This window comes from Furipterus horrens, unplaced genomic scaffold (genome assembly GCF_987537825.1).
Source record: "Furipterus horrens unplaced genomic scaffold, mFurHor1.1.pri manual_scaffold_2, whole genome shotgun sequence".
Taxonomy (NCBI): domain Eukaryota; kingdom Metazoa; phylum Chordata; class Mammalia; order Chiroptera; family Furipteridae; genus Furipterus; species Furipterus horrens.
The window spans coordinates 5,095,525-5,368,539 of NW_028327172.1; the positions used below are offsets into that span (position 1 = coordinate 5,095,525).

At 54.7% G+C, this 273,015-nt stretch overlaps 15 protein-coding genes, 2 long non-coding RNA genes and 1 pseudogene across 36 annotated transcripts; 9 read left to right on the forward strand and 9 right to left on the reverse strand.

The window, feature by feature from the left end:
- The first annotated feature begins 283 nt into the window (after positions 1-283).
- LOC150017492 (uncharacterized) lies at positions 284-5,347 on the forward strand. Its single transcript, XM_090291868.1, has 3 exons — positions 284-368; positions 457-2,077; positions 5,066-5,347. The coding sequence occupies exons 1-2, from the start codon at positions 284-286 to the stop codon at positions 1,551-1,553; spliced, it is 1,182 nt and encodes a 393-aa protein (XP_090147994.1). The 3' UTR covers positions 1,554-2,077; positions 5,066-5,347.
- A 22,612-nt stretch (positions 5,348-27,959) lies between these two features.
- On the reverse strand, positions 27,960-37,923 carry OVOL1 (ovo like transcriptional repressor 1). The gene is made up of 4 exons (XM_090258391.1): positions 37,464-37,923; positions 30,579-30,796; positions 28,708-28,897; positions 27,960-28,474 (listed from the first exon to the last, which is right to left on the reverse strand). The coding sequence occupies exons 1-4, from the start codon at positions 37,561-37,563 to the stop codon at positions 28,179-28,181; spliced, it is 804 nt and encodes a 267-aa protein (XP_090114517.1). The 5' UTR covers positions 37,564-37,923; the 3' UTR covers positions 27,960-28,178.
- Positions 37,924-46,529: 8,606 nt separating this feature from the next.
- On the forward strand, positions 46,530-49,873 carry AP5B1 (adaptor related protein complex 5 subunit beta 1). Of its 2 annotated transcripts, none has more exons than XM_090258382.1 (3): positions 46,530-46,610; positions 46,974-47,141; positions 47,255-49,873. In XM_090258382.1, exons 2-3 carry the CDS (start codon positions 46,992-46,994, stop codon positions 49,742-49,744), a joined length of 2,640 nt encoding a protein of 879 aa, XP_090114508.1. In that variant the 5' UTR covers positions 46,530-46,610; positions 46,974-46,991; the 3' UTR covers positions 49,745-49,873. The 2 variants fall into 2 exon arrangements, with proteins under 2 accessions (XP_090114508.1, XP_090114501.1); XM_090258375.1 differs by having other exon boundaries at positions 46,535-46,610; positions 46,934-47,141.
- A 7,126-nt stretch (positions 49,874-56,999) lies between these two features.
- On the forward strand, positions 57,000-57,868 carry RNASEH2C (ribonuclease H2 subunit C). Its single transcript, XM_090258439.1, has 3 exons — positions 57,000-57,263; positions 57,452-57,639; positions 57,717-57,868. The coding sequence occupies exons 1-3, from the start codon at positions 57,092-57,094 to the stop codon at positions 57,846-57,848; spliced, it is 492 nt and encodes a 163-aa protein (XP_090114565.1). The 5' UTR covers positions 57,000-57,091; the 3' UTR covers positions 57,849-57,868.
- Positions 57,869-58,328: 460 nt separating this feature from the next.
- On the reverse strand, positions 58,329-65,679 carry KAT5 (lysine acetyltransferase 5). 6 transcript variants are annotated; one of them, XM_090258407.1, is made up of 14 exons: positions 65,473-65,679; positions 65,307-65,373; positions 64,939-65,007; positions 64,711-64,847; positions 64,274-64,456; positions 64,111-64,185; positions 63,929-64,003; positions 63,353-63,601; positions 63,187-63,276; positions 61,522-61,662; positions 61,348-61,441; positions 59,175-59,334; positions 58,962-59,043; positions 58,329-58,868 (listed from the first exon to the last, which is right to left on the reverse strand). In XM_090258407.1, exons 1-14 carry the CDS (start codon positions 65,482-65,484, stop codon positions 58,734-58,736), a joined length of 1,569 nt encoding a protein of 522 aa, XP_090114533.1. In that variant the 5' UTR covers positions 65,485-65,679; the 3' UTR covers positions 58,329-58,733. The 6 variants fall into 6 exon arrangements, with proteins under 6 accessions (XP_090114533.1, XP_090114537.1, XP_090114550.1 ...); XM_090258411.1 differs by having other exon boundaries at positions 64,274-64,429; positions 65,473-65,678; XM_090258424.1 differs by having other exon boundaries at positions 63,353-63,436; positions 65,473-65,678.
- A 1,675-nt stretch (positions 65,680-67,354) lies between these two features.
- On the forward strand, positions 67,355-67,666 carry LOC150017497 (large ribosomal subunit protein eL36 pseudogene; annotated as a pseudogene).
- A 7,756-nt stretch (positions 67,667-75,422) lies between these two features.
- RELA (RELA proto-oncogene, NF-kB subunit) lies at positions 75,423-84,543 on the forward strand. Its single transcript, XM_090258457.1, has 11 exons — positions 75,423-75,563; positions 76,090-76,116; positions 76,211-76,362; positions 76,511-76,659; positions 77,442-77,533; positions 77,842-77,973; positions 78,787-78,891; positions 79,098-79,310; positions 82,137-82,217; positions 82,303-82,377; positions 83,135-84,543. Exons 1-11 carry the CDS (start codon positions 75,557-75,559, stop codon positions 83,755-83,757), a joined length of 1,656 nt encoding a protein of 551 aa, XP_090114583.1. The 5' UTR covers positions 75,423-75,556; the 3' UTR covers positions 83,758-84,543.
- Positions 84,544-87,784: 3,241 nt separating this feature from the next.
- On the reverse strand, positions 87,785-97,724 carry SIPA1 (signal-induced proliferation-associated 1). Its single transcript, XM_090258467.1, has 16 exons — positions 97,656-97,724; positions 94,637-95,401; positions 93,873-94,000; positions 93,607-93,783; positions 92,546-92,720; positions 91,712-91,815; positions 91,291-91,448; positions 90,593-91,202; positions 90,053-90,327; positions 89,120-89,338; positions 88,894-89,005; positions 88,692-88,800; positions 88,499-88,600; positions 88,353-88,407; positions 88,055-88,133; positions 87,785-87,960 (listed from the first exon to the last, which is right to left on the reverse strand). The coding sequence occupies exons 2-16, from the start codon at positions 95,304-95,306 to the stop codon at positions 87,829-87,831; spliced, it is 3,105 nt and encodes a 1,034-aa protein (XP_090114593.1). The 5' UTR covers positions 95,307-95,401; positions 97,656-97,724; the 3' UTR covers positions 87,785-87,828.
- Positions 97,725-98,401: 677 nt separating this feature from the next.
- PCNX3 (pecanex 3) lies at positions 98,402-119,400 on the reverse strand. Of its 3 annotated transcripts, none has more exons than XM_090258483.1 (35): positions 118,696-119,399; positions 118,142-118,329; positions 117,809-117,908; positions 117,649-117,688; positions 117,463-117,558; positions 116,117-117,241; positions 115,527-115,647; positions 115,269-115,444; positions 114,702-114,792; positions 114,138-114,273; positions 112,816-112,976; positions 111,894-112,047; positions 111,585-111,617; positions 111,167-111,338; positions 110,952-111,062; positions 110,530-110,621; positions 110,242-110,351; positions 109,952-110,057; positions 109,755-109,847; positions 109,446-109,596; positions 108,257-108,401; positions 107,761-107,938; positions 106,638-106,746; positions 106,352-106,481; positions 105,916-105,974; positions 105,597-105,812; positions 104,649-104,902; positions 101,225-101,455; positions 100,965-101,068; positions 100,503-100,650; positions 100,176-100,406; positions 99,825-100,099; positions 99,509-99,642; positions 99,127-99,425; positions 98,402-99,049 (listed from the first exon to the last, which is right to left on the reverse strand). In XM_090258483.1, the coding sequence occupies exons 1-35, from the start codon at positions 118,846-118,848 to the stop codon at positions 98,855-98,857; spliced, it is 6,117 nt and encodes a 2,038-aa protein (XP_090114609.1). In that variant the 5' UTR covers positions 118,849-119,399; the 3' UTR covers positions 98,402-98,854. The 3 variants fall into 3 exon arrangements, with proteins under 3 accessions (XP_090114609.1, XP_090114606.1, XP_090114601.1); XM_090258480.1 differs by having other exon boundaries at positions 115,527-115,650; XM_090258475.1 differs by having other exon boundaries at positions 115,527-115,650; positions 117,463-117,688; positions 118,696-119,400.
- Positions 119,401-119,569: 169 nt separating this feature from the next.
- MAP3K11 (mitogen-activated protein kinase kinase kinase 11) lies at positions 119,570-134,846 on the forward strand. Its single transcript, XM_090258544.1, has 10 exons — positions 119,570-121,805; positions 126,203-126,383; positions 126,570-126,718; positions 126,826-127,001; positions 127,144-127,387; positions 127,840-127,953; positions 128,563-128,698; positions 128,806-128,897; positions 132,933-133,343; positions 133,981-134,846. Exons 1-10 carry the CDS (start codon positions 121,070-121,072, stop codon positions 134,316-134,318), a joined length of 2,577 nt encoding a protein of 858 aa, XP_090114670.1. The 5' UTR covers positions 119,570-121,069; the 3' UTR covers positions 134,319-134,846.
- A 491-nt stretch (positions 134,847-135,337) lies between these two features.
- KCNK7 (potassium two pore domain channel subfamily K member 7) lies at positions 135,338-138,826 on the forward strand. Its single transcript, XM_090258584.1, has 3 exons — positions 135,338-136,533; positions 137,882-138,280; positions 138,507-138,826. The coding sequence occupies exons 1-3, from the start codon at positions 136,215-136,217 to the stop codon at positions 138,710-138,712; spliced, it is 924 nt and encodes a 307-aa protein (XP_090114710.1). The 5' UTR covers positions 135,338-136,214; the 3' UTR covers positions 138,713-138,826.
- Positions 138,827-139,395: 569 nt separating this feature from the next.
- Positions 139,396-154,400, reverse strand: EHBP1L1 (EH domain binding protein 1 like 1). 8 transcript variants are annotated; one of them, XM_090258507.1, is made up of 21 exons: positions 154,003-154,399; positions 151,391-151,448; positions 151,100-151,195; positions 150,701-150,754; positions 150,416-150,594; positions 150,192-150,334; positions 149,761-149,796; positions 149,599-149,670; positions 149,351-149,513; positions 149,021-149,186; positions 146,861-147,022; positions 146,257-146,414; positions 146,120-146,168; positions 145,126-145,761; positions 141,332-141,404; positions 141,154-141,209; positions 140,932-141,055; positions 140,559-140,658; positions 139,837-139,910; positions 139,640-139,754; positions 139,396-139,554 (listed from the first exon to the last, which is right to left on the reverse strand). In XM_090258507.1, exons 1-21 carry the CDS (start codon positions 154,104-154,106, stop codon positions 139,455-139,457), a joined length of 2,718 nt encoding a protein of 905 aa, XP_090114633.1. In that variant the 5' UTR covers positions 154,107-154,399; the 3' UTR covers positions 139,396-139,454. The 8 variants fall into 8 exon arrangements, with proteins under 8 accessions (XP_090114633.1, XP_090114618.1, XP_090114638.1 ...); XM_090258492.1 differs by having other exon boundaries at positions 146,861-149,186; positions 154,003-154,400; XM_090258512.1 differs by lacking the exon at positions 146,861-147,022.
- A 677-nt stretch (positions 154,401-155,077) lies between these two features.
- Positions 155,078-160,607, forward strand: LOC150017504 (uncharacterized). Its single transcript, XR_016507481.1, has 3 exons — positions 155,078-155,337; positions 156,150-156,246; positions 159,181-160,607. It is a non-coding gene; the product is annotated as an uncharacterized LOC150017504 (long non-coding RNA).
- On the reverse strand, positions 156,237-158,560 carry FAM89B (family with sequence similarity 89 member B). The gene is made up of 2 exons (XM_090258594.1): positions 157,486-158,560; positions 156,237-157,056 (listed from the first exon to the last, which is right to left on the reverse strand). The coding sequence occupies exons 1-2, from the start codon at positions 157,963-157,965 to the stop codon at positions 156,778-156,780; spliced, it is 759 nt and encodes a 252-aa protein (XP_090114720.1). The 5' UTR covers positions 157,966-158,560; the 3' UTR covers positions 156,237-156,777.
- Positions 158,626-159,964, reverse strand: ZNRD2 (zinc ribbon domain containing 2). Of its 2 annotated transcripts, XM_090258610.1 has the most exons (4): positions 159,881-159,964; positions 159,633-159,784; positions 159,415-159,499; positions 158,626-159,014 (listed from the first exon to the last, which is right to left on the reverse strand). In XM_090258610.1, exons 1-4 carry the CDS (start codon positions 159,897-159,899, stop codon positions 158,671-158,673), a joined length of 600 nt encoding a protein of 199 aa, XP_090114736.1. In that variant the 5' UTR covers positions 159,900-159,964; the 3' UTR covers positions 158,626-158,670. The 2 variants fall into 2 exon arrangements, with proteins under 2 accessions (XP_090114736.1, XP_090114731.1); XM_090258605.1 differs by having other exon boundaries at positions 159,633-159,914.
- A 7,551-nt stretch (positions 160,608-168,158) lies between the features above and the next one.
- LTBP3 (latent transforming growth factor beta binding protein 3) lies at positions 168,159-185,657 on the forward strand. Its single transcript, XM_090258618.1, has 28 exons — positions 168,159-168,970; positions 171,935-172,264; positions 172,412-172,614; positions 172,778-172,883; positions 173,040-173,129; positions 173,304-173,426; positions 173,882-174,040; positions 174,130-174,315; positions 174,830-174,846; positions 174,923-174,995; positions 175,183-175,269; positions 177,019-177,144; positions 177,227-177,358; positions 177,480-177,608; positions 177,848-177,970; positions 178,206-178,328; positions 181,074-181,196; positions 181,440-181,559; positions 182,523-182,651; positions 182,959-183,126; positions 183,288-183,371; positions 183,658-183,786; positions 183,880-184,017; positions 184,115-184,255; positions 184,375-184,536; positions 184,623-184,703; positions 184,792-184,923; positions 185,055-185,657. Exons 1-28 carry the CDS (start codon positions 168,640-168,642, stop codon positions 185,204-185,206), a joined length of 3,897 nt encoding a protein of 1,298 aa, XP_090114744.1. The 5' UTR covers positions 168,159-168,639; the 3' UTR covers positions 185,207-185,657.
- SCYL1 (SCY1 like pseudokinase 1) lies at positions 185,556-196,705 on the reverse strand. Of its 4 annotated transcripts, none has more exons than XM_090258559.1 (18): positions 196,522-196,705; positions 196,025-196,165; positions 195,762-195,884; positions 195,457-195,683; positions 194,925-195,015; positions 194,690-194,845; positions 192,724-192,882; positions 191,713-191,820; positions 190,819-190,932; positions 188,983-189,138; positions 188,194-188,382; positions 188,016-188,091; positions 187,580-187,744; positions 187,200-187,342; positions 186,404-186,472; positions 186,099-186,311; positions 185,952-186,006; positions 185,556-185,836 (listed from the first exon to the last, which is right to left on the reverse strand). In XM_090258559.1, the coding sequence occupies exons 1-18, from the start codon at positions 196,630-196,632 to the stop codon at positions 185,712-185,714; spliced, it is 2,421 nt and encodes an 806-aa protein (XP_090114685.1). In that variant the 5' UTR covers positions 196,633-196,705; the 3' UTR covers positions 185,556-185,711. The 4 variants fall into 4 exon arrangements, with proteins under 4 accessions (XP_090114685.1, XP_090114679.1, XP_090114693.1 ...); XM_090258553.1 differs by having other exon boundaries at positions 186,404-186,475; XM_090258567.1 differs by lacking the exon at positions 186,404-186,472.
- Positions 196,706-216,825: 20,120 nt separating this feature from the next.
- LOC150017509 (uncharacterized) lies at positions 216,826-220,658 on the reverse strand. Its single transcript, XR_016507483.1, has 2 exons — positions 219,834-220,658; positions 216,826-219,778 (listed from the first exon to the last, which is right to left on the reverse strand). It is a non-coding gene; the product is annotated as an uncharacterized LOC150017509 (long non-coding RNA).
- Between the last annotated feature and the right edge of the window lie 52,357 nt (positions 220,659-273,015).

A 273,015-nucleotide genomic window follows, 5' to 3' on the forward strand; every position in this document is an offset into this window, starting at 1 on the left:
CGCTCCTGCAGCTTGGTCCCCAGTTCCTCGCTCCGAGGAACAAACAAAGTGGCGACCCTATCAGCCGACGGAGACACTCTCCCCTTCCCGCCAACAAGACACCTGGAGTGGGGCGTGATTCCCACCCCGTTCTCTCTCAGCCTCGCCTTTTGATTGGGCACCAGGTTAATTGTGCGCTAAGCCATTGACTGAAACGCCTGTCGATCCCGTTTCTGGAGCCAGTTGTTAAAGGGGATTTGGGAACCGAGGGTCGGGAACAAGCCACAGCGTGGGGGCTGCGTTCATGGCTCTGGGGTCTCCGAGGTCTCCAGCCGCGTCAGCCCCGCCCCCGGGCCGCCGCCCCTCCAACGGGCTGGCGCAGGGGGCGCGTGCGCACTAGCCCAGCCTCGCGCAGGCCGGCGGGCGGGCGCGGGTGGACTGGGTGGGCGGGGGGGGAATGGGGACCGGGGGACGAAGTGGCGGACAGCGAACCAGGGCGAGGGCTAGTGTCTGTGAAGAGAGGGGTTCCGTTTGGATTTCCACTCAAGGGCATGAGGGAGCAGCGGTGTAAGCCGCACAGGGAGGCAACGGGGCGCGACAGGGCCCGCGGCCAGGGCGTCCAAGGCCAGGCCAGGTCCCGCGGGTGGTTCCCACTGGAGCCGGGAGGCAGAGGGGCACAGATGCAGCGAGAAAAAATGTGGATGCCCTGGAACGGGCTCGTCGTGATTGGGAAGAGAATGGACCTCCTGAGTAGAAACACCCAAAAGCCTGGGACGTGTGACCCGAAGCTTGAGTCTCAGCACCAGGGACTGGAAAATGTGGAAAAGACAGTCTTGAAAAAGAAGTCAGGCCCGAGTCAGGAAAGGGGGAATGTGAAGCTACCGCACAGTGTAGCAAGTGCGCTACAGGCTTCAGAAGGTTTGGGGAACGCGAGCCCAGAGGAAACGTGGGGAAAGCAAGAAGGCAGCCGTAAAACAGGGACTGAATCTCAGGGTGCGGGGACTACAGCAGGGGACAGGAGGGAGTCTGGGTCTAAAGAGACATTGAAGATTACTGGGGTGGGGACCAGTGGAGAGGACGTGATATCCAGAGGATATAAACCAGGGCACAATGAGGAGGAGCTGAGACTGAGTGGAGAGAAGCTGAGTTCAAGCAGAAAGAAGCTGGTGTTCAGGGGAGAGAAGGGGAGATCCAAGGGAGAGATGCTGGGGACTAGTGGAGAGGGTTTGCGACCCACAGGAGATATAGTGCAGTCAAGTGCAGAGAAGCTGGGATCCAGTAGGGAGAAACTGGGGACCAGCGGAGAGAATTTGAAGGGTTCGAGAGTGGGAAGCATAAATGAAGAGAAAACTGAAAGATTGGTAGAAGTTACTAGTGATGAAAGCGTAATAGGAGTTACTGGTGCTGAGATGGAAATTCCCTTTGAAAGGGTGGAAAGGAATGATCGAGAACTAGAGGGGACTGAGGAAGGGGTGCAGGTTAAGGAGGACGTCTTCCGTGGAGTGAATGATGGTACTGATGAATCTGTTTCTATGGCAGAGAAAGAGGGTGTAGATGAAGGTACTGGTGAGTAAGGCAGATGAAGGATTGAGGCTAAAGGAGGAAAGGGAAGCAGATAGAGGAGGTATTGCAAGTCAGGGGGGAAATCAGAGCCAAGCAGAACATTTTGGACCCTGAAGGGGTAAACATGAGACAGGCAAAGAGAGCATATAAGTCTAAAGGAAGACAATGGGAATGAAGAGCTGCTGGGAGTGAAGGCAGATACCAGGACCAAAGGAAACAGAAGAGGGATAGAGAGGGAGATGGGAACGTTTTGAGGAAAAAGAAAAGATCTGATAATGTGTTGATAGGTAAAGGAAAGCTGGGTATCAGTTTCTCGGAGAAGAGCTGTGACCAGGGAGCTTGTAGAGAAACAGATTTAGGATGGGCTAGAAGGGTTTGCTTTGCACAGTGAGGCAAGTGGAAGGTTGCTGTACATTAAAGGGTAGTTGGTAAAAGTTGTGGGAAAAGATGCGGGCGGGAGCGAGTAAAGAACACTTCTGAAAGAGGACCCTAAAAGCGAACGAGGGGCTCGAAATTGACAAAAGCAAGAGGAGAGGTAAGAAAATAAGGAAGTGAAGAAAAAAAAAAGAAGCCCTACCTCATAGTAGTGATTTTGTGTGTTGGATTTTGAAGTTATTTTCTTCACTATTTCTGCGCCCTCCTTTCCGTCCTGTAGCCAATTCTATAATCTAATGGTTCCGGCCCCTCATAGGGCCTGTATGTCTGGCCCAAGCCCATCCTCGTTGGTCTTCCCTCTAGTTATTCCTGGAATCATCGCTGGGCCCACTGTTTCAGTCACTTCACCACGATCACCACGATCCACAGTTTCCCCTCACCTCCACATCACATTGGAATTGCTTATACCTGATTTGAAATGGTCTCAGTTATTTGTATTATTGCTGTTTTCATATCAATTGTTCTTAATCGAATTCTCAAAGGGTAACCCTAATCTCTTATCTTAAGGGTAATTTGCTGTTTTCTTTACGAATTTTCCTGTGTGAGAGTGGCTAACACACGAACAAATACACTGTACCACTGCATTAGTACTCTAGGGCGCAACACGCTCTCCTAAATGTTATTACATACATTCTGTAACTTCTCTCATCTTAACAGAAACGCAAAACCTCTCGTGACCCCACATTCCCCTCTACCTGCTGCCCTATTTTTTTTGCTTCCAGTAACAGGCACAAAAACGGCCCCCAAAAGATATATTCACTTTCTAATCCCAGGAACTTGTGAAAATTCCCTTATATGGCAAAAGATGTGGTCAAATTAAAGATTTGGAGAGGAGGAGCTTATTCTGGAGAACCTGGATGAGCCCTAAATGCCATCACAAGTGTCCTGATATGAGGGAGACAGAAGAGATCAGACACATGCAGAAGAGGAGGAGGCAATGTGACCCCAGAAAGAGACACGCGAGACACAGCCATAGTCTAGGAATGTTGACAGCCACCAGACGTTAATGGGTAAAGAATGGCTTCTTCCCCAGAGCCTCTGTAGGGAGTGTGACCTCTGACAATACCTTGATTTTGGACTCTGGGCTCCAGAACTATAAGAAAATAAATTTCTTCTGTTTTAAGCTGCCCAGTAGGTGCTAATTGGTTAAGCAGCTTTCGGAAACTAATATCCTCGCTTTCCAGTAGAATTCCTCCAAATAGTTGTCATGCATACTTTTTCTAAGTATTCTCTTATATTCTTTTTAAAAAAAAAATTGTTTATTTATTTATTTTTAGAGAGAGGGGAAAGGAGAAAGAGAGGGAGAGAAACATCACTGTGTGGTTGCCTCTCACTCACGCCCTCAAGTGGGAACCTGATGTGCAACCTAGTCATGTGCCCTGACTGGGAATCGAACCAGCGACACTTGGTTTGCAGGCTGACGCTCAATCCACTGAGCCACAGCAGTCTTGTATTCTTTTTATCTGGCTTTTTACTTTGGACATTTTAATATATACAGAAAAGTTAAAAGATCAGAGCAATGAACAACTAAATATCCCCTACCTAGATTCAATGGTTGATAAGTTTGCTTTGTTTTACCTCTGTGTCCTTCAGCACATATCTCCTAAGACTACCATCTCCTGCATATCCCTAATACCTAAGTATAATTGTTTTAATTATATATTTTTACATTATAATTTAATACATTATAATTAAGAATAATTCCTTTATATCATCTAATATTAACCTATATTCAAATATCCTCCCCTATTGCCAAAACATTTTTTATAACTTTTTCATTGGCCCAGGATCTAGTCAGGGCTCATTTTTGGGAATATAATTGTTAATTCTTTTTCATCTACATTCCTCTCCTTCTTATTTTGTTTTAACAATTTTGACTACTTTTTAAAGACTTTCAGGCCCGTGTTCTTATAGATGTCCAACATTCTGAATTGATCTGATTGTGTCCAGGTAGTTTGTTCTGATAGTTTGTCCTGATAGTTTTTTCTTCTATCTGATACAGTCCCTGCCTGCTGGAATTTGGGGTCCTAGGCCCTGGTTTCCCTTTTTCTGTAGCACTCATCACTCTCCGGGTCTTACTTCTGTAGTTCTTTATTACCTATCTCTCCCCCACGAGAATGTAAGCTCCGTGAGGGAATCAATGCATGTCTGTCGGGTTCCCTGCTCCAGTCACTGTCAAAGCAACACATAGTAGGCACTCTGCATGGATTTGTGGTATGAAACAGTTTGTCACATTCAGTGACTTCACCTGGCTTAATTCTATTTAACATCTATTGAGGAACTGCTGTAATAATTTACCCTGTTCCTTAGAATATCTCACATTCTTTGAAGCCTCAAATGCCTAAAAAGTCTTCATTCCATACTTGAAGTTCATCTAGGTATAGAATTTTTCCTTAGCAGCTTGACGGCATGCCCCTTTTGTCCCTCCAAGCCGAGAGTCCAGATCTATTTTTATGCTGGAGCCCTCGTGCGTGACCAGAAGTTCTGTGTATGTGGCCTCTTTCCTTCTCCTTGTCTCCATATTTCTGCTTATTTATTGGTTAGAAGTTTACAGCGTGTTCTTTCTCCCATTCTCCAGGAACTCTGACCCGAGAGTTGGACAATAAAGTAGAGATAGTGGGTGTGGACCGAGCTGGCAAGATAAGCTACCGGAGGCTCAAGTCTAGTCGTAGGATCTTTCTGACAATGATAATAGCTAACATTTGCGGAACTTTTGTCATATAGTAATCAGACTAATTTCATAGGCACCATGCTAAGCACTTTACATGGTCTCTGTGACTTATTCTTTCCAACATCTCTGAGGTTGGAACTATTACTCCATCAACTCTACCAACCAGAAACTGTGAGGGCCAGGCCCTGCGCGCAGGCAGCCTGACCCCAGAGCCGACTGGAAACCGCTCTGCTAAATGGCCTGCTCGGTTTTCTAGCCTGCCAAGGCCAGGGCTCTGATCCAGCCTGCGGGGCGGGGAATGAGGCCGGGCAACAACCCTTCCATTCATTCAGTGAATGCTTGTTCAATGAGTGCTTCAGTGTCAAGTTTTTAAGACCACAAATGCCAAAAAACAATGATGTTTATTTTCTTTTCCAGATTTCTGCCTTCCTAAGATCATCTACTGCTGGCCTTCTCCGGGGATTGTCTGAGCACCAAGAAGCTGCTGCCTCTTTTCGAAGAGGCTTGCACAGGCGTGAGGTCAAGATGGCCAGTTTTCGGTTGTGTAGGTCTCTCGGACTGCACTGAACAGTGTATTATGAACCAAATAAGCAGCCTTCTTCTTTGGCTGGAATATATCTTCTCTTGCAATAGCAGATGCATTCCCCTGAAGCCACAGGAAGAAAAAGTGAAGATCAAGACACTGTGGCAAACGGCAGCCACCATGTAAGTACAGGTATTGTCAGTCGCCCAGGTAGCTAGAACTTTATAATATCCCTTTTTACTAAAATTAACCAAAATGCATACATTTCAAGGAATTAAGGGTGCCTGAGTGATTTTATGTATTTTTAGGATTCTCTTCTTTCTTTGCCAATTCCCAAAGGTCCCTGTTCCTTGCAACAGGATGTGTTTAAGGTGGCATTATTGTTTGGCTTTTATTCAAATGCCCTCTTAGTCGGCCCCATTCGTTCATTCAGAAAACACTGAACTTGCACTATGTGCCAGTCAGAGGCATGCACCAAGGTGTAGGGCCAGGTCCTTGTCCCTGGCCTCCTTTCTCATATTGAGACAGATGTCTCAACAGGTAGATTACGATGCATTGTGAGGTGAGTTAACGGGAACTGTGTACTAAGTGCAGTGGGAACCGCAGAGGAGGGAGGCCCTAACCATGAGAGGCTGTTTAGAGGGGTGATCATGGAAGGCTTCATGGTGGGGGTGACCATTTTGGCCTGGACTTAGAAGTTGAGGAAGGGCCAACATTAGGTGAGAAGAGGAAAGAGAAATATTCTAAGCAAGAATAATAGTGTCACCAAGGTGCCATGACCAAGAACTGGATGGTTTGTTCAGAAAAAGGCAAGAACTGTAGTTTGGTGTGGCTGGAGCACAGAGACTATAATAGAGACTGGATGGTGAGGAGGTAGTCACCAAGCCTACAGATAACAGTAGTTAATCTGTATTATCAACCTTACTCTGCAATTAGATACTTTGCATCCAGTATCTCATTTAATCCCATAGTAGCCCTTTGAGAGGGGTTGTATTATTTATTTTTAATATTTTATTTATTTTAAAAGTTCTTGTTTACTTTTTTTTTTTTTTTTTAGAGAGAGAGAGGAGAAGGAAGGGAGAAAGAAAGGAAGAGAGACATCAATGTGTAATACATCTATCTGTTGCCTCTCACACGCCCTCAACTGGGGACCTGGCCTGCAACCCAGGCACGTGCCCTGGCCGGGAACTGAACCGGGGATCTTTAGGTTTGCAGGTCGGCACTCAACCCACTGAGCCACGCCAGCCAGGGCATGAGAGGCTGTATTATTATCCAAATTTTATAGATGAGGAAGTTGGAGCCTGGAGTAGTCAGTCAAAATGATAGGGCAGGTATATTGTAGCAGCAGTCAGGATATGAACCCAAGGGAATCAGCACCTTTAGCCACTACACGGTAGCTTCGGCAGCTGACTGGATTTCCGTGCCACACGATTGGGAGGTGAAGTGACCACCCGATGAGGCAGTTGACAAATGGCAGACTCGGGCCTGGAACCCACTGGAAGCACCCCCTGCTTCCCAGAGCTCACACACAGGCTGCCGGGTGCCACATCAGGCCACAGACATGTCGTGAGGGGCCCATAGAATATTGTTTTTCTTTTTCAATTACAGTTGACATTCAATACTATTTTTTTTAAAGATTTTATTTCTTTTTAGAGAGAGCAGAATGGAGAAAGAGAGGTAGAGAAGCATTGATGTGCAAGAGAAACATCGATGGGTTGCCTCTCCTCAGCCGGCAACCCAGGCATATGCTCTAACTGGGAATCAAACCCATGACCTTTTGGTTCACAGTCCGGCACTCAATCCACTGAGCCACACCAGCCAGGGTCAATACTATTTTATATTAGTTTCAGATGTACATGACCCATAGAATATTTTAAACCATTTTCAGAACTAATCGCTAGCATTTTAAAGTCTAGAGATTCACATTAAAACCTAGGTTTCTGGTTTGAAAAGAGACAATCTGGCCACATTAGGCCCATATTGCAACCTAGCTGCCTGTCTGCGTTCCCTTCAGCTAGGACCTGTGATTCCAGTTGGCCAGAGCCAGCCTGCCCGGGGTCCTAACCCACCTCTGGAAGTGCCCAAGTTTGCATCTCTGCACCGCCAGCTGGCCCAGTTGGATGCCAGACTGGGCTTGAGCATTTAATCTTGTGTCAAGCCCAGGCCTCCTCTGCTCACGGCTGAATACATACTCTTTTTGAACATTAGGGAATGCAGTGCCTATAAGATAAAAACAACAATATGTTTTGTTTTGTTTGTTTTTTTCTAAATGCTTCGGGAATTGAGAAAAATGAAATACTTGTCCATGCTTGAGTGCCCACAGGGAGGAGGCTCATGTTCAGTAGTGCAGGGCAAAGGTGAACGGTCATAGTTCCTGACACCAGCACCAAGTACAATGAAATAGCAATCGTACCATGGAAGATGGCAGAAGTAGTGGCAGCTATACAAATCATGCTGTGATTTTTATCTGTTTACTTTGTTTTGTAATAAGTAATTTGCTTGAATTTTGAGCTGTGTACTTTGGGCATATAATAAGGAAGCCCTTGGGGAAAATACGTGTGTGTGCTTGTGTGTGTGTGTGTACCATAGCTCACACAGCTTGAAATTTTCTGCAGAAATTCAATTTCAGAACATTTTAAAAAGTCTTATGATTTATTAAGTGTTGAAATCCTATTTCTGTAGCATTAAGTTAAAATGTGAGGCACAGGCCCTGGCTGGTGTGGCTCAGTGGATTGAGCTCCGGCCTGCAAACCAAAGAGTCACAGGTTCGATTCCCAGTCAGGGCACCTGCCTGGGTTGTGGGCCAGGTGGGCACGCGAGAGGCAACCACACATTGATGTTTCTCTCCGTCTCTTTCTCCCTCCCTTCCTTTCTCTCTAAAAAATAAATAAAAGAAATCTTTTTAAAAAATGTGAGGCACATGATGGCAAACAGGTATTTGTCCATATATAAGTATTTTTGTTACATTAAGACGTAACAGTCCCCCACAGTGGCAGTGGTCAGGCTGGACAAATGATGAAATTTATACTTGTGTGAATTTGTATGCAATTTGTAAGTTGCACTTAGAGACACTTTTTAAACAGGCACAGGAAATAAAGCTGACACCAGAACCTCAGGAATTTGACCCCTAATCTGGGTTCTTGCGTGACACCCATTTTCCGTCATGCCTGATCCCCTGATTCAGGAACCGGAGGAAGGAGGCTGCTGCCACCAGGCACCATTCGGACTGGCCACTGGGTCTCAGAGGTTCACTGCCCGTCTTGCAAGAGTGTTTGTGTCAGAACACACGGACCCAACTCTCAAAGAGGCCAGCCCTGCCAGCCTTTCCCTGGGAGTTAGAATTAACTGTACAAGATTTACATTGCAGATCAGTATGGTCCTGGAGCCGTATCTACACAGAACACACTCTGCTGCTCCTTGGACTCTGACCCTGCCCTGCACATCCTCCTTCCTCCTTCCTCTCCTCCTTAGAGACCTCCCAGTCCTGATGTGCACACCTAGGGTGGGACCTGGACGTGTGTTGTGGCCAGTTCTGTTCGTGTCTGTGTTGCCCATAATCTAGACAGAATTTCCAGTCAGAATTTCTTACTGATATATAGACCAAAATGCCTACTGCTGTGTGGTTAGCATTGTGCTGAGAGCCAGTACATTCACAACTGGTATTTTATCTCGGTCACATTGTAATTTCATTCTTGTGGTTTGGCCTAAAAAGCCTAGGCTCCCCTCAGAAGAGCCAGCCAACTTTGTAGTAAAATTCTACCATTTAATTATTTAACAAATAGTTAGTAAGCACCTGTTATTTGCAAGGCACTATTCCAGATGTCAGGATTTTAGCAGAGGACAAACTGACAAATATCCCCGATCTCTTGGGGTTGATGCTGTCATGGAAGAAGACATAACGTGAAGAAGACATGTAATGTGAGCTAAGAATTTTGAAGGAAAGCCAAGGGGGTGAGGGAGAGAGTATGACAGGTACGTGTGTGTGCGTGGTCTTTCAGATGAGGTAGTTGGGGAAGGCCTTTTTGATGAAGTGACTCTCAAAGCAGGGCCCAGAATGGGGTGAGGGAGAAGCAGCTGTGTGGAGGAAGTTCTTTCCAGGCCAGCGGGCCGGTCGCCGGGACAGGGCCTCTGCGTGGCGAGTGTGCCTGGCCCGCCTGAGGACTCAGAGGCCCCTGACTGAACCTCTGTGCTCCCCGTCCTCCGTGTCTGCAAGTCCATGTTGGGAGGAACAAATGAAAACATTTGTGTGGAATGATTTATGTAAACCATCAAGCACAGTATAAAAGTTATCCTCTGTATGTTGAGTTCATCAGGTATTTGTAGAGTGCCTAAATCACAGATCATAATGATTATATTACCATTCTCCCCTTTCATTTTCTTTTATGATTGAGGTGAAATTCACAAAACATCTAATTAACCGTTTTACAGTGTACGTCCAGTGGCATTTAATGCATTCGCACTGTTGTGCGAGTACTACCTCTCTCTAGTTCCAAATCTTTTCATTACCCTGCCCTCTTATTTTTAATATAAGTTTGTGTTACTGCTCTTGAAAAAATATCCTCCCCCCATATCTGACTTTGCTCTTTCTGTTTCTGTCTGGCCTTCCCCAGTTCCTATGATTCACCCATGTGTTTATTCAACAGATAATTATCAAGCATTTGCTGTGCAGTAGGCGCCATGCTAGGTAGGTACGGGGGACCCAATGGTGACAGAGGACACACAAGTTCCTGTGTTTAGGGGACTCATAATCTAGTGGGGGATTTAGACACTGAACATAGTACCATAAAATTGATTTAAATTATGATAAATGCTTATAAGAAAAAAGGCTGTGAAAAGTGTGTTTGAAACATTTGTGAAGTTATTAAAGCTACTAGAAGTGAGAAACCACTAGTTTTTGTGTGTCTCAGGATATTAACAGTTACCTAAGATGAACCCCTTTGTTCAGTAAGTTAAATACTACTCGATTGTAGTAAAATGAGGTTTTGGAACGTGGAAATATAAACTACCCACAGCAGTGAATTTTAGACTAACATCTGACTTATCAGCTTAAACAAATCAGCATTTATTGCGTAAACTTTAACCATCATGTTTGCTAATTATTCAATTTCAATTAAAAAAGTTACCATGTATTAAACTTGACATCCATCCTACGCCAAATAAAATTTGGTCATTTTTTTTTTAATGTAGCTCAGAATAACATGGCTACTTTTTTTTTTTTTTTTTTTTATAGTTTACTCATAGTTCATAGGCACTGGGGAGAAAAATCATCTCAGGAAAGTGACCTGGATTATGTTAGGACAGAAGGCAGCAAGGCCGGGAAAGGTAAAAACGGTATTTCATGTATTTCCTCCTGATAACAGCGCTCTGAGGTACACAGGACAGACGCCACTCCCATGTTCTAGATGTGGAAACTGAGCCTTAGAAGGCTGTGCCTTGCTCACGGACACGTGGCGGGGGTCATATGTGGCATTCACGTGAGCCGTATGTCCGGGCAGCTGGAAGGCGCCGCGTCCGACAGGGGGCAGTGGCGCGCCGGGCAGGAGGCGGTGGCCCCGCGGCCACACCGCCCACAGGGCGCGCTCCCGGCTTTCCAGGAGAGGGCACTGCTGGGCTGGCCTCCGAGTCACCTCCCCTGACCTTCCCCGTCCTGTCCTCAGGCCCCCTCCCTCCTATCCCCGCTGATGTGCGCACCTCTGTCTCTCTGGGCGATTGTTTCTTAATCACGCCGTGGACTAGCGCATCGGGGCTAGTAACCCGCGTCAGCTCCAGTGATGAGCTGGCGACCACCACAACATGGGTGCAGCCCCCCCCACCCCCACCCCCGCCCCGGCGGGAGCCGCAGAAGCTGCTGGCGTCCCCCCCGCGGCCATATGGTGCTGCCACCGCGCCAGGGGGCACATCCGTCATGTAGGCGCCGTCGCCAGGTTTCTTCAGGCAGGACGACTGGCAGCATTTCCACCCCACCCACAGCGAGTTTCGCTTTCCTAACATGGTTAAAAAGTGCCTTCTGACTGAAGTAGGGTGGCTGAACGGGTGCCAACGCCTCGGTTAATTTTTTATGTGGTCACTTGTTGGAGGTTCCTTCCTGCCAGTGAGTCTCTCTCCCTTCTTCTCGGGAAGGTGCCCAGAACGGCCCTCTTTGGCGTTTGTCCAAAGTCCGGGTTCTAATAGCTTCTGGACTGTGGTTTAATTTTAACCAGGTACTCTTCTTCTGGAACAATTACTTTTTAATCTGAAAAGAGCCTGTATGACCGGAGCAATGACACCTCCTGCATGAATCAGTGGGGGAAGTTATGTCCATTTACTGCTGACGTATTCTTTCTAAAAGGGGAGACTGATTCGGTGAGAAGAATGAAAATGGAGACCACAGCCAGGTCCGTCTGCAGGAGAGTTTGAACGTCTGCTTTGATCAGCGTGATAAGCCCCGGGCGTCTGAGGAGAGTGGGCTCAGGAGAGGGCTGGTGGCCGGCGTGACCGAGTGGCCCCTGAGGTGGCCGCGTGGCACCGGCTTTCTCAGACAATCTCAATTCCTGGGACAGAAGACACACTGGCCTCTGCCAGGCCACACATCAGACTGCCACCAGTTGTCAGTTCTGAAAATGTGGCCGCTGGAGAGGCGGTCAGCAATGACAGGCCTTGCCTCCTTAGGGCTGGCCGTAGCAGGCAGAGAAGTCGCGCTGTGATCCCCGGGGCTCCCTGCGTGGTCGGTATTTCCGTTACCTCTTCTTTGCTTAACAACGCAAGCCCTTTGGTAACAATTACTTGTATTTGTAGGACCTTAAAGAATTTTCTCAAGTGTTTTTTAAATATTTTATTTATTTTTAGAGAGACGGGAAGGGAGAGAGAAAGAGGGAGAGAAACAGCAACGTGTGCTTGCCTCTCTCACACCCGCAACTGGGCACCTGGCCTGCAGCCCAGGCGTGTGCCCTGACTGGGAATCGAACTGCCGACCCTTTGGTTTGCAGGCTGGCACTTAATTCACTGAGCCACACCAGTTAGGGCTTAAAGAATTCTTGATGCAGCCAGACAGCAATGGGTTACTTACCTTTTTGCAGTTTAGGTGGCAATGGAAACCAAGCCTAGAATAAAATGATTTATGCCAGTCCCAGGTGAGGCAACCAAATTTGGGAAGATGTTCTCATTTTACAGAAATATTATAGTCTGCACTTTGCCAGAGAGTCCTCCTTGGGCTTATTTAAATATGAAGCTCTTCTGGAGCACTTAAGTAGGAGGGAAGCCAGAAAAAAATAGAGGCTGCCCTGGCTGGTGTGGCTCAGTGGATTGAGTGCTGGCCTGTGAACCAGAAGGTCCCCGGTTCGGTTCCCAGTCAGGGCACAGGCCTGGGCTGAGGGCCAGGTCCCCGGCTGGGGGTGTGCATGAGATAGCCAATTGATTGATGTTTCTCTTTCACTTCAATATTTTCCTTCCTCTTCTTCTCCCTCCCTTTCCCTCTCTCTAAAAAGTAAGTAAATAAAAATCTTAAGAAAAGAAAAACCAGAGGCTAACTTTCAAAAGCTGTCCAGTGCAAGGTGAGTCTTAAATAAAAATAAAGTAAGGGCTGAGGCTTCCATTTAGAAAAATCTGACCTCATGTAGACCCTTCTAAGGGCAGGTGTACAAAGCCAGGTGTAGTCATGCTGACCTGATCCATCCCTGCAAAAGCTCCTGAAGGCTGAGACTGTGTCTTTCATGAGTCCTCACTGCTGCAGTTCTTCGTTCAAAACACTCAATGAGTGTCAGATCAACATGTTTATCGGTTAGATTTGATGTGCATAAGGAGAACGGTCCATCCACTCACGACCTAGCCTGGCATTAAATCAGAACCTGTTTCTTCGCCCTTCCTCTGGAGGAGGGCTGGAGATAAGAGAAATTGAGAGTTTCACATGCCCAGAGGAGCAGATGCTACAGAGATGAGTTTTTGAGAAAAGAAAGCCAGCCGACCTAATCTGGGAGTGCGATCACCACAAAGAATGCGTTTCTGTTTCATCATTTAGCTTCTCGCTCAGCCTTCTAGCTCAGACCTGTGCCCCGACGTGTCAGGCAGCGCCTTCCTTTCTCAGGCCTTCTCCGTGCCCACTGGGCACCGTTCCTCATTCAGACCTGGGCTGCTACATCCCGGACACCCCTGTTTCCTGACCCTCCCTTTGTACCTGCCAAAGGCAGAGGCATTGGGGAGGCACTTTCAGAGTGATGCTAGGCTCCCCAAAAGGTACTGTCACCCCCTAGAAAGGACATCCACTCTGTGATGTCTCCTAGGAGCCCTGGGAGGTGACCAGTTGGGCACTGATTCAGCTGGGAGGGAGGTAGCACGGATCGTTGATGCCTATCTGGTTGAGCTCAGTCAGCCTGGGGAAGGGCGGGCCTGTGACTCCCACGGGTTTGGGGGTGAGAGAGTGGCGTGGGGAACTCTTGTGCTACAAATTCTTTGGGTGTTGTGGTAGTTTCCCCAAGATTCCTTTATCTTAAAGTTTTTACCTGTCAGCCAGCACACACAGGGTTAGGATTTCTCTTTCGTCTTGGCTATATCATCAGAAACACAGAAAAACCATGAGAATAACAGATCTGTAAAACAAGCTCACATAGGAGGCCCAGGCTATTGGGACAGATGTCAGAGTCATGGGGTATCGGGGGTGACGGAGGACAAAGGAGCCCACCTCGGGGTGTGAGGGGAACACTGCTGTGTTACTGTCAGTGAGAAATTCCCTCTAAATACTCTCATCTCGGAGAGAAAGGAATGGAACTAAGGGCTGATGTCGGAGTACACGTAGCTGCCCTAGTTATAAGGTTGTCTAATTAATAGACAGCTCCATGGTGTGGGGCAGTGAGGTCACGCACAGCCCTGAGTATTATTAACAAGGCTTGCCCGGGGCTGCAGGCTGGTTCTCTCTTAGTCTCCAGGCTGCTCTGGACCAGAAAAGGGGTAAAATACTGCTGGGACATCCCAAATATTAGCTCTGAAGGGCAAACAGGCTGGAGAGGAAGAGCGCCTTTAGATCCAGTCATGGTGGCCAAGCCCCAAATGAACGATGTCACCATGTGCGCCTTGCGGGAGCCCCTCCGGCAGTTTTGGATTTGTGGTCCTATGTGGACCCGTGCTGCTGAGAGCGTGGCTTCCTGTGTTGGACTTAGCCTATCAGCAAGATGCAGCTTACATTATTTGTCTGCCAAATTGCACCAAACGTACAGTCTCTTTTTAAGTTCAGTCAAATTAATGTTTAGAAATACTGTAGCTGGAAAAGGCTAGAACAGCGTTATGCCAGAAAACAATGATTACTGAGATTAGAATGCTTTGAACTTGAGCACAAGAGAACACTGTGAATTTGTAGGACTTAACCAGGACAGGTACCCATCTCTTATGAGAAGCGTGGAGGTTGCTAAAAGGTACCAGCACTGTTGTAAGAGGTCTTTCAGGGAGCAGACTAAGGAGGAAAGGAAGGAGGTAAAACCTCAGAAGACACCAGGAGTCATTGCCCTCTGCACAGTACTGGGGGCTGAATGGTTTGGGTCGGTTACCTGGGCAGAAGGGTAACCTGAGGAAGGAAGAAGGTGCGGCACAGCCTCTGGAGGAAGTGCTCGGTGATGAGTGCTCAGTAGCAGCCTCTTTGATGTCAAAGGTGGAATAGTTGAGCCCCAGACCTCACTGTAAGATGCGAAGAGTCACTCTAAATTTATAAGCCCATTAAACTAGTATTTTTGACTGCCTACATGTCTGGCTTTAGGGGAAACACACAGAATGCTTCCAGCCACACCTCCTCAAGCCACTTAGCTGACAGTTTTTTCTTCTAATTACTCTAGTGAGTGTCTCTGTTATTTACATAGTTTGGGTAAGATAGGGCAGGAGGATTTGCACCTTGGTACCCTTTCAAGAGGGCTCAAATTCAGCCTATCTGTAGAAATCAGTCTGAACACACACACACACACACACACACACAATCAGCTCTCTGTCTGATTTGCTACGGCCATGGGACCAGAGTCAGGGGTTTTGAGTTTGTACTTCTTCATGGACTTTCTGGGCGAACAATGACTAGTTCATTTAAAGGCTCCTCTTCCTCATTCTTTTTTTTGTTAAAACCAGAGGGCTTCTGCCCTTCTCCTTTCTTTCTTTCCTTGGATGGTACTAAGATCAGTGAGATAATGGTCCTAAAGTAATCTGAGTAACTTCAGGAAGGGTACACCTTGACTGGCTGTCCCACTGGGGGCAGTTCACAAACCCCCCTGGCCCAGGGCTTCCGCCTGCGACCCTGGGAGGCTGCCCACGAGGAAGGAGGAGAGTGTGGATACGGCACCCCATGGGGCTGTTGGTCGGTGTTGTTTATTCCTGACCTTGACATCCACACTCTTATCTCGAGAAGGAGGATAAACGGTCGTTTGACCAGTTGTGTCGCATTATCATGCGAGCCCTCTGTCATCTCCAGCACGACTCGCAGGGCTGCATAGTTCCAGGAACTAATAAGAGGGAATAAAAAGATTTTTTTCCTCTGATGCACTTTTACAAGATGTCTTCAAAGGTGAGGCGGTAGGGAAGTGGTGAACCCTGTGCCCTTGTGCGCTGGTTGGAGCGTCAGAATTCCAACGGGAGGGCGGAGGGACCTTTTGCTCGGTTACATGGCCAGGGATCGGAGAGCCTCAAGGTGACCACGAGCCGTGTAAGCTAGATGTTGCTGTGCTTTGTAGGCCGATGGTGTGACCTGCGGCCGCGGCAGCTGGTTGAAGGACGGCTGTGGCTTGGCCGGGCAGCCCATTCCACACCAGCTCTTCTGGGTAATGGCTCTTCACTCAGCCTGTGCTGTTGAGGGGCTGTCCTATGTCCCCACCTTCTCCATCCTCATGGGGGATAAAGAAGCTGGACTTTTTACGGGAAGAATCTTAGGTCTCTGAGCCCAGAGGGGAAGCCATTGTGCCCGTGAGGGTTATTCACCCACAGGAGAGCCTCAAGGACAAAGGCATCTTCTAGAGACACTGGGGGGTGGGGGGGGGGAGTTTGCAGAAGGAGATTGTGGTGAGCCCAGAGTCTGGGGGGAGCTCATTAAAGCCGTGTTGAGAGGAGCCTGGCAGTTGGTGGAGTGAGGAAAGGGGAACAGAGCAGAGGCCCGGAGGGACCGTGAAGATGGAGCAGCAGCCATGGAGCAGGACAGGGGAAGCTTAATTATGCTAATTATTAGACTAACTGCAAGGGAATATAACATTCGTTAGATGGCAAAGGCTCTTCTTAGCAGAAAAAGTATGTGAGCTTGTGCACTGTGGACTGGCAAAGGCTTGGGAACCGGCGTGTTGAAAAGGAAAGAGACAGCAAACCTTGTAGCTATAAACAGATGTTTTCTGTGTTCCTGCCACCAAAACTTGCCATTTGATGTCAGGTGACCCTTAGTGTGTGTGTGTGCACGTTTGCACTATTAGGTCGCCTTGTGAACAATTCTGAGTTTTAAGAAAATGTTGGAGAAGTCAGCGATGAACAATTCTAGGAGACAGGTTCCACTCGGGCCTTGGCCGGGGAAGACGAGGCCCTTCCTGCTGCCATTCGCTGTGTGACACTGCTGTCATCCTTCCCCCGGACACTTTCCCGTCCTCCAGGAAAGCTGGGCTCCTGCCCTGGCTCATGCATATATGTAAGTGCGTGTGTGCGTGTGTGTGTGTGTGTGTGTGCGTGTGCGCCCGCGTGTAGTGGGGGTGGGAGAAGAGCAAGTTGTCTCCTCTGTTACAATGGCCACCAGTTCACTGGTGGCTTTGAGCTGAGTCAAGGTGAAGCAAGAGTGACACCAAGTGCCAAGAACTGGAGTTTGCTGTGACATCAGGTGATCGCTCTGCTCAAATCAGAGGAGCAGAGAGAACGGCTTTGTTCCGGGCCACGGCATTCACTGGAATGAGAGGGTGATGAGAGCCTTGGAGGCTGGCTGGACATCCGTGGGCCTCTCTGCTCTTTTGGGCGAGGGGAGTGGCTCCCGGGGACTCAGATGCAGAGCTGAGGCTTTGAATAGATTTGTACAATACAAATCAAGGTGAAACGCCTTGTTGGCTAGAACATGATGCAGAGACCCAGGCTGCCACTTCTCTCCCACACTGGTCCTTCAGCTGCGGCTGGTGACCGCAGGCCCACCCTCCGCGCTGGTGAGAGGGCTCTCAGGTTACGAAGGCAGGTAGTGGGTCACCTTTGTATGCAGAGAACAACCCGTTTTCCTTTGTTCAAGAAAACACTGACCCACTTCTCTGTGCTTGTTCTAGAGGCTGCTCCTGGCTCAAGGTCCCCATGGCCAGAAATCCAGCCCGTTAAGTTGTGGGCGGGGAGCTAAGATTTGTGTTCCTGTGGAAAGGCTCCCTGAGAGGGACTGGGCACTTTGGGGGACAGAGAATTCCATTCCAAGCATGGATAGGATCACCCCTGGTGAAGACCAGACCTACATTTACAACACCCCCCCTAACTGTTTCCCCAGGGGAAGAGGGTGGCCAAGTTGGTATCTGCCTTCCAGCCAGTCCTTGTTCTCAGCTTGGAGCCTACTTGGTGTCTTCCTTCATGGGAGATAAGGAGGGAATAGATTTGTTTGTCCAGGTGTTACTGACTGTCTCGGGCACAGGAGTGTCTTCAGGGCGTAGTGTCAGAACCGGTCCCCCTGACGTCTGTATTCCTGACCTGGGTGCTGTAAACAGCAGGTTGATTCACAGTTGAGAGGTATTGGGAAACCCCTTGGGGGGGAGATTTCGAAATGAGATTCCGATTAGAAACAACAGAGTGGAGTGAGGTCCTAAGGAATGAAAGGGACAGAAAAAGCTCCCGTCCTGGCACCTGGCTGGATAGTGGGGGTAAACGAAGAGCCTAGGGAAGCCTGGAACGGGAGCGAAGCAGCCGAGCTGAGCACAAGGCTCCTCTCCCCGCTGCCGACAAGGACAAGGGGCCCGCTCTGCCTGTTCACCAGGCAGCCCACGCCCAGACCACTCCAGGCTCAGTCTAGGGCGCATCAGTGCCAGAAAGGTATAGCGAAATCAGAGGGCTCCTGCGGAGAGGGAGGGGCGGGCGCGGGGGAGGACGTTGGCGAGAATATTGAGGACGGGACTGGTGAGGAAACAAGGAATAAAGCTCAGGAAGCCAGAGCCGAGCCTTGGTGGTCCCGGCGGGAAGGGGCCGCCCCGCTGTCTGCGCCCCTCGTCCCACAGCCCTCCTCTGTGCTCCAGCTCAGGACACCCTGGCATCAGGTGGCTCTGAGTGGTGGGAGCCTGTGACCTGAAGAGCACAGGCAAGGATGCTGGCTGGACAAGAGGAGAAGGAGAGGGAAACTGAGGCACAAGGAGAGGAAGAGCAAGTAAAACAAGGAAGGAAGAAAAGGGAGCAGAGAGACGGGAAGGTGGACAGGGGAACCTAGAAGGCACAAAAAGAGCGGGGGGAGAGGGAAGACCCTGCATCTCATCTGGGGGAGGGATGGACTTGGAATGGTGCAGTCAGCCGTGAGTCTTCGCCCTGGCCGGCGAGCTCCGCTGGTTAGAGCGTCATCCCGATGCGCTAAGGTTGCAGGTTCGATCTCCAGTCAGGGCACACACAAGAATCAATCAATGATGCATCAGTAAGGGAGCAACAGACCTACGTTTTTCTGTGTGTGTGTGTGTCTCGCCCTCCCTTCCTCTCTCTAAAAAAAAATCAATAAAATAAAAAATGAGTCTCCAACATGGCCAATACTTAGAAAGTTTGTCTGTCACCTGATCAATAAGTCCCTCTCATCTAATGGGATGAGGACAGTGGCACTCCCTGAGGGTGTTTGAGGCCATCCTGTGTGAAAGCCGTGAGTGGCACTGTAAGAAGCAGCAAACCAGTTATGAATAAGAGGGGCTCGTGACTCACGAGCATGCCTACCACCTCCGCCCAGAAGCCATGACTTCCCCCGTCCCGTGCTGGGTGGGGACCCATCTAACCAGAGCCACCACCCAGCCTCTCCTTGTCTCCTTAGGTGACATGCTCTGGCATCCTTGGTCCACCCAACTTAGCCCCCAAATGTTTTGCCAAAACATCAGTAAACAAGTATAGATGAAGGGCCATCATAGATCTCTTCAGTTTGTACCATTTTCTCCTCCCTCCCAGAGCCCAGCGCGTGACTAACCAAGGATTTCTCCTCACGGGCTATATATTCTTTCCTCAAGGAGTGATCAGAAGGCTCCCAAACACCGTCCTCAGAGCTCAGAGTAAGTTTATTTTTATTTTCATAGTCTATTACTATGGACCAGGAAATCCAAGACTTGGCTTGAACCACATCGGAAAATCGTCCCTCACCCCCAGCACATGGAGAATTCTCATCAACCAGTGCAAGCCTGGCACAGCAGCTGGTCACCTTTCTCACTCAGGTTAAGTCGGAGGTGAATGCTATTAACCACCACGTCTAACATTTGTTCGGGGCTTTACCCTGTGCAGAACAAATAATCGTCATATTTAATCCTCACAATAATGCTGCGTTACTGTTACTTTCCCTGTTTGGACATTGAGTTTCAGAAAAATAAAGCATCTTCCTTAGTGTCAACTGGTAGCCCTAGGACTCACTCTTGTCCTCTGACTGCCAGCCCTCTGTGCCTTCTTTTCAAGGTCACAGGCCCCTTATAGATGCCAGGGTATCATCGGAGTTGGGATTCCTGGGTCCCTATCCTTGCCCCATCTCTGCACCCCGGGGGGCCTCAGACCTCAGCCTTCCTCCCACTTGTTCCCATTCCACACCCGCTCTCAGGAGTAAGTGGGAGAAGATGCCGCACTACTTGGCGAAGAGTGTACACATAAAGCAAGTGATTCTGACATTTACTCTGCCAAGGACCCTTTCAAGGCTCCAGGGTTCCTTTTCATTACAAAAGCAATGTGGGATTATTGTAGAAAAAGTCCAAAATACAGAGACACAGACAAAAACAAAAATCATAATTCCACCATTGAGTAATAACTTAGTATTGTGAACACTGTGGTGTTTGGTCTTCTTCAGCTTCTATGATGTACACATGGACTGACTCATGTTTACAAACATGGACAATGTGCCTACCCATAACAGTTTTGGGACCTACTTTTAAACTTCATGTATTGTAAACATCTTCCTGTTAGTAAATATTTTTGTAACAACATATTTAATGGGCATATAATATTTTCTTATCATTTTGATGGTGTTCTAGTGTTAAACATTTAGATTATTCCTATTTTTTTCATTATAATGTTTTATGATAAACTTCTATATCTGATTTTAATTTTCATTTCTTTGCTTATAAATGAAGTTGAATTTCTTCATATGATTTTGATCATTTGAAGGTCTTTCATGAATAGCTTCTCTACACTATTTGCTAGGGTTTTTAAAAAGATTTTATTTATTTACTTTTAGAGAGAGGGGAAGGGAGGGAAAAAGAGAGGGAGGGAAACATCGATGTGAGAGAGAAACATCTATTGGTTGCCTCTCATAAGCACCCCGACTGGGGACAAACCTACAACCCAGGCCTCTGCCCTGACCCGGGGTTGAACTGGTTGGTGACTTTTCTCTCAAGGGACTATGCCCAACAAACTGAGCCACACCAGTCAGCGTGCCAGTTTTTAATGGTGCATTTTTGTTCCTTATTGATATGTAAGAACTCTTTATATTAAGACTACAGTTAACATCACATCTTAATGCACCATGTTGAATTTGGATACATATTGATTGTCCCTGACTCTCCCACCCAGACCACGAATGCTTTCCTCTTTTCCCTCTACTTCCTCTTTAACAAATTCCCCCCAAACAAAGCAGACTTTGCAGAGGCCTCTTCCTCCAGTGCCCACCCCCAGAGCACCCTGGCCTCCTTAAGGCACAAAGCCTGTAAGGGTGACTCCCATCCCTTCTGCCCCGACCTTCAGAACCTCATCTCCTCCTCCCCTTACACCAGCTGCTGCCTGGGGTCGGGGGGCATGGTGGAGCCCCAGAGGTTCCTGCTGAATGCTGCAGACATGAACATCTCAGCACTCCTGGGAGAACGGCAGAGGAGAGGGTGTTGGGGGTATTACTGTTAGAAAGGAATCGTCTTGTTGGGGAGCGGGAAGTACTAGTCGGAATGAGGAGAACCCTACTTTCCAAGGGCCCCTTTCGCTTCTGAGAAAGGCCCTAGTGGCAGGGGCTCCAGCCTGGCTGTTGGCAGCCCGCCTGCCCTCCTCTTCCCGAGTCTCAGGCGGGTCCGCTCCTTTGCCCTGTTATTACCGCTGGCAGGTTCGTTTGTGCCTCGGGCAAAAGGGACTCGAGTTCTACCAGTTCTCCTGGGTTCCTTCAGCAACTCACCCGCTGCTGCTGCGCGTGGGGACTGGGAGGGGCCGGGCCTGTTACCTGGAGTCCCCCGCCAGAGGCCAGGGAGGCAGGGAGGGGGCTGGGCAGGAGCTGGCTGGACTGGCTGAGCCTAGGCGGTGAGGGCAGGATGAGTTTCTTACCAAGATCATTATCCTGGAAAACTGGGACTGTAGGGAGGAGGTCAGGGTATGCACGGGGGCGGACGTTGGGAGTTCATGTTAGAGCTCCTATGGGTTTGGAACGTCCTGACCCACGCCCAGTCCCCTCTCGCCCGTTCTCCAGGTTTAGCAGGAATGTTGAAGGCGGCAGCGGCTGCCGCTCTAACAGGAACAAGCACACCTGGCATTTTTGTGGCAGGAGCTAGACGCTGACACTCCTGGGCCCCTTGCTCTCCCTCTGAGGACTTTGGCTTTTTCCCTTCACTTGGGCTTAGGTGTTTCCAGAACTCTCTTGTATTTCTTGGGGAGACAGTGTGATGGTCTGCACAGAGCCCGTCCCAGCTGCCAGGTGGTCATGGTGGCTTTGGCCGGTTGTTGGGATCTCTTTAGGCTTCACTTTCGAGAGGCAGTAGTAGGGGCTGCGCACACACCAGACACATGGTGAGTGGGACTCAACTGTGTCCAGGTGTCTCCCCCCTGTTCCTTTTCTCACCTCTGTTGATGTGGGTGACATTTGGGGGCTTCAGAGATCTCTGCTGGAGGGCAGAGCCTAGGGACATCCTGGCCCCCTTCCTGCTGTCCTCAGTTCGCAGCTGCTACTGCGCCTATCCCTTCAACCCACTGACTGGCCACGGATGTTTCCCCCACCAGAAGGTGAACTCGGGAGTTCAGGACTCATCCCTATTCATCTCTGTATTCCCCAGGTGCTTGGCACTGAGTAGGTGAGCAGTGTGAGTACATGCAGAACGGAAAGGGTCTCCCATCCCACAATCACTGCTAATTTGAAAGATGAGAGCCCTAGCTGCAAAGTCCAAAGAGCCCCAACATCAGAGTCCAAAAGCCCACAGGCCAGAAGCCGGCCTCATCCCTTACTCTCCACCTGACCTTGAGTAAGATATTGAGTCTCCCCAGCCTCGACTTCTTTGTCTAAAAATAGGAACAGTAATAACTACCTCCGAGGATTGTGGGATTGGTGGTGATGTCAGAGAGAAGCTCAGCAAGTGCACGTAGTAGGAGCTCAATAAACGGAGGTGGTGATTAGCTGGTGTTACAGGGCTTCTTGCCTGTGTGCCTAAAGCCAAACGCTTGGCCCAAGAACTCTGGGGCTGCATGGCATGTCGCCAACATTGCGACATCCCGGTGTGGTCTGCTACCCCGGGTGCTGTGGGCCCTCTGCGCTGGGGAACGATGCGGGTGGCTGTGGCGGTGCCCACGGGCAGCGTGGCCCGGCAGCTTGGACACAGAGCCGCCGAGCCTGTGGCTCTCACTGGCTCTCTGCCTTGGGAAGCTCTGCCCAGGTCTTCTCTTGGTGGTGGTAGGGGTGGGGGGCAGGTTAGCTGCCCAAGTCTGAAGTCAGAGGTGGGGCCTGAAGTCAGGCGGGGGTGCCTCCAGTTGAAATCTAGGCAGGTCCTGTAGCGCCACTGCTCCCTGCACACCCACGCTGCGCACCTCTGAGCACGTTTTAGGTGCCCGATTTGTTTTATTCTACTTTGAAAGGTTGGTCAGGGCAGAAGTAGCGCTTTCACCCATTCTAGGTAGAGATGACAGGTGAGAACAGAGGAAATCATTCACTGGAATCCGGCTCTCACATTCAGGAGACAGAACCCGGCAGCTCTGACCCCCAGTGTACCACCCTTGCCCAGGGCCAGAACCTCCACACCTGGTTCAGCCGCCCCTCCAGCGCTGGCCCTGCAGTGGTGTAGGTAGGACCTGAGCCCCAGGTGTCGGCGAGCCTGCGGCCCAGGAGAAGCACTGCCGGGCACGGAGGGCCACCTCAGCGGGGGCTGCGAGGGGTGCACTGATCGGTTACAGGAACTAAAAGAGCTGGGAGGACTTGGCGCAGGGGTGGGGGGCTGGAGTCTCAAAGCAGACTCTAGGATGTGGGAGGGACTGGCAGGAGGAAAGGAGGGCAGACTGGTCTGGGACATGAGAGTCTGGGACATCCTGGGTCCGGTGGCTGCTGTCACCTGAGAAAGTGCACTGGTCCTGGGCAGCCCCAGGGATGAGCCAGAGCCCCTGCTCACAGCTAGTCCACATCTTCATCGCCCCAAGCCCAGGAACAGCCTGCTGCCTGGTGTCACTCCTTCTGGTGCTTTCCTTTCCATGTTATTCTCTAGTAGGACGGTGATTAAGCCTGGAAGTTGTGGCCACTGCACTTTGGCCCGACATTTAGAATTTTGTGGATAGAAAGAGCCTTGAAAGATTATTTTGTCCAGCCTTCAGCCCTGTTGTGCAGTTTCTGTAGGGACTCCTAACAGAGGGCTCCAGGCCTGGCCAGCATCCCTCCAGTGACAGTGCCCGCGGTTCCTTCTTGCCCACAGCCACGCCGTGGCTAAGCTGTGACGGGGCTCCCCTCCAGTCCTCCCTTCTTGGCCCAGGTTCTGCCCACCAGAAATGCCAGAATAGCCTTCTCCCTCTGCTTCAGGCCAGCAGCCATGTTTCCACTCACAGAGAAGCGTCTCGGCCTTTAGAGCCTCCTCATCGCCGCTGCCGGTGAGTTTCTTAGAGGGCGTTACGGAGAGGGGGGCCCAGAGACGCAAAGTCTTTATAAGAGAAAGGGACTTTTGAACTTAGGAACCCACCTTATTTTATAGAAGAGGAAACTGAGAGGTTAGGTCACTTGCCCAGGGCCACACAGACAACAGAGGCAGGGCTGAGCCTCAAACCCTGACGCTGAGCTTCCCCTGCCCGCGCTGGCTGGTGACTAGCCCTAGGCAGAGGGAGGCGACCTTGGTTGCCACACGTCTGTTATTGTCCGACGTCACGTCAGCGTCTCTCTGTTGCTGTGCTGGATTTCAGGTCGACTAAAACCCCTAAATTGTTTATAGCTTTATTTTCTCCTGATTGTAAAAATAAAATACCCTCATGGTAAAAAAAAAAAAAAAAATAATAATAATAATAAATAAATAAAATAGATAAAAAGTATAAACCTTTATAGCACTTCCTGCTGTAAACTTTTCTCACCCTGCACTTGGTTGCTTTGTTTTTTGGTTTAAACATAGGACTCTTATCTTCATCCTCAGGAAGACCCTCTTGCTGGGTCCCAGCCAGCTCGCCTGTTTCTTATCATCTTGTTTGGTTACCAGTCCTTACTGGCACCTGGGCAGGGCTCAAAACATGCCCGTGGCGTGACTGACTAAATGGCACAAGCACTCAAGACTGTGGCTGCCAACACAGACAGACCTCGTTTGATTGCGCTCTGCTTTGTTGGGCTTCGGAGGTGGTGCGGTTTTAACACATCGAAGGCAGGGCCCTCCGCCAGCAAGGAGATCACGGTTGACGTCACTGCGGTACTTAGTGAGGTGGTCTGGAGCAGGGGCCACCATGTCTCTGAGGCGTGCCTGCAGTGGGACCCTCTGCCCACCGCCGCTCTTCTCTCTCCCTCCCCAGGACACCCCTCCTCTTTTGTTCCACTCTGATCCTCCACGTCCCCCGCCCTACTGGGTACTATCTCTTCTAAGGAGTCAGGCCTTTCAGATACAAGGCTCCTTCTTGGGTCCCATGGCGTCTGTACCTCTGTCCTTAGTTACACATTCACTCACACTAGCCTCTTCTCTCTCGTACACAGGGCCTATTTCCCAGTCAGTGGAGGAAGCCCTATACTTTTCTTGTGTCCCCTGCGGCACCAGGCCTACAGGTCTGGCGATCATTGTGGGCCCTTAACAGGCGACGGGCCTGAGCCTGCTGGGGAGGGCCTCGTCTGAGTGGTGTTCCACCCTTGAGCTTTTCTGAGGAGTGGGAGAGACAGCAGGGCTCAGAGGGAGCCCAGAACCCCTCCCCCACCCCCATCCCCATCCCTGGCTTCTTGGGAGCTTGTCCCCAGCCCCTCCCGAAGTTTACATAGCAGTTAATCATCTAGGTTCCCAACAATGGGCTCTGCTCATCTCAGGACAAGTAAAAATGGGATTTGGTTGGTCTTTCACATCGGGGCTTTTAGAGATAAAGAGGAACCCTCAGTGCCTAGCTATTTAAAGAGACGTCAGGATGGTTGGTGGCCCTTTCCAGTCCCCTGGGCTTCTCACAGGGAGCCTTAGAGGTCAGATCAATGTTTCCCTTTCTCCTCACAGCACCGAAGCACCAGCCCTTCTCACGCCTCCCAGGACATCACAATGAGGGCCCAGGCCCGCAGCTGCCCTCCTCCTCCTCCTCCTCCTCATCCATCTGGCAGGAACATGATTGGAGAACACTGAACTGGAACTCAGGGACCACTGTCCCCAGAGCAATGAGGTCTCCTTGAGAGATTCCGGGTAGGTCATGGGGAAGGCCAGGTCAGCCTTAAATTTCCTTCTACTCTGACCTGCCCCGAGGTGCCAGGCAGTCAGTCCCCTGGTCCTTCCGTCACAGTGTGCACAGTGCTGCCAACAGAGACCCAGAGCCTGTCTGGCTGTGTCCGGCTTCACTGCTAGGTAGTTGGCAGACTTTGGGCCAGCCACCTAACTTTGCTCTGCGGGGTGGTAATAACCCCGACCTCAGGGGGTGGCTGGAAGATCAGGCCAGCTAATGTGATTAAACACGAGTGTGCCTGGCACAGAACACGTGCTTGGCAAGTGTGGTCTCCCTACAGCTAGGGGTCCGACCCAGAAGGAGCATGAACTTTGGGTCCTATTATTTGGGAATGCGGCTCCTCTTCCTGTCGTCCTGGCAGGCTGCTGGGAAGAGAAGCCAGGCTGGACCCCCAGTGGAGAGCCTTGTGTCAGAATGTGGGAGCATGAGGCAGGTGGAGAGAGCCCTGGGGGGCGGTTCTGCCACAGCCCGGCATCAGCAGGCATTGACTGCCGAGACCAGATAGGCCACTTCCTCGGGCTGGGTCAGGTCCTTGTCCGAGACCACCAATAACCGTGTAAGGGTAAAGCTCTGAGTAGAACGCCTCAGTTGTTTTTGACTAATTTTCCTGCGAGGGGAAAAGAGGCCTGCAAGAAAAAAAAGGCAGGAACAGAAAAAGTTTCTTTGATTTTAATTGTTGGGGAGAAAGTTACAAAATAAAATAGATAACACAGTCTTGTGACTCCCCCAGGTTGGCAAGGAACACGGGGATACAGAAATGTAAACAAACAGAGCTTCCAGATAATGCTATTTTATCCTATAGGCCTTCCAGAATACAGCAGCTCCCACACGCTCTAAAGGAAAATAAAACAAGAGTATTTCATTCGGAAGGAATTGGCGAGAATTGGTGAGGCTCCTGGCCCTCAGCCGGGGCCTGTGCCAATGCCACCCTCCCTGGGAACATTCTGCCTGGGGTTTGGCTTCAGGGGTAGCCCAGCAGGCTGACTGCCCCCGCCCCCCCATTATCAGCGGGAAACCCAGCCAAGCCAAGGGAGCCTGGTCGAGTCCCTCAGGTGGAGCCAATAGGCCCAGAGATGGCGACTCTTGGCTTTTCCAGCCTTGCTATTTGAAAAGCAGTCAGAAAAGAAGCTACAAATATAACTTATTAACTGTCAGAAAAAAAGTTACAAATATAACTTATTAGCCATCTAATACTGTCCTCCCTCTCCAGGTTCCTGATGTGTCTGGTTATGATTCTGTCCAATATTTCTGCTGTTCTAGGGTTTTTGACTCAACCAGGCAAAGAGCAGGCCTTGCTGCCTGGCCGCCAACTCTTTCTCGGTGCTTCAGGCCACGGACTGTGGGCCCCTCAGAGATTCACCCCACCTGGCTTACCCCTAAAGCTACAGCTGGACAAGCCCTCGACCTCCAGAACGGCGAGCTGGTCCACAAAAGGTCTGTCATGAGGAGCTAAGGAGGCCCTCACCACCCAGGCTTGCCCAGGAAGGGTGTGGGCGGGAAGAGCAGATGCAATGTGCTGTCCCTGTGAGCAGAAAGGGCAGTGCGTCCTCCAGGCGCAGCCCGAGGAAGGACTCAGGTTAAATATCTCAGGCAGTAGGATGGGGTGGGTCAGGGCAGCTGCCTGAGCGCCAAGGCCCAGAGGACGCGTAAATGTCCCGGATAAATAGAACCTCATGGGGAGGGAGATCAGCCAGCTCTGTCCTCACTTAAAAATAGTCGTCATCGGCACCAAAAATATATTAATATCTATACATTTGTCATCTTAAAAAAAAAAAAAAAGAAGGAAATGAAATTTCCTTGGCACCTTGTCATTGATTTTTAAGAATGAGGTGATAAGTGGAAAGACCTCCCCTGTGTGCACGTGGGCATCCCGCGGCAGGGCCGAGCCCGGCTGCCCGGAGCATCAGAAGTGCGGCCAAGCAGCTCATCGCCAGCTCCTCCGCCGCTGCCATAGTTCACAGGGTGCTTTGTGTCAGTGCTCCTGACTCTGCCGTCCACGGGGAGCCAGCAGAGGGAGAAAGTCACAGGGCCACCCTGCTGCACCGCCTCTGGGAGGAAGTCCTGTCTCTGCAGGTGTGCAGCTTCCGATCGAAGGCAGCCTGGCCTGCCCCTGCCCGGACTCACACCTGCGCAGGCTCGGACCGGCCTCCGCCCATAACATAACAACGCAAACGTGAGCAGAGGTCAGTGCAGGGCCGCCCGAGGGAGCACGTGTGCCTGGGGGCTCCGGTCCTGGTCACCAGTGTCCCAGCGAGAGGCCGCCGGAGGGGACGCTGGCCAGGCAGCAGGCCGGCGAGGCCGGGGCGGGGCTGCTCACAGGTGGTGGTTGCTCTGCAGCAGGGAGGTGACGGTGTTCTGCAGCGCCACGGCCACCTTCTTGGAGGTCTTGCGCAGCAGCGGGCTGTCGGGGTGGTGCTCCTTCAGGTGCAGGACGTGGCCCTCCTGGCTCTCGGACGTGCAGCCGCACTCCTCGCACACGTACAGCTTGGCCCGCCGCTCCTTGTACGCGTACTTCTGCTGCACGCCGTGGATCTTCTTGAGGTGGGACTCCAGGGAGCAGCGCTGCGTGAAGGCCTTGTCACACAGGCTGCACTTGTAGGGACGCACGCCTGCGGGGACAGGGCCGGGCGTCAGGGGCCTGGCGGCAGCTTCCCAGACACAGAAAGGCCAGGCCACCTGACTGTGGGGACGAGGGAAGGACGGAGCCCTGTCCACCTCCAGCTCCCTGCATCCTCCCTGAGGACTTCTGCCCTGAGCTCCAAGATGCCCCTCCCAGGCCACCTGTCACCCAGACAGCAGACCTTGGCCTCAGGCAGGTGCCCAACCACAGAACTCCGCTCACCAGTGTGGGTGCGGACGTGTCTCTTCAGGTCGAAGGTGTCATTGAAACCCTTCCCGCAGTAGGTGCAGAGGTGCCTCTTGACATCGTTGTGACACTTCATGTGGCGATTTAGCATACGCTGGTAGGTGAAGGTCTTCTGGCAGATGTGGCAGGTGAAGAGGTCCCCACTGGGACTGTCTCCTAGAGTCACCTGTGGGCAAGGACAGTCTCTGTGAGCTATCCCGGAGTTGGGACTGCAGACTGGCAGGTTGGGAGGACACACACGCCAGCCCCCAACCCACGAGGAAAGTGCTGCCCACCCCGGAGGCCACACCGCTGTGCCATGGGCTCACAGAGACGAGCAGTGACTGGGCTGGAAGGAACCTCTGGGTCAGTGGTCAGCCTCCTGTGCGGGTCCCAAGCCCCCTCTCAAGGTTGTCTCCCAGCCCCTTCTTTTCTGGAGATGAGCAGCCAGCTCCCTACATAAACTGTGCAATTCATCCTCAGCAACTCTACCTGCTAGGAAGTTCTCCCTTCCCTGAGCCCAGATCTTTCCCTGACGTTTCTGCTCTCTGTTCTTATTCTGTGCCTTAGGACCAGGGACCATGTCCACGACATGGTCTCCTGGGCAGCCCTTCCAGGCCGAGGCCATCACCGTGAGCCTGGAGGCCCCTCCAGGCCAGCCCAGCCCCCTGGGTTTACTTGAGCCAGGCCTGACATGGAACGGCTTGAGTCCCTTTGCCACGCTGATGAGTCTCTTGCTTATAAACATTTTTCTTTTTTGTAATTATGGAAAACGTCAGATCTACTCAGAAGTGGAGCTGTGTTCTCAGTGTCCCACCTCTGAATATTCTGCAGCAGCTTGTATTTGTGAGTGGCTCTGTCACTGGCAACTCCTCCTGAGCTCGCTGGGGACCGAGCACGCCCGGTCGCACTGCACCTCCTCCTTCTGTACCGCTCTGGCACCAGCTAAATGCCCGTTGTTGCCAGCTAGCCACGACCAGCACTCCCCCCAGCGCACCGGTCCTCCAGTGCCCTCGGGTCTTCCTGCATGCCCTCCTTACCCACTGGGGCCCCCCGCTGGGAGGAAGGCTGTGCAGGGGATCAGGGGCACCGTGCTCCCCAGCTAGCCCGGCACATGTCTCGGTGGTTCCCCTTGAGTTACAACACACATTTGGCTTCCGCAGGTAACAGAGGAAGGAACAGCATTCCACTGCCAGTTTCTTCCAGTCTTTTGGCACATAGGACAGTGCTCTGAGAACCCTTGCACCAGATCAGCACTGGCAGGTGCGTCCCCATCCTGGAGCTTTCTGGAAGGCAGGCCCAGCCAGCGACAGCCCTGCCATTTGTGCGCTCCTCGAAAGCAGAGGCATTTCCGTCGCCTAGTGCACAACTTTCTGCTTCCACTGCTGAGCGCAGCGGGGCGCCCATTAGGCCTGCCCTGGCTGCGAGGCCCCGAGTGCTGTTGCCGGCGGCACACTCCGACAAGGCGGACAATAGGCCGCCGAGTGGACTGCAGACCTTACGTACATGGCAGCCCAGAGAGGGGGCCAGGAGGAGGTGCTCAGCTGGCCTCCTAGCTCCCTGATTTTCCTAGGACTTCGGTGTAAGGAGGGGGCTTGCCTGAAAGCCAGAACAAAACTAAACGCCCAGAATGGACTCCAAAGGACCCACTCTGGAACCCCACCGCTTCTTCTCAATGTATGCCATTCTCGCTTTGGACCCACTTTTCTTCTTTTCCAGCCCCTGTCTGGGCCCCAGTAAGGTTCACTCCTCTGCAGAGACCCGGACCCAGATACAAGGCCAGCGTCTACCTAGGTTTCATTTGTGCCACCTCTCCAGGCTGTACACAGGGCCACAAACACACCCAGAGGCACTGTGAGGGTCAATACCTTCATCTTGGTGCGCAGGAAGCCATGATCTCTGCTCTGCACGTCTGCCAAGCGGCCCATGTCTTCAGAGGGCAGCTGGGCCACCACGCAGGGTCCAGAAGCCACACTATAGCTGGAGTCCCGAAGGCTCATGTCCAAAGCCAGGGGGCAAGAAGGGGGTTCAGCCACCGATGGCTCCGGTTCCGGGTAGGGCTGCGGTGGACAGAAGCCCAGGCTGACTGCGGAGGGAAGGACAGCCAGGTGAGGGGCTTGGTGGAGAAAAAGAGGATTCGGTGGTATTTCAGGAAGGTTCCCTGGCAAGGAGCTGGCTGGAAGCTGGAGCCTCTATCCCACCCCTCACAGGCATGTGGCAGAGCAGGGCTCCCCCCGGCCCACTGCACGCTGCACCTCCCTCCTGCCCCATTAAGGTAATTACAGGTGACGCCAGCCAAGCGCCATGACCCACAGGCCTGCCTGCTGAGTAATTTGTGTCTTAGCGGAACTGGGAGGACCAAACCTGCCCCACCAATTATCCCTCCAGAGCTGTCTGCCTGCCCCACCTGGGCCAGTCCTTCTGGATTCCAGGCCTCATCCATGCTCCTGCCAGGACAAAGGGCACCATGGGAGGCCCTGGGACCAGGGACTCATCCCCACCCCAGAAGGGTTCCTGGTGGCCTAGGCCACTCTGGGTCTCTCCTCTAGGCAGATTTAGCTGCTGGCCTTGGTGGGGCCGGGTGCTCCTGGCCCCCTCCTCCTCTGGACTGGCCAGTCCCTGCTGCTACAGCCCAGGAGGGCTCCAGGCTCCCCACTCCTGCTGGCCCCGCTTGGCAGGCAATCAGGCCAGGTGGGGTGGAGCAGGGAGGAGGTCAGGGAGCAGCAGGTGGATGCTGCGTAACAGTCTCCCGGGCAGCCTGCCCAGCTGTTACGCAAGCCTCCCCCACAGCAAGGACCGCTCGCTGCGGCACAGTGAGGGCTGGGCTCCCGCCCTCTGCAGCACCGATACCTGGCAGCCTTTGACACAACCACTCCCCACGACAGACACCTCACACTAAACGGGGCTGGCGAGGCTTGGCCCTCGTCTGACTAGGGAGCAGGAGGAAGAGTGTGAGTGACACAGGAAACACGGCGCAAAGCTGAGCTGGGGCAAGTGACCTAGTGTTTCAGTTTAGTCAAGATTTTACTTCCCAAAAGGCTAAGCTCTGGTCTTGAAATCCATAAGCTAGGAACATTCTCCAAGCTTCAGAAGGGAAATCAAGAGAGGCCAAGAAAGAATGAGTGAGCTTCAGGGAGAGGGACTCAGAAGGTTGAGTTAGGGTGTCACGCCCATGACAGGCCCTCTGTACCCCGCTCCCACAGCTGGTGAGACGGAGCGGACCAGGCCCCAAGGCGGGAGGGGCTCCTGCCCAGCGTGGACAGACAGGGGCGTCGGGGGAGGCAGAGGAACGTACTGATGGCAGGTGGATACGAGAGCACCGGAGTTACCAAGTTTCGGGAGAGGCCCTGGCTCTCGCCCCCTCAAAACACAACAAAGGCCTGACAGGGGAAGGCCGCGCCAGCCCGCCGCCCAAAACCCGTTCTGCCGGCACTGGCGTCCGTCTGTCCGGGGGACTTTAATGAGCCACCTCATCCTGGGAGTTGATTCACCAGTGCCTGGCCCTGGCCTGGCCTCTGAGCTGGCGTGGCGCCTCCCTGAGCCCCGGCCCGCTGGACGTCAGGCCCCAGCTCTCGGGGGTCCCTCCTGCGGCAGGGATGGCTGTCGGTGTACGTGGGAGGGGGGCTGTTGGTCTCAATCCAGGTGGACGAGCGGGAACCTCTGCCCTCTTGTCTCTCAGTGTCGGAGAGCATGAGCGGGGCTCCGGAAGCTGGGGCCAGGCCACGCCCCCGGCACACAGAGGGCAGGTGAGGGCTGACTGCTGTGACTCTCGCTTCGGTGGTGGGTGGGGCTGAGGGGTGTCATCATGTTAGGGTTCTAAGGATCCAAGCCAGTCTGGGAGGAGACCCTGGGCCTGCTTCTCTAATTTCCCAGAAACCTTGAGATGTCGGTGCTGAGGAACTGGGGACCGTGTGAGCCTGCGGGGTCCGGCCTCTGTGCCTCCTCTACCCCCAGAGAGGGCAGCCTCCTGGCTGCCAGGATGGGGACACTGGCCTCCTCCCAGCCACCCGGCCAAACCTGTCTTCCCACCACCCCCAGGAGCGTGTCGCTGCCGCTGCCGCACGCACAGGGAGTGCTCATCCGCGTGCCGCTCCTGTCACTGGGTGACAGGAGGCAGGAAGAAGAACTGGCTGGGCCTTGCTTGTGCGGCTCTGTCCCCTAATTAGATGTTTCCGGCAAGGCGGTGGCCGCTGTGGCTACTCATTGCCCGCCCACAGCTGTGAAGTGTGGCAAGGCCAAACCAGCCCGGCCCTCTCCTCACTCCCTCGGGGGGTCTGTGGGTTCCCCTTCTGTGGCCCAACTTGTCTCCACCTGCACGACCTAGAGCTGCTTCCCACCCAGGGGCCTGCCCCTCCCTCACCCTCAGCTAGTCCGGTCTCTCTCAGGTTGAAAGCTACTGGGCCCAATACCAGACGGAGTATCAGGTCCTGCTCCATCCGAGGCCGCAGGCCAGGGCTGCGCACGGGGGCTGCTCCCCAGCTCTCCGGGGAGAGACAGCAAGTGAAGCAGGTGCGAGGAGGCCCAGTCTGACCACAGGGCCGGGGCTGGTGCCGAGCCTGGGGCGGGGGAGCCCGGTGTCGGTACAGCCCAGGTCGGTGGTAGGCAGCCTGACACCCTTGTCAGCAAGGACAGGGGGCCCGTGCCTGTCTCCTCCAGCCCCGTCAGGTCAGCTAGCAATGCCCAAAAGGAAGCCAGTGCCAGCCAAGTGGCCGAGGCCACAGCCCTGGGAACACAATGGGTCTGTCTCTCGGCCTGGCGTTTCCATTCTGTGAATGCCAAGTTTTTCTCCCAGGCGTTATCTTTTCCCCGGTCACCAACCACTTTGCATACCGTGTCCATAATCAAGTTGAAACTGCGCACCTCAGCCCTCACGCTAGGTGGACAGCCCTGGGCAGCCGGGAACTAGGCTCCGTTTGCGTCCTGCCGGGCAGTCCTGTGGGACTCCACACAAGACTTGTTGGAAGCGAACAGCGTTAAAAAGAAACCCTGACATCAACAGAGCCCACGCTTCGCTCCTGTCCTCCCGATGCCCAGAGGACTTGCCCTCACCAGCTCTTTCTGGGACAGATGGTCTGGCAGGATTCTGCCTTGGGTCACCTAAGTTAGGACAAACAGCTTGGCAGCTTGGGTGACAGCACCCCATGGGACAGGCAGGAGTCCCATCTAGTCCACTGCCCAGGCCCAAGTCACTCTCCTGTCCCCATCCACAGTCTGGCTTTCCACCCTCCCAGCCCCACTCCCTGGAGAGCATGGCTGACAAGTCCTTCATTGCCAACACGCCCCAGGAATTACAGAACCATCATCACCAGAGGGCTAAGCTCTCCCCACCCCCAAACGTGTATTCTGGGACCCTGAGCTGACTTCCTCAGCCTTTCTGACTTGGCCTGGACAGAGCATTGCCAAGGTCCCCACACTGTCCCAACCAGGGTCAGGGTGAGGAAACACCAGTCTCCTCCATGTGGTCTAGCTGCCTCCCCAGGGTGGGATTGTGCTGATGGACTGACAGAACAGACAACAGAGGCTCCGAGGCCGAGGAGCAGATGGTTGGTGGTCTGGAAGAGGCCCTGGGATGCTCCTGGCCTGGGGGTGGGGGTGGGGCATTCCAGCGGCCAGGCTCCGTCTACCTCCAGAAGCCTTCCTGGCCTTGCCGGGCTGCACTCCGAGGCTGGGAGGCCCTGCTTGGAGCTTCCCCTCCAGTTCCAGGAATGGAATTTCGCCCCTGGGTACAGGCGGCCAGGTTCATCCTCAAGAAACCAGCATTACTCCCAGAACTCCACAGCCAATATTGACATAACAAAGGAGAAACGCCGGGGGAGACCAGGGGTGGGGAGAGAGGAGTGAGGGGCCCAAACGGGTAGAGTCTTAACCTTTACTGCAAACCCTTTCAACACTCCCAGCAGGAGCGGAGCCACCTCCTACCCCCTGGAGCCCTCCAGCCCCTCTGCGGCTCTGCCCTGGCTTTGGGAGGAGAGTGAGGCCCAGGAAAAAGGTTCTGCCCCAGCGGTGGGGGAACCTCTAGAACTATGCCTCGGAAAGAGAGGCTAGGGTGCTGGTCAGACTGGGGCCCTGGAGTCTGAGCCTCCAGGCGGGCGCCCAGGGCCTTGAGTCAGTAAACGAGGCTCTTTCCAGGGACTCTGATGCCTGGAGGGTCTCGGAGAGCCCTCGCAGGAAGGCTGGAGCTCAAGCACCTCCCTGTTTTCCTGCCCTCCAGTGCCTCTCTCGGGGGGAACCAAGGGGGTCAGTGCTTAGCTGGTCACAACGTGCCCAGTCTGTGAGGTAGGTGAAGGAAACGTGCCCAGCCGGCTCCCGGGGTCACAGTCGACTGGTGATGGATGGCCCAGCCAGGGTACAGGCCACCACAAAACACGCCCCGCCCTCCAGCCATCTGGGGTACCCGAGCGTGGCCCGAGAACATTCCATTTCTCATTTCCAAAAACTGTGGGAAAACTCTCCAATGAGCCACATGGCTTCTGAGGCAAAATTAAGTTCTTAAACTTCTATGCTTTACTTGATCCCACAGGGTTCCCCCTCGCCAGCGCCATGAGGACATGTGGCAGGATTCTCAGGTGCACCCTCCAGGTCAGACCCTTATCCAACGTCTGGGGACCATCCTGCGGCGTGAGTGGCCTACAGGTCTCCCGCACCTGGAGAGCCGCAGCAGGTGACACAGACACCCAGAAGCCCTCCTCTGCACCTGATGGGACAGCCCCTCCGATGGAGGTCCCCACGGCCACTCCCACCACGGCCACCAGCACTGTGGTGGGGAAAATCACTAGGGCGAAAGGAAGTCAATGATTTCAACAAACGGAATTTCTTTGTCCTTTGTAAAAGTCAACACATGATCTGTTCCTGATCGGGATGTGAAATAAAACTAAAAATAACAGCACACCGAGTCTCGGCAAGGCCCTCGGCTCACCTTTACCACAGTCCAAGTTCAGTTTATCAGATCGCAAGGAGCAGCTAAGCAGCAAGGCAAACACAGGTGAGGGAGGAGCCAGGAGGGAGGAAGCTGCTGGCGTCCCTCTCCTGGCCCTTCTGGAGGTGAACGCCAGCCAACTCACCGAGGAACTGGGGGAAGCGAGAAACTATGAACAGACGCCTGGGCCCGCGCCCCGGTCCACCTCAGGGAGGAAGCAGCTCATCTTCCTTTCTGTCTCAGTTTCCCCACCAGAGTCATCAGCGACTTCTGGCACATTCCCTTGTTTCTTTGTTTTTGAATTTTAATCCACACCCAAGGACATTTTTTTCATTCCTTTTAGAGAGAAAGAGAAAAACATCTGATCTGTGACAACCCCCCACCCCCACAATGGGGGAATGGACCGGAAATCTAGGTATGTGCCCTAACTGGGGATTGAACCTGAAACCCTTTGGTTTATGGAAGGACAGTCCAACCAACTGAGCCACACCAGCCAGGGCACACACTCCCTTATTTTAAGGGGGCTACAGAAAAGAGGTCTTGGGGCTTCAGATAAGGTTGAGCTTTGAAACATCCCGCCAGCACCTCAGGCTTTGGATCCTGGTGGATCAGCCCTCAAGGATCTCACCACTACACCCACCCTCTCCCAAAATGTTTTCCGGAGAAAAACTAAGGCGAGAGCCCTCCCAGGGCCCCTCGGCCCTCATTTCACCGCTTTCCTGCAAGGCCTGGGGCGGTGCCAGGGAGCCAGCGGATCAAGGGTCAAAGTCGGTTGGTTAATTACAACCTCTCCCCCCTTGGAGGCGCTGGACTGGGTGTTCAGCACCCCCCCACTCCACCCTCAAGGCCTGGGGAGGGGGCGTTCCGAAGGAAACTGGCTTTCTCCAGACGGAAGACTTTGGGGGGGGGGGCCACTGGGGGCAGAAGCGTTCTCAGGGCTAACTGAGGAAGATGCCACTGGAGGAAGAAACAACTCAGGTTACTCATTCAAAGTGGACTCCGAGTCCGCGGTCAAGGCGAGTTCCAAAAATAAATGGGGTGCACCAGCTTCCCCCGGGGCCTCGTTCCCTGGCTGCGGGGCGGCTTCGTTAACACAACTTTTAGCTCAACTATGTTCTCTACAAAGTTGGAGGAGGAGCGTTTCTAACAGAGGTGAGACCTGATCCCACCTTTGTCTTCAGGGCAAGTGGGGTGCAGCCCAGCGCCTTCCCCACGGTCTCCGCGCACCCCACCCGCCCGACCCTCACTGCGACCTTCTGGCCACCAATGTGGTGGAGAAAAGGGGGAGATCAACGAAGGCGGCTACACTCTGAGTCCTAACGTTTTGCACAAATATCAGCCGAAACTCCAGCTGTCTCCCTGCCCCCCAAAAGTGGCATCGCTCCAGTGCCCTCTTCCCGCCTCATAAAAGTCCCGACTCTCCGGATTTACGACGCGAGAGTGGAGGGTCGCCTGAGCGTGACACACCCCGTTGCCTCCCCTGCGCCGGGGTTCGGCCCGCTGGAGGGAAGCAGGCAACGCTCGGACCCGCGCGCCTCGGACAGGCCTGCTCCCGGCCGGGCCTGAGGGCCTGGGAACTGCTCTCGCCCCCCGCCGGCGGCCCCGGTGCCCAGCCCCCACCCGGCATCTCCTTCCGCCACCCCTGCACTCCCCTCCCCTCCCCTCCCCCCCGCGCCGCAGGCTAACGGGGCTGCTGCCACCGCTTAAACATTAAATCCGGGGCCCCAACTACGCCGGCCTCCAGGCTCGCGCCGCTGCGCCCGCAGATCTGCCGCCTCGACGGGGCCCCAGGCTGGAGCGCGGCGTGGGGCTCGGGGTCCGCGGGCCGGCGCCTCACCTGGCACGTAGATCTCGCCGCGCTCCTCGTCGGGGAGCTCGCTCCAGTTCCTCTTGCACGTGGAGACGCACGGCTTCTTCACCAGAAACGCGCGGGGCATTTTCGAACCCTGCTCGCCCGGCGCCGTCCACTTCGGTAACCAGAGCCGACGCCGTCTCACCTTTCCCGGGCCGGGCTGGAAGCGGCCAGGGGGCGCGGGCACGTCAGGGAAGGAGTCGCCAAAGCGCCCCCACGTTCCACCGAGAGAACGTGCCCGGGACGCCGCGCGCCCGCTTCCAACTCCTCCGAAAGAGCGCCCCGGTAGCCAGGTGCACCGGACGAGGGGGAAGCGGCAGGTAAGCGTCTCCTGGCTCGACTGGCGTCCCCCGCGGCCGCTCGGGAAGTCTTAAAGTGCGAGCCGGACGAACGGGTTCACGCTTTATTGGCTCGCGGCGCTGTGTGTTGGTGGCTGGGGCGGGGAGCGGGGGTGATCCGAGCTAATTAGCTTGGAGTGGCCCAGGCAGCCACGGCGCATGCGTTGGGAAATAACGGTGACAACCCACCTATTTGTTACCTGTCCAACCGGTTTTCATTCCGCTGCTGGTGAGTTGGCCTCGCGGCCTGGGCGGGGTGGCTGGGCGGGGGCGGGGGGGGGGGCGGGTGCAGGGCACCCAGCACCTGGCTGCCCAACCGGCCCGGCCGCCGCCCGCGCGAACCTCCCGGCCGGGGCGCAGCGTTCACCAACGGGAGTTTGGGAGTTTCGGAGGGAGCAGGGGAGGGGAGGTGGCAACGTTATTTGCACCGGCGCTCGCACGCTCTGCGAGTGATGAAATGAAACCCGCCCGACTGGGTCCGAGCCGGCGCGGCGCGCCCGGGCGCCTGGGGAGGCACGAAACCGTCGCGCGGGAACGGGCGGCCTGGCCCACGCTTGTTGGTCCCGGCCCAGGTCCAGGTGGTCCAGGGTCCCAAAGGTCTGGCGGAGCGATTCGTGGTTCAGCCCAGAGGCATTTGCTGGCGCAGGCTCCGCGCGGGAGGGCACAGCGGACTGCAGGAGTGCGGCGGCGCCGGGCGGACCGGCGGCTACGCACAGGTCCGCAAGAGACAGCGGGGAGTGCTCGACGCCGGCCGGAAACTGGAAGGCTTCGTGGAGGAAGCGGCCGTTTAAAACCGCTCTGAGTCCCCCGAGATCCCAAAAGACTCCAGGGCTTACACACGCACAGAAACTCTCATCTTTGTCCCAAGTGGACGGGTTTCAGGTACAGAAAGGCTGGAGGGCTGCGGGTCCTTACGAAGTCAAGCCCAGCCTGTCTGCAGCCAGGTTAGGAAGCTCATGTCAGCTTCCCCCCATAGCCCACCCTCGACTCAGGTTCTGCCTGGGACTCCCCCACCCCGTCACCCCACCACCACCACCACCACCACCACCCCTGTTCAGTCCCCGCCCTCCTCAGAATCTGCGGAGCGCTGGTGGCCTCCATGAGGCTTGTCACTATGACACTTTGGCCCCAGCAGAGCTTTTCTTACCAAATGACATAGTAAGGGCACCCCTTCCTCTTTGTAGCTCTCCTTCCACCCCATGTACAATAAACAGCTCAGAGTCCCGACCACACAAGCGCCTTCCTTACATATTAAATGTTTGCTGGAACAGATTAGGAGGAAATGAATCTGAAAAATGAATCCACGCAGTTCAAAAGTCACGAGTGAAAAGACGGGTAGCCTACTAAGGGTAGACTTTCAGGCATCTTAGTGAGAATATTTTTCAAGAGGGGGCGGCTTCCAGAGGCACTTTGCATCCCCCTAAGGGCTTCTGTGGAGTGTCCTGCTGGGTGGGGAGTGTGGACCTGGGGAGCAGATGAACCTCCTCCACTTCTTCCTGGAACCCGTAAGTTTAGCCAAGGGGCTTTCCTTTCCATCCTGTTTTCTCTTCTCTCACCAGAGAATCCTGTCACCAACCTCCTAGGATCCCTGTGAGGGAAACGTGGGCTAAGGCAGGGGGGTATAATATCACCCCCACTTCCCTTTCCTTTCCCAGGGCTCTGCCTTCAGGCAGCCCATGCTTGCCTGTCAACCTTCTGCTCTTAGTACTGTTTCATTTAACTGACATTAAGTGAGCATCTACTATGTGCTTTGTGTGTGTGTGTGTGTGTGTGTGTGTGTGTGTGTGTGTGTGAGTAGGCAATGGGTTTATTGAGGGGAAAAGGGGGAAGGGGGTGGAGGGGAGAGACAACCCCCAGGCCGACTCCAGGGCCCATAGGAGCAAAGGGAATGGACAGCAAGGGCACGGGGACCCCTGGTCCTCCATGGGGGCCCGCAGGAGTCCCTACTATGTGCTTTTAAAACAGTTTGTTTACTTGTTTATTTTTAGACAGGGGGGAAGGGAGGGAGAAAGAGAAGAGGAGAAACATCAATGTGTGGTTGCCTCTCGCAGGACCCCACCTGGGATCCCTGCAAGGGCATGTGTCCTGACTGGGAATCGAACAGGAGACCCTTTGGTTCGCAGGCGGGAGCTCAACCCACTGAGCCACACCAGCCAGGGCATACGTTCTTATCTTTTGAATAAGTCCTGGAGAAACAACATTGGTTAACACAGTTTGTCTAGGGGAGAGGTGAGTTTAGTTCTTTCACTCAATAAATACTTATTGAGCACTTTGGTTATGCCTGACCCTGGCAGGGGCTAGTACACAGTAGGAGCTTAGTGAATACTCTATAGCAGTCTTCAGGCATGACCTTGGACGCAAGACTGCCTACTCAAATGTCTCCACTTATGGAAGGAAAGTTACACAGTGTTTGGAATGAGGCCTGCAGAAGGGAGGGATGTTCATCCATGCTGCTCAGTCTCCATCCTTATTACTGTGCCTGGCACATAGTGGGCTAGCAACAAAATTTGTTGAATGAATGAATATCCTATTTTTCTTTCTTTTTTTTTCCAAAGATTTTATTTATTATTTTTAGAGAGAGAGGAAGGGAGAAAGCCAGGGAGAGAGACATCAATGTGCGGTTGTCTCTTGTGTGCCCCAAACTGGGGACCTGGCCCGCAACCCAGGCATGTGCCCTGTCTGGGAATCGAACTGGTGACCCTTTGATTTGCAGACCAGCATTCAGTCCACTGAGCCACACCCATTTTTCTTGACTCATGTGACTCATTCAGACTTTCATGTTCCAAGTTTGGGGATAGGCACAGATACAGGGCAAACTTCTTTTTTTAAATACTCGCCTGAGGATACGTTCATTGATTTTTAGAGAGAAAGAAAGAGAGAGAGATTGATGTGAGAGAGAAACATAAATTGTTTGCCTCCCGTACGTGCCCCGACCAGGACCAAAACCGCAACCTAGTCACATGCCCTGATCAGGAATCAAAGCTGCCACCTTTCAGTCCACAGGGTGATGCCCCAGCACACAGAGCCACACTGGCCAGGGCGCAAAGTTCTTTATTATAAGGAGGACGATAGTGCAAGCTCAGTGCTAACAGAGTATTGGCACTGGCTGTCAGGGAGAGACCAGAGAGTGGTGGGGACTGTGACGAATGTGCCTCAATGACAAGGGGCAGTTACAATCATGTCATTTAAGCACAGAAACCCAATGTGGCCACGTCTGTCCATTTTCCAAGAAAAGCAGAAAATCCAGATTTGTATGTAAACGCTATCAGTTTTTAAAAGTTGACTCCATTTTTTAAAAAACAGAATGAGTCAAAATAACTGTGTGGGTCAGCTTTGACTCACAGGCTGCTGGTAAGTGACCTGTGGTTCATGGGCGGCTGTGGAGCCAGTGTGCGTGAACTTGGGTAAACAGCGAGCTCAACTATGAGCTTCACGAGGGAACCATCTGCTCTGTCTGGTCTGTGCAGTGCCAGTTAGATATCATTCATTCGTTCCTTAATTTAGTCAACAAGTATTTTTTTTTTAATTTTAGAGAGATAGAGAGAGATCAGTTTGTTGTCCCACTTATTTACGCGTTCACTGGTTGATTCTTGTATGTGCCCTGATGAGGATTGACCCCACAGCCCTGGCCTATTGGAATGACACTAACCAACTGAGCTACCTGGCGAGGGGCAGAAAGTATTTATTGAACAGCCACCCTATAGCAGGCACTGGGGATTCTGTGATGCAAGGTAAACAAAAGACTAAGGAAACTATTAGTGTGACACAGGCGCTTAACTGCTGATGGGGTCGTGACAGGTGGGGGTGTTGAGCTCTGAATGAGAGGCAGGAGCCAGCTGTGCAAAGAAGAGAAGAGCCTGACCCCTCTAGGAACAGCTGGTGCAGAGGCCCAGAGTGGGAGTGGGCCTAGTGTGGGTGCAATGAACCGAAGGGTGAGGGGGCCGGGTCTGGAGGGGCTGGGAGGCTGTGGGAACCCAGGTTGCAGAGGCAGGACGGGCACATCACGTGAGGCTCAGTGTGGCAGGAAGGCTCGAACTCTGGTGACGGGAGCATGGAGTGTGTCGGCGGAGTGGGGAGAGGGTGGCGGCGGGTAGGGAGACCAATAGAGGAGGCAGCTCTGATAGTCCGAGCAGGAGGTGATGGTGGCCTCGGCCAGCTGCCGACAGAGCCATGAGCGGACACCTCCCATGGACATAGTGGACAGGGGCGTGAAGGAAGGTTGAACCCCAGCAGGCAAGTGGGGACCATGCTCCCCAAAGAGGGGCGGCTGGTACCTGCCTTTGGTGCTTGGCTGCCATCAGGAGCTGGACGGAGGGACGAGACGGCAGCCCTGCCTGTTCTCAGAGAAAGCCTCAGGGCGGCCTGGGATGGTGGGGAGGCTGAAGGCGGGGAGCTGAGACCCCCTGAGAGGGCAAGCGGGAAAGAGCCCCGGGCCGGTCGGGTGCCCTGGACTCTCTGTCTCTGGGGACATGGGCCAAACCACCCAACCTGTTAAGGCCTCAGTTGATGCATCTGTGAAGTGGTGGGGCTGCTAGTCCCAGCCCTGCTCCTCAGAGCTGTTGGGAGGTGCTGTTGATTTGTTTTTTCCCAAAGGCTAGAAGCCCTAGGAAATGGTGCCCCTGGCCATGGAGGCCTCTGTGTGATCGCGCCGCTGTGGGGACAGCAAAGCCCTCACAGACTGTCAGGTGCTGTGGGCGACGCTGGCTCCTTCACCTCTTGCTGAGTTCCTGCCCCTGGGCCTCTCGGTCCACTGCCGGGGTGGGCCTGGCCTTTTAGGGCCTAGCAGGGAATGGGGTGCAGGGCTGCATGTGGGTAGAAAGCTCCCGAGTGGGGGGCTAGGGGCCATGGGCGGGGGAGCGGGCTTGCTGGGCCAGCTGGAGCCTCCGGGGGATGCGGGCGAAGCCGTGGGCTCCCGTTGGAGGAGGCCCCGAGCCTGGTCAGACTCACCACCGTGGCTGCGTGTCCGACCTGCAGACTTCACCTCATCCTCACAGTTCTCCCAGCCTTTCCTATCTCGGGGACTGGAACCACCATCTCGGATACTCGGGCCAAAGCCTGGACTCACCCTGCTTCCATCTCCCCTCAAACCACACGTGCACCCACCAGCAAGTCCCATCCGCTCTGGAATCACAGCTGCACCCACACCTCCATCTCCATGGTTACCACCCTCCTCTCACCTGGGCCGGCACCAGCCTCCTGACCCCGCCACTGGAGTCAAGGCCTGCAGGCTTGGTGCACTGGGGCCCCCACTGGCCTCCGGGCCCTACGTCTCTCCCTTCCTGCTGGTTCTGTGGATTCCAGCCACACCACATGCCCTCTGTCCACGTATCCAGTCCAGGCCTATCCTCTGCTGTGCCTGGTGCCTAGAATGTGTTTCTCTACTTGATGGCTGACTGCCTCTCATCACTCAGGTTTCAGCCAAATGTCCCCTTTTCCAAGAGGCCTCACTGACCTCCTCAGCTAAATCCTTGTCCCCTTGTCACCTCTGTCCTGTTTTCTTCGCAGCATCTTTGTTGCCCGTTCCCCTGCCCCTTGTGTAAGTCCTGCACAAGAGCGACCTCTTTTAACAACATGGTAGTAGCTTTATTCAGATGCAATTCATATACCGTAAAACCTACCCTTTCAAAGGAAACAGTTCAGTGGTTTTTAGTATCTTCACAGAGTTGTACAGCCATCACCCCAAACGAAACCCCGTACCCATCAGCCACTCCCCATCCCTCCCTCCTAACCACTGACACCCACTACTCTGCTCTCTCTCTATGGATTTGCCCGTTGGCATGTTTTGTTTTTGTTTTGTTTTGTTTTTTTTTAAGATTTTATTTATTTATTTTTAGAGAGAAGGGAAGGGAGGGAGAAAGAGAGGGAGATAAACATCAATGTGTGGTTGCCTCTCACACGCCCCCAACTGGGGCCCTGGCCCTCAATCCGGCATGTGCCCTGACTGGGAATCAAACCAGTGACCCTTTGGTTTGCAGGCCGGCATGCAATCCACTGAGCCAGCCCAGCCAGGGCTGGCATGTTCTTTTTAAAACATCCCTGTACCCTCAATGTGCAGTGCTGTGAGTATAGGTTACATCCCCCATTAAAAAATTTTTTTTAAAGATTTGATTTATTTATTTTTAGAGAAAGGGAAAGGGAGGAAGAAAGAGGAAGAGAAACATTAATGTGTGGTTGCCTCTCATGTGCCCCTAGCTGGGGACCTGGCCTGGAATCTAGGCATGTGCCCTGACTGGGAATTGAACTGGTGACTCTTTGGTTCACAGGCCTGTGCTCTATCCACTGAGCCACACCAGCCAGGGCTTAATTTTTTATTTACTGATTTTAGAGGGGGGGGGGAGAGAGAGAGAGAGAGAGAGAGAACATCGATTAGTTGTTCCACTTATTTATGCATTCACTGGTTGTATGTGCACTGACCCAAGATAGAACCTGCAACCTTGGCTGTTGGGATGACGCTCTAACCAACTGAGCTACCCGGCCAGGGCCACATCCCCCATTTTACAGATGAGAAAACTGAAGTTCAGGACACCTCAGGAAATTGACTTTCTCTTTTCTAAGCCTTGTGTTTAGGATCTCTCCAGAACTAGGCTGCATTGGGGAGGGTAGAAACTCAGCAATGAGGTGTGGGCATCAAGTGGGGAGGTCCCTTCTCAGCCACGAGGCTGAGGCCCACACCTGGGCATCTCTGGGAGGTCACTGTCAGGGGCAGGCCTGCTGACTGCAGATTGCGAGAACAGTCATGCCCTCAGTGCTGGTGGGCTGAGTTCACTTCTATGCCTGGCCTGTGCCAGGGCACCACCTTCCCACTGGGGAACAGGGCAGGTCCCATCCCAGGATCTGGACACCCAAGAGGGGTGAGGGCACCTGGTATGGGAGGATGCCCAAGTCAGGGTCAGTGAGGGGCTGTTTGCTGAAGTCCAGGCTCTACCTCTTAGGAGCTCTGTGAGTTTGGGCGAGTGACTGCACCTCCCTGCGCCTTTATTTCCCCATCTGTGAATGGTACCCATTCTTGGGTACCTCAGGGCTGCTGTGAGCCTGTGAGTCCATGTGGGGGTGCACACCATAGCATCGGGTGCCACATGCGGGTGCCCTCCCTTCAGACCCTGGGCCCCAAGGACCCGAGGCTCAGAAAGGCTGGCGGCTGGTGGAGGCTGAGTGGGGGCCGGAGCCAGAGTCTGATTTCCTGACCCTTTGAAGCCTGTCTCCTTAACTGTAAACGGGGTTTAATAATCAGCCCTCCCTCCCCGTGAGTGGTAAGGGCTGGGATGTGCGGTTATCAGCACTCCCTGGGCCTCAGACGGTGGGGGGGGAAAACCAGACAGGCTCCCTCCCAGGGCTGCGCTCATCCTGGCCTCTTTCATCTCGGGCTTAATTAGCCAGGCCGACCCACCCCGCAGCTTCTTGGGTGGGAGTCATCACTCCCATTTTATAGATTGAGAGACTGAGGCACCTAGAGGGAAGTGGTTCGGGGCTGTCGCCTGTGAGTCAACTATGGAGCCAGGGTCCAAGGGAGCTGGGGCCGGGCTTTCCAGCTAGACCTGTCCCTCAGGGTGGATCCTTGTCTCCATCCCTCCGGCACCCCGATAGCCTTTCTTCCAGTCACCCCTCCACTTCCTACTACCTCCCATCTGGAGGGCAGAAGGATGGAGTAGGGAGGGAGGGACCTGCGAAGCCTGGAGGAAGGAGAGAAACTAGTTGGCAGCTGCTAGCATGGGGGCTCGGGTCTGTTTCATCTTCAAAGCCGCCTAATTAGAGCCAGAGGTTAGTCAGGCCGGCAGGCTGTGGGGTCTGGACGCCTGCAGTCCTGTACCCTGCAAACCTGCGCTCATCGCGGCATCGGCAGCCCGATTCCCCCAGCCGGGAGAGGCTGCTAGGGAAGCCCCTGGCCCAGCTCCCTTGGAACCCCCCCAAAGCCTTGCTTTAGCCCTCCGTAAGGTAAGAATGTTGGGCTTCTGCACTGCTTGGCCTCAGTTTCCCGGTGGCTGCTAAGCATGCCGCGCCATGACCCTGTGACACATCAGCCCTGCCGGTGCGCACGTCTGCATCCCATTGTTTTCCGGCTGGCTTCGTCACGGTTTATGGTCTTGTCCCTCCAGCTTTACCCTGGCCTGGCTGCCGCCACCAGAGCCGACCGTCGGTGCCGCCTATGGCAAAGGTCAGCAGCTTCCTCCCGCCGCGACCCGAGGGCCGGCTCCGCGCCCCGAAGCCGAGCGGGTTGGGGGCCCGGGCCGGCGTCAGAGAAGCGAAGCCAAGCCCCGAGGCCCCCGCGCGACCGGTTCTGCCAGGGCCGCCGCGCGCTTCCTGCGGACTCCCCGAGACCGCACCTTGCACACCCCCCAGCGGCCACACTGGGAGCGCCAGGACCCGCACCCTACGCCACCCCCACTGGCCGCACGGGGCCGGGGCGGGGTGCAGTGCGCCCGGGCGCCGGCGCGAGGCGCGCTGTTGGCCGTCGTCGTCAGCCCGTCAGCCGCTGTTCCCCGCGGACCCGTGGGATCGCAGCTTGCGCTCGGGGGGACCCCGGCATCGGGGAGCGGGGGCCGTGCGACTCCACCGCCCCTGCCGGCGCCTGCGGCGGTTTCGGGGAAGGGGGGCCTACGCGCAGCGGGACAGTTACTCAGCCCCAGCGAAACCGGCGAGTCGGCACCTGCCGGCGGGCTGAGAGAGCAAGGCGGCGGCCCCGTTACCGCCCGGCCCCGCCCCGGCCCAGCCTCCCACGCGCCCCGCGCCCCGCCCCACGCCGCCCGCCGGAAGGAGCCGGCTGGCCCGGGCGCCGGCGGCGGCTGAGTCAGGCAAGGTGAGCGCGGCCGGCCCCTAACGGGCACGGGCGACCGGGGCGGCGCTGTGGTTTCGGTGCCGGCCTCGGGCGGCCGGGCTAATGAGCTCTACGCACGCACCCCGGGCGGGCGGCCCGCCCGGCGCCCCCACCCCTGCCCCCCCGCGTTTCTGCCCCGCGGGGATCCTGGCGGCCCGCCCCGGCGTCACCCCCAAAACCTTTCGGTTTCATCTCGGGACTCAGGCGCGGGGTCCCTGCTGGCATTTGCGCGTGTTCGAGGGTGGCTGAGATCTGAGAAGGGCCCTGGCGTGACAGTGCGTCCTTTCGGGCTGGTGCGTCTCTAGGCCGCCGGCCGGATCGATCCCCCCTCGCTCCTCCCTGCAGAGGTTCGCGTGCCTGGTCATGGGGCTCCTGAGTCGGGAAACCTGGGCCCAGCGCCTGGGCGCCTTCCGAGCCAGCCCGTCTGCCTTCATGGCAGGTCCCGAGGGTGAGGATCTGGGTGGTGACCTGCTGAGGGACCTGAGGAGCGAGAAGCTGAGTGAGCAGACCAAGGTAGGCCCTGCACGCCCACCACACCTGTCCCCCACCCCTTCCGCCCTGGCGCATGTGGTCACCTCAGCGCACTGGGCTCTGAACTTCGTCATCTCCAAACCCCCCATTCCCAGGTTTCCTTGCTGGCCTTGAGCTTGGAGTACCCAGCCCACCTGTGGCCAGACGCCCCTGCAGCCGAGGCAGCTGCCACCTCCCTGTTGGACACCTTGGTCCTTCTACCCCCACGGCCATCAGCTCTGCGGCGGCCCCTGTTGCTGGCAGCAACCACAGCCCTGGTGGCAGGAGGTGCACTGGGCCCCACCTCGGGAGCCTCCCTCCGGCTCCTGCCCCTACTGCTGGGCTTGGCGTCCGGCGGAGATCTGGGGCGAGGCTTTGGCCCTTCCTCGGAGCAGCGACCCCTGCAGGCCACCGCGTGCGAGTGCCTGCGGGAGCTGGAGAGCTGCAAGCCGGGGCTGCTGGGGGGCTGCCTGGGACTGCTGCGGGGCCTGCTGGGGCAGGAGAGCTCGGTGGGCCCGGTCCAGCCGCTCAGCCTGCTGCTGGCACTTGCCCTGCGCAACGCCTTGGTGATCCAGGCGAGGGCCGGGGCCAGCCTGCAGGGCCTGCTCGCGGTCAGGGCTCCTCCCACTGCCGGTAGCCCCTGGAACTGGGCACTCGCTCGGCAGGACGATGCCCAGCTTCAGCCCCAAGCACCCAGCTGGCCGGCAGTTGAGAAGGAGGAGGGCCTTTCAGCGCTGGAGCCCAATCCTGAGGAGGCCCGGGAGCTGCGGGCTGCGGTGGCCCAACTTCTGGACACCTCGTACCTGCTCACTCCTGCGGCCCAGGCCCAGCTTCTGTGGCTGCTGGGCTGGGCCCTGCGGGGCCTGCGGGGACAGCCACCTGTGCTCTTCAAGCCGCAGCTGGTACGGCTGCTCGGCACCGCACAGCTGACACTGCTGCACGCTGTCCTGGCGCTGAAGGCGGCCTTCGGCGAGGCTCTGTTCACCGCCCAGGACGAGGCCTTGCTTCTCCGCCGGCTCACCCTGGCTGCCCAGCACCCCGCCCTGCCCCTGCCCACCCACCTCTTCTACCTGCACTGCCTCCTGAGCTTCCCGGGGAACTGCCCGTTGGGCCCCGCAGGTGAGGAGGCCGCCCCGCTGCTGCTAGAGCCCCACCTGTGCCGTGGCCTCCTGCCTAGTCTCCTTCACGACCCGATGGCCCTCCTGGCCCGCCTGCATCTGCTGTGCCTGCTCTGTGCTGACGACGCAGAAAAGGACGAGAAAGGCCAGGGCCAGAGCCCCCGGCGGTACTTGGAGGAGCTGCTGGCCGGCCTGCAGCAGAGGGCAGCCCTGAATGGGGGCCCCCGGGCCTTGGCTACACTCTGCTTCCAGGCCTCATATCTGGTTGCTCACTGCCTGGCCGGGCAACCTGCAGTGCTGACCCTCTTGACCCACGGACTGGCCGAACTGTACCGAGCCCGGCCTGCGCTGGCTCCCCATTTTGTTGACTTCCTGGATCGGGTGGGCCCTGAACTCGGGGAGCCCCTGAGGGTGGTGTTGAAGCAAGAGGTGGTGTCCAGGCCGGCTGGGGATGAGGCCCTCCGTTGGCACCTGCAGATGCTGGCAAAAGTGGCAGACAGGGATGCCCAGAGTGCCACCCTCAGCTTCTTGCAGGCTGCAGCTGCCCACTGCACGGACTGGGGCCTCCAGCAGGCCTTGCTGCAGGCCTGCCGGGCCCTGCTCCGGGCAGGTGCCGGGGGAGGCCTGGCGGACTTGCTGCAGACACTGGCCAGGCAGCTGGAGGACCCTGATGGGCGGGACCATGCTCGCCTCTACTACATCCTCCTGTGTCATCTGTCAGGGCCCAAGCTGGCGGTGGCCCTGGGTCCCTCGCTTGCTACCCCTGCACTGGCCTCTTCACTGGTGGCGGAGAACCAGGGCTTTGCCACGGCGCTGATGGTGCAGGAGGCCCCAGCCCCGATTCGGCTGAGCGTGGGGCCCTACAGGGCTGAGGGCCCGGGCCCGGTGCTGCAGCTCCAGGTGGAGGTGCTGGAGCCAGTGTACTCTCTGGAGCTGCGCTTCCGAGTGGAAGGACAACTCTATGCCCCCCTGGAGGCTGTCCACGTGCCCTGCCTGTGCCCTGGCCGCCCCACCCCTCCTCTGCTTCTGCCCCTGCAGCCCCGGCGCCCAGCCCCCACGCAGCTGGATATCCGTGCTCTTTTCACCAAAGCCACTGGCCTCACGTGCTATGCCCACCTGCCACCCCTGCCTGTGAAATTTGCCGACCTCTTTGTACCTTTCCCCCAACCCCCTCAAGGGGATGGGCCAGGCTTCTTTGAGGAGCTCTGGGACTCCTGCCTGCCAAAGGGCACTGAGAGTCGCCTGTGGTGCCCTCTTGGGCCACAGGGGCTGGAGGCCTTGGTGTCCTGCCACCTGGAGCCATTTGTGATGGTGGCCCAGCCCCCCACTAGCTACCACATAGCCATCCGGCTGCCCCCGGACTCGAGGCTGTTGCTGCGGCTGGAGGCAGCCCAAGAGGACGGAGTGCCTGTGGTCCTGCGGACTGATGACTGGACAGTGCTGCCTTTGGTTGGGGACTACCTCCGGGGGCTGTCAACTGCTGTCTGACCCCAGGGCCCGGCTGGGCCAGGTGGTAACAGGACTGTGGCCCTTGTAGGGCCTTGTCTAAGAGGGTTGGCTGAACACCAGGACACAGCCCTGTGGCTCTTTCCTTTTAAAAGCTACGTTCACAAGTGACCCTCATGGTTTGTTTTCTTCTGGCCCTTCATCAGGAGCAGAACCACTGGGGCGAGGTCAGAAGCTCCAAGAAAGCTTTTAGAGTAGGAACCCCCCAGGCTGCAGGGCTCTGAAGTTCCTTCCTGCCCAGGAAGCAGAAGAAAACAAGTCCTCATTTCTGCTTCCAAGGGTCTGGCCTTGCCAGCACTTTAGGCACCAGCCTGGAGGTTCATTTGGGCCTCCTGACCTGTAGGCCAGTACTTTTCAACCCCTGAGGTTTGCGGGGTACCTTCCCCAGGGTGCTTAGGCTAGAAACAGGATACTGCAGTGGCCTCTCCCTAGGGAGGGAGCGTTCCCCCAGACTGGGATTATCGTCGTCGGCAGCCGTCCGTCTCGAGAGACGATGGTGTAGCTTCCTAAGAGTCTATCTGCACCGCCGAGAATGGCTGTGCAGTCCGACTCGGGAGTGACATGGTATCTGTCTCCTCCCGTGTTGAATCGACATCTTGTGATGACGCTGGAGTGTCCTCTCCAGTGAAGCTGAAGCTACAGAGCCTGGGCAGGGTGATATGGAGGGTCTGCTGTTGCCCATGCAGACTGGGATTGGGGCCAGTTCTAAGAAGGACCTGCTAATATGGTTTTGGCCTGAGAGAGGGGGCGCCATGGTCTGGGCTAAAACAGGTGGCTTTTCCTCACTCCATCTAGGAAACCACATCAGTGTTCCTAGGAATCTTCCCAGATAAGAATCAGCCCCTTGAGTTCCTATTCCAAATACATAAGATACTCTGGATTCCAATGTATTGAGGCCAGCTCTGCTGCCAGACTCCAAGCCGGTGTTTTTCACATACGTTGCCTCATTTCATCCTTGCAACAGCTTGGCAGGGCCCCACGGATGAGAAACCTGTAGGCCAGAGGGGTTGAGTGATTTTCCAATAGTCACCCAGCTGGTTGTTAATCGTGTTTTGTCGCCCCGGAGCAGGTTTCTGTTACCACACTGTCAAACTCCTGACAGGACAGAGTCCCCATCCTCTCTGTCCTGGGCCAGCCTGCTGAGGGCCACTGGAGCAGCAGTCAGCAGTGCTGGGTGGAGAATAACCAGAGGCTTGGCTCTTACTATCCTGAGTGAAGGGCTTCTTCTGCTTCCTGGTCTCCCAGCCCACAGGTGCCTAGGGACCAGTCTTACCCCTCCTGACAGGTGGGCTAGGAAAGGGAAGAGGGGCCTGGGACAAGTGGGGCTATTTCAGGTCAGGTCAGGTGGTCTGTCCCAAGCTCGAACTCCAGCAGTAATTTGCTGTGTGATCTGGGCAAGCCGTTGCAAGTCAGGAAGGGTTTGGTTCCAGGAAACAAACTTCTCCAGTCGCTTCCAGAGAAAGGGATTTAAGACACAACCAAGTACTTAGAACATCTCCGAGGAGGCTGGAGAAAGAGTGATCCCCAGAAGGATACCTCTGGGGCTGCAGTCCAGCTCTCAGCACCCAGGAAGCTGGGCCCAGAGCCTGGAACATGTGGGGACCCCCTGCAAAGCCAGAGAACTGAGGCTACTGCAGAAAGACAAGCTTCCACAGCTGGTGAATGGCTGCAGCCTTGTTCCTTTGTTCTCTTCGTCTGGGGGCATATAATGAATGGAATCTATTTCCCCTCCCCTGGCCAGCCCCTCCTACTACAGGAGCTGGGGCACAAACCAAGGACGCTCCTGGCCTCAGACTCCCAGACCCTGGAGGTGGTGTCCTCCAACACCCGAAACCAGGCTCAGGGGAGAACACCCAAGCCCCAGAGCTGCTGCTGAACACACTCCAGGTAACATGAAAACAGCTTGTGCAAACAAGGCGAGGGGCTTCTGGATCTAACTCAGCACCAAAAAGACTAAGTCCACTGTAAATCTGAAAATGTTAAAAAGTTAAGAGTTTAAACTACAGGGAAGGATTTTTTAATTATATGTGTGGCTTGAAGGGGCAGCTTTTGAAACCCATAATTTCTGGGGGAGCGAAACACACAAAAAGGAAGAAGTCATTTGGGCGTGAAAGGGGAAGGAAATGGAGAAATTTCATGGTTTTGCAAGACAACAAAATCAGAGGACCTGCAACTCCTCACCCACTCTACAAACAAATCCATTAAAGTATCTGGACTCTGCAGTGTTAACAGAAGAGGGCACATTTAACAGGGATTTTATAAACCATACAACACCACAGAAATGAACAAAATAAAGATTAACAGTTTTCGGGGGAGCATGTGCGCTCTTGTTCCTGGGCATCGTTGTCAGTTTGGTTCTAATAAACTCATAATTCTAAAAAAAAAAAAAGGATTGACAAATTCATACAGAGTTATTACAAAAATATCAGAAAATGAATTTCATTACCTATCAACCACAGAAGATTCACAGACATCCCCCTGGGAAAGCAGCCTGGAAGCGGAGCTGTAATACAACACTAAACAGAATGAAATAGATTCAAAAGTATAGGCAAAACCACCCTGGGTGAGAAATTTTAAAAGGACAGAAATAGACAAAACCGAGGAAGAAATGAACAAGAGAAAAAAGGAACAAAATGTTTCTAGAAATAAAGATTACAAGATGCCCAAGCAAGAACAGACTTGAAATAAGGGGCATTGAAGAAAGACACAAAAACAATCAAGAAAATGAAAATGAGACAGGAGTCCCAATGGGTCACAAGAAAGTAATGGAAAGAGAAGACAGTCAAAGAAAGAATCACATTTCTTTACTGGGTCCCTGAAGAAAAACTAAACAATGAACCAGCACTGATATTGAACACTGCATTCTAGGAAAACTTTCCAGGAAAGAAAAATCTGCACACTCAAAGGGCCCTCTGGGAACCTTGGAAAATCAACCCAGAACAACAAACTTTACGACATATCCTCATAAAATTATTAGATTTCAAAGACTTAAAAAAAAAAAAATCTCCAAGATCTCTAGGCCGAAAGATCAAATAACTTACAAAAGAGTTAGAATGGTAATATACAAAGCAGGACAACACTGGAGCAGTGTCTTTTAAACATTCGTATAAGTGTAAACCTCGGTTTTTTGTATTCACACAAATGGTCTTTCAAGCGCCAAGGCTATATAGGAAAGAGTTTTCTGTTTCTCAAGTATTTATGCACCCATAAGCCAATCTGGTAGAGAATGCACTTCATCCCACTAAGAAATGACAAGACTAAAACAAAGGCGGGCCTGAGGGTCGTCGGCAGCCGTCCGTCTCGAGAGACGATGGTGTAGCTTCTTAAGAGTCTATCTGCACCACTGAGAATGGCTGTGCAGTCCGACTCGGGAGTGACACGGTATCTGTCTCCTCCCGTGTTGAATCGACATCTTGCGATGACGCTGGAGTGTCCTCTCCAGTGAAGCTGAAGCTACAGAGCCTGGACAGGGTGATATGGAGGGTCTGCTGTTGCCCATGCAGCAGACCCCCCCTCTCTTCGCAGCTGAAGGGTCCAAGGGAAAGACGGAGTCAATACAGCTTGGCTTCAGGGTAAATAAGTAAAAATGTTATATATAACATAGAAATAATATCGCTAAAAGTGTGGGAGAAGAAGGGAGAGGGAAAGAGGAAAAGAAGGTAAGCTGACTGGTAGCTGTGTAAGTGCCTCTCAGCTCCAAGTTCACCTTCATTGTCTGCTCTGTGGAAATAGATCGGGACCCCTTAAATACTGTGCCAGCTGGCTCATTGTTAAGCTCTGTCCGCAGAGAGCGCAGAGGAGCCACTGCAGAAGGGAGTTTTCCTTGCCCGTGCGTGCTGACGGGACAAACCCAAAGCTTCTCTGCTGCTACCCAAGCGGCCTCCAGCAGGAAGCAACTGCAGGCAGTGCTCCTACGTTCTCCAGCCCAGGCTCCTGCAGTGCGTGGGAACCGGTAGTACAGCAGACAGCCCAGGCCCTGTGCCCCAAACTCTGCTGGAATTACTTCAGCTGGCCAGTCCTAAACTGCTTCCCCTAACCCACCTTACCTTTCCCTCGGAGGCTCCAATAGATGCCCTGGCCTATGCTGTCCCCATTCTTCTTTCTGCCTCCTGACCAACTCCAGAGCTTACTCATATGACCCTGCATGGCGGGCCATGTCTCTTGTTTCTGGGGGAACTGTAAGGAACATTGAACTTTTCTTCCAATGGCATTGACCTCTCCCTGTCATCATTTAGTCACCTCTATTAAATCAAAATGCATGGGTACAGCCCTGACTGGTGTGGCTCCGCTGGGCATCGTCTGACAAAGCGAAAGATCCCTGGTTCAATTCCTGATCAGGGCACATGCCTGGGTTGCAGGTTTGTCCCCTGTCGGGGCACCTATGAGAAGCAATCAATCAATGTTTCTCTCCCTTTCTTTCTCCCTCCCTTCCCCTCTAACAAATAAATAAAAAATATATTTTTTTATTTTTTTTAAATTTATGGGTAGTTAGGACAAGGACAGCTGCCTGAAACTAACTTAGAAAGACCTTGTCTTCCAGTGAGTGGCATAACTAAGTCTTCAGCAAGCAGTGTGTACTGTTCATTTCGAGCCTGCTCTTCTGGGAGACGGGCTCATGGTAAGGCCAGTGACTCTCATGGTTCTGGTCCTATTCTTTTGTATCCAAGAGAGCTATCACACTAGGAAGCGGTACTGGGGGGCCGTGAAAATACTGGCTGAGGCACTGGGTCAAGGAAGATAGCCATCTCCAGAAGCAGCAAACCCTGCCACTTTGGTAATGGAAGGGATCGATGTAATTCACCCTGAAACTGAGTGGCTGGCTGGTCTCCTGGGTTATATTCTGCTGTATTGGGAACTCAGTGCTGGTCTCTCCTTTTGGACATTATGCCTTTATCTGTGGCAGTAGTCAGATCAGCCTTGCTGAGGAGAAATTCATGTTGAGTTCACCATGCATCAGTTCCATCTCTTGCCCATGAAGACTTTTTTATGAGCCTGTTGGGCAAGGTAAGGCATGAATCAGAAAGGAAGATGCTGCCTTGTACCTGCAGAAGGTGCTCTTTGGTGAGCATTCACAAGTCAGTTAATATTACACTCTGGATCCATTCCAAGAAGCCTACTAATACCAGAAATGAAAAAAAAGGGTCATCATTACTGATCCCATGGACATTAAAAGGATAATGAAATATTATGAACAACCGTGTGCCCACAATCTGGTAACTCAAATGAAATGGACCAATTCTTTGGATGACACAAAGGCATACCGTGAAGATATTTGGGTTTGGTTCCATACCACTGCAATAAAGCGAATATCGCAATAAAGTGAGTAACAGATATTTGGGCTTCCCACTGCTGGTTTTTGCAAATAGTTTTATTGGAACATAACCATGCTCATTAATTTACATATTGTTTAAGGCTGATTTTATGTTACAAAGTTGAGCGATAATGACAGAGACTATATGTGAGGTTTGTCAACCTCTGCTATATAATAATCAGAAAATAAAATGGAAAAAGTATTTGTAGTAGAAACAAATATAGGGATAAACTTTAAAATATAATAACTGTTGTGTATGAAGAAAACCTTACAACTGCACAGATTAGACATAAAGACATGAGTAATTGGTATTATGTATCTTATTCTTGATAAAAAACTAAAGCAAGACTCCCTAAATTAATTTGTCAATACCCTCCAGCCAAAGACCACCAAGAATACATCTGTAGTTGAACAAATGGGTTTATTACCTCTGCGCTGTGGGGCATCTCAGTAAGTGGGTGTTAGGAAGGATTTATAGATGACTTAAGGGAGGGGAGGCTTTAAGGAAGCAGGGCTTTTCTCTGGATTGGATGCTGTCAGAAAGTGGAAGTATTTCTATGGTGGAATAATGTTAACAAATTGTAACTAGACTGAGGCAAGTCACATGTAATCCAAGATAGAGGGATGTTTCATCATTTTTGTGGGTGGACAATGTTCATGCCTTTGTCCATGATTACAGAAGGATCTTGTTATTTCTCTTAATCCCTCATGTCTGTGAAATTGTTCATGTTCAACAGAACACCAAGGCCAGCTCCAGATGTCTGAGGCTGTTTTTCTCTTTTCCAAATCTATGAATTGAATGCAATTTTAATCTCTTTTAAAAGCTCTATTTACTTTTTAGAGAGAGGGAAGGGAGGGAGAAAGAGAGAAAAACATTGATTGGTTACCTCTCATCCATCCATGCCCTAGCCAGGACTGAACCTGAAACCTAGGCATGTGCCCTGATCAGGAATCAAACTGGCAACCCTTCCCTTTGCAGGACAACGCCCACACCAGCTGGGGCACAATTTTAGTCTTAATTACCAGTTTGCATTGTTCTATGAGATAACTTGACAAAACATACCTAAGTTGGGTAGCTATACAAATATAAACATTAGAGAAGAGTTAAGAAACAAAAACAAACAAAAAATTGTGGCCTGTGAACCAAAGAATCGCCAGTTCAATTCCCAGTCAGGGCATATGCCTGGGTTGCGGGCCAGGTCCCCAGTTGAGGGCACGCGAGAGGTAACCACACATTGATGTTTCTCTCCCTCCCTTCCCCTCTCTCTAAAAATAAAATCTTTTTTAAAAAATTGTGAAAACTAAGACAAAAGTTTGGTAAAGTTGACTACACAAAATTCATCTGTGTAATAAAAATCAAATATACAAAGTGTCGCTGGTTCGATTCCCAGTCAGGGTACATGACTAGGTTGCACGTCAGGTCCCCAGCTGGGGGCGTGAGTGAGAGGCAACCACACAGAGATGTTTCTCTCCCTCTCTTTCTCCTTTCCCCTCTCTCTAAAAATAAACAAACAAATAAATAAATTATAAATAAATAAAACTATTAAGTCATATTCTTTAAAAAAAATTTTTTTTAAATCAAATAGACACAGGTTTAGAATACAAACCACAAATTCGAATAAAATATCTTCTACTTATTTGAAAAAGAGTTGCTGTCCTGGTAAAATTGAAAAACAAAACAAAACCCTCCCTAACGATTAATATAAAAAGTGTAGTCTTTGGAATCATTTTAATTTTTAAAATAAGAATATACCATTCTACACCTGAAACTAATATACTATTGAATGTCAACCGTAATTTGAAGTTTTTTTAATTAAAAACGGTAACATTGAAAAATACTTCAAGAAAAAAAAGCTGGGACTTGAACACAGGGAGGCGGGGCCTGCCAAGGAACCTCAAGGAAGAACTACGCTTCCCAGGAGGCCCTGCGCGGGCCATCCATGGCGTTCCGACAGGCTTCGCGCGCTTCCCGCGCCAGCTTCAGCCTAACCACGGAAGCCATGGAGTAGCGGCACAGGATGGAGAGCAGCGACCAGGAAGACGTCGGGAAGCGCCGAATCCACCTACGCCCCGCCACTCTGCGCACCGCTGCCCCTGCCACGCTGCACCTTCTGCCTTGTGAGGTCTCGGTTAGCCGGCCCGCCCCCGTGGAGCACTTCTTCACCCCGGCCATCAGACCGGGTCCCGATGGTGAGCGCTCGCGTCTGGACTTCCGCTCCCCGCAGCCCGCGCGCCAGCGCCGCGCTCTCGTGGGCGAGGACAGGCGTGACAGCTCCGGGGAATCGTGGCCTACGGGGGTAGCGGGAGGGTCGCCCGCGGGCAGGCCCCACTGGGCCTGGGTCAGGCCCTCACTGAGGCCCTGCGCCTACTTCCTTCAGGACTCGAAGTGTCGTTTCGGGGCCGCAGTCTGCGGGGAGAAGAGGTGGAGGTGCCGCCCGGCCTCGTGGGGTATGTGATGGTGATGGAAGAGAAGGCAGAGGTGGCAGGGAAGCAGGACTTCCCGGAGGGTTCGGACAATGACGGGCAGGAGCTGCTGGAACCCTCGGAGGCCTCTGAGCGGGACTTCGTGAGCACAGGGGACAGGGTTGGCAGGGGGTGGGGGCCGGTGTCGCGGCCCCGACGCTGAACCAGCCCCTTCCCCAGAACCCCGTCATCAGAGCCTCGGGCAGCTTCAGCCGCTTCACCCTGTGGGGCCTGGAGGCCGTTCCGGGCCCGGATGCCAAAGTGCGTGCAGCCCTCACTTGGCCCAGCCTCGCCGCTGCCGTGAGTAGATAAGATGGTCCGTCTTCCTCCCAGGCCCTTCTAGGCCCCCCCTCTGGCTTGGTATTTCCTGGGTTGTCCAGAGTCTTGCCCGTGAGTGGGTGTGAGGCTTTAGGGTTTCAGAGCACACAGTGGGGCTTTTGGAGCCTGGCTCGGACGGGGAGGTCTGCAAGGGGCTCTCATTCTGGGCAGTTGGGTCCCGCCCCGCGTATGTCCGCCCCCACCCCCACACCCCCGCAGCCGCTCCGTCTCAGAAACCCAGTAGTAAAGGCGACTCCTCTTGCAGATTCATGCACAGGTACCAGAGGACTAAGAACCAGAGCTTGAAACTGAAAGCCACCGGTCCCGTCACCCAGTAAACCAGCTCTTCACTTCTGACCCGCTGGACCCATCACCCCGAATAAATGAGCTCTTCACAGCACCGCCGAGTATGCCCATACCTTGGAGCCCCTAAGGCAACACTGCCCTTGCCCCCACAAGAACCCTTCATGGCTCTGGCCTGCAGAAACAATTTATTGCCAGGCAGCAGCTGGGGCAAGAGAGGCCAGAATTTTGCAGCCAGTACCCCCCCTCCCCCCAACTCCTTTACAAAAGAAATATTTCACAGCCACCAGCCCTCGGTACAGAGTGCCCACGCCCCCACCTTGCTGTACACATCTGCCTAGCTCCTCCCTCTGGTCCCTGGTTCACCGCAGGCCGCGGCCTGCAGCCAGCTGACCTCAGCGTTGACTTGAGCCCTGAGCTCACCTCGGTGCTGGGCACCAACCGGTCCCTACCAGGCCTGGCCTGTGGAACTGTCCTCAGCCTGGCTCATCTCCCTTAGCGTCCCCCTTGGGGACAGGATGGGCTGTCAGCTCCAGTTCTGCCAGCTTTATTGGCACTACCATGGGCTGTGCCTGGTCACCATTTCCCCCTTTTGCTCCAGTCCTTGGGAGTGAAGTGTAGACACTTGGAGTCAATGCGGAGAAGTCGCTTGAGCATGGCCCGTTCGTGCCCATCCACGATGTCCTCTGACAATGTGAGGATATACTGGCCCTGGGCAGGAGATGGGACAGAACAGGTCAACCCCCATGGGGCCTGCACCCTGCACCCCTGCCCACACCTGTCTCCCCCTGCCCGCCTCCCTACCTTGTAGTAGTTGATGAGGTTGAGGTACTGTAGAGTGGAGATGACATCCTCTTTCTTGATGCTGGTTATTTCACTGATTTCACTGTGGGAAGGCGAAGATCAAGTCCCCTGTGGGCCTTCATCTTTGCCCCAGCCCCCTGGGAACCCGAGTGGGAAAGCCTAGGAGAAGACAGGCCATGCCATGCACCCCCACGTGGGTGGGGCCGGACTCACTTGATGGTGATCTGTGGCCTCTCCCCACTCTCAGACTTCAGCCCCATTAGGATCTCCAGGATGGTCTGAGACCAGTAGCTTCGGTAGGATAGGAGGCCAAGATCCGAGAGGGGCTTCTCAGGGGTCCCCGTTTTCCCTTCCACTTTGGAGAGTTCATAGCCTAAAGCAACGAGGAGGGAGGGATGGGTAAGGGGCACAGCTTCACATAACCGATGCCGAAGAGCACAGGCTGCAGAAGGAGACTGCCTGCTTCCCATCCTGGCCCTGCTGAGTGGCGGTCCCATGACCTGCAGTGTGTGGCCTGTCTGCTCTGTTTTCTCATGAAGGACTGAGAAGTATCCACTCCTCGCCAGAGTAGCCACAGCCAGCTGGGAGGGGTGCTCAGGGGCCAGTGAGGGTTTAGAGGTGGGGCAAGGGGAGGCACAGGAAGTGACTTAGAGAAAGAAGGTGCCGCCAGTCTCCCTGTATGTCATCCCACTCTGCCTGCGTATGTGAGGAGGGAGGGAGCGCACACCCCACCTCTGCTTCAGGCCTGAGATGCTTGGATTCTCAGTCAAGCCCCCCTAGCTGTGACCTGAGGAGTGTCAGCAGCCCTGACCAGGCGCTGTGAGGCTGCACAGAAGAGCACACAGCACTTCCCAAGTCAGAGGGAGGCCATTCCTCAGCGGAACCTGGCCTCTCGAGGTCTTTCCCTCCCACTTGGGACTGTTCCGCCCTCTGGCCAAGCGATCACTGGGCACTGGTAGGCGGTTCACTGTTGAGACCTCAGGTGCTACAAAACCACACGTGGCGTCACGTCCTTGGGCAGTCTTCATTCGCCCCGTCAGGGCCCTGGGACGTCTCCACTACTTACAAAAGCCCTTCCTCAGCCTCGGTCATAACTGCTTCTGGTTGCACCGTAGCCCGTTCTGCTTCCCTCCCTTTGGTGCGTCTTTATCAGCCAGTCTCGCCCTCTTGCCCAATCTCATGACTTCCCGCCAAGCAACCCAGTGGTGAGAGGGACACAGAGGCTGGTGCTCGGGGAAGAGGAAGCATGGAAGAGGATGGGGACACACTGGGTTCCTACTTAACCTCGCTGGGTCCGTGGGCAGGCAGACACCTGACTGACCGACTGGACTCCGCACGGGCCTCCTCAGCTGTAGGCACTCCCAGCCCCTCCTAACCCTCACACTCTGCCTGCCGAACTGCGCACACTCTGGTGGCCCTGCCTGCGTCCCCTCCCTCTCCACTGAGGTCTCAGCTCCAAGATTTCCTTAAGCATCTGCCTGCTTTACCAGGCTGAGGGCTTCCTGAAGATGTGATCCTTTCCTATCTTGGCATTGTTGTACCAATAAAGTTTCTCAAATGGACCATGACCTTGATCAAGTCACACCCCTGTCTCTTCACTACAGTTAAGGCTCCCTCCCCATCCTCCAGCTCAGAGCTTGGTTATCTCTTGAGTGGTGAGTTGGATAGAGTGGAAGTGGGAGGCTGGGAAGCAGAAGGGAGCCCTGGGATTGTGAAGAGCTCACGAAGGATGAGGAGACTGATCTGACTGAATGCAAGGACTTTGGGCCATATCCATGGAGTCAGTGCTTACATCTCTGCTGAGTTAACAGCTTTTTTAGAGCTTAGGTGGGGCTGCTTTGGCTCACTGGACGGTCAGAGAAAAGGGGGCCTTCGGCACAGGCTCAGGGGGTTAGCCAGGGACAAGCTGACGCTGCCCATCGCTCCCCTGGCTGCCAGTCTCACGGGGGCCCTCGCAGTTTAGGAGCTGCGCGCCTGAGAGGGAGGAAAAGAAAAGGTGGGTGGGAGTGCGCCGGGTTCCTTTGCCTACCAGGCCCAGGAAACAGATGGTCCTCGCCCAGGAACCTACATGACAACGCAGTAGCAGAGGGATGAACAACACTGGCTCACTTGGCTTCTGCCCATGGCTGTGGGCGGGAGGTGAGTCAAATTTGGGGCAAGTTGAGTGATGCTTAGAACCTCAGCCAAGGAGCGGTGAGGGGCTGAGAACCTGACCCAGAGAAACAGGGCAGTTACCCTGAGAACGAGAGAACCTTGGAAGAGTCCCCATCTTGATTTGCGGCCAAGGTGCCTGGGCTGCAGCAGCCAGGGCTGAGAATCACAGCAACCCGGCAGGCCTGCGTGTGAGGCGCTGGCCGGTGCCCCGGCCGCGAGCCTGAGTACTCACTGAACTCGATCAGCAGCTTGCCGTAGCCCCGCCGCTGGTAGGGAGGCAGGGTCAGGATGCAGGCCACGTTGTAGTCCTCCGTGGACTCCTTTTCCTGGAGAAGAGGGGCAGGTGAGTGTGAGGGTGGGACCTGGCCCGGGGCAGGGCTGCGGGCCAGGCTGGACAAGCACTCGCCTTGGAGAAGTAGCCCACAATGTGGAAGCCCTTGCAGTCATACTCCGTCATGACGTAGAAGAGGAAAGGGTCTGTGTCGTAGTATAATGTCTTGTGGTCGAGGAAACACTTGGCCAGAAGACACAGGTTCTGGGAATAACTCTGCAAAGGAAAGGGCCTGTCAACGCTTGGTACCCTTCGGGCCAGGGTCGACCAGGAGCTTCTTTGTACCCCAGGCTGATGGGTGATGAACATTCTTCCCTGAGCTCTGATCTACTCCATCAGTCAGCCTGTCCCTGCCACCCAGGCAGGGCCACTTCATGGTGTTGGGAGCCCACGGACCTGCCCGGGGGGGCCCTCCACTGCCCTCTGCTATAGTTAACAGTGAACAAAGTGACATGTCCCCAAGAAGACACCGACCAAGGCTTAGGAGAGAAGCTCTGCCAATGTGACAGTCTGAGGAGCCTGGCCATCAAAAAATACAACTTTTCTGCCTACAGTCACACCTCTTCGGAACTGACCTGGCAGTCTACAACTGAGGTAAGGAATTCTGGAACTTAACAAAATTACAGCCCTAGGAGCCCCCCCGCCCCCCGCCAAAAAAAAAACAACACACCCTATTCTTATTTTTACCTCTGCACACAATTTTATCCGCATTTCAGGCATGACTTTTTATTTTTTAATTGTCTTTAAAAGATTTTCCTCATTTCCTTTTTAGAGAGAGGGGAAGGGAGAGAGAAATCAATGTGAGAGACATTGATCGGCTGCCTCTCGCACACCCCCAACTGGGGACCTGGCCTGCAACCCAGTCAGAGAATAGAACCAGTGACCCTTCAGTTCACAGGCTGGTGCTCAATCCACTGAGCCACACCAGCCAGGGCTCAGACATGACTCTTCAACTACCTTCCGGGCACCGCCATTTGGATGCCCAAGTCCACACTTAATACAGAACAGTGGTTAAAGCAGCATCTCCTTCTCAAGCTCCCCCAGCACCAAGCATGAGCTCTCCCTTGCCAGTCAAGATGCCTGCCTCTCCCTCACCACCCTCTAGGCTCCAGGAATGGTGGAGTCTCTCTCCACGGTCCCTCCAGGTTACTCCTTCCTCCCCACAACCAAAGACTAAAGCAGGTCTTAAAGCCCCAAACTTATGGTGTCCCTAACTCCTCCCCAGCTGACCTCATTCCCACCACCTGAGTTCTGTCCCTTGTAACAGCCTTCCCTCGTCCTCCCTGCCCTTCAGCCAGAAGGGTCTTAGCCTTTCACATACACTCTCTGTACATCCATGCCTGGCCCTCAGAACCCCACTGCGTGGGAGTCCCTTACCCACCCTGTCGTTCATATCAAGGCTCAAGAGTCACCTCCTCTGAGAAGCTTTGCTGACTACCCCCCGAGTCCCAATAAACCACTTAATAACAAGAGTCGTGCTTCACGACACTCGTCACACTGGGATCTAAGTGTCCACTGGTGTGTCTGTTATCCCCATGGATTGTAAGGTCTCAGCAGAGATTTTGTCTAATTCTGGTCGTTTTTCTATCTCCCAGCACCTGCCCTTCAGCAGGAACTCAATACAAAGGGGGTGAACCAACTTGTTGGCCAGACTAGTCAGTGTTTTCCAGAGCAGGAAACAGCTGGTCATTTGACTTCCCCCAAGTTCTGAGGCATCGCCACTGTCCCTCGGCCACTGACCTTATTCTTACGCCCATCAATCTCAAAGAAGGAGATGGTGCCCTTGCGGTAAATCTCGTTGCCTGGTGGATGTCGCAGGTCACACTTGGTCTGAGGAAGAGAGGGGGATCAGGGGGCGGGAGAAAGGCAGGGGTGCTAGTAGGGCACCACCTGGGACCCCTCGTACCAAGTGACGCTGCAGACACTTCAGGCTGCGGCCGTACTTGAGGCAGAACTCGCAGAGATAGAGGACCGGCAGCGCGGTGAGCTCCTGTGGGTACGGAGAGAAGTACCACGGCTTGAGGCGGTGCCGGCCCAGCTCGATGCACTCAATGTTCTTCATCCGGGTGACGATGTCGTCGTGGCTCCGGTCAGACACCAGGCTCCCAGTCATGCGCGGAGCAGATGGTATCCCGTCTGAGCTGTCCTGGGAGTCCTGCCCAGAGCCAGCGAAGACACTGGGTTACAGGAGACTACCGCTCACATAGCCTCCCCCGCCAGGTCCCCTTGTTCCAGCCCAATGGCAACCCTATGGCGGAGATACTATAATCACCACTCTCCAGGGAAAGAAACCAAGACGTAGAAAGTTTTCATTCAAAACTTGGGCAAGATCACCCAACGGTTGACCTGAACCAGCTCTGCTTAGCTCCTAACCCCACCGCCATCATGGCTGCCCACCTGTTGTTTATTTTTACATGAACCACTGAACACCCTAACCTGTGTTCTCTCCGTTTTACTCAGCTTCCCTCCTCCCCACACCTACCTCATCCGTGCCCAAGCAATTTGATTTGCGCTTCCGTCCTGGCTGAGCTGCCACTGCCCTACGGGCCGACCCATTCTGCAGGTGAGATGGCAGGAACAGAAGAGGTGGTGTGAGATGACTCTGAAAGGGGCCACGAGAAGGCAGGAAAAGCGAAGGGGAGAGTGATGGCTGGGAGGACTCACCTGAGGAAAAACTGAGGCTGGGGCTGTCTCACTGGGCACTGGAGTTGCTGGTGAAACCACCTCCACCTTCCGTTTCTGCAGAGAGAAACCAAGAAAGGTGGGTCAAAGGTAGAGAAGGTGGGACCTGAGAGGAAAGCAAGGTCCCTGGAATTGCTGAGGGTACCGTTGAGCGGTGGTTGGGCTGCAGGCAGGAGCTGGAGGAGAGCGGCTGGTCAGGCTCGCCACCGGGAATGGCCTCCCGCTCCTTAGGCAGGTTGAAGCGGAGTGTGATCTGGACCGGGATTGGCAAGGTCTTCCCACTGGCCTGGGCGGAGGCCGGCTGTAGAGATAGGTCCAGGGTCTTCCTCTGGGGTGGGGATGGTGGTGGGATGGGAAGGGGAGTAGGGGCCCCTTAGCATGGCGTGATCAAACCCCACCCTCTCAAGGACACGGGAGTAGTTGCTGGACCCTGGAAGCTACATCTGCAATTTGATCCCCATCCTTTGCAAACTAAAGCCAGGGTACGAAAGTGTTGCCTCAAGCCCATCCAGGAGCCACTGGGGCAAGAGATGAGAAAAGTAGGAGGCAAGAAAAAAGAGGTGAAGTAGGGGACCTACTCACCACCTCTCTCTCTGGAGAGCCGGGGCGGGACCCAGGAAGTCCGTTCTTGGTGGGGGTCTTGGCCTCTTTCTTCGGGAATTGGATCTTTTTCAGGTCCAGCCGTTCGTGGGTCACCCATTCATCCAGGCGTTTGTTGACTGCAGCAGTGAGGATGGCTCAGGGAGGAATGTCAGAGGCCATCCCCCAACCCTACCCAGCAGCCCCTTTTCACCCTAGCCCAGCACTCACAGTCAATGTAATGAACGTAGAAGAGCTTCCGGCCACTGATGTCCTTCACGCTCAGGATCTCGGCCAGGGCTGTGGGAACATCATAGGGGCATTAGAAGGGTCAGGCCATGAGGCTCCACCCTCTTACGACATATACTCCACTCACAGGCCAGATCCCTAAGCCCCAGCACTTGGATGCTCTCCTCCAAGCCCCCTTTAGTCACTCAGTGCCGCACCTCCTCCAAGCCCCGCCCTATCTCGGAGCGGCTACAAGCCACGCCCCTCCCGCCCAGGAATTCTTAAGGCCCCTCCCCCTCCCGAGGGTTCGGTTGACTCCCTCCCGCCCCTCGCCCTCTGGTTCCTTAGCCCCGCCCCCTGACGTCACTCACGCCACTCATCTTCGTTGTCCTGGTTTCGTCGCAGCACCGGCAAGCGGCAGCCTTCGATTATCTCCCCCTGGGGAGACAGCGCGACTCCAGGGTCGGCTACTGGGGGTCCTCGGGCTCTACCCACCTCCCCTGGCTCCCTCCGCCCCGCCCCGGGCACCGGACTCACCACCTCCGCCATCTTCCCTCCCTCCACTGCCACTTCCGGCCCCTCTGGGAGACGTCACTTCCGGGACTGAGCACGCTGTAGGCCCGGGGCACCCGATGCCACTGTAGACGACGACCCTTGAGAGATACCACCTACCAACTAAAAGCGGGAGACCGGCCCGTCTGACCGGCAGGTGAATGGATTGTTTTAAGTCTCGGGTCCTGGCTGGAATCCCCACAACGTGCACAATGATTGGAGGAAAGCTTAGTCCGTCACGTGACGCTCACCGATGCGACGCCGGTCACGTGGGCGCAGCTAGGCTCACTTGTTACCGGTGTTTGGGCTTTGGGTATGGATGGACTCCAGCGTCTCCTAGTGGCGGTGGAAGATGTCGCTGGGCGTTAACTACTTGTGCTCGGGGGCGGGTCTGCAAGGTGTGGGAGGCTGGAGAAGTGGGTGGGACTGTGAAGGGAGTTCAATGCCTGGCCACGTTTAGGGACCTCATTCCTTACGTATGGGAACTCACGGAATATGTCTAGATTTTTTGTATATTGTTTCTAGTTTTAAAAAAATACATTGTTCCTTCAGACATTCGACAAGTGTTTATTAATCTCTAACTATGTACCGGGCACTAATCTAGGAGCCCGGATTACATCAGTGAATAAAGAACCTTGCCCTCATAGAGTTTACATTCTTGGGGATTGGGAAGAAAAAGAAGGGTTTATGCAACAAACAGTAAATACATTTAAAAATAAATTATTTAGTTTATTAAAGACATTAGTGTTTGGGGGAAACCAAAAAGAATGAACTAGGTAAAGGAGATGGGCAGCTAGGTTATAATTTTAAATACGAGTGCTCAGGGCAGGCTTGACCCCCACAGGTTTTCACAGTCAGAAGCAATGAGGCTTTATTTTCCCTGGCGCTGGAACCGTGAGCTGCGCGGTCTGGTCTGCTGCTGGGAGCGCTCCCCAGGTGTCCCTCCCTACTTTAAATTTTTTAAAAATTATTATTATTTATTTTTAGAGATAGGGGAAGGGAAGGAGAAAGGGAGAGAAACACCAATGTGTGGCCACCTCATACATGCCCCAGACTGGGGACCTGGTCCACAACCCAGGCGTGTGCCCTGACTGGGAATCAAACCAGCGACCCTTTGGTTCACAGACTGATGCTCAATCCACTGAGCCACACCAGCCAGGGCTACCTCCCTCCTTCTTTTAATGTGTGACTGTGCTTTCTGCTGGTGGGCCACAGCCACTGTCGCCACCACACTATGTCCTTGCACCCCAGATCTGCCCTTCCTACCTGTCTGAATGAGTATTTCTTCTTTATGTGTTTGTTTGTTGGACTTCCACACAGCTTGACTTCCCGGACTTCTGGTTGTCTTCAGTTTTGAGGTAGTTGTATTTCTTCTTGGTTGTGGAGGGAGGCGCAGCGTGTCTACCTACTCCTCATCTTGGCTGGAAGCGCAGAGAACATTTTGCTGGTTGCTAGATGGGAGGGGGTTGAGGGAGGGATGAAAAAGAATTGAAAGGATTAAGATGTGCAAATTGCCAGTTGCTAAGAGTCACAGGGATGTAAGGTACAGCATGGGGACCATAGTCAGTGATACTGTAATAACTGTGGTGTCAGATGCATACTGGACTTACTGGGGGGGATGAAGTTGTAAATGATATAAACGTGTAATCACTCTTACACACTTGAAACTAATATATATTGTATGTCAAGTATAATTGAAAAATTAAAAAGTATTTTAAAAATAAAATTAGATGTTAAAAATTTTAAATTAGCTTGTCCAGCTAAAATAAAACCCTGGTTGTGTGTGTGTGTGTGTGTGTGTGTATGTAAAATGGGATAAATTTAGGGGAGAGATTGAGGAGCAGCAGCCGTGGCTCTGCCTTGCCCCATGGTTGTGGGCTTCAACAAGGGCCACAAGGTGACCAACAATATGAGAAAATCAAGGCACAGCCGCTGCCACGGGTGTCTCACCAAGCACATGAAGGACATAATCCAAGAGGTGCGTGGCTTTGTTCCCTGTCAGGGGCACGCCATGGAGCTGCTCAGGTCTCTAAGGATAGGAGGGATCTGAAGTTGATCAAGAGAAAGAGAGAGGAGCGAAGCAGTGTCCTTGCAGCCATAAGGAAGACAGCAGCCAAGAAGGACTGAGCCCCATGCTCTCTGTGTGTAATAAAACCTGTTCAGAAATAAATAAAAATAAACTGAGGGGAGAACTGATATCTTTGTATTGTTGAGTTCACCTTCCATTTGTTTATGTCATGTATTTTATGTGTGTATGTGTGTGTTCCTTAGGAGCATTTTGAAGTTTTTTTAATGTAAATTTTGAGCTTTTCTTAAGTTTATTCCTAGTAATGTTTTACTTCTATATCATTGCTCTTATAAAAAGATCCTTTTCCTCCACCATGCCTTCTAATTTGGGGGGTGGGCGGTATCTGTGAACGGTTTTGATTTCTGAATATAAATTTTGTACCCAGCTACATTACTTAGTTAACTTGTTTTTTAGTTTGTCTTCTTGAGTTTTCCAGATAAACAAAAATTATTTGAAAGTAACTTTAAAAAATAATAAAAATAAAAACATTTTATATTTAAAATCCTGCCTTGCATTGAAGTGGTCCCACCCAGGGGCAAGGAGCTGGGTGTTTATCTTCCCACTCCCATCCGGCATTGGCTGAGAGTTGCTTCTGAAGGTCTTCATTCCTCACGTTTCCAGCATTCTCTGTGCATGGGCTGGATGTGTTCCCGTGGTCACAAGGAGCCTCAGTCAGAGAAAAGTGGCTCAAAGAGAAAAGCCAGGGCCCACCCTTCTACATTATCTCCAGGGATTTGGATTTGAAGGGTGTTTGTGATAGGGGAACTGGAGACATAAAGACATTAGCCTTAGTTGGTAAATTAATGGGACATGTTTTAAAAACAAAATGAAGATTCCAGTCCTGACCCACCCTCATACTTTCCTATTTTTAAATGCAGGTAGATATATACCATTAACTTATTAATAAAGCTTTAACTTCTATTTTGTTAAAACATACATATTTATTTTTTAAAAAAAAAATTAAAAATTCTTTATTTTTAGAGAGAGGAGAAGTGGGGAGAAAGAGAGGGAGAGAAACATCAATGTGTGGTTGCCTCTCACATGCCCCCAAATGAGGACCTGACCTGCAACCCAGGCATGTGTCCTGACTGGGAATTGAACCAGGGACTGGTTCACTTTAGTTCACAGGCCGGTGCTCAATCCACTGAGCCACACTAGCTAGGGTCTAATATTTATTCTTTTAACCACTCATAGTGTGTATAACTCAGTGGCATTAAGGACATTCACAATGTTATGTAATCATAACCACAATCCATCTCCAGAATCTTTTTTCATCACCCCCAACGTAAACTCTGTACCCACTAAACACCAATTTATCCATCCCCCTCCTTAATACCTGGTAATCTCTACTCTTCTTTCTGTCTCTATGAATTCCCTATCTAGGTGCCTTATATAAGTGGAATCATACAATATTTGTCCTTTTGTGTCTGCCTTATGTTACTTACCATAATGTTGACCTTAAACAGTTATTTTACCCACAAAAAAATGGTTTACTTGGGACCTGCAAAGAATTGTAACACAGGACAAGCAAGCTATAACAAAAGCCATAGGCAAGTTGACAAACAAAAGGGAGGAACATTATTTTATGGAGAAAAAAAGGAAGTTGGGAGGAGTTGTTTTGAACACAAGTGCACTGGAGAAAGGCAAGAGATAGGGCGATGAAGGTTCTCATTAGCTGAGTTGCTGGGGTGGTGGATTTCCTGTAGGAGATGTAATGTAAACCTTGTCTTGTTGGGGCCTGTAATTGGTCATTATTTCCTGTTGACAATTCTGTAGGCGTCTGGAATTGACAATACTTGTAGTCTACATCAGTGGTGCTATGTGAGAGCTCCCGGGACTGGCCTTCTGACTCCCTTTTAGTGAGTTTCCCTTTATTTTCAGTGTCTTCAAGGTTCATCCATGTTGTACCGTGTGTCCAAAATTCATTTTTGTGATTGAATAAAATTCCATTGTATGTATAGACCTTGTTTGTCCACTCAGCTGTTGATGGATGTTTGCGTTGTTTCCACCTTCTGAGTTTTGTGAATAATGTTGCCGTGAACCCTGGCGTACGTATTTGTTTGAGACCCTGCTTTCAGTTCTTCTGCATATACACCTGGGAGGGGACAAGCTTGGTCATGCGATAGTGCTCTGTTTACCTTCCTGAGGCGTGACCGAACTGTTTCCTCCGTGGCTGTACCATTTTACATCCCACCAGCATTGCGCAAGGGTTCCAGTTTCTCCATAACCAAAGCTGTTTAATTTTTTTCTTTTCTTTTCCTTTTTTAAAAATTTTTATTTCTTTTTCTTAAAATATGTACTGCTTTGGCCCTGGTGGTGGGGGATAACTTATTTGGTTAGAATGTCATCCCTATACACCAAGGTTGCAGGTTCAATTCCCAGCAGGGTACATAGAAGAGGCAACTGATGCATAAATAAGTGGAACAACAAATCAATGTTTCTCGCTCTCTCCTTCCTCGGTCTCTAAAGTCAATACATTTTAAAAAATTAAAAAATATATGTACTGTTTCTAAGCATGCTTTTTTATGTTAAGAATGATATTAAATTTTATAGATTCGAAAAAGAATCTCAATCAAAATGTCAGCAGGCTTTATTGGTAGAAGTTGACAAGCTGACTCTAAAGTGCATATAGAAATTCAAAGGACCTAGAATAGCCAATGCAGTTTTAAGAAAGGAGAATGGGATCAGAGACTCACAAGACAGTGTAATATTAGAATAAGAATAGAAATATATCAAAATGGAACAGAGTCCAGAAATACATTTGACCACATATAGTCAATTGATTTGTGACAAAGTGAAGATCATTCAGTGAAATAATACACTTTTTAACAAATAAAGCTAGAACAGCTGGACATCCATTTGGAAAAAGTGAGCTTTGATTCACAGGCCGGTGTTCAATCCACTGAGCCACAGCAGCCAAGGCTTAAAACTATTAGACTAAACAATAAAACTATAAAATTTCTAGAAGAAAATGCAGGAGAAAATTTTTGTGGCCTTAGGGAAAGCAAAAATTTCTTTAGTAGGACATAAGCATGAGCCATAAAAGAAAAAAAAATGAAATAAATAAAAATCTACTCTTAGAAAGACATTATTAGGTAGATGAAAAGGTGAACCGCAGACTGGAAGAAACTTTTTGCAATATATGTATTACAAATTTAAGACTTATATCAGATATATGAAGAATTCTAAAAACTCAATAAAACAGCAAAAACTTTGAATGGAAACTTCACAATAGATGACATATGAAGCCAGACACAAAAGAGTACATATTGTATGACTTCATTTTTATAAAATTCTAGATAAGGCTAATTGAATTAATAGAAAGCAGATCATGAAAACAAAGAACTACAAAATACACTCTGTTTCAGTAATCACATTATTGGTGGTAGAGCTGGTATTGTTATTCTGAGAGTGTTCTGTGTATAGTGTGAGGTAGATCAAATGGATAATTAATTTGTGTCATTGAAGATTCATTTTTCCTAGTAAAATGTACATAAAATTTACCATTTTAACCATTTTAAGTATACAGTTCAGTGGCCTTAAGAACGTTCACACTGTATGCAACCATGGTCACCCTCTCCAGAATCTTTTCATCATCCCAACATAAAGCCAGTACCCGTTACACACTAACTCCCCATTTTTGCTCCCCCATCCATTGGTAACCATTATTCTACTTCCTATCTCTATGAATTTGACTATGCTATGCACCTCACATAAGTAGAATCCTACAATGTCTGTCCTTTGTCCTTTTGCATCTGGCTTAATTCACTTAGAATAATGTTTTCAAAGTTCATCCATGCTGTAGCATGTATCAGAATTTCATTCCATTTTAAGGCTGAAGAATATGCCATTGTATGCCACATTTTGTTCATCCATTCATCTGTCCATGAACATTTGGGTTGTTTTTACCTTTTGACTGTTGTGAATAATGCCGCTATGAACGCTGGTGTACAAGTATCTGAGTTCCTGCTTTCAGTTGTATTGTATATGTCGAGAAGTGAAATTGCTGGATTATATGGTAGTCCTGTTTAGTTTTTTTAGGGACTACGATGTGTTTTCCAGCAGCTGCATCATTTTGTATTCTCATCAATGATGTGTAAGGGATCTAGTTTCTCCGCATCCCAGCCAACACTTGTTATTTTGTTTTCCTGATGATAGCTGTACTGGTGGGCATGCAGTGTGATCGCATTGTGGTGGTTTTTATTTGCATTTCCTTGATAGCTATTATGTTGAGCATCTTTTAATATGCTTACTGGCTATATTATATCATCTATGGAGAAATGTCTATTCAAGTCCATTGTCTGGTTTTCGAATTTTTTTTTTATTCATTTATTTTTAGAGGAAGGGGAAGGGAGAGAGAAAGAGAGGGAGAGAAACATCGATGTGCCAGAGATACATCAGTCACCTGCCTCTTGCACGCCCTCAACTGGACCTGGTCCGCAGCTCAGGCATGTGCCCTGACTGGGGATCAGACCTTTCGGTTCACAGGCTGGCACTCAATCTACTTACTGAGCCACATCAGCCAGGGCGAGTTGTTTTTTCGTTGTTGAGTTTTAGTAATTATTTATGTTCTGAATGTTAATCCTTATCAGATATGTGATTTGCAAATATTTCCTACCATTCTGAGGGTTGACTTTTTTCTTATACTGTTTAGTTTTCTTTGATGCAAAAAAAAAGTGTTAAATTTTGATCAAGTCCAATTTATTTTTCTTCTGTTGCCTCTGATTTTGTCATATCCAAGACATCATTGCCAAATCCAGTGTTCATGAAGTTTTCTCCCTATGTTTTCTTTGACGAATTGTATGATTTTATCTCTTCAGTGTTTGGGTTTTTTTTGTTTTTTTTTTTGTATATGGTATTAGGTAAGAGTCCAACTTCCTTCTTTTGCATGTGGAAATACAGCTTTTTTAGTACCATTTGTTGAAAAGATTGTCCTTTCTTCATTGAACAGTCTGGGACATGAGAGTTTATTTTTCTGGACTCTATTTCATTGGTCTATACGTGTATCTTTATGCCAGTGTCACATTGCTTTATTTAGTTTTTCTTTCTTTTTAATTCTTATTTTTGGCCTACATTGTTTGTTTGTTTGTTTATTTATTTATTTTTAGAGAGAGGGGAAAGGAGGGAGGAGAGGGAGAGAAACAGCGATGTCGGAGAGAAACATGGATGCGTTGCCTCTCGCACCCCGCCAGCCAGGGACCTGGCCTGCAACCCAGGCATGTCCCCTGACCAGGAATCAAACTGGCAACCTTTCCCTTTGCAGGATGATGCCCAACCAACTGCACTATACCGGTCAGGGCACATTGTTTTCATTACTATAGCTTTGTAGTAAGTTTTAAAATCAACACGTGTGACTCCTCTAACTTTGTTCTTCTTTTTCAAGATTGTTTTGGCTACACAGGGTTCCTCAAGATTCCATATGAATTTAAGGCTAGATTTTTTTTTCTATTTCTGTAAAAAGAAAATTGAGATTTTTTTAAACATGGGAATAATATATAAGATGATTGAGGTTAAAACCCTGTAGTCCTAAATTTGAAAAGGAGATGTCAGTATGAATTCCTGGTGCATTTCATATAAAAAATATGTATATATTACCTAACAGTTCACTGAAAAGGTCTACAATGACTAACCCAATTACAGTAAGTATTCTTAGCACTCAGACTCTGATCTCTAAATATCATTTTGCACTAACAGGAACCAGGACTCCTTGAAAAGCTGTCTGATTCCAGATCTTGGACACTACTGGAATTGTGTCAAAATGACCAAAGAACCCACTTGAAAAAGCTACCACTGGCCAAAGATGAAACAATTTGAACTTCAATAAGAATAATAATTATAACAGGTTATAGCATATCAACTATGTCAAAATCCATGCATTCATTAAGATATTTTTTTCAATGCTCATAGATCAATTCTGGACAGTGCTAGAGAACCAAGACCTTTCAGTCCACAGGCCAGCGCTAAATCCACTGAACTGCACCTGCCAGGTCTTATTCTGAAAACTGATAAAAGGGAAATTCTGTACCCTAATAAATCACTTTTAGTTATATACCCAAGGAAACTCCTGTATAGTTGTAGAACAGGAGACATTTACAGGAATGCTCTTAATCACACTGCTTATAATAGCAAAAAACTAGAAATGCAAAATAGCCATCCTCAGGATGAATAATGTGGTGTATTTATACAACAGAATAGTATACAGCTGTGAAGTCAATGAGCTATGAAGTCAATGAACTTCAGTAATATGTTGAGTGGAAAAAAGCAAATAATGAAGGCCAAAAACAATATGATATTCTATTCATAGAAGTGCAAAACTAACCAAAATCAAACAACATATTGTGTAGGCATGTATATGTGAGTAAATTTTTTTTTTTTAAGAAAAAAATAGTCAAAGGAATAACAAATTCAGAATTCTGAATGGTGGTGCCTTGGACAGGCGATAAGGAGGGATGGACAAACGCGGGGCACATGGGGAGATGTAAATCCTGGTGGTATTCTATCCAGCCCCTTTTTTGCAGTGGGTACCCTGGAGTTTAATTTACTGATTTAAATTATAAATATATATGAATTTTTAAAAAGAGCATCATGCAAGGTTCAATGGTGATTGTGTGTCATTAACCGAAGTTTATAATTAATCTAGTCTGTCATCTTAAGTCAGCCTCCTCTAAAAAGTAAACTGACTTTACGAATGCGGCCCAGCCACATGAGAAACTAGAATGAGTGGGAGGGGTGGTATTTTCACTTTTCTCTTCCTGTTTTTTTCAGAGCCTGAGAAAGCAAGTCAAAATTTCCAGTCTTTTCCAATTCTCTCATGATTCCCTAATTTAGAACGGACTAATAGAAAATAAAGTCCTTTTCCATCTGGGGAAGACTCGGCTGCCTGCCAAGGAGCGTCCTCGCTCCAGGATGAGGAAACGACCCGGGGCGGAGGGTGCTCCTGCCTCAGCCTCCACGCCATCCCGCACGAACGCCGCCTAGGCCTTGATTTGGGGACCAAAGCGCCGCGGAGGGGTCATAATTAGTGGAAACGCTTTGGCCCACAGCTGGTCCCTAACAGGAGGCCCTAGGGAGACGAGCGGCGGCGGTGGGACACTGCCGGTCAAGCGGCCACCGGGGTCCCGCACCTTCTAAAACGCAGGCGTCGGGCTGCAGAGACGAGGCTCCGGTGATGTACCGCAGGGCGCCTCCTGCGCACCCACTGCCCCGAGGGCTGGCAGTGTGAGGCACCCAAAACCCGCGCTTGAGCCGGAGAGGCGGCGAGGCCACGGCCTGGCCCGCCCGCGGGATCGGGCGCGGCGCTGAGCTTCGGTCGCCGCTGGCGTGTAGCTGCCTCCACACAGCCCACTCTCCCAGCTCGTCCGGGCGCTCCCCGCCCTCCACCCCGCTGCATCCAGATTGGGGTGGATGGGAAATTAAAAAATGCTTTGCGGCGACAACCACCGAGAGACATCTTCTGGCGATTCTACAACCGTGTGGGCGCTCAGCCACTGGGCCTTTGCGGGCTGCGCAGGCCCGGGCCTTTCCCTGCAGCCGAGCAGCCCTGGCTTTGCTCCAGACCTGGCTCGGGTGACATCATCAAACTCCTCCGATAGGCAGGAGGGGGGGGCCCCGAAATCCCCTAAAAACATTGTGAGTAATCGCCGGGCCCGCCCTCCGAGGCGGGGCCCAGACCCAGAAGTGAACCGCGTCCAGCCGCCCCGCCTGCGGCCTCCGGACGAGAACCCTCTTGGTCCCCGGCGCGGCGCGCAACGGCACCCGGTCCCTGGCGACGGCGCGCTAGCGACCTCCAAGCGCTCCGCGCACCCCGGGGACCGGCCCCGCGAGGGGCGGTGGCGACGGGCCCGCAGCGCGCAGGCGCGGCCGATTCCCGGCAGTGACGCGGCGGCGGGCGCGCGCGGCGCATTTCCGCCTCTGGCGAATGGCTCGGCTGTAGCGCGCTCCGCGGGCCCAGCTGCGACCCCGGCCCCGCCCCCGGGACCCTGGGACCCCGGGACCCTGGCCATGGAAGGTGAGGGCGCCCTCTGCCCCCGGGGGTGGCCGCGGAGAGCGCGGCGGGAGCCTCCGCGCCTTCCGCCCCTTCCTCCGCCGCTGGGCGCTGTGCGGGGAGCGGCCGGCCGGATGGGGACGCGGGGCGGGGCCGGGCGGGCGTTGTGGGGTCTGACTCACTTTCCCCCTTGACTCAGTAGGTGGGGGTGGGGGAAATGAGCCTTGACTCAGTTTCCCCCTGGGGCTTGTGGGGGCAGTTCGGGGAGAATGCGTCTGACTCAGTTTCCTCTCAGGATCCTGGGTGGGGAGTGTCGTCCCTTCGTTTTCCTTGTGAAAGTAGAAAAGGCCCGGACTCAGTTTCCCCCAGTAAAGGGAGAACGCCATAGCCAGTGTTCCCAGGAAACAGCGGTTTCTGGCTCTTTTTTCCTGCACCCCTTAGTCTCACCACAGCTTCTAGGGAGCAGGCCCTGACTCAGTTTCCCTGGGAGGCCCCCCTCGGTGAATATGGGAAGTGGGCTCGTGCTGACCCTTCCTCCCTCCTCTTTCAGGCCTGTACCCCCTCATCTTCTCCTCCGGTAAGTGGACCGTCTCTCCTCTGCTTCTGGGGGAGCCCCCGGGCCGGGGCCGTGGGGGCAGCCGCCTGACGGGGGCGGGCCGGTGTCCCCGCAGAGCCGGCCCCGGCCTCCGGCCCCTACGTGGAGATCATCGAGCAGCCCAAGCAGCGGGGCATGCGCTTCCGCTACAAGTGCGAGGGCCGCTCCGCGGGCAGCATCCCGGGCGAGAGGAGCACAGACACCACCAAGACCCACCCTACCATTAAGGTCCGCGGGGCTGCGGGGCGCGGCGCCGCTGGGTGGGGAGGGGCTGTGGGCCCCCGGCGGGTGTGCCTGCAGGGCCCCTGGGAATCTGTGGCTGGGAGCGGGCCGTGGGGTTCCGGAGCCTCCACGGTGCTCTCTGTGCCTCGGACAGATCAATGGCTACACCGGGCCAGGGACAGTTCGCATCTCCCTGGTCACCAAGGACCCCCCGCACCGGCCTCACCCCCACGAGCTCGTGGGGAAGGACTGCCGGGACGGCTACTACGAGGCGGAGCTCTGCCCCGACCGCTGCATCCACAGGTGAGCTCCCCGCAGGCAGGGCCGTTACCGTGGTAGGGGGCCGCATTCCTCTGTCCCCCGTCTGCAGGCCGGTTCCCTTGGTCCTGAAACCTCCTGTTTATGCATCTGCTCTCTCAGGCGGTGTCAGCTCCGGGGATGGGGATAGGTCCCTAACTACCTCTGAGCCCCTACCCCTCGCGAGCCCCTTAGTGTCACACCTCTTGTAGTGAGAAAGAAAACCACAGGACCAGCAGCCCCCCACCCTACCCCGAGCTTAACACCCTTTGACAGAGACAAGCTGTAAATAAATATATCGTGTAGATAAATAAGCAAGCTACTGTTTGAGAGTAATCTAGTGATGACAGTGAATCAGCAGTAAGTTGGAAGAATAGCCCAGAGTGGGGGAGGCAAGGGAGCTGCTCTCGTCACTTTGAACTGGGGGGTCGGGAAGGCGTTTCCCAGGGGAGAGGAGGGGTGAGAAAGAGCGGGGAGGCAGGGGGGCGCGTGCCAAGCAGAACGCACCGGTGCGAAGGCCTCGACGTGGGAATGAGTTGTGCGCATTTGGAGAGCAGAAGAGAAGCCCCTTGCGATGAGGGCGGGGAGCTGGCGGGGTGTGGCTGGGGCCAGAGCCCAGGGCAGAGGATCTTGTCAGCCAAAGGGGGGAGCGTTTCATTGCCACACAGTGGGAAGCCATTTGAGAGGGTTAAGCATGGAGTGGTGGTCTGGTGAGGGCGCAGGGGAGGAAGGCTCAGGAGGGCCCAGGCGCTGCTGGAGACCGCGTGGCTGACGTCTGGGGGGCTCAGCTTCCAGAACCTGGGAATCCAGTGTGTGAAGAAGCGGGACCTGGAGCAAGCCATCAGTCAGCGCATACAAACCAACAACAACCCTTTCCAAGGTGAGGGCTGAGGAGGGGGGCGAAGGCCTCGGTCACCCTTCCAAGGCCACCTTCCCTGCATCTCTCCCTCACTGGCCAAGACTCACAGTACAGATGGAACCTTGCTGGCCATTCAGTACACTCCCATTTTACCACTGGGGACACTTGAGACCCAGAGAGGGAACATGACATCCAGGGCCACAGGTCAGTGATGGGTCTAGAACCTTCTCCTCCTCCTCTAAGACCCCTGCTGTTTCACACAGCCTCAGACGGCCCTGGCAGCCCGGAGCGGCCTCCCTTGCCTCCCCTGACTTCTGTTTCCCTGGCAGTTCCCATAGAAGAGCAGCGCGGAGACTACGACTTGAATGCTGTGCGGCTCTGCTTCCAGGTGACAGTGCGGGACCAGTCAGGCAGGCCCCTCCGCCTGTCACCTGTCCTCTCTCATCCCATCTTTGACAACCGTGAGTGGCCGGGGAGGGATGGGCCTGTAAGGAGAAGGGAGTTGGGTGGGTAAGGCCTGCGAGAGGCCTTTGGCTTTGTTTTGTTACCTGGCGTGTTTGTCATCTCTTCTGTGTCCAGCTCTGCTGGCCTGGGAGACAAGGCAAGGAAGACCCAGAGCTGCCCTTATGTGGCTTCCAGGCTGGCAGGGCATCAAGTGGAGGACAGGCGTTTCCAATACATAGTGAGAGGCTGCTGAGCCCGGAACTGTGTTAATAATGCCAGGAGCTCTGGCTGATTTGGCTCAATGGGTTGAGCACAGCGCTGGCCTGCAAACTGAGGAGTCGCCCATTCGGTTCCCAGTCGGGCACTGCCCGGATTGCAGGCCAGGCCCCCAGTTGGGGGCGTGCAAGAGGCAACTACACATTCCTGTTTCTCTCCTTCTCTTTCTCCCTCCCTTCCCTTCTCTCTAAAAAATAAAGCCTTTTTAAAAAACCAACAACATTGCTCTCTTTAAAAGAAAGAAGATTTTATTTATTTTTAGAGAGAGAAGGGAGGGAGAGAAGCATGGATGTGCAGGAGAGACATCAACCAGTTGCTTCTCGTACGCACCTCAACTGGGGGCCAGGTCCACAACCCAAGCATGTGCCCTGACCAGGAATTAAACGGGTGACCTTTCTCTTTGTGGGATGACGCGCAACCACCTGAGCCATACCAGCCTGGGCAAGCCCTAGATAATCTTGAGTCTGGAGGGACCAGGATGTTGCATCTCCTCTAGGCCAGTCCTGGAGACCTCTGGTGTTTCAGCGCGGTCTTCCTTATGCCCACACCCTCAGGCGCCCCCAACACAGCAGAGCTCAAGATCTGCCGAGTGAACCGGAACTCCGGGAGCTGCCTCGGGGGGGATGAGATCTTCCTGCTGTGTGACAAGGTGCAGAAAGGTACATACCAGGAAGCAGGGCCGGGCTCTGGGGCAGGAGGTGAGGGGCAAGGCTGAGCAGGAATGGCAAGTGTCAGGCAGCTGGCTTTAGACGCTCCTCCCAACAGCTCGGGAGCAGCGCTGTGATGTATCTCAGGAGACCAGGTATCAGCAACGGGGCGGGTAAGTCGAGCACACCAGCCCACACTGTCCTTCTGTCTTCTGCAGAGGACATTGAAGTGTACTTCACGGGACCCGGCTGGGAGGCCCGAGGCTCCTTTTCTCAAGCTGATGTACACCGGCAAGTGGCCATCGTGTTCCGGACGCCTCCCTATGCAGACTCCGGCCTGCAGGCCCCCGTGCGCGTCTCTATGCACCTGCGGCGGCCTTCAGATAGGGAGCTCAGCGAGCCCATGGAGTTCCAGTACTTGCCAGACACAGGTACACGGCTGGGGAGCGTGACTGCGGCCAGGAGCGCGGCGAGGCCAGGGCTCGTTGTCTGGGGCTGTAGCTGAGAGTCAGAGCCTGGAGCTGGGTGAGGTTTCCACAGTTATCCGATCCTCTTTCTTGCTTTGTTTAATAATGACCGTCCGAAAACTTATTGAGGTCTTATCACACACTTGTCTGTATCTCAAGCAGATCAGTGAATTACCTGATTTTATTCTTTCACAGACCTTTCCAAGTGGGAGATAGCCTCTAAGTTGCCTGAGGTTGCATAAGTAATGGGTCAGAGTCAACATTTGAACTCAGACTCTCTGGCTCCAGGGTCCTATTGCCACACTGTGTTTCTCTTGTCACTGTCACACAGCAATGGTTTGGTCAAGGCTTTTGGGCCTCTGACCACAGAAGGAACAGCCAGAATGACCCTCTTCTCAGTGCCTGTCATCTTGCAGAGAGTGTGCTCTACCCTAATACAGTGGAAAGCAGCCCCAAACCAAGCGTTAACTCATTCCACCAATAATTATTGAGTGCCCGCTTGGTGCCAGGGCCTGTGCCAGGTGTTGTGCATACACAGATGACTAAGACGTGTTCCCTACCCTTCAGAAGTTCATTCACATGAAGACACATGCAAAAACAGATCCTTAAGTCACAGAGTGACATGTTAAATGGAGGGAGGTGTGTGCAAAGTGCTGTGGGAGCTGGAAGCAGCTACATGGAGGAGGTGGCATTTAAACTGGACAGAGACACAGAAGCACATTCCCAGGCAGGTGGACCAGCACCTGGAAGGGCAGTGGTTTGGGCGCATGCGCAGTGTGTTTGGGGCAGCTTTGTGGTGGGGGTGACATTGGGCAGTAAGCAAGCCCAGGCAGGAGAGCCTTGACTATAAGGCTCGGGGCTTTCACCGAGAAGTCAGTGGAAAGCCACTGCAGGGTTAGAGGCAGAGGAGTGGCACGAACACACCTGGAAGCTCGCTCTGGCGACAGTGAGTAGAGGATCTGAGAGGGAGGGACTGGGGGAGGGGAGGCCGTGATGGAAGATGTCACAGTTGTCCAGGAAGAGAAGATGGGGCATGAACCTCGCAGAGGAAATGGCAAGGAGAAGCGATGTCATGGACGCTGTCCTCGGTCACTCTTCAGTCCCACATGCCTTTTTGTGCGTCACACACACCAAGCTCAGTCCCCACTCAGGACTCGTATTCTAGCCATTGCCTCTGCTTGAAATGCTTGGCCCCAGATCTTCATGTGATGGGCTCCCGCCAATGCTTCCTGGGCCATCTCTAAGCTAGACTCCCTGGTATCACTTCCAGTACAGGAGTCCCTCACTTACCACGGGTGTTACGTTCTAGACCAATGGTTCTCAACCTTCCTAATGCCATGACCCTTTAATACAGCTCCTCATGTTGTGACCCCCAACCATAAAATTACTTTCGTTGCTACTTCATAACTGTAATTGTGCTACTGTTATGAATCGTAATGTAAATATCTGATATGCAGGGTGTATTTTCATTGTTACAAATTGAACATAATTAAAGCATAGTGATTAATCACAAAAACAATATGTAATTATATATGTGTTTTCCAATGGTCTTAGGCGACCCCTGTGAAAGGGCCATTCGACCCCCAAAGGGGTCGCGACCCACGGGTTGAGAACTGCTGTTCTAGACCCCCCCCCACAACAGGCGAAAATCTGCGAAGTAGGAACCTCACATTTATTTTAGTATTTATATATATTTTAAGGCTTTATAAACCCTTCCCACACACTTATAAACCGTTCCCACTCCCTTATTAACCATTTCCACACTTTTATAAACACTACTTATGTTCTTAAACATATTCTACACTCTTAGACCTACGTAACTAACAACATACGTATACAGTACTGCAAAATCCCACAATATGGGGAAAAATCCGCGATAAATAACTAAATATAATATTTTTTAAAGTCCCGCCACACAGTGAGGCCATGATAAGTGAACCGCAATATAGAGAGGGACTGCTATACTGCTAACATCACCCTGGGTCTCTTCCTTAGCGCTTTTATTATTTGTATATGGTTGTGTCCCTGCCCCTCTGTCACTAGGATGTCAGCTCTTGGGAGCGTACTCAGGGCTGCGTCCCCCGTGTGGCTGGGATGGAGCCTGGCACACAGCAGGTGGTTGGTCAGTGCATTGAGTCAGTGGGTGGTGGGAGAGAGAGGAAGGTGTTGAGGATTCCAAGATTTCTAGCTTTGGTGACAGGGCGGACAGATGGTGAGGACCACAGGAGGAAACAACCAGGTTTTTGAGGAGAGAGGCTGAGGCTGGCTTTGGGCCGATGGTGCCGAGTACTTCGGGGTCCCCCCAGTGCTGTGGTAATTAGGGAGATGGCTCTGAAAGCGGTGGGCTGGACTATTGCGCCATCAGAGGTAAGACTGAGAGCCTCTGTGGGAGCCTTACACAAGCCTGGCCTGCCTCGACTGCCCCAGAATGCAGGGAGACCACTGCCAGGTCTGGCTCAAGGCCGGAGATGGGCTAGGAGGTGAACAGCGCCAGCAGGAAAGCAAGCGGAGGTCAGGGCACCCTGAGGGCTCCTGTTCCCCCACAGCGCGGCCCTTTCATCAGAGGCACTCATGCCTTCAGACAGGCAGGCTCGAACATCGGAGGCCTTCGCAGGAAGCTCTGGGAATCTCAGAACTGCTGAGCGTCACGCAGCTCCTCTCATTGACTGGGAAGGCTTGCAGAAAGGGTCTTAGGAAAACTCGGCTCATCGCCATCCTCCTGGGGGCTCTTTGGGAGCTTGGGGTCCAGCCGAGAAGAGCAAGACTCACTTCTCCCTGTTACTTTCCCAGATGATCGTCACCGGATTGAGGAGAAACGCAAAAGGACGTATGAGACCTTTAAGAGCATCATGAAGAAAAGTCCTTTCAATGGTGAGATGGATAGTGGGCAGAATTAGGGAGCAGACAGAGAGGGGGGACCCTGGGGGCCAAGCACTGACCCAGTCTTGTTCCACAGGACCCACTGACCCCCGACCTCCACCCCGGCGCATTGCTGTCCCTTCCCGCAGCTCAACTTCCGTCCCCAAGCCAGGTAACGACTTCCCGTTGTCCCACTGGACCTGTAGGCTCCCATCCGTTCAGCCTGTGGTTTATACTCCCTCCGGGAGGGAGCCGTGCAGTCAGCCTCAGCAGCCGGCGCCCGAAGCTTGCCGTGTGTCGGGCGCACGTTTCTTGGGGCGGGAGGCCTAATTACCTCTGCCAGAGCCACCTGGGGGTGGTAAACATGCAGATTCCTGGGCCCCATTACACATCTATGGAATCAGAAGCTACTTCCTGGGGATATGAACACACACTGATGTTTCAGGACCGCAGTGCCAGTTACGAACCCCGTATCGGATACCTAGGGATACAGAGTTAAAAAGGACACAGTCTCTGCCCTCAGCTCTCAGTTGAATTAGGGAAACAAAACAAATCACGTCTAAAGTAGCAAAATGTCTGTGCTGGTGTGTGGCTCAGAAAAGAGTGACGAAGTGCCCTGCTTCAGGCTACACTCACTGGATACTCCTTGCGCCCATGTCCTCTTGGGGCTTAGTTTTGCAGCTGGAAGATGACATTTTACCAGCTGATCTTTGAAGGTGCCCCTTCCCTTAAAAGGCTGAGAGAGCTTTCCGGGCTCGAGTAGACAAGGAGGGCTCCAAGGAGGCGAGGCCAGAGCTGGACCCTGCAGGCTAGGTCAGGTTGAGTGACAGGTGCTGGGAGGATTGGTCCCATGCATTGTTGGCAGGCTTGGGGACAGAATGGGGTGGGTCTCAGGCTTTCTCTGACCCCCATCTCTGTCTCTCTTGCAGCTCCTCAGCCCTATTCCTTTACGCCACCCCTCAGCACCATCAACTTAGACGATTTTCCCCCCATGGGCTTTCCTTCTGGGCACATGCCAAGCCAGACCTCGGCCTTGGCACCAGCCCCTGCCCCAGTCATGGCTCAGGTACCAGCCCCTGCCCCAGCCATGGCATCAGGTCTGGTTCAGGCCCCAACCCCTGTCTCGATCCTCGCCTCCAGCTTTGCTCAAGCTATGGCCCCGCCTGCCCCCAAAGCCACCCAGGCAGGGGAAGGGACACTGACAGAGGCACTGCTACAGCTCCAGTTTGATGCTGATGAAGACCTGGGGTCCCTGCTGGGCAATAACACTGACCCAGCCGTGTTCACGGACCTGTCATCCGTTGACAACTCGGAGTTTCAGCAGCTCCTGAACCAGGGTGTGTCTATGGCCCCCCACACAGCTGAGCCTATGCTGATGGAGTACCCTGAGGCTATAACACGCCTGGTGACAGGGTCCCAGAGGCCTCCTGACCCAGCTCCCGCTCCCCTGGGGGCCTCTGGGCTCCCCAACGGCCTCCTCTCAGGAGATGAAGACTTCACCTCCATCGCAGACATGGACTTGTCAGCTCTTCTGAGTCAGATCAGCTCCTAAGGAGGTGACGCCTGCCTCGCCCAGAGCACTGGGTTGCAGGAGATTGAAGCCCTCCCAAAGCAAGCACTTACGGAATCTGGGGATGTGTGCTTCATCTGTCCTCAATGTCTTTGGGTGATGTCTTAGTGGTGGTGGGGGGGAGCTTTTATTCTTTTATTGGCAGTACTTATCTCTCATTATGGAGGTGCTTAAGTAGAAGCATTAACTTCTCTGGAAATGGGGAAGCTGGGAGGAGTCCAACTCTTCCTTCCCTTATCCTGATGTTCAGCTCCCTTCTCTTTATAGGAAATTCTGGGGTCCCCCATCCCCACCCTCCGGCTTCTAGTACTCTCTTAGAGAGAGGGAGAGACTGGAGCTATGGCCTTGGAGGCCACAAAGCCTTATTATCAAGCGTCTTCCTCAAATCACGGATTCATTTACACTTGAGCCAAAATGATGCCCCTGTTACCAGCTCTTCTGGGTGCTGGCATTGTTCTCGTGCCTGACACCAGCATTTGAGAGGCTGGGCTTCCTACCCTGTCAAGGGCTCTGCCAGCTCTTTCCTTGCTCAGCTGTGACTGAAGAGCCTGGTGGGGCAGCTCTGGCCCTCTCCATGATCCAGGGATGTTGCCTCTGAGACTTTTCTGTTCCTCATTTTGACAAGTGCCTTAATAGGGTGAGTTGTTTGGAGAGTCGGGGAGGGCAGGCTGGCAGCTCTCCAATCAAGAGGCTCAGTTTTTAGTCACGAATCAAAGCAGTTGGACTCTTGCTTTTTCTACTCTAATAAATTTGTTGCCAAGCCGACAAGCAATCTACCTTCTTTCATCACACTCCTTGTTGGTCATATCAGGTTGGGCATTGGTGATACATTCTTGGATGAATATTTACACTGTCGTTTGGGAGCCTGCAGTCTGAGGGTGCCCTTGAAAACCCTTAATCACTGTCCAGTGGGTAGTAGGCTAAGTAAGGTAGGTGGGGTTCTCAGTGTAGTGAAAGCCTAGTAGGACCCATTGCCTGTGGGGAGCTTCAGCTCCTGGATCAACAGCTGAAGGTGGTTATCAAGGAGGGGCAAGCCAGCGTTTGTAGGGGAGCAGGGTAAGATGATGCGGGAAAGTTCAGTGCGGCCGGGCAGTAAAAGATCAGGAACGCTGGGCCAAAAGGTTTGGTCTTCATCTTTGGGTTGTCAGGGGAGAGAATGCATCCGCTGGGAAAGTACCAGGTGGAGGTGTATGGTTGGAGATCCTGTTCTGCTAGAACCAAGTACCTAAGGAATCTAATCCGCAGCTCCAGGAGGCCTAAACAAAGCCAAGCCACAATCCGAAGGACCCGAGGTACTTCCGGCCTAGCCTGACGCATGCGCAGTAAAGCAGGGTCGGCACAAGGCCCTGCCTTTTCCAGTGCGCATGCGCACAGATAGTACTCTGTGTCGGAGAACCAGGTAAAGTGCTTCCGGAAAATCCCTACGCTCAGGAGCATGAGTTCTGTGTTCAGGGATTTGCACTGTGGCGGAAGGGTGAAGGCAGGGGCAAGCAGGTTATCAGTGGGACGTGCTGCAACAGCTGGAGAGTCCCATGAGAACACGGTTGGCCCTGGGTGCAAACTCCGATGGGCAGTGCCTGCCAGGGAACATGCCAGCGGACTGCGGGAGGTTGTGGAACGAAAAACTTCTATAGCGCAGAGCTTGCTCCAGCGCGCTCCAGCCGCCTGGTCAGGGGGCGGGGCCAGGGGCGGGGCCGGAAACATTGTGGGCTACTCTGGGGCCAGCACCTGCTGCAACTTCCACGCAAGGGGCGGAACCCGATCCTGGTGACCAGGTCAGGACCTGGCGAACCTGCCCGGCAGCCTCTGGGGTGTCGGGACTTGAGGAACCTGCGGCGCGCTGTGGGCGCCAGGGCGAGGTCGAAGAGGGACCTGGCCAGGTGGAAAGACTCCAATCCGGGGAAGTGGGTGGTGCAGCTGCCTGCAATGTCTCCAACCCGAGACACAGCTATTCTAGCCACGCCTAGTTTCGCTCTTCTTCGCATTCCCATTGCCCTGTAGTGTCCTCCCTTGATCTCCGGAAGCCCTCTAACGGTCCTTCCCACACTCCCTGAGTGACCTCATCCTGTTCATGGCTCACCAGTCCCAAGTCCTTATCTCTAGCCTAGACCTCTCTCTTCTTTCTGCATGACAGCCCACTGAACATCTCACACTGATGTCCCTCAGGCCTCTCAAATGAGCCCTGTTCCAAGTGGCCCGAGCCGTCTCTAGCCTGCCCTCCCCACCTCAGCCATAGGCCTGTCCTCCTCCAAGGGCTCCAGCCAGAAACTTGGCTACCCCTGTGGATGCTGCATGTTCTTCCTAAGTCCACTCCCTCACGTGGTCCTGGCAAGTCTCCGCACTTCTCCCCATCTCCACCCCCTACCGCCTAGTTTAAGCCACCACTGTCTCCCACTGAGGCAGCTGCTACAGCCTCCACCCTGGCTTTGCTTTCCCTGCAGCTGAAGGGCTCTGACACCCAAATCTCACCTCATTGCTCTCCCTTTGAACATCTATCAACGACATGAGATCCCTGTTTTCTGCAGACACACATCCAGACAATGACCAGAGCCTTCCATACTACCTCGTGAGGGCTGCTCAGTATAGACCGCACTAGGTAAAGGCTGAACAGTGTTCCCCCTGGCTGGTATGGCTCAGTGGATTGAGCATCATCCTTTGAACTAAAAGGTCACAGGTTTGGTCCCAGGTCAGGGCACATGTCTGGGTTGCATGCAAGAGGCAACTGGCCCATATTTCTTTCCCTCTCTTCCTACTCTCTTCCCCTCCCTCTCTCTAAAAATAAGTAAATAAAATTTTAAAAAGGCTGAACAGTGTTGGGAACTGATAGTCCAGGATCCCTAGTCAACTTCACAGCCCTTTCTGATTCAACTCCAGCCTCTTTTCCCCTGGGTCCTTGCATGTGCCCTGACTCCAGTCCAATAGCTCCCAGACTGGTCCTATCAGGGATACCTTTGACTCAGTCTTCAAAACTCAGCCTTCACATTACCTCCTTCATGAAGCCTGATCTTCTGATGCTGTTCTCAAAGCCTAGCTCTTCCAGACAAAGCCTATGTTAATGGCCTGGGTCTCAGCAGGGTGAGCCTCAGCCAGCCAGCAGAAGGGGCTGGACTAGGCATGTGATGCTGGGCAAGTCAGTGAGTGCCCTGTTGGGGCCTCAGATCCAGAAAACAAAGGGTTTAGATGAAATCAAGGTTTGGACCTGCTGATGGTACTCATGCGAAACGGCCCAGCCTGGTGAAGAACGAGCGGTCATGGGCTGACTTCCTCCAGGACACGGAAACACCTGCCAGGCAACTGGGGCACAGATACTACCACGTCTGGAATCAGCCCTGTAAGATCTGGCTCTGTGGTCGAGGGAGAGCCAGGCGCAGGGGCTCAGTCCCTGCGGAGAGGAGAGGTGGGGCTTGCGCTGGGAGGTAGCATCTTGCAAGGTGAGATGGCCTTCATAAAGGGGTGTGGTCCAGACTCTCCTTGACCCTTGAGCTCCCGCTCTTCCCTGTCCTGTAGATCCACTCTCTGCCCCTAATCTCAGCCCCTCAGGTTTGGTTCCAGGGCGGGGGCCTGGCTGGGCCTAGCTTGGACAACTCAGCAGAGCAGGTGTATGGTATGTCCACATGCTTCCCAACAGACCAAATAAATGTTTTGGGGAGGGAAGCCAAAGGGTGGCCTAGCATCAGAGAACCCCTCGGTGAGTGCCAGCCCAACCCGAGCCAATGTCCCCAGGGCCTGCCTTTCTGACTGTTCCTGGGATCACAGCTAGGGCCTTCGGGTGCCAAACCCTCTCATGTCATGAACATCAAACACAAACAAACACAAATAGCAGTGGCTTCTTTACTCCCTGAAGTCCCCTTTTCTTTACAGAATATTTACAAACAGGAATGGGTAGGGACAACTTCGCCACCAAACCATGGGCTGGGGAAGGGGGGCAGTGCTAAGACGCGCCTCTGCGCAGGGCGAGTTCCTGAGGGTGGCCCAAGGCCCAATGTGACGCCAGTGCCCTGAAGGGGCAGTTTGGAGCAAGTCCACGGCCAGGCTAAGGCCGGACCAAACGGCTCAGGTCAAGTCGGTGGTGGGTGAGCCCAGCTGCTTGGAGGCCAGGAGCAGGCGGGCCGCCGCGTTCTCGGATTTGGCCTGCAGCCGCAGGTGCCGAACCTCCTCCTCCAGGGCTGCTCTGTCTGCCTTCTCCTGGAGCGCAGGAGGAAGCAGGAGTCAGCGTGGCCAGTCCCTTTCCTGGGGTGGCCCCCGCGATTCCCCAACAAACCCCAGCCCACCCTGTCACCTTCTGCAGGTCCTCCTGCAATTTCCTGAGCATGGACTCCAGGTGGGAGACCTTCTCTGACAGGCTTGCAGGTTCTGGCCTGAGGACATGGGGGGGTCAGGACTCAGGGGGAGTGAGGCAGAGGGCAGCACGCAGCGGGCTCCCAGACCCACCTGAATGACAGGGGCCCCACCCGTCTTCTCAGACACGTGTACATGTGAAAGCAGCACCCGGGGACAATGCCTAACTCCAGTGGATGGGCACAGGCGCTGGGCACATAGGCACGGTGAAGGGGCTAGATCAAGGTGGGGAGCCTTACTCAGCAAAAGACTTTGGGGTTCCCTTGGCATCTCCACTGTCTGGGATGGGCTGTCCTGTGGGGAAAGAAGGACCATTTGAGCAGGTTGGTAAAGGAAGCAAGAGCCCCATCCGGGCTCCTCCCCACGGTGCGCTCAGTGGCCTCACCCTCCCGGGACAGCGACTCCAGGATGGTGTTGCAGGTGGAGGCGATCTCCGAGATGGACTGCCACTCGTCTTCCAGAGTCTCACTGCCTGCTTCTGACATGACTGCGCACAGGAGGCGGGCTCAGCGGGGGAGCCCAGGCCAGCCTCCCCCTGCCCATCTCCAATCCTATAGTCCACCTTGCTCCAGACTCACTTTTGCTGATGGAGTTTCGAAGAGACAAAGTTCGTGGCAGGAAGGAGGCCCTCAGCTCCGGGGCCGGGTCACCCCTGTCCTCACTGCCGCTGGGACTGGTTGCCCTGTCCTGAGGGGCAGAAATGAATATGGATGCAGCACACCCACCATCACCATGCGTCCACCTCTACTTGGAAGGCTCCGGAGCTTTGTTTCTGCTCACCTGGGTGGGGGGTGTCTCCCTGCCAGCACTAGGTGCTGACGGCTTGGACGTGGTGGCCAGGAGGAGGTCCGGGGTGGTGTTGGGCAGGACCGGGGCCTCATCTGACAGGGAGCTGGGGGCGCAGGGACAGCTTAGCACTAGAAGCTGCACCCCACGGCCCTTGCTTTCAGAGTCCTGCCTGCCCAGCCTCACTGGGCCGGGTGGGAGGGACGCCAGGAAGGCGCACCTGCAGGGCGAGGGTGAGTTCTGGCTGTGCAGGAACTCGGTCCTCTCCTCAGCCAGGCCTCCGGGGCCTGGAGGACCGCTGCCATCCTTCAGGCACACGTGCAGCAGCTGCTTCGTGATGGCTGTCAGGGCCACTCCAGGGGCCTCCTCTGGCACTGGCTCTGGGGCCCCCCGTCGGCTGGGCTCCTGCAGAGACAGCCTGTACAGCTCCGAAAAGCTCCTGGGGGGGGGGGGCAGAAGGGGTAGCTTTAGTAGGAACACCCTGCCCCCAGCATCCCGCATCACCAGCCCCACTCCCAGCTGTCTCTCCGGCTCACTTCCAGGAGAGCGCTTCAATTGCCCTGACAATGAAAACGGGGTGCCTGGCTGCTGGCCACTGTGCCACACCTGAGTTCGCATCACAGTGCTGCCCCCATGCACCCTGGGCAAGGCTCTCCGGGTGTCCGTCTGTCCATCTGCGAAATGTGGGCAATCGCCCTGCCCTCCTCCCTTTCTAGGAGTATGTAATTAATGACACTTGGCACAGAGATCCAAAAACTCCTGCCTGGGGACCAAATCCAGCCCATCTTTTCTTTTTTTAGATGTGCCTGTTTTTGTATTAATGAAAGCTAAGGATGATTTTTATGGTTTTTACATTTTTAAATAGTTGAAAGAAATCAAAAGAATATTTCATGATACGTGAAAATCATATAAAATTCAAATATCAGTGTCTGTAAGTCAAGTTTTAGTAGAAGTCAGCCACTCATTTACTAACTGGCTTCATTCCACCCAGGAGGAAAGCGCAGGTCAGAGGTATTAAGAGACTGAGATTCTCTCAAGCCCAAAAGGCCTCTGTCTGGGATTCTTGAGAGGGCTAATGGCGACACAGTGGGCACTGCGCGGTGGCCAGCTTGCCGGTCCTCCCACCTCTCCCTGGCCATCCCGGCGCCCTGACCTGCGAGGCCGGCCGCTCTCGTCTGGGGGCAGGACGGTGACGCAGACCTTGGACGCCGAGCGCAGCAGGTGAGCCGCAGCCTCCGGGCCCAGGTTGGGCAGCGTCTGGCCGCACACGCGCAACAGGCGCGCCCCGGGCCGCAGCCCTGCGGTCTCCGCGAACGTGAAGCGCTCCACGTGTGTGATGAAGCCCTCGGCGTCCACTTCGAAGCCCAGGCGGCCTTGGCCGTCACGGGGCAGCGCCAGCTCCCGGGTCTCACAGCCGCGGCTCACCAGCTGGGGCGGAGCGTGGCGTAAGTGGTGCTGATCCGGGGAGGGGCCGCACAGACCTTCCCTCCCGCCTGGCTTCCCCACAGGAGAGCGTTAGCAACCCACCGGGCAGATGAGAGCCCAGAGCTCCGACACCAGCGTCACCTGCCCGAGGACCCCCTTAACTCTCCCTTTCTCAGGAGAGGCGCGGGAGCTAAGGATTCCAAAGCAGGCTCCGCTCCCGACACCCGCAGGGACCCCGGCAGCCAGTGCCCTTGCTCGTGGGTCTCACCTGCAGGCGCGCCACGACCTCTCCTACGGCTTGCCCAGGGGACCCGTCGAACCGCAGGGTGATCGCCTCCCCGCGGCCATGGTACAGGTCGAGCTGTTGCTCCGAGAAGGTCCAGGCCAGCACATCACGACAGGCGCAGTTAAAGACTACACGGCCATCGCGCGGCGCCACCAGCACCAGCGCCTCGGCAGAGATGCCCAGCAGGCAGGGCACCTCGGCACTGTCGGGGCTGCCCGCTGGGGCCCCAGCCGCGCCCCGCGCCCCAGGGGCGGCGCGCACGCCCCATACCAACGCACCAGCCGCCTGCAGCTCAGCGCCCGCGCCCCGAGGGGAAGCTCGCCGCCTCCCGCCCAGGGACGGCAGGCCAAAGCGCGAAGCCGAGTCCAGCGACGTGGTGGTCACCTCGTTGGTGGCCAGGTCCTGCAGATACTGCTGGCGCGTGCGCGTGGCCATGGTGTGGAACTGGCGTGCGTGGCCTGCTGCCTGCTCACCATTGAGCGCCTTGGCCAGCAGGAAGGCCCGGAAGTCGGCGTTGGCCGCGAAAGGGCCTCCCCCAGGGGGTAGAACTGGACCAAAGGCTGGGGTGTCCTGGGTGCGGCTCACAGCCACCCTACGGGGAGGGAGACGACAGTCAGGAGCAACAGGAAGGATCCAGGAAGTCCTGCGGGCGGCAGAACTGGGACCACCCAGGCGCCCACCTGTAGGAAGTGTGCGGAGTGCAGGGCGCTTGTGCCCGCACCACCAGGAACACGTGCTGGAAGTGCGAGCGGATGGTGGCGGGGCAGAAGGGCTTGCTGCCCGGCTCCTGGAACACGATGGTCACAATGTTGTTGCCGATGTGGCGCTTCCGCAGGAGCTGGGGGTTAGAGGGTGGGGGATGTGAGTGGCACATGTCTGCCTCCAAGTCCCTCCTCATTCAAGCAGGGCAGAGCATGGGCACCGGTGGCCCCACCACCTGCCCCTGGGTGTTCGTCTGTGAGGAGCGTTACCAGCTGGGAGGCTTGTTGGAGGTCAGCAGAGCTCAGGCCGAGGCTCAAATATTGCCATCCCCACAGTCTCCTCTCCACGGTTCCCCACAAGCCCCTGACCACCCCCACCTCCATCCCAGCCCCTTCGCACCTGCTGCTGGTTGTTGGGGGTGTAAGGCAGCATTGTGGACACGTGGAACATGATCTCATGGTCCTGGTACGTGGTGTAGAGCGAGTGCGTGCCTGTGGAATCCGCTGTGGCCAGGGAGTTGGAACACGAAGGGAGAGAAAAGGTGATCTGGGTGCCTTGAACTTACCACCCCTGCCTACAGTCTGGAGCCTATGTGCCCCAACCAGCAGGTGGACAACCCCTTCAGGCCACTGGCTGATGCCCAGGCCACGAGGTCTACAGCCTTGGCCACTCCCCTCTCTGTTTCCTCACAGATTCCAGCCTCCAGCCTGGGGTCAGGTTGAGGGTGTTGAGATAGAATGAAGGCAGAAATAAGAAATGGCCTGCTAAGAGGGAGGCGGGACAGATGTGCTAGAGAGGACAGATGTTGGCCCAGGCACCAGCACGTGTGGAACTACGAGAGAATGGAAGGTGGGCAGCAGGTGCTCAATAAACATGCCTCCAAGAGGCCCTGGGGCCCTCATGCTCAGGCGGCAGAGGCACTCCCAGGAGGCTGAGCTGGTAGAATATGTGCGTTCAGCAGAGGGGGTGGTGCCCCCAAACTCCCTTGGCCTCAGCTCAGGCAGTAGGGCACCAGGGCCTTGGGGTCAGTTCCAGCCCCTTCTCCCAGCCCATAGCTTGGCCTTTGCCGTCCCTGAGCCATGTCCACAGCCTATCCAAAAAGCTCCTCACTCTTGGCCCCAACCCTAGGACAGTAAGAGACAGAGAAGTGACAGGACAGTTGGTTCTCACCAAGGCATCCTGCCCCTCAGCAGGTCTGCCCCCACCCCTCAGCCCCAGCGCCCTGGGTCTCACTTTTGGTGTCCAGCTGGGCCCGGTAGCTCTCGAAGCCTTTGAGACGCACCACGTCACCCAGCAGGGTGAGGAACTGCGTGAAGGCGGGCCCCGCCTCCTGGTTGTTGTACATCTCCTCTTCCGATCCCTGGCCCGCCCGGCAGTACAGGATGCCCACCTTGCGCTGGAAGCTCAGCTGGGGGGCGGGACAGGGAGGGCACAGGCAGAAGGCACAGGCCTCAGTCTCTCCCACCCCCACCCCCCCACCGGTCCTTGGGGAATGGAAGGGACACTGGCCTGGAGGCGGGGCTGCTGAGCACCACCCTCTCTAAGCCATCTCTAAGTCCTCGCCTATCAAGTGTGTTTGGTCTGTCCTGCTCCCAGTGCTCAGAAGGGTAGAGCAGGTCACAGGTGGCATAGGACTGGGAGGAAACTGGTTCTCTTGTAGCTACAGAGGAGGTGATTCATGGAAAGGGCCCTCAACATGGTGCCCTTGATCCTGTTCATATTGTCATCTCTCTCATCTTAAAGCTAGCCCGTCCCCTGCCCCCCCAAGTCCTAGGCACCGCCACCCAGCCTATGGGCGCCTTGAACCCTGAACCATCTCTGCTCATTCTTTGCTCCTGGCTCCTTTCCATCTGGGGTCACTGCACAGCTCAAGGCTCTGTGACCCCACGCAGACAAGCCCCGTTGCCCTCCAGCTCCGGCCTCCCTTCTTCACACTAATCCTATCTACATCCATAGTCCTCAATTTAATGTCATCTCCCCGAACCCCTGCAGCCCCACTTCCACCCCAGCTCCTAAACCCCAACGCCCTACGAAATCCCTCGGATCTTCTTAAAATGCAGACTCTCATTTAATAGGTCGGGGACCGGGCCAAGTATCTGCGTTTCTAACAAGCTCCCAGATGATGGGGATACTGCTGGTCTAGATTTTATTTTGAAAGGAAAAGCTCAAGATGGCCTCTGATACTCGCCCTCTGAAAAGCCAGCTTCCCTGGGGCCACAGCCCTGTCTGGGAGCTGGGCAGGCTGGGCTCAGACCAGGTCTAGCAGTAGGGCTGGGGGTACCACGGCCACTCACCACTTGCTCATCCAGTGTCAGCAGCGTGCGTGGCACCTTTGGTGAGGCTGAGCCCAGGCGCAGGCAGGTCGGGCTCAGCCTGGGCGCCACGTGCTCCAGAAGCTTCCTTGGGGACAGGCCCCGCGGGGGCCCTGGTGGCAGCACCTCCTCCGAGATAGTGCCACGGAGTGTCCGGAGCTGAGGAGGGAATGCAGGAAGGGGCACTCAGAATCCATCCGGGTTCTTGAGGATGAAATCCGCAGTCTGATCCCGCGACCCCGGCCCACCTGCGTGGTCCGCACGATGATACGGTAGCTGTGCAGAGTGCCCCCTCCACTGCCCTCCTTCTCTTCCCGACGAAGGCTCACTGCCACCGGACCCAGCACCTCGTCCAGTCCGAAGAAGTTCTGGTGTTCTGGGGGGGACCCCAGGCAGCGGATGACCAGTCCCGCCCACCCTCGCTGGACATGCTCATCACTGAGGTCCCACCCATCTCAACACCTAGTGCAGACCCTAGACTAAGTCCCACCCCTCGGAAGCCCCGCCCACATTCTAACAGGCAAAGGGCCTGTTCCTAGACCACCTGCCGTATGCCCCGCCCCCCTCTGCGGGGACCCACCCATATCACAGCAACGCCTGCCTGCTCCCGCGCCTAGAACTCGCCTTGACCCTGCCCCACCATGCCTATATTCTCCAGAACGCCTGGGACCCTTCCTTCTGGACACTGATGAGAACAAGGTTCTGGGCTGCAGCATTTTCAGGCCTCAGTTTTCACCTCACAGAAATGTAGATATGGACTCTCTCCCCAGCCCCGGGGAGGATGAGGATGAACCACATGGAGGCAGAGGGGCGTGCCTGGCTGTGGGTGAAGGCGAGGGTTGGCCTTAGGGTGGCAGTTAAGTCCGAGCCCAGCAGAGCAGCCTTGGCCCAGAGGCAGAGCCTAACCCTTCATGTGGCCGTGGACTTGACAGGGAGAGGACAGCTCATGAGTCCTACTGTGTGCGCTGCAAGTGACAGGGACCTCTGGCCCTCCCACCGGCCCTCCCCTCACCTTTGTTGTAGAAGTACTTGCGGTAGTAGCCAGCACCCAGGTCTGCGTGCTCCAGGCTATAGGCCGAGGTTCGGTTCTGTGGCTCCTCCAGGACCGACACAGCCGCGTTGGGTAGTACAGGTGGGGTCACCGGCCCACCCAGGCCCAGTTCTCCCTCACCCCCGAGCTCACTCACAAAGCCGGGGGCCTCAAGCAGCAGGTCTGAGCTGGCAGTCCGGTCCTCAGCCGAGGCCAGGGTCGCGGAACTGGCTTCTGCGTGGCCCCCTGTACCCCGCGGCCTTGGAGCCCAGTCAAAGAGCAGGCTCTGCACATCATAGTGCGCGAACCAGCGGGGCTCAGGCACTGGTGGGAAGGTGGGCTCTGGCTCCTCGGCTGGCAGTCCCAGCAGTGCCAGTGGGTCAGTGAAGAGTCGAGGGGGGACCGCAGCAGGGCGGCTGGCCTCCTCATGGCTGTGGGCACGGGCTCGAGGGCTGGCTGGGGTGGGGGGCCGGGCCTCGCCTGCGTCGCTGCCGCTTCGCAGGAGTGGGCCCCGTGTTGGGGTTGGCCTTGGCTCGAAGGTGTGTGGCGTCAGTGGGGGCCGTGCAGGCTGGCGCAGCTTTCGGGCAAAGAGGTCATCGGTGGGTGCAGGGGCCGTGCCCCGCCGAGGGCTCCCGATGCCACCGGCCCACATGGGCGTGCAGTGGGCCTGGCTTTCTGGGGGCCCGGCCGCATTGGCGGGCGCTGGTGTTGGATGCTTGGTTCCCAGCCAGCAGGCCGGTTCCTGCCCTGAGGGAGGAGGGGGCTGCTCAGAGGGGGCGGGGGGGAGAAAACAGGAACCCGGGTTTCCAGCCTGGCCCTCCACCACAACGCCGGTTGGCTTCCGGTCCCCTCTGAGACCGTCAAAGCCGCTTCCGCTTTCCTGGCCACTTCCTCGTCTGCCTTGGGCTGAGGTTTCCAGCCCCCTCCTCCAGCTTAGTTTGGGCAGGGCCAGGGGCTAGTCTGTCGGGGCCTTGGCCCTAAGGACCTGGACCCTGGGCAGCCCTGGGGCTGCCAGTGTTCCCCAGTTCCCACTCACATACCTTTGATTTGGCCTGGGCCCAGACTGAGGGTCCCCACCAAGGCCTGGCCCAACTGGGCAGATGATTTGTCTCAGCTGGGACGGGAAACCCATGGGGCCACTGGTGTCTGGGTCCTGCCCACTTGACAAAGGGAGGACGTCCTGTCCCCAGAGACCTTCCTCCCTGCCCCTCCCACTTCCTCTGGGGTCCCTGAGGAGGTGAGCACCCAGAGGCCAGGTCTCAATGCCCGGTCGCTCATGGCCTCAAAACCTCAAGGACACAGGGCTTCCCAGGGGGCACTGGCAGGACAGCAGAAACGACAGGAGGACTTCCTTTGGCACAGGAAGTGGCCCCAACTCTGGCCCAGCCCCCTGCCCAGCCCCACATCCTGAGGAAGGTGGTGGGGTCACACCAGCTCAGTCATGGGACCCAAGTCACCCTCTTACAAGCTACTGCGGCCATGCCTGGAGGCAGCAGAGTGAGTCACAATGACTAGGCCCCTTTGCTGGAACTGGGACCTGAGGGGATCTCTGCCTATCCAACTTCACGACCTCATGGATGCTGACAGACAGGTCTGAATCCCATGTGACAAACTGAGGTCCAGATAAGGGGATGCTCTTGCCAGAGCTAGAATCAGAACCTGGTCTGTCAATCTCTAGGGCCTTAACAGTGTGGCACCTGCCCGCTCCTGGCCCTGTGTGTATAGGTGTGGGGCCCTTGGGGGGTTGGGCTGACGCCCAAGATCTCACAGGATGTAAGACTGAGACACCCAAAGCTCCAGAGACCTGCTAGGTGCGGAAATGTGTTGAGGTCAGGGGCAGGTGCAAAGGGTTGTGTGAGAACATGATGGGGAGCCACCCCCAAGTGAACCCAGGATGGAGTTGGCCACTAGGGGTGCAGGCATCTCCTAGTGGGTCCTTGTACATCATCCAGTAACATTGTTTGGGGCTGAGTGAGGAGGGGGTGGGGGTGTTCCTCAGCTGAAGTTCCAGAATGAGTGAGGGCAGGCCTCCAAAACTCCGAGTGCCTCCTCTCTTGCTTCTCCTAGGACAAGCTCTGATGTGACCCTGATGGAGCCTCTGTTCTCTTATCTCTAAAATGGGGTTACCCATTCCTGTTTCTTCTCAACACTGCAGGGAGATTGAATGGAGGGTGAAGGGAGTGAAGCTGGCCATGTGTTAAGTGTGTAGAGGCAGATTTAGGCCCTGCATTCATGTGCCAAGCTCTTGGACCTGGGCTGTGGTGTGCGGTGGGGATGAGAGGGGACATGAGCGAGGGGTCTGTTTGTGCAGCCCCCGTTCTGTGTGAGCGGAGGTCCCTGTGTGTACGTGCACAGCTTTTGCTCTGGCCCAGTGCCGGGCTCTGGCCCTGCCTTGGGGGGTGTTTTTGGGCTCTGCCCCCCACCCAGCAGCCTTACACAGGGTCCATTGAGGCCGGGACATTCCTCCCGGCCTGTGTCACTGGGGAGGAGGGGGCTGGCCCCGCCCCCACAGATCCGGAAAGCCGGACTGGCCCAGGAGGCGGCGTTGGACGCTTCCCAGCACATCTGGAGGTCATGACCCCATTTCTCCTGCCAGGGGGCGCGACAGATGTTTCCTCCCAGGCTTGGCCTTGGACTGGGGGCGGTGTGCAAAGGCCGCCCACGGAGAAGGGGAGCCCCCAAACGGGGAGCCCTGCACACAGCCAGCAGCAGGGGCAGTTGCCAGTGCCACCGAGAGGAGTCAGGGGCAGCCCCTTCCACTCGCTCACACACGGTCTGGGTCAGACCATCAAGCAGAGGACACAGTGGGGGCCTGGGGCGAGGAACTAATGTGCCGACTCCGGACTGCAGCTGGAGCCGGGAAGGGGGGTGGGAAGGTAAAGCGGAGAACGCTGCGAGGAACCCCTTCCCACACACACACACCACCCGAGCCCATGCCAGTCCACCGTCTCCCCTGTCCAGCCCAGCCGTGCTGCCTCTGCTCCCCCGCGCCCGCCGGTACCTCTGGGGCTCCCGCCCGGCGGCCGCCTCCCGCGCCGGGGTCCCGCTGCTGGCTCTCTAGCTACCGCTCCCCGCGTGGCTCCGCCCGTGGGCGGGGCCATGCAGGGGCGGGGCCACAGCGCCAGGGGCGGGGCTGGCCCAGGAACTGGCTGCTGCACCGCCAGAGCAGAGCTGCCCGAGCTAGGCCCCCCCGGCGAGCTGTCCAGTTCTCCCGCCCTGGGCTAAGACGCGGGAATAAGTGTCACCTGCCCTCCAGACCAACTGGGAGGGCTAGAGCAGGATACCTAGTGTCCAGCTCCCCCGGACACGCAACAGGTGCTCAGGAACTGAGACTATTTCTGTCTGAGCACTTGCTAAGCACTGACCCTGCTGTATACACACTCATTTATTCTTAAAACACCTCAGACAGGTGTCCTCTTCTTCATGGCTGGAGAAATTGAGTTCAGATAGAAGTCTTGGCCAAGGTCAAGGCTGATAATTGTAGGAGCCAGCCACTGGAGCTGGAACACTTCGAATACTATAAAGGTGAGAAATTGAACACAATGCATTTCGGATCAAGGCTTGAAAAGGAAATAGGCTTGTAAAGAACAGGACCCAGGCCTACCTGAACATCACCTTGGTCTGTCTGTGCTCTCCGTCATAACCCAGCTCCACATCCTTCCTCCTCCTCTCCATGACCATCCACTCTGACCTGGCTACCACCTTTCATCTCCACCCAAACAGTCCCAGATAGAAGTAGAAACAAACCAAAATCAAAAATAGTGTTATTAATTCTGGTGTCTCTGAAGCACGGAAAAAAAAAAAAGAAAGAAAAAAAGAACAAGAAACCACCCTTCCCACATTTCAGCCCCAAGTCCAGGCCGAGGGGCTGCCCCTGCAGGCAGTGCAGGCCCAGAGGCCAAGTCAGTCCTGGCCACGGGCTTGAAGTGGGACCAGCCCATGGGTTTGGCTTTTAGGGCCTGGCTGGGAAGCTGCCTGCCTCAGTTTGGGGAGTCCAGGCCCTTGACTAGGGATGAAAGATCAGGGGTCAAGGTAAGAGGTCTGAGCCACTCAGTCCTGGTGCTCTGGCTAAGGCAGCCAGAGGTCAGAGTTCAAATGTGGAATCCAAAACCATTCAGTTCTGTGGTCCAACAGAGAGGGCCGGAGGCCGAGGTCCAAGTTACTGAATCCTGGGCTGGGATCCAGAGGATAGTGAGCCATTCAGTATTGATGGTCCAGCAGGGGCTGGGCAGCTGGGCTTTCGCGCTCCTCAGCAGGAGCGAGCCAGTCGCCTGGGGCCCCCGTGGGTGTGCCACTCTCAGGAGCACTGTTGTCTAAGCAAGGAATGTCCTGGGCTGCTCTGGGGGTTGAGGCATCGGTGCTGATATCTGGACTGAGGCTGAGGTCCAGGGGCGCCTGGGAGAGAGAAGAGAGGTTGGTTGGGAGAGCAGATCTGAGCTGCCCAAGACCCTCTCCTCCTAAAGGAAACTTACCTGAGATTTGGGGGTGCCCCCTTTGGGGCTCCCTGAGGCTGGCTCCCCCTCGGATCCCCCCAACCCCTTCCGACCCCCCAGGCTCCACTTCCCACTGGGACCCTCAGAATAGAGGAGACCAGGGCAAGGGGGCCTTGAGGGCCGGGGACCCTCAGTGGGGGCAGGTGAAGCAGGGGGCAGTCCAGGGAGCCGAGGGGGTGGCCACTGTAGCAGAGAAGGGGGGCGCCCATCACCAGAACTGCTAAGGGAGGGCCTCGGGCCCCAGCCAGCGCCTGGTGGGAGGGGTTGGTCGCCAGTGCCTGTGGGAGACAGATAAGAAGGCAGAGACCTCAGTTAGGCTGTCCCCGTCACCTACTGGCTCAGCCGGGCCCCCCTGGCTCACCTGCCGTGCTCTCCGTTGTGGGCTGTGCCAACGGGGGGTTATTGCTGAGGGAGGTCAAGCCACTGCCTCCGCCACAGTCCGAGTCGTCCGCATTGCCACCACTATTGCAGCCGGCACCACAGCCCTTATGGAGCCTGGGGCAGGGGAGGCGGAGAGGTGGTGGGGTGGTCACCTACCACACCTGAGCCCTGGGTGCTGCCGCTAGGAGGGGTCAGCGCCCAGGGCTTCATCCGGCTCCAGCACTTCCTCACTGAGGCCTTGCAGGGCGTGGCTGCACCCCCTAAGCCTCCTGGGCTGGGGGTTGGCGAGGGCTCACCTCTCCCAGCTGTGCAGAAGCCAGCGAGCAATGGCGCCCAGGCTGACGGGGCCGCCCCACAGCACCCGCAGCTGGGGGTGGCTGCCGGCCAGCGAGGTGGTGAGCGGCGACACGTAGATGGGGTAGCCGAGCGGCTGGTCACAGGAGGAGTTGATCATGTTGCGGAGCGCCTGCTTGGCGTTCTGGATGCTGCCGCGCTCCGGGTTGCGGTTGCGCAGGAACACCAGCTCCTGCTGCTGCCCGGCCCACAGGCCACGCACACACTCGCGGTTCACCTGCAGAGGGCCACATGCAAGGGTCAGGGGCCGCTGCCAGGGCGGGGGACAGGCCGGGTGGACGGGCTGTCCTCACCTTGATGACTCGGAAGCTGAGGTGGCGCCGATTGAGCATGATGATCTTGTACTCGTCAGAGGCATCATCCAGCACGTGGCGCAGCGCCAGCAGCGAGGGTGTGTTGCTGAGGATGGCGCTGCGCCAGGCAGGGTCGCCCTCATGTGAGATGACCAGGCGCTCCTCGTTGGCCGCGATGGCGTCATACAGGGCGGCCGGCTCCTCATACTCATCTGGGGACGTGAAGTGGTCCTGCGGGGAAGACGGAGGGCTGGGGTCACGGGCACCTGCTCTGGGAAGGGGCTTCACACCCCCGTCTGCCCACCCTGCCTAGCACTCTCTCCCCACCTGGTGAAGCTTGAGGGCCATGCGAACCCCAGGTGCCACCACGCGGTGAAGCAGGTCCATGTCAGCAAAGACCCACTCATCTCGCGGGGAGGTGATGCGGAAGTCCCCCTTGAACAGAGCGTGCAGGCCGTAGAGGAAGGGCTCCAGGCTGGAAGGGAAGGAACGTGGAGGGGAGCGCCACGGTTTCTGAGTTCTGGCTCCACAGGCAGTGGTCAGAGCCAAGACAACCCTTCATGTGGGACCTGTTTCCCCACCTTGACAAAAAAGTCAGTCTCTGCCCCGGGTCCCTCACAGGGCAGTGAGGAGCAGACAAGGTCACAACTAGGAGGTGCCTTGCCCACCAGAGGGCCACACTGAAGGAAGAACTGAGGGGATTCCCGGGGCCTTCTGGCCTGAAACCCTTCATGGATAGGGGGGAAGGGAGAACGAACGGTAGGCCCGGCTGGACCTGTGGGCACTCACCTGGCAGACATGCTGTGGGAGGCTGTCCCCAGGGCCCGGCGGCCTAGCACACACAGGCCAAAACAGAGAGTGACCAGCGGCGAGTTCCAATCCTGATCCACGGGCTGTGGCACAAGGAACCCCATCCCGAGGGCCCAGCTTAGACCGGGGACAGGGAACGTGGGGGTGCAGGTGGGGCCGGGGCCCAGACCAAGGGAGGCTGAGGGTGAGAGGGAGCTGCCCAGGAGGGAAGGTGGCAGCCCAGGGTAGTGGTGCCAGACCTGGCCGCGCCGAGAGGCGCAGTACTGGATCCACTCGAGGTGCACTGCGCAGAAGGAGGGCAGCGAGAGGCCGGAGAGGCGAAGGTCATAGTCCTCATCCACGCTCAGGGAGAAGGTGGGATCCGAGTCGGCATAGCCAGGCGCCCGCACCGGCCGCAGGGCTGCCGAGATGCCCTCGTGGCTCAGCCACGCCTCCAGCTTTGGTGAGCGGCTCACGTAGTAGATGATGCTCTGAGGGGACAGGGCAGGCATCAGGGCGGGCCCAGCGCCTTACCCGGCCGCCGCAGGAGCAGGTGTCGGGGTGAAGAGGCTTTCCCTTCACACTGAGCTGGCTGTCTGCTTTCTAGGACACATCCCATGTCCCAGCTCTGCTCCCTGAAACCACACAGGCAGATCCGCTCCTCTCCCCTAGGCCAGGGAGGAGAGTGGGAAGGGGGCAGAAAGCACCCCCTCCTTACAGAGCACCCCGCACTGTGGCCAATGATTGCATGCTTGCCGTAGAAGATGCCCCATTTGTAAGGGAAGCTGAGGCTCAGACCGCAGACCTGCCTAAATTTACACAGCAGTGCAGACTGAGCGGGGATTGGAATCCCGGCACCTTTAATACCATGATGCCATGGGAGCCAGATCTCAAGAGGCCTTGAAAGGTCAGGCTGAAGTAGTGGTGCTGCCTGCAGGCCAGTGGGGCCTGGGTCAAGGGTCTCTTTGGGCAGCTGAAGTGTGACAGCAACAGGACCTACCCTCAGAAAAAAAGGCACCCTGTGCCCCAAATCAGGGGCTACCGGACCCCTAAGACTGCTGGTTCCTAAGCAGGGGTTTGGGCAAATGGAGAGAGGGTTTTAGAAGGCAGGCAGCTGGCACAGCAAGGATGGATGGGCAGTGAGGCTAGCACTTGGCAGCCAGAGAGGTTACTGGGATGCCATGTGTCGCCCTGGGATGCAGCTGCCAGGGTTGGCCCTCTGTCTGGGTAAAGGGTGGGAAGCCCAGGGTGGGGAAGGTGATGCAGCTGACTGTGAATGGTGGGCACCCAGGCAGTAGGGGTGTCTGGCAGGGGGGCTCTGGTGGGGCACGGAGAGGCCAGGAGCCTGGGCAAAAAGGACTACAGTACAAGCTGGAAAAAGCCAAGGGTCTCAAGTGGTTCCCTGGAGGACACTTTGAGGCCATGGCTATGTGTGGGGCCTCATAAGTTCCCAGAACATGGCAGCTGGAATGGAAGTGGCCTCAGTACCACCTTGGCTGTGGGCAGGTGGTTGGACAGTTTGGAGAGGGCTGGGCTTCCCCCTCTTAACAAGAGAAAGGGGTACCAGAAGCCTAATGGGGTGAGTAGGGGAAGGATGGCGGTGGGGGTTGCTTTGGGATCCAGGCGGACCAGCTCCTGACTGACCTGGTGCCCAGACAGCATCTCCATAGTCTGGGTCCCACCACAACCTCCAAGAACCCACACAGAAGACCCTTGGGAGTGTGGGGAGGAGCTGGCCTGGCACGCAGTACGCGCTCCATTAACTTTCGCCACCTCCAGTGCGTTTTGTGAAACCCCAGCTTTCCTGGGACCTAGCCCTTGGGGTGGTTCTCAGCTGTCACAGCTCCTGTCCGCAAGCACTTATGGGGTGTTGGGCTCCGCTCAGGGTTCCACGTGGGCCAGCTCATTTATCTTCAAATGTCACCTTTTTCCCTTTCAGCCCTCCTAACTGCAGGGGCAGACCTGAGAGCCTCCTTGTCCCCAACTATAAACGGGGCCTGTCACACGAGCCCTGCTTCTTCCAAGGGCTGCTAAAAGGATGGCATCCGGGCTTGGAAATGTTGAGGACCCCAAAGCTTAGCTGGAGGCAGATGCAGGGCCGGCACCTCCGTGGCTGCAGGCTTAGGACTGACTGAGTCTCATCCAGCTGCACTCAGTGACTCCCAGGGAAGGACAAGGTGTGGGAGGAGGCCCCGAGGAGAGCCAATGTGGCACAGGAAGGGCTCTGCCTGGTCTGCCAACCCCATCGGCTGGACGGGACACATCTCTGAAGTGCCCCAGGCCTAAGGGGCTTCCCTGCACATACTGCCCCCAGGCCCTGCCCTCGGTAGCTGCAATTGCTCTTCCTAAACTTCACCCCAAACTATATCTTTGGCAGAGCCTTCCCCAGGTCCTCTGGGCACGTCTACCTGCTCAGATCATACCTCGCCTTTGAGGCAGCCTGGCAAGTCGGCTTCCCTATGGGAAGATAGATGGGGCAGGGCAGAGCTCCTCACAGCCTGCCGGCCCCAGGCCTGGCTGGGTGCCTGGGGAACAGCACCAAGAGGCTACGCTGGCTCTGGGATGGGCCAAGGGAGGCAGCGGGGTGAGCTGGGCAAGAGCACCTCTCTTTGATGGGAAGAGAAAGTAGCCAGGACTATGACCCTGGGCAACCCGGGGCTGGGAATGTCCCTGTCTGGACCACAGCTTTCTTGGTGAAAATGAGGGGTGAGGGGCTTACAAACCCTTCCTCAGGAGTGGGTGGGGGGACAGAAGAATGACAGAAATTACAGCTCTCTTATGTGTAACTGATGGTATGTCCATTGGAGGCAAAAGGACAGCTAGTACGTGCACAGGATTGCCCTAGAGAGCTCAGGTAGGCAGGCTCACCTGGGCCCCAATAGGTTACCCATCCGGGCCCCACATAGGGAGCCCCAGGGCAGATGCTAAGAAAGCACAAGGGGATCTGGACTATGACAACCAACTCCACTGCCATAAGGGCCTTTATTTCAGGGGCCATAAAGCCTCACAGTTCCTGCCAGCTTACAGAATTACAACAATCCCCACTTCTCAAGGGGGTAAACTGAGTCATAACAAGACGGTGGCATCCCAGACTTCCCAGAACCCAGCTCCTTCGGGACCCCACACTGTGCTCTCACAACCCCTACCGCCCCCAACAGATCTCAAGGCCCTCAGGCCAGGCTTGAGCACCCAGGCTAAGACAGGGAGGCGAAGCCTGGGCCTGCCACTTCTTGGTTTCTGGGGCCTCGAGACAAATCACCTTCCCCTCTGCAAGCCAACTTCCACACCTGAGATGGGGTGGAAGATGCGGTCGACTTAACTCAGCCCAGGAAAGGTGCCTGGCAAGGTAAGCACCAGTGCTGGGCAGCTGCTCCTATGCTGTTACGAACACTACCTCTGTTAGCATTACTGTCACCCGGTCCCGGTGGGTCGTGGAGCAGGGGCCTGGTGGTCTGAACGGCTGGCTTCAGCCACTGCGCCTCGCGGGACCAGCAGCCAAGCGCAGGGACCTGTGCTCGTGCCGCCCGCCTGCCCTCACTACTCCCTGCCCTCGGTGGGCCTTCTGAAGGACGCGTTAAGTTCCCTGCGGCCTCTGCTTCCCTTGGGCAAGATGGTACCGGGGACACTCCTGGTCAGCGAGCGTTCCCAAGAGGGGCCCCTGCGAGCCGGCCCCCGCTGCTGTACCTTGACGTAGTAGGTGATGAGGATCTTGCGGAGGTCGAAGACCTGCAGCATGGAGGCGGCATTGTTGTCGCTGATGCTGTAGCCCTCCAGCACGTACTTGCTGGCTGTCACCTCCCAGGCCAGCCAGCGCTGCCCGAACGCAGCATTGAAGGACAGGACGCGAGGCAGGTGGCCAGGTTCACAGCAGCAGCAGCCCTCGTCCTCCTCCACTCCCTCTGTGATGGCCTCCACCTCGCGCTGCTGGCAGTACGTGCCTGGGTGGCGGGGGCAGTCAGGGGGCCATGAGACGCCCACGCCCGCCTTCTCCCCCCACCACCCGCTCCGCAAGCGCCCAGGCATGGCGTCGAAGGCCTGCCCCCCTCGCACTCCCTGCCCGGACGCTGAGTAAATTAACAAATCAGCCTCTTTCTCCTCCTGACTCCCAGCAGCCAGTGGGACGGGCGTGGAGGGAACAGGCCTCTGGTCTCTCACTGACAGAGACGAAGACTGAGGCTCAAAGAGAAGTGACTTTGCTCAGGTTCATGAGATCATGAGCTGTGCTTAGAGCCCTGGGGACCCTCAGGGGCCTTTTCTGAAGTGGGCGTCTGATGTGCACGTCTTACTGTGAACAAGGAGCTAGCTCCCTCACCGGGGTCATATGTGGTACCCAACCTGGGCCAAACCCAAGACCACAGAGCAGCCAGCGGGGGCTGGTGGGAGAACTCAGAGCTCCAGGACCAAGCCTTCCCCACAGAAGCCTGTTCAGTCACCACCCAAGGCAGGGCAGGGACAGAGCTTGGCCAAAGAAGACCCTGCCACCTCACTGCTCAGACCGGCAAACGCAGGGAGAAGAGTGCCTTGCCCAAGGCCACCCGGCAAACCAGGGCACAGCTGGACTAGAATCCAGCCCGCACACAGCATAAAACGTAGCGCCCTGTGTCAGGCCCAGGCTCAGGCCCAGCAGCTCACCCCGGAACTCAAGGCCACGCAGCTGGAAGGTGACGAGGCCGTTGCCAACCTCGATGAGGTGTACCAGGGCATTGAGGTAGTCGGAGGCCAGGACGAAGCAGTCGCCAGGGCCATAGTTGCCCCAGCGGCCCAGCACCAGGTCCCCACACAGCGTGTGCTGCAGCGAGCGGGTCAAGTGCTCATAGAAAATGGAGTTGAGGTTGTTGTCGTCAGCGCCTAGGACCCAGGGCAGACAGACAGGTGAACAAAGTGACAAGTAAGCGAGGCTCCCTGCCCAAGAGGCCCAGCCTGAAAGCCCTTGGAATGGCTGGGTACACACCAGGGTTCCGGTCCAGCTGCGTGACCAGGCGGGTGTTGGAATGATCCACACGCTTAGTGCTGTTCAGAGAGAGAGCGACAGCACAGTGGGCCAGAGGACGAGGCTGCTGAGGTCTCAGGGGACGACTCCCACCAGCCCAGCACCAACCACCGTGTCCTCCCTGAGCCCGCAGGCACGCAGGCTGAGATCCAGGTGCAGGAGGGCACTTAGCCGGGACCACTCTGCTGAGAAGCCCAGGGTCTGGCCTGGGTTTTGCCCTCATTGGATCAACCACCTGAAGCCCACTGCGCCCAGGCCCTGCAGGCCCTTCTCTGCCCCCACCCGGCCTGGGCTCCAAGCTCCTCCCTCCTTCCCAGCAACCTTCCCTGTCCCACTGGGCAGCCCCATTCCTCCCAGGGTGCCTCGGAGCAAGGGGCCTGTCTCCCAGGAGACCCACTTGTAGTCGCGCTCCCAGAACTTCAGGGGCCGCGCGTAGGACATGAGGAAGACGGCGCTGCCCAGCAAGGGGTTGAGCGGCGTGGAGAAGAGCGCCGAGAGCAGGGCCTGGACGAACAGCATGGCCGAGTCTGGGCGCCAGTCAAGGAGGTGGCCAGGACACTGGACCCTCCCCGCCTCCCTCCCCACCCCTCAGCCCCCGCCCGCCCACCCTGCGCCCCCACCCAGCCTAAGCCATGGCCCTCTCTATACACCCTGACCCAGGCAACGGGCGGTAGGTTGGGTACGTGGCACGGCGAAGGGCTGGGCAAATGCGTGGAAAGCCGAGCCCCAGGTGATCTGCCAGGGCGCGATGTAGGTCAGCACAAAGCGCAGCTTGTACAGCAGGTCCCACAGCTGGCGGGGTCGGAGGGGAAGAAGGCACGAGATATGAGGTCACTCACAGAGCCTGGGGTCTGCCCCACTGGCTGCTCACATGGCAGTCAAGGCCAAGCTCATTCCCAGCCCTTTCTCTCCGGACCTGGCTCAGAGCACCTGTCACATTAGCAACCCCTGACAAAGCAACCACTCTAAGGGGGCATCGGCCATTTAATTTGTACATCCACCCAAAGAGCTTTCCGTTGCTGCCCCACATCACAGATGGGAAAGCTGAGGCTCAGAGAAGTAGAGCAGGTAAGTGATTTGCTGGGCCTATGCTTTTCAGACAGTGATGAGGGTGGGCCTTGACTATTGTACCAAAAGTTAAGACACAGTCGCAGACCCTGCCTCAGAGAGGACACAGTTTGGATCCCCACCACCCTGGGCCAGACCGGAAACCAGACTAGAACGTCCTGGTGACCGAGAAAAAGGCTTGGGCCTGTGCTGTGCTCCCACTGCAGGACCCTCTGCAAGACTCCAGTGCAGTGCCCAGGGACAGTCCTTTGTTCAACGTGACCCCCAACCCCTGGCCGGGGAGTCCTGCAGCCTGGCAGAGAAGGTTATATACACCCAGGCCCTGGGGGCTTCTGAAACTCAGCTCTAAACTGGGCTCCAGGGCCACGGCTGGTGAAGGGGCAGAGTCCAGAGGCTGGTGACCTGAGGACAAGGCTGAGACCTATCTACTGCTTAATGAGGATGGCGGTCAAGTATTGCAATTCAGAGAAAGGGCTGAAGCCACCAGACCTGGATTCAAATCCTGGCTGGCCACCAATTCTCTAGGGGACCTGAGGCAAGTCACATGACCTCTTTAAACCACAGCTTCCTCTCTGCCCTTGAAGGGGCTGCTACAAAGGCCCACAGCAAGGCTGATGTGGAATGGCAGCTACAAGGGGTGCAGGCCCCTGGGAAGTCATCCCCCCAACCTCCCGCCGAGGCGGAAGAGTTCAGTTCCTGATGTACAGCCCCGAGTCTGCAATGCGGCCACCAGCTCACCTTGCTGCAGAGCAGGGACATGAGGAAGTAGTCGAGCAGAAAGCCCTGGGAGAGGCGAGGGTAGTCGAAGTGGAAGAGCAGGACCGTGAAGGCCAAGGTCAGGTACTGCTGGGGAGGACAGCAGAAGGCGGAGCGCAGCAGCTTCAGCCCAGCCACGGTCATCAGCAGTGCCCGGCAGCTATGGGCGAGGGGCAGGTGTTAGGTGCCTGGCAAGGACTCAGGGAACAGTGGCTGTGGTGCCTGGGCTCTCCTGGGCTGGCCCTGCTCTTTTGGGCCAGTGACACTTAGTCTTTGCCCTCTAAAGGGTCACCCCTTTTAGATACATTTGGGGGACACATCTGCTTACAAAGAGGGAATGCTCAACGGAAAGTGTGTCAGGAGCTGGGGTCCTACTTCAGCTTGCTAGGCAACTGGGGCAAGCCTCATTGCCTCTCTGGGCCTCAGTCTCCCCACACGTCACATGGGAAGGTAGGTGATGGGAGGGGGTGGTCCTCACTAGAGGCAGAACTTGTCCGGGTGGCTGACGACAGCGTGGGCATCCACCGTGAGGGCGTTAAGCACCACAGCAGGGTAAATGAGGTACTTCTCCACACACTGCAGGCCGGCGTAGAGTTTCTCAAACCACATCACCTGGGCAGCACCTACAATGCAAGGCAGGATTATTGGCCAGCACCGGCCCTCCACACCTCCCCTCCCGCTGCAGGGCCAAGACAGGTGTGCCCTCGGAGCAAGCCTGGAGGGAAGGCAGACCATAGGATGTGTTGTTCCAGGTCCCTAGAGACTCTGAGTCAGGGAGGTGATCTCTGGCACTCAAATGGAGGTGCGGAGGCCCGGCCAGGGCATGTTAGGGGCTTAGGGAAGGTGTTCTAAGAGCAGACAAGGATATCCCAGATGCCCGCTGCAGCCAGGGCAGGCTGGGTAAGGCCAAGTACACACTGGCTCTGAGGTCCAGGGCCCTGCCTTTTTTTTTTTTATTTTTATTTTAAATTTATTTATTTTCCGAGAGAGGGGGAGGGAAGGAGAAAGAGAGGGAGAGAAACATCGATCGGTTGCCCCTCAAACCCCCCCAACTGGGGACCTGGCCCGCAACCCAAGCATGTACCCTAGTTGGGATCGAACCAGTAACCGTTTGCTTCAGAGACCAGTGCTCAATCCACTAAGCCATACCAGCCAGGGCTCCAGGGCCCTTTGAAAGGGGTCACTGCCACTTGGCTTGAGCCAATTGTAGCCACATGGACATGCTGGCCCAGTAGGCCAAAGCTTTCACTGTTTTAAAAAAACAAGGCATGCAGACCTTTGTATAGCAAATCCAGATATTTTTAAATATAGGCTTAACAGTGTGTTTGCTACACCACCCAAGTGAAGGTGTGTACCAGGCAGATTTAGTCAACTGCCAACCAGTTTGTAATTCTGGACAAGATATCTCTTTAAGCCCTGGAATTCTTCCATCTCCTTGGAAAACACCAGGCGAGCAGCAAAGGGCACAGCAGGCAGGGTGAGTGCAGCAGGGGCCAAACTGGGGCCCAGCAGATGGGGCAGGGCCCAGAGGGCAGGACAGCAGACAGGACAGGATGGGCAGAGGCTGCCCCCTGCTGGTACTCAGAGCTGAGAGGACCACACTGCTGTCAGCCAGGAAATCAGGGCAGGCGGGGCGGAGGGGTCCCAGCCCAGCGGTTGGCACTCACCGCGCACTTCGTACTGGCTGTACTCCAGTGGCTTCAGCACAGGCTGCGACAGGCAGAACCAGGGCAGCTGTTTGCGGAGCTGCGGCAGCAAGTAATGTGTGAAGAAGCCCACAGCCCCAGCCAGTGCGTACAACACGAACCCCAGCACCGACTGCAAGAGGGAGAGGCCGGGGGCTCAGCCACGGGGAGCAGGGCAAGGGGACACTGGGGGCTGGGCCAGAGGGACACAAGGCCACAGCTGCCCAGAGCCCTCAGGTCGGGCAGGCTCCTGCAGGGACCAAGGGTGGGGCTGGCGTGCGCCACACGAACCTTCAGGGCAATGAAGACAGTGCTGGCGCTGACAGCGAAGGTGAGCACAGCGATCACCACACACATCACCAGGTCAGAGTGCAGAACCTCACGCTGCAGGGCCAGGAAAGCCAGCTTGGGTGCCTGTCACCCAGGGGTTGACCATACCCCGCTCAGCCCCCAGCCCCAGCACTAGAGCCCTACATCCAGCCCCTCACCACCGACTGGCGCATCTTCTCCGGCAGTGGGTCTGGGGCCTCGGCCCGGGCTGTCTCTAAGCTCCGTTCCTCCAGCTCGGGGAAGAGCTTGCTCCGGATCAGAGACCTGGGGTGAGTAAGAAGAGTAAGGTGTCTGGCTCTGGAGAGAACCCCCGGCCCTCCCACAGGCCCCAGGGTCAATTGGTGACAGGCACATGCACAGACCCACAGATGCTCCCCCCGACCCTTGCCATGCAAAGACATACACAAACACACGTGTGTGCACATAGACAGGTACATGCAGCACCCACCAGAGCACAGTGGGGTCACTGCTCTGCCGGCTAAGGTGGTAGGACAGTGCCACCAGGAGACCGCAGAAGACCGAGAAAAGGACCGGGACGTGCTGATCTGGCCAAGGAGTCTGGGGAGAGAACTCATGCTGGTCAGCAGAGGTAAGGGTAGGCACAGAGTGTGTGGGAGGGTGCTGCCCCCTCCTTCCGCCCATGGAAGAAGCCATTGCTGAGCTGAGCCCAGGTCACAGCCCTGTCCCAACAACACCCTGGGCCTCAGCACGCCCCCACCCCACAGGGCATCCCTACCTTGATGGCACCAAGGCAGAAGCCGTAGAGCAGGGCAGCTGCCAGCAGGCTGCGGGAGAGGCTGAAGACTGCAGTGAGTGGGCTGGTGGCGGCTGCAAGGTGAGGAACAGCAGCTGAAGCCCCACTCCTCCCTGCTGGCACCTCCGCCTTACCTTACCTCTGCCCCGCTGCCCCTCGACTCCCAGAGGCTAACCTCCCTGGGACCCCATCCCTAGCCCATTGTTCTGTTTCTCCCAGCCCGGAGAGGCCTCCAGGGCTTCTGGTGATCTCGGCTTTAAACAACTTGCCTGGGGAAAGGAAAGGAGGGAAGAGGATGGGGAGAGACAGGCTCAGCAAAGGGACGGAAGCTGCAGACCCAGTGTGTGGGCCCTCCTGGGCCTCACACTGCCCCCCAACCCCCAGGCCACCTGTGGGCACCATACCTGTGCCCCCAAAGCCGTGCATATCTATCTGTTCCAGCAGGTACATGAGGCAGGTGTTGACTTGGGGCAGGAGGCCCAGGAGAAAGACGAATGGGAAGCACAAGGTGAACACTGGTAGGAGGGCAAGTGAGGGGCCTGTCAGCCTACAGGCTGCCCCTAGGCCCACCCTCGAGGCCTTGCTCCCCTGGGGCCACTGCAGCCCTGCCCAATCTCACCAGTGGCCACATCACGGGCACAAAAGAAGAAGGAGGCGGAGAAGAACGTAAGGCCGTAGAGGGTGACGGGTGGGAAGGGCTGAGCTGAGCCTAGGGCATCCAGCAGCCAGATGAGCAGACAGCAGATGCAGAAGTAGACAGGCCGGCTGTATGCAATCACCCAGTTGTGGCCCTGGGGAGTGGGCCCGTGAGGAGCTGGGCCTCCCCCACTGACCACCCTGCACACACATGCATGCACAGGCACACTCACATGCCCCAGGCCTGGCCCTGGACTCAAGATGGAAAGCTCGGCAGGGTAGCTGCAGAAGGACCGAGCACCTGGGGCTAGCCCACCAGGCCCCACAAGGTCTCAGCCCCGCCCACAGCCCCGCCCACGGCCTCGACTCCTGGGCACAGGCATTGCCCCTCCAGGACTCACGTGCATGGGAGATGCTGCGTCAGGCTGGACACTCTGGAAAAGATGAAAGCTACATTGGTGACAGAAGCCAGCACCCGCAGGGGGTCAGAGACCCCAGGAGCCACTCAGTTCCACCGCCAGGCTGTTATGAGTGGCCAGGGAAGGGCCCGGAACTCTACAGAATCTCAGTTCTCTCATTTGTAAGCTAGGTGGCTGGCTACAGGGTAACTTAGGCATCTTCCTTGCTTTCTAGCTAGCTTACCCCCCTTAGGATGGGTCACGGGAAGGGGGAATATCTGGGAGAAGGTGGGGCAAGGAGCCAGGCCTGACCTTCAGCAGGGAGTACTGGCAGGAGGCGATCACCAGGCAGAACTGGAAGACCCAGATGTCAGTGAAGAAGCCCTTGAGAAGCAACAGGTAGCCCAGGAAGGCGACCAGGCTGCTCAGGCCGACGCCAAGGATGTTCTCCAGGAGGCCCCGCGTCCTGGAGGGACAGCAGGGTCAGGGCACACCTGCCTCCTCACCACTTGTGGGGCAACATGGCAGGGGCAGAACCGGGCCACAGAGGACCCCCTCTGGACCTGTGCCCATGCCAGCCCTCATTCTCTGACCTACGACCTCTCAGGGCATGGCCAGGTTGCACCTACTCCAGGAAGCCACTCTGTGGCTACCTTGCATCTCAATCTTTGCCCCTCTAGACCCTGAGGACCCCACATGCCACCACTCCTGAGACCTGCCTGTCTCCAGCTCAGGCCTGCCATGCTATGCACCCAGGCAGCGCCCAACACACACTGGTCACAGTGCCTTGAGAAACCCAGAACACGGGAAGCCAGGACACAGGTTCTAGGCCAAAACTGCCCACAGACAACAAGAGTCATCTGACTTCACTATCTGACTTCCTAGGTCTTTGTCTCCCCTGAGAATTGAAAACACAAACGGCTTGTCAGTTTTTTTAAACTACAGGACTCAATTTACCCAAATAAGCCATTGAACCAAATAAAATAATAGACTAAAAAGAAAGTTCGCTTTGAGCAGAGCTTTGGGGAAGGGGGTGAGCAGAGCATCACCCACTTGGCCATCCCTGTGTACCCCAGAACCACCTAAAGAAGCCCCACGGCTGACCCCAACCCTCACTGCACCTATGCACCCTCAGTGACCCCTGGCGGTCAGGCTCTCCCCACGTTCACGAAGTCTGCAAGGCCAAGGACTAGGGACATTCCAGGGATTGGGGCTGACACAGGCGGGCACTCACCGGTCCAGCAGGGCCAGCAGGGCGAGCCGCTCGTAGCGCACAGAGGTCCAGCGGCCAGGAAGAAGCCAGTACTTATAGCTGTGCTGGGCACGAGGCGGCACCTCCTCCATCAGTGTCTGCTCCTGGGATTCGTGCTGGGAGTCCTGGTCCAGCAGGTCAAACTGCAGTCCCCACGGCCGCAACCATCAGCCCTTGGCCCCTACATGGTCCATCACCACCCCCCACCCCACCCCCAGCGCACACTGGCTGGCTGACCATCTCCTCCAACACAGAACGGCCCCACCTCCTAGCAGCCCTGTGGCCTGTCCTGACGGCACTGCTCCAGGTTCCCAGGACGTGGCTCAATGGCCGCCAGGGACTTCTGGGGCTGCCAGGAGCCAGTTACTAGCTCCTGTGTCTGCTCTCCGCTCAGGCAGCATCTCCTCCTCCTTCCTGGGCTCACTGAAGCCCACCTTCCCCTTCAAGACTCAGTGCAAATGCTCCCCACCTCCCAGACAAAGCCACTGGGGTCACTTTGACCAGTCCACCCTGGCGCACACATAACACTGGCCCTGAGGACAGGCCTGCTGCCCATGTCAGTGCTGTGAGGCCCTGGGTGAATTCCTTAACCTCTCTGAGCTTCTCGTGTCCTTCATTTGACAAGTACTTACAGGGCCTGCCCCTGTGCTGGACCCTGGGGATGCAACAGGGGATACAACAGAGAGCCAAAGACACCCCGCCCCTGCCTCTGGAGGTGGCTGTCAGCTGTGCAAGGACAACACTGCTACCCCGTACAAAAGTTAGGGAGAATATATGCATCAGTGAAGGGCACCTAGGGTTTCTGAGCAATGCCCAGGGTCTGCCTGCGGCCTGGGGAGTTAGGGGCCTGGTGTTCCTTTCATGACTACTCTTTAAACTCTGAATCTATGTTCCACACGTTCTTGATACTTCCAGTGCTAGGCTGACCGTGCAAATTACTGACCAAATCAGGACACTTTCAGGAATAAAAGCAGGCACTATTACTGACTGCTGAGAGGATCAGCACGAACAATGTCGCCAAGCCATCCCATGGGTCAGGTGCCCAGCGCAGGGTGCAGCAGTCACAGTCTGGTAAGCTCAAGTTCCCCTTCTGCAGGCAGCACTGCAAACACCAACCCTCCCCACTGACCGTGGGTCCTCCTAGGAGAGACACTCTAGCTCCCTGAACCATTCAGATGCAGGCAAACCCTGTGCCCGCCCATAAAGGCCAGAACAGACACCTCAGCACCTGTCCCTCCTGGGGGAGGGCTCAGTGATATCCCCAGCTGTCCCCTCCTGCAAGTCCTCTGACGATAGCTTCTCACCTCCGGGATCTCCAGGGGCACTCGGCGCACCTGCATGCCCTGCAGAACCACAGGCCTCGGCTGCAGCAGGTTCAGGCCACCAGCCACCTCAGGGACATCAGCCGAGTGGAAGCTGGAGGAATGCGAGTGGCGGTCCCTGTGGGAACCACAGCATGTGGGTCAGGGCCACTGGTGAGCCCTGGCACGGGGCGGGGTGGAGGTTTATACCAGGCCATAACTGGGAGCACAATGGGGGGCTGCTTAGATCAGAAGCAGCACCGAACAGTGGGATCCAGAAGAGGCAGGTGTCCCTGGGCTTCCTGGGAGGCCCTGGATGCCTCCTGCTTGGAAGTGTCATGGAGCCAGGGGCCCAGGGGAACCCTGTACACCTGCCCTTCACTGCTCCCCACCTAGACATGCTGAACTGTCCCTTCCCCAGACCAGCAAACAGAGAGAAATGGGGAAGACTGGCAGAGCTACCTCTACCCCTACCTGGGCCTTCAGCTCAGTCTTGGAAAGAAAATTTCCTAGAAATGGCAGCCCACCAGCTGCAGGCCCAAGACAGCCCACACTTAGGAGACTCACCAGGCCCCATTGGCTGCCTGCTCCCCCTGCTGCCCTACGGGGTTCTCGTAGCCACCGCCAGCAAGCCCAAAGGTGTAGGAACGCCTCACGCCTGGAGCAGAGGTGTGGGACACATGGCAACATGTCAGGAACAAGAACACTAAGGCCCGACCCACATGGGGACCAAGACCATCAAGAGAAGAACACTGAGCTGTGTCCCTCTGGATGGGAGCCCAGCCCCCGAAGACAAGAGCTGGAGAGAGGGCTTGCTGGTTGAGGGCCTGGGCCTGCAGTCAGCCACCGTGTGCGTGGCTCCCGTTCCAGCACTCACTTGGCCTGTGACTTCAAGCTGTGCCTTAGTTTCTTCATTGGCAGAACGGGTATGACGAGACCACCCACAATTCAAGAGAGGCTGCAAACCTGACATCTGGTGATGCAGGTAAAGCGCTCACCAGACGGCCATGGGGCAGCACGTGCCTGACAGTGAGCACTGCAGCCGGGGTGATGAAGACCCTCGGCAGGAGGAAGAGGGGGCGCTGGGCTGGCTGGGGTCAGAGGCTGGGCCACAGGACTCGGTGAGGGGCTCACCGCTCTCGTCGTAGAAGTAGTGCACGGCGCCCTCGGAGGTGTCGTCAAAGGTGCAGGCCTCGTGCACGTTGGCGCCGGCCCGAGTGAGCAGCAGCGAGGACGCGAAGTGCAGGGCAGAAGGCAGCGTCAGGGCCCGGGAGTGGGAGGCGGCCCGGCCGCGCTGAGCCTCGTGCAGGCTGCGGGGGAGGGTCAGCCGTGGGTCAGCGCCACCCAGAGCCAGCTGGCCCCGCCGCCCACCGACCAGCAGCAGGTGCTCACCTTGGGGGCGAGCCCATGACGGACGCCGGAGGAGTGGGGTTACTGCCGGCGTTGTGGCGCCTCCGGATCGCCTGGGTCCGCCGCACGTTGCTCGAGTGGTCCCGCTTGCCAGTGTCCTCGGCTGCTGCCCCAGAGAGAGACCCTAAGCGTTAAGTGACAGTGGCTTGGGCAGAGCTGGGGGTAGGGGCAGACCAGGCGCTCCTGTCCGGAGATCCGGTCAGGCCTAGTCCAACCACGCCCAGTCGGGTCAGCTAACCACCCGCGCCAGTTTCCACACTCGGAAACAGGGACAGTATGATCCACCCTGCTCTATTGGCGGCCCAGGACGATGAATGTGGATGCTCAGTCCTCAAGGGACAGAGGCTGCAAGCGCCTAGCTGCAGGGCCGAGCGCGAGATGCCAAGGCCTCTGCCCGTCCCCCACTGCTGCGCCCTGCTCGTCCGAGGGGCTGCCAGACGACGTCCCTCAGTTGTTGAGCTCACGTCCTTCTGCTGCCTGGGAGAGGCTGAGCCGACTGCCCAGCGTGCCTCTTACCCAAAACCAAGCCCCAACCTAGCTCACCGTCCTCCAGCCCTGGGGCTGGCACTTACCTCCCCCCACAGCACCTTCCTCCTGCAGCTCCCCCCGCCAGCCAGGCTGGTTGGCAGCAGGTCCCCTGTGCGACTCGGCAGACAGCACAGTGGGCTCACCAGCAGCCAGCTCCACCCCCGCCTGGGCTTCCAGCTCAGCCTTGGAGCCAGCCAGGGGGGCCCTTAGGGCGTCACCTCCCGCCCCATCCATGCTCAGCACACGGGCATGTGTTTTGGCGCTGGCAGTACTAGGTGTCCGCTGGGTGCCATAGGGCCGCTTGGGGGGCACAGCAGTCCCCTCCTCAGTGCCATGGGGGGCCCGTCGCTTTCGAGGCCCGCCTGCTGCACCCCGAGAGCTCTCAGGGGAGTAGCAAGAGGATGAGGAGCTATCAGTACTATAGCGGCGCTGAGACCGGAGACTGGAGGCCGGGCTCAGTTCACTGCCCTCGCTGGTGTCCTCATCTTCAAAGAAGCCCCCGCCTTCCAGCAGGGGCCGCCGAGGCGTGCGGCCGGGTGGGGACTGTCTTCGCATGGGTGGCCGCCGTTTGCTAGGCCGAAGGAGGGCCAAGTCTTTGGGCCGCACAACCAGGAGCGGCTCAGCAGGGCCTGGCGGCGTCCCTGCTCCTATAACTGTGTCAAAAGAACGCAGTGTGTCATCTGAGGGGACTCCGGCATCTGGTGAGGCTGGCAGCTCAGCCTCAGAGGGTGGGTCTGTGTCACTGCCCTCAGGGGCCTGCCCCCCAGGGGGGCTGTCCAGGTGGGTCGAGTTGGTCTTCTCACTCTTGAAGCTGCTCAGGGTCTCCCTGTCGGTGCCACTAAAGCAGGAATCTGAGGAGCCAGCCTTCTGGGGCATGGGCTCCCCTGAGCCCCGCCGGTCCAGGGGCTGGTAGCCGCCCACTCCCCGGCATTGTTCCCGTCGACTGCTGGTCCTCACCAGGGCCCGGTCAGGCCTGGTCAGGGTCAGGAAGCTCTTGCTCAGCTCCTGGCTGAGGCTCCCCTTCAGTAGGGGACTCATAGGAGTGTCAGCAACACTGCTCCCACTCCAGGGGGCTCCATCTCCAGCCAGGGGAGAACGCTCCGAAGAGTCCGTGCTGGTGAGAGAGGGGTCTGGGGCAGCCCCTGGGGGCGTCTGGGGAACGTCTCCAACTGTGACAAAGAAAGGCAGACAGTGAGTGAAGGGCACACTGCAAAAGCAGCTGCTGGCTAGTGGGTCCGATGGGCTCTGCTTTCCCTGAGAGACCAGCTGGGGTAGGACCCTTAGGAAGCCCTATCCAGAACAAAGAGCACCAGTGGAGCAAACGTGGGGTGACTCAAAGACAAGATAGCCAGTCTTCCCCCCAAGCCCCTGCCGTGTCATGCCCACTCACTCAGTCTCTCCTGCGAGCTTAGCTTTAGCATCTCTCGATCGGCCGAGGTCACAATCACATTGTTGTTGCCCTGCTCCCGCACCAGCTCCTTGATGTCTGCAACCACGGCCCCGAAGGCATCAGCGGGACCCCAGGGCACCTCCTGTCCCACACCACTACCTTCAGTCCTAAGCAGCAGCCACCTACCTCTGAGAGGCCCGGAGTCCTCCATCCGGGGCAGCAACTCCTGAGCAGACAGAGAAAAGGGTGAAAGAGAAACAGGGCAGGAACTGGCCCAGGACATACCCGTGGTGGGGGAAGGCTCCCAGGAGAGCTGTGGGAGAGGCTAAGGTGTGGGATTACTCACCGAGACCTGGTTAAAGCCAAACAGGGAATGCTGGGAGCTACAACGTACTGGGGGAGTAGAACTCACTTTCCGAAACACTGTCATCTCCACTCCAGGGTCCCTGGCCGAGGAAAGGAGCATCAGCGTTGAGCTAGCCTACCCTCTTTACATAGTACTTCCTCTGCCGTCCCCATCACTCCTTTTCTCAAGGGTCCCCTCACAATTCCAGGGCCCACTGAACAAATACTTAATCACCCATGGAGCCAACGTGCCCTAAGCCCCTCCTCCACCTCCAGTGCTCAGGCCCAGACACCAAAAATCCTCAATCCCCAGCAGAGCCCCTGCCCCACCCACCTGAGCAGATTGCTGTCCCCCGGGGCAGGCTCTTCCTCCTGCTCCCCCACGGTAGAGCTGCGCTTCTCCACAATCTCGCCTTGATCGAACATGGCATGCAGCCGATAGTTTACAGTCTTGATGGTAGTGAAGATGACAGCCACCACAAGGCAGTACACACCAGCCACCATCAAGCTGGGGGGCAGGACCTGGAGGTGTCAGCAAAAGCAAGTCAGGTCCCTCCTCAATCCCATGGGGTGAGCCTACCACCACAGGCAGGGCTAGGATTCACAAACCCACAAGACTTGGTTACCTCTCAGGCACACTAGCACAGGTGCCCTGCAAGAGGTTCTAGCTTCTAACTGGAGAAATTACAGCAAGCGCTCAAGGTCACCCAGCCCAGGAAAGGGAGAATTTGGCTCCTTCTCCACACACCCCAAACTCCGGGGATGCCTCTCTCCAAACCCCAGCACCCAAGCGGCAGTCCCGAATCCCCGTCAGGCTGCCAATCCAATGGGACATCGGCCTTGACTTTCGCTGTTGGGAGTTACAGGTAGACGGTAGCGGCGACTCACCATGTACAGCAAGAAAGGAAAGGTGAGGAGAAAGATCCAGACGTAGAGGTGGAAGCAGTTGGAGAAGGTGCTCTGGTGAGGATCGAAGAACCAACCGCCGGTGAGCGAGGCCCACACCCCCTGGCGCAGGATCTGTAACACCTGCGACCCCATGGCCCCGCCGCTGCTGCGCACGCCCCCCTCTCGGGACCTTCATGGGGGCGGCCCCCGGCCCATGCCCCGCCTGGCGCCCGAAGGCCCCGGGGCTCGGCCGCGCGCTCACGCCATGGCCTCCCCACAGCGGGGAAGAGGGGTCGGCGGGGCGAGGGGGCGGGGCCGGCCGGGGCAGTCAGCAGTGCGAGGCCCCGGCTGGGTGGTGGAGCCGCATCAGGGGTGGGGTCCGGGCCCCCACCCCCGGCCCAGAACTGCTAGGAGGAGCTGAGCCGGCAAGCAGGCGCGGGGCACGGGCCGGGCACCAGTCGGCGGCATCCAGAGGTGGGCGTGGGGTGGGTGCTCCGGGGTTGCAGGCGACGGCTCCCGGGCTCCGGCCCGGGGAGAGCCCCGGGACCCTGAGGTCCACTTCCGGGGTCACAGGTCACTCGCTTCGGGATCAGTACTCGCCCCGCTTCTGCAGAAGCCGGCCGAAGGGGGTGGCCGGAAGAAGGAGCCGCGAGCCGCCAGCCTGCAGTGGCGCATGCGCCCGACGGGCCCAGTTGGGACCCGGAAAAGGAAAACCCGACGGTCTAAATGCGCAAGCGCAGGAAGGCGGTGTAGCGATAAGAAGCGAGGGAGCCGTTTGGGCGTGCGCAGAGTCCAAGTCTAAGGGAAGCCAAAAGGGAGAAGTGCTTGAGCGCATGCGCAACTGCTAGGCGTTGCCAACCAAGCGAAAACCACCGCTGGGTGGAACCAAAGGTGCTCTGGTGTGGGTCGAAGAACCAACCGCTGGTGAGCAGGCCCACACGCCCTGGCGCTGGATCTGTTAATGGGCGGAGTTAGTAGGCGCAAAGCTCTCTCATTGAGTTACAGGAGGTGGGTAAAAAAGAATGGAGGCGTGGACTCCACTGGGCTACAGCGACAGCTCAACGCCGTCGGAGCACGCCCCTTGTGGTCGTCCCCAGTTAGTGATGGACCTCAAACGTCACGAGTGTCTGTCGACTGGAGTTGCCTCTACTTCCGGGTCAGAGCTCAGATTTGGAGTGTATAGAGCGACCCTCCAGAACAGGCGGGAATAGTCGAAATAGGATAGCGTCGTTTTTCTTAAAGTGACAGGCTCAAGGCAATTGGGTCAACCCTGTGGTTCTGAGGGCGACTTAGCTATTCTGAATCCAATCACTGAGCAAGTTCGGGACAAGTCTCAGGTTTCTGCTCTCTGGGGAACGGGCATGAAGAAGTGAATATTCCCCAGGTGAAGGGAAGAAGAGAGAGCCTTAGATAACCCGTTACAAGAGCTTGAGGTGCAGCCAGTTCCGTCCTCAGCCAGTTCCGTCCCCCTCCAGTCTCCTCCACCCCCACTCCACTAGACCTGCAAAGCAGTTTCTGGTCCCCATTTTAGATATGAAAATGAGGCGCGAGAGAATGGGTCACAACTTCGGAGCCAAGACCAGATTCGCGTTTCCCCCACTTCCAAGCTAGGCTCTCTACCCCGTTTTGCTGATGCTGATACAGAGGGCCGGGGTGGCCTGTCCTTGGCAGAGATGATTTGGACAGGGGTCGGGGCTACTCTTCCCTGCCTTCCTCTCCTGGACCGCGACCCGAGAACTCCCCAGGCTCAGTCTCCCACAGCCTCTGGGAGGGGAGCGGTGCTACTCGCTCGCGTCATCTGATGCTGTTTCCTGCAGGAGGGAGAAGAGCGGAAAAAAGTGAAACTCCACCCTCCACCTCTGCCTCCCGCCCCCGGGGCCAAAGTACAAAGGGAGGAGGAAGAAGGGAACGGGGGTTGGAGCTATCGGGCCGAGGGAGCTGGGCCAGGAAGGGGCTGCTTGGCCCAACTAAGGACACTCCAGCCATCTCTGCGCGAAAAGACCCAACCGGAGTCCAGGCGCTGCCCCTTGCTGGCTCCACCTTACACTTGGCGGGTGCTGGAGCCGAGCTCCCAGGACTGCTCTGGGACTGAGGGACGGCCGGGCCCTTCAGAGCTGGCAATGGTGAGACGCCAGAGACCCCGGGGTCCCACCCCCGGAGCCTGACCACACTGCCCCGGGTGGCCCTTCTCAGAAAGCCCGAGATGCGGCAGGCCAGGAGGCAACACTCCTGGCTCCCCAGAGGCGTGGGTCTGGGGCTGAGGGCCAGGGCCCAGATGCCCAGGTGCCGGGACTAGGGCCTCGTCAGCCAGCAGGGGTGGAGACCAAGGGCACCCAGGGAAGGTCCCCACACGCCCCAACGCCGGCTCCCAGCCATGGAGCCCTTGAAGAACCTCTTCCTCAAGAGCCCACTGGGGTCATGGAACAACGGTGGCAGTGGGGGCAGCGGGGGCAGCGGCGGAGGCTGGCCAGAGGGGTCCCCGAAAGCAGCGGCTTATGCCAACCCTGTGTGGACAGCCTTGTTCGACTACGAGCCCAATGGGCAGGACGAGCTGGCCCTGCGGAAGGGTGACCGCGTGGAGGTGCTGTCCAGGGATGCAGCTATCTCAGGCGATGAGGGCTGGTGGGCGGGCCAGGTAGGCGGCCAGGTAGGCATCTTCCCATCCAACTATGTGTCTCGGGGTGGCCCGCCCCCCTGCGAGGTGGCCAGCTTCCAGGAGCTGCGGCTGGAGGAGGTGATCGGCATCGGTGGCTTCGGCAAGGTCTACCGCGGAAGCTGGCGAGGCGAGCTGGTAGCTGTGAAGGCAGCTCGACAGGACCCTGATGAGGACATCAGTGTGACAGCTGAGAGTGTGCGCCAGGAGGCCCGGCTCTTCGCCATGCTGGCGCACCCCAACATCATTGCCCTCAAGGCCGTGTGCCTTGAGGAGCCCAACCTGTGCCTGGTGATGGAGTACGCAGCTGGTGGGCCCCTCAGCCGTGCCCTGGCCGGGCGTCGTGTACCCCCCCACGTGCTGGTCAACTGGGCTGTGCAAATTGCCCGTGGGATGCACTACCTGCACTGTGAGGCCCTGGTGCCCGTCATCCACCGAGACCTCAAGTCCAACAACAGTGAGTTTTGGGGAGCATGGTTGGAGGGTGGAATGGCCCAAGTACACACGTACTGCCAACTCTCAGCTGAACCTACCTGGGGCTCCTCTGAAAGGTACCTGGCCCCCAGACCTCGCTCAGTCTGGCCTCTGGGGTACTAGAGGCAGGAGTTCTTGCCCTAGGGGAGTCCCAGTTGACTGGGATGCCCACTGTCCCCAAAGCAGGAGTACCAGGCACCAAAGTCCTTGACCCCAGCCACAGAAGTCCTTGAACCCAGCTCATAGCTGCAAGATTAAAAAATTGGGATCTCTCAGGTTATCCTGCCCAGCCATGGCCAACACCTCAAGGAAGCAGAGCGCTGGGTGCTGGCACCCCTCCCCCCGCCCCTGACTTTCACACCTTGCTGTTGGTGTTGTGCTCTCCCCTCCGGTTGTGATGGGCAGGTTCTCCAGAATGGAGGTCTCTGAGGGGAAAGCCTGGTGGTCGTGGAGCTCAAGGCTGGAGCCAGGGCTGGAATTCTGGCCATACCCCTCCCCCTGGCTGCACAACCTCTAGGTGGTTATTTCAACTCAGAGCCTCAATTTCAGACTCTATAAAAAGGGAGTAACGGGGAGAGGAAAGTAGCTTAACAGACTGGCAAGCCCTGGAGTCTGATGCCAGCACACAGTGGGTCCTCAGTTGTGAATGTGGACATTTGGCGGTTGGATCGCCTTGCCTGAAATCAGCCCTTGGGGTAGGTGTGGTGGGACTAGGCATTCCATCTCCAGCCATTTCAGGCCCCACACACTGCCCAGGGGCCCCAGACAAGGAGTAACAGGTTCAGAGGGGTTCCTCAAACAGGCAAGCTTCACACTGGGCCAAAAGCAGGCAGCATTTACAGAGGCACCCAACTGGATGTCCAGGCAGGGCCCGACAAGAGCAAAGCCCAGGAGGCAGGATCCAGTACAGTAGTGGGGACCCAGGGCTGGGCCTGCTGGGGCCCAGGGTGTAGGCTGTAGAACAAAATGGAGTGCAGGGGGGGCAGCCAGTGGGCTTACTTGGAAAGGCATGGGCAGCCCTTGTAGGGGGTGAACATGGGTATTTTGAGCCTCCTGGCCTGGGCTGACCATGGACAAGGGGCCTGGGGGCAGCAAACACCAGGACCCGGTGATATCCAAGTCCTTGCCAGGGCTAGAGGGGCCAGGGGATGTGTGCCAGCTACCCCACCTGCTCCTCTCTCTGTAGCAGGGGGCATTCCACCTCTCAGCCTCACTTCTGTGTCCTAGCCATCTAGGGACCCCCACTCCCCTGCCACAGTCTGAGGGGGATTCCCCGAACGCCCCAGGGGGAGGGGACTCCATCTTCTGTTTTTCCTCTAGTTTTCTTTCCAGAAAAAATGGAACAATAGCCCAGGCCTCTGCTCCCCACCCTCCCCACCGCTTCCTCCGTTTCCTGCTGCCCCTGAGCCGGCTTCCTGCCCCTACTCCAGCCTCTGCTCCCTCCCCAACCCAGCTGCCTGCAGGGGAGGAAAGAGCTGGGGGTGGGGGGAGTTGTGGGAGAGGAAGGAGCCAGGGATTGCACCCCCACTCCCCTACAGTTCCCGTGCTTCCCTCCCAGAGGCTGGGTGGTGGTGAAGGGCCGGCAGGGTGCCCTCAGCCTCCCTGAGCCTGGCCTCCCACCTTGCAGACCCCAGTCCTAGGCCTGGAGTGCTGTCTGCGGGATTGGGGCGGGGGAGTCGCTGGACAGGGGGGGCGCAGGCAGGAAACAATGGCGTGATTTTCCTGGACAATGGGGGCCTTGTGAGGAAGCCTGGCGGGGAGTGGAGGGGGAATTCTCCAGGCCCACGAGTCACAGGACTGACCAGCCAGCCCGGCCTGGGCCTGACCTCCCCCAATTCCCCCGCAAAGGACCCCCCCCTCCCCAGTTGGAGACCTGGGCCAGGCCCCCAGAAAGGAGAAGTAGGGACCATGGAAGGGAAGCGGAAGAGGTGTGAGCTGCCTAGGCCACTCCCGAGCCCCACAAGAGGCCAGCCTGGGAGGGGGCTGGGGACCAGGGAGCCCTAAGAGGTCACCAAGAGGGGGATCTCTACCCCCCTCTCTTCTGGGTGGCCCCTGACCACCCCGTTCCCAAGGTGTATATCAGACACCAGAAGAGCACCTTGGGTTGAGACAAATTCAAGGCACTTGGAGAAAAACAGGAGATGCAGAGGAGGAGGCTTTGAAAGTGTAAGGGCCAGCCCAGAGTGGGAGGTGGCAGGAAGGCTACCAGTACAAAGAAGTACTGAGACTTTGGATGAGTTACCTGGGTCTCAGATTCGCTGACTGAAAAGGAGAGGCTGGCCTCCCAGCCTGAGATACTGGTGCGGCCAGTGCTTCACTGGTCTGTGAGGTCCCGCATGTGGCTGGAGACCCAGCCAGAAAGCAGCAAGGATTGGTCTTCAAGAGGGTGGCTGGGTCCTGGCGCCATAGGTGGCAGGAGTCCCTCCCCAACCCCGGCATATAGGTCCCTTTGCCTGGTCCCACTCTGGCCACCTGCCCCCAACCTGTTGTGGTGTTGCGAATGAGCTCGCGGAGGGTTTCCTAAATGGCCCGGTTCTGAGCCTCCAGCAGCCTGACCACAGGCTGTTGCGAAGCTGGGAGTAAGCTGTGATAAGAGGATGGAGAGGAGAGAGTACAGAGAGATGCCGGTAAGCGACAGGACCTTTAGGACCGCTGGCATTTAGCATGCTCGTGCTGGGTGTCAGACCCTGTGCTCAGGCTTAAAAAGTGGGCTCTGGTGACAACCCTCTGAGGTAGCTTTGGTTGTCATCCTTAGCTTTGTTAACTGTTTCGGACTCAGCCCCAGTCTGGCTCAGAGGAGGGGGTGGACTGCAGGACCGTTCTCTGAATTAGGAGACATGGCAGGGAGATTTGCCGGGCATGGTGGGATGATGAAGGTAGTTGTTGAGGGCATATGGACATAAGGTAGGACAGCCGATGGGCAGAATTGACTGCTGGCCTAGAACGCCAAATATGGGAGATGCCAATGGGTGGCTGACACCTGGGAAAAGCCAAGACAACCTGGGGGCAGTGGGCAGAGGTTGAGGAGAGGCCAGGCTCTGAGGAACACAGGCACTGGAAAGGCTAAGGGTGGGGGAGCCCCTGAAAGAAACAGCACAAGCAGCCAGAGGCCCCAGGAGTGAAGGGCATCAGGGAAGGGTTGGGTAGCAGTGCCAGTTGCCCCAACAAGGCCCGAAGAGCCCGGCCAGAAGCAGAATCAGGAGTTGTGGCTTTAGGCCTGGAAAAGTGAATACCCTGGTTCTGCCACCTCTTCTGGGAAGTCTTCTCTGACTCACTGGGCTATGTTAGGTGCTGGGGCCCGCCCCTTACCGAGTGGCATGCTGGTACTCCACCCCAAGTACCCTGTGCTACCCCCATTACGGAGCTGAGAGATGCGCCCTGAAATGACATGTTCAGAAATGTAGTTGGCTTGGATGTGACGTTTCTACAGTGCAGTTGTCTGTAACCAGAAAAGTCGAGAGGCCCTTTCAAACCCTTGATGATTCTATGGCTTTGTCCTCTTTCTGTTCCTCTAAAACTTCTCTCATTTGAGCCATGTTTTTTCCTGATCAGAGGTTTCCAAGTTGCTGCTTCTCTCTCTACAGAGTATGGTGGCCCCATTTGGGTCCAAGCCATGAGCCCCTGCCAAATCTAACCATCCACTCCTACATTTATCCCAAGCTCCTCCTTTCTGGCCAAGAACCATCATTTTCTCAGACCCCTCCCTTTCTCTCCACATCCAACTGCATTAGTAGTTATCTTTTGGAGTCTCTCTTCCCTGGGAGTGGCTGCATTAGCCACACTGTGATATGGGCACCAGGGCCCTGTGGTGCCTGTTGGGCTTCCTTTCTCACGAAAGGGCTCCCTTCTGCTCCCCACCCCAAAGGAGGCTCTGATTCACACTTCTGCCTTAGCAAAATGTCAAGACACAGGTTTCTCTCGAAATGAAAGCCATAAAGGCTAAGAGGCTGCTATATTGCTGGTTTCTGTTCAATGCAGTATCAGGAGAAAGTTACAGGACTGGCTTTGGAACCACTCAGACTAGGTTGGAATCTGTTTCATTTGCTTATGACCTTAGCCAAGTCAGTTCCTTGCTCAGTTTCTTCATCTGTAAAATGGGGATAACAATGTCTACCTGACAGATTTTATTGTGTGACTGCTAGGTTGGAGTGTAAAATGCCTGGTGTATAGTAGCCCCTTTGTAAACATTTCCCAGCATTGTTATTTTTGTCTGATTCCACCCCCACCCCAGCGGCAGGCTCTCCAGGGCAAGATCACCTCCGTGCGCCCAGTACCCAGCCAGATGTGTATGTCAGATGACAGTTTGCTGCTCCCAGCTCCTCCCTTGTCCCCACCACCTGAGCCTGGAACAACCACAGTTCTGCCCCTCCTCTTCCGTAGTTCTGCTGCTGCAGCCCATTGAGGGTGACGACATGGAGCACAAGACCCTGAAGATCACTGACTTCGGCCTGGCCCGTGAGTGGCACAAAACCACCCAGATGAGTGCTGCAGGCACCTATGCCTGGATGGCTCCCGAGGTTATCAAGGCCTCCACCTTCTCGAAGGGCAGCGATGTCTGGAGGTGCGGCCTGGTTGGAGGCTGGACAGGGCCGGCAGTGGGTCTGCGGAGGGCAGTGGTGGCTGCCAAAGCTGGGGCTGGGCGGACAGGTGGAGGTGTGGGGGACCCAAACCATTTAGCTCCTGGTTGCTATGGGGTGAAATGGCAGTAAGTAGAGGAGGGTACACAGACCCTTTGTCTTCCCTACAGCTTTGGGGTGCTGCTGTGGGAATTGCTGACTGGGGAGGTGCCCTACCGTGGCATCGACTGCCTTGCTGTGGCCTACGGAGTGGCTGTTAACAAGCTCACACTGCCCATCCCATCCACCTGCCCCGAGCCCTTTGCACAGCTCATGGCCGGTAAGGGGCTGGCGCGGGAGGGTGAAGGGCAGAGCTCCTTTGCCCAAGGCAAAGATCTGCCCACAGACCTCTTCATATTCTGTCCCCGCCCTACTCTGTGTCCCCAGACTGCTGGGCGCAGGACCCCCACCGCAGGCCCGACTTCGCCTCCATCCTGCAGCAGTTGGAGGCGCTAGAGGCGCAGGTCCTGCGGGAAATGCCGCGAGACTCCTTCCATTCCATGCAAGAAGGCTGGAAGCGTGAGATCCAAGGCCTTTTCGACGAGCTGCGGGCCAAGGAAAAGGTGGGAGGAGTCAGGGTCCTGGGTTGGAAGGAGACGCCCGGGAGGAGTGTCTCCCGGTCTCCGTTGGGCAGAGTAGGGGCGGGCGCCAGGCGCCAGGATCCGTACCGGACTGACCCCACTGCTTTCACTGTCCCGGGCACAGGAACTACTGAGCCGCGAGGAGGAGCTGACCCGCGCGGCGCGGGAGCAGCGGTCACAGGCAGAGCAACTGCGTAGGCGCGAGCACCTGCTGGCTCAGTGGGAGCTGGAGGTGTTCGAGCGCGAGCTGACGCTGCTGTTGCAGCAGGTGGACCGCGAGCGGCCGCACGTGCGCCGGCGCCGCGGCACCTTCAAGCGCAGCAAGCTCCGCGCGCGCGACGGAGGCGAGCGCATCAGCATGCCGCTCGGTAAGGGGCGGGCCCTAGCACCGCTTCCGCCATTGGCTGCGTGGGTGGGGGCGGGGTTAGGCGCTCTTGATGGATTGGGTCCGTAAACTGAAGGTTGGGACTTGACATGTTTGTGGGCGGGTTCCGGCGGGAGTATTTGCATGCCGGGCTGTGAGTGGCTGCGGCTGGGAAGGGGCGGGGATCGTGGACGCTCTGGGAAGGCCGAGGGGCGGGGCGAGCGGGCTCCCAGGAGTCTCTGACTGCGGCGCTTCTCCGGTGGTAGAGTCGGGGCGGTCCGCCTTCCTTACTGAGAGCCTGGTGCCCAGGGTGGCTGTAAGGCTGGCCCCCGTCGCACAGCCACCGTGCCAGGTCCGGCTCCTGAACTGCCTGCGAGCCGGCCCGGGGCCCCTGCACGTTGGGATCTTGGCTCTCCTTCACCACAAACCTGTACCCTCCTTCCTTCCCAAACCCAGACTTCAAACACCGCATCACTGTGCAGGCCTCGCCTGGCCTGGACCGGAGGAGAAACGTCTTCGAGGTCGGAACTGGGGACTCGCCCACCTTTCCCCGGTTTCGAGCCATCCAGCGTAAGAAACCTCTCCTCTCTGTCCTCAGCGGCGCCCCTCGTCTTCTGTCGAAACCTACCCTTGGCAGCGGATCCCACCCAGTCTCCTTTCCCTCGCTGCCCCGGTGCCCCTATCAGTCTAGTCTGGTGCCTCTTGAGTTCCCCAAGCAGAATTTGTTTTACTAATTTTTTTAAAGTCAGACAATTGTAGGCTATTAGTATTTTCTAATTGTATGACTTCTCGTTTTTCTAAGTGTTTTGAGAATATTAATTTAACTTCTCACAGTAACCTTGGGAGGTAGCTGTCCTTATTATTAAGTTTCATAAGTAAAGAAAATGAAAAAAATAACTTGCTTAACATTACACAGCTAGTAAGAATCAGAATTAAAACCCAGGCCGTTTTCTTCAGTGTTTGTACTGAGTACTAAGCAGCAAATGCCAGGTGAAGGACTAGATAAGATGCCCCACCCTACTGCCTGCCCCAGGACCCAAGCCCACCTACCCAGCCCCAATTCTGCTCAGTTCCCCATGGCTGAAAGCCCACCCTGGGGATGGATCAGGGCTCCCATCCTCTAAGGCGTTATCCCTGGAGCCTGACCTTAGCTCAGACTCCACCGGTGTTCCCCGACAGTGGAGCCTGCAGAACCTGGCCAGGCGTGGGGCCGCCAGTCCCCCCGACGTCAGGAGGACTCAAGCAATGGAGAACGTCGAGCATGCTGGGCCTGGGGTCCCAGTTCCCCCAAACCAGGGGAAGTCCAGAATGGGAGGTGAGTGCCTGAGTGCCCCAGAATGGGAGGTGAGTGCCTGAGTACCATCTGCCTCTCAACAGTCCTGAGACTCACAAAGCACAATTCCTTTCCCCTCCTGTGACCAGGAGAAGGTCCCGCATGGACGAAGCCACCTGGTACCTGGATTCAGATGATTCATCCCCCTTAGGATCTCCTTCCACACCCCCAACACTCAATGGTGAGTGGCCTTGTTGCCCCCCAGCAGACTCTTGCTGCTCTCTTTCTGTGGGTACTGTGGGGAGACCACCAGAAGCCAGCAGGCACAACTAAGCCAGCCCTAGGACCCAGTTCTGACCTCTAGTCCCACAATGGAGCTGGATACAGCCCACGCCTCCGGGAGCCCAGAATCTGATCCCCTCTTCAGGCCTTGCCTGAAAGAAGGCTCTTTTCTGCCCTGTGACAGTCACTTGCCCTCAGCAGGCTCTAGGGAGGGAAGGAAGATGGAATGGTACCCCCCCAATTTGGGACCCAAGGCAAGCTAAGCTCAAAGAGGGGAAGGAAACTTCCCAGGTGGGGTAGAGACAGACAAGTGGGTGCCACACTCTGCTGAGTCCCTTCTGGGGAGTTTGTAGGTGGAGAGGGAGGGTAGCAGAGCTGAGCAGGCAGGGGTTCAGGGCCCGTTCTCACTGCATCTGGGGCACTTCCGGGCTTTTGTTTTCTCCATGATAACAGCACTTACTACATGCCAGGCATTCCATCCAAGCAACAGCCCTACAAGGGAGGTACTATTACTATCCCCATTTTAGAGGTGAGGAAACTGAGGCTCCAAGAGCTGAGGTAACCTGCCTGAACCCCCCAGCTAAGGATTTGAATCCAGAGGGATTTTGGCTCCCATGCTCATGGCGAGCTTCCTCGGAAGCTTTCACATGAAGAAAGAGTTTCTCCTATACAGACTGCCTGGGAAGCCAGGGGGCGAGGCAGAGAGCAGGGCTCCTGTGTGAGGGGGACTAGGGCCCAGCTCCACACCGCCCGGCGTCGGCAGGAGCTAGAAAGTTGTGGCCTCCTTTGCCTGTCGGTCTCTTCAGAGCCCTCAGCTGCCCCGGCTTCTCCCAGCCAGAACCCTGAGCGCTGTCAGGCCAGTATCCTCTTCATCTCTCACCGCACCCAGAACAGCACCTCTGCCATCAGCTGAGCTATTGTTCGTGGTAATCATGACAGCTAACGTGTACGGGGTCCCGCAGATGTGCCAGGGGGTTGAGTCAGTGCGCACACACAGCAGAACAGCAATTTCAACCAGGTCTGACTCCGGAGGCAGGGCCCTGTCCCTCTGTCTGCCGTATTTTCATGCTAACCCCAAGCTAGCTGTGCTGCAGGGACTGAACTGAGACTTGAAAAGCCAAGAGGCCTGCTTGGCACTTGCTTGCTGACAGAAATTGCCCTGTGATGCTTGTTGCCCAGGAGCTAATAACTACCATTTTTCAAAAGATTTTACTTATTTATTTTTAGAGAGGAGAACTTCGATGTGTGAGAGATACATTGATTAGTTGCCTCACGCACCCCAAATGGGGACCTGGCCCGCAACCCAGGCATGTGCCCTGATTGAGGATCAAACCAGTGACCTTTCAGTTCGCAGGCAGGCGCTCAATCCACTGAGCCACACCAGCCAGAGTTGACTGCGAGAATTTCTTTCCACCCAGATTTTGTGTACTGACCTCCATCTTTGTCCCATTTTTCTTGCTTATTGAAAATATATTTTCTCCCTGTTCTGTTTAAACTCCCTATAAATGATCACTTTCCTTACCTTGGAAATGGGGTCTTAACAATCACCTTATGTGGTTATTGCAAGACTGTAAGAATGGATTCTCCCAGCAAACACATATTGATACATTTTATAAGCCAGGCATGTGTTAGGGGCCTAGTCTAGAGGAGGAGGCAGACCGATAAGTAAACAAGTGCAGGAGAAGCAGTAAGTGCGGTGGCAGGACCGCATACAGCTAACACGAGCAGTCACCGCACAGACTGGGGGCATTCTGGGAAGGCTTCTGAAAAAGGAAAAAACTGGTTTTCCTCTACACTCTGTTCACTTCACTTCTGACACCAAATGTGTGAGGTTTTTCCCTACATCGACCGATTCTCCAATACCAGCTGGGGGTCCTACTATTCAATTCAATTCCGACACTCTCTAGCTGGAGTTAGTTACTTGGACCCCACAGCTGAAGGGCTCAGTCCCCCAAGACTGCTCCCACTTCAGATGCCACCTGTGCCTCTGACCAACTGGCTAGAACTCAGAGGTCCCACCAGCCACTCCTCAGGGTTGATCATCTGCTAGGGCATCTCACAGAACTCAGAAAAAGGTTACTTACTAGAGTACCAGTTACTTATAAAGGATACAGGTCAAGAACCACCAGACTAGAGATATGTGCGGGGCAGGGGCTTGAACGTTCTCTCCGAAAGCTCTCCTAACCCTTCCGCTAGGGTTTTTATAGAGGCTTCCTTAAGTGGATATGATTGATTATGAAATTATTGGGAATTGAACTCAGTCTCCGGCCTCTCCCTTCCCTGGAGGGAGCAGGGCTGGAAGTTTCAACCCTCTAATGACATGGTTGGTTTTTCTGGCACCAGACCTTCATCCCTAGGGACTTACCAAAAGTCACCCCGTGTGGTTAAAAGGAGTTTGCTATGAATTAAAAAGCTCCTTCTTTAAAAAAAAAAAAAAAAAAAAAAAAAGTGCTCCTTTTACCTTTACCAGTCTACCGCTTAGAAAATTCCCAGGATTTTAGGAGCTGTGTGCCAGGAATGAGAGGAAGATCAAATATATGTTTTTAATGATAAATCACAACATCAGCTTCACAGAGGAGGTGACACCTGAGCTGGGTTTTGATGGGTAGGAAAGGTATGCTGGGAGGCAGGGGGCTCACCAGGCCTGAGCAAGAGGATGCCTAGTAGGAACTCAGAGGGGAGCTGAGAGCCAGGGAGTGACAGGAGGGGGCTAGGCCTGCACCTCCTGGGTTTGTGAAGCAGTATAGCCCCAGCACATCTTGTCAGCAGAAGTTTGTTGAATGAATGAGTGAACAAAGCTAGAAAAATAAGCAGGAGCCAGTTCAGGAAGGGCCTGAAAATCATCAGTTTTTATGCAGAGACCTGTCTTAAGAGTCAGACCGGGTAAGGGTAGTGGCTGAGACAGCTTCCTCCCCCGCTCAGCCAAGTCCTGGTTCGTAGTAGAAGCTCATTTTTTCCCAGCCATGCATTTCTTACTCTCAGCACCCAGCCCGGTGTTCCACTGCAGGCAGGCCCACTCCATACTTGGCCCAAAGAGAGGGGAAGGCAGAAGGGACAACACTGGGGCATGAAGGCCCAGCCAAGGAGTGTGGAGTTTATCCTAGTGGCAATGGAGAGGCATGGCGGTTCTAGAGCCAAGGAGGACCTGACAAAATGGGGGTTTGTGGGAGGCCATCATAGACCCCTCCACCTCCTCAATGACAGATCCCGTAGGCCCACAGGTAGGACACAGATGTCCTGAAATCCAGAGCAGAGTCTGGTTGGAAAGTGGTAGAGAACAAAGGCTCTGTTGCCCCTGCCTGGAGTGAGGCCAGCTTTACCCCATCCTGGCTGTGCAGCCTTAGACGAGCTCTTAACCTCTCTGAGCCTGGAATTCCTGGGGCATGAGGATCAGACAATATAATGCCCCTAAATCATTCAGCTGGGGCCTGGCAGAAAAGGTGACCTCTCCAAACCTCAGTTTCCTCATTTCTGGAATAGACACATCGATGTGTACATTGGAGTTGACCTGTGTGCCCCAGATAAGCTGCCACTAAAGTGGGGACAGGCAGACAGAAGGGCCATGTTCTGCCCAGGCAAGAAGGAAGTGGGCACAGGACATAGGTCCTAGTCCTGTTCCTGGGACCCTCTAGGTGCCCCTGGCTGGCTACTGAAACCCCTGAGGTCCGCTATGATCTGGCCTCAACTTGCCTCCTGGTGGACCCCTTTCTTTCCCCCCACATTCCCCATTCCTGGGCTCCAGGGCACCTGGCTGCCTCCCAGGCTTTGCCTCTGCTGGTTCTTTGGCCAGCGCTGCACTCCCCTGACCGCCCCACATCCTGCCCCACTTCTGAAAGATGCACGCGCTTGAGAGAGAGACAGATATGGGAGGCATGTTGGGCAGGGGCAGGGAAGGTGTGGGGAGCAGAACTCAGTCCTGGTACCAGGGCCACTGAGGGGTCCCAGAGCTCTGCTCCTGAAGACAGCCTAACCTGTGCCCCGCCCTCGCTACCAGGTAACCCCCCACGGCCGAGTCCAGAGCCGGAGGAGCCCCGGCGACCGGCCCCAGCCCCTGCGGAACGCAGCAGCGGCTCGGGGACGCCGAAGCTGATCCAGCGTGCGCTGCTGCGCGGCACTGCCCTGCTCGCCTCCCTGGGCCTCGGCCGCGACCTGCAGCCGCCTGGGGGCCCGAATCGCGATCGTGGGGAGCCCCCACTGATGCCCTCCACGCCGCAGCCCACGCCATCTGCCCAGGCCTCCTCCCCGCTCCCCTGCCGGCTTACTCGCTTCTCCTCCAAGACACCTGACGCCTCCACCTCCCGGTTGAGCCCGGGCCCAGCCACCCCCGCGCCCCTGCTGCTGGACCTGGGTGTCCCCGCCGGCCAGCCGTCAGCCAAGAGCCCCCGGCGCGAGGTAGAGAGGCGTGGTGAGTGGCTCTCTGCAGGCCTTACGCTTGGTGAAGGCGAGGGTGGGAGGGCTGGTGGGGCCATGCAGGGCAGGAGGACCCCGCCCACAGGCCCACGGTCCTCTGCTGGACCACACACCAGGTCGCTGGGCACGCATGCAAAGACTGAGTTCTAAGTTCAGTCACCCAGAGGTTGCGGGTGGAGTGGGGCCAGGCCAGGCTGGTTATGAGTAATGATGATGATGACAATGGTGACGTGGGCAGAGTCCTCCTTGTCACTTACTGTCAGGTACTATTTCTAGTGCTCTACAGAGATTGTCTCACTTCATTACCATAAGAACCCTGTGAACTAGCTCCTCTGATTGACTAATTTTTTAAATAAGGAACTTTAAGGCACAGAGAGTGAGGGACTCACAACTCCCACTAGTCAGGGGCAGAGCTGGGATCCAGGCCCAGGCCTGTCTGCCCCCGAGGCCTGGCTCTGAACCACTGCGTTAAAAACAGGTGCACCAAGGACCCTAAGGGGCTGTGGAAGTGATAAGTCAAGTCGCTCACTGTGCAGATAGGGAAACTGGGGCCCAGAGCAGGGCAGTGCCTCCTGGGGACACCCAGGAGGAGGTGGCTGCCTGACCCCGTGCCCCTCTCCCGTCCTTCATAGGAAGCACCGTTTCACCCCCGCCAGGGATATCACGCTCTGCTCCTGGCACCCCGGGCACCCCACGCTCACCACCCCTGGGCCTCATCGGCCGACCTCGGCCCTCACCCCTTCGCAGCCGCATCGACCCATGGAGCTTCGTATCAGCTGGGCCGCGGCCTTCACCCCTGCCCTCGCCACAGCCTGCGCCCCGCCGGGCACCCTGGACCTTGTTCCCAGACTCAGACCCCTTCTGGGACTCTCCACCCACCAACCCCTTCCGAGGGGGGCCTCAGGACTGCAGGGCACAGACCAAAGATATGGGTGCCCAGGCACCCTGGATGCCGGAGGCAGGACCGTGAGTGGCCCGCTGCTTCCCACGCTCCCGCTGCCCCAGAGGAGCCACAGCTACACTGGAACAGGGGCCAGGCGAGCCTCTTAGCCGCCTTGGTTTCCCCCCAGGGACCCCACCCCCTTTGGGGGTCAGGAACACTACACTGCACAGGAAGCCTTCACACTGGATGGGGGGCCTGCATCCCCCACATACCTGCAAACCTGTGGGTCCCCCAACTTACCTGCCCCACTGGGGCCCGACACTGTATCCAGATGGTTGGGAGGACCATAGCCTGTCTCAGGGAATTGCCCCCAAGGGTAGTGCAGGGAGGAGGGGAGGTGCAAGGGAGAGGGGCCGGCCTCAGCTGTCACCAGCACTTTTGACCAAGTCCTGTTACTGTGGCCCCTGCCCCAGGGCTTAGTGCCTGGACCTCCCTGCCCTGGGGGTCATCTGGGGCCAGGGTTCTCTGGACGCCTTCCTGCTGCCGCGGCCAGGTCTGGGGCCTTGGCCTCGGGATCCAATGAAGCCAAATAAACTCCCCCAGCTGTCTCCCCAAGCACAGCCTGTCACCTTTCTTGGAGGTAACGAGGGATCCAACCCATCACACAACCATAGTGACTTCATGCCCCCAGCAGTCGGCCTGGGCCTAGGCTGGTGCCTTGTACCATGACCCTCTCCTGGGACCAAGTCCACTGGCTCCAGTCAGGCATTCAAGGCCCTCATCGGCTTCCCTGGCAGCCAAACTGGCCTCACCCACCTACCCCCCTTGCCAGGCCTCTCCCACCAATGCAGCTGACTTCACCCTGATTAGCCCTGCTGTCACAAGGTCCCTGCTTATCCTCGAAGGCTGGTTGGACATTCCCTCCCCTGGGACTCCTTCCCCGGCCATGTTGCTCCCAACCTGGGCAGCTCGCTGAACTCGAATCCATAGCCCTCTGGGCAGCATTTTGGGGGGTTGTCCTTGGTGTGTCTATTTCAGGGTCTAGACACAAGAGGAGTGACCCACCCTGGCACCTGGCTCCACTCACACTTCCCTTACTACCATGAGGCTCTGTGGTCTATGGGAGTCGCAGCCTGGGCTGCCCTCCCCTTCCTGCTCCATGGCAGCCAGACTCACTGTGTCTCCAGTGTTCAGGAGGGTGGGGCACAAAAGGTTATCATGAAGGACTTGGACAGCAGACCTGACCACATCATCAGTCCAGGGCACTCTGCATGTCTTCAGCTTAGCTCGCCGGCCCTGTCCCCACTAAACCTGTCCCAAGTCCCATATTCCTCTCCCACTCAGTTGCGCAGATCACCTCCTGTCGAGGCCGTCCAGGAGGCCCTTCCTTACCCCCACAGCTGACCTCCCATGCCTTTCCCACCTTGACTGGTGTCTTCTGTCCCCCAGCTGAAATGTGACTCATACGGGAGGCTTCCCAGTGGGCTTCCGCTCCCCCAGAACTCTGCCATTAGCCAACAGTTTTCTTCAATGTGTGGATGGCAATGTGAACATGTCATGGTTCCTTGTTAACACGTTTCTTGTGTGAACACCAGGAAGGAAGGACCTTGTGTCTGTCCTCTTCCCCCGTGTCCTCAGGATCTAAGCCGCTGCTGACCGAGTGAGCGTATCCCTGAGCAAACCACCGAAGTCCGGTTTTGAGCCAGTCATTTACCTCTCTGTGCCTCGCCTTCCTCCACCCCACCCTCATCAGCCCAGCTTCGGGGAATTGGGCAAATAATAGCCCCAGAAACTGAGAGGACTGATCCAGCTCACCTCCAAGCCTGAGCTGCCTCCTCTCCCTCCCATTCACGCTCACCCCAGCTGCGTCCCAGGCTTCCCCCACCCTCAGCCACCCACACAGCACCTCCTGCCAGCCCCTCCCAGGGGCCTGAGGTGGAGCAGCCAGCTCCCAGGACACCTCAGACTCCCAGGAGGCACACCATGGGGGGCCTGCGGCCCTGGGCCCGATATGGGCTACTCCTTGTGGCCCACCTGCTGGCTCTAGGGCTTGGGGCTGTGGTATTCCAGGCCCTAGAGGGCCCTCCAGCGCTCCGGCTCCAGGCCAAACTCAGGGCTGAATTGGCCACTTTCCAGGCAGAGTACGGGGCATGTCTGCCAACTGGGGCACTGGAGGAGCTGCTGGGCACTGCCCTGGCAGCCCAAGCCCACGGGGTCTCCAGCCCGGGCAATGGCACAGAGGCTGGGAACTGGGATCTGCCCTCGGCCCTGCTCTTCACTGCCAGCATCCTCACCACCACAGGTAAGGCTACCAGGTGGCTGGGCAGGAGGGAGCTCCCGGTTCCAGCGCTCCCTGGGGTCCCTGGCGGAGCAGCCCTTCCCACAGCTCCAGTGCCAGACAGGGCCTAGGCCCTATTAGGCCTGACATCACAGCAGAGCCTCTTCACACCAACGCACCCCAACTGGTGCCTCCACTTCAGCTGCCAGGAGGGGTGTGGCCGCCCCAGCCCCACCCCCCCAGGCACCCTTCGAGACCGAGGAGAGGTGCCCAGACCTCATGGGCCTGAAGTGAGGCAAGGAACAGACTATTGGATGGATTCTTGGGTGGAGGCAAATGGAGTGAACCTGGGGAGTGCAGGTTAGGAGCACCAACTCAGGAGGGAACGTGGGGGAAGGCTTCCAGGGAAGGAAGCCTTGATGTTAGCCAGGGCACAGAGAGGGGGGTTGAAAGGAGTCCTGGCAGAGGGGACAGCATGTGTAAAGACACCAAGAAATAAAGCAATGGCACTCACAGCCCTGGTTTCCTGGGGTTTTTTTTGTTTGTTTGTTTGCTTGTTTCTGTCTACAAAGTCTTTTAAATATTTTTTTAACTAGTCTGTTTTCTAAACTCTTTTGGAAAAATCAGAAACCTATTTGCATTGAGCCAGAATTCCTGCAAGACAATATACTGGCTGGAGTGGAATAAGGCTTGCCCTTCTGGGCAGAGCGCATGCTCCACAGTGCACCTCAGCTCCCCCCCACCTTTGTCTCACGTCTAGGTCCTCTAGGCATTTGAGTTTACAACCTCTGGACTAGCTGATCCTGTTCTCCCGCTCTCACACCTCTCCCTGGCTTTGCTCCTGCTTCTCTGGCGTTGGACGCCCTTTCTCACACAGGCTGTGTCTTTTGCAGCTCTCCACATCAAGTGTCCTGATAGATTTTCCTGCCTGTCTCCGCCGTCTAGTGGCAGGGCCTGAGCAGACACAGATTCCAACACAAAGCCCAGCACACAGGATACACCTTTGGGGAATGAAAGAGTGGGTAATATTCTGCCCCATGGATGTGGAAGTATTGGTCAAGGGCAGACCTGGGGAATCTCAGAAAGGCAGGTTCCCACTGGGCAGAAAGCCATTCTCAGAATTGTCCCAGCTAAAAGAGGCCTGAGGGAAGACTGTCTCTTAGTTCTTTTATTTTCTAGGAGATAAAGGAGTAGCCAGGAGAGGTTAAGAGACTTGCAGAAGACCCCGCAGTCAAGGAGGAGCCGAGCCTGAACAGTCAGGCAATTTCAACCACTAGAGGGCAGCCTTCCGTTGAGGATTGTTGGGCAAAGTGGGGACCCCAGCAGGGATTGCACTCAAGTGCTCACTGCCTGCTGTCTTTCTCCTGTCCAGGTTATGGCCGCTTGGCCCCGCTCTCAGCAGGTGGAAAGGCCTTCTGTGTGGTGTATGCGGCCCTGGGGCTGCCAGCTTCCCTAGCACTTGTGGCCACGCTGCGCCACTGCCTGCTGCCTCTGCTCAGCCGCCCGGTTGCCTGGGTAGCCGTCCGCTGGCAGCTGGCTCCAGCCAGGGCTGCGCTGCTGCAGGCAGCTGCACTGGGTCTGCTAGTGACTGGTACCTTCGTGCTGCTGCCCGCACTGGTGCTGTGGGGTCTGCAGGGCGACTGCAGCCTGCTGGAGGCCATCTACTTCTGCTTCAGCTCGCTCAGCACCATCGGCCTGGGGGACCTGCTGCCTGGTCATGGCCGTGACCTGAATCCAGTCCTTTACCACCTTGGCGAGATGGCACTTCTTGGTGAGTCAGGCTGCCAAGGAGCACCAGTGCAGGAGAGGGAAGGGGAGTCTGGACTACAACTCCCATAAGCCACTGGAGAGGCTGAGCCTCACAGGTGGAGGGAATTGTAGTTGGAAGAATCCAGACAGCAGAACTGTGAGTGGCATCAGGTGGGTCACCAGGCTAGGAGGCGGGCCGGAGCATCATCAGCACCCCAAAAGCTGCCCTAGTAACCTTTCCTCCCCAGGTTACTTGCTCCTGGGGCTCCTGGCCATGCTGCTGGCAGTGGAGACTTTCTTGGAGCTGCCACAGGTCCGTTCCATGGTGAAGTTCTTTGGGACCAGTGGCCCTTTGACCACTGAGGACCAAGGTGGCATCCTAGGCCAGGATGAACTGGCTCTAAGCACCCTGCCCCCCTCAACCACAGCCCCAGAACAGGCCCCAGCTTGCTGACAGGTGTCAGGTGATGGAGTTAATTCCTTTCAGGTAAAGAAGCCTGAGAAGGAAGCCTCTAGCGATAGGAGGGGAGGGGTGGATATGAGGACCTCAGAGAATAAAATGTTAAAAAATAAAATGAGCAACAAACCCAACTGTGCTTTTGGCTCTTCTTTCAAAATGGTTCTTCCCTACAGTGATCAATAACCGAGACCCCCATCAACCTTCCAAGGCTGAGGTCCCGCCTCACCTGGCCTCTGGGAACCTCAAAGCCGGCACAGCCTCACCGACGATCACAGACAACCGTACCCGCCTGGACGCCAACCCCTTCCGTCTATTGAAAACCCCAGCTGTCCCGAGAAAGAGCCGGTCCCGGTGTAGCCTTGTCCGACTTTATTCCTCACAAGGAACAGGAAGCGAAGGAGAGTGGGCGCGGCAGTTCACAGCCATCCCGCTCCCCGGGGCCCTGCCGTGGGGAGGGGTTCTGCGCGGCGCTCCGGGGACCCCCAACCCCGCGAATACACACACACACACACACACTCACACACACACACTCACACACACGGACAAATAAATAACTCGATGGCGCGGCCACCCAGCCGCTCTTCCTGTACTTGGGGCCAGAAGGGCCGCCCTACCCTCCGGGTAAAGGGGCAACGGCGGCCCCTACCGGCCGCGCGCGGCAGCCGCGAGGACCCGGGCGTGCGGAGCGCCCGCCGGAGCAGCGACAGAAAAGCCGAGGACGCCGGGCGGCGCGGCCTCAGCTCAGCACGCAGCGTTCGCGCCGGCCCAGCTGTCGGCTCAGCTTGCGACGTCGCTGCTCCAGGCCGCGCTCCAGGCGTTCGTCCTCCTCCAGGGCGCTGCGACGGGACGGGGGCAAGTGAGCGCTCCTGGGGGGGCGCTCCGGGACCCTCCCCGCTCCCAGCGCGTCCCCGCCGCACTCACATCCGCTCCTTGTGGTCCAGGTCCCGGACCAGCTCGTCGCGCTGGTTCACCAGCGACACGAGCTCCTCCAGCAGGAGCTGCTCCCGGTGCTGCTGAGCCGCCGTTTTCAGCCAGTCTGAGGGCGGAAGAGGCGGGGGTCAGGCGGCCCCGGCCGCTGCCCTGCCCTCGGCCCCAGGCCCCTCGGCCCCTTCTCCCACCTTCGGTGGCCAGCATGGCCCGCAGCTCCCGGCTCAGCAGCTCGAACCTCCTCTCCAAGTCCTGCTCCTCGATGCTGGGGGGGGCAGAGGAGCCAGGTCAGGGGAAAGGGGACGGGAGGGAGGGCCCAGGGCGCCGACCACCCCCGGGCCCCCACCCACCTCACCAGGGCAGAGCTATATCCTGGAGTCTGTCACCTCTTTGTTCCAACTGCTCCCCAACTGCTGGATGTTTATATTGTCTCTTCCCACCCCTACCCCTTTTTTAAAAAATAAAAAACACCCCAGTGGGATTATTTGCATGAACATTACTCATAAAACAAGTATTAAGCTAAAATTATTCTGAAAAGTGATCCAGAATAAACCACCTCCACACGCCGGACTACAAAGGCGTCCGACACCACACAGAAAGCAGCTCAGCTCTCCGGGCCTCAGTTTTCCTAACTGTAAAGGAGCAGGGTCAACTGGGGCACTCAGCCCAGACCTGTCTGCACCACATTTTTCTCTTATTAGTAAAACCAGTGCCAATTTAAGATACACACTTTATACAGGAAATTAGGTACAAAAACAATTAAGATGGCTGAGCAATTTTTCAAAGAGATCTTCACAGAAAGAAGAAAGCAATGAGTTGCTCTAACTGAAGCGGCTAAGCTTCTCCGCTGGGGGTGGGGGGGCCCTGGGTGAGCGGGGGCGGCCCTGGGCCCTGCGGGAGGGGCCGCACTCACAGCAGCTGCAGCTGGTCCTGCCTCCGGATGAGAGCATTCTTCTTGTTGACCAGCGTGAACCACTCCTGGATCAGCACCTCTTCCTGCAGCCTGTTGGCACCTGAACCGGGCCTGGACAGTCACCAGGCCTGCCACCGACCCCAGGAGGGTTGGGGCGGGGGCCTGCTCCCTTATGGCATCCCAGAAGCCGGAGCCGTGAGCCTCCAGCAAGCTGCTTCCCTGCTCAGGGCCTCAACGCACCCAGCTGTAAATGGGAACGATGAACCTGGTCTTGCCTCCTCCCAACTCCTCCCAAGATCAGGAAGGGCTGCGGGAGTGGGCAGATCCGGTGGCATGTGCTAGGGAGCGGATTCTAGATCGATCCCCGGCCCACCTGATTCCATGAGGCCCCTCAGCTGTGTTTCCACCTCGGCTGCCCGCCCGTCTATCTGCCTCTGCTCCTGTTCCAGGGCCTGTAGCTCTGCACACACGTACTGACTTGTGTCCTGGAACCGTTGCTGGGGTCAAAAGGGAGGGTAAGGGAGAGGGGCGTTCAGCCCAGGCCCTGCCTAGGAAGTGCCCACTCGTCAGCTCCTCCCACCTCGGCCCACCTTACCAGCCCAGCCTCCTCTCCTGGGCTTGGGGATGGCTCCTCTGATGGAGTACTCCCACCTGCAGACAGAGACCAGGCTAAAGCACCTCCAACTGACAGCTGCCCCAGGAGGTCCCCAGAGCAGGTTCTAGGAGACACTTGAGCTGAGCTGGGTCACCACCCCTTCAGAACTACTACTCACCAGAGGAGGGCTGCTGTGGGGCTGTGGCTGTGGGTGGGCTGGGGGCAGGGCTGGGGGCAGGGCTGAGGCCATCCTGCGGAGGAAGGAGACAGTGAGGGCTTGGAGGGGTTCCCCAACAACCCTGCTCAGGGGCCAGCCAGAGTCTCACACACAGAGAATGGCCCCCAATTTCACACCCTGCCCACCCCAGCTGCATCTCCAGTGCCGCCTGCACCGCACCCCAACCCTCATCTCCTCTAGGAAGATGCCCCCTCCAAGGAAGGCCATGGCCTTCACTGTACCTGTCCCTGTGCTACTGGGCCAGTCTGCTCCCACTCTCTGAGGCTCACCATCCTCGCTCCTGGGGCCTCACAGGGCTTGGGTGAGAGTCAGGGGTGAAAGGCTGTGAAGGGGCCAGCTGAGGCCTCTCCTTACCCCTCTTGCGTCCCCCCTCCATGGGTCTCCCTCAGGCCACCACCTCTCCCATCACCTAGGGCTGGCATCTCTATCATGGCCAGGACCCCACACAATGACACACAGCTGGCCTGATGTGGCCATCCTGAGCCAGCACCTCCACCTACTTACCAAAAGGGGGCGCTCTCCTGTTATCAATTCCTATGCCTAGAGCCTCTCCCACTTCACATAGAGCTCAGAAGACAGGTTGGCTGAAACTACCAATTTTAGCCTGGAAGGGAGGGGCTGGCCTCTTGATATGCCCTGCCCCTGGCGACTTCCTGGGACTGTCAGACCTGGGGGCCCCCAACTTTCAGCTCAGCTGATGGCCAGGCCCCACTGATGGCTCCTGCTCTGGCCACCTGTCTCGGTCATGGGGCAGGGGAAAGGGGCTGAACCACCCCACTGTCCACCCCACCCTGCAGCTCTCTGAGGCAGCCCTGGACACCTCTTGCTTAGGTGCCATCGTCTCTGTCCTGGATCAGTGGTGCCTTCCTCCCCAGCCGCTACCCATGCCCTGCCTGCTGACTCTACCCTCAAGCCCTTCCTAAAACCTCCACCACTCCTACCTCAGCCCCCAGCCTTGTTGCCAAGGCTTATTGACAGCTCTGGCCTCAACTCCCACTACCCTGAACCCCACCCAGCAGCCACCCTCCAGTACAGTCATGGGCTTTCACTTCCCCAAAGAGCTTTCTCAGCTTCGGAGTCTGCCATACACCAACTTGCTCTTCACGAGCTGGCTCATCTCCACCTCCTCCAGGGTCGGACTCCCACATGGCTTTCTGCCTCCCTCCCTGACCTTCATGCCTCCCGAAGCACCTCCTGAGCCTCAGGCTGGGCAGATGCTCCCTCCATGGCCTCCTGGGCCTTCCCCATCATAGCTCTGACCCTACCCCTCACCCCATCATGGCTATTGGTTACTCATGTTTCCCTGACCAGAGGTTGCCCCTGCAGGCAGGACGGGCCCCAGAGAATGTACTCAGGGTACACTGATGAACCTAATGACACATTATGTCAATAGTAAAACATTCAGCATTAACATTATTAAATAATAGCTAACATGTATTAAGCAGTCATGTTGGGCACTGTACATGTATTGGCTCACTTAATTCTCCCAGAAACCCTGGGAGGCAGAAATGACTACCATACCCACTTTACAGATGAGGAAACGGAGGGTCAGAGAGGAGGCTCAGACAGGACCTGGCCTAGGGCCCAGGGCTGTCTAATCCAAAGGCTTGTTTCCAAGCTTGGCCACCAACTTGCTATTTGCCTCTGGGCTGAACACAGCCACTGGGCCTCTCTCTGTGCTCTTGAATGTCAGGTAGGGAGAAAGCCCAGCCCTGTGCAGCCTGGCTTTGCAGGGCTCCAGAAGGGCATCTGGGGGAAACACAGCTCCATTTTTAACAAGCACCCTGAAGTGGTGCCTACAGGCTACTTTGCAAAGAACTTCCATGCCTTTGCCTCTCATCTTCAGGAAAAAGAGCACAGAAAGGGTAAGTGGCTTTACCAGGGTCACACACCCAGTCAGTAGTGCTGGGCCCAGTAGAGGGCACCATTTAAGAGTTCAGGCTCAGAACCTGCCTTCACACGTCTATCAACTCCCTCTGCCTCTTTGCTCATGTCCTGAGCCTCAATATTCTCACCTGTAAAATGCGATAGTCATTCCTCCCTGGAAGAGGCATTGTGATGAGTCAATGAGGGGTTGTTGGGGCAGGCCAGGCACAGAGCAAGAGCTCAGCCACCAAGGCAGGCAGAGGCAGGACAGTGGAGAAAACCCAACCTCAGCAGCAACTGAGCTTACTTCCGCCAGCCCTGATGGGAATTCTAATACTTCCTCATGTCTGACCCAAATTCCCCTTCTTACACCCTGATGTATGACCTCTCCTCCAGGAAGCCTTGCAGAACTGCACCAAAGGCATACCGCCGTCCTCACGGCATTGCTTCAGCCCCACCCCAGCTTCCAGGGGCCTGGCTTCCTCCCATTCCAGGACTTTGGGAGTGTCCAAGGGTGAGGCCAGGCCCGACATCCTCCCACAGCAAGCATGGGTAACGGGGGATGAGAGCAGCCAATGAGAAGTCCACTCCAGTCCCACCGGTGGAATATCTCCTGTGGGTGGGACAGGGGCTAAAGGGGGTCCTGGCTCAGAAGGACCAGATGCTGGAACGTGGGCCCAGAAGCCTGTAGGATGGAGCCTCTCCTTTAATATTTAAAGAGCCACTGACACATTAACAAGGCTGTGTCCAGAGGCCAACACACAAGCAAGGGCGGCTGTGTCCCTCTGATTCCTGTCAATCACATCTCCTGTGGGTGCCTCTGGGGCCCTCCCTGTCTCTCATCACAGGCTCAGTGCTGTGCCTCTGACCCTGCACCCAAGGCTCCTGCTCCCAGGCCGGCCCCACCACCACCTACGGCCCTGAGAGGAGACGCCTGGCGGTTCCCCGCCCCAGACCTGAGACTTCCTGCTGCCACGTTTTCGCTTGTGCAGATCTTTCCACTTTAGAGCCTCCCCTCCCATTCTTCCCCGGGGAAACCTGCTTGTCTTCTCCGCCTGGCTCAAATGGCTGCTCCTTCCAGAAGCGGTTTATTCCTTCCTTTCCTTAGAACTCAGGAGCCATGCCTGGGCAGCAGGCAGGATGCTGTCAGCGGGCGGACCTCCACTGGGAAGCCCGTGGCCTGGACTTTAGTGACTCTGAGTCCCTCCGCAAACCCCTGCCCTCTCTGGGACCGTCTCCCCTTTAAGATGTGCAGTGACCACGTGACACCCTGGCAGGCTTTGATCTGCAACCTGCAGGGGATGGGAGGACATGGACGCCCAGCACGTTCTCAATCTCTGACCTCCCATTATCACAGAAAAAAAGGAAACTGGTCTCCAGCATCTGGAGTTAAAGACCCAAGTCAGAGGATCTTGGGGTTGGGAGGCCCTGAGGGATCCCACTGAGTATAGAAACTTGGCCGCGAACTTCCAGGGTAGGGACAGCTGCTGGCTGACCCCTGGCCACCTGCAGGGGAAAGGCCCCAGCCCACTTTACAGTTCACAGAGAGTGTCGTACTGAGTGCTGACAACCTGGAGCCTTCTGGGAATTTCCTACTACAGCCCATGATTCCACGAACCGCGGGCTGGGACTTCAAAACCACCAGCATTTACCCAAGGCTGGCAGCAGTGGGCAGGACCCAGTCACCCAGCCACTCCAGGCCTGGTGGGTCTCACTTGACACTTCCCCAGGCACCACTGGCCCTCTGATCAGAAATCGCCTTCCGGAGACCAGCTGAATCCGCACCCCGACTCCAGCTCTGCCCTTAGGGCCTTTCCGGATCCACCCCTTGGCTCCCCAGGACCCCGGTACCACCGGGAGGCACTCACCGCTGCCGGGGCTCCAGCTCCTCCTGATTCGGGGTCCTCTGCCGAGAAGGAGTTGCTGTTCCGCAGCCGGGAGCGCCTCTTCTTTAGCAGGTCTGCGTCCCGCACGTGGGAGAAGGAGCCATGTGCGCGGGGCGGGGGCACCGGCCCCACCTCCCCGTTCACTGACTGCCGCCGCAGCCGTGTGCCGCCCCCAGCGCCCGGGGCTCCGGCCCCATTCACCAGCCCGTCCGCCGGGGGCACCGATGCTCGGGCTCCCGAGCCATCAGCCGGGGTCTCTGCAGAGCGCGCCTCCTGGGTGGCCTCGGCCCCGCAGTCCTTAGAGGCCACCTCGGGGGCGACCCCTTCCGCGGGGCTCGCGGCCTCCTCGGGCGCCTCGGCCCGGTGCTCGCGCAGCCGCTGCGCCAGGCCACTGGCGTCCAGGTCCTGGGGCGGGCTGGACTGGGTGCTGGCCACGCGGTACGTGCCGGCGCCGCCGCAGCCCTCCAGCTGCACCAGCTGCAGCTCCTGCCCGGTGCAGAAGGCGCGGATCTGGCACAGGTACGTCATGACGATCAGCTTGTCGGGCACCGACAGCAGCACCATGTCCGCCGGCTCCAACAGGCGCGCCACGCCCAGGGCGGCGAAGCCATCGAAGGCCTAGGAGAGTGTGCTTGGGGTCAGCCTCGGCGGGTGGCACCCAGCGACACTATGGGCCCGCCCCGGACACCTGCACCCTGCACACCGGGGTTTGCCTAGCAACGCCTTCATCCTCCTATTGGAGGAAATGGAGCAAAAGGGGCCGCGCCGTTACCCAGCAACTGCACTGGAAAGGGTAGTTTTTATTGGAAATACGCTTTAAAAATGCACACACACACTAAACTAAGGAAAACGACAAAAAAGCATAAAAGACCACCAGCCCAGATTCCTCTCCTACAGCCAGACGGACCCCAAAGCTTGGACCTAGGTCTGGCTCTAGACCCTCTTTCCCTCCAGGCATGGTCCCTCCCTACCTCACCTGCTTGTTGTTCTGTTTGATGTTGAGGGGGTCGAGGGAAGCGTAGTCTCTGTGGGGAGAGGTCTGGTCAGAGGCTGGGTGCAGACTGCCCTCCTGGCAAGTTCCCCGATTCAGTCCCACCCCCTCTAGCAGCTCACATCTTGTCTGGATAGAATCGGTGCAGGATGGCACAGAAGGCCAAACCATTGCGCCAGGATGTAGTGAAGTTGGTGACTCGGATGCCACGGTAGCCAGCGGTGACCTCCTGGCACCACTCCAGTAGGGACTGGCTGGAGCTGACCAGGGAAGGCAGTGCCTGGGGACACAGGGATGAGGTCAGGAATGTGAACATGGGCCCTCTGCCCCTCAGGCATAAAACAGCCCCAGCTCTGGGTTTGGAGGAGTCACCAGAGACCACTGGCCAGAGCCTTGGAGCCAAGCAAAAGGGTTTTCAGCTCTTGGGTCATCTACCAAAGTCAACTAAAAGATGAGTGGCCCCAGGCACGATCAGAGGACACTGACAGCCATGCGTCAAGGTCAGCCCAGAACGCAGCTTAGGGGTGTCCCGCTCCATGCAGCCCAGGGCAGACAGGGTGGGGAAGCCAGGACATCCTGAGGGGAAGGGGTGAGGGGGCTCCTTGAAGCCGAGCCCCTGTCCCACCCCACCCCTGTCAACCGGGTGGGTCCATGCAGAGCTGCTGTTAGCTCAGCCCAGATTAGTGGGAAGCAGAAGACTGAGCCCTGGGCAGCCCTCATCCCTACCTGGCTGCCCGGCAGCCTGCTGTCCTCTTCAGGCTCCTCTGGGGAAGAGGCCCCCGAGGGCTTGGGCACCCCAGCCCCTGCCCCACTGGCCACCTGCGCCTCAGTCAGGCTGGCCTCGGCTTCTTTCCCCTTCACGGTTCCCAAGACCCCGGCCTCTGCTTCCTGGGCCTCAAAAATACCACATTGACTCTCTGGGAGACCTAAAACCTCCATCTCTGCTTCATGGGCCCCCCAAACCCCAGGCTTGGCCTCTGAAATCTCCAGAGTCCCAGCTTTAACCTCCTGGACCCTCAAAACTGAAGTCTCTGCCTCTGTTCCCTGGGACCCTAAAACTCCATGCTTAGTAACTGGGGCCTGTAAAGCCTCAAATATAAGCCCAGTCTCTGCCTCCAGGACCCCCGAAACCTTAGCCTTCTCAGCCTCCAAAATTGTAGTTTCTGTCTGTTGAGTCCCCAGTCCCTCAGTCTCTGCCATTCCAACCTTTGGCCCTGAGACCTCTGAATGCCCCACCTCTGGCTCCTGGATCCTTGCTACCTCAGTCTGTACCCCTGGGACCTTTGAACCCCCAGCTGCCATCTCCTGGCTCCCCAATATCTCAGCTTCTGCTGTCTCATTCTCTATCCCTGGGACCCCTGAACACCCAGCTGCTATCTCCTGGGTCCCCAATATCTCAGCTTTTGCAGGTTCAGTCACTATCCCTGGGACCCCTGGACCTCCAGCTGTTTTCTCCTGGGTCCCCAATATCTCAGCTTTTGCAGGTTCAGTCACTATCCCTGGGACTCCTGGACCCCCCACCTCTGTTTCTTGGACCCCAGCTATCTCAGATCCTACCTCTGAGACCCTTGAACCCTCAGCTGTTTTTTCCTGGATCTCCAATATCTCAGCTTCTGCTGTCTCAGCCTCTATCCCTGGGACCCCTGAATCTCCAACTGTTTCCTCCTGGGTCCCCAATATCTCAGCTTCTGCTGTCTCAGACTTCAACCCTGGAACCTCAGAACCCCCTAACTCTGTTTCCTGGGTCCCTGACATCTCAGATTTTATCGCTAAGACCCTTGAACCCCCTACCTCTATCTCATGGGTCCCCAATAGCTCAGTCTCTGCCCTCCCAGCCTCTATTGCTGGCACCTCCAAACCTCCCACTTCTGTCTCCTGGGCCCCCAACATTACAGGTTCTGCTATCTCAGCTTCTATCCTCAGTACCCCTGTGTCCCTTCTTACCTCCTGGGCCCCCAATATCTCAGTCTCTGCCATCCTAGTCTTTGTCTCCGGAACTCCAGCCTTTGTGTTCTGGGTCTCCCGTTCCTCAGACTCTGCCAGCCCAGCAGCTTCTGATTCCAGGAACCCTGACCTCAATGCCTCTGTCTCGTGGGCCTCACATATTTCAGCTTCTGCTTTCTCAGTCTCTGTCTTTGGGGACCCTGATCCCTCTGCTTCTGTCTCCTGGATCCCCCAAACTTCTGACTCTGCCACTCCCATCTCTGTTCCCAGGACCCTCAAGTCCCTAGTTTCTGCCTCCCCGACCCCCAGATCCCTAGACATCGCCTCCTGGTCAGCTGCGGGCAGAGCTTCCTGGTGCCTGCTCACTTGGGGCCTGGCGCTTGCTGCTCCAACAGAGGGGCCCTGCCCCGGGCCTGGCGCCCTAACACCAGGGGCCCCACGCCTCACCTCTGTACCCTCTCTCTCCTGGCCTGCAGCAGCCCCGGCCCCCTGGGAGTCACAGAAGTGCCCAGAGTGCCCTGCAGGCTCTGCTGGGGCTGAGCTCCGCATAGGAGCCTCGTCCCCGAGCCTGACCCCTGTCCTCCCTTGGGAGCCCCTCGGCGGAGCCTCAGGAGTCCCCTGGAACCTTGCCTCAGATATCACCCCTGTAGCCTCTGGTCCCTTGGTGTCCACATGTCTCACCTTTGACCTATGCTCAGCATCCACTTGAGTAACTTCTGAACTTTCTTCAGCCTCCCCCACTCTGACCTCTGACCTCTTACTGTTCACTCCTCTGACTCCTGACGCCTGCTCAGTGTCCACCCCACTGGCCTCTGGCCTGTCCCCAATGGTGCCTTCCTCAACCTTGGCTTTCTGCCCTCCCAAAGAGTTTCTGTAGCCTCTGTCCTCAATGCCTGGGTGTGGCCTGGCTCCCTGGGCCTCGGTTCCTTCCTGAGGGCTTGCCTGGGCCTGGGTCTCCCCAGCAGAACCCACTGCTGCTGGGGTAGCCCCTGAGGCTTTGGGGGCCTCATCCTTCCCTTGGGGAACTGAGGGCCAGGGGACATCAGAGCCTTTCCGGAGCCGAGGGGCCGGGATGGGGGCCAAATCCTGGCCTGAGTGTCTGGAGAACCTGAGGAGAGAGCAGGAGGCGGCGTTGGGGAGTCGTTTGACAGCTCACCCACTCTCAGCCCCAACCCCCACCCTTCAGATTGCTGGGGCACTGGAAGGGCAGGCTGGTAGGGGGAGTGCAGCTTCCTAACAGTGGGCAGGGGTGGGGCTGGTTCCAAAGCTCACCTTGTCTCCAGTGGGGCTCCGGGGGACCTTGGGGCTTCGGGCCCCACCTGGCCCCCCGCTACAGTAGCTGGTTCTGAGCCCTGGCCCCGGGAGGCCCTGCCTGGGGGTGCAGGGGCACTCACAGGGGCTGGGCTGGCCTCCTCAGCACTAGCAGGGCTGGCAGCTGGGGAAGAAGGAGAGGGTGGGCGCTGAGGCCTGGGCCCTGTGACTGGAGGTCCGGTCCCCACCCAACCTGGCCTGGGCCTCACCTGCCTGCTGGGGCCGAGTTACTGGGCCCTCGTCTTCCTCCTCACAAAGTGTCTTCAGCTCCCGGGAGGGATCTGGAGGAGGGTTTGCGGGGACAAGGTCAACCCTGCAGGGCAGAGCCCTGAAGGTCTGACCCCTCCCTCCAACCAGGGCGCTGGGCCTACCTGGGAACCGCCCTGGCCTCAGGGCACCGGCCCGGCCTGGGAGAAGAGTCAGGCCCCCGAATGCAGAGAAAAAGAGAGAGAAAACCACAAGGACAGACCGAATAAAAGCCTTAAGAAGCTGAAGGGAGGGAGGAGGAAACTACTGACCGCGCACGGGGTGGTGACCGGACCGCACTGCGGCCCCTCTGAGCTCTTTTGGTGCCGCTGCCGTGGCGCAGGGCTAGGGGCCCGGGGAGGCCCTGGGAAAGCACCCTGGGGGACTCGGCCATGGCCGCAGGGCAGGCTGGGGCTGCCAGGGCAATAGTGAGCTCCCACCACGGGGCACGCACAAGCCGGCCCTGCCCCCAGCACGGCAAGGGGCTTCTACAGCACCTCCCCCACCTCCTCCCTAGGTCCTGGGGGTCTCAGTCCATGGCAGGCTGTGAGCCCACCTGGCTGGGGGGCACGAGCCCGTGCCTCAGAGGCCCCCGGACCGTTAGTCTCCTCCTCGTCACTCTCAGCAAAGTCGTCCAAGTTGCCCACGTCACTAGGCTTCACGCTCATAAGGCTCGCGAGGCTCTGCATGTCATCGTCCCTGGGGGAGGTCAGACGTCAGGGGTGAGGGCTGGGGTCCGAGGTGGCAGGCCAGGGCCGAGGAGGGCAGATGGGCACTCACGTGGCTCGGCCTTCCCGCAGCAGCACCCCCGAGAGGGTGAGGCTCAGCTCCGCGTGCACCACCTTCACTGACTTGGCCTTCATCCGCAGCCGCAGTGGGACCTGGGCAGGCACGGGCCCTGCGTGGCGGGCCAGGTCCACCTCAGCCGAGGCCAGCACCTTCCGCTGCCCCTTGGACTCCTGTGGACAGTGGGGGGGGGGGGGGTCAGAGTGAGAAAAGGAGCATCGGTGTTGCCCCAGAGTCTCCCAGACCCCAGACACGCCCCCCCCCGCCCCGGTCACTCACATTCTCAATAACAAACGTCCACTCTTTGGCCTCATACTGGTCCACATGGGGGTCCTGGGAAACGGGGCACTGGTGAGTACAGGGGCTGCTGGGTAGGGGCAGTGCAGGGACAGTGCTGGCTCAGGACGTGTTTGGCTGGGTCCTTCACATGTGCCACATGCCGGTCCCTCCTGCCTGGGATGCTCCCCAGCTTCTCCTGATCCCAGCTGTCTCTCTTACTGCGTGCGGCAGGTAAATGCGACCTGCCCTGAGGAGCCCTCCAGGCCACTCATGCTGAGTAAGGGTCTCACTGCTCTGTTCTTTCCTATTGGGATTGACAACCCACCGGGGTACCGCTGTGGTTTCCCAGGGCTCTAACCGCCAGCTCAGTCCCTTCTGTGTGGAGGGCTAGAGACTCACCCGGTACAGGGTCACGGAGATGTCCACATTCTCAGGTACCATCCACACCACGGTGCCCCGGTATGGGTTCTGGATGCCAGGCTGCCAGCTGTGGGCCTACAATGCGTAGTCTGAGTCCTCCCCTCAATCTTAACTCTCCCCCTCCCTCTTTGCCCTTGTCTCCAATCTTGACCACATCTTTCTCTCCATTCTGTGGGTTCTGATCTGAACCTGACTCCGTGACCCTATTAGCCCTCACCCGCTTTACCCACACCCCCTCACTGGCCCCACCCCAGTTACTATCTCACTGACCTTGGAGCAGATGCGTCGGTTCCGCCGGGTCCACACCACCACCAACTTATCAGGTTGCCTGGTAGGGTGGAGGAGAGGGGACTACTCAGCCAGGCTGCCCAGCCTCTCCATCTCCAGGGTCTTCCCTCTGCCCAATACCCCCTCCCCCAGGAGAGGGAATGGAGAGCCCCTTATCTGGGGCCACAGGGAGCAGGGTGGGGCTTGCTGAGGCAGGGTGGGGCCAGAGCAAAAGGGCAAAGGCCCAGTGTGGGTCAGCAGGGATTATGAAGACAGGGGAAGAGACAGACCGAGAGATACAGGGAAACACAGCAAGGACCCTGCGAGAGACTCAGACCAAGGTAGAAGTCCATTCACTCACAACTATTTGTGGAGTGCATACTATATACTCAGTCTAGTTTGGGGGCAGAGTAGAGCAAAGCAGAGGAAAGAGCCTTCTGGGGCTGAGGACAACCAAAGTGGGAAGCAAGAGCCAATCAAGAAGAAAAAGAACTTAATAAGCTGACTTCAGGGAGATGGGAGAGAGCCGCTAGGGTCTCTCTGAGGTTGGGCGTGGGAGCAGAGGCACGAGTCAGGGAGGGGTGGGCTGTGTGAGGGGCTGGAGGAGGGCTCCAGGCAGGAGGAATGGTAAGTGCAAGGTCCAAGGTTGGGGGGAGTCCTGGGATCAGAGTGGGGGGCAGAGTATGAGAGGTGGTCAGGGAGGCAGATGCTCTCCGAGGGCCTTCCAAGCCCAGCTCTTTGCTGGGCCCAGGGCGCGGGGAGTCAGCCTCTGAAATCTGAGGCACTGGACTAGCTTTGCAGGGGACCCTGATTCCCATGAGGGGCACCAAGCAAGACTCCCAGGTTACATCTAAGCTGAGCAGCGTATGTCAGGGCAAGACTCAGAAGAAAGGCAGAGAGGAGAGGAGAGAGACGATTCAATAGGAGGTCTCCTGTATAGGGCTCCGTCCCAGACACGGAGCTGACACAGGGCTAGTCCTTGGAGGCCGAGAGTCACTTTGGGTTAGAGGGTCCAACTGCTGCCCAGGAGGGTGGGTATGATTGAGGGCAGCAAAGAGCCCTCCCTGCCTTACCCAGTCCCATGCCAGGACACTTGGGTTCACCCAGTTCACTGCCCCTTGGAGTCTGAGCCAAGATAAATGGCTCTCCTGTCAGCCCCTGAGGACGCTGAGACCAGAGAGATTGGGGGCCAGGCATGGTCACACAGCTGACCCTAGAGACCTCTGTCCTGGAGCCAAGCTCCTTCCCCAGCCCCAAACTGCAGGCGATGGCTGAGCAACGGTATCCATGAGGCCTTCCCAGAAAGGGGAAGTGGGCAGGGGTGCCTAGTGGGGTGGAGCCTGGCCCAGTAACCTGACTCAGGCTTGGCACGCCCTCCTGGGGAGCTCCGACCCAGGCAGGGGCAGCTTCTTAACCTGGGCTCCAGGCTTAGAAGTCCCGGAGGCCCTGACTGCCTCCTGTGACTCACGTGCGTTGACATTGCCCACACCCTTGGCCTGTTCTCTGGGACCATGCCCAGCGTCCTCTGACCTTACCCAGGATGCTGGGATAGAAGGTGGAAGCCAGAGGCCAGAGTTCAAGGACCAGCCCTGTGCTGTGTTACCCCAGGCAGCTCCTGTCCTCTCTGGGCCTTACCTAAAGGACTGAATGGCCCTCTGGCTGACCCAGTCAAGACCAGAAATATGACAGTTACCCAAGGGACCCCAGCCTCCTTTCACCCCCTTCCTTTGGACCCCAAGGTCCCTTCCTGCCCCAGCAGCCCTTTCTCCTGGGAGCCTAAATTTAGCCCCGCCTGACGGGTAAGATCCCCACAGCTGTGCCCTAATCCAGCCAAGGGAAGCTGACACCAGTGAGCACATATATTTAGGGTGTGACGCAGGGGCCTAGGCAGCTGCGGTGGGGACATGTGAATGAGGTGCCCCTGGAACCTTTGGTAGTCCAGGCCAGGACCTGCACCGCCCCCATGTCGCCCCCCATTCCACCTTGCCCTCTCCAAGCCCTCTCTTCCCAGACCCACAACTTCTTAGGCCCTCAGGCCTACTTAAGCCACTCCCGTCTCTCTCCTCATCCCTCCCAGTGCTCAGTTTCCCCTTTTAAGGACATTGTGGAGATGAATCCAGCCTCCCGGAGCCCAGTCTGGCTGCAGGAGGGGGCGGGGGTCCTCTGACCAACAAGCAGGTAGGGGAGGAGGGAGGCGCAGCATCTTTGTTCTGCGCTGGACTAAGATCCATGAAGGTGTCTGCCCCAGCCTGGCTACCCGCACACCTCAAGACTCGCTCCTTTTCCTTACACCACCCTGAATCATCCCTCTGGCCAAAAACAGGAGGCCTCCCTTCCCACAAGCCCTGAGCACAGCTGAGGGAAGTGTGGGCACAGACAAATTCTCAGGCCCGGAAGTCCGGACCTCACTCCCCCAAAGCTCCCACAACCCCCAACTCTAGGGGGGTTTCACAAGCTGCAAGGACCGTTCTGTGTCTCTGTGCCTGGGATGTCAGGGCCCAAGCTCGGATAGGGGTCACTTTAGCCACTAGGCTGGGGACAGGGTTTCTTTCAGTTCCAAGGGCCGGATGGGGTCTCAGCCAGTCTGGGGGTCCCCAAGGCCTCTTTTCACTCACCATTTCTTGGTGCACTCCACCACCAGCTCGTGGTAACAGGCCACAAACTGGAACTTGGCGGCGCGCTTGCCCACGCGCTGCAGGCGCTTCCACACCGAGGTCATGGCCCCCTCCGCCCCGTTGCTCCGCTGCTCCTCAGACTCGGGGCTCCGGCTGGCCCGCTAGCCCCGCCCAAGTCCCCATGGCCTCCCTGGCCCCCAGCCCTGCTGCCCGCCCCGTCTGTGCGATGCTGTCCCAGGCTCGGACCCGGGGCCGCTGTCCCCGCTGCCGCCTTCGGGGCCTGCCGGGTGGTCTGGCTGAGTCGTTGGGGTCGCCTGGGGCGAGTCGGGTCGCTGGGGCACTGAGCAGGGAGCGCGCTGTTTCCTGGAGCCGCACCCCCGTCGGAAGGCGGGCGGGGCTCCAGCGGGCGCAGGGCGGGGCAGCCGGGCTTCCGGGGCCTTTCGCCCAGACCGCGGAGCGGAGCGACGCTGGGACCACAGCGCCGGCTCGTTGAGCCCTGGGGCGGCAGTGTGGACACGTTTGCGGGGGAGGAGGCAACCGGCAACTTGGGGCCACCCTCGCGAGCGCTGCCGGGGCCGCCTCCTATCCTGCCTGCGGCCCCATTTCACAGTCTGGGAAACAGATACCCAGAAAAGGGAAGGGACTTGCTCAGGGTCACAGTGCGAGTGAGAGCCAGAGCCAAATATCTTCAACACCGGGGTGGCAGCCTCCCGCTTACTACCCACTCTTTACCCAAAGCAGGAGGGAGCAGAGTCAAGCACCAACCTGGGTGCCTCTACCTGTGGGTAGCACCCCATTTGCCAGTCTCAGAAGCTGACTCCTCAGCTGTCAAGTGGGAAGATACTCCCAACATGCCATTGGAGGTTCAAATCCTGACTTCCAACAAGTGCCTCTCTCTGTCAAATAGGGATAATTACAGTTCTGCCTTTTACAGGGTAATTGAGAGGATGAAACCTTGAAATTTTTATTTGTACTTAGAAATCTTACATTTAGTACGGAGCCTGGTTGATTTTGCAAGGTCTCATTAAGTAGAATCCCTTATCAAGGCGCAGACGGGGGGGTGTGTGTGTTATTCTCCCTCCCTGGGAAGTGTGCCTCGGGCGTTGGCCACTCTGTTTACGCCTAGATTAGAGCCCTACTGCCTACCGGCCTGCCCTGCACGGTGATGAGCGGCAGGGGTCAGGCCCAGAGCTGGCGAACTGTCCTGGGGCAGCACAGCAGCCAGAGCTGCGCAAGCTTTGCGAGTGGGCCGAAGCCCGGTGCTTGATGGCAACCCGGCTGGAGCAGGCCGTCTCGTCTGCCAGGGGCACCAGCTGAGTGGTGTGCAGGAGGCAGGTAACTGTTCAGCAGGGCATGGGTATGAGCAACCTGAAAGCCTACGTGGGCAACTTCGAGGTCCTCTCCTCTCGGTCTCAGAAGTTGTGGGGGCGTTTTTGTGTGCGCTAGAGGAAGGAGCACCCCCCCCCCCAAATGTGCAGGCTTCCCCAGGAAGGCCTGACATCTGGGTCTGGCTCCGTCTCGGCAGGGGGAATCCTCCGTTTCCTCTGTAAGAGAAAGCCTTTTACCTCAAGGTCCCAAGTGCTGTGGGCCAGGGCCAGGCAGCCTGTATGGGACTGAGGAATGGGGGTGTCTGGGACCCCAATCACCCCTCACTACCTCTGTCTTATGTACCAAAGCCGGAGGCCCTGTCGCCATCTCTCTCCAGGGTTTGTCTGGCCTCCAAGAAGCCTGGGAGACGGCAACTTCAAACCCTTCTGCTTCCGCCGCTCGTCCCTCCCACCCGTAGGGCACTCACTGGCTCCCAGGCCCTTCCCGGAGGCGTCTTCCCCTCTCCCGCTGAGGGGCCCCTTGGCCCGCTAGCTCGGACCCACCCATTTCCTGTGTTGCCCCAACTCCTCCCCGACTCAGGGTGGAAAGTTTCTCTCCCCAAGATGGGCGGCTCCTTCTCTTTTCTTCCCAGCTGGCCAGGAAGGCCCCGAGTGAGTGGGGAAGGAGGTTGGGCTCTCGGGCCTCCAGCCAGAGAGGGGAAGTGACTCGCCCGCAGGCACCCAACAGCCGGACCAAGCAGGGCCAGCCTGGAACGCTCCGCAACCCGGCGTGGGAAGGGGAAGATCCGAGCCCGCCACAGCCAAGCCTTTTTTTCTCAGGGACTTGGCGCCACCTGCCGGCGGAGCGCGGGACCGCCCTTGCCAGAAACACCGCTATGTTCCCGCCCCAGAGCCAAGCAGTCAGAATACTGGACCGGTGAGACTGTTTATTTATCTACGTGCCCAGGAGGCTGGCGCCTAAACATAAATATCCAGCACGGAGCCTTGGCCCTCCCGGCTGTGGGTGGGTGCAAGGAGTCCTGGAGCCCTTGTCTAGGGGAGTGGAACCCAGGGAACAGAGCTGGGATGCCCCTGAGCCAGCAGCTGCCAAAAGCAGCAAAAGGTGGAAAGGAGATGAGAGCCAGGCACTCATCCCAATCCCAGAGACGCCAAGGGGAATGCACGATGCTTTGGGCCCCACTACCAGCGTGAAGGTTAGGCAAGCCGGGGTGCACACATGTGAAAGAAATGGAGGTCCAGTGCCATGGGCACAGGCTGTAGCCCCAGTGCCAGCTAACCCGACAGGAGAGAGGGGGCTGGCAGTTGTGCCCCCGAGGAGCCCAGGCCGTGCCCTCCCGTGGGTGAGGTGGTATGGGGGGAAGCAGGCACTATAGTCTTGAGTACTTGCTAAGAGGTGAGTTTCTGAGCCTTTTGCGTGCGTACATGCCTCCCACCCACCCCCAGTTCTTCAGAGGTTGATATGGAAGGCATCTTGCAGCCACTGGTCACGAGCATTGTGGGTCTGGGGCACAGTGAGGGGTGGTGGGTCCGGGGGCAGGCTGGCATCAGGAGGCTCGTCGTCATCAGACAGGCCGGCATCAGGTGGGTAGGAGCTGTCTGAATGCAGGGAGGATGACAGGTCCTGGCACAGGCTCAAGTCTTGGCACAGGTGCTTGTAGTCCTGAATTGACTCATACAGGCCCCACAGCTGGCACAGCAGGGACATGTCCAGCTGCCGCAGCCCCACCTGCAAAAGACTGAGGGTGGGCTGGGGTTGGGGACCAGGCCACCCTTAGCCCAAACCACAGCTTTAGCCAATCTTCCCACACTTTCTAAGCAAAGTTTACGTGGACAGACACCACCTGCAAACTGTGAATCTTTGGGCAACTCACTGACCCTCACCTGTAAAAAGAGGTTAACATTCATCTAGCAGGATGGAATGAAATAAGACCAAGTAAGGCATTTAAAAATACACGGTGACTATTGCTATAAACGGTGGCTGTAATTACTATTACCATGTTCCCTCTGACCCAACTGGCTTGTGCATGTCCTGAGACCCAGGCCGCACGTCCCCGGTTCCGTGCCTCTGCGCTCCACCCCACCTTGGGATTCCCAGGCTCGGCCTCGGCAGCAGCAACCCCCACCCAACCTCCTGGCCCGGGGCCTAGCTACTCACCATCTCTTTGCGCAGCGCCGCTAATGCCGAGTCCAGGTTGAGAGGGCGACGCGGCCCGGGGGGACCGGCGGCAGGTCCGGCGTTGGCGGCGCCTGTAGCACCACGGGGCCCTTCGGGGACGCGGGCCGCACGGCTCAGCTCATCGTGGATGCGGCTGCGCTGGCTGTAGACGCGCTCCAGCTCCCGCCACGAGCCCCCGCTCGCGTTAAGGAGACCGCTGAGGCCGCGCGGCAGCGGCGGGAGTCCGGCCAGGGCGCAGCCCGCGCCGCCCGGCACATCGGCCAAGGGCAGCCCATTCATGGCCGGGCCGGCGCGGACAACGATGCCACCTCTTTCCCTCCAACGCTCTGCCTGAGCTACCGCCCGCAGGCCCCCGCACCCCCGGGGCCCCACCAGCAGAGCCCAGCAGCCGCCCCGCAGGCCGGGCTTTGTTCCTTCCCCGCCGCCTCTGACTCCGCCCCTGACCCACCCCCTACGCATGGGCGGGGCCTCTCTTAAAAGGGCGACGGCTGTGGGACCACGTCGCCCTGGGTCCCCGAAAGCTGAGTAAAGAATAGGTCACAGACAAAAGGAAGACAGAAAAAGAGACGGAAGAGGCCACAAGCAGCGGGCCCGGCTCCTTCACAGTTCTTTATGCTCCTCCCCAACATTGTTTCATTATTCTGCCCAATTATAACTCCCCAGGAAAAGGCTCTAAAATTGCGGGTCAGGAGACCGAGGTAAATCCATACTTGGTCCCTAAAGTACAACCTGACACCCTGTCAGTCTGAGTACCTGGGCTGGGCATAAGGTGGGAAAAGATGATGGTTTTAGGGTGCTTCAGGGAAAGAGAAGCAACCAAGGGGATTAGAATCCCAATCCCACTCAAGGGTGGGGAATGAGAGCGCTGGATGGCTCAGGAGGCTACAGAGGAGCTGCAAAGGTCCATCCCTCTTGTTCCTGCCTTTGAGGTCCTCTCCCACCCTGTCATCCTCTGAGAGGGGAAACTGAGCAGAAACAAGCCCAACTCATATCTCAGGGCATCAAGGAGATCAAACAGTGGTAGGACCAGAGGCCAAAAGCAGGAAATAGGCGAGCGGAGCTGGGGCTGCCATGCACACTCGGAACCACGAGAAGAACAAACCACACAAGAAGAGCCGCTGTTTTTCTAGAGGGTTTTTCTCGGGGTGGGGGTGAGGGGATCTCTTAGTGTTGCAGCTGCTGCAGGCTGTTCAGGGCCTCAGCACAAGCCCGGATAAGGCTACACAGCTGGATGCTAGTCTCCAGGGAGGTGCTAGAGCCCAGTTCAGCTGAGGCCCAGTTCAGCTTCTGCAGGAGGGCCCCCTGTGTGCTGGCCATGACATCTGCATTTGGAGGCACAGCAGGAGGGGGCGACCCCTGGGCTGCCTTGAGCCCTGCTGCAGCTCCCTCACAGTGCTCTGGACGGGGTACTGGGGGCTGAGGGGTGGGCCGAGAGCCTGCAGGGAGCTCCAACGCAGAGGCGAGTTGGTGCTCCCGAGCTTGGGAGAGGGCAGCCTGGGCATTCAGAGCTAAGAGAGGAGAAATCAGGTGGAATAGTCAGAATGCCTGGCCCATCCTCAGCCCTGAGCCACCTCCTTACTCTCTACTGCTCTGCTGTTTCTGTGCTTGACATGTTTCCCCTGCCACTCTATAAAGTAACTCATTCATTTTCTTCTTTGTATCTCATTTGCTTAGGTCCTTGATTCATCTCTTCCATCAAGACTATGCCTGATGGAGCCGGGACTCTCCGTAGTGTCTGACACACAGGAGGTGCTCAGTGCTCTTACTGAATGCATGCTCCTCTACAGAGCTAAAAGGAGAAAGCACCTTACCTCAGTGCTACCCAAGGACGCCACTGTCACCTCCTAGGCCTACTGTTCCCAGGGCTCTATCAACGTCTTTCTACAGCAAACACACTCAGCCCCTCACCCGGATTGTCTTTATCCACGTCCGAGTCGAGCTCCTGACAAGCCACGCAATAGATCTGCCGCTGTTTGTTCTGGAGGAGGATCGTCTGGGGGCCAGAAAGCACAAGGGGCAGGGGTGAGACCCTGGGCCATGAGGTCCAAAGAGAAGAGGCGGCGGGAGGGCCGTGCGGCCTAGCCTACGGCCCCATCCCCGATTCCACGTCCCGAGTCTCTCCTCACCCCACAGTCCGCGCACGTCTCGCCCAGCATGCGGTAACCACGCAGCAGGTAGTCGCCCATGAGCGCGGAGATGCGATCCTGCCGCTCCCGTCGCGCTTGCAGCACCTTCGTTTCCGCTTCGGTCGGAGGCTCCCAAGAGAAACCGTCGACTTCTGGGGAAAGAAAGGCACAAGGGGCCTGGGTTTCCTGCCGAAGCAGGCTACCTCCCGTACCCCGCAGCCGGAGACCCCCGCAGCTCAAGTCCGCACCAGCGCCATTCAGAGCCATGTTGCCGTTGTCGCCGCTCGGCTCAACGGAAGTGACGCACAGGTCGAGCGCCTGTCTCGGCCCCTCCCCCTCCACGTTGGGCAAAGAACGAGGGCGGAAGTGACGTACAGAGCGCTCCTCGGAGGTAGCGGTTCCCAGACTGGGGCGTGTCCGCTGCAGGCTTGACCCTGCGCAGTTCGCGGCCCCCAACGGGAAGCCAGGGGACAAAAATTTTCGACTGGCGGGCGTGGCCTCGGGAGAGACTTCTCCGCGGTAACTGGGCTCGGATCACAGGGCCCGGAAGTGACTGAGCGGCCGCCCTTTCTGTCCGCTGCTGTTAGAGGCCACCTCCGGGCTCGAGGAATCCCCGCTGGCCCCCGCCTGTCCAGGGCTTTCCCTTTCCGCGCAGGCGGGGCCATTGACAGGAGGGGCACTGGCGTCATCACAACACCCTTGCTGATAACCAGTGGCCCCTTGCTCGCGCGTGGAGGCTTTTCAGGCCTCAGTACTTATCAATTCGACCTGCAAGGCAGACCAGGCAGAGATCGTTCTCGCTTTCCATGCCTTTCAGCCTATTTGCATGGTTGATGTCCCAGTCTTCCACCTCCTACCTGTCCTAAGGCCGGGGACTGGTACCAAGTCAGCTCCCAGCTTTTTTGAAGTTCAGCCCTTTTTTCAGTGCTGAATGGGGAAAAATAAATAAATTTAAAAATAAAATGTAAAAGAGCACTGTACTGGGTATGTGCAGTTCCGGTAGCACCCACAGCTGAGTAGCGCTTGCTAGAGAGTGGGTGGGGCTAAAGGGCTTGTTACACAAGCCAGTGACCATTATGCTTTCCTTGGGTGAGTTGCTATTGAAATTACTAGTGCTCCCCAACATTGGTCTTGCTGGTCCCCCCTCCCTTCTGTGTTATCTCCATACACATCCTCTCCCTTATTAGGTTTGGAGAAGCCAGATGGGGCAGGCAGTGGTCTGCAGATGTGCAGCCTCAAGGCCTTAGGCCAGGACTCAGACCCCCATAATCTCATCAGCAACCTTCTCCTTCAGTTTGACAGTATGTGCTTCTGCAATATTACCTGAACACTGAGTGCCTTCCTTCTGGCTCCATCTTCCTCTACACATAGAGTCTTCGGAACTGCCATTTTCTGACACTTGCTGCCTATTGCTCTTAAGAGAGTCCTGTGCTCCTCTTCACTCTGGCCATCTACCAGCAGGCTCTTGGGCAGCAGTATAGCTGACTTAGGGCCTGACTCCAGGTCAGTTCTGCCAAGCTGACTAGAAGGACTCTTGGACTCTAGCCTGTACACATGGACCTATCAGATCCATGCTGCCTTCGGCTCTCAGCCCCACACTGAATTCTTCAATACACCCTTCTGTGTCATGGCCAATGTCAATTCAACAGCCTATTCTTCCTGGCACCAGCTAAGACCTTTATGCTCACCCTCCCATTTAATCCCTTTCATTTTTTCATGTCAACCTTCTGGGGTAGGTACTACTGTTATCCCCATTTTACAGAGCAGGAAATTGAATAATTATTTAAAAATATAAATCAGATCACGTCGTTCTTGCTTAAAACCCTCTGGCATCTTCCCATTGCATTTAGATGAAAATCCGAAGTCTTTACTATGGTCTCCAAGTCTAGCCCTTGGCCTCCCACCCTTCCTCCATTCTTCATCTCCCACTACTTAAGGGGATTCATATCATCTGTCTGCCTGCCTCAAGTTCCACAGGAGGGTAGACAAGGCACAGGCTTGGAATCAGGCCGACCTGGGTTTGACCTGGGACCTGCTGCTCACTGGCTATGTCACCTGGAGTAATTTACCTCACCTCTCTGGACTTCACTTCCTCATCTGCAAAGCATTGTAGCTGTGGTTGCTGAGTCCACCAAATGTGAAATAAATAATGTCAATAACAACCCTGCTGCCCAACAGAGGGCTCTGGATGGCAATGTTTTCAGCTAACTGTGGAAACAAATCATGACTGATCGAACCATCTAGAGCACTGTGCCAACACTAAGGGTCTCTGCTATGGTGAAACTGACAGGAATCAAGTTGTTGATCAAGCCTGCACTGTCCAGATTGTCTCCATTTCTGCCTGGATCCATCATTGCACCAGACATGGCAACATGTCCACCATCATTGAGGGGGCACGAAGTAAAGGACTCTATATTCTGAGTTCTTCCCTGTCCTTGACAGGGGTAAGCATGTACAAGGTCCCAGAAAGGCTGGTGGTAAAGCCAATTTACAGCAGTCATGGTGGGTAGACCAGTTGTCTAGGAAGCAGTGGGCTTGGGCTTTTTCATACTGTTCCCTCACCAAAGGATTTAGCACACCCTCTTGTGAGATAGCCCACACCTGTGGCACTGTGGATATGGCAGTAGTTAACCCCATTCCTGAGTGATAACACACACCATGGTGGCATTTTCACACACAACTCAATTACAGTTGTCCCCCCCACCCCACTGCCTCATTTAGGGGTCAAGTTCAAATGGCATTGAGTGGCTTTTGCTATATAGCTGCCACTCTGAATATCATAACTTAGGTTATTGTAGTTTTACATTAACAGGCTCCAAAAAGGAGTTGGCTTTCCTTTTCATTTTTCACTGCAATGTGAACTAACCTGACATCTCTGTGATACAGAAAAGGGCCAGATGATACAGTGATAAAAATAATAATATTCAACTTCTGGTGTATGTTTTCTTTGGGCTGGGCACCGGGCTAAGAGATTTTCATGACTTCTCTCATTTAATCCTCAGGACAACGCTGGTGTTAGGTTTTACCATCTCCAGTCCAATTTGCAGATGAAGAAGCTGAGGCTGGGACAGGTTAAGTGATCTGTCCCCCGTCACCTACTGGGATGTGGCAGGGCTGGGGCTCCACCCTGACAGCACATGGCTAGAGCCTCATTCTCACCAGTGGACTTTTTCTGCATTTGAAAGGTAGAGAAGAGTAGTAGGGCTGAAGATCCTCTCTGATTTATCAAGAGTGAAGATAGGTTCATTTCATTTTCCAATCCCATCTCTCAGTGCCCTTCATCACAGATATGACACATCAGAGGGACTCGGTGACAACCACTTTCCATAAAGTGTCATTGCAGAGAGATGCTTTAGGGGAGAATTGTCCCCTCCAGGCCTCTGAAACTTCCAACCCTCAACTTTTTTTTTTTAATCATCACACAAGAATATGCTTATTTCTTTTAGAGAAAGAAGAAGAGAGAGTAGAGAGAGAAACATTGATTGGTTGCCTCTCATCTGCACCCTGACTGGTGATCGAACCCTTAACCTAGGCATGCGCCCTGACCAAGGATTGAATCTGCAATCTTTTGGTGTTCAGGACGATGCTCCAACCAACTGAGCCACCTGGCCAGGGCCAACCCTCATCTTTAGAACTGATGAGCAGCCCCCTCCATCCCCCGCCCTGTAGAGTCTAGAAGCTTCCCAAAGACATTCAGAACTCAGAGAGGAGGCACAGAGCCTGGTGACAGTCAGCTCTCTTTCACTGGTAGCTCTCCTCCCACCAGCCAAGCCAGCATGGCTCCCAGACCCACATAATAATAAAAAGAATCAATATGTACAGAGTGCTTACTATGTGGTCAGCATCTACTAAGGACTGTCTAAATGTCAGCTCATTTGAGTCCCTGTTACACATGAGGAAAAGGAAGCACACAGAAGTTGAAGAATTTTCCCAGTTCCCATGGCTGGTACAAGATGCAGCCAGGAAAAAGTAATGCCAGAGAACAACCGCGGGGCTAAGCTCCCTCCTGAAATGTACCTTCTCTTGTGCAGGCTGCTGCTGCCCTGCCCAGCCGATTGCCCCGACGAGGCTTTAGGAGCCTGGGTTTCAGTCCTGGCTCCGCTGTCAACCAGCTGTGTAACCTCAGCCAAGCCCCTTGCCTTCTCAGGGTCTAAAGAACCCCTCTGCACAGGGAGCCCTTCCCTAACATTTAAGCAGTCTGGCCAGTCCTTGGGCTTGGGTCCCATGGCTCCTCTTTGTCCCCTTCCAGGAAAGCCCCTCATTGCCTTTGGGGTCCCACCCACCTATCTTTAGGACATCTGTGGGACCCCTTCATTTCTCCATCCCAGGAGCACTTTGTAGGTTTTGGGTCACGCAGACCTGAGTTCAGCCCCAATGTCTTATCACCAGATGACCAGAGTCTAATCGTTACATCTTGTAGAGCCTCGGCTTCCCCCTTTGTAGGGTGCTGGGAGGATGAAACACCACGACAGTACGAAGTACACAGTAGGTGCTGGGTGCCCTTGTGGCCTCACTCCATTCAGCTAACAAACTTCAGCAGCCTCTGTGTGTAGCCCTGGGCTAGACTCTGGAGTCTGTGCCTTCCTGGGAGGATGAGGCAGACAATCAGCCAGTAAGGAAACGCAGAAAGAAGAACGCTTCAGGTTGTGAAGGGTTGCAGCAGGACACAAACAGGCCATGCGACCTAGAGGGCCAGGGCGCTTGTTTTAGAGAGAGACACACACAAGCGCCTCCCAGGGCAGGAACTGCAGGCCGAGGCAAAGGCCTGAGCTCAGCACCACGGGTGCTCAGAGGACTTGGTAGGTACAGGTGAGCGAAGAGCAGCCGCTGAAGGTTTTTAAAGCAGGGAGGAACAGGGTGGGAATTAGGTTTTACAAAGCCACCCTGGTCCCCCTTCCCCCTTTCTCCTTTTCCCCTTCCCTTGCTCCTACGGGGGTCCCTTAAGGTGGACCGGGAGCTTCCCTCTTACCTCTAACCCCTTCCCTCCTTTCCCTCAATAAACCTGGTGTAAAAAAAAAAAAAAGAGCCACTGGCACCAGGTGGAGGAGGAACCGGAGCAGGCAAAAATGGTGCCGTAGGCCTGTCAGGCAGCAGAAATTATCTGGAATGACCACAGAGGTTATGGTCTCCTTGGACTGACAGAACATACATGTTGGAGGCATGGAAATGTGCCAGTAGGTTCTAGGAAGATGGGGTGGCCCGGTGTGGGAATACAGGAGATGAAGACAGAAAAGTTGGCTAGGCCAAAGATGCCACATGCATGGACTGTCGCAGTCTGCCCTGCAGACCCACCCTGCATCCTCTTCCTCCCTGCTCCAGGCCCCAAGGCTAATATGTGCTGTATCCACCCAGGCCCCCCTTGCCTGAAGGATACTTTGGGGTTCAGTGCCTGGGAGGCTCCACTGGGCAGGAAGAGGTTAGCACCCTCTCTTCGGGCTGCAGGCGGACAGCAGCTGCGGGTCCCTGCTGAAGGCCATAGCCCCAGCTCCTGCGGCTCTTCTCCAGGGACAGGTTAGCGGCTCCCTCTCCTAATCCCTTTAGGGGGGCTCTGCTGCCCTCGGTGGTCTCCTTAGTCCTTTGTAAACAGTTTCTCCATTCTAGTCCCCTCAACTACCCACTTTGAGGGTGCTCTCTGTCTCCTGCTGGGCCCGCAGCTTAAGGAGTTTGGCAGTGACAACAGGTAACAGTTATTGAGCCCTTGTCATGGGCCCAGCACTGGGCTGGGGGCTCGCTTTCACTGCTCTGAGCCATTGAGCCCCCTGAGAAGGGCTGTCCTCACTCTCATCATACTCTCAGCAGCATTTGACACTGTTGCCTCCCACCACCCCAAAACACACACCCTTCTTGGCTCTTCCCTGCATCACACTCCTGGTTTCCCTCTCTGCTTCCTCCAGCTGTGCTTCTAGTCCCTTCTGGCTCTGCCTCCTCTCCCGACCCAGGAGTGGTGACCTCCCTTGTTCGCCCTGGCCCCCTTCTCTCCTGAGCGAAGCCCATCTTTTCCCATGGCTGGAAATGCCCCTGTATGCTGACGACCCTGAGTCTACGTCTCCAGGGGTCTCCACTTGGAGGACATGAGCATCTCTACCTCAGCAAGTTCTAACCAGAGCCCTGTATGCCATCTGCCCCTCGGCACCCTTCCCTCCACCCAGTTTCTAGATTCCACCTCCCAAATACATCTCCACTGCATCCAAGCTCCATCAGCTCTCCTGGGATAATGGCAACAGCACCCCCTCTGGGCCTGATACTGCCCCCTTGCAAAGAAAATAAAACCCAGATTCCTCACGTGGCCTCCCACCTCCCAAAGCTCCCCCCTTCCCATTCTGTTGCCCTGAGTGCCTTCCCTCCATTCCTACAAGAACTGGATCGCTTCCTCATCCCTCAACCCTTTGTGGCCCCTGCGCACCCCCTTTGTGATTTGTCACTTCGCCAGTCCCCTCGATCCCTCAGGCCTCCTGTAGGCTTCCCTCCAGCTCGACTGGCTGCTCACCCAGTAAATTCCTGCTACTCCTCTAGCTTAGAAGTCCCTTTGGCAGAGGGGCTTCGTGGACCTACAGGTCCCACCACCACTCTTGCTCCCAGCTCCTGGCTCTGCTGTTACGGCACTGACCTCTGTTGTAGCCACAGCCAGGTGTGGATTGACGTGCCGCATGTCTGCCTCCCCCAGTACAGAAACTCCAGGAGGGCAGGGATGGGTTCTATTTCTTTCTTTCTTTCCCTTTTTTAAATATTTTATTTATTTTTATTTTTCAAGTTTTATTTATTTTTTAGAGAGAGGGGAAGGAAGGGAAAAAGAGGGGAGGGAAGAGAAAGAAACATCCATGTGCGAGAGAAACATCAATCAGTTGCCTCTCACATGCCCCCAAAAGGGGCCGGGGGGGACTGGCCCACAACCCAGGGACGTGCCCTGGCCGGGAATTAGGAATCGAACCAGTGACCTTTCACTTTGTAGGCTGACGCCCAACCCACTGAACCACACCAGGGCTGGTTCTATTTCTTAGCAAGAGCTTGGCATGGGATAGTCCTCAGTTTGTTGAATGACTAGGTCCCCATTTCACAGGTGAGGAAGCTGAGGCTTAGGGAGGCTGCAGCTCCAACCCTGCCCTGTGGACTATGCTGTGTTCCAAAGTGAGCCACTTCCTCCTCTAGGCAGAGGAGGATCAGGTTCTGATGGGTGTGAGGAAAAAAGGATTATCAATTGCTCAGCCAAGCACCAGTATTATTCCCTGCCTCAGCATGTGACCTGAGCCCTGAGAGCAGGTGGGGCTACTCCCCCTCACTCTCTCCTGGATCCCAGCAGCAGGGAAACCCTGGGGATAAGGGCTTACCCCTGTCCCACTCCTGCAACACCAGCCTGAGCAATTCAGGAAGGGGCTCCACTAAAGGGTTTCCTTCGGTCCTCCCAAATAAATCTACCATCAAAGTAAAAACCACGAGTTCCTTGGACAGGTGCGCCTGAAGGACAGATCCTGAACCCCACCCCACCCCCACCCCGCTCCTTCATTCAGACTGTTATCCCTGATGCCCAACAGGACGGGGTTTGGTGCCATCTTGACTTAGCAGCATCCTGCTCTGGACATACCCTGGTCACACCCACCCCCTGCTGAGTTCTGTGAGTCAGAGACTGAATCCTGGGGTGTCCCGGGCAGGCCATCCCCCTTATGGCCTGGGCCCCAGGACTCTGTAGCCCTCAAGAGCCTCCCTTCCAGACCAGTGGACAGGCCTGGCTCCTCTCCAGCCTTGGCCAAACGCAAGGCCTCTCCCCAGCCCCTGCCAACCCCTGCCCTGGAGCCCTGTTGTGCCTCTCCCCAGGCCCCTGGGCCCTCAAGCAGCACCCCCCTCCTCCCGGCTGTTAGCCTGGGAAGGGGGCCAGGCCCTGAGCTCAGACCTTGGCGATTCCAGTGTCTGAGGCCCAGAGCCAGCCCCGCCAGCCAGGCCAGACAAGGAGAGGGGGAAGGGGGGGGTGTACGGTGGGCACCAGGAAGCCATTTAGAGGGGGGTTGGTAGGGGATCTGGGATTCCAGCTGCGTTCTTTCTGCTCCTCTTCAGGGACCCCCCACTGAGCCCCTGGCCAAAGGGCAACGCCCCTCAGTCCCTAGCCCAACGAGAAGGGACCAGGACAACTGGCAAGTGACTTTGGGGTGATAGGACCCTCACATGTGCAAGGGAGGCTGGGAAAAGGCTGAGGCCTGGGTTCCAATCCCACCTGGCCTCCCCTCCTCCGAGTGGCCTAGGCAAGGCCGCTCCTCCGCTCCCAGCCTCGGTTTCCCGCTTCGATGGGGCGGGAAGAGGTCTAGGCTGGCCTCCCCGCCCCGCCCCGCCCCGCCCGGAGGAATCTGGTGGCCGGGCCCGTGGGCCCAGGTGAGGGCCCTCTGGCATGGGCCCAGCGCGAGGCGGCGGGTTCCGGCGGGGCGGGCATCTGGGGTGGGGACCGCCCCCCGCCTCCACCCGCCCGCACCCCCTCGCTCCTCCAGGCGGGAGCGGCGACGCTTTAAACAGAAAAAAAAAAAAACTGTCTCCCTGGCCGGAGGCCAGCGTCCCAGCCCCCTCGCCGCCGCCGCGCTGCAGCCAGGAAAACAACTGCTCACTTCTCCCTGCGTCCTGCCCGCGCTCCCTGCTTCCCGACCGCCCGGGAGTCCAGCCCGGCCGGGGGAGGCGCGGAGCGGGCCGGCCGCCCGGCCTTCCTCCCCTCGCTCCTCCTCTTCGCCTCGACTTGCTGCGGCCTCTCGCTCCTGCCTCCGTCTGGGGCCTTCGCAGGGCCCTGGTCCGGCTCGTGGCTGGGCTCCGTTCCTGGCGGTGGAAGTTGCTGGGCTCCGCGCAGTCCAGCCTCCATCTCTTGGCCTCTCGTGCGCCCCCGCCCGCGCCTGCTGTCCCCTCCCTGCGCGCTTCCTCTGTCCCTCTCCCCAGCAGCCCTCTCTACCCTCTCCCTTGCCTCCCGGCTTGCTGCCCGTCTGGGGCGCCGGGATCATAGCCCCCGTCCGGGCGCGCCCCCTGGGTCCTGAGGCCCCGGATGCCCGGACCCCGAGGGGCTGCTGGCGGCCTGGCCCCTGAGATGCGCGGGGCGGGGGCGGCGGGGCTGCTGGCGCTGCTCCTGCTGCTGCTGCTGCCGCTGCTGGGCCCGGGCGGCGGGGCCGAGGGGGGGCCGGCGGGCGAGCGCGGCGCCGGCGGGGGCGGGGCGCTGGCCCGCGAGCGCTTCAAGGTGGTCTTTGCGCCGGTGATCTGCAAGCGGACCTGTCTCAAGGGCCAGTGTCGGGACAGTTGTCAGCAGGGCTCCAACATGACGCTCATCGGAGAGAATGGCCACAGCACCGATACGCTCACGGGCTCCGGCTTCCGCGTGGGTGAGGGCCGGAGGGCACGGGCCGGGGGAGCGGGGAAGGCCGGCACCAGGACACGTGCGGGATATAAGGCAGAGTAGGCCGTAAGACACTGGGGGCCAGGGGTACTGAGAGCCCAGCAGCGATCTGGGGACCGGGGGCTTCGGGGCCTCAGGGGCGATGGGAGGCTGGAGTCCTGGGGCCAGAGTTGGGAGGGCTGCATGGCTGCCTGGCCTTCACAGCGCTGGGCTAGGGCTGAGGCGTAAGTCAGGTGTGGGGTAATGCTGGGGTCCCAGGTGACACATGCCTCTAGGAAGGTGCTGGGGTCTGAGAGGCCGTGAGGGTCAGCACATGAGGGCTTTGAGGGATGTGAGCTGGGGGCAGGAGAGCTCAGAGAAGGGGTAAATAGTTCCTCAAGAAACGGAGTTGATGGAAGAAAGGAAAAGTCTTTAAAAATGTCTAAAGTCAGGCCAGCCAGGGGTAGACACCTGCATTCTCTGGGAGGAGGAGCTGTCCGCAGGGCTGAGGGTGAGGGACTTAGTTACTGGCAAGGTCTTGGAGCAGAGGGGTGTTGAGGCCCAATTAGTGGAGAGCAGGCCGGGAAGTAGGGGCTGGTTTAGGTCTTCAGTCCCTCCTTTTCCTGGTGTCCCATCTGTGCCATTATGGAGGACATAAGCTCACAACAGCCCTGCCTCAGAGGCCCTCAGCCTCCCTGCCAACAAGCCCTTATGACTTCCCAATTCCACCTGGAGCCCACCCATTCCCCGGCATCTGTCTTCAAAGGGCCAGGCCTGGGGCTCAGCTCTCCTCCCCCAGGGCCCTGTGGGCCAGGCAGAGGGAGGTGTCCCAGCAATAATTACCCTCCTGGACAGGGTAATTAGGCTGGGCCCAGGATGGCACCAGCAAAACAGCCTCTCTTACACATTCCTGTACACTCACAGACCCACTCACAGACCCAAGGAACCGCTATGGCTCACAGGTCTCATGAGGTGCGTGTGTGCGTGTGTGCACATGGCATATACATGGGAGCATGTGTGGGCCTTGGTGTGGCACACTGTGATTAAGTACATGTTCCTTTGTGCTGTCGTCTGGGTGCGCGTCTCCAGTCACCATGGGAGTGTTGATGTGAGTCTGTGTTGGTGTCAGATGCATCTATGAGTGTGTGTGTGAGACCAGATGACTCCATGTGAGCGGACGTGGGCTGGCCCTCCCAGGCCCCCTGGCCATCCCGCCCGGGCTGCTGTCTCCATCCATGCTGCCCACATCCCCAAGGCTCAGCGCCCAGGCCGCAGTGGGCGGATGTCACTGGAAGGTCACCCTCACCGCTATGGGTGACTCACTGGAAGGCAGGAAGGAGAGGATCCTGCCTCCCCTGGCCCAGGACACACCTCTTGTGTCCTGAAAGTCTGACCCCCAAGAGGAGGGGCAGGATGGGCTGGGCTAGGATCCTCTTAGCCAGGCCCTGATGGCCATGAATGTAGGCTGACCCTCTGAGGTCCTTCAGGTGTCCAGGAGAGCAGCGCTCCCGCCTTCCCATCCTGGAAGTTAAGGGCCGCATAGGGCAGGCAGGAGAGAGGCTGCGTCTGGTGTGTGAGTCAGGGTTCCAAGGCTGGATGTCGCCTTGGGATATATGTGTGTGTGACAGAAACACAAAGGTCCCATCCTCTCACTCAGTCACTCCATTCATTCCCCCTGCACCCAGAGCGGAGGCAGACCTAGACTTGCTCTTCAAAGCACCCTTTATTGTGTGGGAGACAGACGTGGCTATAATAACCAAGTCCAGTGCCAGGCAGAGCTGGAGCAGAGGGTGATAACTTAGGAGGGGGAACGGGGGTGACATTGGAAGAGTAAGATCTGGATATACAGAGATGGGGGACAGGGCTCCGAAGGGGAGCACTGGCGTGAGTAAAGCTCTGGAGGCAGAGGATGTGGCTACTTTGTAGCGGGAAATGAGTCCTGGGGCAGGGGGTACACATGGAAAATGCGGGGGGGAGAGCTGAAAGAAGGTTCATGCTGGGCCATGGAGCGCCTTAAAAGTGCCAGCAAGGAAGCCAGCCATGACAGAGGTGTGACTGTGCCAGGACTTTGCTTGAGGTTGATCTGGCAGGAGAGTCAGGGAGCCAGGGAGGAGTCTGGGTGGCAAGGCTTGAAGCAAGGGAGGGCCAGAGGGCATGGGGAGGAAGACAGACAGTACAGAGGCCCACACTGGGCAGGGTGGGAGCAGGAGAGATGGAGCCTCCAGGCTCAGTTATGAGTGACCAGGGCAGGTAGGGATCCCTGGTGGTCCAAGGTCAGGGGAAGTGGGGAGGCAGGGTGCTGATTTCTGTCAGTGTCCCCTGGGTGGAGGTGCCCAAGAGAGGTCCCCTGGAGCTGCAGCTAGAGATGTGGGCATTGTTGGCAGTGATAAGGTGTGAGCCTGGAGTGGCAAGGGGGAGGGGGAGAAATGGGGAGGGCCCAGAGAGGGCTGAGGCCTGAATGGGGAGGGAGGGGGCTTTAGAAGAGGAAGCGCAAGGGAGCAATCGCATTCAAGGAGAAGCTCGAGGGAAGCCTGAGGAGGAAAAGGCTATTCTATCGTCATCTCTTGCTACTACTTATCTAGGACCCTCTCTGTACCAGGCACTGTGCTAAGCGTTTGAACAGGCATTAACTCACTGAATAGATACAACATCCCTGGAGATAAGGACACTGAGGCACAGGAAAGGGACGTCAGTTTTCAGGGCCACACAGTTGGCACATGACCTCTTAGCTAGGATTTAAGTCCAAGACTTAAAGCTCCAGAAGCCAATATGGGTAGAAGGATGTTGGGGAAACTAGAGGACAGTTTCTGTGCGTTTGTGATGTGTTTCAAAAATAAGGTCCTCAAGCAGGACAGAGGCAGTGGGTGGCGAGGAAGATGAGGGGAGACGGGATGTGGGTGAGGGACAGGGCCTGGGTGCTGGATGTGGGGGGTGGGGTTGGCCTCAGTCCTAATCCGCCTCCCCTCCCCAGTGGTGTGCCCTCTGCCCTGCATGAATGGCGGCCAGTGCTCCTCCCGAAACCAGTGTCTGTGCCCTCCGGACTTCACGGGTCGCTTCTGCCAGGTGCCCGCAGGAGGAGCTGGCGGGGGCACTGGCGGCTCGGGCCCTGGAGTGGGCCGGGCTGGAGCCCTGTCCACTGGCGCGCTGCCGCCCCTGGCTCCAGAGAGCGAGTCTGTGGCCAGCAAGCACGCCATCTACGCGGTCCAGGTGATCGCTGATCCGCCGGGGCCCGGGGAGGGGCCCCCTGCCCAGCATGCGGCCTTCCTGGTGCCCTTAGGGCCAGGACAGACCTCAGCAGAAGGTACCGGGCGAGGACAGGCAGACCCGGGAGGCCGAAGGGGGCGGGCGCTAGGGCGGCGGGGGACGCAGGCAGAGGCTAGCCCTGGAGGAACTCCTCGTTGCCAGCCGCGGTGCGGGGCAGCCCTGAGGCCACCGTGCCGCCCCCCAGTGCAGGCTCCGCCCCCCTTGCTGAATGTGCGCGTCCACCACCCGCCCGAGGCCTCCGTCCAAGTGCACCGCATCGAGGGGCTCAATGCCGAGGGCCCAGCCCCCTCCCAGCACCTGCTGCCGCACCCGAAGCCCCAGCACCCGCGGCCGCCCACCCAGAAGCCCCTGGGCCGCTGCTTCCAGGACACGCTGCCCAAGCAGCCCGTGAGTGAATCCCAGCCCCGGCCGGATCGGCCGTGCGGTCTCTCGGGGTTGCCTTATCCCAACTCGTGGGGTCTGCAGGCTGAGGAGGGAGGCAGAGGGCCTCAGGAGGGCGGCTGGGTGGGGGTTGGGTGCTCTGTGACCAGCTCCATGCTCCTCCCACTAGTGTGGCAGCAACCCCCTCCCGGGCCTCACCAAGCAGGAGGACTGCTGCGGGAGCATCGGAACTGCCTGGGGCCAGAACAAGTGCCACAAGTGCCCCCAGCTGCAGTGTGAGTGCCTGGGCTCAGGGACACCCCACCTTGGGGGTGGACCCCACACCCTCCCAGCCCACCACGTTCCTCTGCATCCGCTGTGTCTCTCCTGCGCCCTCCCTGCCCTCCCTGCAGGCCCTCAGTGCCCTCCCCTGCCATGTTCTCTCTCTGCAGACACAGGGGTGCAGAAGCCAGGGCCTGTACGGGAGGTGGGCGCCGACTGCCCCCAGGGCTACAAGAGACTCAACAGCACCCACTGCCAGGGTATGCCAGCCAGGAGATTCTGTGGGCTGGAGGGGCAGGCCATTTGTCCCTGGGGGAGGTCCCAAGGTGTGTGGAAGGAGGAGATGGGGCTGGGGCAGGACCCTGAGGTTCTTGGAGCAGCTTGCTGTCACCCTATGGCCCAGACTAGAGGGACCAAACTCCCACTTACCACAGACATCAATGAGTGTGCAATGCCGGGCATGTGTCGCCACGGTGACTGCCTCAACAACCCTGGCTCCTATCGCTGCGTCTGCCCACCTGGCCATAGCTTGGGCTCCTCCAGAACACAGTGCATTGGTGAGACTGGGGGCTTGGGCTCCTGGGAGGTCCCAAGGCATGGGCTAGAGGGGTAAGGCTCCAAGCAGCAGGGTGAGAGGTCACAGTGGGATCAAGAGTTGAAGGCAGGAGGAACAAGGCCTAGAGCAGTGGGGTCAACAGTCACCTAAGATCTGGGGCTAGAGGTCACATGGGGTCAGGGACTATATGGAGTCGGATCATATGAATCATGGACTTGATGGGTAGGAGGGATAAAGTCAGGAGCAGCTAGATTTGGATCAATGGAGGTTTCAGAGGGTCACATGAGGTCAGAGTAACAGGCTTGGGGGTCACATAAATCCAGGGTCATTTGGGGTCCAGGGCTCCATGAGGATCAAGGGTTATCTGGCCAGAGAGGCAAGGTCTAAAGCAGCTGGGAAGAGGGACGTGGGCAGTGCCCAGGCCCAGATGCCCATGCCCGTCCCTGGCCCCTGCAGCAGACAAGCCGGAGGAGAAGAGCCTGTGTTTCCGCCTGGTGAGCGCTGAGCACCAGTGCCAGCACCCGCTGACCACGCGCCTCACCCGCCAGCTCTGCTGCTGCAGTGTCGGCAAGGCCTGGGGTGCGAGGTGCCAGCGTTGCCCCGCCGATGGCACTGGTGAGCCCTGGGCGTGTGGGGCCGGGGGCCTGGCTGCCTACATGCCTGTCCAGGAACACTCACTTCTGCGCCACTTGCTCTGGCCACAGCTGCCTTCAAGGAGATCTGTCCAGCTGGAAAGGGGTACCACATCCTCACGTCCCACCAGACGCTCACCATTCAGGGCGAAAGTGACTTTTCCCTTTTCCTGCACCCTGATGGGCCACCCAAGCACCAGCAGCTGCCTGAGAGCCCCAGCCGGGGGCCGCCACCTGAGAACACAGAGGAAGAGAGAGGTCTGGCCTGACCCTTTCCATTCTCTCACAGATGCTGAATCTGACCTCTAACCCCAGTCCCTGGCCTAACCACTGATCCCCAGAGCTGACCCTCTCACCCTAACCAAGACTGTAACCCCAGCATTTAACCTATGAGCAACAGGATCTGACCATTCCCTGCCCTCCAGATCTATCCCTCTGATCCCAGAACGCCTTTGATTTTCAGATCAGGGCATTGATTCAACCCAAATGCTGGCCCTAGATCTGATCTTCTGACCCCTGACCCACGATTTGACCCTAACTATAACCTCCTAAGCGTTGTTCTATAACTCAAGGACCTTGACCAACCATACCTGTTCCCCGGATCCATGATGCAAACACTCCCTGACCCCAGGATCTAACCCTTGACACTTGACCCAGAGACATGATGGTTGAACTCTCAGAGACCCCAACCACAAACACCGAACTGCTGATCCCAGACCTGACTCCCTTCTCTCAGCCCAACACTTAACGGCCCCATCTGCTTCCCTTGTAGGGGTGAGCACTGCCTCAGTGAGTACGAGAGCCCAGGCGGGAGGGACAGGGAGGCAAAGAAGACACTGAGGGCTCACGCTGCTCTCACCTGCAGCCAGTGATGGAGGAGCAGTCGGCACAGCAGAGCCACCCAACAGCTACCACATCTCCTGCCAGGCCCTACCCGGGTGAGATGGGCGCTGCAGGGACTAGGCCACAGGGCTGTCACTGCTGGGGGAAGTTCACAGCCTAGGCTCCAGGGGGCGGTGGAGCTGGGTGTGAAGTTCCCAGTCAATGGCCTTCGTAGAGGGGCTGCTGGCTCTCCTGCTCTCCTGCCCTCCTCGCCCCCTGATGGGTCTGCGCTGCCACCCCTAGAGCTGATCTCCCGGCCCTCGCCCTCCACCGTACGCTGGTTCCTGCCGGACTTGCCCCCATTAGAGATCGCCCCCACTCAGGTCACAGGTAAGATCTGCCCACCTTGGCCATATCTTGGGTAAAACATGCCCCCTAGCTTAGTTTACCTCCTTTTCCACCTCCCTCCAATTATTCTGGAGCTATAACATTTATCCAGGGCTTACTGTGTACCAGGCCTTGGGGGCCCCTCCATGTGCAGCAGAGACCCCACTCTGCCCTCAAGTAATATGAGCATTATAGTGGTCAATACAGTCTGAAACTATTTATTCATTCTTCATTCATTCCTTCAACAAATATTTATTGAGCACCTACTATGTGCCAGGCACTGTTTAGGTCTGGGATACGGTAGTAACTAAAACAGACAAAAATTCCCTATCCTTGCAGAGTAGACAGACATCAAACAGTTACTGAGCAAATTTACGAAAAAAGTAAGTCAGAGAAAAAGAAAGAAGTCCGGGGGTTGTGATGATGGGCAGGGTGGCAACGAGAGACTTTCCGAGCAGGATTTAAAGACTGTTAGGAATTAAAGAGGAGAAGATTGGTGAAAAAACATTCCAAGGGAAGTTCAGTTTGGGCAAAGCAATGGAAACATGAAACTGGTGGAGGAGGGAGAAACCACACACAGATCAGTGTTTCTGAACCAGGGCAGGGCCTGCACACAGAGCCCTGTTAAGAGGCTTGGGTTTGATTCCAAAGGCTGTGGGAAGTGTCTGCAGGGTTTGGGGCATCATAATTGCTAGCTACGGCTGAGCAATTGCCCTGTGCCGGGCACTGACTGAAGAGTCCTACATACTAAATATCATTTAGCCTCTCATACTCTGTGAAGTGGGCGTTGGCCTCATTTTCCATTGAGAAGATTGAGACTCAGAGAGGTTCGGTAACTTGCCCCAGGTCACACAGCTGAGCTAGATTCAAGCCCATGTCTTTGTGGACTCCAAAGCGACAAGGGAGCTGCCAGCCTGGTTGAAACTCAGAGGTTACATTTGCTTCTGGGGTGAGGGTATGAGTGGAAGATGCCTTCCCTGGAGGCCTGAACAGGCTAGGACAGCCCAGTGGCCGCCCAGGGCGCTGTGGGAATATGGAGGAAGAGGCACCTGGGGAGGCTTCTCAGAGGAAGGGTGTTAAGAACATCAGAGAGAGGCACTCCAGGCGAAGAGAACAGCCTGCAAAAGTCCACTGGCCAGGTGTGTCTGGGTGGGACAGAGTTCAGCATTAAGGCCTGGGGGTGCGGTGGGGGGCAGATACAGGAGGCAGGGGAAGGACCAAAAGGAGGGAGAGGTAGGAGGCTGGAAGGCCTGGGACTGGTGTCAAAGAAGGCGAGGGCAGTTCCTGATCTGACCACTTATGCACAACCATGGGACAAGGATTCCCAGGAGACCAGCTCCTGCCTGCCTTGGGGTTGGGGGGTGGAATCAATCATTAAGTGGGGGGGCCTCACGTCCATGATGCAAGGGGGGTTGAGGGTCATTGGGCCAGAGGATATTGATGTGACTGAGGCCGCAGGGTTTAAAATGTTGAGGTGACTGGGGTCAGGGTAGAGTGAGTGGAGCTAGAATATCAACGCTCCTGGAGCTGAGGAAATAGGGATGTTAGGGACCTAGGGTCATGATTTGGGGATATGTGGGATGGAGGTGTAGGGAATGCTAGGGCTGGAGTGTGCGTGTACAGGGACCTGAGGTCACGGTGTGACCAGGCTCAGGTATCAGAATCGTTAGGAATGAGGTACTGGCGTGGCAGAAAGTGAGTGCTCCCCGCTGGACCGCCCGCCTGACCTGCCCCCTCCCCTCCCTGCCGCAGAGACGGAAGAGTGCCGGCTGAACCAGAACATCTGTGGCCACGGAGAGTGCGTCCAGGGCCCCTCCGGCTACTCCTGCCACTGCAACCCGGGCTACCGGTCACACCCGCAGCACCACTACTGCGTGGGTGAGCGGGGCGCGCGGGTGGCCCGGGGGTGGCCCTGGCTCCCGACGCCCTTTTGATGACTCTGCTCGCGCGTCCTTCTCAGACGTGAACGAGTGCGAGGCGGAGCCCTGCGGCACCGGCAGGGGCATCTGCATGAACACCGGTGGCTCCTACAACTGCCATTGCAACCGCGGCTACCGCCTGCACGTGGGCGCCGGGGGTCGCTCGTGCGTGGGTGAGCAAGGCCGGGGCGGGCGCGGCGCGGGGGCTGAGCGCAAGGCGGGCTCTCCTCCAGGCCGCCGCGGGACCCCCTCCGCCCCCCATCGCACCGCTCGCGCCCCCTTCCTTCCGCTCAGATCTGAACGAGTGCGCCAAGCCCCACCTGTGCGGCGACGGCGGCTTCTGCATCAACTTCCCGGGTCACTACAAGTGCAACTGCTATCCTGGCTACCGACTCAAGGCCTCCCGGCCGCCCGTGTGCGAAGGTGGGGGAGACGCCCTCCAGCCCGACCGGGGCCCTCAGCTTCCCTCGACCTGGGGTGGGGGCGGGGGCGGGGGCCTGCACTGTCTCTGCCCAGCTCAGGGCCTCTCAGAGGCTGGGGTCCGGGAGCCCACAGGGGCGCGTTCACCTTGCTTATCTGTGACGGAGGGAGGCCCTGCCGAGGACCCCGAGCGCCCGGCTGGCCACGTTGTTCCCAAACGGGCCTTTCTCCCTCCTGCGCAGACATCGACGAGTGCCGGGATCCTAGCTCCTGTCCGGATGGCAAATGCGAGAACAAACCCGGGAGCTTCAAGTGCATCCCCTGTCAGCCTGGCTACCGTAGCCAGGGGGGCGGGGCCTGTCGCGGTGAGGGCGGGGTCTGGGCCAAGGACGGGGCGCGGGGGGGGGGGGGGGCGGGGACTTCGAAGGCAAATGGGAGGGACCTGTCTCGGAGTTGCCCCCAAGAGGAAGCCTGATGGGCTCCGGGTAGGGCGGGGGGCGGGCTAGTGGCGGGGAGAGTCTCCTGGAAGGCGGGACCCTCACGCCCGCCGAGGGACGGTGCCGTGGGGCGGAGTCCGAGACGAGTCTTCTTTGCTCGCAGACGTGAATGAATGCGCCGAGGGCAGCCCCTGCTCGCCCGGCTGGTGCGAGAACCTCCCAGGCTCCTTCCGCTGCACGTGCGCCCAGGGCTACGCGCCCGCGCCAGACGGCCGCAGTTGCCTGGGTGAGAGCTATAGCCCCCCACCCCCCACCCCACAACCTCTCCTGCCACCCATTCGCGCCGGAGCTGGGGACGGGGTCACCTGGTCTCAGACGGGTGGGCAGGAGGTAGCTAACTGACCAGTCCCATTCACTGATCTGTTCGCTCGTTTTCTCAGAGAAGTTGGTCAACGAAGGACTACCAGAATTTCCACGTAGGAAGGGTCTTAGGAAGCAAGGCTTGAAGCTGCGTTTGCAAAGCAGGTTACTTAAACCTGAAGGAAAAAAAGATGTTAAGGAATGGAGGGGGGTTATAGCAGTCCCCGTTGCACTAATGTTTCTTATGTACCAAGAAGCCAGTTGGGGACAGGGAAGCAGAGAAGGTGGGGCACACGAGACGCAGCACAGTGGACCGCTGTGGGCCTGGAAGGAGTGTGGATGCTCCTGGGAAACACCAGCTGGGGCCTGAATTGTCTTAAAGGATCGATAGGAATTGGCCAAGCAAAGAAAGGTGAGAGGGAACCAGGGCGCCAGGCAGAGCAACTCGGAGGTGAAAAGCAGTGCACTGTGCAGGGACTGTAAGGTACAAGCAGGGGATGGGGACTGAGGCTGGCTGGTGAGGGGCAGGTCCCCACCACTTGCACCGCCCCCCACTCCCCCAAGGTTGAGCTTCATCCTGAGGGTAAGAGGCACCTGAGCATTTTAAGGGGAAGAAAGACAAGATTCACTAGTTGCTTTAGAAAGTTCCCTGATGCCAAGTTTGGAGGCTGGCTGGACGTCTGTTGGAGAGACTCAGGACAGAGATGCTGGTGGATGTGTTGAGAGCGGTGGCCTCAGGATGGTCATGAGATGATGAGCTATTAGAGAACTATTAGAGCAAATTACCTGGGCTTGATAACTCGATGTCCAGGTGAGGGAGAGAAAGGAGTGAGGGGCCCTCCACATTTCTGGTTTGGGTGATGCAGAAGATTGTGCTCCTCGCTGGGATAGGGTCCCCAGGAGGGGGGCACGTTTGATAAGGAAGACACTAAGTTTCCTGTTGGACAAGTTGAGTGAGTGGTCCTTATGGGCCTCTCAGCTGGAGGTGCCGACAGAGGGCGGACCGCACAGATTGGAAGCCTTGGGCCAGACACACCCACCTGGACCCTGGGGGCTGTGGAACTTTTGGATGTACCTGCTCAGCCAAGGAGGGTGGGTCCATTAAGGGGAGCCTTGGCAGAGACATGGGGACACTGCCACATGAGTGGCAGTCAGTCAGGGGAACAGGAGCGGGAAGTGGGGGTGCAGGGGTGGTAGGAAGGCCCAGGGAGCAGCAGCTAAGAAGCTGGGGAGGAGAGCAGAGGAGGATGAACTAAATGCAATAGTTTCTTGAAAACTTACTAATGGTGACATATAAAGGCCCTGGTGGCCTTGGCAGAAGGCTTCTGTGGCATTATAAGAGGCCAGGTGATGCAGGCAGCACATGAGGAAAAGCAAGAGCTGGGGTCACCGGGTGGGGTTTTGGGCGGTAGGCTGAGGAGGAGATGCCAGGAAGGTGGTCAGGGGACGACCGGAGCAGCTGGGAGAGGAGCCATGGATAGGAGAAGGGACATCTCTTGGCTGTAATGCGAGCAAGAGGGAATGGATGTAGATAGTGGTTTTCGGGAGGTTAAAAGAGATTATCCTTAATTCTCTCAATGAACAGTAAAGGGCCAGGAGTTGAGTAGAGGACTTGAGAACAGTCAGCGTTTGGAACCACCTAGCGACTTTCTAGAAGTCAAGACTTGAGAGGAGGGGAGAGGGTGGCACTCGCCACACTGAGGATCTGGCCAGAGGGAGTGGCCATGGCCCAGAGTTCCCAGCTTGGTGGCTGCCTCAAGCTCTACTCAGTACTCAGTACTCAGTACTCAGGATCCAGAGACCAAGAGGCAGGCCATGGCCCTGACTTTGCCAGACCAGTGAAGAGGGACAGGTGTTCACAGGGCCCTGCGAGAGAGGGTGGAGTATGGACAGGAGAGCAGCCGAAGCGGTGGGAAGGAAGCAGCATCTGAGACAGAGGCCCAAGGTGAGGGAGGTCCAGCCTCTTGTCCCTAGAGCGAGTGGCTGGCATTGAGGTGAAGGTCACAAACTGGAGATCAAGGAATGAATGGTCAGAGGCTGGCCCTGGCTGTCCGTCCACATGGATGTTGAAAGCTTCTAGGATGAGGAGGGAGACAGGGAGAGGGACCAGGAAGGTGGGTGCTAACAGCAATAGGATAGAGAAGGTGGGGGTTGGCATGGGAGCCAAGGGCACCTCCAAGGAAGGGGTCTGGGGTGTGGGCAACAACCATCTTCCACCAGAAAGGACTGCAGAGGAGCATGTTCTCGGGGGGAGCAAGGTTCCTTTACTGCATAAGCAGAAGAAATTATTCTGTGAGGACAAAAACATAAAGGGAGCATTATTTAATTTACGTGGAAGAAAGGGAACCACGGCAGGTGAGGGAAGGGTCACAGCAGAAGGGAGAGCAATTGGGGTAAGGAGGCCCAGGGCAGCACGGGGGGGGGGGGGGTGTGTGGGAAAGTGCCTCTTGTTTGGTGAGGATGAACCAAGGGGAGACCTGAGCTCTTCTGAATCAGACACAGCCAGCACATGGCCTGGTCACCAGGGCACGATGTGCCACACGGGAGTAGGGTGAGTGTCCTACATTTCTCAGCTCTTGTGCTCCAGGCCATGGGCAGGAGTGGGGAAAGGGTAGCAGAGGCCTGAAACACCCCCCCATCCTGGCCCTATGACACCCCCTGTGCCCTGCAGATGTGGATGAGTGTGAGGCTGGGGACGTGTGTGACAATGGCATCTGCACCAACACACCAGGCTCCTTTCAGTGTCAGTGCCTCTCTGGCTATCATCTGTCAAGGGACCGGAGCCGCTGTGAGGGTAAGGGGCACCTAGAACTGGGGGGCTGACCTGTTCCTCCCTACCCCAGAACCTCCACTGTCCAGGTCCCCAGTCCAGGAGCAACCTATAAATAAGCCAGGCATTCCCATGTCCAGCACCCATCCAGATCCAAGGTGGGATACGGAGTGTGGGCCCCAGTGGGGCTCTGTGAGAAGTCGTGGCAGCCTCAGGCTGGGTGAGGGGGTCAATCCTGAGATTCTCCACTTCTTTGACCCTCTGCAGACATTGATGAGTGCGACTTCCCTGCAGCCTGCATTGGGGGTGACTGCATCAACACCAATGGCTCCTACCGATGTCTCTGTCCCCAGGGTCACCGGCTGGTAGGCGGCAGGAAGTGTCAAGGTATGGGGGGATTGGGTGTGAGCTCCTGAGGTGGAATGGCAGGGAGCAGTCATCTCCTAGACACACTGTTGATCTGTCTGTCTTTCCTTCTATCCATGCACTCAGTCTTCCTTCCACTCTTTTACAAGAACAGTAACAGTAACAATGACAGTAAATGCATGGTGCCTACTATGTGCCAATTCACCCTTCCATGTTGTCCTCCAACAAGTGTTTGCTGAGAACCTCCCGTTTGCCAAGTGCTGTCCTAGGTCTTGAGCAATGACCTGGGCTCCCAGCTAGGAAAGGCTGATACATAAACTGATTCTTACAGTTCAGGGTTTTGACTGCCAAAAGTGGTCTGGACTAGTGATTAATTGCAACAGAGAGGTAACAGTTGAATCAGAACCCGAAGCATAAACAGGATTCCCTCAAGCATAAATATGTTCCCTAAGCAGAGAGAAGCATGGGATGATATTGCAGGCCCCAAGAACAGTCTTTGCAAAGCACAGAGATCTGGAAGGAGATAGTTGTGTTTTAGGAGAGAGTAGACACTGGTACCCTAGAGAGAGTAGAAGGTTTTGGTGGTTTAAAGTAAAGGGTGCTGAGACTTAAAAGATATTGGGAGAGCATGTGCCCTGACTGGGAATTGAACTGGCGACCCTTTGGTTTGCAGGCCAGCGCTCAGTCCACTGAGCCACACCAACCAGGGCTAAAGGTTTTCTGAAGAATAATGTAGTGAATGTGGACTGACCATCTGCTCACAATAATTGCAAATTGACTTCCAGGATTATAAAGTATCCTCTGTTCACACATCTGCCCACATGCAGACAAACAGGAGAGGACTTCCTATTGTGTGTGCTTTGAGATCAATGTAGAAGTTTAGGTTCTGAACTTGTGTGAGGCCCTTGAGGCACACCCCCAGGAAAGAGGGGCTTGTTTCCCTCTGAACAGCTCTTCCTGCTCCCCCCCATTCCACCCCCCAAGACATAGATGAGTGCAGCCAGGACCCAGGCCTATGCCTTCCCCATGGGGCCTGTGAGAACCTGCAGGGTTCCTACGTCTGCATCTGTGATGAGGGCTTCACACCCACCCAGGACCAGCATGGCTGTGAGGGTGAGTGCCTCCCAGCTCCCTCCTCTGACCAGAGGGCTCCCCTGAGCTGCAGCTGGGATTCAGAGATGTATCCTGGTCCCACCCTCTGAAATTTGGGGAACAGGGAGAAATCTCTTACTGGTGAGAGTCCAGTTGGGCCAGATCTGGCAGGAGAACCCTGAATGCTAGTTTGAGGATGGAGCTTGGCTCTCACAGGGTGGTTCTGGGGAGCCAGGGCATGTGGGGGAGCAGAGGGATGAGGTTTCTGGGCAGTGTGGACAGGAAGATCCTGTCTGCAGGACGCTGAGCTGCCCTTTCCTCCTCTCAGAAGTGGAGCAGCCCCATCACAAGAAGGAGTGCTACCTTAACTTCGATGACACGGTGTTCTGTGACAGTGTACTTGCCACCAATGTTACCCAGCAAGAGTGCTGCTGCTCACTGGGGGCTGGCTGGGGAGACCACTGCGAGATCTACCCCTGCCCTGTCTACAGCTCAGGTCAGGAGCCAGCAGGCCTTTTCCCTTCCTGAGCCTCAGTTTGGATTGGGGGAAATGGCCCCTCCCTGGGTGCATGGGAAATGAAGAGAGCTCCGCCCTGAGCCAACAGCCAGCATGAGCACGCTCAGTCCTGCCTCTTTCCTTCCCCTCTTATCCTGCAGCTGAGTTCCACAGCCTCTGCCCTGACGGGAAGGGCTACACCCAGGACAACAGCATTGTCAACTACGGCATCCCAGCCCATCGTGGTAAGCCCCGACTCGGTGCGGTCCACCACGCTTTAGACAGCTGCCCGACCCTGCTGGTGCTTACCTGGTCAGGTGTGGGAGCTTCCTTGGTCCGTTGGGAGAGCTGTTGTCTGCCCCGCCCCTCTACCAAGCCCCGCCCTCGTCACGCATGTTAGTGTGCGGAAGTCTCTACCACTGAGTGTGCTCGGCTCCCGTGGTAAGCACAGCTCATAGGTCCTGGGCTTGCCAGGCCTCAGTGGCCCCACAGGTAGAGGCTGCTGGCCACACTCGGCTTGTCACTCCGCAGACATCGACGAGTGCGTCTTGTTTGGGGTGGAGATCTGCAAAGAGGGCAAGTGCGTGAACACACAGCCCGGGTACGAGTGCTATTGCAAGCAAGGCTTCTACTACGACGGGAACCTGTTGGAGTGCGTGGGTGAGTGCAGCCGGCCCCTGGCCACGGGAAAGAGGCCAGGAGACACGCGGGACAGCGGCCCGGCTGCTACCACTCGCGTTTTCCTCCCCGCAGACGTGGACGAGTGCTTGGATGAGTCCAACTGCCGGAACGGAGTGTGCGAGAACACACGAGGCGGCTACCGCTGTGCCTGCACGCCCCCGGCCGAGTACAGCCCCGCGCAGCGACAGTGTCTGAGCCCGGAGGAGATGGGTGAGGCCCGGGCCTGTGGCTGCGGAAACAGGAGGAAGGTGGGGGCCCTGGATGAGCTGTGACACTCCTCCCCCCGCCATCCCTTTGCTCCCTATAGACGTGGACGAGTGCCAGGACCCCGCAGCCTGCCGCCCTGGCCGCTGCGTCAACCTACCGGGCTCCTACCGCTGCGAGTGTCGCCCGCCCTGGGTGCCTGGGCCATCGGGCAGAGACTGCCAGCGCCCCGACAGCCCGGCTGGTAAGGGCGAGGGGTGTCCGAAGCTGACTCTAGGGCCCTGTCTGCCCTGTCAAGCACCGGGGGGCAGACGGGCGGTCCTTGCTTCGGGCCTCTCCCTGACACCTGGCCCCCTGCCGCAGACCGTGCCCCGGAGCGGCGGGACGTGTGCTGGACCCAGCGCGGAGAGGACGGCATGTGTGCAAGCCCCCTGGCTGGGCCCGCCCTCACCTTCGACGACTGCTGCTGTCGCCAAGGCCGTGGTTGGGGTGCCCAGTGCCGCCTGTGCCCTCCGCGCGGCGCTGGTGAGCCGACCAGGGAAGGGTTGGATCTGAGGGGGGTCAGGAGCTGAGTTGCACCGACCACACTGACCACCGACTGCCTCTCCCAGGACCCCAGTGCCCAACATCGCAGAGTGAGAGCAATTCCTTCTGGGACGCAAGCCCCCTACAGCTGGGGAAGCAGCGGCGAGGTGAGAGTAGCGGAGGGGACAGAGGCGGGGTCCCTGCCATCGCTGGGGTCGGTGTTGACATATCTGTTCTGCCGGCTGGCCGGCGCAGAAGAGGACAGCTCAGAGGAGGATTCCGACGAGTGTCGCTGCGTGAGCGGCCGCTGCGTGCCGCGGCCCAGCGGAGCCGTGTGCGAGTGTCCGGGTGGCTTCCAGCTTGACGCCTCCCGAGCACGCTGCGTGGGTGAGCCCGGTGGAGGGGGCGGGGCCAGAGATTGGGGGCGGGGCCCTGCGAACCAGCCGGCACCGGCAGCTAAGGGGGCTGTGCTGCGCGGACACCCTGGTGAAGTCCACCCCTGTCACCCCCACCTCCAGACATCGACGAGTGCCGAGAGCTGAACCAGCGCGGGCTGCTGTGCAAGAGCGAGCGCTGCGTGAACACTAACGGTTCCTTCCGCTGTGTCTGCAAAGCTGGCTTCGTGCGCAGCCGCCCACATGGGGCCTGCGTGCCCCAGCGCCGCCGCTGATACCACCTTTGGCCTGGACCTCGGCGATCACCAAGCAGTTTCTGCCCGACACTGGGGCGAGCTCAGCCTCTAGCTTCTGCCTGGACTCCAGGGCTCAGACCCAGGGACCCTCTGGGTCTGCAGACCCCTTCCAGAGCCCCTTGTCCCAAGGGTGCCCATCTGACTCCACCAGGTTGACAAGATGTTGGGCCTTCGGGCGCTGCCTGCCTTCCTCCCAGAGGTTGCTCCCTAGAAACTGATAAATCAGATCGTGCCTTCTTACTCTTGGCTCTGTGGTGGGCACGGACTCTGCAGGGCAGCGCCAGACCCCAGCCTCCTTGGAGGGGCTAGACTGAGCCCAGCACAGGGATGTGAAATACAATTTATTGTGGCTCTGATTATGTACACATGAGATGTGCCTGGCCGGGCTGGCCGGGCTGGCATGGTTTGTACAATAAATACATCCATGGGGCCTGCTCTCCATGGCCTGGAAGCGCCCATGCTGGGAAACACCCACCCCAGCAGTTCAGTCCAGCTTCCTGGTCCCCAGTTTCATGGGGCCCTTGGCGGCCTTCTTCTCAGCACGTTTGGCCTCTATCTCCCGCCGACGTTCCTCCCGCTTCTTCCGAGCCAGCTCAGCCTTCACCTGCCCTGGAACAGGAAAGGGGGACAGGCTGAGGCCCTCAGGACGACCTGGGTCTCAGACTCCCACCCATGCCCGTGGGGAGGGGTGAGGTGTGTCAGCTCTGCCAGGGGAAGCACTTACGGCACTCCGTCTCCAGGCCCTCCCAGTTGTCATCACCCCACAAATCAGGTCTTGGCTGAAAAAGGAAGCATGGCCTGGAGTGGAGGCCTGCTCTTTGCGGAGGTCCATCCCAGGTCTGTACCCTCCCACTGGGCTGGTGCTGAGTACCTGGGCCCCAACCTCCCGACGTGCCGACAGGTCAGCAAAGGGGTCGCCTTTCTCACTGGGCTCTGGTCCACCCCAGTGATACTCGCTGGCCAGTCGTGTGCCCTCGGGGGGTGGCTCCTGGGGGCTCGGCTCCTGCCAACCCTGCTCCCACGACCCCTCAGCTTCCCAGCTGTTCCAGTCTGACTCGGGGGATTTGTGGTCAGGGTTGCTGGTCTGCAGAAGAGAAGGGGGAGGTAGCACCAGACAGTGGGGCCAGGCCTGGCTTCCCACACATACACACATCGTGTCCGTCCCATCCAGCTCACCTGCCCAGCATGGCGGGCTTGGCCCCCAGTACTCCAGTTGTCCTGCTGGGCTAATACAGACTCGGCCTCCTGCTGCAGTGTGGGAAGGAGAACACAACCATAGACTTCCCCCCCCCCCAAACCCCACCCAAAAGGGCAAGGAAGACCTCCAGCCACTTCCTAGCCATGGGTTCCACCCTTTTTTCATTTGCCTTCCACCTCATTTGCTCCTCAAGCCCGTTTCACATCTGCAAGTTACAAACGCTGAACCTTGCCTGCTGTTACTCTCCTATGAGGCTGGAAATGAGAATTAGTGTTCCACATCCCTCCCCGTGACTTCAGGAAGCAGAGACTGCTATCAGCCAAATGGGGAAACTGGGCCCAGAGCTCTGCCCCCATTTCCTTCAGCAAAGCCCCACTAGATCCTCAGCCCTTCCTGAGCCCCTCCACCACCCTCTCAGGGGGCACCTATCTGATTCTAGGCCTGCGAGTGGCCTCTCCTTGCTGACCACTGGGGCTAGCTAGGCACTGAAGCAGGTGAAGGGACAGGGAGCAGACGAAAGGAAGGAGGATCAGGGGGCTGCTCCAACCAGTGCTCTCCTGGCCTCTCATTGGCCTCTCCTTGCACCCTCGAGTTGAGCAAGAGCTCAGCTGCCAGCTCTGGCCCCTAACGGCTGTCCCATGATGCCTATTCACTGGGGATGCTGTGCAGATGAGGACGGGCCTCACTCAAGCGAAGCCCACAGGAGCCCCTTGAATGGCAGCCTGTGACTTTTGAGCTAGAGTCCCCTGGGGAGGCCCCCTCAGCCCCACTCACCTCCAAGCTGCCCCAGTCTTCATCATCCCATCTGTCGGCAGCACTGTTGTCCTTTGCTGTGTCTTTTCCCGCCTCTTGTGCCTCCCAGTGTCCTGAGGTCATGGGTGTGTGAGGAACAGGGGTGGGAGCCGGGGCAGGAAGTCCTGGGAAGCAGAGGCTCACTGAGTTCCCACATACTGGGGCCCAGGAAAGTCTTGTAACAGGGCAAAGGTTACTGGGGGGTGGAGGGGCAGGGTGGAGAGAGGGGAAGCTCACAAGGGGACTAGACCCCACCCTCTTCCCTATGTCCCCATCACCACCCCAGGGGGAGCCAGACAATAGCTCCTGGGTGCTAGCACCTCCAAGTTCTCTGTCACAGATGCAGGCAGTCTGGGACTCACCCTCAGGCGTGGGTCTCTGGGGGACGTTGGGCTCACCCGGGGCAGCTGTGGGGTGTGCACGGATCAGCTTGGAGGTGAGCGATGAGACCCCCGTCACAGCCCAGCCTGCCCAGCTGGCTGCGGCTCCTCCCGTTCCGGGGTTGGAGGCTGCATGCACGTCCTTCTCTGGGCAGAGACAGGAGAGACAGACAGGTAGAAGCACCTCAGGCGTCCATGGGCAGTGTGATAGGGCAATAGTGACACAGAGGGACCTGCAGTGGGTATCCCTTCTCCAGGCCTGCCTGCTCTCATCTGCAAGATGGGAGGTGGGGAGAGTAGCGTCCAGTCTGCTTTCTAGGGTCCTTCCAGCTTTCATATACTCCAGTGAGGTGGAAGGGGCCAGAGCAGGTGACAGTCAAGGGTACAGCAGGAGGGATCACGAGTGTGGGCCACTCACCCACTTCGGCCAGCTGGGTGGGGTCCTCTGACACAGACTCCAGTTTGGAAAGGAAACTTCGAATGGCCTTGAAGGCCTGTGGGGTAGCAAGGGGCAGAGCTGGGGCCTCCAGGGTTCCTGTGAGCCCGCGAGGCCAGCTAGGGCCCAGATGTCCCCCAGGGCCCCAGTTGTGCCTCACCTGGTCCCGCACAGATTTCTCAGGATCCACAGTGAGTCCACAGAGCACAGGCAGGATCTTGTGGCCACAGTCATTCATTGAGTAGAGGTTGTGGGTGGCAGCGAAGCCCAGGACACCAGCAACCCGAGACGGTGCAAACGGGTCCTTGGTGGCCCGGCTGAAGGCGGAGATGAGGACCCTGTGTCTGGCCTGGGGTGAGGCAGGAGAGAGGGCTCCTGAGTGTAGGGTCAGTCCTGGGGCCCAGAGCTGCCAGGCCTCACTTTCCAGAGCAGAGGCCATTCACAGGGTTCTCAGTATAAAAAAACATGAGTTAGTCACTAACAAATGGGGGAGAAATGACTTGAAACTCTGGGTCTCGGCTTCTTGTCCTAGATCGCTGGACTCATACTGCCTCACGGTGACAGGGACTGGAGCAGCAGTTGCCTGGGGCAGGGCAGGAAGTGGGGAGGGGCAGGGGTGGGGCCTCCCTTCCCACCTGCCCCACTGCCCAGATTCCTTCATTCCCGTTAACTGTCCGGGCACTGCAGGCATTCACATTTGCAAACCCTGGCTGAGAGGATGCACTCGGACCATGGGGCCAAGCAGGCCTGGGTGTGGTTCCCAGACCCATCGCCCACTGGCTCTGTGACCTGGCACAACTCACTCTACCCCTCAGATATCAGGGCTGGGAGTACCCAGGACCTGGGTCTCTGGGAGGAAAATGGCCCACAAACAGAAGGGCCTGGCCCTGGAGGAGGCTATGAGCCTGTGACAGTGACAGAACTCCTGGCAGCTGTGCAGGGCACTCACGCTGGTGCTAAGGTAGGAGCCAATTTTTCCCAGGCAGACGGTGGTGTTGCAACGGATGGGGCCCTGCTCGTCCTTGGCCTGCAGCCGGGCGAAGTGCTTCATCAGCTCCACGTTGAGGTTGGCCTCATTCAGCTTCGGGGCCAGGAGCAGCATGGACTGCAGGGCAAGAACAGTGGAGATTGTGGGCCTGGGCAGGCCAAGGGCCCCATGAAGAATGGCCTCCTGGGAGGGTGCAGGGGCCACAGTGGACCTGGGCACTGAGAAGAGCTGCCAAAGCCCTCTCAAACCTGCCTCCCAGCTGGATCCTGGCCCCTGCCCAGAACACCAAGGAGGGGGACCCCCATTTCTCTTTCCCTTTTATAGTACAACTGCCAAAGTTTGTCTGCACGCCTGTTCCCCATCTTCCTCATCTGTTCTCTCTTGCATGCATGCTGTCACCCCATACACACTCTCTATCAGCTGGCTTGGGCTGAGGTCACCAGAGACCTTCATGTCACTAAATCCAATGGCCAATTCTTCATCCTCACCAATCTTGACCCCTTATCAGCTATGATACCCCGAGCTCTTCCTCCTCCTTGAAACTTTGGTCTCTGGTCCTCCAGAACACCTCCCTCTCCTGGTTCTCCTCCATCGTGGTCTCCTTTTGCTGAGCTCTTGCTTTTCAGATGCCCAGAGGCACTCACCCTCAGGTCTCCTCTCTTTTCACGCCTTGTCCTAGGCGATCTCACCCCTTCCATGGCTCTGAAGGCCCGTTAGCTGACAATGCCCAGACTCCTTCCCTAAACTGCACATGTGCGTAACCAGTCTTGATGTCTCCGCTGGCCAACCTGGCCAAGACTAAGCCCACTCCTCCCGACACCCGTCCCCCCCAGTCTTCTCAGTAAACGGCAACTCAGCCTTCCAGTTGCTCAGCCCAGAAACCTTGGAGCCTCCCTTGGCTCCATATCCACCCATCAGCAAATAGCATCAGCTTCACTTTCAGAATGTGGCCCCTTCTCTCCCCCCACTCACATCTCAGCCACTGTCATCTCTCACCTGAGCCACTGCAACAGGCCCTAACAGTATCTCAGCTTCTACCCTTGGTCTAAGAGTCAATTCTCTACACAGCAACACAGCGATTCTTTTAAAACAAGTCAGACGAGGTCAGTGCTTGGCTCAATGCCCAGTGGCCCCTGTCTCACTCCCATCGAGTGCATCACCCTATGAGGCCCCAGCCCCCAACCCCACCATTACCTGTCAGGCTCCACCTCCCAGACCCATGCCCCTTCAGCCAGACTAAACCTCTTGCTGCTACTTCTATACTCCAGGCACATGCCAGCCCCAGGACCTTTGCACATACTATTCCTTCTGCAGGGGGCACATTTCCTTCAGATCTTCACATAGCTCAATCCTTTGCCTTCTTTCCTTAAATGACACCTCCTTCACCAGTTCCTCCCTGACCACTGTTTATAAAACTAAAAACCCTCCTCTTCATACTCTATAACTTTCTAACATAATACATACTTTCTAATTCTGCTTACTGTCTGCCAAGGCCACACCCTATCCCCTCAAAAGAAGCTCCATGAGCAAGGAGTTTGGTTTGCCTATGCACACTGTATCCCAGTGCAGTGCTCAGCCTGAATCTTCTGAACAGAGGGACTATAGGCCATGCCCACACTGCTCCCCGCAACAGCTACTGAGTTGCACCCACAGCCTGGACCACGTGCAGGATGGTGCCTGCCCTCCCATAACCTTCTCAGACCCACAGGCCAAAACCAAGACCTCTGTGTCCTGGGGTAAGCCCCCTCCAATCCTTGGCAAACCAGGGGTGGCCACTCTGGGCCTGGCCACACTCACCTTGACGGTCTGCTCCCGGATGGCAGGGTTGGTGTCCAGGAAGCCATGCACGACGTGGGGAAAGATCTGAGTGTTGACTGTTGGCTCATCAAGGTATTGGATGAACTGCTCCATCTGTGGCCCAAGTTGGGGGTATAAAAACTCAGTCAGTCCCTCCACCCCCCACCACAACCATGGGACCACCCTTGGCTTGGTTTCTCCACCTAGGAGGCACTGGCCGGCCAGGTGAGGCTCCTGAGCTCCCTATCTCAAATCTGGCCTCTCTCTGGCCTCAAGCTAATATAGAGGGGTGAGAAGAGGCCAGGAGGGTGCTGGGAAGAGCCAGGGACTGGGAGTTGTAGGGCTTGGCCTCTGGTCCTGCTCAGCCAGCCGACTGTGTCACGCCCCCTCTCAGACCCTCCACTGCCTCTTCCATTAAAGGCGGCACAACCCTTGACCAGACAAGTGTGTGAGGAGGGCTGGGACATTTGGCAGTTGAAGAGGCAACGAATGATACCTGAGAGCCACCAGATATTTCCTGGCTCACAGGGACCCCCCTCGACCTCATCAATCCTTTCTGTTGCTCCCAGCTGCCCTAAAGTTGGCAGGAGAGACACCGTCTACACTCTAGAGGGCTGGAGTGACTGAGCCAGGAGATGGGGGCGGGGGGTGTTTGAGCCCTGCAGCCTGGGCAGGCTGGGCATTCCCAAAGCTGCCAATGAGCCCTGTGATTGTCTCAACTTCTAGAGCACAGACTCACCTGTGTATATTTGGGAAGGGGTTTCTTGGGTGCCAGGGAGGGGCTCCAGTCACCTGCCTAGGGCTCGTGGTGAGGCAGGGGCTTCCCCAGCAGCCACAGTGGGGTCTCGGTTTTTGGGGGGGGGGGGCAGTGCAGGGCCTGGCCAGGGCTCCTACCTGCTGTAGCAGCCGAATGCGCATGGCCCGATCTGTGGACGAGAACATCTTGACCACAACAGGGATGATCTTCTGTTGATACTCCTCAGCACTGAGGAACTTGCCCACCTGAGGGAAGGAGCAGGAAGAGGGGCTACAGCACCCAGAATGGGAGATGTCACTGGGCTCATTTAACTTCTACTGATCTCCCAGGCTGGGAATGGGGTGATGGTGGATGGGAGGGAGTGGGCACTTCCTCATAGCCCCTCTGCCCATATTCCATCTCAGGTAGCCCTGCCCTTAGCCTTTCAGGGACAAGACTCTCTTAGGGGGCTGATGAAAATGCCGCGCCCTCCCGTATAATCAGGTACCCACACGCCACGTGCACACACATGCACACAATTCTACCTATAATTTCCAGGAGTTTCGAGGGATACTGGATTTGCTTGCTTTCTTCCCTACTTCCCCCATGCCAAGTCCCTTCAAGACAAAGGGTTCTCCCAGGGTGGGCAGAAGGGGCAGTGGCAGGTGCCCAGTTAAGGGGGCACTGGGGTCAGAGAAAGGGGATAAGGATCCAGCCCATAGAAGCCAGGAGAGCTGAGTGCCGAGCGGCCATGAGGGAGGATGGAAAGTGATGTGGAGAGCATGCAATGATGCCCTGGGCTCTGGGGACCAGGGTGGGAACACAGGTTGGACCGGAAGGGCTGTTTTGGGGAAATGGAAGAAGGACTGAGGGCTCTGAAGCAAGAGGTCTTCGGGAAAATAATTTTGGAGGTATAGGGTTTCCTCCCCACAAAGACCAGAAGTCCCCTCAGCCTCCATGACAGCTGGCCAGCTGTTCTGGGGTGTCAGCATGAAGCTACTCCTCATGTGGGCTTGGGGCAGCTCTACCCAGGCTGCCCTTCTTGGGATAGCCCCCACAGGGCTGGTCCCCGTTCCAGGGCTTCTCTTCTGTGGTTCTGATCCACCGGTCAGTCTCTGAGGCTCTGGGCCCCGCGGTCTCCCGTCACTGAGGCCCCTGGCCCTGCTCACCCTGAAGAGGGGCGTGAGGACCACGGCCCCCGCACTGCCGAACTCGAAGGCGGTCAGCAGCTGGGGCAGCACCTTGTGCCGGCAGAAATCTTCGGGGAACGACTCTAGGCTCTTGCTCAGCTCTTGGAAAAACTTCTGCTTCTCAGCCGGCTCTTTGATCTTGGGGAGTGAGGACAGGATGCAGGGAAGAGTAAATCAGCCTCCCCACCCACAGGCAAGGACATGGGGTCACCGCAGCCTGAAGGAGGAAAGCTCGTGAGCCCAGCTGCCCAGGTTCAAATCCCAGCTCTCCCATTTATCAGCCATGTGACCTTGGGCAAGTTCCTGCATCTGTAAAATGGGAAAATAACTATACTACCTTCCAGGGTTGTTCTGAGGACTCAACCAGAAAATGACAGACAGCTGCCAACAGTGCCTGGCACACTGCAGGTGCTCAATCAGTTAGTGTCACTCATCACTAACTATGTGTCACCTGGCCTGTTAGGAAAGCAGCCACAAAGGGAACCAGGTCCTTTACCAGCATTGCCTCTACGCCTCCTAACAACCCCAAATGTACCGCTAACCCCATCACACAGATGAGGAAACTGAGGCTCAGAGAGGTGAAGGGACTTACTCCATCCGCCTGACCCAGGCTGGGTTGGGCACACCTGCACCCCACGCTGGATGGCATTCGGGCGGCTGTGGGGAGGCCGGGGTGAGGCGCGGTCTACCTCCCGGCCTGGTCCTCGCACTCACTGAGCCCACGCGGGCCGGGCTGTCAACCCAACGTGTCCTTCAGTCCTCCTAATCCCTCAGGGGCCGCCACAGCTGCACCGCGCATTTCCTGGGGTGGACTACCTGCCAGGCAGGGCAACATGCGAACCCTTTACCCGGATTAAATAATCCTCCTCACAACTTTACCAAGGTACCAACAAAATCCACATTTAACCCCCGAGGAAGCTGAGGCACAGAGAGGGCAGGAGTCTAGCGAAGGTCACACACTAAGAAGCAGTTGGGGACCGAGGCTGTGCTGCGCCCTGTGAAGAGGCGTTGTCATTCCATTCACGAACAAGGAGGCTGAGGCTCAAGGTCACCTGCCACGGCAGCCAGGCAGGGATTCTAACCCAGCCCTGTAGGACTCTAAGGTCCCTGTGCTCTCTGCTATACCCGCACCCCCAGGGCCACTGCCCAGCCCAGGAGGGGCGGCCTCTGGCTGGGGATGAGGAGGGCCTGGTTGGCTCTCGAGCAGCTCAGCCCAGAGTTGGGGGCAGGCTTGGTGCTCTGACAGCAGGGTTCTGGGACAGCCAAGGCCCACAGAAAGGCCGAACCCCATCCAAGGGCGCCCACCAGGGGAGTCACAACTGGGTGCTCTCCACTGCCCCGCCCCTGGGCACTGCCTGCCACCTTGGGCTCCTCAGAAACAGTCCGTTTCCTAGGAGTGCATTTAAGAAGAAGGGCAGCCCAGCAGAGCCAGCCACGCGAGGAGAACTCCACGTAACCAAGTCCCTGCTGCCCCTGCGCCGCTCAGGAGGCCACAGGGCTCCGTGCTTCTAGGGCTTCTTCAAAGTGCCGCCGCTCTGTGCAGGGACTTCGGTCTGACCCCTTCTCCACCCTCCTGCCCACACTGCATCCAGCACCAGGCACGGCACGCATCAGGAGCTGGCCCAGAATGTCTGAACGGAGTTAATGGCATGCCAGGAGCAGTCAGTGCACACCTACTATGTGCCAGACACTGTACCGTGCACCCTAAACTCAGTGAATCCTCATCACACCCTTCTGAAGTGGGTACTGTCACTATGACCGAGCTTTAGCCAAGGGAAATCACATGACATATTAGAGCAGGAACCAGGTTTTGGACCCAGACAGCCTAGCTCCACAGCTCAGTGTGGTCTCCAAAGACCAAATTATAAGGGAGCCCGCAGAATGGGGAGAAGGAGTGGGTTGAGGAATACAGGTCCAAAGCCCAGGGTGGAGGGGTCGGGCTCACCTGAATCTCCTCCAGAAAGAGGTTGGTCTCCACAAAGCGGTTGTTCATGAAGCCACCAGGTGCCTGGCAATTCTGCAGGAAACGGGCTGGGTTGGGACGCACCTTGGGGTTGGCTCCAACCAGCTCACAATAATGGGGCACCAGCGATTTGGGGATCTGTGGGAGAAGAGTCAGTGTCAGGGCAGGGCTGGTTGGCTGGCAGGGAAGGGCTGGGGGTGGGGAGGCAGACACTCACCTTCCCAGGGTTGCGCAGGGCGGGGGCCCGAGGCAGGGGCCCATTGAAGACTTCCCAGATGAGGCAGCCCAAGCGCCACATGTCAGCTGACCTGAGGCAGTGACCAGAGCGGCTCAAGGCCCTGCCCCCTGCCAGCACAGGCCTCCAACCTGCGCTGCGCACCAGGCACGCATGGCATGGCAGACCCTGGGCTGCATCCTTCCGCTGATCCTCCCATCAGCCCCAAAAAGCACGTTTCATTAGCCCATTGGACAGAGAAAAAAACTGAGGCTCAGAGAAGCAAGGACATCTGCCTCAGGTCACACGACGTTCAAACTCAAACCACCCAACCTCAAAGCCTGTGTGTATCCTGCGCCCCATCCCTGCGGAGCTGGGAGCAAAGGAGCTGGTCCCACCTCGAAGACTCTGATGCCCTCCCCAGCCGGGGGGCAGGGGACAGGGGACTGCATGCCAGCTAGGCTAAGGGTCCTGAGGCCGCAGGGACTTCCGGAACAGAGCAGCTGGGGGCACGCCGCCCCCCCAAGTCACCTACCACTTCTCTCTAATGGATCTGCCACTGCTATCAGCCAACTCTGGAGGGTCATACTGCTCAAGCTCGGGGATCCCCTTGTCGGGGGGTGCCCCGCCATTGCCCTGGGCCGAGTACATGTAGTCCAGGCCCCCGAGCTTCCACTCGCCGGCGCGGTCCACGAACACAGCGGCCATGCACACATTGTTGTGGATGAGGCTGCAGTCGTTGACGAGGAAGCTGAGCGCTTTCTGGGGGCGGGAGGAGCCGTTACACCCCGGTACCGAGAGCCCCCCACCCTGCTCTCCCGCTGCTGCCCCCCGCCTCACCACAATCTGGTGCAGCCCCCAGGAGAGCTCCTGCTCCTTCAGGCCACCGGCCGCTGCGCGGGCCCTGAGGTACAGTCCCAGTGGGGTCACGGCCTCTGTCACTATGTGGAGGCACTTGTCTGTCTGAGAGGGGACACGGGGACATTGGGGCGGGCAGGGGAAGGGGGCAGGGGGTGAGACAGGACAGGACAGAGATGGAGAAGGGGAAGCAAGCCTGGGGTGCTGAGGCAGAAAGTGAGGGGCAGAGGTGGGACAGCAGGTACCTCCAGCCCATCGATGTAGGCCAGAATGTTGGGGTGCCGGAGAGTTTTGAGGCGCTTGAAGGCAGCTTTCGCCACCTGGGTCTGCTCCTCGGCGCCGGGCTTCACGTCATACACGAAGATGGACACCGGGCTCCCTGTGGCCTGGGGGTCGGGGGCGCACGGGGGCCTTAGGGGTGTGGGCCCGCCCCGGGCGGACCACCGCAGCTCCGAGATGGTCCCCAGAGCGGCTCAGTGCCCGACGGGAAGGGCCGCCGGCTGGGTCTCTCCCCAGGCCAGCTCTCAGGGACAGAGCCGGTCTCACGTGACCCCGGTTCCGTCTGCCTGCCGGTCCCTTGGTCCTTCTTCCCGCCACGTCGGCACCGCCCGTCCCCCTCCCCCGGCCCGTTGCCCAGGCGGCTTCGCGGCCACGTCAGTCAGGGCGCAACGCCTCGGGGACGGCGGCGCTGACTAGGCAAGGCCGAGGTCCGCCGCGGCCTGCGGAGCGGGGCCGCGCTCACCTTCTTGCGGCCGTGGTGCAGGGTCCAGAGCCCTGGCGGGCCGCCCTCGGCGGGTTCCGGGCTGAGTTCAAACGGGAAGTCCCGGACTGGGTCCCGGACAAAGAGCCACATCGTCTCCGCCGGCCGCCGCCGCCGCGGGCCCGGGCGCCTAAGCTCCGGGTCCTCGGCCGCCCGAGCCGGGGGCGGGGCGGGACGGGGGCGTGGCCAGGGCGGGCTTGGGGAGGAGTCTGGGCAGGTGGGTGGAGCGGAGGGATCGCGACGGGGGCGGGGAAGGGGGCGGGGAAGTGGGCGGGTCAGGGGCGGAGCCTGCGTCGGAGGGCTCTTTGCCTGCGGGGACCGAACCTCCTACTGCTGCGGAGCTCGCGCTCACCCGGCGCTGCCAGTTACTAAGATAGCTGCGTGGTGCTGGCAGGTCACCCAAACGCTCCAATCTTCTGTGTCCTTATACCTAAAATGTGGGTGGTGAGCGTCCACCTCCCAGTCTTGTTACAAGGATGAGAGCTTGAGAAGGGACAGAGGATGGGGAAACCGAGGCAAGGAGGAGGGATGAATAAGTCGACAGACAGACAAGAAGGGGTGCAGAGATCAGTGAAGTAGAAAGAGGGAGGGCGATTGTCCCCAAGCCAGACATTCTTTCCTACCAGACAGTTGGCGCCTCCAGGATCTGGCAGGCGTCAGTTTTGGTGGAATGACAGAGTGACCAGGCGAAAGGCACAAGGACAAAGAGCCCCTGAGAAGGAGCATGGGTGAGGGCTAGGGAGTGAAACAAAGGTCCAGGGGAACCCTGGGGCAGGAGGAGGGGACCTGGAGAGGGAAGAGCCAGCAAAGTAGAAGTGGGAGGAGAAACAGCCCAATAAGTCCAAGAAACAGAGGGCCAGGCAGGGCCCGCATCCTGGGCGTAGCAGACTGAGCTCTCCAGTCCACAAGGCCACCATCTCCTCCCAGCCCTGCAGTGCCTGCACAGTTCGGGGCTATCAGCAGCAAAGATGTGTCCGCAGCTCAAATGCCAGTCACACTGTGTGGGACCAAGTCCCTCAGCTGGACAGATCCCAGTGTCCAGAGTGGCTGAGCAGACAATGGCCCCTTTGCAGGTAGGGTCTCAGGGGACCCAGAGTTGAGGACAGTCCCACGGCCACACCCTATGGAGTATGGGTGAGATCCTGGAACTGCTTATGAAACACGTGGTTAGGAAGCTTTGGGGAGCAGGTTCAAGGGCACGGATGCTGAAGTCAAACCCAGCAGCTGGGTTTGAATCCTGGCTCAGCCCCTCTCACTGGTTGTGGAAACTCATTTGCTCTCTGGGAACCTCGGTTTCCCATCTATAAATTGGGTTGAACAGTGCCCTGTACCTCACTTGACACAGAACAACCACCCTGCAGAGATTTCTCTCTTTTTTCTTGTCCAAGTACCTGTGCAGGACAGTGACACAGGGAGGATCAGACATGGTGTTGGCTGCTTGGGACAGAGTAGACATAGTGACTACAGATCTTCCTGTCTGACTTTGTTAGGAAGACAGTGACAACATTCTGGATGTGGAGCTGGCAATAGTGGGGGTGGGGAGCAACCTGTCACTGGAGGGGAGCAGAGGCCTTCAATATCAGAATATGGAGTCTACAACTTAATCTCACTGAAGAGGTGTTTGTGAGTGTGGAATAATGGAGAGGGAGAGGACGGGGTGGGGTGGTGCCCTGGGGTGGAGGTCATTGTTGGAGGGCAGGGTCTATGAATATAGGGTTCATGTGGTGGCGTTTAGTCAGTGGCACACTCTCTTAGCACCTACCAAATGTTAGGTTGGTGCAGTGTGTAGGGCCTCACCTGGAGAGGAAACAGGTGTAGAAGGGCAGGTCCACTACACAGCAGGGGGGTGGGGGGGTACCCAGGTGTCCCCAGTGCACAGGACAGTGGGAGGTAGGCACCAAGTCTTGGACAGGTTGGACAGAGCACACCAGAAAGTATAGTTACAAATGAAGAGTCAGAAAAGGGAGGTGCCCGGCAGATTCTCTGCCAACTAACTGTGCTTTTACAACCGAACCCAGAACAGAGAGGCTGTCATCTTAGGGACAGAATCCCTTTCCCGAGATTTCACCTTGTGAGTCTCTATTCCATCCACTGTAAAATGGGGATAATACCAGTTCCTCATTGCTGCCCCATGGGTGGGTGGGGAAGGTGGTGTTCCCATCCCACAGATGAGGAAACTGAGGCTCTGAAAGCTCATGCAAGTAGGAAGGGGCAGCACCGGAACCACTCTGCAGTCTGCTGCCCCGCCCCAGCAGCCAGGAGGAGTCCACGCAGTCCTGCAAGCCCTACCATGACCCATGGGTGACCCAGGGCAGGCAGGCACGGGGTCCATGGAGACACCAGCAGGCCAGTCTCTCCAGAGGACATACAGTGGGATGTCACGCAGGCAGAGCCTGGAGGCAGATGCCCTGGTCTGTATCCCATTTCTATGGGATCTTGGGCAAGTCACTTCTACCCCTTTTCCTCGTCTGTAAAACGAAGACTAGAAAAGTAACCACATAAGCGCCCGCCACTGTGTTTAGTATGTGGCCCCATATAAGCAGCACACTGGGAAGGGAAATGAGGCCTTGAAGGAAGTCATAAATAGGACTTGTGGTGTGAGGGCAAAATAAAGACGGAGTAATTGGAAAGGCTCAGTGACGGAAGTGCTTTATTAATCAGAGATCTTCAGGTGACACCGGAAATGAAAACAATCCACAAAGGCAGGAAAATTAAACCCAAGAACATGGTACCTCTGACAAGAGAGAGCATGAAGAAATACTGCTGGAATCACGGGCAGCATTAGGATAGTATTTTCAGTCTTGCAATATGTTGTAATGATCAAATGTTTTTATTTTCTCTGGGAAACTGACAGCTCTTTTTTCTTTTTCTTTTAATTGATGAGAGAGAGACACCAATTTGTTGTTCCACCCATTTATGCATCATTGGTTGATACTTGTATGTGCCCTGACCAGGGATCAAACCCGCAACTTTGGCATATTGGGAGGATGCTCTAACCAACTAAGCTACCCGGCCACAGCCTAAACTGATGGTTCTTTATTCCTGTTGTAATTTTTTGCTTATTATGAGGAGAGTAATGTTCCTCTCCTTTCATGAAAGAGAAACATTTTCAGTTACTAAACTGGTAAGAAGTTGTACAATCCTTTGGTTTTGTGTATGCAAGGAACATTCTGGCCTCACAGGAGCAAGACTTTTACAAGGAGGAGTTCGGAACTGCAGACGCTGTGGTGGAATTAGCTAGCACAGCTGTAGTGAAGGACAACTGTGCAAGACCTATTAAACACTTTGCTCTAGTAATTCCACTTCTAGAAACGTGTCCTACACAAGCCCTTGTTCATGTATGCAAAGATTTAGACAAAGTTGCCTAGTTGTTAGAACCTGGGTTATGGAGACAGACTATAGGTATCCCAGCTCAGCTGTTTATGAGCTATTCGACCTTGGCCAAGTTACTTACTCTCTCTGCACCTCAGTTTTCTCACCTGTAAAATGGGTGGAATAATCATATCTGCTCCATAGCTGTGCTAGGCTGAATAATGTCTGCTCAAAGATGTCTACCTCTTGCTCTGACCAGCATGGCTCAGTTGGTTGGGCATCATTCTGCAAAGTAAAAGGTCACTGGTTCAATTTCCACTCAGGGCACATGCCTCGGTTGCAGGCCAGGTCCCCAGTTGGGGGTGTGGGAGAGGCAACCGATCGATGATTCTCTCACACATCGATGTTCCTCTCCCTCTTTTTCCCTCCCTTCCCCTCTCTCTAAAAATAAATAAACAGCCCTGGCTGGTGTGACTCAGTGGATTGAGTGCCGGCCTGTGAACCAAAAGTCAGGGCACATGCCTGGGTTGTAGGCCAGGTCTCCAGTTAGGGGCATGTGAGGGGCAACCAATCGATGTTTCTCTCCTTATCTTTCTCCCTCCCTTCCTCTCCCTCTGAAAATAAATGAATAAAATATTTTATTAAAAAATAAAATTAAAATAAATAAACAAAAATCTTAAAAGATATCCACCTTTTAATCCCTGGAACCTGTTAATTATGTTAGCCCTTGCACAGTAAAAGGGACTTTGTCAGGGTCTTGAGAGGGGGAGATGACACTGGATTATCTGAGTGGGCCCGATGTAGTTACAAGCGTCCTTAGAAGAGGAGGGCAGGAGGATCACAGTGAATAGTAGGAGACACGTCCGTGGGAGCAAGAGGGTGGAGTGAGGTGAGGAAGGGTCATGAGCCAAGGAATGCAGGCGGCCTCTAGAAGCTGAAAAAGACAAGGAAACAGATTCGCCCCTGAAGCCCTCAAAAGGGACACAGCCCTGCGGACACTTTCATTTAGACTTCTGACATCCAGAACTGTAAGATACTAAGTGCCTGTTGTTTTAAGCCACTATACTTGTGATAATTTGGGCCCTGGCCAGGTAGCTCAGTTGGTCAGAGCATCATTCTGATACACCAAGGTTGCCAGTTCGATCCTCAGTCAGGGCAAGTACAAGAAGCAACCAATGAACACATTAAATAAGTGCAACAACAAATCACGTTTTTCTCTCTCTCTTTCCCTTCCTCTCTCTATCCCTACAATCAATACCATTTTTTAATTTTGTGGTAATTTGTTACAGTAGCCATAGGAAACCAACACAGGAGGCGTGCCGTGAGGAGGCATGAATTAATATGTGTAGCGGCTTCAGTGTTCAGCACATAGCGAGTGCTCAGTAGATGGCAGCCCTCATGTGGTTCACAGGACTGCTTGTAATCATGGAAAAGCTGAATAATCCAAGTGTCCATCGGGAGCAGAGGGATTGGATACTCCCTCCATGCCATGGAACCACGACGACAGGTAACAAGAAGCTGCTCTGCAGGCCTGACGCAGAGAAACGCTCATGACCACATCCCAGATGCCTTCCGAGTCCTCCCTGCACCAGCATTTCAGATCCTCTTAACAATACGCGGGACCTGTTTCAATCTGAGAATTTGAACAGGGGAAGTCTAATATAAATAATTATTAACTACAACAGGAGACTGGAGCAACAAGGGATTGGCTAGTGGGAAGTAAAGAGGAAGCTAAAGAATCCAGGAATAGCAGATACAAGAGCACCGCACCTGCGGGGCTGAGATAGAGCCCCGCCGCCGCCGCTGCCACCCCCCGCAAGAGCCCCTGGCCTGCACCTGGTTGGAGAAGGAAATGGCTGTGGCTCGTTGGATCGTAGGGCAGTTACTGAAGAGCCCGCACACGCCCCATGGAACTCGCTGGGAAGCCGTCCTTTAGGGAGCTGGGGAAGAGGCACCCCACTGCTCCCAGGGTGGGGGTGGGTGCTGCCGGCCACCTGCGCCGCAGGAGCCTGGGGCTGGGAAAGCTGCCCCCTGCCGGTGGCGCGGGTCCCTGCGGCTGCGGCGGACTGATAGGATCCGGGCAAAGGCAGGAAGCAAAACCTCTTCCTCAAGAAACGCTCCCGCGCCCTCTGCTGGCAAGACTTAACGCTGTGCCCCCTGGCAAGGGAAAATACTTAAAGGACCCAGATCCGTTTTCACAGAGAAGGCGAACAGGCTGAATTTGGAGCTGAGAGGCAATAAATGAGTAACTGGCGCAGAATCATTAGTTCCGTTTTTCCAGACGAGGAAAGAGGCTCCAGGGAGGGGAAGCAGCGCAGCCAGCGCTAGCATTTGCTGGGCTCTGCGAAGCATTTAGAAAGCAGGTTGCAAAATAATCCATGTTCCATCATTGTGGTAATAACTCCGCTGACCATAAACGCGCACGGGCATGGCCCCAGCGCGGAGGAATGCATGCCGCCAAATGCCGGTGGCTCCCTCCAGAACCTGGCGATGACACGGAGCTCTCCTTGCTGTATTATTAGGTTGAACGGTATGAAATGGCTGTATTTGTAGTTAAAAATAGCGAAATAACTGGCAATTTCATACTGTTCAACATAATAGTTTTGTGAAGTAGTGTTTGAAATTTTCACAATGAGTGTAAATTACTTTCGTAAACAAGAAGTGATATATATGTATATGTTAGTAACATACATGTGTACATATTTGTGTATTTATATACACACAATAAGTGTGTGCATTATTATGTATGTATGTTTTGGAAAGTCCTCCCTCCAACTGTCTTGCCTACAGTGATATCTTTTGCTCCAATAAAATAGAAACTTTAAGCTAACAGGGATCCAAAGGCTTCAGGGGAAAATATTTGTATTCAACACACTGCAAGTTCCCACAGCTACTTGATAATAGTCCACGCTTTGTTTCTGGACAACTTACCATATCATAAAACTGTCATTTGTGTCCTTTCCACTTATTTTATGATAACACATGAAACAGAGAAGCTCCTATTAAACAAAAGTGGATCTCATGTGGCAGTTAACCAAACTTAATTTTAGAAAGTATTTTAATTGTTGTCGTCGTCGTCGGCAGCCGTCCGTCTCGAGAGACGATGGTGTAGCTTCTTAAGAGTCTATCTGCACCGCCGAGAATGGCTGTGCAGTCCGACTCGGGAGTGACACGGTATCTGTCTCCTCCCGTGTTGAATCGACATCTTGTGATGACGCTGGAGTGTCCTCTCCAGTGAAGCTGAAGCTACAGAGCCTGGGCAGGGTGACATGGAGGGTCTGCTGTTGCCCATGCAGCAGACCCCCCCTCTCTTCGCAGCTGAAGGATCCAAGGGAAAGACGGAGTCAATACAGCTTGGCTTCAGGTGCGCCGCAGGAGTTGCCGGTATTGACTACAACGTCAAACCGCCTTAGGGACTCCGGCTCCGGATTTTCTGTCGGGGTTTACTCCCTTAGCCTTTCCCCTGAAGAGGTATGCCGCAAGGCAGCGGAGGTTTTTTGGAATCAGAGTTTTCCTTCTCTGATGTGCCCTGACTGGAAGATCGAACCAGCGACACTTAGCTCGCAGGCTGACGCTCAATCCACTGAGCCAAACCAGCCAGATTTTAATTGTACTTTGTCCTAAATCTAAATATTCAGAATTAAAACATTTCAATGTTTGCAAAAACATAAGAATAACTTTAAGGTAAAAGTTACTACTTTGCCTTCATAGGTGGCCTTTCAAAAATTTTTTTTGTTTTTTGTTTTGGCAGGTTTTGTTTTGTTTCTTGCAAATATGATATCTAGAAAAGATGATACTTATGCGTCTGGCCTATTGTAATAGGCAGAATAATGATCCCCCCAAAATGTCCATATCCTAAGTCTCAAAACCTGTGAATATGTTACATGACAATCGGGGAATTAAGAGGCCGCAGAGGGGATTACATTTACTAATCAGCTGACTTTAAAATAGCATAGCCTAGCCCTGGCTGGTGTGGCTCAGCGGAGTGAGTGCCAGCCTGCAAACCAAAAGGTCACTGGTTCGGTTCCCAGTCAGGGCACATGCCTGAGTTGCAGGCCAGGTCCCCAGTTGGGAGCATGCGAGAGGCAATCAATAGATGTATCTCTCAATCACATTGATGTTTCTCTCACTCCCTTCCTCTCTCTTTAAAAGAAAATAAATAACATCTTTAAAAAACAAAAGCAAAGCCTAGATTATCCAGGTGGGCCCGATGTAACCACAAGTCCTTGAACGTGAAAGAGACCCAGCATAGCAGAATGTACAGGGGTGGGCAAAAGTAGGTTAGTAATAATAAATAATACAATAATAAAAACTAATAATAAAGTCTGTGTTTCATGTACCCACAATAGTACCTCTACTTTTGAACACAGATTTTATTCTTGTATTATCCTCCCCTTAAAGTCAGGACCAAGACAAAGATGTCCACTTCACCACCTCCATTCAACATTGTATAGTAGGTTCTAGCCAGAGCAAGCAGACAAAAAGAAATGAAAAGTATCTAGATTGGAAAGGTAGAAGTAAAACTATCTCTATTTGAAGATGACATGATCTTGTACATGGACAATTCTAAGGAATTCATGAAAAAGCTATTAAAGGAATTGAACAAGTTTACAGGATACAAGATCAATGTTAAAAAAATCAATCGTATTTCTGATATACTAGCAATGAAAAATCTGAAGATGAACTTAAGAAAACAATTCTGTTTACAGTAGCATCAAAAGAAAATATTTAGGAATAAATTTGACCAAAGTGCAAAATTTATACTCTGAAAAACACAAAAACATTGTTGAAAGACATTAAGTAATATCTAAGTCCATGGGAAAACATCCTACATTCATGGATTGAAAACTTAAAATTATTAAGATGACAATATTCCCCAAACTGATCTACAGATCAACACAATCCTTATCAGAATTCCAACTGGTATGTTTGTAGAAACTGACAACCTGACTTTAAATTCACATGAAATTACCAGGGATTCAGCAAAGCCAAAACAATCTTGAAAAAGAACCAAGTTGGAGGACTCACTCTTTGCAATTTCAGAACTTACTCCAAAGCAATAGTACTCAAGAGAGTGTGGCCCTGACTGGTGTGGCTCAGTGGGTTGTATGTCTTCCCACAAACCAAAAGGTTGCCAGTTCAATTCCCCGTTGGGGTACAGGCCTGTGTTGAGGCAGTGTGATACTGGCATAAGGATAAACATATAGAAAAACAGAACAGAATTAGGGGTGCTGTAACATTTTGACTGTGGTGTTTACACAGGTACATACATTTGTCAGAACTCATCAACCTATACAATTAAAAGATATAAATTGTATATAAACAATAGAAATGATTAAAAAACAAAACAGGCCTCCTAATTCAAAGGGTAAAGCCAAATACAACAGAGTCTGCACAAAGCACATGTTGTTCCGCATTTCACTCAGCCCGAAGGAGTTTCATACGTACTTACAGCAGATTGTGGGGTGTATGACGATGTGCCAATTTCTCTGCTTCTGGCTTATCTGATGACACTTGTTTGTAGATAAAAATCTTCCCCAACAGATGATTCCTATGGGGAGACTTGGAAGGAGCCTTTGGTTTGAGGTGGGAAAGATGAAGCCAGCAGGTGGCACAGGCAGGTCGCGGAAGACCCCTTGGTCAGGGTATGGAGGTCAACCATCTGGAAGAAAACAGACTGTCCAGGGGGGTGGCACAATAGGAGTTGAATGTCTGAGACATCCATCAGAGGCCAGCCTGAGAAAAAGGACTAAAGGCGTCATCGAGAACACACTTGGGAGGGGCTGTGGGTGGCCATGGGGGGAGCAGTGGCTAGGCCAGAGCAGAGGTGGTGGGCAGTGATAGGCATGGGCAGTGCACACATTGTGTAGGAGGTGGCTAGTCAGGAATAGGAAGGGGACCAGAGGCAGGGAGCAGAGGATGGGGAGAGCACAGAGCAAAGTTGTGGAGGAAGCAGGAGGCTACAGGACTGGATGGGGAAGGGAGGCAGGGTGTGTTATGTGGGGGACATTTGGGGTCAGATCTGAGGACTGGACACCCTAGAAGCCAAGGGAATGCAAGAGCTTTATACCTGGGAGGGTTCCCATCTAGAGGCCCCCTAAGAGATGAAGCAGAAGCAGCTTGTGAGCTTAGAGGTCTCCTCCTCCAGGAAGCCTACCCTGATCCCAGACCTGTGGCCCTTGTTCTGACTCCTAGGCATCCAGCATTCATGAGCGTAAGTCAGGGCTGATGACATGTGCTCCCTGAGTACAAGACCCATGTCTGCTCTGTCATTGACGGGCACCCACACCCATGCCCACCACCCACTCACTGGGGAATGTATGTTGAGAGTGTGAGTGGGTGTGTGTGTTTCAGGCTGCCTGGGTTCAAATCTCAGCTACTGACTACTGGTGGTATGTATGTCAGTGTTGAGTGACAGAATGAGGGCAGGTGGGACAGTCTAGTGGGGTGGAGGGATGAAGGAAGAGCATTAACTGCACCTGGCCTGGCTCCACTGGGAAAAAATGGGGCAAGCTCCAACTACCTGTTTGCCAGTCTGTTGTCTGTGCCCAGGAATGCCTGGCTCCCTGGGATACCAGGTCTCAGGGGACCCATTTCAGCTCCAAAGTGGGCTAGCCTGGGCATCTGCTGACATCTGCCACCACAGCCTGTCCCCACCACAGCACCATTTCTCTGGGGAAAGCGGCCCTGGTCAGGGTAGCAGTAGGAGCCTCTCTGCTCTGTGTCCTTACATCTTCCTTCCCAGGCTTGCTGGGCCCCACCTCTGCCATTGTCCCAGGTTCCAGGCGGGCCCTGAGCAGGAGCCATGGCTCAGCAGAAGCCAGAACCACCTCACCACTCTCCCTTGTGACCCTACCTTCCGGGAGGCCTGGGCTGCCAGGTGTGGGTTTCCCTCCCTGGTGGGAAAATGAAGGGATGGGGTGGGGGAGGAGCAAGAAGAATGGAGAGCAAAGGGAGAGGAGGGTGAAGGGCAGGGCCTGGGGGGTGGGCAAGGGCACTCGATGTGACCTGCTGCCCTGGCCACCGTTTACTGGGCATTGGCAGTGTCACCATAGCAAGCCTGTGACGCTGCACCCCAGCGATACAAGGAACTGAGTGGTGGCTGGTGGGGGGGTGCCACTTTGAATCTGAATCTAGGCAAGGCAAGGCACCTCAGGTCACCTTGTCCAGTCCAGGACTTTAAGGGCCCTCTGCATGCCCCACTGCCTCTGCCCCACCCCACCCTCCAGCCCAACCTTTGAGGTGCTGCCTGGTTGCAGAGCAGGCTCCTCAAACTGAGCTCATGAACCTGCGCAGCCTCGCCCACCTGCAAAAGGCAACTCCACCCTTCCAGGCCCAAGGCCAGGGTCACCCCAACACTTCCACCTCCTCTCCCCACCCCCACCCCACTGCCAGGCCACCAGCCTCTCTTGCTGGGCCCCTGCAGCGGACCCTCACTGCTCTCCCCACTTCCACCTTTGCCCCCTGCGGTCTACTGTCCTCAAAGCCACCAGAGGGTCCGTTAGAGAATGCAAGTCAGGTCACCTGACTCTGCGGCTCAAGCTCCTCTCAAGACCGGGTTTCACTCAGTGTAAGGTCGGACCCTGTCCCTGGCCTGCAAGGCCAGTGCTACCTGCTCCATGTCCCCTCTCGCCTGGCAGGACTGCCGTCCAAAGGAAAGCGCTTCCGGCTCGGCCCCCCGCTGTCCGCGATCCCGCGTGTCCGGAGCGCTTCGCAGTGCTGCGCTGAGTTCAACGTGAGTTTCTTCGCCTGCAGCTGTGATGTTGAGTGAACTTATTTGGTGCGATTCTTGACACAAGAAAAAACCAGTATAACTCATTGGACCGTTGTTGCAACTTTTCGGTAAGTCTAAAAACATTATAAAATAAAGTTGATTAAAATCAAGAAAAGGGGCGGGAAGGGGAGTGATTGTACTGAAAAGGAGTCAGTGCCCAAATGCGGCCCAACTTGGCAAAAGCCGCTCCTCGGCGAGGCCAGGAGGGAGCAGCCCCCGCGGCTGTGACGAGGGCTGTCACAAGCGCGCGCGCGCACGGGCCCACGCGCGGCTGCCGGCGTGAACGAGCCTGGCCTCAGGTCCCAGAGTCCGAGGAAGCGGGGCTTGGACGGGGCAGCAGAGCACAGGCCTCCAGGAGTGGCTGCGGCGGCCGCTGGCAGGGGGCGGTCAGGTGTCGCCGAGGGGGCCTCTCCGCGGGGCCTCGAAGGAGGAGCGGGATTTACACCGGAGGTGGTGTGTCTGGTGGGGGGGGATAGTCCAGAAACGGGGGCGGAACAGTGAGGAGCTGTGGGAGGGGTGGGACGGTTCCTTTAGGGGGCGGGGGGAGACTGCCGGGGTGCGTGGCTGTGAGGCTGGACGAGGCAGGTGGAGGGGAGGCTGGATGGGGCCCCTGATGGCGTCGGTGACGGGAGAGGGACAGGGAGCGGGAGGCGACTTGGCAAGCTCAGCAGGTCTGGAGAGTGACATGGAGGGCGCCCCAGTGAGAGGAGCAGGAGACTGAGGGGGAGGCGGCGACAGCGGCTGGGCCTGCAGGACCCGCTGGCCGGAGACCGCAGGGGCAGGGACGGAAGAGCTGGGGGGCAGCCTGCCCACGGAGGAGGGTGCCCAGCTGGAGGGGTCGAGCCCAGAGCTGACGTGGGGGGTTGGAACTCTCGAGGGAGGAGACATCTGTATCGAAGCCACTGCTGGAGGGAGCACGCAAACCGGACTCCACGGCCCTGCCTCCCAGAGGCCTTCCCTGCCTGCTGCCGCCTCCCAGAGGCCTTCCCTGCCTGCCGCCGCCTCCCAGAGGCCTTCCCTGCCTGCGCCTCCCAGAGGCCTTCCCTGCCTGCCGCCGCCTCCCAGAGGCCTTCCCTGCCTGCCGCTGCCTCCCAGAGGCCTTCCCTGCCTGCCGCCGCCTCCCAGAGGCCTTCCCTGCCTGCCGCTGCCTCCCAGAGGCCTTCCCTGCCTGCCGCCGCCTCCCAGAAACCTTCCCTGCCTGCGCCTCCCAGCTCCGGGTCCCAGACGCGGCTCCATGCCTTCCTTGCTCCGTGACCATGTAACTGTCTTTGTCATCCGTTCATCCCTCCAGGTGTCGACTCCACACGGGTGCAGACTGTCACAGCTGGGCCATCTTGGTTTCCCTGGGCCCTCTGACCGTGCGGAGCTCACGCTGTTAGAATTTGCGGGACGAGTGAATGAGTGACTACACTCAGGAGGCAGGAGGAGGAGGAAAGCACCCAGAACTGACTAAGCTACACAGAGAAGCCAGAAGGCCCGCCCAGGCCCCTCCTGCACTCGGTCCCCAGGCAGCTAACCCACTGCGATGTCACCATCCAGATGGTCCCTGGTCATTGGCAGGTCCAGCCACGGTCAACCCTGGGCTCCAGCCTGTCCTTTCGGATCACCCGCTGGACGTCTCCACTCAGACACCCCACGGGCCTCCCCAGCCCAGCGGTCCAACCCCCACCCCACTGTCTTCATCCGCCCCCCACCCCCCGAACTTCCCAACACGCTCCTCCCCACCCTGCTCTGTCTTGGCGAGGGCACCTCCACCCCTGAACCTCGGACCCAGGGAACCTTTCTCAAAGCCCTCCTCTCCCTCAGGCCCAGGCTGGGGATCTCGCTCCCTCCACGCTCTGGCCTTCAGACCTCCAGTCGTGCCTGCTTTAGATTCACCCGGTTTCTCATCTGCTCCCCATGGCCAAGCCCTAACTTTTCTGGAGTTCCAGAGTCTTAATCAGCTTCCAACCAGCCACTCGAGCTCCCCTCTGTCTCCCCCTCTCCCAGCTCCCCCCCAGCTCCCCTGGGCTGCTAATGGCCTGTGTTTTCCCATCTCCAGCTGCTCAGGCTGTCCTCTCTGGATGAAGGTCGCCCCTCTCTTTTCCCTCCAGTAAACCCTATTTATTCTTCAGGCTCAGCTCATATGCCCCCTACCTCTCTCTACCCCTTGCCTGAGTTCTTCAGGAAGAGGGCATTCATTGCTTCTGTTCTCCCCAGTGTGAGCATCCCCAGCAATGCTATTAGAGCCTTTGATCAAGCTGGTACTCAGTGCTAGCCAGATGTGTATATGTACCTCCTGTTTCTGTGATAGCTCCCTGGGTAAGGTGTTAATTATGCCCATTTAACAGAAGAATGAAACAAGTCTTACAGCAATTAAGTAACTTGCACATGTGCACACAGCCAGTACGTGCAGGAGCCAGGACTGGAGTGTGAGTTTCACGTCGTCGCTGCTGCTCCAGGCCTCTCTGCTGCAAGCCTCGGGGCTGTCGAAGAGAGCCCATTATTTCCCTGTGCCTCCCAGCGTCTGCTCGGTATTTGGCACCCAGAACGTGTTCACTCCATGCGTGTTCTTGTGTGTGTATGCCCTTTCCTTTACAGCTTTATGGACATACAATAAACTGCTGCTAATACTTAAAGTATGTAACTTGATGAGCTTTGACAAAAGTGTACGTACACCAAACCAACACCACAATCAAGGCCATGACTACGTCCATCGCCCTTTCCTTGTGCCTCTTTGTAACTGCTCATCTGCTGTTATTTTAGATTAGTTCTTGAGAATTTTATCTAAATGAAGTCAGGCCATATATACTTTAAAAAAATGGCTTCTCCTCAAAATAATTATTTTGAAATTCCTCCTTGTCATTGTGTGTATCAAAGGTTTGTTCAAGATGTAAAACTAACTCTTCAGAGCACAGCTACAAAAAGTCAAAAGGAAAAGGCACACACGAGGAGAAAATATATTTAAACACACATTGACAAAGGGCTTGTATCTAGTATACGTAAAAGCTATTATAGCTCAATAATAGAACAATAAAAGCCCCATAAAAAATGGCAAAAAAAAAAAAAAAAAAGAATTGGCACACCCTGGCCGGTGTGGCACAGTTGGTTGGAGCATCATCCTATAAACTGAAAGGTTGCAGGTTTGATTCCCAGTCAGGGCACATACCAAGGTTGTGGGTTTGATACCCAGTCCAGGTACATACTGTAGACAACCAATTGGTGCTTCTCTCTCACATCAATGTTTCTCTCCCCTCCTCTCTTCCTTCCTCTCTCTCTGAAAACAATGAAAAATGTCCTTGGGTCAGGATAAAAAAATGGAATAGACACTTTACCAAATAAATAAATGGCAAGTAGGCACATGCAAAGATGCTCAACATCGCTAGTTATTAGAGAAATGCAAATTAAAACCACAATGCGGCCCTGGCTGGTGTGGCTCAGTGGAGTGAGAGCCAGCGTGTGAACAGGAAGGTTCCTGGTTCGATTTCCATGCCTGGGTTGTGGGCCAGGTCCCCAGTTGGGGGCATGAGAGGGGAAACCAATTGATGTATCTTTCATGCATCGCTGTTTCCCTCGCTTTCTCCCTCCCTTCCCTTCTAAAAGTAAATTTTGTTTTTTTAAAAATCAGTCATACCACTACATATTCACTAGAATGGCTAGTATTTAAAGATATGACCACACCAAATAATGGTGATAATGAGGAGCAATTTGGGACTCTCATACACTGTTGGTGGAAACGTAAAATACAACTACTCTGGAAAACAGTTTGGAAATTTCTTAAAAACTATGCATACACTTGCCATACATCCCAAGAAAAAGAAAAGCATATGCCCAGAGACTTGTACACAAATGTTTACAGCAGTTCTATTCGTAACTGCCAAACACTGAAATAACTCAATTTATAAGATCCGTACAGTGGAAAGTATTCCAATAAAAATGTTGAATGTGTTACCGAGGCCAATGACAGTGTGCAATACTGCACTTGTACACTAGGTGGCGGCAAACGCCCACTTACTTCCATTTCCATTCCTGCATCTCCGTGGCCCCTCTTCCTTACCAAAGCAGGCCAGGCAGGCTGGTATCCCCCATTTAACTGGTGAGAAAACCTAGACCTGGAGAGCGGGTGACACTCTTACTTTGCCAATTGGAGCCAGGAGCCAGGATCTGACCCATGTCTCCTAGATATATTGAGCTTCCAAATCAGCTCCACCATCTCAATTTCCCCCACACCCTGTCCAGCCGCGACCCACATGCCCTCTTTCTCTCCTCGTCTCACCCCTTTACTGAAGTCAGAAACCTGCTGAGACCATCCCAACTGGCCCTGGACCTAGTAACTGCAGGAGACTCCGCTTGCGCAGGCTGAGAAATGGTGGAGCTACCATTTGAATTCAGGTTTGTTTTAGCCTCTGCACTTTCAGGATTACCAGGAGGACAAGATCCAAGCAATCGGGCCTAACAAAGACATACTTGCAGTGTACTTAAGTCAAGACCTATACCCTTGGTTTGGACGTAACCTTTGGGGAATTTTTATATTGGCCTCCTCCATTTCTTCTTTGTGCTTCAGAGGGTTCCGGCCTGCTTTTCTGCTCCTTCCTGTTGCTGCGTCTGGCCTTTACATTTCCAATCCCAGCCAACATTGAGCCTGCGCAACAAACCTCCGGTCCCTCCTTTACTCCTAGTCTTAGTGCTTCTTGGAGCCTTCCAGCTCTCAAAAATCATGGCAGACCTTTCCCCTAAGCAGCTCTTGTAAGACGCCTAGACTCGGCATCAAGAGGGCCCATGTCTTAATTCAGCTTCTTCCTAACCACCCCCCGCCCCTATTAGATCACTTTAAAGGACAAGAATGCCACTCTGCCCAGGGTCTGCACAGGTTGAATAGGCTGGTTACTCTTGACCTTTCTAGATGGTTGCTTCATCTGTGAAGATATTGCTGTACTGAAGCAACCCGGAAAGATTAAGGTTCAATTCCCAGCCCTGTTGCCTTGGCAACATGACCTGATCAGAGCCTGCAACCCATTTGCAACCCAAGGAACTTCCCGAGTTCAGTAATGTAGGAAAAACAGCTCTTTACTAAGGCCCCTCCACTGGGCTGAAGCACAGGATCCCTATGCTGGCAGCATATCCTGATCTGGGTCTCGCACCTGCTCAGGGAATAGGGTCTGAGTAGCAGCAGACACCTTAGGGATTCAGAAGCGAGGCGCACCACCTGGGTCACTCCAGTATTTCATTTGCAACTGAGAAGTATTACCTGGTATCCAGGCCTTTCCACAGAACAGGGTACACAGGACCAGTTGTTTAGATGCTGACAACTGATAAAAGAACGATGTGACCTGGAGTCACCCAACTTTTAATTAGCTCAAGTGCCCCCTAAATTTACAAGGGTCTTTTGCAGAAGCAATGGAAGCCCAGTGTTCCTCCAGTTCTCCAGTGGTCTCTCTGCACACCCCACCCAAGCTCACAGCCAACTGACCAGAAAGGAACAGGCTGCTTAAGCTCCCATTCGGTTCAGGGGTATGTTGAGTCCCTCCCCTACTAGAACAGTGCGCCTTTATCTCAATGATGTGTACTTGTTATTGGACCCCAAGTGGAACAGGAACAAGGGAGGACCCCCCCCCCCCAGAACACCCATCTCCTCCCGGGCAGAAATTTGGTTTACACACACAAGTCACACCAGTGAAGAGCTTTTAAATTTTTTATTAGTATGAAATCTTTATAAAGCTTTTTTACTGTGAGGCTTCTCCAAGAACTACATGCATGGGGAATACCTGCAAATTAACAAGGCAGTTACATCTCCCTGTAAATACAAGTTGATCCAGGCTTCTGATTCAAAGTGACTTTACTCCCAAGAGGGAAATGGAGAGTCCTAAGGCAGAGGTTATTCAAGCAAAGACGCCACAGGGATTCGAACCCTGTCCTGGAAACCAGGAGTGCCAACCACCAGCATCTTTTGCTTTTTTTTTTTAAAAGCTAAAAAAGGCTAAAAAGCAAAACCTGAGAAAACAATCTCTTGTTTTCTCAGGAAAAGAAAAACCTTTACAACCCCTACTGGAGAGCACTGCAGAGTCTGCTTCAGCTAAGATGCTAGCTTGGCCAAGTCTGTTAAGTTCACCTGAAAAAGTCTTAGCAGAGAATTTGTGCAATCCCACCCCATCAGCCCTCAGTCACTAAGCCTATCTCTGGTGTACCTTCCCACCCGACATTAGTTCTGCATTCACTAGCTTAAGTAGTTCAATCAATGGGTAACAGTGCTGTACATTTAAAACACCTTCGAGCTCAGTGTGGGTTTAGTAACAACCATTTGCAGGCAGATTAACGGCCTTTTCTAGTGGTGCCACCCACCAGTGCCATTGGCACAGCTGTTACCTTGGAAGTGATTTGGATCAAGCTCACAAGGATCCAAGCTACTGGCAGCATCGAGGTGAGGGGTGAAGGGTCTGCACTAGGCCAAAGGCAGGCAGAGGCGATGTGGCAGAGAAGTCACTTGTGGGGAGGCCTTGCTTTTTAACAGGCTGCTGGAAAAGCCAGGGAAAGTGGTTGCCCGCTTTCCCCCTCCCCTCCCCTTCAGCACCGCGGTAGCCTGCGCAGGCTGTTACAGCGCTGCTGTGAAAGCAGCGGGCTGCTAGGGCCGGCCCAGGGGTTTCCAAGGCCCGCAAGCACCCCTTTGGGTGCTTTACCCCAAAGGAGAGAAGACCGAGGCCAGAGCGTTAAGGCGAGTCCTCGTTTCTGTTAGAAGGTGGGGTTATGGGGCTGACACCCTTTGCGACCTTAGCATACAAGTGCTTTGTTGTCTCTCTTGCCACAGGAAGGCTCCACGGTTGTCCTACTTTTAGCCTTCGGTGCCTGTAGTGAGGTATACCTGGAAAATCTTAAAAAAAAGGCTTAGCGCCCACCTCACCCCTCCACCCCCAGGCCAACAACTTGCTCAGGAGCAGCTTACTCCAGCATAAAGCTGAAAGTCTATTGAACACTCAATTCTTTACCCATAACGGCTCTGGCTTGGTATGGAAACAGAAAAAGCTTGGTCACCTGGTGTCCTCATTTTGTCCCCTGGTGAATTCAACTGGAAGCTCCTTCTATAGTCTGAAGAATACCATCTGAAAGAACTAGTGGCTCCCAATCCCCACAAAGAATATACACTGTTCGTTTAAGGTAAATAAGCTATTTTTCCTTACTGGGTCTGGCTGCTCTGGCCCTTCGCATACGTCTGCTGTTCTGAGTGCGCCTGCGTATAAGAATTGAGACCAAGGGAGGGGAGAGAGAAACCCACACAAAGATAATGCACTAAGACCACTGAACTGTGTTAAACATTTCCACTTGCCAGTTTAATTTCTTGAAGACTTGCTCGTTTTGTGATTTTTTTCGTCACTGATCTTAAGTTGCATCTGGAAAAGACTAAAGGCTTCAGTGCCCTCCCCACCCACCCTACCAAAAAAGAAAAAAGCGTTTTTACCTAAAGGAGCACACAGCAAAGGGTACTTGGCTTCAATCACAAACACAAACGCTTAAAGCTGCAGAATCTCCCCAACACTCAGCCTTTATCACTCAGCTGGCTTGTCCTTCCACAATCACTACTCCAAGCATGGGGAGGAACACCAGTTTACATACTCCAGTCGTCTCACAACGCATTCTAATAGCAGCGGGTCAGAACAGTACCGCATTATTACTTGCCAACAGAACAGACAGACCTGAGGTCAAGACAACTGCATTCTGTGCCGTCTGCAAAAAATAAAGCTAAGACAAGTAAGCCCCACCCCCTCCTCCCTTCCCTCCAAAATCAGGGGGAGATTTTTACTTCAGTATGCTGATACACTCACTGCAAGGTCTCACACTCACTAGGAGAACAGAAGGCAGAGCCAAGCGCTTAAATGCAAGTCAAAATCCTGAACAGCTTTCATGAGGGATGAAATGAAGCTTCTGCAAAGGAAAATTCTTTAAAAAAACACATGCCCACCCACCCCCAAGTGCCTCTCTATATAGAAGGTCAATAGTGTAAACACTGGCTAACATTGGATGAGATGGTCATTAGCATTTAAAGTTAACATGCAAACTTTGTAAATGTGAACAGTATTCTATTACTCCAGTTTACAGACCCCTGACTTTCTGGAAACAGTGTAGGTGCAGTTACCTGTTATTCTGATCATTATCTCCCACCTGTCTAAGAGGTATTTATTCCTTATTTAGAGGGCCTCTATTGCCATGTGCCTGGAATTATTAAATGCTCATCATTTTATGAAGAATAAAATTTGTTTTTCCTGCCTTAAGAGTTAAATTCCTTCTTCCGCTCAATTCCTGATCTTGTCCATTAAAGTGTTCGCAGACAAAGTTTCTGAAAGATTAGAGAAGAATCCCCCCAAGATTGCCCAACACTAACTACAAACAAACATTTTATTTAAATAAGGAGACAGCTGCTTCCTAAAACATACATTCTCTATTAAAAATGTTTATTTTGAACAATTTAATGGTTTTCTGCACAATATACATCACAACATTTAAAATTAGGAAGATTTTAACATCTGATTCTTGTAAACAGCACACCTTATCCTATCTTTTCAAAGGGTTTTTCAGAGATTTGATGCTCAACAAATTTTAGCTTTTGTAAACACATTTTATGATTAAGGCACTAATCTAGAGGCGTTTGAGGAACTAACGTGCCTCTGAGTGAGGTGCTATCCCATCATGGAAGCCCATGGGCACAAAGTCCTATCTGATGTTAAAAAAGACTGGATGGGAAAATTCCTCACAATCCTGGAATCCCCTGGAGATGGGATCAGGAAGGTGGCCATGTTAACACTTAACACTTCCATAACTCGTAATAAAAATAAAGCACTTATCCCTAACATGCAGTACTGCAGATGCAAGTTAAACTTATCTGTTAACAGTTGCCTGCTGTTTTCTGCTCCCAGATGAAATGAAGCAACTCTTCTGATAACGAAGAGAAACCTGTCTGAGGCAAACGAAAGGTTGGCAAACAGCACAGCCTCCTCTGAATCCACTTGATCCCACTCATCTCTGAATTATTTCAACTTCTTTTATTCCGGGATTAATGTAGTATTATCATTTTCTTTTCATTTCATTTATTTTCTGCTTTTAATAAAGCAGTATTTTGAGATGGACATTTGATCTTCATTGTATTCATCAATTTATTTTATTTCATCAATTCCTTATTTTCTCATCAATTCCTTATTTCTCATCAATTCGTTATTTTTGTGGGTATAGCTTGACAAGCCATACTTTGTAATGGTAGACTCCATTAACTTTAAATTGGTAGCTTTCATTTGCTTTTTTTTTTTTTTGGCACATGTAGACAATATTTTCATCAGTAGTAAGGATCTCAGGGTTATGCCTTTTCCCCAATGAAGGTATGAAATATACTTTTCTGCCTTTACTTATCATTCACCAAGGAGCTGTTCCCTCTCCATCTAGGCCATCATTATTGCCGGGCTGGTTATGACTCAGAAGATGTTATCTGAAAAAAGTCTACAGAAAAAAAAGTTTCCCCTCCCTCATCAACAAAAGCCCACCCTTTATCAGTTATGATTTACAAACACTTAAGCAGAAATAAAAATATACAATTGACAATAATTTTAAAGCATACCTTAACATCTTGTTTTGCAGTCATAAAGGAAAAACATTTTTCCTACACTAAAAAAAAACTTGCTTTTTATGTGCAACTGAAAACAGAATCTTACTTGATAATACAAAAGCTACCATCAGAAGAAATCCCTTCAGGATCATTAAGCCTCTTCCTCTGCTTTGAAGCTCCTAGAGTTAAGTTTTATTAAATCACCTGAAAAAAATTCCAAAAGAGAACCACATACACTACCAAATCCAAACTTGAGTGTTTCAAAAACTCCCCAAGATGATGTGTGTCAGCCCAGTGGGCGAGACCAACCCCAGCCTTTCCTTCCCCACGCCCTACACTTCGGACCCAGCGGATCTGTGTGACCTTCCCATGCTGCTCAATTCAAAAATTGAGGGAAAACAGAAACCTGAAGATTGGGAGTTACTTGCCAACTTGAAAGTAGCGATTTCTTATTTTTCCATCCTAAGTACGTTATTTTTAAAGTTCTCTGGCTGAGTTATCTGAAATCATAAACTAAACAATTACCTAAACCCACCCTCCCAACCCCAACCATGACAGGCCACTTGCAAAGACTAGTTGCCAAAATTTGCCCCTCCCCTTCAGTAAAAAGGAAGTCACATTATTTGAAAACTTAACTTCAACATCTGGCCTAGTCAAGCTCTTCTGAGGTTCTCCCGAGGTGCCTGAGCGTGAACCGAAGCTGCACTGCGCTGTGCCCTTCGGCTTCAGCTTCCCGGGGAAAAGGCAGCTCCGGCCCCTACGGCGTGGTCGCCGGCCGCGTTACCGGTACAATCCTTCTCTAACCCAGTTTGTCAATAGCACTACAGATCTGTGGAAAATCTTGGGGGGGAAAAAACATTCTCTCCCCCACCCTCTTCCCTGTTGAGACCACCCCAAAATACTTCAAGTAAAGGAGTTACATACTTTAAAATCTGATTAAGGGGTGGAAAAAGAGTAACTACCAGCCATTTCTCCAACGGACAGCTCCGCCACAGACCTAGTTTTTAGAAACTGTAAACCTGTGGTGTTCTCATTATCCTGATACTGGAGTTTCTTATTTTCTGCCACCTTGAGTCATTTGCCTTTGAGATTCTAGCCAGACCTAAGGGGAAAAGAACTCAAAACATATTTTGCCCTCCACCCCCGGAAAAACTCCCCCCCGAGTTATATGCCCAAACTCGACATTCACAACTGTTTACAAAACTAAAATATTGCGTTACCCCAAGCTAAAAATAAAGACTGCTTACAAGAACTTGCCTTAATTTTTGTCTCAAATTCATTTGTTTCCCTCAAATTGGTCAAAAGACAAAACCAAAACACTTGCCATCTACCACTCCTCCGAGCCTTGGCAGTGTGCCCCCAAAAGCTGCAGATAAGCCAGGCCTGAAAGAGAGAAACCTGCGACACCCGGAAATCGGCCTACATTGCAGATTAGGGCCCTGCCGCTCATACACGACTCCCCCGTTACCGTTAGGGAAGAGCACGTTACCGCTCCGGTTCCCAACACCCTGGCCGCGGCCGTCCTCCCGGACTCCTACCACCGCCGGCCGCCTCTAGGCTCCGCTATCTATCCTCCACCGCCTCCGCGCGGTCGCCAGGTCGCACGCCGCGCTGGCCGCTCCTCGCTGCATCCTCGCCTAGCGCCACCTCCAGACCGATAGGGCTCCTTCCTCCCGGCTAGCTTCCTCCGCAGCGCCCCGGCTGCCGGCCTCCTCGCCTATCGTCACCACGAGCTGCCGCTGCTGCTCAGTCCTAGCTTCACCGCACTGGCTCCCGGGGTCCTGTCTGTCGCTCCTCAATGCCTAGCTTCTCTGAATCCACTTCTGGGTGGCACCTGGGGCAGCTGTCAATTAACGCTGGTCCGCAGGATTTAGATCATCTGAGCTCAGTCCAACGCAAACTCATTAAATGGGTGATTATTCTTGATCTCGAATTACTTCAATGAGTCCTTTAAGTTTTCCAAAGAAAACTAACCTAGTGTATTTACGCCTTTCAAGTTTAACTCTTCCTAACAGCCTTAGTTTTTAAATTACTTCAGTCCTTTTAGGTTTTTGCTGTTATTTTTAACCGATTTCCCCTCTAGCTTCTTGCGGGTTTTCTTCTCAGTCCTGGTCTATAGCAGTTTAAACATCCTCATCTTCTCAAATCTAACTTTGCACCACCAGAATTTAAACTCACGAGCTTTTACAATAAATTGTATGTTAAAAACTCAATTTCCTCCTCAGTTTTTTTTTAATTTTTTGGCTCTAAACTTTCTATCTTCTAATTTTGACATCTTGTATGCTTGTGTCCAATAGCTTTTCTACCTAGCTCGTTTTTCCTTTTCTGAAATATTTCCCTTGACAGTATTTTCAACCTTGTATCTTCTAGTTTTCTACTAAACTTCTATCTTCTTTTCTACTAGACTTGTATCTTCTCATTTTCTATCTTCTACTTTTCTACTAAACTTCTTTCTCATTTTCTATTCTTCTACTTTCCTCCTAGACTTGTATCTTCTCATTTTCTTCTACTTTCCTGCTAGACTTGTATCTTCTCATTTTCTACCTTCTATTTTTCTACTAAACTCGTGTCTTCTCATTTTCTATCTTCTACTTTCCTGCTAGACTTGTATCTTCTCATTTTCTATCTTCTAGTTTTCTACTAAACTTCTATCTTCTAGTTTTCTACTAGACTTGTGTCTTCTCATTTTCTATCTTCTACCTTTCTTCTAAATTTGTAACTGTGCCTTTGATTGCTTTGGTTTTTCTACTTTTGCTTTCTACATTTTCGGTTTAATTTTTTTTCCTGTCTTTTAAAATGAGTGGCTTATCTTCTATTTTTCTATCTTCTCTAAGTCTTCATCACCTTCCTGTACACTTGTCTTCTGAGTTTTCCACTTCAAATTTCTAGCTTTTCCTCTTTTATCCCACCACTCGTAAATTAACGTTTGCCAATCTTTAATGCCGCCTTAGGAGCAACTAGGCTTCAACTGACGCCATCTTAACTGCGCCATGTATTTAAAGGTCTCTCTCTCTTCTATCACCTTTAATCTTTTTAAAAGACGGACTTTAAAATACTTTAATGATTTCCAACTTCGTTAAAATAAGGCGATTATTCTATTTATGCCACCTATGTTTTAACGGCATTTTAAGTTAGCCCTTCAATGAAGGCTTTTTGAATTCGGACTTTGAGAGTCCTATCGGCCATTTCTTTGAAAATTATTTCATTAAGTAGTTTCATCTCTTAATCTCCATGTTCTAGAAATATTTTTCTTCTCTCTTCCTTTAACTACTTAAATCTTCCTATGTTCCCTTAAGATCTTTAAGCTGTAAAAACTACTTTAAATTTTTAAACCTAAAGCAATATCTCGGTATGTACTTCGCTATTTAAGTTTCCTAATAATTGTATTGATGCCTGTCTCTATTTAAACAGAAAAACTTATCTGGTTTCCTCAAGCAGTGCCTGCCGCCTCGCCAGCCGCCTCTGCGCTCGCTGCCTGAATGCCTGCTGCCGCGGCGGGACAGGCGTATTTATGGACGAGGGACAGCTCACGCTGCAGGATTCCAGTAACCCTCCGCCGCCTTTGTGAGGGCAGCAAAAAGAGTTCCTCGGAAAGGTTAAAAATAGAATCTCGCTTACAAGTTTTTCTAGATTTTTCCTGCTTACGCAGTTTGACTGCAAACCAGGTACCAGAAATGTTTAAGACTCGTGAGCTGAGGATTTAGACAAAAACAATGAAAATCCCTTTTACGTATACCATCAGACAGCACACAAAAACTCAGCCATTGCTTAGGAATTTTTTAGTAGCTCTCAAAATACCTTTCATGTTTTTGTCGCAGTACAGTAGGTACTACTTAGTGCTTTATGAAGGTAAATTAACGCGGATTTGCTGACTGACGGCCTTAGTTTTCATTACACAACAGCATCAGCCGGGCTGATACAGACGGCAGCCATTTGGGCAGCAGCTGAGTGTTAAGCAGTTTTGGGGAAAAAGAAACCCAAGTCCTGCGAGTTGGTTCTGGGGTTGTACCACTATTTGATTGGCCTTTTATTTGAGGAGTTCAAGGGGTATGGGTTATCTACTTAAATATTCTACTAAATACGTAAGTCCACTAACAAAATGTCTGAAGTAGCCACAGTATGTTGTCTCATGCCGTAGAGCAGACAGGCTTTCTATAATCGGAGGCACCGGGTGGGCTTACTGTGGTCATTTTACATGCTTACCATTCTTGTTTTTGCCACCACTAAACGCCAGTTAGACACACACACACCCTATGCTTTGGGTTGCCTGCTGAGACGTTTTAAATCAAGCCTGGGTTAATTTTGTTCTTCCCCAAAGTGGATCATTTCTAAGTTTCCAGGCTTTTCCCTCACTAAAATTATTAAAACCCAAGCCCGCCGACAAAACCAAGTTTAAGCGTGCTCTATTAAAAATCCAAAGGAGCCAAGGCTTTTGCCTCCAAAGACACAGCGACCTTGGGCAGCGAGTGCCAGCACTGCCAGACACGTTGTCAGTCACCGCTTAGGAGCCTGCTTTTCCAGGCTCCCTCGTTTGTTTGAGATTCTCTATGATCTCCCCGTTTGGCCGCGTTCTTAAGAATTTTTGAATTGGAGCTGGAAGGAAAACAAAAGCTTTTCTCCAAAGCATTTTCTTCCTGCAGTTTGAGTCGTTTTGTTTTAAACACACCCCGGAGTTTTCCCCCCAGAGGGAAAGTTTAGTGAGTCAGGTACCAGAATGCAGAACTTCCGACTTCAGGGCCCGAGTGGCAGAGGTCCCCCCCACCTCCCCCGCTGGGCCGAAGGACTGGGAGCCACAATGGCGCCCGGGGCTTCCCTGACACATGTTTGCACGGGGACAAAGCGTCCGCGCAAAGAGAGAAAAACCGAAAGAGGCCACACGGTTGGGTACCCCTTGCGGCTCCGCTCCCCCGAGGTTGGTTGCTCTGCAGAACCCCGGTGCTGCCCGCCCACACCGAGGGCCGGGGTAGCGCCGCCTTTGCAGGCCGGGGCAGAGGACAAAGGCTGGGGGAAGGGCGCTACCCAGCTCCCCCCGCGCCAGCCCGGCGCAGGGATACAGGGGCTGTGAGTCGCCGCTTCCCCTTTGTGAGGCGTCAGCGGGGCGGGGGTGGGGGGGGCCGCCGCTGGTTCTAACCGGTTCCAGCAGGTTCCAGCAGTCTCTGGGAGCGGTGGCGGTTGGCGCATTGCGCCACTGCGCACGCGCGCCCTGCCCCCAAGGCTTGTTCTCCGAGCATAGGCCGTTGGGGGAGGGGGAGCTGGGCTCTGGGCTAGGGGATTCCGGGTCGCCCCTCCCCCCTTCCGTGCGCGTGGGTTAGTCCCGTTGCTGGAGCTGCTGGGGCTGCCCACTCCTTCCTTTTTGCGCCCCCATCGACTTTCCCTTCTGTCCTATCCTTTGTCGTTCCCTCCTTACTGTCTGAAAGTCGTCCATTAATCTAAAATTCTCACACGATCCCTTGTGATTATCAGTTTTTTTGGGTTTTTTTTTTTATTTTTTTATTTATTTTTAGAGAGAGGGAAAGGGAGGGGGAAAGCGAGAGAGAGGGAGAGAGAGAAACATCAGTCAACTGGGGACCTGGCTCACAACCCAGGCATCAGCCCTGACTGGGAATCAAACCAGCGACCCTTTGGTTCGCAGGCCGGCACTCAATCCACTGAGCCACACCAGCCAGGGCCAAAATCTATTAATTGTAGCCTTCTTTGGGTATTTGTAGTTAGCCGGCCCTATAGTCTAGAATGCTCCAGGCACAAAAGGGTGTCAGAGACTGACCCAGCAGCGTCCTCGTTTTCTGAAAAGAATGGAGTAGTTCAGTGGAAGGCTCTGGGGACCCCGAGTATTTAAAGCCTGGAGCCCAGGCCCCCGTGGTGACACCCACCCTGTGGCCATCTCTCACCTCCTAGGGTCTTTGGTCTACAATCTATAACGTGACATGTCTTTAGGCAGCGAATTCCAAGAGGGGAAGATGGAGTTTTGTGACGTTATAGGTTGGGCTGGCAACTAAATACAATAATGACAAGAATTGTATGAAGTCGATACTCTATTTTTAAAACCCCTTTGGCGCCTGTAAATGACAATGGTTGTGAAAGGTGGGGGGAGCTGGCCTGGGGACTCTAGCAAATGAGGGCAATGACTCTGGCTGACCCCCACTCCTCCCCCACACCCAATACAGCAGGGCCAGTGCGAGCAGCTTCTCCAAACTGGCCCTGGCCAACCTCTCCTTGTTTAATGGTTCAATCTTTCCCTTTCTGAGAAATTTCTCCTCTTCCCCCAGCCCTTCCCGTTAAGAGTGGAATATTACTGAGATGCAGACAGTTCCCTTCAGACACGATCTCGATGTTTGCTCTGGGACTGGAAAATTTTTAATATAATTTTAGCACTGGAAGGAGGAAAACTGAGTTGGGTCACCTTGTTTTACAGCTGGGGATATGGGAGCCTGGAGAGTTTGTGATTTGCCTAAAGTCAGACATGACTAATTAGTACCAGAACCTATTCTTGAATCCCAGAATTTCAACTTTACCCCGCTTCCTCTCACCACCCCCCACCTCCCACCTCCCTCCTGCAGCCACCTGAGGGAGGACCTAGGACCCCTTCTGTTATCTATGATCTTTAGCCCACTATGGAGCCCATGAGATGAATATTAAGAGCCTTGAAGTGCTTCAAATAATTCAGTGTCCCTAAACTAGTCATTTCCATTCCCTTTACAGATTACAGCTTTTTTTTTTTTTTTCCCCTCATTGTGAAAAGAGCTGTACATTATTTGGTTAATTCTCCCTGGGTTTGGGGAAAGAAACAGAGGATTCAAATGCAGCTCAGCACTCAAGAATATCCTGTGTCAAGAAATGGTTTGCCAAAGCCAGAGAAAATTCTAGCTTTTTATTTTCCCCAGCCAGTAAATGAGAAATATTTTAGAGAAGATTATGGACTCTTAACTCCTGTTTTACCTGTTTAGGCCCAAACATTGACCACCTTCATCTCTCTTAGCTTTTGCCTCACACAGCCTCCAAAATATTCTGCTCCATCCCTCCTCTCCTTTATATAATGAGCTGCTTCTTTTCTGGAAGATTTATTTAAGCAAGATGGTAAGATCACCATGTTCTTTGGTGAGGAGAGTTATAACACATTTAATTTTGTGCCTTCTCCCAACTCTCTGCGCTAAGAATCCCTTTCACAGAAAACGACATTTTTTCAAGGCACTTTTTCCCTGACCTGCATCCCTCTTCCTTTTCATTTCAGAATGTCCACTGGTACTTCAGTAGCCACCTCAGTCTAAAAACCTAGTCTTCATTTGGGCCTAAAGATACAAATAATAGGAGGGAAAATCCATTTGAGCTGGTGGTTTCATGCTCCCTGCCACCGCCCCCTCAAAAAAGGCCAGGTTATAAATAGGAGGTCCTTGGTTTGTGGCAATCACTCTACTGAGGAACACCCTTGTGACCTTGGGCACTAACCCAACTAACCTCTTAGTGGCAGTTTCCTTATATGGAAAATGAGGGGATTAGATAACAGAAGTGATGATGCTAATTCTATTAAATGCAGTAAACAAGACATGGAAGAAGAACATGGAAGGTTTTAAACTTGCTTGTGGCTTCGAGGAGGTGGGGCACTGAGAAGGACTAAAGTAGCAACACTTGAGAATCAGGACTCCAGGGCCTTCTGTCGGCAAGGCCCTACCTAATCCTCTACACTCACGTCAAGGGCAGAAACCTCCGGAGAATCCCAGAATCCACTCCACCCTCTTCCCTTTTTAGCAAGGCCAGTCAGGCTTACTCAAGAGAGAAGCTTCCCAGGCCTTTCATATTTGGGTCTGGGGTCCACAGGCCACCTAGGCAAGGTCTGCTACACCTGGATTCCCTCCAGGCCTCTTGTTGGATTTTTATCTAATCGTGGTTAACAGAGACTGTTCTAGAAATGCATGTCTCAAACAAAAGGCAAGGGGAGGGTCCCAAAAAAACAACTTTCTTTTCTGAAGACTACGAATTTGGAGTTCCCAGCCCCCTCCTGCCTCCCACTTCCGCAGGAACGATGACTGCACAAACGTTCGGCTCCCTCATCTTTGCACAGCAGCCAGATCCTGTGGCAGGAAAAAACCCAGAGGTGACACAGCTCAGAGCTCCATTATGCGGAAGACAGATCAACAGAAACTAGAAGTGGCTAAAAGAGAAACATCCTTAGTCCTGAGTAATTTATAGCTGTTGTAACAAAGAAATACACAAAATGCTACGGGAGGTAATGGAGAGAGTCGGGGTGGGAGGGGTGGACGGTGCTATAATCATGAGAATGCTGCAGTGTGAAGTAAGGGGGTGAGGGAGCACGAACCCCCACTATGGGGAAGAACTGGGACTTGATACAGAAAGTAAGAGCTTATCTTTTGTCAGCCAAGGAATACCTGACCTCTAGAATATATAAATCCACAATGACTTATATATGTCTTTTAATAACAAAAAGTTAAAGAGATTCCATTTCACTTAACCTATATCAGGAGTCAATGGTTCACTTGCCTCACTGGCTGAAATACTGACATTACCTATGGCCTGTTGTTGGACTGGAAAGAGCCCAGAGATTTTTTTTTTTAATAATAAATTAACTTAAAAAAAAAAAAGATTTTATTTATTTTTAGAGAGAAGGGAGAGAGAAAGAGAGGTAAAAATCCATGTGTGGGAGGTACATCTATCAGTTGTCTCTTGCACGCCCCCAACTGGGGACCCAGCCCACAACCCAGTCATGTGCCTGAACCAGGAAGCGAACCAGTGACCTTTGGGTTTGCAGGCCAGCACTCAATCCACTGAGCCACACCAGCCAGGGCCAAGAGATCATTCTTGACATCATTTCCTGTTCTACCCCAGGGGATCAAAGTTAAGGATTCTTGAATATGATTGAAATGTATCACGTGTTAGAAATACCACCTTTAAAAGTAACCTCTAACCATAACATGTGAAAGCAGTCATTTTAAAAGCTGAATCTGGAAAAAAAACAACAACAAAAAACTGTATTCCCTAGCAAAGTAAATCATGTGAAACTGAAAATAAAAGAAAGAAACTAGAAGTAGCTGTGTCACACTGGTCCCCACCCCCGCTGCAAAATGCTGCAGGGAAGAGGCAGCCCTGGCCTCTCGCTCACAGACAGGGAACATCTCTAGGCAGAATCAGGGAAACATTCTTCTCTTATCTTCCTGAGAAATGCATCCGTCTTCTAAATGTACCCTTCCCTAAGACGGAGAGGAAGGATTCCCTGTGATAGAATCCTCTTTCTGGGGAGGGGACAAAGGAGGAAGCAGTTCCCCACCTGTAGGCCAGAGCTCCGGGCTACTAGTTCCCTTTTTCAGTTTATTCCCCACATCATGTCTTTGGCGCTGGGCCCTGCAGCCTGTTGTGGATCTTTCCAGAAGGCCTGGGTGTGGAAGCGCAGCTCTAGCGTCGTGAGCTGTGGGAGGAGTGACAACAGCAAAGGGCAGAGCCTGGCTCTCCAGAGGAGCTGCTCTAGCTGTCACTGCCAGCCTAAGACCTCTGAGGGGCCCCTCACTGCTTCATCGCATCCAGCATTTCTAGGCCTTTCTTCCCCAGGCTGTCCACCCTCCTGGTGGTCACTCCTCTTGCCCCAGTCTCCAGTGGAGACTTTCTACTGACCTTCTCCCCCCAGCAGGGAACGGAGTCTACCACGCTTCCCTGGGCCCCTCCGTGGCCCCTGGTGTGCGGGCAGGACAGCCAGCAGCCCAGCCCACAGCTTTACTGTCTGTAACGTGTACTGAGCGCTGTACTACGCGCTGCGTGCATGGTCTCCCTTCAGGTCTCCCAACCACCCTGTGAGCGAGATGCTGCCCTTACCCCCTTGGACCAGCGATCTTCAACTGCTGTGCCGCAAAAATATTTAAACATGCACTACCTGATATTTGGTCAGGGGCACTGACCTCTTTTCCCTTTGGCGAAATGTAAAAACATGACAACAGTCAACAATAGCCCATCCGGTGTGAATGAATCAAAATTACACCTTTTCTTTCTTTCTTTTTTTTTTTTTTTTGTCAGATTGGCAAAAATCATTTTTTTTGGTGTACCGCAGAATTTTAGCATTAGTTTGTATGTGCCATAAGATGAGAAAGGTTGAAAATTGCTGTCTTAGACAGATGAGGAAACTGAGGCCTAGGATGCCCGTCTTAGTATGACTAGTGCCTGGCACACAACAGAAGCTCAATATGTGTCTACTGAGTGATGACTAAATTAATAAATTGGAACCGTGTGTCTTGGGATTAAAAACTCAAGAAGAGCAGTGATGGGGCACCGCAGTAGATGCTCAGTAGGTGCAACGTGACTGAGTGACCGATGAGCTAGACCAGAAGGGGCTGTGAGCAGATCATGGTTCCCCATCTGGGAATGTCCCTACAGAGACCCTTGTCACAATAAGCTCAGAGGTAATGCGAGGTGTTCAGCAGCTTGTCATGCTGTGTAAGTATCGGAGTATTGTGCTAAGTGTTGCTACTAAGGACAAAGCAGGGATCAGACACAACCTGACGTGCTTCTGTAGGAACAAAATGCGTTCGATCTGCCCTAAAAGGCAGCTGCCCGTCAGGATGGAGTGACGGCATGCAGCCGGCGCCGTGTGAGAATGGGGCACTGCTTCCCTCTCTGAAGAACTTCTAGACAGACTGTGACCTGCCAAGGCCGGGGAGAAAACCCGAAGTGCACCTGTGGGCTCCATGGAGCTCCCGGGGCGAACACCCCCTCCAGACTGGAGGGGAGCAGAAGGCTCAGGCCCTGAGCCATTCATTCCACTGTGTGACTCCCTCCGCATCCAGCCCTCACCTGTGCTGGGGCCTCTGGTTACTCAACCTTTCAGGCCTGCTTAGTGGACCTTTGGAAAGAGCAGAAATAGCCCAGAAATGGCCGGAAGGAACAATGACGCTTCCCAGTGAGTCATATTTACATTCTTGTGTCCCGACCTGTGATCTGTTCAATCACCGGCTTGAGGTCCCAGGCAGATGTTTGTGTTAATGTCACTTAACACTCACATTGCATACCCTGCATGAAGCTCATTAAATATCTCACACCTGTTATTCTCAACACACCTGTGGCCCACATCCTACAGAAACAAGTCTTGTAGAACAAGGGGGCAGAGGTCCCCCCTATTCCAGGAACTTTGCCAATGATGTATTTCTCAACACATGCCAGGTGAAAACAGAAGCACATGGCATTATGGATCCTTCTTGGGACTAGGGTCTTAGGAGAGCCGTACAGTCACTGTCATGGAGTGGACCTTAAAGCTCATTAAGTGACGGGAATGCACTAGAAAGCAGGGGAGGCAGGAAGGGATGACTATGGGGCTTGAATTACCCGGAGAGAGAGTTTGGACTCTGCTCTTCGGCAGAAGGATGACTTCTGAGCTGGGAGAGGCCCTGGCTTTGGGAAAAACTGTGTGGTTGCTCTTTGCAAGGTGGCTGAGCTAGGAGAGGTGGCAGAGGGGAGGGCAGCTCAGGCCAGAGGTCATGGAGGCCTAGATTGGGGCAGGTGTGGCCGTGGGACAAGAGAAAGGACACAGGTATAGAAATTCGGCGTGAGGCTCTCTGGCCTTCCCGCTCGGGTCTCCTTCTCCTGTCTGTCTCTGCAGCAGCCCTGGCCCTTCCCAGACCTGCGCTCTTTACTCTGGGTGACACACCCGCTGGGAATGTGCCTCTGGACTCTTCAGACGAGACTCATTGTCACTGCCCTGTCCAGACGCCACTCCTCTGTAAGGCCTCTCTGACCAGCACATCCAGTCATCCGGGACCCGCCCCTTAGCTGCCTTACCCTCTGGCTCTGCACAGCCTGTCTCTTCCTGGAAGATGCTGTGTTTGTTAACATGTCCCTGGGCTCCTCTGCAGGTCAGCGGGAGTGCAGGGTTTGTGGCCTGGTGAGGATGGGCTGCCACTGCTGGAGCCCAGAAGTGGGGACGGAGAAGCCTCAGGATCCCTCACGTACAGACGTACAGACTTCGGAGAGGCAGGTCTGTGTCAGCCTGAGGGAGAGTCCCCTCCCAGCTGTGGACAAAGGATGCAGAAACCACAGAGACATCATCTTGTTCTGTTCGGTGACCCCACTTTATTACCCTAAGGCGGGAGCTCTTCTCCCCCACCCACCCCCCCGCATCCCAGCTGTTGCTGTGGTGGGAGAACCTAACTGGGGATGGGGCAGGGCTGGGAGCCTGGGGTAAGGAAAGGTGGGGGTGTGGGAGTGGGGACAGAGCATCTGGTGTCTTCCCAGCTCCAGTCTCACACGGAAGTCACTTCTTCCACTTGGGAGCTGTTAGAAATAAATACAACATACAAACTACTGTCCCCCCAGAAAACAGAGCTGAAGTGGTGCACCCCGACTCTTTACATCCCTGGGCTTGTCCCGGGCCTGCTGCCTGGTCCCCTGGGGAATCACAGCCACAGGGAGCTGACCGGGCTCAAAAACACTGGCATGAAGGTGGAAGCGGCCCCTCCTCCCCTTTCCCTTCCCAAGAGCAGGAATCCTGGGGTCTCTGGGACCTGTCAGAACTGACAACTCTAGTTTCCATGGTGGCCCAGCGCCCTGTGTGCCTGAAGTTCTGACTTAACGACACCAGGCTGGCCCTCTGCGGCTGTCATGGAGTCTCTGAGGCCAGCCCAGGCCTCCTCAGCCTGCAGCCTGCCCGAGCAAAGGAACTGTGGGCTCAGCAGCGCCTGGGGAGAAGGTGGGGCTGAGAACAGCACTGGGAAAAGAACGTGGGTGGAAATTTCCATGACTGCTTTGCTTCAGCAAAGACTTCAACTGAGGCCTTTTGGCTTAGACAGACACCAGTGGGCTAGAGACCATCAGAGTTACACAGAGCCACCCCTCCTCATTGTCCCAGGTCTTTATCACTTCCTGTCCCACCCTGAACTGGGACCATAAAGCTCAGCCAGTTGTGTACCCCCGTGTCCCCTCTTTCTCGCCCTATTTGCTGCCAGATCTCTAGTTCACAGGACATCCTGCCATCTGCCATCTCTCCCCCAAGGCCATGCCCGTTCTTCCTGCAGGAGGGAGCCCCGCCCTATAGGAGCCAGGTCAGAGCCTTCTCCTCCCACGGGAGGTTGCTGAACCCGTCAGCCCTTCCTGCCGACTCCTGTGACCTGCGTGGTCTACTGGCCTCAAGAGCACTCCTGTGATCACACCCTGCACTCGGTGACTCATCTGTTGGGATCTTAAGCTATGGCATATGACTTTTGTTGTTTGTCATCGTCACTTAACAGCCTTGAACACAGAGCTGGAGTCGTCCTATAGCCCTGCCTCAGCACAGAGCAGCTCCACACACTGTTTATGCAGCATCCAGGAAGCAGATCCTGTGTGGCCTCGGGCCGGTGCTGGGGACTCTGAGAGGCCCACCTCACTCCAGGTTCCAGCTGCTGGTTCTTGGACCTGCCAGCAGCCCAAGCCAGCACGTCCCCAGTAGGAGTCCGGCAGCCATGTTTGTAGGCCCGACCTCCCTCCCTGGCCCCAGCCAGTTCTACAGGCTGAAAGGCAAGGACTAGGCCCTGGGCCCCGGCCTCAGCCTTCCCTGGCCCTGTCTGGCCTCGCCCACAGGCCTAGGGACGCGGGTGTCCTGGAACCAACACGTGTTTCTTCCTATTCTTCCCCTCAGCCTAGAAGTGACCTCCTTGGTTGGTGAAGCCTTCCTTCAGCTCCCCGGAAACCCAAGGCTCGCTCCCTCCTCTGCACCCCTTCCCCCGCCTCCTCAGGTGCTACAAGCCTTAGGGAGCAGCCCAGAGAGAAGGGCCCTGGGTGACGTCAGCAAGTTACCTAAGCCCTGAATCAGGTTTGTTCCTCAGGAAGGTAGGGGCAGTCTGTGTCGTGCCCTCTTGGCGGGGTTGTGAGGTTATCAGGAGCTTGGGCCACTCCCTGGCTCGTGATGTATGCTCTGTGGGTGGCTGCCACTGCGGACTTGGGGTCCCTTGCCTCTGTCCTCTGATACCAAGCACAGGGCAGGGCATGCGCCCCCTCCGGGGCCCCTGGATCCCGCTGAAGCCAGACACATCTGGGATGGGGGGCTCAACGCTAGCGGTGACTTCATCCCCCACACCTCCCCCTGGAAGCAGGAAGGAGGCAGAGAAGCTAACATAACCACGCTGAAGGCTGGCTGGAATTTTCCAGGACTCATAAGTAGGACCAGCCTGAGTAGCTGAGGGACGTCACCATGGAAACGGTCACGTGTGCCTGCCGTCTGATTATCCCAGCCTGGCTTGAGGCCGATGACTCAAGCTCTAGGCCTCCTCATTGGCCGCCACTGCCTCTGGCCACTGAAACCCAGCCGGAGATTGGCCCGCTGCCGTTGCTGGGCCGAGTGAGACTCCCTGCCTCCCCCCGCCCTGCAACCTGCTGGGAGCTGTTGTTTTGAACCCGAGGAAGAAGAGGAAGAGGCTGCCACAGATGTTGCCATAGCAACTGCCTTCCTTTCTGCCCTACTTGGAGTTAAGAGTTAACTTTGTAGTTGAAGGACTTTTCCAAAGGCAGACAGTGTGTCAGCCATTTTACACTAATCTCCTTCTTTTAAAGGGGAACACCCTCATCTTCCAGAGCAGTCAAGGAATTTCTGAGCCTTCACCTTACAGCTTTGGTTACCAGTCTACCCCTGGCAGCCTCAGTTACCTTCTGTGAAATGAAGTACAGGTGGGGAGAAGGCGCTTTACAGTTGCTCCTATGGAAAATAATACGGTTATTACTATAAATAATAATATTAGAATAAATTCTGTGTTTCATGTACTCACAACTGTAAAGGTCCTTCTGCCCCCCCCCACCCCCCCGTATTCATTCCAAGACTCCCTGCCTCCTATAAGGCTGGAGTAAGACTCCCACTAGACCAAGTTTGCAAATGATCATTGTAAACTGTACATCCCTATCCACTCACCGCGTGTCTTGAATTGACTGGCATTGACATTAGCTTAGGGCGAAATGGCACCCTCGCCCCCCAGAGCAAAGCCCAGAACCCCGCAGGATGGTGGGGGGCAGGCCTTTACGAACTACTCCCTCTTCTGCCACCAACTGCTTTCTGGGACCATCAGCACTTCACACAGACCCCGAGGGACTCATTTTCCATTTCTATAAAAGGATTGCTCTGCAGATGACGTCAGGAGGCCCATTCCAGCTCTGGTATCCCATGATCCTAAGTTAAAGGCCTGCTTGCTTTCCACAATAAATCTCTGGAACTCATCATGCCCATAGCAGGTAAAAATACAGGCAACTGCCCTCCACCAAGCATTTTTTATGTGGCAGGCACTGAACACACATTAGTTCAATCTTCACAGTGACCATTTTACAGATGAGGAAACTGAAGCCTGAGAAGTTAGATAAACTTACCCAAAGGTCACACAATCAGCAAGGTCAAGCTTTAAAGCCTGGTGATCTGGCAGCAAATCTACACAGCTGTCTTTCCAGGCACCAACTGAAAGGAAGATGAAAACAACATGCATCGATTGAGAGTAGGTAAAACATGGGGTGCAGCAAACCCTGGAATAGCGATCAAAAGCCCTGGGCTCTTCTCTAGGTTCTGCCATTAAATCAGACTGTGATACCTGCAGGAAGACACTTTTCCTCTCTTGGCCTCAGTTTTTCCATCTGTAAAAATAAGAGGTTATGCCAGATTGCTGAGGGCCTTTCTGGTTAAATACGGAGTCTTTGAGAGAGAAATATGAACACAAGCCCTAGCTAGGTAGCTCAGCTGGTTAGAGTGTCAGTCAACCAATACAAACAAGGTTGCGGGTTCAATCTTCAGTCAGGGCACATACAAGAATCAACCAATGAACGCATAAATAAGTGGGAAAACAAAATGGATTTCCCTTTCTCTCCCTCTCCCTTTCTCTCTCTTTAAAAAATATATATATTGGTAGAGGAGACACGTGACAGCCTTCCAGAGTGACAGAGCAAACACATACAGCCTCAAATGTGTCCATTACCTGTGATTTCAGTCTTTGAAAAACAGAAGGTTTGGGAAGGGTTGTTTGAAGCTGGGGCCCACAGGCCAGTGTGAGTCCATGGTAGTATCTGCTGTGATTTTTCTTTTTTTTTTTTAATTTTTAAAGATTTTATTTATTTTTAGAGAGCGTGGAAGGGATAAAGAAAGAGAGACAGAGAAACATCGATGTGTGAGAGAAACATTGTTGGATCAGGAGACCTGGCCTGCAACCCAGGCATGTGCCCTAACTGGGAATAGAACCAGTGACCTTTTGGTTCGCAGGCCAGTGCTCAATCCACTGAGTCACACCAGCCAGGACTCTGCTGTAACTTTTCCAGAAAGCAAAATATATTTCATTTAAGATTGGCCCTTGCGCCCTGAATGGTGTGGCTCAGTGGATTGAGCTCTGGCCTGCGAACCAAAGGGTTGCCAGTTCGATTCCTAGTCAGGGCACATGCCTGGGTTGCAGGCCAGGTCCCCAGTTGGGGTCGCGCAAGAGGCAACCACACATTGATGTTTCTCTTCCTCTCCTCCCTCCCTTCCCCGGTCCCTAAAAATAAATAAATAAAATCTTAAAAAAAAAAAAGACTGGCCCTTCAAAAATAAAAATAAACATAAAAGATAGGCTTTTATTCTGAGATAAGCCCTTCCTACATCTTTGATGTTATAAAGTCCTTTTTCTTATGAAATGATGGTGACAGTGAATGGTTACTACTTTGACATAATCTTATTTGGGAAACATTGGCTAATCTTATACCAATATATATAATCTTTAAAAATATTTTCTTATGAAAAATTCCAAGCATATGAAAATAAGACTAGTTTAATGAAATTCCATTGTTACTAACTTCTGGTCACTTTTATTTCCCAATCCCCCAGGCCCTGGATTATTCTGACACAAATCACAAACACCATATAAATTCACCTGAGCATTTTCACACTTAAAAAACTAACGATACTTCTTCAACATTAACCTTCAAATATTTAGTTCGTCTTTTTTTCTTTTTGCTGTTGGTTTGTTTAGTCAGGATCTAAACAGAGTCCACACACCTCTTCTTAAAATTTTGTTTCCTTTTTATTGAGTTTATTGGGGTGATACTGGTTAACAAAACTGTACAGGTTTCAGGTTCCTTACGTCTCTTAAGGCTCTATTATGCTCTGGAGGTCTCCTCTTCCCACCTTTCTTTCCCCTGTAATTTATTTGCTCAGGAATGTAGGTTGTTGGCCCGGGGAATTTTGCACATGTGGTGCACATGTGGATTTTGCTCGTCAGACTCCTGTGGTGCGGTGTAGCACATTCTTCTGGCCTCTCCGCATTTCTAAACAGGGACTTAGATCTAGAAGCTTGATCCAATTTGGGGTCCTAATTTTTTTAAATAAGGATATTTTAGAGTGGGGGTTGGGGCAAAAAAAACCAAAAAACAAAACAAAACAAAAAGAATATTTTATAAATGGTGTTGAGAACATCCACTTTAAAAATAAAATAACCCTGGCTGGTGTGGCTCAGTGTATTGAGCGCTGGCCTGTGAACCAAAGGGTCACTGGTTCGATTCCCAGTCAGGGCACGTGCCTGGGTTTGGGGTCAGGTCTCCCCAGTTGGGGGCACGTGAGAGGAAACCACACATTGATGTTTCTTTCCCTCTCTTTCTCCCTTCCTTCCCCTCTCTCTAAAAACAAATAAACTCTTAAAAAAAAATTAGCCATGTAATCCAAAAAGCTTAGAGCCATACTGCTCTGAAGGGAATTCTTTGGTTCCAGGCCTCACCCCTGGATCTAGCCACAGCCCCAGTAAACACTTTGCTTGGCCCTGTGGAGCTGCCCCCGCTGAGTTCTTGGCATCCTGCTCACTGCTGATGTCACAGCGCTCTGTGAACAGTGACTTTAGTGAGGAAAGCTGCTTTTGTCTGCCACCACATCCCTATATGAAGACCTATGTGACAAATTTCTTATAAACTGCCAGCAAAAAGCTTGCTTTTTCTGAGAAATTGGGAGGCTTTTCCTTACAGACAAAGATAAATCAAGTAACAAATTCTGTCCCCTTTTCCTTTGGCACCCAGGAAGCTCAACGCCATAACCGAAGCACAACTTTGGCAGTGATGTAGGATTCCAGGGTCTTTCAAGCCTGCCGGGACTTTCTCTGCCTGGTTTTTAGCTAGCTATGCTATCTCACTCTGTGTGTTTAAAAGCTGACTCCAATCCTTTGTGTAAACCCTGATTCTACTCACCGATACAGTAAAAAATTACAGATCCGTGAGCCTATTAGCGTGCATGCAAAACGTATTAGTGAATGAAAGAGCAAAAGCAAGGGGGGCCAGAGGCCCTGCGGCCAGAAGGCCAAGAGCATCATGAGGGTCAAGAGAGCCAAGAGAGTGAACCCTTTGTTCTGTAGACTTATATAGTTGGCAGGATGGGGGTGAGGGAGTTCCATTTGATTGACAGGTAAAGGTGGTGCCAGTTTTCCAGGGCTGGGGTGTGAGCACCCAAAGGTGTTAATGGGTTTCTTCTTTTAGGCACTATGGGCCCTTTCCCACAGTTTCAAAGGCTTTCCTTCCCAGATAGTAGAAAGGACACATAGAATTCCAAGGACTTTCCTCGTCCGGTGCTAACATAGTGTTTCTTGTGATACTGAAACACCTGGCAGTATTATGGGCCCAGGCCCAGGACTGCTGAGTTAGCAGGTGAGGCGTGTCTCCCTCTGCCACTCATGCGGCTGTTACAGGTGGGCATAAATTTAAAAATTAGTAGCAGAGCAGGATCTGGTCTTCCTGATTTCTAGCTTCAATACTTTATACAATTCATTCAACGAACACCGTTCATGCAAGGCACAGCTAGTGAAAATAAGGTTTCTGCCTTGCTGGAGCTGACATTCTGGTGGAAGTCAGGAAACAATTCCGGGGAAGAGCAGCCATGTAAGTGTTCTGAAGAAGGTAAGGCGGCGGGATGCAGACCGCAGTTTTTTTAGGGGGGGCGAGGAGGGGGGCATTTGAGCAGAGAGTGGAAGGATGAGCATGAACCAGCTTTGAGATGTGGGAATCCGGGTGGAAGGAAAAACAAGGGTGGACAGAAGAAGGGTTTAACTCAGAGGGCAAAGCTAGGAGGACTTCCAGGGAGAAATGATCCACAAGCTCAGACTCCTAGAACATGAACCAAGGGGCTTGGGACTTGGTTTTGTCACTGTAAAGTCCTCATTATCTAAACCAGTGACCAGTCTCTGCCACACAGTAGGTGTTAAGTAACATTTATTGAGTGAAAAACTAAGCCAGGCCTAAGACGATGTTAATTTAAGAACTCCCTCTCCTGGCTGAGTAGCTCAGTTGGTCTGAGTACCATCCTGATATGCCCAGGTTGCCAGTTTGATCTACCGTTAAGGCACTTGCAAGAAGCAACCAATGTTTAAGCCCTCTGGACACAATACCTGTGTTTTTTCCTATTGTTTACTGTGACTTCTGAAGTAATGTCTGCCTTGTGTGAGACTCAGCATGAAGCCAGAATGTGTGCCTGACACACCAACCCATGACTGACGGGTGAGCACTTGACACCTAGTGGTACCGACATGAACTACTACCTAAAAAAAGACAGCTGTATCTTCTCCCTGCATTTGTTTTAGGATTTTTGCAATAAGGTATCTTCTCCAAATGGTTTGAGCTACGCTTCTAACCATCCTGTCACATTTTCCTACATGAGCACGCATGCTCTCTCTCGCTCCCTTCCTCTCACTAAAATCAATTTAAAAAAAGAAAAAAAGAGGAAGAACTTTCTTAGTATTCAATAGTAATTGGTAGTGAGCTTCCTATTAGTGGGAGAAACCAAGGAGCAGCTGGATGGCCACTTGCCTGGCCTCCGATCTTAGGGGCCAAGAGAGAAGGCTTTCATACCAGGGCGGTGTGAGGTTACTCAGAATAACCTGTGAAGCGGACGATTTGGTCCAGAGACGGCAGTCCGCATACAGCGAGACTCGCAGCTTCACAACTTTGATCCCCAGCCGCGGGTCTAGTCCACGCCCTCCCGTACCGCCCGCCGCCTCTCGCCCAGTTCCCGCTGGAGAAGGCGGGGGTCAGCCCAGGCTGACGCTGCTGGGCCAGCGCTCGGCGGGCTCGGGTTTCCGGGAGGCGAGGCGGGGCTGCGGTCCCGCTGCGAGTGAGCTCAGTCCGCGGGCGCCGCCCGTGTGCCCCAGCGGCTAGGGGAGGAGGGGGAGGGACTTAGGCCAAGGTCGCAGTTCGGACCCCACGCCAGCCCCAAGCTGGGACAGAGGGTGGCCCTCGGGCACCACACCCCTCCTTCCTTCCGATGTTGTTCCCCCTCCCACCGATTCCTATGGAGCACGAGTGACCTGTCCAATCAACTCCCAGCCCCGGGCGGTTCCCCAGCCTCAAAGCCCTTTCAGCACAGGTGCCAGGCCCGGTGCTAGGGGGGTTCACACACGCATTGTTGACTCCTGGTTTGGGGAGGCAGGAAAAGAAGTGGGGCCGAGGGTGGAGCTCGCAGACGCGCCCACAGGAGGCACTCGAGAAGGGACTGCTGGGGACTGGGCAGAGGGTCCGGAGTTCACCGGGGGCGGAAGGCGGTGTGAGGAAGGGGCGGTCCGGGTGCGGGAACCGCACGTACCAAAGGGAGGCGCAGAAGTGGGTGCGAGCGCCCCTGCTCGGACAGGCGGGAATGGTCGCAGGACCGAAGAGAAGGGCGCGCAGAGGGCACTGGCTGGGATGGGAAGGGACTGGTGTCAGGCGCCCGGCGGCGGCGCGGGCCAGGGAAGGCCGCTCTGTGAGCAGGAGGAGAGGGGAGACGGGCCACGGGCGAGGTGCCAGCCCTCGCTGGGGCGCAGCAGGGGCTGAAAGCCGTTTCGGAGTAGGGGGGAGGGCAGAGGGCTACCGATAGGCGTTCCGATCCCCCTGCTCCGCCTCTCACGCACGTAATCCTGGGTCTCCCCCGCCCCATTCCTCCCAGGGCGTTTCCTCCATTCCTTTCTCTAACCCTGGGACACTCTTCTCCCGCCAGTAGTCCTGACACCGCCCGCTCCGCCCCCGCATCCGTCCTGGACCCCAGCTCTGAGGGGCACGGTCTGATAGCCCCCAGTTGCTCCTTCTGGGTCCCTTTTCTGCCTCTAGACTCCCCTCCCCAGCCTGGAACAACTTGGGTTTCCCAATCTGTAGAGCCAGGGCGGGGACCCTGGGCGCCTGCCCACCCCACCCCGATTTGGTGCCACCGGAGCCAGAGGCCCTGCCAGATGCTTCCGGGGTGACTCAGGCTGCGTGGCGCCTCACGTGACTGTCCTGGTAAACATCCCGCCGGGGCATCAGGGGCTCTGGACCTGGGGGAAACCCGCTGCCTGTTCTTCCCCAGGGCAGGGGCCCTAAAGGGCTGGGGGCGGGGCGGGCTGCTTCTCACCGGAAGTCCTGTCGCCTTGATGGTTCCTTGGTCTGTTTCTTGGGGGCAAGCGGTGTTCCACACAGAGGCCACATGAGAAGGAGGAGCTGGAGGGGGTGAGGCAGGCAGGGCGAGTCTGTCCCACTTCTGCCTGATGCTCTATTCCTGCCCTTCCTCCCTCACACCCCTTCCTGCCTCCCCAGGCCTGGACCTCTCCCCATTTACTCTCCGCTGCCCGCCCCCTCCTCTGAGCCCCGCATCTTTTGTCTTCAGGAAGCTTTCAATAAACCAGTCTTTGTTCTTGTCCTGTGCACGGCCTTCTTGAATAAACCCAGGCTTCTAGGGTTACATCGAGCCCCTTCCTGTTCCAGCTCCTCCTAGCATTGCTGGCTCACCTCATTTACAACCCTCCAGTCCCCCCAATCATGGTGAACTCCTTTGTCTTATGAACAAAAAAAGGGGTTTTATGGAAGATAACCTCGCAGGGTGATCTGATCATAAATTCCTAACTGGGAAGGTCATGGTGGGCAGTCACACCCTAGGTACATAACTTTTTATAAAAGGTTTATCTTTGCCCTAAGCAGGCCCTGTCCCTGTTTCTGTGCAGCTAGGTTAACACACCTTTGAACCAAGCCTAACCACCCTCAGAACACGTAATCTTGTTAAGGAGCCCGTAATCAATCCCTGCCCTGGCTTTCTCCCACCTCTGTGTCATCTTCCTTCCTTGCTTCCTTCCTTTCAAATTCTTAAAAGAAGCCGCAAACTTTTTCTCCAGAGCATTCGAGATCATGCTCCCGGGCCTATATGATCAGTTTGACTCAAATAAACTCATAAAAATTCTCTACAGGTTTGAACGTTTCTCACGTTAATAGTCCTTACTTAGATCAGTCCTGCAGCCTCCTTGAAGACATGGGTATAAGGCTTCTGCCGCAGGGCTGCCTAGCCTTAGGGAGAGAGCTGACTCATTCCTGCTCCCTGGGGCGGGCTCAGGCCTCCAGACAAGGGCACCAGTGGCCCTAGGCCCAGAGTGTCCCCGGGTCTCAGAGTGCTGCCACAGAGGGTGGTCAGTCCATTCTCTGCCCAGCTCAGACCAGTCACTGGGAGAGCTCCAGATCAGCAGGGAAGATCCAGAGAAGGTGTTAGATAACACTCCTCTATTAAGAAAAAAATACTCAAAATTTGAAAATAAGTCAAAAGGATGACTGCTAACCTCAACTTGGTGATAAGAAGATTGATAAGATGTGAATAGCTGTCAGGTAGAAAAGATGATTTTACTATACCTGAAACCTGTACAATTTTATTAACTAATATCACCCCAATAAGTTCAATTAAAAAAGACAAGATGGTTTTACTATCTCATATATAGGTCATTAGTCAATTTTGCAGGCACCCAAGAAATCTTATTCTAGTACTTATTTGGGGGCCTTTAAATACTTGTCTCTCCAGTTCTCTTTGAATGAGCTTTTCACCATACTGCTACCCTCCTTAAGGAGTTAAGTGATCTTTGACACATAGTCTATATTAAGGAGAGTCATGCTGTGAGCTTTGTAAATTATAGACTGTGACCTCCGGGAGACTGTCTCACCAAGATGTCCAATAGGACTCAGCTGCCCGAGCCAAGTAAGCTTTGCTGCCGCAGTGTGCCGCGCTCCCCTGAGCCACTGCCTCTCCTGCCTTGGGCTCCACCCTGTGGTTTGTTTACTATTATTTATTGAGAAAAACTCAAGTACATGCGTACTTTTCTTGTACAATTTGAATAGTACAAAGTCCCTTGTATGATCACCTCCTGTCCTAGGCCTGTCCAAAAGTCAACTACTACCACTCTGCAATATTTAATATATTATTAGGTAATCTATATATATCCCTGGCTGGTTTGGCTCAGTGGATTGAGCGTCGGTGGATTGAGCGTCGGCCTGCGAGCTAAGTGTCGCTGGTTCGATCTTCCAGTCAGGGCACATCAGAGAAGGAAAACTCTGATTCCAAAAAACCTCCGCTGCCTTGCGGCATACCTCTTCAGGGGAAAGGCTAAGGGAGTAAACCCCGACAGAAAATCCGGAGCCGGAGTCCCTAAGGCGGTTTGACGTTGTAGTCAACACCGGCAACTCCTGCGGAGCACCTGAAGCCAAGCTGTATTGACTCCGTCTTTCCCTTGGACCCTTCGGCTGCGAAGAGAGGGGGGGGTCTGCTGCATGGGCAACAGCAGACCCTCCATATCACCCTGCCCAGGCTCTGTAGCTTCCCCTTCACTGGAGAGGACACTCCAGCGTCATCGCAAGATGTCGATTCAACACGGGAGGAGACAGATACCGTGTCACTCCCGAGTCGGACTGCACAGCCATTCTCGGCGGTGCAGATAGACTCTTAAGAAGCTACACCATCGTCTCTCGAGACGGACGGCTGCCGACTATTCTATATATTGCAGCATGCAGAATATATATACTTGTTTATGTATGTACATATCGTCGTCGTCGTCGTCGTCGGCAGCCGTCCATCTCGAGAGACGATGGCGTAGCTTCTTGAGAGTCTATCTGCACCGCCGAGAATGGCTGTGCAGTCCGACTCGGGAGTGACAATCCCTGCCGCACTTGTTACAGGTGAAGGCAGATGGCTGTTGTTGCTGCTGTTGACGCCGGTATCTGTCTCCTCCCGTGTTGAGTCGACATCTTGCGATGACGCTGAAGTGTCCTCTCCAGTGAAGCTACAAAGCCTGGGCAGGGTGATATGGAGGGTCTGCTGTTGCCCATGCAGCAGACCCCCCCTCTCTTCGCAGCTGAAGGGTCCAAGGGAAAGACGGAGTCAATACAGCTTGGCTTCAGGTGCGCCGCAGGAGTTGCCGGTGTTGACTACAACATCAAACCGCCTTAGGGACTCCGGCTCCGGATTTTCTGTCGGGGTTTACTCCCTTAGCCTTTCCCCTGAAGAGGTATGCCGCAAGGCAGCGGAGGTTTTTTGGAATCAGAGTTTTCCTTCTCTGATGTGCCCTGACTGGAAGATCGAACCAGCGACACTTAGCTCGCAGGCCGACACTCAATCCACTGAGCCAAACCAGCCAGGGTGGTATGTACATATACACAGCATATATTAATGTGCTTATATGTTTATATATACATACCATGTATATACATAACCTATTTGATAAATGTATATGTATAGAACTATATATATAAATTATTATTTTAGTGGTTGGGGAATTTTTTTCATAGAAGGTATTATACTGGAGATACTCTTACAACTTGCTTTTTTTAATTCAAAAATAGTTTTGGAGATTATTTTAGTACATGAGACTCACCTTATTTTTTTAACTACTAACATGGCAACACCAACGATAAATAATTAGGAATAAATTTAAAGAACTGTGTGAGACTCTATGTAGAAAGTTATGAAAGATTTTGCTATTTCATAACATGATTAAACAAAAGGTTGTGATATTTAAACCTGTAATATTGATAAATTTTACAAACAGCAGTGCAATGTAGAAAGTAAAAAGGAAACACACACGTACCAGGCCCACAGCACTGGTGTTTTTCCAGGCTTCTCTACCTTTCTAAGCATATTTCTGGAACTTGCTTTTGGGGTTGAGTCAGGAAGTTGGACGCATCTATAAATAGCTGTAGCACAGCTTGGGCCCCGCAAAATGCTGTTGCTGAAGCGCCCAGGCTGTAGGAATCTGAGTCAGGAAGACAGTCATGAGCACGCAGGAGGCTTTAGTTAGGCCCGGAAGGATGAGTTGGTGGATAAATTGGGCAGGACATTCCAGGAAGGTGACTTGGCCTGGAGGTGGGATAATCATTTCTACAGGGCAGATCCCTGACAGGGGTGAGGCTGAGGGCCCACAGAGAGAGGCCCCATGGCCAGTCCTGGCCTGAGCCTTGTGGAGAGCCAGACTGGAAGCTAATGGCCATAGCCGGGCCCATGGCTCGCGTTCCAGTCCCAAGAAACAGGAAGGGTCCAGGCTGTGAACCTCTCGCATTGCTGAGAGTGGGGGCCAAAGAGGAGCGCCTCTTCACTGAACGAAGGGAAAGTCTGTACCCCTAAAAGGTCTTTCCCGAATGTTGAAGCTGGGAACATGCTTGGTGCAGGAATGCGAAGGACTCGTGCCACCCCCGGGCAAGGCTGGGCGCTGCCCGAGCTCTGCAGGCTCCACCAGAAATCAGTGGGAGCTGGTGCGGAGATGGGTCAGACTCCTGTTTCTGTCCCATCTCATCAATTGGCAAATGAATGTGTTTTGAGTCACAAGACCCTGTTCCGACAGAGGGAGTTTCTCTGCGGAGCACCCTGCTCCCTAAGGGGCTGGTGCCCGTGGTGCAGCGGGCAGTGTGGGCAGGGGGACATCTGCTCCCGAGAGGGAGACAAAACCTTCCCCCCTCAGCCTCTTCAGAGCCTTGGGAAAGAGGTACAGAGACAGTCAGGCCTGGCTCCAGGTCCCCCCCATGAAGAAGTAAAAATAGCCGGTCTAGATTTATTTCCTGTGTCTGGTTGTCTAATTTTTTACTCTCAAGAGACAGGCCCAAATCGCATTATTACGGGCCGGAGGAGTTGCCCAGCTCAGGCCTGGGAGCACGATGTGCAGGGCCAAGGTCTAGGCCTATCAGACATCCTCAGATTTCACCTGAAACTCCCACCCTACCCCAAAAGGACCCACGCAAAAAAGAGTATGTATTGTATCCATATCATGTAACTTAAAAACCCAGAGGTGGCCCCATGTCCTCCACAGCCCTCCGCCTTGAGGCTGCGCCGCCCTCTGCCTTCCTTCTCAGACAGGCCTTCACACATCGCCTGGATGAACTGGCTTGTATTGTACGCAATAAACAGGAACTACTCGTTAAGTTGGTTTAACAAATATTAAAAAATACAGTTTGCCGTGATTTACTCATGCTGTGCAGTGCTACACCTGGAAGGGACCACAGGGCTTCACAAGAGATTCTGGGAGGTATTTCAGAGTGACCCAAATACTAGATTCATCAGACCACCATAAAGCTGGAAGGGAAAGGTCTGTGTCAAGGTCCAAGTAAAGCAGACCAGGCCAGAAGAAATGCAAGAAGAATTTGACAGTCAGTGGATCAGAGGACGAGAAAAGAGACAGGTCCCAGAAGTCTGGGTGTTGAAGTTCAGTGAGAGTTCAGGAAGTGGGCCGAAGCGGGAGGGAAGGCTAAGCAGGTTCTCTGCACAGCTTAGCCCAACTCAAAGATGGCACTGTGACCCCGACTCCTTCCCAATGCTCTGTCACTAGGGGGCTTACAATACACAGGTAGTTTGTGGCTAACAAGGGCCTTCTTTCTGCAGCTTGCTCTGGCTCATGTGCCTCGTATTTGCATGGTGTCTCTGGTTCTAGAGCTTTTCCATTTTCCTGCTGAGCTCTGCTGATCTCGTCTGGTGTTCCTGGGTCCTCTGGCCCCGTATGTTATTGGGAGACAAAGTCACCCGTGGGCAGCTGTGGCCAGGAATTGGGTGTTTTCAGTTAGAGAGACCTACATTTTTATGGCCTCCTTTGGAGCTCTGAAGCATATACTCCTCTTCTGAGTCAGGATCACAGAGGGCAGTGGTCCTGGCAAGGAATCCATTTTTTTCTCATCAACATTATAATAAGATAACATCATTTGAGGACCTGCAGTACATCGTTTTGCCTTAAACAGTCAATTATCTTCTAAAGAGTTTTTATATTTATCCATGTAATTGTCATTTCTGGTATTCTTTATTCCTTTTTGTCTATCTACATTTCCAGCTGTATAATTTCCCTTCCATCTGAAGGACTTCCTTCAACATTTACTGTAGTGTGGGTCTGCTGGAGATATTATTCAGTATCTGTATGTGTGAAAAAGGTTTTATTTTGCCTTTGTTTGTAAAAAATATTTTTGCTGTATATAGAATACTAGGTTGATAATTTTTTTTTCTACCAGCACAATGAAGAATCATGGGGGATCAGGTAAAATACTCAGAAGGGTTTTGCCCAAGTAGAAGACAAAAGTAGCCCTAGATTAAAATCTGCCCTGGTCTTACTAAAGAAAGCTGAAAAGCAAGGTTCAAAGGCACAGATAGTTTCCAAATTACAAAGCTGCATCCCAGAACACTGTCTCCTGTCTTGCACTGCTTCCAATGACAGATATGCTGTTGTCCTCGTCTTTAAGTCTTTTTACGTAACATGTCTTTTTTCTTTGGCCACTTTTCCATGCTAGCTGGTGGGATCCAGGTCCTATGTGATTTCTGGGAATTTTTGCGTTTAATCCCCTCTGGTGGCTCTTTTCCTGACTTCAGATAATTCCCACACACTTATGCGCTGACCAGCACTCACCTTAAGACTGGAGGGGCGTTATGTCCCCTCTCTGCCCTGTGAGCTTTAGCCACCTTCGTCTCTGCCTGGGTTCCCCTCATTGTGCCCTGTGCCTTGGAAATTTTTTCCAGATAGTAAGATGGGAGAATTCACTTCTTTTTTTCCTGCACCAAGGTGTCAATGTCTGGTCTCATATTTCAAGTTGCAATGTGTAGGACTGAATTCGATCTTGTATCCTTTAACCGGGAATGAAATTTAGTTTTACTTAATTTCATAATAGAAACAAGTGTTCACAGATATCGGTGCTTCCAAACATGGACAGAATCTCTGCACAATGGTTTCGTTTTTTAAAAGATTTTATTTATTTATTTTTACAGAGAGGGGAAGAGAAGGGGAAAGAGAGGAAGAGAAACCTTGATTGGTTGTTTCTACACCCCTGATCGGGGACCTGGCCCTCAGCCCGGGCATGTGCCCTGACTGGGAATCAAATTGGCAACCTTTTGGTTCACAGGCTGGCACTCAATCCACTGAGCCACACCAGCCAGGCTGCACAATGGTTTCTATACCTAGGGTAACTCTTGCTGAAGTATTTGTAGAATGCTGGTATTCCGATATCATCATATTTAGTTTTCAGTACCGTATTACACTACAGTTCAATAACTTGCATTTGTAATTCTTCATTAACACTACCAATGTTAATTGAGAAAGGTGAGCTAAACAATGTGAGTTCATTTTCATAATGTTTGACATCACAGAATCTTTTCTGGAATTCAATCTTCACCTCTACACTTTTGGGGATGTGGATTAAGCCATCACTTTCATTTCTGGAAACTGACTTCCGTGTAGGAAAGTGAGCCAGGTTATTTGGTGCCAAACGAGTTTCCCAGAGACTCCGTTTTGCTAGGAAAGAGCATACTGAGTCATACATCTGTGTCACTACTGGTGAACATCTCTGCAGAGAAATATTCAAAGACTTTAGATGATTTGTAATGTCAACCAAAAGGCCAGGTCTCTGATTCAATCTTCACTGGTGAGCTGGGGAAGGGATTTGCCCTCGGGTGACATGAACAAATCTCTTTTCTCAATTCAAAAAATCTCTTCAGTACCGTGCCACGACTAAGCCACCTAATCTTCGTATAGTGAAGGTCACCGTATTGTGCATCCAGTTCCTCATGTAAAGCACCGAATTGCCTGTGGCTAGAGCCACGGGAGCGCCCCCAGCTCACTGTGTTAATCACCGCATCCATGACGTGCTCTAGTCTTAACTTTTTAGTCCACACCGATTCCTGGTGAATAATGCAGCGAGTGGGTTTAAGTTCTGCATCCCTGCAAAACATTTTGACCTTGGGTCTAAGTTTTGCAGCAAGTCCAGTGTCATCACAGACCATTGCAGGAGCATCATCTGGGGTCACACTTACTAATTCTGACCAGTCAACGTTAAACGTTTCAAGACTTTTCTCAGCATGTAAAAATAAGTCATTTTCTGATTTGGGTCTGTCACGGGTACCATGCATAAGTCAGTGGAACAACAAACCAATCTCTCTCTCATATCAAATAAAAAAGAGAAACTGAGTCTCACACTGGCTCGGTCAGCCTCAGAAGTCTGTCCCCTTTTTACCACATGGCAGCTTCCTCTCTGTCACTTGTTCCTGGGCACTGCGCCTTTACTCATGCCTGAGCACAATCCCGGCAGCCCCCAGGAGCTGGCGGGTCCTGTCTGAGGACAGCGGTCCCACAGCTCCTTCTTGCCCTTGTGGCTGCTGCGCATCAGGTGGACGGGCACCTTGGTGGACATGGTGGCCTCACCACCCGGGCCTGGCAGCTGAGGCCAGACACAGGCCACTTGTTGGGTGGCCCCCACATTCCTGCTGCTTCCTTTCACCACCCTCAACTGGAAACACCAGCTCCAGTGGGCGATTTTTTTGTCACCAACACTGCCAAGGGGCTAAAGGGCTGCAGAGGATGATAAACCGGCCACCACTCTCGCTCAGGGGGCCCAAGCCAGGGTTCCTCATTAAGGGATTCTCTCAACCAAGGCTGATGGGCTTCCCCTCCTCCTCTGTCTCCTGGTCCCCGCCCCCCTACTCTGCAGGTCACATTTCCCTCAGGCTTGTCCAGGCGTGGTGTTTCCTCCACCCGTGGGAGCCCAGCTCGCCCCGGAGCTCCACGTGAGTTTGGGCTGAGAAAACCCGCCAGGGCCCGGTGTTCTGACCGGGCTCTGCGAGGCGGGGGAGCCCGAGGCCCAGCGAGGGGAGAAGGCCCTGCCTCCCAGGCCACCGCTGGCTCTCCTCGCCAGCCCGCAGGTTCCTTAAGAAACAAGGGCTGTCAAAGGAAGATGGGGCGGAGGAAGCCGCTGCCGGTGCAGAGCTGGGCACCTCCTGGGATCCCCCTCCAGGTCCCAGACGCCCAGAGAGTGCAGGCTCAAACTCCTCAGTGTCCACCCGCGCCTTCTTGCCCCCAGTCACTTGCTCTTCCTGCACCATGGCCGCTTTCAGGACCCTCTCGTTCTGCTCCGGGCGCAGGGCCACGCCCCACGCTGCCTGCCCCGCGCGGGGCCTCCTCCCCGCCGACCGTCCACCCAGTCCTCCCTGGCAGAGCCATGCCGGTCCTAGGAGGTAGGGGGCAGGGTGGTGGTAGGTTGACCCCCAGAGCCCTGGATGGAAGAGGACACCTTGGTGAGTGTGTCCACTCTAGGGGGGCCCCTCAGCCTCGGTGTCCAAAGCTCCCTTCCCACAGGACCGGAAAGATGGGGCTGCGTCCTCTGCTGTGTGTGGCCCTGGGGAAGGGGGGAGCTGCAGCGACTCGAGCCCTGTAAGGCCTGAAAGTCCCTGCCACGCACCTTGCCTGGGGTTCCCCTGAGGGGGTGAGGGGGGGAGAGTGAAACAGGCCGGCTCCTGGGAGAGGACCCTGGGCACCCCGCCCCAACACCTCTGTCCTTGGGGACAATGGTGTCCCCGGTCGGGTGAGGAGGAAAAACCTGGAGTGGGAGCTGGAAGGAAGCAGGGGCACCGCAGGGACTCGAACCCTGACCCAGCGGTGCTGGCTGTGCCGCCACCGGCGCCTTTTGCTTTTTCCTGCTCATTCCGTCACAGATTCCAAGGTGGAAAGCAAAACCTGAACGCGGCCATGAGCCGCATTCAGTAAAAGAAACACCTGCGGCGGCTCCGCGCCTCCCTCCCTCCCAAGCTCAATCCTTCCTACCCTGACGCCCCTTTGAGAGGTGCAGCAGGGGGACACGCGTCCCCTTAGCTCATGCCACGTGCTTCCCGCTGTGCTGGATGCATATGCCAACTTCAGGAGCCCCTGAGGTCAGGTGCGCAAATCGAACCACAAGTCATGGTCCTGCCTGTTCTAAGACAGCGACACGTTTTCTACGTGTATGGACATTTCCAGAAAGATTCAAAGGCACTTGAGAGGCCACCTCTGCGTAGTAAGGCTAGAATGGGGGAGAGAAGGGGATTTTATTTTCATTTTGTATCTTTTCCATGGCTTCAATTTTCAACTGTATGCAGATTACTTTCATATTTAAAGGCAGAAATCTTGAGTTTTTCTCAGAACGGGAAATCTAAGAACTAGGAGAAAGTTTGAGCACCCTGGCCTAGCTCAAACGGCAACGGTCCCCCGGGCGTACTGTGCCCCGAGCCGCGCGGGCTTACATGAGATGCGCCCACCTGCCTCGCCCGCGGTCCTCCGCGCGCTCCGCGCCGTCAGCGGTGCCAGCCTCCTGGGCACCGCCATCGCTTGAACACGAGGATGGAAGCGCAGTGCCCCATGGCCTCTCTCCTCACTGGACTCTCACCCAAGTCTGAGTTCCAGGGAGGATGGGCCGAAGTGACCAGGGCTTGAGGTCCGTCCTAGATGCTTAGCCAGTACCTGCCCCGGGCCGCCCTTCCAGCCCACTGCCCCCAGCCCAGGCTCTGCCTCGATGGGCCCCGGCGGGTCTGGTGGGAACACCCCCCACAAACCCTGCCGTCCTTGGCCAGGAGTCCTGTTCCCTCGTTTGATGTGGAGGGCGCTTCGGTCCCTCGTGTCAGCCTGCGGAGTTCAGAAGTCCCTCCCCACAAGGTCCGGGTGAGACGCGGAGGCTCAGAGCGTGATGACTTCTGCTCGGGGTCACCCAGAGCTGAGAACCGAGTTCTTTCTGCTCATTCGCAGGATGAGTGAGGGCAGTCGCCCCACTTCTCTCTCGCACACGCACACAGACTCACTCACACAGGGTCTGTGGATTACCAGGTGGGCTCAGGGCCAGACCCGCAGGCCCAGCCTCCAGAGCCCTCACCCCAGCTCCCTCACGTTCCTGCCCCTCCTCCTGGCCCGTTTCCCCTCACGGCCTCCCTTCGGCTTCACCCCCAAACGCACCACAAAGGGCAGGCACTTACTGATTGCAGCAGGAGAGAGGAACCATGAGCGGCCATCTAAGTCCCAACCTGATGGTGAAGTGACAAAGCTCTGGCCTTAAAAGGCCTCAGAAAGGTAGGCAGTCAAAACATACTCTGTAAGATGAGCAAAGAATTAATGTGACACGTTAGTGACCAGAGCTTGGGTTTGCAGTGTGGGAGACCCAGAGACCGATCCGCACCGGGAAGCATGCCAGGGGCCGAAGGGGTGCAAGTCACTGAATAAAAGGGCATCCGGGAACCACTCTGCACTCAGTCCATGAGCAAAACCAAAACCAAACTGTTTGCAGGGCGGTGGGGAACCGCCGTGTACATACGGGCCCTCAGAACCACCCGGAGGGCACAAGGCAAGGAGAACAGAGCAACTGCTCTTCCTTTTGGCCAGCTGGGTTCACAACCCGAAAGGAGCCTAGAGGTATAAGGGGGGATGTGACCAAAGGAGTTCGTGACGGTGTGACAGATAATCACAAATGCTGGAAGCAGCCCGGCAGTGGCCCACAGGTGGCCCTGACAGGCTCACACACCAGAACGCCCCCGGGGCCTCACCCAGAACAGAAGGGTTACTGCAGCGTGGGAACTGTGCCGCAACATAACCTGCCGTGGAAAAGGCAAATAACTCCCAACCATAATCGGGTAAACTAAGGCTCGTATGAGCAGGAAGCAGAAGATATGGAAAAATAGCTTCAAAACTCAACAGTCGAAAATCACCCGGACAGATACTTCAGTCAAAGGCAAACAGACGCCAGCGGGCGGGCCGGGGTGTGGTGGGGTGGGGTGCAGGTCTGGCCTGTCCACATCAGACAGAGCGATTCCAAGCAGAAAGCCCTCCGCAGAGGAGGTTGAGGGGAGCTGCCAGGAAGCTCAAGGTCCCAGCAGCCGGGCAGTGAAGCACACGGGAAGCAGATGTAAGCTGCCTCCGCGGAAGCAGAGCGCGCTAGAGAGGCGGTGAGAACGGGGTCCGCTTCTCCTTACCCAGGGTCTGGTGGATCTGGACGGAACCAAACACCACCCGGAGGGTGGAGCATGACCCACAATACCTCTGCAACTGCACGGACATCAATAACAGTATCATACCTGAAGCAATGAAGAAAGGGATCCACAGATTCAAAGAAGCAGAATTTGTACAGGTTGCTCGTTCAGGTAACCAACCCTTCACTAAATCAGAAATTGATTACAGTAGTTAAAAAGCCGCCCCAACTCACACTCTCCCTGGTTCCAGCCAGTCCCCTTCTCAGCTCAGAGGCTTTGCCCAGGCCCTTCTCAGCTGGAAATACAGACTCTCCCATCCCAAGTGAGAAATCAGAGGTCCCCTCCTCTGGGTGAAGGCTGCACTTCACTCTTTTGTGGCTGTTACCATCACTGCACTAATTCATGATCTGTGTCATTTCCATCTGAGGCCTGTCCCCCGAGGAGAATGAGGGCACCGTGAAGGCAGGGCCAGCCATCTTGTTTGCCTGTCTGAGGGGACCGGCTCAGGGTCTGGCCATGGAGGAGGATGTTGGAGGGACCGTGGGAAATTGAAACTGGAATGAGGCCACAGCCATGCCGGTTCCCTTTGCTGAATGCCCCCACGTGCCTGCTAGGCGCTGGCTGGCAGCAGGAACGCGTGCATTCTCTGGGGTGACATCAGTAGCCTCCCTTAAGAGAGGCTCCACGCCTCCGCAGTTGTCATGGCGGTGAGGGCACAGGGGGTGGTGGCCTGGTGGGGCTGGAGCAGGACCGCCTTACGCCACGGCTCCCCTCACTACGCTATGCCCTCTTTTTTCACTGTTAAAAGAATGTGAGTTTGAACATAAATGAAGACTAGAAAAAAGAGTAACAAAATAAAATCCAAGGGAAGGAGAAAAATTAATGACATTAACGTAGAAATTAACAAATTACAAAATGAAAGCAGAACTGTTTTTTATCTAAAGCTGCTTCTTTGAAAAGGCCGATAAAATGGATTTCTTGAAAGTCTATTCAAGATAAAGGAAAACTAGCAATAAGAACAAAGTGAAAAAACTACTCCTAAAGAGAGTAGTAAAATGTAACTTTGAAAAATTAAGGATGAAATAGAAATATTGACTGAAACAGTAACTGAGGAAGAAACTGAAACAGTTTTCAAAGAACCACCAACCCTGCAAAGAAGCGGCGGTGGCCCCAGGCAGCGCTGTCCACCTGTGCCTCGGGGACAGTGTTCCTGTCACAACAGGGACAGGAGGCGGCTGCGCCCCTCGCCCACAGCCATGGGACCTCACTTCAGCTGCGCACAGACCCAGAGAGGTTCTGACACTGTTTTTGTTCCCGTTTTATCACTGAGGAAACTGGCTTCAAGAAGTTAAGAAATTTGGCCAAAGCCATGTGCTGTTTAGTGCCATTAAGTGACAAAGCAGGGAACAGAAACCAGCTTGTCACTGCTGTGCTCTTAGCCACCGCTCTCTGCCTTTCCTGTATTCTGTTATCAAACCTGCCTGACAACGCCCTGAAGTCCACAGGGACCCTCTGCCTCATTTCTGTGTCAACAAAATACAGCTCCAGGCAAAGGAATGGCTTGTTTCAGAAATCATAGGAGAGCAGCATATTATTCCATTAATATCAATGAAAAAAATAAATATTCCATTAATATAATTAATCGTTAGAAGATGAAAGGAAAAAAACCTGAGGCTCATCTGAAAAGATGCAGGAAAGACAGTTTCATAAATCCAACATCTATTACTAATGAAAAAACCAAACACTTCCTAGCAACCCAGATTCCAGCACACCTAACGGGCGACGCCAGCTGACAGCACACAGCGAAGGACACACCAGAGCAGCACACACGTCCATTTCACGTTTAAGGACCACACTCTTTGCCTGCAGACACTCGTGGTCTCTTTGGGGACACCCTCCCAAACTGTAATCATTCACACAACACTGTGAGATTTTTTTTTTGCCACATCTGAGTACAGTGGTCTTTTCTCCCCCTTAAATCAATTCACTTTTAAAATGTAAATTTATTTTATGTCAAGAAAGTGGAATCACAAACTACCGAATGGGAGAACATACCATGTATTTGATGAAGGTCTAGTATCTAGAATATATAAAGAACTCTTATAACTTAACAAGGAAGACAAACATGCAATTTCAGTGGTCAAAGGATCAGTATGGACGCTCTTCCAAGGATCTACACGTGGCTAACAAGCCCGTGAGACGGGGCCTGACATCATTAGTCACCAGCGATGCAAATCCCAATGACCTGAGACACCGCTTCCCATGCCCATTACGTATATTTTTTATTTTTGTTAGTTATTTTTCTCATGCCCATTATGATGGCTGTAATCAAAGCCAAGTAAGAACAAGTGTTGATGAGAATGGAGACACTGGAATCCTCACAAATTACTGGTGGGAAAGTAAAACGGTGCGGCTGTCCTGGAAAGGTGTGACGTAAACCGTCATTACATGGTCCAGCGATTCCTCTCCCAGGTAGATACCAACAACAATGCAAAACTTAAGTTCACACAAAAATCTGCCCACAAATGTTCACAGAAGCATTATTTAAAATAGCAAAAGAAGTGAGAGTAACCCAAATGTCCAACTGATGAACAAATAAACCAAGTGTGGTATACCCACACCATGGAACATAATTCAGTCATAAAAAGAAATGAAGTATTGTCAAACGCTGCAATATGGATGAACCTTGGGAACATTATGCTAAATGAGTAAGATGGACACAAAGGGACAAATATATGACTTCGCTTATATGAGATACCAAGAATAGGTAAATTCATAGGAAAAAAGTATAATAAAGGTCACCAAGGAGGAAGTTGTTTTATGAGTACAGAGCTTATGTTTAGGATGATGAAAACTTCCTGGAAATGAATATTGGTGATGGTTGTACAAGGTAATGAAATACTAAAACCCACTAAAATGCATACTTCATAAGCATGGATTTATTGGTATATGAATATGTCAATTTTAAAAAGAAAAAATAAATATTTCAAAAGATAACTTTATATTACTGCCATAAATGGAAAATCAGTGATTTTTCAAATACATCTTAAAATAAATACACAAATATTAAAACTTAAAATGTTTGCCCTGGCTGGTGTGGCTCAGTGAACTGAATGCCAGCCTGCGAACTGAAAGGTTGCTGGTTCGATTCCCTGTCAGGGCACATGCCTGGGTTGCAGGCCAGGTCCCTGGTAGGGGGCACGTGAGAGGCAATCAATCGATGTTTCTCTTTCTCCCTCCCTTTCCCTCTCTCTAAAATTAAATAAGTAAAATACTTAAAAAATTTTTTAAAATGTTTATCAGCAGATCACTCCAACTTGTCTCAAGGACCACCAGCAAGACAATCAACCCCTTCAGTGATAACGCAGGCCTCTGGGGGCTTACATGCATCACCACCCCCAGGGCCCTGCCTGACCCTCCTCCTCCATTTGCTGACAGATCCCAGTAGAGGATCAGGTGGGAACAAGACTACAACGCTCCACACTCACAGCTCATTAGTAATTATAGCCAATGGCAAGCAGGCAAGAGAAGCATGAAAAACGGAATTGATCACATGGATAATATACTTATTAACATGACTTGTTACTTACTTGGAAACCCCAAGAGAACAGTGCTCACTCCATGTCAGGAGAGTACTAAAAAAGCACAGTGCTTACTTTAACCCTCATCCCACTTAGTAAATAATATGATTATACTTTCTTACAGGTGGGGAAACCAGGGCAAAAAGCTGGTCACAATAAGAGACGGGTCCAGCATGGGAGCAGGGTGATCTGACTTGAAAGCCAAGATGTTGTATTGTCTCCAACAAGCCCTAATAAAGAAGTTCAGCATAATCTACCACCCCCCCACACACCCCTACACACCCCGCTTACCATGGGCTACCATCATCTGAAATTTTAACTGAAAAACATATCCAGCCATAATACAGAATAATGGTTCTAAGAACAAACATCATAAATGTGTATAACTAGCATAAGAGCAGTCTAAAATTCCTGAGTCTAAATTTCTTGGTGAAAATCATCCTGTCCTGAATGAACAGGAAGGCCAGTTTATAGAAGAATTTTTCAGTAAGTGATGCTGGGCAACTTGTCAGCCATGTTGAAAGAACTGAATTAGATTCTCACCTTATGCTGCACGGCAAAGTAACTTCCAGGTGGCCGAAAGGGTTAAATGTCAAAACTGAAACCACCAGGGAACCAGAAGAAAAAATACAGCGTTAGCACGAAGGTATGAAATCATAATATGAAAACAGGTTTGATCACAAAACTTAAAACCGTCGGCAAAAATCCAGCCCGTGAATTGCAAAGGCAAACCACAAACCTGAGACGCTCTCTGTAGGGGGTGAGGGTCACCGCCCTCAGCGTTATGCGCTCCCAGGAAGTAAAATTCAAGTGGAGCACAAAGTAGATGCACCATCAACTACCACACACACAAAGTGAACAATCAGCTTCACAGAATCAAGAAGTGCAAATTAGAAACTGAAATACAGGTTTTTGCCCTTCGGTCGGCACAGACAGAAACGAACGGAGCGCGCGCGGCCGTGGGACCTGCTGCTGCTGCTGCTGCTGCGGGTGGGCGGGCAGCGCTGAGCCGCGTGGGCTTCAGGGACCTGTGCGCTGGCCACGCCCTCTGAGCCGGTAATGTCACTAAGAAATTCCCGAAGGAAATAGGCTGATGCACAACAATGTCTTACGAAACAGGAATAAACGTCCTATCCTATTTCAACAGCAAGTCAGAAAAAAATCATCATCTGAAAACTGCGATGTTTGACTGAAAACCACGCCCGTGTCCGTTACTCTGAAGCAGGCGCGGGCCGCTCCGACTGACGTGCAGAGGAGCGAAATGACCGGGGTGAAGGCCTGGCGCTGCTGCTTCCAGGCCCTTTCATTCAACCCCAGCCACAGCACACAACGAGCCCCCCGGTAAAGGGAGCGCTGGGCTGACCCCGACGTGGCCCCCTAACCAGCAGGGCAGTCAATGAGGGGACCCACCTCAGCAGCCCCGAAAAAACCATTGTGTTCCAGAAAGGACATGTTCACGGCGATGGCCTTGCAACGCCGGGAAACTACGACTGCTGCCCCGTGTAATTATGAGCCGGGAAAGCTTGCAATACATTTGTAAACAGCCCCAGCCGGCGTGGGCAGGAGGCGGCGGCTCGGGTGGGTGAGCACCGGCTCAGGTGCCAGAGCCAGCCCAGGATTCTGTTTAGACATTCGGGTACACGGAACATCCCACTAATAGGAGTCAGCCTGTTATTGGGGCGGGGGTTCCGGATGCAAGCCCTCCCAGTCGAACTCTCCTTCTAGAAGGTGACCTCCTAGAACGGGCCCAGCTCATTCCCCAAGCTGGATAAACGTACCGGCATCTTCACCAGGAGCGCGTTTAGAAGCATTTCATCTGAAAACCCACCAAGCTGGACTCTGCCAGTTCAACAGCAACAAGGAACCCTTAGGCAGGGCAAAAAGCATAGAAGTTTTCTGCGACCGCAGTGGTTATTAGGGCGGGTGCAGGGGGTCACCAGGAGGTGGGCGAGGACGACCAGATACCCTGACAGACAGACCAAGACCATTGACCACAGCTTTCCGTAAAATGCAAAGCCAAATCAAACACATGAGAGCAAATGGAAAGACATACCTTATTCTTGCACGAAGACATCATAAGGCAGGAAAAGTAAACGCAGAAAGTCAGGACAATACTGGAAAAGTAAAACAATGAGGTGGGGCTATCTGTACCTTATCGTGAAGCACAGAACTGCAGTATTTAAAACCGGAATGGCACATGAAAGACAGATCCATGGTAACAAATATTAATCAGCAACGGTACAAGGTCCACAGGTTAACTAAACCACTTATTACACCAGATTAAGTCCAGATAGAGCCAAGATTCAAATAAAAATAAAGCCAGGACAAAACATGGGGTTTAACAAAAAATAATCTTGAGCTGGATTAGCTTTTCTAAACTACTCATAAGACCCTGAAGCCATGAAAGAAAACACTAATGCATATTTATGTATTTAAAATTGAACAGCAAAATTTTTAGCATGAAATGTAAAAATCGATGACAAACAGGAAAGTATTTGACAGGGCTAATTTCTTTACCGTACGAAGAGCTCTTAAAAATCAATAAGTATACAACCCAATAGAAATACAAATTAAAACTACAATGAAATGTGTTTTCACTTCTCACATGGACAAATCATCAAGTTCAAGAACACAGTGTCGGTGAAGGGGCAGGGAAACATTAACTGAAACAACTTCCCTACGGCGCATGTCAGCTGGCGGCGCCTGTCGTATTTAGAAAAGCAGACTATGAATTCCCCTGCAAGCAACTTCCCCCCACAAATATAGTTGCCCATGGATATAAAACACATGCGAATAGATACATACAGTAAAAATTGCTGGAAACAACCTAATTGTTCCCCAAGAGAAGAACAGATACTTCAAACGTGGATTACGACACCAACGTTAAAAAGCCTGAGGTCAACCATAAATACAGATACTCAGTGAGCAACCAGATGTGCCGTTAACTGAACAATCCAAAGTGCAAGACAGGGTATGTGGCGTACCAGGACCGCTACGGTTAAACATGTACACAGTTCTAATAATAATAAAAAGCATACATGGACACAATTTTCTAGAAAGAAACTCCAGCAACTGGCCACCACCGTGGCCTCTGTGGGGAGTCCAGAGTTTGAATTTACCACGCGCACGCCTTACTGTGAACATTTTCTACACCTTTAACTAAACTGAAAGAAAATCAGCAGAGCCTTTGCCCCTGGGGTCAGCACAGGGCAGAGGCGGGACCTTGCTCTGACAAACACCCGGCGGGCCACAGCTGTCACATGCACAGAAGAGGAAGGGACCAGTGCACTGACCACCAGAGGCTGGGAGGGGAGAGAAGACTTCCGGGGCGGATGCCGGGCCTGCCGGTCCTGGCAGTGAGCTCCGTAACCCTGTGATTTCAGTCCGAGACAGCGAGGGGGGCGGTACTGCAGCCAGAAGGCAGCCAGGCTGTGCTGAGCAGAAGGGCAGGCAGGGGAGCAGACCAGACTGTGCCCCGCCAAAGGCACTCTTTTCCACTCAGGACTAGAAATGCTTGGGTCTGCTGCATGGGCAACAGCAGACCCTCCATATCACCCTGCCCAGGCTCTGTAGCTTCAGCTTCACTGGAGAGGACACTCCAGCGTCATCGCAAGATGTCGATTCAACACGGGAGGAGACAAGATACCGTGTCACTCCCGAGTCGGACTGCACAGCCATTCTCGGCGGTGCAGATAGACTCTTAAGAAGCTACACCATCGTCTCTCGAGACGGACGGCTGCCGACGACGACTAGAAATGCTTAGACGGGTACCAGGTGAGAAGATTTCAACAGCCCAAACACAAAACATAACTGAGTGCCACTTTTTGCAAATGTCATAATAACTGCTTTCCTAGGATAGTTTGTCTTTTTCAGCCTGCTTAGGAGAGAACACCAGGAAGGAGACACCGAGGCCTGTTCTGTGCTGTGTCAGACACCAGCTCACGCCAAACTGTGGCACGGACAAGTAGTTCCGGCAGCGGAGCTTCCTAACTGACCTCCACGGCACATCAGGAGAAGGTCAGTTACTCTACTTTGGCAGCAGGAACTCTCAACCCACCTGGGGACACGGAGGGCCCCAGGCTGTGCCAGAGCGGGTGTGGGGGCCTGCAGCTTCTCACCGCTCCCCCGGGCACGACAGTCACCGGGCTGAGGACGGAGGCCGTAGGCCGTTTCCTTGCCTTGTGAGCACCACGGAGCGCACTTACACAGATGGTCCAACCTACCGCACGCCGAGGCCGTGTGGTCTTGCCTATTGCTCCTAGGTTACGAACCCGGACAGAACGTTACTGTACTGACTCCTGTAGGCAGCTGCAACGCCATGGTCAAGTATTTGTGTGGCCAAATGTAGAAAAGGTAAGTAAAAATACGATATAGGTTACAAACACTACGGGATACGCTGAATTCATAAAATGAGATTCAAAGCACAGAGAACACGATACAATCAAGAGATGTGGTAAACACAAGACTCACGAGGCTGCCGCTGGGTAACACGGCACGCTCTTTCACAGCAAACCTTTTCCCCCATCGCTATTAGAGAGAGAGAGAGAGAGAGAGAGAGAGAGAAAGGGAGAAACATCGATGCGGAACGCATCCATTAGTTGCTTCCAGTGCGCGTCTGGACTGGGGACCGGTGTGCCCAGACCAGGGGTCATATGTGACTGGACTGGGGTTGGATGCTCCTGAACCCGGGACTGGGGATCAAACCCACAACCTAGGGATGTGCCCTGACCAGGAACCAAGCCTGCAACCCTTTGGTTATGATGATGTTCCAACCAACTGAGCCATGGCAATGAGCCAGCCATGGCAAACCTTTTTATTTTATTTTTTTAAAGCAAGTAGAAAGAGTACGCTCTAAGATAATGATAAAAGTATAGTATTGTATACCAGCATGTGCAAGATTAAATACTACGGAGCCAGGAAGATAATAAAAGTCATTGCAGAACAATATATATTGTATGAGTCCATCTTAGAGCAGATAATAATAGGGTACATTTTAGCTACATCCATGGAGAAAAGAGGTCTGAAGGAATACAAACTGTCATCAGTAGTTATCCTGGGAGAGAAAGTATAAACTTTTATCTCCTACATTGTGTTTTCTGTAGTGTTTGAATTTTAAATACAAGACCAGTAATTTATAAAGGGATTAAACTAAATTCTGCCACACACTCTCCATAGTCCCATCCACACTACAGTACATGATACAGTAACATTAGCCGTGGCCCTACCTAAATCTGCAAAATTTTGGTCCCTTCCGAAGAGTCGCTGCAATGCAAAGATAAGCGGAGAACAAAGCCAGTGTGACATGGACGCAGAATTTAGATTGTGTCGTCAGCAGCCTCGTGACATGAGTAATTCAAAACATTAATACTTTAAGAAAATTATACTGTGCCTTGGACCCTGTGACTCCTATCAGCATTACGCCCACACGTACTGAGCTCACAGGTGCCAAGAATCCATCATACCATTCAAGTCCCCGTGAGTCGCTGTGAACACGTGACAAATCAAAGGCGGCAACTGGCGGAAACGGAAACGTTTGCTATACCGGGGGTCGAAGAGGGCATGACTCACAGATACTCTCATATCAGGTATGCAAGTCCATGCGCTCCTCTGAGAGCAACAGGGCAGAATAGAGCAGTACGTCGCCCACGTCCTGTGGCCCAGCAATTCCACTTCTTGGTTTCTACCCTGAGAGACGCTCCTGCCTGAGCACAAGGGGGTATGGACGATGATGCTCACAGGGTACCGTGTGAAAGACTGAAAATGTCCGTCGGTATCAGAACAGCTAAATAACTCATAGCACAAGAAATACTACGCAGCAGATCATGTGAGTTTCCTTATTGTTAAATGAAAATATATATACACATTATACAGTAGTATTTCCCCCACTTACATAGAAATAGAAAATGCAGTAACTCTTTTAGATGTGGATATAAGTGAACAGAAAAAGGTCTGGCAGGAAACAGAGCAAACAGGTAACAACAGTCACTGTTGGGAGTGGGGGGTGGGTAGTGCCGACCTAGCTGGCCAAGTTTAATTCTGTGTAAAAATACAGCATCCACCTATCACTTGTATAATAATACTTAACAGAATCAGAGAAGCAATGGAAAAGCCAATGAATTAAATGTGGTACGGTCACATGATGACCGCCCGGCCTAGTGGGAGACAGGGAGCTGGGTAGAGGAATCGATCGTCTAAAGTCTCAGTTTTCATACTGAATATTAGGTTCAGAAATGCTGACATTATCCCAAACATCAGGGAACCACATAAATGAGAGCCACGTTATGTCATGAGCCAAAGATTAACTCAGTTCTGTGGCCTCCAGTTCCAATAAGGAGAACATATTCTTGCCTTGGGAAGGGTACCACAGCTTCGACTTTAGATTTTAAAACATAATGAACAAGGAGTCATTAAAATTCATTGTACTTGATTAGAAACAACAAAAACTAGAGACTAAAAATTCCACAAATAGATTAAGGCGGATAATTATAAGAAGCTAATGCTGATAGACCTGGAATAAAAAAGCAAAGACAGTATTTACTCAATAAAACTTTGACAGTTCAACTTTATGAGTATAATCAATTTAGATCCATTCCTAGGTTAGATTCATAACTCCTTAAACGAGGAAGAGTATTTATTATGACTGTGGTAGTATATACATGTTTATAGCTACTGAAGGAAAAGTAATCAAAACCCAACAGACATTATTATTAGACTAATTTTTTTAAAGTTATTGTATAATAGATATCTTTTGCTCCAACAATAAAAATAAAAAGAGAGTAAGTCTGAGAATCTCACTGGCAAATGCTTACCTTACCAACAGTATATAAAAAAATAAATCCATTCTCATTATATAAATCAATATGGAAATTTCATATGGCAAGTGATCGAAGAGGAAAAATGCAGATTGTATATCAAGTTGGTAAAACTGTCAGACTAGCCAGTAATTACAGAAATACAAATTATGATTACTCAAGTATTTTTAAAAGTAGCGGCAAATATTCCTAAGATCGAATTTGGCAATGGTTTCTTAGACATGATAATAAAAGCACAGGTTACAAAAGTAAAAAATAGATAAACTGGACTACATGAAAATTAAAAATTTATGGGCATCAATGGATACCATCAACAGCGTGAAAAGGAAACCTACAGAATGGGAGAAACATCTCTGTAAACCATGTATCTGATAAGGGGTTAATATCCAGAACATAAAAAGAACTCCTACAGATCAACAAAACAAATATCTCGATTTAAAACACGGTCAAAAGGACTTGAAAAGACATTTCTCCGAAGACGGTACACCATGACCAGCAAGCACAAGAAAAGGTGCTCAACATCACTAATCGTTAGGGAAATGCAAACCAAAACCACAATGAGGTACCACCTCACACCCTGCCAATGGCTGCTAGTTAACGAAGAGAAAATAACAAGCATTGGTGAGGATGTGGGGAACTGGAACCCTTGCAAATTGCTGGGAGTGTAAAATGGCGCAGCTGCTATGGGAAACAGTGTGACAGGGCCTCCAAAATTAAAAATAGAAATGCCATTATGACCCAGCATTCCACCTCTGGGCATGTACCCGAAAGAATTGAAAGCAGACCCCCGATGAGGTATTTGCACACGCATGTCCGCAGCAGCTAGTCACAGTAACCAAAAGGCAGACATAACCCAGGTGTTCCATGACAAATGAATGGATAAAGTGTACATACACACAATGGAATATTCTGCAGCTCTTATAAAGGAAGACATTTTTGACACATGCTACAACATACATGAACCTACGAGGACATGACGCAAGTAAAACAAGCCAGTCGCAAAAGGACAAATACCGCATGATTTCACTTAATATGAGGTACTCAGAGCAGTCAAACTTATAAAAACATAAAAGTAGAACAGTGGGTGCCAGAGGCTTGGGCGGGGGGGTGCCGTGAAGGGAACAGGGAGTTTAATGGATTTGTTTCAGGTTTGCCGGGTGAGAGTGTTCTGGAGCTTGGTTATATTCACAATGTAAATATGCGACACGATTAGACTACACACTTAAAAGGCTTAATACGGTAAATTTTATGTTACCTTTTACCAGAAACTTTTTAGAAGCTAGCAATAAATAAAGAGAACCTGACGTTGGCAGCTGTGCCGGGAAATGGATACACTCACAAGAGGAAGCAGAGCTTTCTGTGGAGCCACAAAACCACGCGCGTGCGTTCACGGGCCAGGCAGCCACCCGGGAAGTGGACGCGCACACTGAACAGGGAGGGAGGCCGTGGTCCGGGCGCCGCTTACAACCGATGACATCAAGTGCAGGCACAGCGGGACGGGACAACGCAGTCGCAGTCACCCACGCATGATCCAGAGCTTACGCTTTCCACAGAAAAACATTTAGGACATTCACAGACCTCTAGAAACCTGCCCATGGAATTCTGGTGTAAGAATTAACCACCTGGAGAAACAGCCGCTTCCAATGTGCTTGCGGCCTCTGCTGCTGCAGGGAATTGTGGGAAACAAAATTAAATGTAAAACCAGAAGAGAATGGAATATGCACACTGTGACCACTACATAAAGTCCCAGAGCGAGGTGGGCAGGCGACAGAGGGTGGGGAGGCGGCCGGATCGGAGGCTGGGCCATCAGTGACGCGGAGTAACTGCAGGCGCTCAGTGAGGCGCGCTGGGCCAGACGCACGTTCATGACCCCCACTTCACAGACCAGGAAAACAAGCTCATGAGGTCAGTACCTTGCTCCCGGTCATAGGTCATAACGCTGCCAAGTGGCCAAGTGAGGAGTGAAACCAGTTCTGTCTGCTCCTGTGTTCGCTGCCTCCCCATCTGCACCCAAACCAGTGAAGATGGGGACTCGGGAGTCACATAAGGGAAACCACCAGGATCCCATTAGGCGGCAAACCCATCCTCCCGGAGTTCTTCTTCAGTGAACTGTTCCACTGTGACAACCGTCACAGCCGACAGGACTCTCTGCCACTCCCATCTGGCCACAGGGGAGCAGCAGTGGGAGGGAGCGAGCTCTGGGGGCTCTGAGGGGGGTCAGGCCTGCCCTCCCCCAACACATAGACTTCACAATATGTAAGCTCCAGTTGGATTACATGCTTAAAAATGTTCTGGCACCACTCATGGGGGGCCCAAGTCCTTCTGCTTGAGGCCCCCCTCAAAAAAAGTAAAAAATAAAACCATAAGTGCCACGGAAATTACAGACTAATATTTATATATTCTTGGGATGGAAGAGACCGAAGCACAACACCAAGCGCAAAAACCCCAAAGAATGACAAATTAACCTCAGAAAAGCTGTAATTTTTGTGTCTGAAACAAAATGAAAAGGCAATCTACAAACTAGGAAAAACATTTGCATCAATATAACAAAGGATTATTACTAATATCCTCAATATATAATTGCTTTTACTAAACTACCAATTAAAAAATGAGCCATGAGGAAGTGGGAAGTCACGTGTGCACACACGAAAGTGCAGATGGCCGCCTGACACGCGGGGCTTCAGGCCCACTGGCAGCCAGGCCGCGCTCACACCCACTCGACTGTAGCCCAGACCGAAGAGCAAAGGTGCCCAGTGCACACCCGTTTGAGGAAAAGGGGAGCCAGCTTCCCCTCGCTGCTGAGGCCAGCTCAGAAAACGCCTCCCGGGATGGCGAGTTAGCAACACGAACCTGCAGCCTGACATGGGCACTTCGCGGGCAAAAATGCACTCATATCACCCAAGGAAATAATATCGAATGTGATCAAGTTTGAGCAACAGGGAAGGTCATCGCAGCATAACTTCCTAAGAGAAAAAAAGAACTGGGAACTGCCGTACATGTCACCTGAACGAGATTCTTTAAATTGACACACAACGGAACTTTATGTCACTTCTACAAAAGGTGCTTCAAAATGACAACATGTCCACTATACTAGAGAAAACGACTGCAGAACAGAATTTACAGTATAACCCCATTTTTAAAATAAAATGAATATATGCTATGCACAGGATACATTCTGGAAGCAAATGTGTTCATGCCAATTAATAAAAGATTACCGAGGGTTTTCAATTTTCTCATTTGTAAACTTCGCCATAAGCACGTTTCACATGAGAACACAGCTAAGTCACGAAGAGCGAAGGCGCCGCAGAGCTGAGGGCGGCGAGTGCGGCCCGGCAGCAGCAGGCAGCGCCCTGCCCAGCAGGGGTGGGTGGCGGAGCAGGCACCCTCACCCAGAGGAAGGTCAAGGCCACACTCCCGGGACACGCATCTTCACATCTTTCTTACTTCTGGTTAATTTGCTACCACCTTCTTGCCATTTCCAGGCTGCATCAGCGTATTTTTGTGTGTTAAATATGAACATTTAAAACGCGCCGCAGACACCCGTAAGCCTGGGGGGCATTTCTTTGTCAGCACCGCACGACAAGCACTGCTCGGAGCCAGGGGTTATCGTTCCCTGCAGAGCCGTGGGTGCAGAGATCAGCCGCCCCCTTAAGGGCCACAGTCAGTAAGACAGACCAGGGGCGCCGACAGGGCGGAGCAGGGGAGCAGCTGTGACCCCACCTCCTTTCTGTAACATGCCATTCCTCCAGTTCGTAAGTGTCCAACCTGTGCAGAGGATCCTCAACCAGTACTCACTCTCAGGCTATTTTCCTTTTTAAAAGAATTTCCAAATTACATTTAATTTGTACCAGATCACCGTTTTCTACTTAGTCGCCTCAAGCCCACTCACTGTATTTCATTGCACCGCCCGCCGCCTCTGGGAGCTGAGAGGCAAGGCTGAAATCGGGTCTATGCCCGAGGCCGCAACAGTCGCCAACACTGGGGTCCTCGCACCCGGGCCCCAGCCCGTGGGCCGGCGGAGCGCTGCGGGGAAGACGGGGAGGAAGCTCCTCTGAGGCCCTCGGCCGGGGCAGCAGCGCCGCCTTCAGCTGCCTGCTGTCTGCTCCTCCGACCGCCAAGCCCAACCCCACCTGCTCCCAATGCCATTTAACCCGCGGGGCGAGCTCATCAGCCCGCCAGTTGCTGAGAGACAGTACCATCTACTCAGGTGTTTAGGGCAGTTAACCTTTATGGCTGGAAGCGAGACCTGCAGTCACGGCACAGAAAACAAGAGAAGCGCACGCTGAAGAGAGGGCGAGGCAGTGGAGGGGCCCTAGGTTAAAAGGCGAGGAAAAGGGGGAAGGTAGGGAAACAGGCCTAGGTTGTTCTGGGGTGACAGGGACCGGGTGGTGAGCACCGGGAGGGTCCTTGAACCTGCCCACAGTGGGGCCCACTCTCGACAAGAGCCCTGAGCCCTGAATAGTGGCTTGCTGGTGGGCACAGTGGCTTAACTCCAGCGTCTCGGCAGCAGACGCGAGGAGTCACAGAGCAGAAGAGGCAGGCCACTGACACTGAGCCGCACAGCAGCCAGTCCCGTTGCTGCTTCTGGAATTCTCTCCCCCGCCCGTTCGGGTTTCAGCAGGGCAGTACAGGAATTAGCTCCAGGATAAACCACTGCTGCCCTTCCCACTCAGGACACAGAATCAACTTGAGTCACACACTTGCTCTGGACTACAGGTGCGTCTGCTCACACCCTTTGTGCCGTCGGCCTCTTTAGGGCAGCACTTACCCAAATAAGCCCAAACTTCTGTACTCACCAAGAGACAAAAGTTTAAGCCAAAGTCAAACTCTTCAGGTAAGCTAAGAATTGTGTGCTTAGACCCAAATCCCAGACACATTCCAGTCTCCCAAAGACCCCAAAATGGAAGACATAGTACACATCCATTCTATTCTTAGACCATTTCCCCTAAGCAAATGGAAAGAAAAACAGGTCCTCTTTTTGACCACACCATTTGGAAATCCACCGGGGAAAATTCCAGAATATTACAAAGTACTCCACCTGCCCCCTCCCCCACTTTCATACTGACCTTTACCAAGTGGTTGACACAGTGTTTTTTTCAAAACCATTCTGTTCCATACTCCCCAGTGAACAGAAACCCCTCCCCGCCCACCAGGCTGCAGACCCTCAGGACACACCAGTTCTACTGAGGTTACCATACTCTACTGAATGACCTCAATTATGTGAAGCTGTTGAAAAGTGAATTTAGGGCTAAATATACAGTATGAAGATACATCCAATTTAATTATGAATGCAACTTGACTTACAGAAATGATAAAAAAAATATAGCAATACAACGATTCTAATAAGTTGGGAACTCAAACCTTTATTTGTGCTGTAAAGAAAAATGATTAGCCACGTACATGAGGCAACACCAGTACTAAGTTCTTACCCAATCTGCTTCCCCACATGTGCATAATCAGTATGCTTTAAATTCCAAGGATGGTAATTGTGCCGTGCCCAAGTCACCAGTCAAGAACTATCAAACCAACGTATTTTTCAACACTTTAAAAAAAGCCCGAAGACAGAAAAAAATCCTGAGGGCAAAAAATACTGGAAATTTAAAAATTGGGAAAAGGGCCATAATAAAAAGCCACTGGTATTACTTTACCAATTCAATGCATGCATCTCAAACAAATGATATCAAAGCGTCTTCAGACCCTTCCCTAAGTTTTTACAATCAGAGCACATCTAGCAAAGCCTCCCACCTCATTTTGCTCTTACTCCCCAAACAGATTTTGGTTGATAGTTCCCTCTCCAGTACTGGATCATTTAAAAAGCACACTTTCAAACTAAAGCTATGAGCGATTATAAACTCTGACCTGGTACAGGTTTGCTCACGATCAGATATTACAGTATTATTACAGGAAGTTTACAGGGACCACAGAATATTTGGTTCTTGTTACACGACTGAAAAGATAATGGTACGCAAACACTTGAGTTATTAATACTGACCACAACGGAAGGACAAGCAGTGTGATTATAAAGCACAATGTAACATACACAATTCTTTTAGAAATTTTCACTTTGCTCAGAATTTTCAATCATAAAATCTCAGTTAACAGAAATGAATTACGAACCAAACCCCGAAGAGTAACTCAAAAGAGTACATCTAATCTCATCTGAAGTGTACACCACAGTCTCCAACTGAAGGACTTTAAGAGCTCACAATTTGAGCATTTAAAGTCTTTTCTAAGACTCACCTTCACGGCCTCAGATAAAGCACTGTAGCTTGCGAGGCAGTGAAGGACGTTAACACCCTGCGCATGCAGGTTTTGACCCCATCCTTTGAGTAAAGCCACGTTTGCAGTTACACTTTTTCAGTCTTCCCCACCTCTGAGTAAGGCAAAACAATTCTGCTTTTCCCCTGCACTGAGAGTTCTAAGTGCTTTAGAGTTTCCAAGGAACTTTTGTGCTTCCAAGCAGCAATTCAGTTGGCATTAACAACTTACTAACAATCTTTCCTTTGCCCACAAGCTCTATCACATTCTCCAGAACTCTGCCCACGGTTGTTCTCTCCAGAGAATCCCCCCCCCCACCCTCTGCAATACAGCCACCCACCCACCCTCGTCCCAATACCAAGCCTGCCCTCGGTCCTCTCCCGAGCCTTCCCTTCCACCCACAATCCCTACCACCCCCACCCCCTGCAATATAATTACCCTTCTCCCTTTCTTCACCCCGCCCCTCCCAGTGCGCATGCCCAGCAGTGCCCTCCCCCTCCTACAACCCTCACTTTAGCTTCCTCCCGTATGAATGCCAAGATTACTTTGCAATCTAATGAAGCAGAATCCAAGTTAAAAACCAGTAAGAGGAGTCGAAGATCACCACCAGCACCCTCCCCATCCCCTTCTCTTAGTAACCCAGAAAGTACGGACATGCCCAAACGAGGCCTGCCATTTGTAACAGAATTTGGGCAGGATCAGCTGGTACCCTCCCGGACCACAGCACAACACAGCCCCCCTCCCCCAGTGTGCCTCATCCAGGCATTTGCAACTTGACCATTTCCCCACAGTTCTATCGCCACGCTAAGAATTCCTCCGACCAATGCGCAGGCGGGCGGGCGGGCGGGCAGGACAGGGTCCCTGGGCTCCAACTGCAAGCTCCATCTACAAGGCATCACTCTGCGTTGCGGCATCAACATTAAAATGTTCTACAGCTTACGAATCTTCTGGAAGCAAGGTTCGTAGCACAAAAATAGTAGCAGACAGGAGGCTCAATTTAGAAGATGCAGCATCTGAAAACCTGCGCCCAATAAAGGAGGGGAGCCTGCCGGCATCCACGTGCCCAGCAGGCCGGTGCTCCAAGGCCGAAACGGAAATAAACACGTCTGCTGGTGGCCCGGACGCATCACATTTGGACTTTTTAAGACTGCCCCTCAGAAGCTCATCTGAAAACCTTAAGTGATGGCCTCCTGAACACAGGGCTTCCTGAGCAAGGCCTGGAAGCAGGACACTGGAGAACTTCCTCCTCCTAAGCCTCTGGAAATTCAATCAGCAGGCATCAATTTAGGCGGGCTCTGTCCTTCGGGGTCTCCCCTCCTGCACTGCTAGGGCTCACACTGGCCCGGGGCTCCATGCTTCCTGGTGCCATCTGATCGCCACGGTGAACACTACAGCAACAAACCACGGTCCATGAGGCACTTCCGTAACTTTCGGCTGGTGCCATAGCTGCGGGCCCACCCAAGGGTGCACGTTCAATCCCCACCCTCTCACCGGCAAGCAACACCAACCCACCCCACCCAGCGAGAGCCTTTCCTCCCTCAAGGTTACCATCAATACCGACTCAGCAGGGACTTCAACCTTCCCAGGCTTACCAGATCACCAGAGCAAGGTTTTAAGTACATGGGTAACCTCGAGAGAATTAAAGGGAGAAGGGGCAGAGCGAGTTCACAGGAGAGGTTAGCACCGAACCTAGAGGAAAAGTCCAGAGGGGAGCTCTGCCACCTGGAAGATAAAGCGTGGGTCAATTTTGTCCGGACACACAGACATCCTGCCTCAGCAGCCCCCGCCTGTCCGACACGTCAGGCGCCCTAACCTCCTGCCTCGCTCCTTAGACCACCCTCACCGCCGACCAGGGCTCGGGCCTCGCACCCAGACCTGGGTTCCACCAGGCGGGGCCTACTCTGGCCCCTCGCCCAGGCCGAAGCGAAGTTACATACCACCCTGGGCCAGAGCCGTCAGCCCGGCGAAGCTAAGTTCAATTTCCACAAGACCAGGCGAGTTCACAACCCTTTGTCTGGAAAAAAAGGGGGCTGCTGGTATTGACAAGTTCAAGGTCTGCCCTCCCAGCCCACCTGCCTGCCTTCCCATCCACTTTCAGGGCATCAAGTGCCCAATTCCACCCGGTCCCAGCAGGAGGCGCGAGACCCTCAGTCTCCCACCTCCCCGGTCCCTGCTCTCCTCCTGCCCAGCCAAGCAGGGCCCTGGGGCTCTCTCGGGCCAGCCAGGGGTGGCACCCTCCCGGAGGTCACGGCGCCCTTCTCCAACAGGCAGCAGCGACAGCCTGGGCCGGGGTGATACCGGCCGGGCCCTCGGTTACTGCGGGCCCTTTCCACACCGCTCTCCCCGGGAGGGTTTCCCCAAGACCTAGTCTCCCCCTTAACCTTCCCTCTCCTTGTCCCCCCGCCTTCCCAGCCTCATGGAACCCTGCCATCGCCCTCATCTATCTCCCCTAAGTCCCTAAACTGGCCACTTCCTCCCACCCAACTAGGCCCACGCGCGCAGCCCTCCCTGTCACTAACTCCTGTGGCCAGGCCACAACTTTTTTTTTGCTTTTATAGCCCTCGGCCGCATCACCCAGGGCATGTCTCAACGGGACGACTCTTCCACTGCCACCCGAAAAAAAGTCCGCCCCCGGCCCTGCCCAAGGGGAGAATGGGGCGGTGCTGTCTCTCGGGGCATCCGCCCGCCCCAGCAGCGCTTCACGAGAACAAATGTCAAGGTCACATTTGGGAGGGGGGTTCCATGGGGGAGGTGCAGCCCCCTTTTCGGCTGGTGGTGGCAGCGGGGGCGCCCACCGGTCCCTGAAGGAGGAACTGGGTGGGGAAGGTGGGCTGAGGCCGCCCTCCTGAGAGGGCGACACAAACTGCCGGGGTCGCTTCAGGTCACCGCGCCCACGAGAAGCACGAAAGAAGGGCCAGCAAAGCGTCTGGAAAATTCCAGGAGGCGGCGGAGGGATCTATGCAGCGGGCGCATCACTGTCGGGGGCAACAGCGCGTGACTCCACGGGCGGCGGCTCAGCCTCGTGAATGCCAGTGACGTCAGCGCCGAGGCGCGCGGGTGGGGGTGGGGGTGGGGCGGGCGGTGTTGGCTGCCCACGGCCGTTTTAGAACCTCAGGCGCAGCTGTGCTTACAGGTGTCCCCGGTGAAGAAGCCCTGCTGTGATTTCGTTATTTTAAAAATGGTTGGGTTAAGTCTTATTTTTAAAAAGTGAAAAAAGAAATGGCTGGAGCAAGTGATTAGGAAGTTCAGCCCCAAGTTGCCACGGTAGCTTGAGGGGTGTGCGTCATGGTTTGTTATGCTGTTCCCAGGGGGCTGGAAGTTTGAAGTATTTCATAAGGAAAGCTCCCCCTGCGTTGATACAACACTTAGTTCGTTATGTATTTAGTGGGAAAAGCCAGTTGCAAAGTCATAAAAAGATCTTGTTTGTGCACAGAAGAGTATCTGTAATTGCGTGGCAACAAGATAAAAAGGGTATACTCAACCCATTTTATTTCTGGATTGGGAAGTGGGAGAAAAGGAAAATTTTTTGAAAAACAGATGTGTCCAGGGCAGTTTAGGGCCTGTGATGGGCCTCGGGGAGCCCGTTTGAGGCCGGCTGGGGGCACTGCCCACGGGCTGCCCCCACGGAGCGGCCCCCAACCTGGGTCTTCTAAAGCTGAGGCACAGACAAGGGGCTGAACTCTGTCTCCTCCCTGAGTGCTTGGTGTTTTGAAAAGGGTAGTTGTCACCTCCCGTGCCAGTGTGGGTCAAAATGAGGAGGAGGAGGAACTAGAGCCCGGGACCCCTGTGTGGCACGTCTCTGGCCCCTGCAGTATAGGGTGGAAAAGGACAGTGGTCAGAATAACCAGAACTGAGAACGGCCGCTGCGCCAACTCCCTTCCCGAAAGTCTCCTCCCAGGGTAACCACCCACACCCCAAACAAAACCGCCTTGTGACAACAGGCCCCCCTGGCAACCAGGAGGAGCCTGGCGCAGATTTTCCCCCCCTTGTCTCTGCGAGATGGCATCTGCAAGGAGGGTTGGGCCCAGCGGCCGCTCCCTCCCCGTGGTTCTCAGAAAACTGATGACTCTCCTGTGACCCTGAGCACAGAAGGGTGCGTGTGCAGCAAGCCCGGGCTTGTTCTTTCTCCCCAGCTGCTGCTTAGCTAAGCTCTTCTGCCAGGGAAAGGGCCTGACAGATCACCCTTCAAGATCGTGCCCTGGCAACATTTTCACGGGTGGGTTGGGGAAACTTGAAAGAACACTGTGCAAGACGGGAATTTCCTGTCAGAATGTTCTAGAAAGCTGAGAGGGATGTGTAACACCAAGCAAGTGCCTTCCTGCTGTGTCCTGTATCTACCAGGCCCCTGAGAGGCAGTCGGCCCTGCTGTGCTGCTTCCTGGCCCCGCCTTGATGTCTCAGCTTGCTGTTCTCCCACATGTCATTCATTCCCAAGTCCCAGAAATAAACACACAAAGCAGTAGGATTCTACAGAGTTAAAGACCTTTGTGTGGACTCTAGAGCCACCCGGCCCCCCATTTTCAAGGACAAATTGGCACAGTTTCAGAGGGGCCTTCCTGAGAGAGCAGCTCTCCTGACCCGGACTTCTGCACATCTAGTCGTCTTTAGGAAAGGAATGTATTTAAGGAGAGATGAAATGAGGTTAGAAAACCGCACAGGGTCACCTCTGTCCTGCCTCGGGGGTGGGGGCGCCCAGGCAGTGCTCACAGTTGGGTGGACAAACATCTGCCTCTCTCTGTGCAAATAAGGCCAACGCGCCCTCCCCGGCCGCGGGAGGCGGGGAGCAGGGCGGCCGTGTGTCAGCAGATTTCTCTGGATCAAAACAAGCTGTTCCAGGAAACTGCAGTAAACAGGACTTGGGTTCCTGGGTGGGGCTGGGTGGGGGTGGGGTGGGCCCTGCGCCTGAAGGCTGCTCCCTGTCGGCAGCCCACTTAGGTGCTGGGGCTGGAGGGGAGAGAAGAGCAGGAAAGGGCCCCTTGGGCAACGTCCGGATTTCAGGGTCAGCGCCCAGGCTCCGAGTCCTTTCTCACGGCCTGGCCGTTTCCCCATCTTGTTCCGAAGTTAACTCAGCCCGGAAAAGGCCGCAGAGTTTCTACGGGGGCCCCTGGAGAAGAGAGGGGGCAGGGGTGCGAAAGGGTGGTCCTTCAGGCCCACGCCTAGGGCAGGACAAGGACAGTACTGCTGCCCTTGACGCTGTGCCAGACCGCCACCCCACCCCCCATGGGTCCAGCCCCGGAACTGTGGCCGGGGTCACCTTGGACTCTACTCAGAGGAGGCCCCCAGCTGGGGCTGCCTCAGGACCGTAGGCCCCGCGGGCCCTGAGCCCAAGGCAGCAAACTGCACCGTCACGGGCTGCTGGCGGGGAGCCCTTCCCGCTGCCGGCCTCAGCAGTTCACCCAGAACAACAGCCTGGACCCCGCCCCCGGCCGCCGGCCCCGGCGGGAGCTGGGCCTCAGCCTGGGCTCCAGCCCGTGCGCCCCACCTCACAGCAGCGGCCTCGGGCGCACCCCGGACCCCTGGAAGCCCAGCTTCCCTTCCCCCTTCCCACATCCTGATTCTCAGGACTATTGTTCTGCCGGGAGGCTCTGCGCTCAGCGGCCCCTGGCCCAGCCCTCCCCCGGCCCCTCCGGGTGTCCGCCCAGAGGTCACCTGCTCAGGGAGCCCCCCACCCCTTTGGGACTTCAACTCCTTCAAGAAGGGGTTTCCATCTGTTCTGTCCTCCGTTGGCTCTCTGTGCCCGGCAGTCCCTGGTGTGCTCCTGGCACAAAGCGGGCCTCGGTACATGTATTGACCAGTCTGTTTTGTAAAGGTCACCCTGTCCACAGTGACGCTGTTGGGAACCACTTGTGACATTTGTGGACTGACTGAAGAATCAACCCGCAAACCTGAAGATGGGCCCAGACCTGGGGGCCTGTCCAGCCCTGAGCACCCAGGGCAGCAGACACGAGACAGTGCAGGGCTGTTCCCTGTGGACGGGCCCAGCAGCCCACAGAGAATGTCTGGGGGTGCAGGGAGGGAACCAAAGCTGGCACGAGGCATTTGCAGGAGGGGGTGTGGGAGGTGGACACTCCCCGTGCCCCTGATTATTAACACAGAGGAGGTAGGCCAGTCCACCTGCATTTCAGGTTTCCATTTTCTTGTCCCATGTGGGGCAGAAAGAGGAAGGGGAAGCTGGGAGGGCACCCTAAGTTAGAGAGGGCTTCTCATTCATTTGGCTCATGTCTCCCATTGGGTCTTGCAGGGCCTTTGGGCTCTGGGTCCCTGATGCCC

Bases quoted from the DNA above. Each gene is read 5' to 3' on its own strand.
- RELA (XM_090258457.1), top strand. The intron at 76,660-77,441 runs GTGAGCTCCCCG...TGGGGGGCTCAG, and splicing joins CCCGACCGCTGCATCCACAG to CTTCCAGAACCTGGGAATCC. The intron at 77,534-77,841 runs GTGAGGGCTGAG...TTTCCCTGGCAG, and splicing joins CAACAACAACCCTTTCCAAG to TTCCCATAGAAGAGCAGCGC.
- ZNRD2 (XM_090258605.1), bottom strand. From the start codon at position 159,899: ATGGCTCTGAATGGCGCTGGTGCGGACTTGAGCTGCGGGGGTCTCCGG. The intron at 159,500-159,632 runs GTGAGGAGAGAC...TCTGGCCCCCAG, and splicing joins AGACGTGCGCGGACTGTGGG to ACGATCCTCCTCCAGAACAA. The intron at 159,015-159,414 runs GTGAGGGGCTGA...CTCCTCTCTTAG, and splicing joins CGTGGATAAAGACAATCCGG to CTCTGAATGCCCAGGCTGCC.
- RNASEH2C (XM_090258439.1), top strand. From the start codon at position 57,092: ATGGAGAGCAGCGACCAGGAAGACGTCGGGAAGCGCCGAATCCACCTA. The intron at 57,264-57,451 runs GTGAGCGCTCGC...TACTTCCTTCAG, and splicing joins CATCAGACCGGGTCCCGATG to GACTCGAAGTGTCGTTTCGG. The intron at 57,640-57,716 runs GTGAGCACAGGG...CCCCTTCCCCAG, and splicing joins AGGCCTCTGAGCGGGACTTC to AACCCCGTCATCAGAGCCTC.
- LTBP3 (XM_090258618.1), top strand. From the start codon at position 168,640: ATGCCCGGACCCCGAGGGGCTGCTGGCGGCCTGGCCCCTGAGATGCGC. The intron at 173,427-173,881 runs GTGAGACTGGGG...TGGCCCCTGCAG, and splicing joins CTCCAGAACACAGTGCATTG to CAGACAAGCCGGAGGAGAAG. The intron at 184,537-184,622 runs GTGAGCCGACCA...TGCCTCTCCCAG, and splicing joins GTGCCCTCCGCGCGGCGCTG to GACCCCAGTGCCCAACATCG.
- OVOL1 (XM_090258391.1), bottom strand. From the start codon at position 37,563: ATGCCCCGCGCGTTTCTGGTGAAGAAGCCGTGCGTCTCCACGTGCAAG. The intron at 30,797-37,463 runs GTGAGGCGCCGG...TTCCCTCCGCAG, and splicing joins CGGCGAGATCTACGTGCCAG to TCAGCCTGGGCTTCTGTCCA. The intron at 28,898-30,578 runs GTATTGACCCTC...CCTTGCCCACAG, and splicing joins TCCTGCGCACCAAGATGAAG to GTGACTCTAGGAGACAGTCC.
- EHBP1L1 (XM_090258492.1), bottom strand. From the start codon at position 154,106: ATGACCTCGGTGTGGAAGCGCCTGCAGCGCGTGGGCAAGCGCGCCGCC. The intron at 149,797-150,191 runs GTGGGCTCACAG...CTCTTCTCCCAG, and splicing joins GGCTCGTGCCCCCCAGCCAG to GCCGGGCCGGTGCCCTGAGG. The intron at 139,911-140,558 runs GTGAGTGCGGCC...TGCCCCCCCCAG, and splicing joins CAGGACCAGCTGCAGCTGCT to CATCGAGGAGCAGGACTTGG.
- LOC150017492 (XM_090291868.1), top strand. From the start codon at position 284: ATGGCTCTGGGGTCTCCGAGGTCTCCAGCCGCGTCAGCCCCGCCCCCG. The intron at 369-456 runs GTGCGCACTAGC...CGGGGGACGAAG, and splicing joins CGGGCTGGCGCAGGGGGCGC to TGGCGGACAGCGAACCAGGG.
- SCYL1 (XM_090258553.1), bottom strand. From the start codon at position 196,632: ATGTGGCTCTTTGTCCGGGACCCAGTCCGGGACTTCCCGTTTGAACTC. The intron at 192,883-194,689 runs GTGAGCCCGACC...TCACTCCCCAAG, and splicing joins TCTTTCTGGAGGAGATTCAG to ATCAAAGAGCCGGCTGAGAA. The intron at 186,007-186,098 runs GTACTCAGCACC...TTCCTTTTTCAG, and splicing joins GTCGGGAGGTTGGGGCCCAG to CCAAGACCTGATTTGTGGGG.
- KAT5 (XM_090258400.1), bottom strand. From the start codon at position 65,484: ATGGCGGAGGTGGTGAGTCCGGTGCCCGGGGCGGGGCGGAGGGAGCCA. The intron at 61,442-61,521 runs GCGAGTGCTTGT...CCTCTTCTCCAG, and splicing joins TTGTGGGCTACTTCTCCAAG to GAAAAGGAGTCCACGGAGGA. The intron at 59,335-61,347 runs GTGAGTACTCAG...TCGTTGCTTTAG, and splicing joins CAAGCTGCTGATCGAGTTCA to GCTATGAACTCTCCAAAGTG.
- MAP3K11 (XM_090258544.1), top strand. From the start codon at position 121,070: ATGGAGCCCTTGAAGAACCTCTTCCTCAAGAGCCCACTGGGGTCATGG. The intron at 127,954-128,562 runs GTAAGAAACCTC...GTTCCCCGACAG, and splicing joins CCGGTTTCGAGCCATCCAGC to TGGAGCCTGCAGAACCTGGC. The intron at 128,898-132,932 runs GTGAGTGGCCTT...CCTCGCTACCAG, and splicing joins CACACCCCCAACACTCAATG to GTAACCCCCCACGGCCGAGT.
- KCNK7 (XM_090258584.1), top strand. From the start codon at position 136,215: ATGGGGGGCCTGCGGCCCTGGGCCCGATATGGGCTACTCCTTGTGGCC. The intron at 136,534-137,881 runs GTAAGGCTACCA...TCTCCTGTCCAG, and splicing joins CAGCATCCTCACCACCACAG to GTTATGGCCGCTTGGCCCCG. The intron at 138,281-138,506 runs GTGAGTCAGGCT...TTTCCTCCCCAG, and splicing joins TGGCGAGATGGCACTTCTTG to GTTACTTGCTCCTGGGGCTC.
- PCNX3 (XM_090258475.1), bottom strand. From the start codon at position 118,848: ATGGGGTCGCAGGTGTTACAGATCCTGCGCCAGGGGGTGTGGGCCTCG. The intron at 111,339-111,584 runs GTGAGTCCTGGA...CCCACTCCCCAG, and splicing joins ACGCAGCATCTCCCATGCAC to GGCCACAACTGGGTGATTGC. The intron at 104,903-105,596 runs GTGAGCTGCTGG...CCCGCCACCCAG, and splicing joins GCGTGGCCTTGAGTTCCGGG to GCACGTACTGCCAGCAGCGC.
- AP5B1 (XM_090258382.1), top strand. From the start codon at position 46,992: ATGGGGCTCCTGAGTCGGGAAACCTGGGCCCAGCGCCTGGGCGCCTTC. The intron at 47,142-47,254 runs GTAGGCCCTGCA...CCCCATTCCCAG, and splicing joins AGCTGAGTGAGCAGACCAAG to GTTTCCTTGCTGGCCTTGAG.
- FAM89B (XM_090258594.1), bottom strand. From the start codon at position 157,965: ATGCGTAGGGGGTGGGTCAGGGGCGGAGTCAGAGGCGGCGGGGAAGGA. The intron at 157,057-157,485 runs GTGAGTAGCTAG...AGTCTTTTGCAG, and splicing joins CGGCGCTGCGCAAAGAGATG to GTGGGGCTGCGGCAGCTGGA.
- SIPA1 (XM_090258467.1), bottom strand. From the start codon at position 95,306: ATGTGGGCCGGTGGCATCGGGAGCCCTCGGCGGGGCACGGCCCCTGCA. The intron at 91,449-91,711 runs GTGCGAAGGGGC...TCTAACCCCCAG, and splicing joins CCCCCAACAACCAGCAGCAG to CTCCTGCGGAAGCGCCACAT. The intron at 88,134-88,352 runs GTAAGGCTCCCC...CCATGTCCTCAG, and splicing joins ACCCCAAAGTCTTTTGCTGA to GCCAGAACCTGCAAGCCTGT.